This window comes from Dryas octopetala, chromosome 6 (assembly GCF_963921425.1).
Source record: "Dryas octopetala chromosome 6, drDryOcto1.1, whole genome shotgun sequence".
Taxonomy (NCBI): Eukaryota; Viridiplantae; Streptophyta; class Magnoliopsida; order Rosales; family Rosaceae; genus Dryas; species Dryas octopetala.
In genome coordinates, this window is record NC_141371.1 from 4684071 (window position 1) to 4889608 (window position 205538).

Below are 205538 nucleotides of genomic sequence, written 5' to 3' on the forward strand. Positions count from 1 at the left end.
TGGTTCTGCATCTCGCATTCCTCAGTGGCAGCAGGCCATGCTTGAGGAATTCACTGCCTTGCAGAAGCAAGGTACCTGGTCTCTTGTCCCTCTTCCTCCTCACAAGAACCTTGTTGGTTGTAAATGGGTGTATCGTATTAAGAAAAATGCTGATGGTTCTATTTCTAGATATAAGGCCAGGTTAGTTGCTCAAGGGTTCAGTCAAGAAGCTGGTTTGGATTTTGACGAAACCCTCAGTCCAGTAGTCAGACACTCTACTGTTAGATTAGTTCTTGCATTGGCTGCTCAGTTTGGATGGAAATTGAGGCAATTGGATGTCAAAAATGCATTTTTACATGGTCTGCTTACTGAAGAAGTTTATATGAAGCAGCCTCAAGGGTTTGTTGATGCTTCTTATCCTCATTATGTCTGCAAGTTAAATAAGTCTCTCTATGGTTTGAAGCAGGCTCCTAGAGCATGGAATGAGCGGTTTACTTCTTTTCTTCCTAGTCTAGGCTTCAAGGCCTCCTCTGCTGATTCTTCCTTGTTTGTCAGAAGTGATGCACAGTCCAAGTCCATGGTTCTTTTGTTATTGTATGTTGATGATATTATCATCACAGGCACTGATGATTCTGTCATTTCAGCCGTTATTAAGGAGCTTTCTTCTGAGTTTGAAATGAATGATTTGGGAGAACTCAACTATTTTTTGGGTTTGCAAATCACTAGGACTTCTACAGGTATCTTTGTTAATCAACAGAAATACATCACTGATTTGCTTAAGAAGGCAGCTATGGAGGATTGCAAGTCTTGCTCTACTCCATCTATTCCCAATCACAAACTACTCAAGTATGCTGGCACAACTCTTTCTGATCCAACTTTATTCCGAAGCTTGGTTGGTGCTCTGCAATATCTTACATTCACCAGGCCTGATATTGCTTTTAGTGTCAACACAGTCTGTCAATTCATGCATGCTCCTACAGATGTTCATCTTGATGCTGCTTATAGAATTCTCAGATATCTTAAGCATACAATTGACTATGGCATTCATTATCAAAAAGGTACTCTTGATCTTCTTGCCTACAGTGATGCAGATTGGGCTGGTGATCCCAATGACAGACGCTCCACCACTGGCTATGTCATTTTTCTTGGCTCTAATCCCATTTCTTGGTGTTCAAAACGTCAACCTACTGTCTCCAGGTCCTCTACTGAGGCTGAATATAGGGCTCTAGCCTTCACTGCTGCTGAGTTAACTTGGATCAGGCAGCTTCTTTGTGATGTTCATGTCTTCATTTCTACTCCTCCTCTGCTTCACTGTGATAATCTGTCTGCCATTGCGTTGTCTTCTAATCCTGTGTTTCATTCTAGAGCTAAGCACATAGAAATCGATTTCCATTTCATTCGCGAGAGAGTCATTCGAGGGGATATTCACTTGGATTTTGTCTCTTCCTCTCAACAAACTGCAGACATTCTCACTAAAGCATTGTCTTCTCCCCACATCAAGTCTCTGCTTTCCAATCTCATGCTTGTTCCTAAGCATGTGATTGCGGGGGGGTGTTAGCTGTACGCTTGCCTAGTCAGCAGCCACTCTAGTCAGCTTCCAAGCTTGCCCAGTCAGCAGCCAATCTAGTCAGCTTCTAGAAGTTAGTCTGTTACATTAGCTGGCAATATTAGTTACGAATCTGTTAGAAGTCAGTTTAGCTATATAAGCTCTCATACTGTATCATTGTGTGCGTGTGAAAACAATGAGAATTCTCCAGTTTATTTTTTCATTTTCCTGCATATTTTCTTAGCTACCAATCACGATTTTTACTTGCTCAATCAGATAATTATTCCAAAATTTCACTGAGAAATATAAAGTTGACAATTTGACATGTACCACGGCTACAACCAGTCCCAGGAACCCTGTGACTAAAAGAGAAAAATGACTTGCTGTGCTAGCTTAGCTTTACGTTGTTGACTCCAATATTCACGGTCTATAGATCCCAGGGTTTTACACGTGGGAGGAATGAAAAAGTTCTCTTGCAACTTAAAAGCATGTACTTTAATTTAGTTCGAAGCTACCTTAGCTATAACTCTAGATGAATCTGATATATGTGCATGCCAGAAAGGGACTTCTCCTAAGGGATTTTTTCATGGAAAAGCTTGAGAACCATAAACCAGACGTCCAGACCCAAAGAAAAAAGGACTTGAAGTTTGATTTCATCCCAACCAATGCCCTAGAAACTTCTAGCATGTTTAGCCACAATTGTCCGATTCAATTTTTACTTCGATCATTATTGTTTTTTTATTCTCATAAATATTATCTTATCAAACTATAAATTTGAATTTTTATTATTATTATTATTATTATTTAAAATTAACTCTTAACTAAATATATAGTTTAAATTAACAATTTGGTGAGCTTGCACATTACCCTGATTAATTATTTAATTGAAAAATAAAGCACTAACGCGCCTTATATTTTTTATTTTGTAAAGCTGTAATCTTGGAGGTTGGTTTTTAATCAAAGTATGTACTTTATTTATTCCGTTGTGTAATTTGCATTCTGATTCAACCCGGTATTTTGTTTTTAAACTTAGTCTTACATTAATTGTTTGGTTCTAGATACAAGTTGTCGAGTTTGATAGTTCCATCTAGGGTTGAATGGTCAGTGTGGCGCTGTAACGCATCTAAATCTTCCAGCTCGGGGGTTGGGGAGTCACAGAAAGCAACCTTTCAATACATATATATAAATAAATGATATTAAAGAGGTGTGAAAAGAGATCGAAGTCTTACCTATCTAGACCCTAAGAAATAAACAACTTCGTGTAGTGTTTTTTTTCCTTTCTTTGAAATTTGGAATTAAGAAGCGAGGCAGAGAGTAGCTAGAGAGTGTGGAAATTAACATATATATAAAGGGTGACGTACGTAGCTAGATCTAGGTGGCATCTGAACAACAAGACCAAATCTCAAGGAGGAACAATCCCCGTGATTCCCGAACAAACATGCATACATTACATGATGTATATCTTATCTTTTTGATGAGTTAGCTTAATTAGCAGGGAGCGAGGGTCCGCATCAGCAACAGCTGAACACACACATGCATCAACCCAACCACAACCACAACCACAACCAGCCTCTGATATATCCTGATCATATATCAATTACCAGTTACCCATTAAATGATTCGTATATATACATATATATATATATATATATATATAGATTCTCTCTGTGAAGCTGAAGCAATCATCCCAACTTTTACAGCGCGCACATTCAATTAAACTTGCAAACCAAGCCTAGCTGCCACCAATTAAACCCAAACAAAATTTACCTGGCTCGGTTATTTTGCTAATAATCATTTTAATTTGGAACTTTTATTAATTAGTTAAATCGATTTGAATGATATTTTGACCAATCTATTTTGTTTATTCCTATAATGTGATAAAATAATAAAGTAAAAAAAAAAAAAGCTCTTTGTTGATCGACAGAAACTGTCAAAGCCTCTAAGTTTCAGAAGTTTCCAATATTTATCTATATATGCATGGTGTTAACTAATTTAATTTTCCTTTTGCACTAATAGCGTATCAAAATGAAACTCCTTACTGACGAAAGACTATTTGAAATTAAGTTCATTAAATTCAACTTTAACTAAGATATATATGTCATTACCGGCCAAAAATAAACTATGATATATATGTCATTAAAAGATGAATTTCTGAGACGTCTTTGCTTAATTCGTACGTCTAGTATATATATACCAGTTTTTCATATTACATGCAACCTTCTTTCTTTCTTTTTAATTTTCAGTAAGACATATATTGCATCAGTTTGATTGGTAAGCATGCATATTAAGTTATCCCCAGTGGGAATTTGATTAATACATAACAAAAATGACGAGCTGGGCTAGCTGGGGTAGAAAATTATAGGATTAAATATAAAAATATATGGTATATGAATTTTACATTGATTCTCATTTTGGTCCGTTAACTAAAAAAGTATTAATTCGGTCCACAAATTTTTTAAGTTGTACCAAAGCAGTTCAAACGTTAACTTCCATTCGAAAATTGATGGAATTGGTAACATGAAAATATGATGAACGGGCTAAAATGTCCCTGAAAATGTAGTCACTTGTTGTGCACATAACCAGTTTCCGTTAAATTTTTTGATGGAAGTTAACATTTGTACTGTTTTGGTACAATTTAAAAAGTTCGTGAACTTAGTTGACACTTATAGTTAATTATCAAATTGAGATTCACTGTAAAGTTCATGAACTATTTTTATATTTAATCCAAAATTATATATATTCTCTACACAATAAATATATTTGTTATAATTTCTTGCATTGCATTGCATCAAATATTCTCAACAATTAATAGTAAAAGAATATTGTTATTTTTTCTATAGCATGTGACATCCATGTATGGATGCATTCCTTACTCAACTCATGTATGCATATATGCATATATACATTAAAACGCATACCATATATATTTGAATAAACTATCATTTACCTAGCTACATCCCTAGAGAGAGAGAGAGAGAGAGAGAGAGAGAGAGAGAGAGAGAGAGAGAGAGAGAGAGAGAGAGAGAGAGAGAGAGAGAGAGAGAAAGAGTTCTGTCTCTAGCTATATATGTTCTGTTGTCATATATGATCTAGGGTTTCGCATCTCTTTGTATTGTAATAGAGCTGAAGTGATCTTCATCAGCTATTGTCTTCTGTAGCTGATGGGTTTCGATGTCTCTTTTGTAGTAAATAATACCTGTCTCTCTGTCTGAGCATATATCATATATGGGTACTCAAGAAGAGAGAACAGGGACAGTATTAGCAGCTGGCAGACCATAAAGGTGGTCATCATCATCTTCCTCCGATCGAGCTCTAATCCCTAATTATCTCCTCCACTCTTAATTCATCCACAAAAGTACTCCATACCCTTATTTTCTGTCTCCACCGACTTAATTAAAGTCAGAAGCAAGAAAAGATCGATGGAGGGGGGCCACGGCGAGTCTGAGTACTCCAAGACAAGCCCCTCTGACGACCAAAATGAGGATGGAAGCGAGTACGATGATGAAAGCAAGCCGAAAAACAATGAAGGAGGAGGAAGCTCAAGCAACAGCACAGTTGAAGAGACTTCTAGTGATCAAAAGAAGGCGTCGGTACGACCTTACGTTAGATCCAAGATGCCAAGGCTCCGATGGACACCGGATCTTCATATTCGTTTTGTTAACGCTGTCGAGAGGCTTGGGGGACAAGATAGTGAGCTCTTCAATTCCTTCTCAATCGATTAATTAGTACCCTTCAATCTTATTTAATTAGGAATTACATGATGAATCTAGCTTGTTAAGCATATACTAGCTAGCTTTTGGTTAATTAATTATTTTAATTTGGTGCAGGAGCTACACCAAAGTTGGTTCTTCAACTGATGAACATCAAGGGATTAAGTATTGCACATGTCAAGAGCCATTTACAGGTTAATAACTGATCCTATAATTTAACAAAACTTTGTTAATTTCTCATTTTTTCATTGGTAATTACCATGAAATTAACAATTAGCTTAATTGTTATTCTTCTATGTTTAATTCATCAGATGTATAGAAGCAAGAAGATCGATGACTCAGGTCAAGGTATACACAAAATTTCCATCTTGATCTTTCTGAATTGTGAACATCAACATAAACTTCGGGTTTTTAATTTATTAATTGGGTGAATTCAATATTGTACGTTAATATGAATATATATTTTTTCATACAATAAATGAAATGAGCTTTATTTTGACAGTACTAGCGGACCAAGGCCATCTTGTTGAATCATGTGGAGAGAAAAATATATATAACCTCAGCCAACTTCCCATGCTTCAAGGATATAACAGAAGCCACACTCCCAGCTTCAGGTAATTAACAAACAATTCACATGACTACTGATTCTGATCATCGATCGATTACTTAAAATTAATTAATTAATTTTCCTTTAGTTTATATATTTTTCCAATAATGAATTAAATTTTGATAAAAGATTCTTTTTTATTTTCCCAAGATATGGGTATGGCGATATTGCCAATTCTTGGAGGAATGCTTATGAAAACTCAAGGCATCCCAGAACTAGTACTGGAATATTTCAAGGCAACTGGAGCAGTACTAGTGCTTACAATTTTTTAACAAGTACTCCTTCATTGGGTGAACAATCATCTTGGAACAATATTAGTACTACTACTACTACTACTACGCGTACAATGAAAAACGGATGCCAATTATATAATGTTCGTGAGTCCTTGCAAGCTCAAACCCGGTTGAGTCTGATTGACCATCTTAACCCCACAACTCATCATGTGGCGCAACCGAAATTGGCAAAGGAATTCGCAAGTAATTTCAACAACAATGGCGGCGCCGCCCCTACAGCTTCCACTACACCACCTAATAATCTACAAGATCAGTTGATGAAAACGTTGAAAAGGAAGGCCTCTTCGGATTGTGATCTTGATTTGGATCTGTCTCTCAGGCTAACATCGAAGAATAACGACAAGAGCCAGATGAGAATTAGTCTGAGGGAGGATGATCATGAAGTAGTTGATCGTAGTCTGTCTCTGACTTTGTACACACCGACAGCCTCAAAGCTCAGCAGGTTGAAGGAATAATGATCGAGCTTGTAATAAAGGTTAGTAGAGGTAGCTGGGCAAGTACTCTGGATCTGACTATATGAATGAGACAACATGCATTCTAAGTGAGATATTGAGGTACTTGCTCAACAACAATAATAATATTAATTAGCATGCACTTTATTGTGATCCATCGATATTGTCTCAACTCGATCTTAGTAGCCAGTTCTTTGTTCTTATTTCTTTCTTGTTTCTTCTAGATGTAGCATGAGCTATATATGGAACAAGAATTGTTATAATTTGGCAAAATTATATTAGATCGATGCAGACCATTTTATAATGTCCCATGATCGATGTGTTTGTTTTTTTGTTGCTTCGACATAGCTAGCTATATATGATGCAAATGAAATTGTGCGGACACTACCGAATTATATGTGGACATTTCCATATATATAGAGTGCTTTGCCAAATACAATTTAATTAGTGTTTTTTCTTTGTAAAAATTAAGGTGCTAGAGTGCGGCCAACTCAAATTTTTTCAATTTTTTCCTCATACTCTCACATCAAGTAGTCTCAACGGGGATCAATAAAATATGTTTGGAAAAAAGGAAAGTTGAGTTTTTCTTGTATATATAAATATTATGGACAACCAAACTTTAAAAAAAAAAAATCACACATCTTCTCTATAAATGTTATATTATCTGAATAGCTAAAGTTATTGTTTACTGATGAATGTACAATAAATATATATATGTGTTTTCTAAAATGACATACAACTAAGTACGTACCATATGTATACAAAGTGCTTTGGCAATTACAATTTATCTCTAACGGTGACATACGACTATTAATTATATACAGATCAGCTTTTTTCTATATATATAAATACTATAGACAACCGGGAACTTAAAAAAAAATTCAAATTTTTAAAAGAATTCAATTTGTTCGGCCGGATAAGAGAAATTCTCTATATATGTTATGTTATCTATATATTTAAAATTGTTATTTCTAGATGAATGTACGATTCTTAGATACATGCATGTAATATGAGAAACAACCACTGCATATATACAGAGTACTTCGACAAATACAGTTCATCTTTTACGCTAACATTTCCATGTGAAATTTAGCATATACTGTAGGCTCCAACTCATTTTTTCTCAATTTTTTTCTTTTAACTCTAGAGTAGGTCTCAAATGGGTCCATATAATATCACAGGTACGCACTCTATATGAGAGAGTATATATGAAAATTAAGAAAAAGAAAAAAGTTCAGCTCTTCCCTATATATACGACGAAGGGTACCAGACCAAGGCTTGAACTAAGATGTAATTACATGCATATATAATAATTAAATTAATTAGTTTATTTCAATGGTAGATGGTGGACATGGACTTGAGAGACAGTGACAAAAGTCTTCTTTTTGACTTGATTTTTTATTTGTAATAGGAAGAAGAGACTTCAAAGTTTCAAACACAAGTGTCGACTGACCAAGTCAATGCGCCAAAACATATTCCCTATTTCTGAGGGGTCTATCAAGCAATTAAACAATCGATTATAAATTTATAAACAAGTAGATGCCCCAAAAAAACACATATATTTTGCATATAAATTTGCAAACGAAACACTTGGATCATTAATAATTAATTTTCATAACAACCAAGGCTGAGAGAGTACGCAGCCCTGTTACTGTGAATTACACAACTCGATCAAATAAAATCAAGGGTAGTCATTATTCATAAAAAAAGGTACTACACTACTACTGTGGATCTTTGACGACCAACCCCTTATATTTTAAAAATGATTTTCAATTCATTTTTGGATATTGTTGCTCAGGTCCGCTGCTACTGCCACTGCCTGAAGCTTGCAGCTGCTGCATTGTGTAGATCATCTTGAGCCAGTCCCTTCCGGCCATCAGTTGATGGGACTCGGCTGCAATTACACAATTAGTTAATGACTATTTTACCCCGCAAAAATGGTCTAGGAGAGTGATTGTATGTGGTATATATGGTGATTATATATATACACATACCCTCTTGAAAGGTTTGGTATTGCTCCAGAGCTTCCAGTCTCGCCTTTATTTGGATGTTCTCCTTCTCAAGTAACATGCGTTTCAGTTTGTTATATGCCACTTCTGGAGTTAACGCTGCTATCTTTTCCTGTATTAATATATATATATATAATCCACCAAGAAATAATTAATAAAATTTTCATATTAAAATAAAAAAGGGTAAAAATAAACATTTTTGTTGAAAAAATTAATTAGGTAATAATCGGTATATTGGTTGTCTTTCGTAAATTTTGATTGTCATTCAAATCGACTAATTTGGTAAAAAACATACCGATACACATATTTGTTCAAAATTAGGGCCGGCCCTAAAGATATATGAAATTAAGAGTCAATCGTCTCGTATCTTGAAATATTAAAGGTCTCCAAAATTTATAAATCCCTTATATATTATTTTAGATCCAATTAATATACCTGAAGGTTCAAGTACTGTGCACCATTTTTATAGTTTGTCTCATACCCCTAAAATCTCAGAGATGATTTCTCAAAAAACAAAAACAAAAAATCTCAAAGATGGTTCCAATTGCCAAACAACTCAAAAAAAAAAAAAAAACATATTTCATAAAAAAATATGAGGGATTTACTTTTTTGTCCTTGAATTGTTGTTCGAGTTTGTGCATGTGCTCTTGCTTCCTAAGATGAGATCTTCGGGCAGACTCCCTATTCAAAAGCATCCTAATACAAAACAAACTCATCAAATATATTTGTATGGAAATTGAGACCAAATAATTTTTATATAATTAAAACATATATATAGGTAGGTACGTACAACACAAATATCAAACTCACCTCCTCATTTGCTTGGGATCAAGATTGCCATCTGCTTGGTTTACAGTTTTGTTGGCTTGATTCAACGAAGCCTCAACTTGTCCAGTACTGTTGGAGTTTGGACGCTTAGCTGGTTGAGAATCCATGTTAATGAGTGAAAATGAGAATAGCTTCTGTTCAGCTGCACAAATAAAATGCACAAAAACAAAATCTCAGAACCATGGCATTCCAAAATATTATATCAAATAAAAGAGCTAACTAGCTAGATTCCTGCAAAAAAAAAAAAAAAAAGAGAGGAGAGAAGGAATGTATACACTGGTCTTTGGAGAAGTACGTACTGCTCAAGAGTGCATTTTCAAGGGTCCCTAGGTTCTCTTATATAAGAAAATTGTGTTGATTTGATAAGACCAAAGGGGTCTGGTTAGCCCTATGCATATAGGTATACATGGAAAGTGTATGTATGGTAATAGTTGTACGATTCGACTTACCAAATTATACTTTTATAATTATGACAATGGCTACCCGTTGTAATAGGACATCATATGCCCTACATGTGCACAAATTTTTTGAACGGTAAGGGTATTTTGGTCAAATTACATATTTTCCCAAAGCGAAATACTAATATACCAAATGTGCTTACATATTTTCTTAATATAGTTTTGAGTTGGCTTATTTGGCCTAAGGTCTAGGTTATTACCTAATAATTTTGTCTTGAGAGGCAAATAAGTAAAGAAACTATGACCCACATAGAGATAAGGGATGTAAGGCTCTAGATAGGGATGACAATTCGTGTTAATGTACGGGTCGTACCTGTATCGTATTATTTCATTTTTGTATAAAATACTAGCTAACCCTAACAACACATTTAATTAATCGTGTCAAGTGACTCAACCCTAAACCCAACTCATTTATTAATCGTTCATATCGTGTAATTTTTAATTTAGGTCTAAGATACAATCGATCTCGATGCTGTTATTGTTACATAATGTTTTTGTTTAATTTTTGAAATTCATTTCAATATGGGTGGTCGATTGTTAATATGTTATTGCGGTGTATCATGAGTCACAATTTTTTACATGACCCATAACATGCATGACTGCCCAAATACAACATAAAATCAATAGTTACTGTGTGATCTTTGAATAATGCCCTAAAATATGAACGGTTTCGATCATTGAAATTAGTTGCTGGATGGTTAGGTGAGCGTGGAATTCCCCGCTCTATGGTGAGCGAGTAATCATTTATGTATATATATATATATATATATCAGAGAGTATGGAGTAATTGCCGGTTCACAATAAATTTCAAATCTCTGGATAAGAAAAATTCTCTATATATGTTATGTTATCTGTATACCTAAAATTGTTATTTCTAGATGAATGTATAGTTCTCAAATACATGTAATATAACATACAACCACCATATGTATACAGAGTACTTCCGCTATTACAGATTAGCTCTGACGGTAATAGAAATGTAAAAATTAAGATATATATATATATACTAGAGGAAATTACATAAATGGTTCACTTATTATATATTCACTAAGTTTCATTTTGGTTCACAAATTTTTTTAAGTTCCATATTGGTTCATGAATTGTCTGATGTGTTCCATTTTGGTCCAAAATGGACAATTGTGACCCTCAAAGTCAACTCATTGGTACAAAATTGGGGGGCAAAATTGTCCGATTTTGCCCGATTTGGACCAAAATGAAACATTTCAGACAATTAATGGACTAACATGACACTTAAACAAATTTATGGACCAAAATGAGACTTAATTAGCGAATAATAAATGGACAATTTCTGTAATTACCTCTATATACTATAAAGTCCAACTCATTTTTCCTCATTTGCTTTTTCCTTAAGTACTCCATAGAGTAGGTCTCAAATGGGTCCATAATATTACAGGTACCCACTCTGCAACAAATATGCCATCAACACCCAGAACTATATGCAGCATAGCATAGTTAACTAATTAACTTCTATCCACAGCCATAGATAAATATATGCTACCTAGCTAGCCTCTTGATCTGCATGAGTATAAATATGCATGTGTTAATGTGTTATGTATCCTCAAACATGTTTAAGCACGGCAAAGATCATTCCTCCAAACGGGTCTGATTGACCAAGGGGGGGTCTATTTTCAAGGCTTGAACCAAGATGTTACATAATAATTAGATTAATTAATTAGTTGATTTCAATTGGGTAATGGTGGACATGGAGCTCAGAGACAGTGACAAAAGTCTTCTTTTTTACTTCAATTTTTTATTTTTCTTGGCCATGACTTCAATTTTTTCTAATGCGAAGAACAATTGATTGACCAAGTCAATGTGCCAAAACATATTTCCTATTTTTCACATGGAATTTAGTGGTTCTACTTAAGCAATTAAACGATCGCTAACCAAAGATATATCCCATCACCCCCACCCCATAAAAAAAAATAAAAATAAAAAAAACATATTTTCCTGAAAATTTGCAAAATGAAACAGTACATTAACTTTCATAAAATCAATGGTCGTCATTATTCATCAAAAGGGGTAGCACAACTACTACTACCCTGTGGTCCAAAAATAACAAAACGACGTTCATGTGATATTTGACTACCACACAATTAGCAAACATTATTTTGATCATTTCATTTTTTCAAAATTGTTGAGGTGACCAGGTGGTGCACCGCTGCTGCCACTGCTACTTGCTGCGGCGTGAAGCTGCATGACGCTATAGATAAAATTCAGCCGGTCTCTCTCGGCCATCAGTACACGGTGCTCGGCTGCAATTACACAATTATTTAATGACTATATTACCCCTTACATAAAAGGTCTAGGAGAGTGATATATTGTAAGTGGTATTATATATATAAATATATACCCTCTTGGTAGGCCTGGTAATGCTCCAGAGCTTTCAACCTCTCCTGCAGTTCGATTATCTCTTTTTCCAGTAGCATGCATTTCAGGTTGTGATAACACACTTCTGGAGTAAACACTGCTATCTTTTCCTATATATATATGTATACAATCCACCAAGAAACCATAAGATTTTCATATTAAAAAAGACATAATTTTAGAAAAAATTGATTGGGTAAATAATTGGTCGATAATATCAATAAAGTTCCGTTTATTTAACAATATGTTAACCAAAATCGAACCGGTTTCCTTCCTGTAAATTTTGGTTGTTATTCAAATCAACCAATTTGGTAAAAACCAAATTAATTAGACCACATTTCTTGTTTCAAATTAGGGCCGGCCGCCCGGCCCTCACATAAAGAAGGAAATCACACCAGGCCTTAAATTTTATAGATCTCTTATGTATTTATATATATAGGCCTAATATACATGAAAGGTTAAAAATTTTATTTTTATAGTTGGCCTCGATTCCTAAAATCTCAAGGTATGGTTCTAATCACGCCAAACAACTCAAAAAGAATATATATTTCATAAAAATATAATATGAGGGATTTACTTCTTCTTTGATGTCTTTTTTGAGTTTGTGCATGTAATCTTGCTTCCTAATATGAGATCTTTCGGCAGACTCCCTCATTCAGAATCATCCTACAAAACAAACTCATCAAATATATTTGTATGTCTAGATCGAGACCAAATAATTATTTTATAATTAAAACATAAAGTTAGGTATATATATGTACAGCACAAATAGAAAACTCACCTCCTCATTTTCTTGGGATCACGCTCGTCATGTGCTTGGATTACAGTTTCATTGGCTTGATCAGCCTCAACTTGTCCAGTGCTGGAGTTTGGAGTCTTAGCTGGTTGAGATTCCATGTTAATGAGTGAAAATGAGAATATGTTCAGCTGCACAAACAAAATGCAAGAAAATAAGATTATAACCAGGGCATTCCAATATATATTAGATCAAATCAAAGAACTAACTAGCTAGAAGCCTGCATACAAAAAAACCAAAAAAAAAAAAAAAGAGGAGAGAAGGTATGTACGTATACACTGGTCTTTTGGAGAAGTAATGCTCAAGAGTGCGTTTTCAAGAGTTGCCTAGGCTTCTCTTATATAAGAAATTTGAAGGGAATTGTGTTGCTTTGATAAGACCAAATTAAGTGGGTCTGGTTTGCCCTATGCATATAGGAATTAATACATGGAAAGTGTATGCATGTATGCTAAGCTGTAAGATTCGACTTTCCAAATTATACTTTTGTTTTGACAATGGCTACCCTTTCGTAAGGCACCATCAGCCTCACATGTACGTGCACAAACAAATTCTGTATTTATCATTTGAAGGGTAAGGGTATTTTGGTCAAACATTTTTTTCCCAAAGAGAAATACTAATATGCCAAATGTGCTTACATATTTTCTTTATTTAGCATTGGGTTGGCTTATTTGGTCCAAGGTTTAGGTTATTACCTAATAATTTCGAACATAGAGGCAAATAAATAAAGACAATGTGACGCACTTAGAAGTAAGGGTCGTAAGGCTCTAGATAAGGATGACAATTAGTGTTAACGGGTCGTATTTGTGTTATATTATTTCATATTTGTATGAAATACTAGTTAATCATAACTTGACATGTTTAATTAACATCAATTGGTGTTGATTGACTCAACTCTAAACCCAACTCGTTTTTCGTTTATTAATCATTCATGTCGTATTATTTTTAAATTAGGTACGTTCAAGAGTTACGTACAATTGATCTCAATGTTCTTACTGTTATATAATGTTTTTGTTTGATTTGTGAGGTTGAATTCAATATGGTTTATCGATTATTAGTCTAATATCATTTCAGTGTAGGGGTTACAATTTTTTACACGACCCACAAGTATGATTGGCCCCAATATGACACGAAATCAATAAGTTTGAGTTTAATCGACTTAATTGTGTTTCGAGTCAAACCATATAATTAACCTAAAATTCAATCGCAAATAAACATGTCCGAGATGATCGACCCAATTAACAAAAATAATCATGTTGGGTCAATGCGAGATTTGGGATACCAACTCAGTTGGAGATACTAATTCAGTTTGAGATACTAACTCAGTTGGAGGTAACTTTGGATTCACCCTATTGAGATTTGCTACCCACCTACACAGTGGATGGGAGACCTCTCTAATTCGATGGTTTAGGGGTCTGCTAATTGGTACAACTTCACCAAAGTAAACAGATCAAATTACATAAATGTATATATTCATCTGGCTAGACTTCACTCATACAACCAATCATTTTAATGTCTACTTAGTTACAAAACCAAATTCATAGGCTAGACAAACAATTTCACGCTGTCCTCAACTGTATGTAAGGTCCTAGCTAGCAAAAAGATCCACAACCACCCAAGCTCTTGACATTCTTCAGGGAAAACAGAATCCTTATGGCCCGATCAGATTTTTCGACATCTAATTGAAGCCAAGTAAATTATGCAATGCATAAGAACTATATTAATATTAGTAAGGGTGACTCCTATTAATTATAAGAAGTCGATCGAAAGAAAATCGACATCAATGAATGATGATGTTTCATCCATACAGAATATTATGTTGAAATAAAAATTCGTCACACAAGGCTGATTTAAAGTACATCAAACCAAGAAAAGTTAAATCACTTTTACAAGTCTGACATTATTGGTCTTGGGGTTTTGCTTTTGTTAAGACCCAAGAAATTAATTAAAGGAAACAATCAACAACTCACCAAAAAATTCCTAGCTATATATAAGCATTCCTCAAACTGTTAGCACAAATTGGATCTCCATGACTGTTGTGGGTAGCTTGAGCCGGATCTTTAGGATAACCATGAGGAGGAGTACTACTACTACTACTACTTCTCCTTGTGTAGAGAAAGAGTATGAGAATGACAAACAAGGTCGCGAATAACAGGACCAGAACCAGCATCAAGATCTCACCGTAGAGAGCAAATTTCGGGTCACCGACGAGAAGCTGGTCGTTTTGGGAGTACTTGTTGGGGGCCATGGAACGCGAGGACGCAGCAGTACTACTACTCGCTGCCATGAATAAATTAGTAGGTGGAGTTTGTGTGAATTTTCTTGCACAAGCCATTTAATGCTAGTGTGGAATTGGTGGTGGTAGTGTTGTGTAATGTGTACTGTGTACTGTGTACTGTACTGTGATTACTGTTAATTAAGCTAATGTTGTCATGCGCTGGACTAATTTATCCCCGTACATTCAATTGCTGATTGCTACGTCATGTAACGTCCGTTTAAGTGGTTGGTCCAGTACGACTTATTGACGTCATTTATGTATTGTTGGCATGTGGAAAATGAGGCAGCTGGTGTGATTGTGTGAATATATGAATATGCCGACAGAAAGTGAGCATGGACGGCGTGAGGGGCTTCGGCTCTCTTTTCCATTGCCGTGCAGATAAGCATCTTTTCAATCGATGATGCCATGTTTGGCTACCATCTAATCACAGGTCAAGTTCATAACCATGCCAATTATACATACATATGGAAATGTATGCCAATACAATGTTACATTGCTAACTAGCTAGTCTGTCTTAATCATTAATTAAGTTATTTGTAACTAAATTTGTGTATTCCAGATTCACAATCGAGCAAATAAATGTGTTTTATATTTGTAACAAAAAGAGTGATTGTATAATTTATATTTTTGAAATTGTTACTTGGATGAAAGTAATACTTGTTTAAACCTTTAGGGTTAGTTCAAGGTGTGAGAAATGATGGGTAACAAACTTGTTGATGATATCTTAATTATCAATTGAATTATTTTCATCTCTATTATTATATAAGGGTTAATAGTGTTGGAGTGTATGGCGTTATGTGGGACTTCAAATTCTCAACACATAAAGACATAAATGTGTGCATGATATAAATAATGTCGCTTGATCATTGTCGAGGACGAATTTGTTCCGACTTATGTTTGCCTAGACAACAAGAATCTTGCCATCGACGAAGTGACAGGGATAGCCACAGCCACTCGTACAGCTTACAGCTCTTTTTTTTTTTTGGCCAGGTACAGCTTACAGCTTAAATGTACAGGATATTCACTATGTAGCCCAATTGTTTTCCATTCCTGCTGATGACGAAGTCTATTTGATACCACAAAGCCCAAAACTCAGCCCAAACCCAAAAGAGTTGTTTTGTGGAAATCAGCAAAGTGGACAGGCCCAAATTGACTCGGATCCAGTCAGCCCAAGTGCCTGCAACATTTCGTCTTCCACCAATTAAATTCAACTGTACACTTGTATTCTGACACCCCCTTTGTTATTCCAAAGACCTGATCTTGAAGGAATTCAATTGAATTTGAATTGATTTCTACAGACTTTTGTGATCATATGGAATCATGGATGGGACAAGTTGTGACGTCCATGCACCAAATTACAAGATGGTCCTCTAAGCAGTGCCATTCATTCCAACTTTTCCCTATATTCCCAAGTCATTTTAGTGGGATTAAAATTCCATTTTGATGAAGGTTTATTCAGATATTCTCCTAAATTCCATTCCCTCATGGTCCTATTGATTTGCCTCTTTGATCAAATGGAAGCATGGAATTTCAAACCGCTGTCTCTAGAGAAGGAGAATGACATGCCTTCTACATCTTGGAACCTCAGGACTTTGGGTGCCTGAAGCGGACTATTAAAATGAGATTCTAATTTTCTAAATAAAAAAAGCGGTCGCTTTACTAAATTTTCTTCAGGACCGGTCCAGATTTTTAGTAGCAAATCAATCAAGTGAGGCTTTAAAACAAAATCTTTGAATCGAGAAATGGAGAATTGAGTAATACATTTTTTCTTTTTTAATTTGGAGAGTGTGAATTCAAATTCGGGACATCTTCAAACAAATTTGAAAGAGAAATACCACTAAACTAATAACTAGTTGGTGAAAATTGAATGATAATTATTAGGTTTAATATACAAGGGTATATATTCCATAGCATGGATTCTTCTTTACGATTGCTGTCTATATATTAGGCAGAACATGTATATACTTGGCCAAAAATTATAACATGGCTTGTATGGTGCCCCCTCCTTGCCTAAAAGAGGACTGGGGAAGCCAAACGCTTCAGAGGCTTGCCGAGCAGCTTCAGTTTTACAAACCACCCACAGCATTGGATGAATTGGAGGACAATAATGGTCATGATGTAGGCACAAACGCTGATATCATCAGCAACTCTTTAGCAGTCAAAAGTGAAGAGGTTTCTTGTGAAAACTGGAAGGAGAGAAGAGCAGCTGTCCTAATATGCCTCTTTGAAGATCCTCAGGGTGAGCTACGAGTTATTCTTACTAGGAGATCCATGAAGTTGGCTTCACACCCAGGTAATATTGTGAACTGTATTGATATATTTGAAAAAAATTTCTTGTCAGACAATTTAACATGTTACATTATAAGACTGTCAATTTAAACTATTAATTAAATGAACTCTTATTAAAATATATGATATAGATTTATAGTCTAACAATATGATATGTCAGACATGAAAAAACGTTACCCCTAACCTATTCTAACTTTGTACATGTTAAAAGTGTTAAAGGTAGACGATGGGGTAGCATACTCATAAATGGGGTGGGCTGAAGTTTGTTTTGGAAACAGGAGATGTGGCATTTCCAGGAGGAAAAATGGAGGAGGAAGATGCAGATGAATCTGCAACTGCATTGAGGGAAGCCATGGAAGAGATTGGCCTGGATTCAGGTCTGGTTCAAGTTGTTGCAAAACTAGAGTGCTTTATATCCCAGGTATTAAATTTTAGATGCCCATTTTTCTAATTTACAGGTATATGTTGTAAATATTTTAAATTTAAAACTAATCAATTATCCAAAATTGTGGCCTTGTGCAGCATTTACTCACTGTTGTCCCTGTGGTAGGAGTAGTAGCTCGGATAGAAGATTTCAAGCCTGTACTTAATCCTGATGAAGTTGATGCTATTTTTGATGTTCCATTGGCGATGTTTCTCAAGGTTAGTGTTTCCATATCCACTTAAATTTGAGAGTTAATATTCTTTTGTAAAATATATAGCATATTATGATATCAGAGTGTCAATTTATACCAAATATTTAAACAAGATTACATATAATCAATGATTCAGATTAACTGTCTAACACCATAATATGTCAAACAGTATAGCAAAATAAAATTTTCATCATAAGGTCACTATGTATTGACCAGACAGAGCATGTCAATTGTTGTTAACAGTAATCTATTTTTGTGTAGTGCAGGAAGATAATCACAGATTTGAGGAGAGAGAATGGATGGGTTGGAAGTACATTCTCCATCTCTTTGATTTTGAATCAGAGCAAGGAGTATTTCTGATTTGTGGACTAACTGCAAGCATTCTAATTAGAGCTGCCTCTGTCATCTACCAGCAGTCTCCATTCTTCCAAGCAAATCTCCCTGACTTCCAAAGCCTGCAAAAAGCCTTGCATAATGCTAATTCTAATGTACCATGACATATTTCAATTATTGTACTCAAATGGAAAGCCCAATAAAGCCCATCTGACAAAGGCCAGGCCCTTTGGGCCCTCAGCCTTTCATTCCCAAATGCAGGAATATCAATGTATCTGCTTTATAGTCATGTTGTGGTAAATCCAAACATCTTTCTCATAATTTACTTGAAGAAAATCAGACAAAATAAATGTGAGTGAAACAATCACCAGCATCTTATAGATATAGACTTGAATCTTCTACATGCTCCGTACCATGAAAATATGAAATCATGTACCATGGCATAGTCAACTATAGAAAGTTCGTTCACCATATTTTCACGGTGGAACAGGTGGTCAAGCAATCAACCCCTTCATTCCAAATCAACACAATATTCCACTCAGTCAAAGTCCAACCCCATTCCCATTAATTAGAGTCCAAATTATCAATGTAGGAATAGGAAAAAGTGAATTTTCTCAGGAAGTTGCCAATGAATTCAGATTAGGAAGAGCTCATAAGAAGGAAGTGATAAGAGAATTAATTATAAAAGGACCAAAAGTCCATGCATTTGAAGTAGTTCAATTTGTTTATATTCACCATCTACACAAAGCTTGACAAACTCCTCATAGTGGTCCCAAAACTTTGGCCATGGCCTCCTTGCCTATTGCCTACAGCGAAATCACCCCGGCAGTCCCTGACTGGCTAAACAAAGGCGACAACGCCTGGCAGCTCACAGCCGCCACTCTGGTGGGGCTGCAGAGCATGCCGGGCCTTGTCATCCTCTACGCCAGCATCGTGAAGAAGAAATGGGCCGTCAACTCAGCCTTCATGGCCCTCTACGCCTTCGCGGCTGTCCTCATCTGTTGGGTCCTCATTGGCTACCGCATGGCCTTCGGGGACCAACTCCTTCCCTTCTGGGCCAAGGGAGCGCCCTCCCTTGGCCAGAAGTTCCTCATCCACCGAGCCAAAGTGCCCGAAAGCACCCACTATCACGACAATGGCTCGTTGGAGACCCCGATGGTCGAGCCCTTTTACCCCATGGCCACGCTTGTGTACTTCCAGTTCACTTTTGCAGCCATCACGCTTATTTTGCTTGCTGGGTCGGTTCTTGGGCGTATGAACATCAAGGCTTGGATGGCTTTTGTCCCTCTTTGGCTTATCTTCTCCTACACTGTAGGAGCTTTTAGTCTGTGGGGTGGTGGGTTTCTCTATCATTGGGGTGTTATTGACTACTCTGGTGGCTATGTCATCCACCTCTCCTCAGGCATAGCTGGTTTCACTGCTGCTTATTGGGTACCCTTCAAACCAAATTTTTATTTCTTGTTCATCTTAGTTTAATATGCATTGTCAACATCATAATTGTCTAACATGATATCAAAACTCTACTTCTTGAGGTCTTGGATTCAAAACTTTCAACCCCATCCTCACTTATCACTTACATGTAAACATGTAAGATGATGTTGCACCTATACGGCTTCAATTGTAGAAAACTTTATAAAATGAAGGTACAATTTTAACTTTTATTTTGAAAATTTAATAAAATAAATTCACTCGACCAACATAGTTTTCGACTCTAAGCACCTATATAGACTTGACCACCTCTACAATCTTATTAACCAGTTCAACTCTAGTCTCGACCTTCTCAATTCTAATTTTGACTTTTTCAACTTTTTAAGTAACTTAGTATTTGCACAAACCGACAGTGTGAGTCAGACTTGTAACCACCTCACTAAAATCAATAATTTAATTTACAAAATTGTCATAACTTTTGGGTTTGAATAATCATCTAATTTATTTGATTTGTATGTTAATTATGCTATAGGTTGGTCCAAGGTTGAAGAGTGACCGGGAGAGGTTCCCACCAAACAACGTTTTGCTGATGCTTTGTGGTGCTGGGATGCTGTGGATGGGTTGGTCAGGATTCAACGGTGGGGCACCCTATGCTGCAAACATCGATGCTTCAATAGCTGTGTTGAACACAAACATATGTGCAGCCACAAGCCTTCTTGTGTGGACTTCTTTGGACGTTGTATTCTTTGGGAAGCCATCAGTGATTGGAGCAGTTCAGGGAATGATGACAGGGCTAGTGTGCATCACACCAGGAGCAGGCTTGGTGCAGTCGTGGGCGGCTATTGTCATGGGAATGCTTTCTGGTAGCATTCCTTGGGTTTCCATGATGGTCCTTCACAAAAAATCTACCCTATTACAAAAGGTAAAGGTTCAACGTACATGACTTCACAGACTTGTGTGTTTCCATTCAAACTTGCTCGTGATACACATTATACATTTTTAATTGATTTACACTTAGTCTCTATAGTTTGAAAAGTTGCAATCGTATCCCTGTGGTTTAGTTTAATTTGTAATTAAAGACAATAACTCAACTTGGTCTAATTTTTTTTTGCGGAGTGCTGAGGTTACAGCACAAAAGAGGTAGTTTGGTCTGATATTACAACTTGATCCATGTTGTTGCCAAGTCCCTTTCATATGCTGCCAGGTTAACCCTTTGTTACAAAATTAAATGGAGTTGAGTTTTGTCTTTAATTATAAATTAAGCTAAACTATAAAGATATGATTGCAACTTTTAAAGTTATAAGGACTCAAATGGAAACCTTAGAGTCGGCACCACAATCATATCACCCATCTTCTTCCACGATATATATTAATGAAATCCTTTGATAATTAGTTTCTCTTATCCAATGTACTTTCATCAAGTGCTGAATTGACCCTAATGACAGCCACTTTCAAAGGATTAGATTTTCTAGAACCCTTTTGCTTGTTTGACCAAACAAATACAGAAAATATCATAAATTAAATAAAAGGTAACAAAAAAGAGTTACAATACCCTGAAAGCAGAGGCTATATAGAGTTCTCAAACTTATATCTAAATTTTGTGATTATTTACAGGTGGATGACACTCTAGGGGTGTTTCACACACACGCAGTGGCTGGCCTTTTGGGGGGACTCCTCACAGGGCTTTTGGCAGAGCCAGCTCTCTGCAGACTTATACTGCCAGTGGGAAACAGCAGAGGTGCATTCTATGGTGGAAATGGTGGGATGCAATTCTTGAAACAATTGGTCGCGGCCATGTTTGTGATTGCTTGGAACATAGTCTCCACCACCATTATACTTCTGGTTATAAGGCTTTTCATACCTTTGAGAATGCCTGAGGAGCAGCTTATTATTGGAGACGATGCTGTTCATGGAGAAGAGGCTTATGCTCTTTGGGGGGATGGAGAGAAATATGACCCAACAAAGCATGGTTGGAACACGTCCTTGTATGGTGAGGAAACGGCGCCGTCTCCATATATCAATGGGGCAAGAGGGGTAACCATTAATTTGTGAGTCAAGCTAGGTGTATTCTATACCATGCAAACGGGAGGGGACATTTATTTGTATATCATCACATATTCACACAGTTACTATGTACCAATCTATGCTTGTGGACTGCGATGATGATGACACACTGTGTTTTACTATCTGTATTGGTGGAGTAAATGGAATGTGGATTCTCTACTTACTGTATCTTATTTTACTTCACTTATAATCTAACATTATATTAAATTCACAACTTTTCAATTTACAGTACCCGGTTCATATTCAAAATTAGGTAATGCCAAAAAAGTATGGAATCTATTTCTAATAATAGAGAAGCTATTTCATGACAAAATTTACTGCAACTATGGTTGAGTTATCTAATCAAAAAATTAAAAGTCAGCTGAAGTGGGTCCAGAATTTGACTACCTAGGCAAACATCGTCACCAAATATTCTTTTGTCATATTCTCAGCGTACAACTCTGACTAATCCTTATCAACCATCCTGAATTCATAAATTATCACTGATGAGAAAATGGTTATCCTATTCCTATGCGTGTTGACGTGAATCTCACCCAAACCACTCCAAGCAATAATTTACAAACCTTGCCATCATAATATGCTTTCTTCAACAGTGTTGGGGACCTCCAATCCTGTATATCTTTATCCATAACCGACTGTACTCCTGGTATAATATTCGGGGTTGCCACCAGGCCACGATTTAGCGGTGGTTAGTGTACCCCAATAATTCCATAAGTTTAAAGATTCATAAAGGTGTATATGAAAGATATTCATTGCCAATCGCAGAAGATGAGCAGATAATTCGGAGATCATGTAATGGAATAAAAGAGATAAGCAGCTTAACATCCAATGTACCAATTCCATTCGTTCTTAAGCTGATGGTAGTTTCCTTTACAGTCATTAAGTATGTTATACAACAAAACTTCAACAGCAAAAGAAGGCACCAGTACAAAAACAATAGCTATTTTGCATATTAAGTATTCTTTGTTCCACAATGAATTCTGTAGACCCGAATAATGGAACAAATTTTTCACTAATCGAACTTTTCCCAGTCTTGAGTTGCTTCTGTTGAAGATGTCATCGGGGTTGGGGCACTCAGGCATCCCACTCCAGAGTCAAAGGTCTCCCATTTGGTTGTTACTGAGACAGCATTGCTACTGTTGTTTGATGGAATTGGATTTGAGTTCCTGGCCTTTAGAGTGTCTAGTGTATCCACAAAGTTCTGGACACGATGTACCTGTTCAAGAAAGTTATAGTACACCATCCATAACAGATCTCTTATGGTTTATGCAACTTCAAAATTTTGGGAAAGCCTATAAACTAACCATTACAGATTTACATGCCCAGTCTGCTGATCGTAGCAACCCAGTTCTTAAGCACAAAGAGAAGGTGCTGCCAACTCAAGGAATCCTATATTTTCATAAGAGACTCTAACTGTGAACACTTTCTAAAGCAGCTCACTTCTCTGACACTGTGGACAAAGGTAAAATAGGATCACCACACCACCAGCACTTGTAGTGCAGTGGTACCTCTTACCCTTTATAAAGGAGCGTTTTTGGGTTCCACTCCTAATGGAGTAAATAGTTGAATCTCCAAAGGGTGCGGAAGGGGTTTAACAGAAAAGGAAGGCTGAAAAAAGAGAAGAGAAAAGGAAGATCAACAAATATTGGAATTTGGAGGAATGGTAGCTGATCTGGCAAGCAGAGTAAGAAAAATCTAAAAAGCTCTAAACTAGAAACTAAATGGACTTCCAATTACAAATACCTACTGCAACACAGGGATAATGCTACTCTAAGAAGTGGGATCAAACATAAGACATATACGCAGCAATCAATGGAAGACCAAGACAGCTTGAATGTATTACTTGGGCAATCCTGTACTTGTTTTAGACACTGCATAATGACCTATATAGTGGAAGCCCCCAAGTGGATTCTACTAGGTGGGAAGTCCTTGAAGTTGGGCCTAAAAGGACAACAATTATAAACAGATTGCAAAGGCAATCATATGTCCTACCAGTGTAAGACATCACACATTGCACAACCAGCTGACCTTGCAAGGCAAGGACTGACCGTGATAGGCATGCATCACAGCTTTCCTCACAGATCCTGCACACCTCACCAATACAAAAACCCTGGTGATACTCTTTAACTAACAGTAAAGTAGAAGCCTAAATAGAATCATTATATGGAATCTATTCATTTCCCCTTCTCATCTTTGCCTTACATTCCTCCAATCTCTCCCCATACTTGCCAGAACTGCCATCTCACTGTTTGAATCATCAAACTTGATGAGATACATACTACAATAAGAAGAATTTTCACACGCGTGGCATATGGAATCTGCAACACCCTCGTTGATCATGCTGACTTCACCATGTCGTCAATGCGATCAACGGATGCAGGAATCCACAAGATCCCGCAGGTGACAATTTTTATTACCATAATAATTACGAATACTAAACAACGAAAAGCAAATGATGAAAAGTAACACTTGCCAATTTAGCAACCACAAGTCTAAGAAATACAAACCTCAGCCTTCCGTTGCATTTTTGCTTCTCCTTCAGCTTCAATGCTATCCAATTTCAGCAACTGCCTCATAAGCAACTCTGTTGATACGGCAAATTCCTTTTCATCAACCTTGGTCCCACCATCCACAGCCACTTCCAAGGCAGCAACCTACAAAAACTAAATAAGTAATGTGAGTCCCAAAGAAATCTATCATTTCGGTAAGTAAATACAATGGATACATGGGCTCACCCTTTCAGAGAGCTTATCAACCTCGTCTCTGACTCCAGCAACTGCTTGAGAAGCTTTTGACATCTCATTGGTTTTGACTCCAACCTCTCCAGTATTGCTCGGCATCTCATTGGTTTTGACTCCAACCTCTCCAGCATTGCTTGGTATCTCATTGCTTTCCTTCAACACCTCAACCTTCCTCCCTTTACTTTCCAGGTCCTCCAAGAGCAGAACCTTGGAATTATCCTTCACACCTGCAATGTGCAAATGCTCTTCATCCTCTTTCTCTTTCCCCCTAAATAAGAGTATCTGCTCATTTGGCTCCAAACCAGTCCTTTGTGAAAGATGTTTCTTAATATCCCCTGGCATTATTCAACAAATAAAAAAGCAAAAACCCATCAGTTCCAATTTGAGCTAAGCTTGATTACTCACAACTTAGAGTGTAATACTTTAAAGTTGTAATAAACAAAAGCAACAGTGACAACTGACAACAATACTTTAATCAATCATCAACAAAAGCAATCTACACCAGTTGCACATAAAGCATTGAAAATATTACACTAACAAAGAACTTTGTAGCACAAAAACCTAAGAAAATGAAATAGAAATTTTTGAATCAACACCATTTACAAATAAGTAAAAGAATACACGTAGTTCCGAATAGTAACCAGAATCATAGTCAAAACGAGCCCACCAGCCAATCATTCTTTTGGGGCAACCCGACTTCAACAAAACACATAACACACACTAACATACACTTAATAAGGATATCTACGACACCCATAAGCACAAAACCCATACACACACATCAAAATTCACAGTGAAGTTGACTAAAACGAACATACAAAAGCGTACGAAGATTACCGAAAGTGGAGTGAGCAGGGACAAAGACTTCGTGATGGGCCGGGCCATGAGCGACGTCGATCCTGATCATGGGTCCACGAGACGAAACCGAAGCACCACTGGCATCGTCCTCGTCGTCTTCTCGCCTCTGGACCAGCATGCCACCGGGTCGGACCTCCCAGTCGATCTCCTCGTTCTGCACGGGTGCGGGAACTGGCCCTTTGGGATTCGGGTTCTTCTTCATCATCTCGAAATGGAAGGTGTTGGCTGGATTTTGGAATTTGGGGGTTAAAGAAGGTTTCTATTAAATTATTAATAGTAGTAGTGACTGGTACGACGGCGTTTGGCGGTTGAACGGTGGTGTGTAGTATTTACTACTGTGCTGAGCAACTAAAAAAGGGGTTGAGAGAGCGAAGAGAGATTGGGTTTTGAGTCTTTTGACGTAAACACGTTTCGTAAAGAACGGTTGGTGTCGGTTCAATAATACCGACGTCAAAGATTTTGACCCACAATGTCACGGGACAGTAGTAACACGGTAACAGTAAGTCAGTAACAGCAGCCTAGTGAGAGCTGTGATAACACGGGTCGGGCTGGATTGAAGAAAGATCGAAATCTTGGGGCTGGGTTTGCGGATGGATCCGAGTCCCAACGATGTCTTTGGGCTCTCTAAATTTTTAGGGTGGAAACCGACTGAATATGAAAAAGAATGGGAAGGATTCAAGGCCTAGCCTAATTCAGACTTGGCTTTGAGCCCAATAATTTTTCAATTTATAGTTTTTAAGGTTATGAAATTGCAAGTTTAAAAGTATATCTATGATATAAGAATAGTATAAATATGATATATGAAATGAAGAACTATAATATTAAAATGGTACAAACATAATAAATTTTGTTGGCTCATTACATCTTAAGGTTTTGGAACCCTTGTTTAGTAAAACATTGTAGTAGTTTGTCCAAAACATTATGTTACAATTAATTAGAGTATCTTACACGAAAGAATCTGATTTTCAAAATGCTGTATGAATTGGTTATATATATCTACAACATTTTGTAATGAGAACAAGGTAAACAGCCAATTAAATTTATTATAGAACTTGGCTAAGAATTTAACATGAGCAACAAATGAAAATAACATGTTTAATATTTACATTTAACACAATTGTGAAATTAATAATTTATACTTTTTTATCTTAAGTCCCTTAAATAAGCATGCGTGTATATATATCAATTCTAATATATACATATATATATATATATAGATTTTGAAGATTTTTTACATGAATGATCTTTGAAGCATGACCTAAAAAATAAACGGTTTGGATTTTGAAATTACATTGTGCAGTGGGCCCAACATGATGGTTAGTTTTGTATTAACTTACTAACTAGTTAATTTTAGAGTATTCTTGTATATATATATATAAACACTTTATTTATTTACTTTCTCGGGGTTAAATTGTGCAATAATTATACAGATCGTAGTGTTATTTTTACTCAAGAAACAAACAACGAATTACATGTGAAATTACAAGATGTCCACTGATGTCAAAGACTAGTAGAGTACATAAACAACTAATAGTACGTATAGACATCAGAAAATGGCCATCAAGACTGCTTCTCCCAACACATGCCCTTCAATTGCCTCCAACACCTTATCTCTCGTCACCTGCAATAACCCACCCAAAAATTAACAATTAATAAGATAAGATATACATTTTATAAATGTTAATTCCAATTAATTACATGCGCATGCACGTATAAATTAATACATACCTTCCTACCAAGGTGCAGTTCATCATCCAAAGCATAGAGCTTAAACTCGAACCTATGACCATGCGAAGGCAACTTGGGCCCACGCCACCCAGGGACCTTCCAGTCATTGTAACCTTCTTGGGTCCCCTCGTACTCACCACCCAACTCCCCTTCTTTTCCAGAAAAGCCCTCCGGGAGGCCCTTCAGAGTCGCCGGAATGTTGACCAGGACCCAGTGGATCCACGGCACCAGTGGGCCCTCCGGGTCCGGAGCATCCACGTCCTGCACCACAAGGGCCAGGGTCTTGGTCCCCTGCGGCAGGTTGTACCATTCCAACGGTGGAGATATGTTCTTCTTCGCCCCCTGACCTTCTTGGGTGTACTTTCTGGGGAGTCTTCCTTCCTGGTCTATTGTTGGTGAAATCAATCTGAATTCATCGCTCGCCGCCATAGCTATAGCTCTTCTTGTTCAATAGGAGCGTCTGCTTATTCATTGCTGAGGCCCAAGATTATTTATATGGGCCTGGTCCTTTTGGTTGCAGATATGAGCTAGAGATCGACACGTAAGTGGAAGAACAACCTTCGTGTTCGTAATACAAGGTGCAAGGAGTATTGGGTTTTGACACGTGTCATGATACGTGGAACATGCTGGACTCTTTCAATAGGAGTGTAAATGAGCTCAGCCAAGTGAAATGCAAAGATAATATCTATCGAGTTCAAGTTTGGCTCGTATGCTTTTTTTTAAAGCTCAAACTCGACTAATTTTTAAACGAATTTGAATTAAAGAATTAAATTTTAAATTTTAAGAATTTAAAAATATGAAAAAAATTTTGATTGCATTAGAAATTTAGACTAAAATAATTGAAATTTTTAACAATTTTCAACGATTTCGATTCGATAATATTTTGAAACCTACAAAAAAATAAAAAATTTCAAAATTTAATTCCATTGTTTGAACTTATATTTGAATCTACTAAATGACAAATAATAAAGACAGAAATAAAAGATAAACTTAATTAAGCTCACACTTATCTCGTTTTTCTAATAAATTTAATATTTTATTCGAGTTCAACTCGTTTTCTTTACAAATCAAGCTCGAATGAGTCAAAATCGAATCAAACACCAATCGTAGTTTGAGCCAATTTAATGATTTGTAGCCCTATCTTCCTGACCAAGGCCCGTAACAATGAATGCAATTCTTTTGTCATTTTTCAAAAAGAAAAAAAGAAAGTTCCTGATTTTGTACGTGATTGGATTAGACGACCATATGAGTACATAAGTACATTATACAATAGCTTAAAGAAGAAAAAAAAAATGATTAGGGGTGAGTGTGTATACTGACAAAAGCTTATTTTGAGTGGTCTATTATAGTATGGTGCATCAAACGCAGCGTACCATCTTATCATGGTCTCTATAGGGTGTTGGACAATTTTGGGCATGCACTCAAAGAAAAGAAAAAGTTGGGGCATCAGACTGGCACGTGTCGTCTTACAACTACAGAACTACTGTTGAATTTGGAACCAACGTACCACGTGCCGTATTATGCATATGCTGGTGACTTCTTGAAGTGAAGAGGGCAGGGATAGAGTACTACTTATCGACAGTCCCTGTTATGATATGTCTCCATTCTCACGTTCACGGACGGGGCTTTACGTATGCGTTGTAAGGAGTATTCATGTACGTAAAAAATGAAAGTTGAATGTACGTGTTCTCTTTTATTTAAAAAAGTGAACTTTGATATCACAGAGTAATTTAGATTGTAAAATGAAATTAACTAGGCATTTGCTCTCACATAAAGAATGATATCAGCAGAAATAAGTTTTTGAAAAATGAGTAATTGGATTCATTTTTCTCGTGTTCATATATATTGATATGTTTCATGTTTATAAATGTATTTTTTGTAAAAATAAAAGTCTTAAAAAGTACTTTAAATAGGTTATTATCACGTGTTTATATATAAATTTCGATTAGTCAAGAAAAAGAAGATGTTGTGTACTTGGAGTTTAAAATGCAGTGCAATGTCCAAGTATGGGATTCTGCTACTTGCACGCGCAGCCTGCGCTCTTTTCTTAAATCCTCTTCTCTTTTAATCTTTTTCGGATGGGTTGCCAAAAAGGAAGTAAGTAAGCATAAGGCATGATGCATAAGTCAACTTGCCATTAAATGCAGAAAGAGAAGTGGAAGGTGGAGAAGGTTTGATGATGACTGATGAGGAAGGAGAGCTAAGTGCAAAAGGTAGCTACAGCCAGCCTACAGCCTAGTACAGTAGATGTTTGGTAACGTTTCTATTACTCAAAAACTGCAACAACAACAACAGAACAGTAGTAACCCCAGCTGTACCTGCCCTGTATTCACCTTAAAAAGCTAAAAACCATTCATGCCGGCCTTGTAACAGTAACTTCTTCCCCAACACTAAAGTATTAGATCGATCACCTCTTAATTAATATCATGTTTCCGCAGGTTACCTTCTTTGTCGCAGCACTGTGGAGTACTAATCAATCCTGAGTTTTTGGTCTTTTGCAATTTTATAAGTAAAATATTACAATGCAGTTATCATATGTCATGTAGATGATTTTTAATCTCTATCAATTATCGAATGTCAATGAGTTTATTTTTTAATTATTATGATATAAATTTTTCATTATCAAATATATTTGTATAACATGCATAGCTAGGCATACCAATTTGTTAATAATGCATATAATGCAAGCATAATAAGTGAATTTTACACTCTCAAAACAAATATGACGGAATTTATGCATTAATTTTAAAATAAATTAAAGATAGGAGGAGTAGCTCAATACTTTTCAAAACTATTATACAAAGTCTTACATCTTTAATAAGAGATTTTCTCTTAACAAAACACTCATTTGATGAGTGTAACAATAATAGCTCTAGTCATATATTTTCTATGTACTTACAACATATACGAGTGTACTATATACAAATGTTTGGCATATGTTAATTTATGTTATTGGCTCGAGCCACGGGTTTACTGATAAAAGAAGAGTAATTAATAACTCTCATATACCTGAGTTATTGATCGTATTTGAGATAAATGAATCAAATGATGTGAAAAAGAAAGATAAATGAATCTAATATTAATTTTTTTCGATGAAATAAATGAATCTAATAATGTCAGAAGAGAAGGTGTACAAATACTTAAGTTTATGCCTAAAAGAAGAATTTTACGTCAAATAATATATGGTACAGCAGAAGTTTGTGACTGATGTGTACGTGGTTGACACAAAGACAGATAAAGCAGGTAATTTTGAGTTGCACAAGTAAGAATAATTAGGGTTCCACCCAGGCATGTACCCACCCCATTGTCAAATTAAACCGGAGCCTCATGTGATCTGCAGCTTCTGCTAGGGTCGCCCATCCCCACCCACCCCGTTTGCTTTCTCTAATTTTTATTTCATTTGCTTTTTATTTGTTTTTGTCTTTAGGGAAAGTCCCAGTTAATCCTTTGCATTGAATGCAAAAATGAATCTTAAACGGAGCTTGTAATTTGTAAACAAATAAACATCCATCAATATGTATTTCTATGTCCCCATGGAATGGGAGAGGATTATGATAGTATTTTACTATTATTTTTTATTTTTTAAGTTCATTAATACTAGATAAGTATATGTACGTGAAAGATTGTACTTAGTACCGTTCTTTACACTACGACATAAGGGATTAGGCGTCCAAACACTTTGGAATCAAATAAATTAACTACATCAAAATGAACTGTTCTAAAATTTTCATAATGGATTATACAATAACAAAGAGGAGGACCCTTTTTTTTTGGTGAAAAAAAGGACACTTTGATGTTAGAGGAAGTTCTTGTTGATGCCGTTAGGTAACTCTTGTAGGGGTTTTAGATAATAATTTTCAAAAAGGTGTAATGTGGTTTCTCATTTATGTTAAGAGAACGTAGTATATAATTTTGTTACAAGAATATTCGTCTTAGTTAATGAATTGTATTGTTAATAATCATTATAGCTTTATCTTATATTTTTTAGTAATGAATATTTGTTTGCCTCAAAAAAGGCAATTCCATAAGGGGCTTCTACAGTAAATCATACATGAACAATATACAAATACAATCTCCCAAATGATTTCTATGTGCCAAATGCTAAATACGAATATACGATATAGAAAATTTTGAATTAAATGTGCATGGGCATGCAGTGTCCATATACTAAAACAAACCTTTGATCTCAGATTCTATATTATAAATATGGGGAATTGGGTCAAATAATATTCGAATGGAGCTCTTTTGGGGGGGATCTGGCTTGAATCTAGGACTAGTTGAAGCAAGTTTGCAAAAAAATTCGATCTCTCTTGAAAAGAAGAGCTGATGTGATGATAAGATCTTAAGCCCTTTTCTTTTTCTTGCTAAAGAGGGTGTAATTGAGGGGACATGAATAGTAATTCTCTTTCACCAAACAGTGTATAACCTAAGGATAAAAACTATAAAAAGCATAACCGTACAATTTAAAAGCCCGGCAACGATTTGGTCCTCGGTTTTAGACACACCTGCAACTATCAATCTATCATAGATTCATACATCCCCACTTAAATTTCCGAAAAAAATAAAGAGTAAAGGACCCCTACCCCCTCTCTCTTTAGTCTTTCCCTTCATCCCTGACCAGCCTTGAAAAGCCATTTTGGCTCCAAGTCTCCAACCCAACAACAAAACACCCTTCTTTCTTTTTTTCTCTCTCTCACTCTCTCTCTCCCTTGCCGACTGGTTAAGGGGCACTATTGCTTTGTTTTAGGGGGGTCCCTAATGGGTCAGCTCATGCATTTGAGGAAGATCGGACAAATGAGTATCAATGTATTATAAATTTCAGGGTTTGTGAAATGTTGGGAAAAAAGTGGCTCTATCATAATATTGATGTATTTCACATTAAAAAGGTGAAGAGTGATCGATTAGTATATAAGAAATTAGAACACCCATGTTAATGTTGAAGGTTTTAAAAAAATTTTATATACGTTTGGTGCTACGTAATATGACTAAATTTGGGGGAATATCAGTACGAATATGACTAGTCTGGTGGTGTATATGGGTCCGCAAAAGTGTGTAGTAGGACTAAACAACTTACCTATAAATTTTGACTGTTTTACTGTTTTCAGTACTAAGGTACATAGCATCAGATGTAATTCTGTACCATTTATAAGAAATTATTTTGTATATAACACTAATTGATATTTAGTGTAACAAATTTAATGTATTATAATATATATTGATGAACATTATTAATATTATATTCTAAAACATAAACATTTATATTATAACATATATTTTGATACCCGTGATATCATGATTATACAAAATAATATTTCGTGTATACAGAAACAAAATACATAAATTGAAAATAGTTTTCATGAATATTTGTGAGGTGACATTGATTATGATTAAAAGAAAAAGAACATAAAGCATAGGAAACCTTTGCGTAGGCTAAAGAGAGTACTGCAGGGCCTCATGGCTGGGCTAGGGTCGTAGGGTAGACACCCGAATCCTGCGCCAAAGATTGGCTGACTCACATGACGACATCTCCTTCATTCATCATCCAAATGATCAAATCAAATGAACCACATTCCACCATTTTCCTCACCCCTATATAACATGTCCTCCCAAACCCAAAACCGAAAACAAAAACCAAAACCAAAACCACAAGCAATTACCCAGTCCTAGAGTAACCAGTTTTAGCTTTAGCTAGCTAGGCTTGCTCTTGTTGTGTTTGTCAAAATGGACTATTGTCCCGGTACTAATTGCTACTACACTAGCTCATCAGACGGCTCATCTTCAGCGACGAAGATTAACATCAACGGCGGCGGTAAAGAGAAGAAGACGTCCGTGAAGAAAGGCAAAGGAGGAGGAGTGAAGCTGTCGACGGACCCACAGAGCGTGGCGGCTCGGGAGAGGCGGCACCGGATTAGCAACCGGTTCAAGATCCTGCAGAGCTTGGTCCCCGGCGGGACCAAGATGGACACCGTGTCCATGCTCGAGGAGGCCATTCACTACGTCAAGTTCCTCAAGACCCAGATATGGCTTCACCAGACCATGATCAACTTGAATGCCGACGATGACGTTATCATCCCATCACCTTCATCATCCTTGTCACCACCGTCACCATATGTGTGCCTTGATAATAATAATCCAGTGCTTCCTGCTGCAGCTGCAACTGGTTCTGGTTTTGCTACTGTTTCTGCTTCTGCTGATCAATACGCACAGTACTACAACAACAACAACAATTTCAGTACTAATTATAGTGCTGCAGTTCACGTTCAACCATCATCGTCGTCAATGGCAGTTCCATACCCAGATTCTTATAATTGCTTCCAAGGTCAAGAAACCATGCCCATGAATAATATCGAAGCTTATATGAAATATTATAGCTAGCTAGCTTTGTGATCTCTCTCTCTCTCTCTCTCTCTCTACTTATGTATTAATTAGTGAGGTCCTGGGTTAGCTGTGATTTGATGGTGGAGTAGTGGTGTATAATTGATAACAAATTAAATTAATGTTGTAACAATTAAGTTCTCTTTGTTGCTCTAAAAATGGAAAAGATGGATGTTTCCTGTACTGATTACTGAAGCTGTCTTGACTGATTGATGATTAGATTCGCAATTAGAACTTTTGCTGTGTTCATGAAACCTCGAATGATCCTCAAAGCGCTTGTATATCCTCTGGTTTTTAGGCTGATCGAGTAGACATATATTGCCAAATATAAACGTCTCCGTGGGTATATAGACTTTCTTTAGTCTCCTCAACTCTTAAATGGGAGTTTGTTAACTGTGTGTCTTTGTTTGTATCAAAAGGGCCGGCCGCAACCATTTACCAAAAAGTAGCGTGTCACCGATGACACAATTAGATGATACGCTCATACGGTATTATGAATCTGTTAAAATTATTATATAAGTACAATATTGTTTTTATATGGGATAGTAGAATTTAATTTTAAATTTTTTTTAACATTAGAGAGAGAAATATTACTAGACAATAAAATTAAAAATTTTATGTTTAGATATTAATGATAGTATACAAATTATAATTATAAACTTTGTACCTAATTCAGTACGACATGTACGTAATATTACCGTAAATAATTTCTTAGAAATAATATGTATGTTTAAATGAAAATTAGAGTATGAAAGAGATGGATATATAGAATATATAAATTTTTTTGGCCATGAGATGGATATATAGAATATTAACAAAAAAAAAAAAAATTTTAAAACTCTGAATGTATTTTTAATTGAATTTTTCTTTGAGACATCAAACATAAATATCTTGTATTATTAACAATGCTATGATCATTACTTTAGATAGCCTATTACTAATTAAGAAAAAATTTATCAGAATCGATTTTATAATTAACAGTTATATCATGTCTAGTACATAAATTATTCTGAAATCTATTTTGATGACTTAAGTGTAATCTAAAAAATAAATAAAAAAATTTCCTAAACATTCCATGACAATTTTTTATTATTGGTTCAGAGAAGTAAGAGCTGAAAATAGGAACTCTCACAATATAAACCTCTGGAGGAAGGAAGTGATTAGAAATCGGCTTTATCACAATGCTCCCAACGGCCCATTGGGCTACAAGGCTAGGACGCATCATTATTTGTGGACCTTCTGGGCACGAATGAGCCCAGATTTGGCCCATTTACTTGGTTTCAAAGCCCGTAACGTTTCGACATAATTAGAGCACTGGCTGGAATCGCCGGGAATGTAATGCGCATAAACAGTTGAATCCCAATTGTTGGCAACCAATTTCAACCTTGGGATGCTGTGGTGATCGTGTGGAGCACATCACATTTCGCAAAGAAGGGAGAGAGCATTAATGGCATACTTGTGCCCAGGTATGACCCCTACAATTTACAACTTTTAGACACATCTTCTTCTTGTTATGCTATGACAAAATAAAAAATATATCTCCTTTTTTTTCTTTCTTTGCCACAATTTTAGGCCCTTCTATTTGTATAGTAGTTCAAATACTCTCTCCACTTGTTTGATGAAATTCCTGACTGAACATCATCAGCATAATTCTGCTATGCTTGTTTCACGTACAACACCAAAACAGAGAAACTCAGTTCCTTTAGGTAGACAGGGACATTGTCTGTAGACCATGCAAACTACAACATTATATATACAGGCTTTGTTCTTGTCACCACCACTTTGGGTTGGTAATTATGAATGTGTAAACCAATGACGTAAAAACTAAATGTGAAAGAAAGAAAGAACATTAAAAACAAAAACAAAAAATTGTGTGATAGTGTCTATGAAGAAAATGAGTACGAAGAGGAAGAAGAAGATGAAATTGGTGGTGAGAAACGGCATGTACAATTTGGGTCATGGATGGCCCTCTTCCTATTCATATCAAGTTTTGAACAAAACACACAATATGTACCTCGGAATCCTTTGTCTGCTGATTCATTCTCATTCTCGTCGTAGTCTTCTGTGAAATAAGTGCTCTCTTCTTCAGAATCTTCTTCCGCATCATCATCCCATTCGTCACGAGTTTTGTATGTAAATCCCATCATTGGAAGAATTACCAGAAGAATTTTGTCAATGCTGTCGTCCAACCAATTTTTCCCTTCCTCCCACAAGATTAAGAGAATAACAATGACTCCTGCTCCCACTCCAAACCCCACTCCAGTATATATGGACTGCCAATCAAACCCATTTCCCGATGCTTTGTCTGCAGCATCTGCTGTGTTGCTGGCATTAGGGCATTTTAGCTCAAGAGGTGGCCCACATAATCCTCTATTCCCTTCGAAAGAAGCTGCTGAAAATGATTGAAGCTGAGTGCCAGTTGGAATCTTCCCGGCCAGTTGATTGTATGAGACATCCAGGACAGAAAGGAAAGTCAGTTGTGCAAGTTGTGGTGGAATTTCCCCACTCAAGTCGTTTTTCGAGAGGTCCAAGGACTCAAGTTCTCGCAAGTTTCCTAATGATGATGGGATTGCACCTGTGAGAGCATTGTTGGACATGTTGAGGACATAGAGTGATTTGAGCTCTGCCAATTGTTCAGGTATTGGTCCACTGAACTTGTTCCCCGAGATGTCTATAGAGGTGAAGACAGTTAAAATCTTTACCAACTCCATCTCCAAACCTTTGTTCGTAACTGTTATAGCATCCTGATAATATACCTCACTGAATTGTAGGACCTTGAATCGAAGATGATTGAGCTCTGACTGGGCATAATCTTCGTCACCCATCATTGCCCGCCAGGTTGTCAAACATCTTCCGGGTATTTCACCACTAAAATTGTTCTGTGCTATGTCAACAATTTGAAGCATTGACCAGGTGCCATTGGTCTTGGGACATCCAAGGAGTCCATAAAAATTGTTGGATCGCAAAACAAGGACACGCAAGGTGGATATGTTCTTCAACAAGCAAGGAAATGTGTCTTTTATCTGATTCTTTCCGAGGTTTAAAACCTCTAACATTGTGCAATTGGATAGAGATTTTGGAAACTTACCTTCTATCTTGTTTCCATTGAGGTCTAAAGTTTTCAAACTACAATGCCCAGGAAATCTATCAGGAATAGTGCCAACAAGATTGTTTCCCTCTAAATTAAGTACTACAAGAGTCCCGCTCATTGCAGTCAAGCACTGGGGAATCGAACCATTAAGAGAATTATTGGAAAGGTCAAGAACCTGAAGATATGACACATTGCATATTGATCCTGGAATGATCCCGTGCAAGTTATTACTTGAAAGAGAGAAGAACATAGTGTAAATAAGGAAACCACCAATGTCAGTCGGTATGCTAGAGCTGAAATTATTTCTTGAGTAATCCAGATAAGTGGCAGATGGTGGAAAAATTGGGATTTGTCCCTGAAGCTGGTTGGAATGAAGGTCAAGCACAGACAGAGTACGAGTAAGATTGAGGAAAGGACCTTCTAGAGTTACCAGGTAGTTGCAAGAAAGATTTAGTTGAACAAGATTACTGAGCCTCCAAATCCAGTTGGGTATCTCACCATGAATCTCGTTTTGTGAAAGGTCCAAATTGCTTAATTTGGATTGAGTTCTCAAGAAATTAGGGAACATTCTCAACTTGCCTGAAGCTAATTTCAATGTTGTAATTTGAGGAAACGAAGAATGTGAGGAATTGGTATCATTATAACTAATCAACAAGCTATTGTAAGAAAGATCAAGATTTGAAAGATTTCTCAACTGCTGAAGACCATTAAGAGGGAAAGAGCCATTGAGGTTGTTTGAAGAAAGCGAAAGGATCTTAAGCTTTCCGAAATTAAAGATTGACAAGGGAACTGACCCTTCCAACTTGTTGCAGCTCAAATCAAGGGTATCCAGTAAGTACGAAGATACATTAGAAAATTCATGGAATTGACCAGAGAACTGGTTGTTGGAGAGTAGTAGTTTCTTCAGCCAGGGAAGAGAAAATAGAGACAACGGAATACTTCCATTGAGCTGATTGTAACGCAAGTCCAGACTCACCAGATTCGTAAGGTTTTCCCAGTGAGTGAAATAAATCTCACCTGTTAGACCATTGTGAGAGAGATTTATTTCAGTCACATTCTTGGCCATACTGAACAATGGAACTGAACCATTAAATTTGTTCAGTGACATGTCCACATAAACCAATTCTGTAAGGTTTGCCATTGACTTTGGGATTTGTCCAGTGAAATTGCAATACGAAACATCCAATTTGGATAGCATTTTGAGGTCTCCAATAGAGTCTGGCAATAACCCTGATAAATTTGTCCTGCTTAGGACCACGGACCGAAGAGATCCATTCTTTGGAAATTCTGGTAAGGAACCCTGAAGCTGTGGATTACCCGATAGGTCAATAGTCTGTAGGGTAGGTACCTGGAAGATCTTCTTCGGTAAAGTACCATATAACCCAGAATTCATGAGGCGCAAGGAAGTCAAATTTGTGAACTTTGAGAAGAATTCTGGCACTGGAGTAGACAAATTATTGTTCTCTATACGAATAACTGAGAGTGAGTGAAGGCTCAGCAAGGAAATATCAATAGGGCCTGTAAGATTACAAGTGGACAAGCTCAACACCTTCAAGTTTGGCAGTGAAGATGATATCGCCTGGCACCAGTCAGTCCCCTGAGTTGATATGTTTACACCATCAAGATGAAGTTCAACAAGCTCCCAAAGGTTGCCAATGAGCAATGTCAAATTTGGATTCTCAAGTTTCAGTGAAGGAGTTAAGGGAAAGTAAAGGGTGGATAAATCAAGAGTTACCAACCTTATCAAATGCGAAATCTCAATTGGAACCTGCCCCGCAAAGCCAGCATTTGACAAATTCAAATTACTCAAACTGCTTAGCTCGCCGAACTTGGATGGAATCTGAGCATACTTGAAGTTGTTATAAGCCAAATTCAGGTTCTCAATGTACTGCAGACTGAAAAGGGTAGAATTCTCAAGTCCACCGGAAATTGATTCGCTGCTTAAGTCGAGATGGGTAACACAACCCTCTTTGCAGGACACACCTTCCCAAAAACAGTAATCTGAGCCATTATTCCACTTCACAAGTTTTGTAGATGATGCAGCCTCAAATTGGAGGCTGTTCTTCAATTGGAGCAACAAAGATAGCTGATCAGTGGGACATTGGCTAGAGACCACAAATATATGGAGGCTGAGTGAAACATAGAAAATGGGCATTAAGAACAGCCATGAAAACAGAGGAATTCTCATTGAAAGCTCCGGTAAGTGAATCCTATACAACAGAGAACAGAGCAGGCTATGATATTAACAATGGTTTCAGGAAGGACAAAACCCATGAACAGGACCCTTTGGCCCCTGGAGACCCTTGGATTCTAGTGGTGGTATACCAAAATTCAAGCAGAGTAAGCACGGAAGGGAGACCAAAAGTGTAGAATGGGGATGTAGAAGTAGAAGAAGAAGAAGAAGGATGAAGAAACAGAGAGAGAAAATTGGGATGGTCAGAAGTTCAGAACCGTGTGTTTGTATAATGTGGACGCGTTCCTGGGGTCAGGGGCGGCTTTTGTTTATTCTTTCTTTCTATGACTACAGCTTCTGTCTGACAGCAGCTCCTACCAAGTTGCAAACTTGGAATATTCAAATCCATGACTTTTGGCTCATTGACTTTTTGGATTCTAGTGGGGAAATAACAATGAGGCTTTAATTAAAGAAAATGAGGCTTTAATAATGGATCTACATCCTCTCTTTATCTTGGCTATCCTTGACTTTTAATCCAAATAATTTACTAGAGATTGAAAGGTTATATTGGGTTTTTTAGCATTACTACTATACCCTATAGAAAATGAAGAACCCTTAAATTTCTAAGGTACCATTTAGATTAAAAGTAAAGAATAGTTAAGATAAGGAGATAAAGCCAAATTCTTTATTTTATAGGTGTCTGACAGATATTTTTCCTATCCACAAACTTTCAACATATTATTTCTTTTCATAGTAATAATAGATTTCTTGCTATGCCGCTCGATCGAGAAAGGGGGTCGAATGGTCGATCCATCGGCATAACACTATAACTTGTTAAGAAAAAAAAAATACAAAAAAAAAAAAAAACCTAGCATGAAAGTCAATTCCACTAGCCCATGAAAAACCAAAGAATGGTTTGAAGAATCAGCCCTCAATTCTGACCAAGATACGGTGGTTGTCCGGTTGTCCCCCAAGGATTTAACCATTCTAATCGTATTGTGTCAGCTTCTCTGCTTAATATAAATATGCTGCATGTAAGGCGTGGTCGTTGTAAAACAGCCCCTCATCATCGTTTAAATAATTAGCTAGGTTATAAAAATAACTAGGATTCATTTCATGTTTAAAACAGTATTTTAGGGCCTGAATTAATATATATGTAATAAGCTTTCCTGATTCCTTGTTGTTATGTAACAACTAACAAATGTCATCACCATTTTTATATTTAAAATTGGGTTTTTTCGTGTCAAACCATTTTTATTTTGGATGGGTCACTCTCATAGTGAGAAATGCTGATTTCAGTACCAAAAAGAAGGATTAAATATGTAATTATGTATGGTGTGAAAACATTGAGTAGAATGGCATCTTGGAAGTCATGGAAATGGACAGGGAAGCCTTATATCAGAGAAATAGATGGACAACTTAATTAGTTGTCTCTTCTAATCATGAAAATTTTTCAAACTAATTTCAGGGTGATCCTTGGAAAAGAGTAAAGTCATACAATCAAATCCATATAGTTTGACAAAACAGCACGACTAACAGCATCCATATCCCACAAAGCCAAAACACAATCTCAAAAAAGAAACGGGAAAACCCCACAGAAAAATGTGATTGAAAAAAATACTTCAGAAAAAATTAAAATCGCTAATACCTCCCTGAATAATTAAGTTAAGCATAAGCTAAGGTAGAGATGTTGCTATTAATGGCTGGTTTGGTTGAGTTTGAATTCTGAAGCTTAATCAAGGGACTGTGAACCTCAGTTTATTAGTAGCTGACTGGTATACAAGTATGTTTTACGTTTTACAATTAAAACTAGCTAAGACTCATCATTAAAGTAATTAAATGGCTTCAAAAATGGTCCAAGGCAGAGCTTGAAGGTGAAGGCAGATAAGGCAATTTAACTGGGATAACTTAGAGCTGTTATAAGCCACAAAACTTGGTTTCATATTTTGATGCATGTCCTTTTAAGTTTGGCTGAAAATCTAGCTCATGGAATTGGTAAGAGAGAGCCTTCTGTTCGTTATAATATTGCTCTTGTTGCTGATTTGTTTTCTTTTTTCATGGCTTTTGATATAATCTTATCCATCTATTGAAACTTGACAGGAACAAAAGTTGAAAGAAAAATAGCTGGTTGAAAGGGATAATGAGTCACCAGATGACTAATTGTCTAGTCAGCAATCTCATAATCAAAGGTTAGAAAATGGTTACTGACATGGCATCTTTTAAAGATTAGTTAGATGTGGTTAGACTATTTAAGATAAGTCAGTTTACTTAACCCAAGTGTACAGCTTTGGTTATGCAAGGCTTTGGGTATGTGACCTTTAAAGTGTAACCTGAACTGGTTAACTCATAATCCTTTGTTACCTGTGAAGGAAGCTTTGGGAAATGTGAAAACTGAGTACTGGTTGGGATCATGCCGACTAGTTGATTATTTGAGAGATTAAGGTATGAAAGGAAAGTAAGTTTCGCAAGTTGTGGCGGCATTTGGCCGCTCAGGTTGTTCTTTGCCAGGTCTAAGGACTCAAGTTGTCGCAAATTACCAAGTGATGGTGGAATTTCACTTGTGAGGTGAAGATAGTTAGAATCTTGACTAGCTCTATCTCTTGACCTTTGCTGGTAACCGTAACTGTATCTTGATAATAAGCTTGATCGTCTTTTAAGAACGGCAACTGAAGCTGATTGAGCTCTCGTAGAGCATCATCTGTGTTGCTCTTCATTGCCCTCCAGGTCATCAAGCATCTTCCTGGTATTTCTCCATTGAAATTGTTGTTAGCTAGGTCAACAATTTGAAGCATTGACCAAGTTCCTCATAAAATTTGTTGGATCGTAAAACAAGAACGCGTAAGGTGGATATGTTGTTCAACAAGAGCGGAAATGTATCCATCATCTGATTGTTTCCAAGGTTTAAAACCTCTAACATTGTGCACATAGCTAGAGATTTTGGTAACAGACCTTCTATTTGATTTCCATTGAGATCCAGATTTTTTAAACTACAATCTCCAGGAAATTCAGCAGGAATAGTGCCAGTAAGGTTGTTTCTCCTTAAATTTTAATATACAAGACTCCAGATAATTAAAATAAGCTTATGAGCAATCTTGGAATACTCAAAGTAAACTTCTCTGTTTTTGAAGTTTATGCATGAAAACTTCACCAATCATATACCATAGATCGAACCAGCCTTGCACGTCCAATAAAGCCAGGGTTAGCCCAAGCACAATGGAGTCAGGGTGCATCACTCTTCATAATCATTTCAATGTCTCCACCTTCGATTCTTGTAAACATGTACATGTCTCCCTTGATTACTACTTCTTTTATCCAGACGAGGAAATATCTTAAAAACCACATCCTCCACAGCTTCGTAGTACCATGTCCTCCATCTTTTGCAAAACACAAGTGGCCCAATGACGATTCCAAAGCCAACAATAACTCCAATTTCAGCACTTACAACATCCCCATTAATCTCATGCCAAAAATTTGAATGACTTGCTTTTGATGTTGGTGGTGACAACCCTTGAATGTCATCTCCCGTCAAAGGAGGCCCCCATAATCCCTTGTTACCTATGAAGGAAGATTTTGGAAATGTCGAAAACTGAGTGCTGGTTGGGATCCTGCCAACCAATTGATTATTGGAGAGATTCAAGAATGAAATGAAAGTAAGTTTTGCAAACTGTGGTGGAATTTCCCCGTTCAAGTTGTTCTTTGAGAGGTCTAAGGACTCAAGCTGTTGCAAGTTGCCCATTGATGATGGGATTTCTCCTGTGAAAGCATTATTGGACAAGTTGAGGATACGTAGTGATTTGAATTCTCCGATTTCCCCAGGTATCCGCCCCTCGAATTTGTTGCTTGAGAAGTCAATCGAGGTGAAGACAGTCAGAATCTTTTCCAGCTCCATCTCTAAACCTTTGCTGGTGACTGTTATTGCATCCTGATAATAAATCTCCTCTGAGTAATCCTCAAATTGAATGTGATTGAGCTTCGATGAGGCATCATCTTCGTTAGATATCATTGCCTGCCAGGTTTTCAAAGATGTTCCTGGTATTTCACCATTGAAATTGTTGTGAGCGAGATCTATGATTTGAAGTATTGGCCAGGTGCCATTGGTCTCCAGACATCCAATGCGTCCATAAAATTTGTTGGATCGCAAGACAAGGACACGCAAGGTGGATGTGTTCTTCAACGAGCATGGGAAGGTGTCTGTTATCTGATTGTTTCCAAGATTTAAAACCTCTAACTTTGTGCACTTGGCTAGAGATTCTGGAACCTGACCTTTTATTTGATTTCCACTGAGGTCTAGAGTTTCCAAACTGCAATCTTTATGAAATTTATAAGAATTGTTGTTAGTAAGGTTGTTTCTCCTTAAATTAAGTACTGCAAGAGTCCTCATTGTAGTCAAGCACTGGGGAATCACTCCACTCAGTGAATTATTGGACAGATTAAGAACCTGAAAGAGATGGTGAATTGCAGATTGATTCTGGAAGGGTCCCATGGAGGTTGTTGCTTGAAAGAGAGAAGAAATTGGGGTACATTAAGAAATCACCAATGTCTGTTGGTATGCTTGAGTTGAAATTATTCCTTGAATAATCAATATAATAAATATCAGGTGATGAGAAAATTGGGAATTGCCCCTGAAGCTGGTTGGAATGAAGGTCAAGTGAATATAGAGAAGAGGGAGTGAGATTGAGTAAAGGACCTTCTAGAGTTACAAGAGAGTTGCATGAAAGATTTAGTACTTCAAGATCATTGAGCCTCCAAATCCAGTTGGGTATCTCGCCATGAATTTGGTTTTCTGCAAGGTCCAAGTAGGTTAATCTTGATTGATGTCTCAAGAAATCAGGAAACGTTGTCAACTTGTTTGAAGTTAATATCAATGCATCCATTTGAGGAAAGGAAGAATATGAGGAATTGGTGCCACTGTAAGTAAACAGCAATCTATTGTATGAAAGATCAAGAGCATAAAGATTTCTGAGCTGCTGAAGACCATTCAGAGGAAATGAGCCACTAAAGTTGTTTGAAGAAAGTGAAAGAAACTGAAGCCCGTGTAGATTAAAAATAGACATGGGTATTGGCCCTTCCAAATTGTTCAAACTCAAAAAAACGATGTTTAATACGTACGAAGAGACGTTAGGAAATTCTTGGAATTGGCCAGAGAATGTATTGTTGGAAAGTACTAGTGATTGCAGCAATGGAAGAGAAAACAGAGACGAGGGAATGCCTCCAACGAATAGATTGGAACTCAAGTAGAGACTCACCAAATTAGTAAGGTTTTCCCAATGAATAGAATTGATCGATCCATTAAACTTGTTCTCGGCCATGTCTAAAGAAACCAATTGTGTCAGGTTGGCCATGGACTTTGGGATTGATCCATAGAAATTGCACCCTGAAAGACTTATTTCTGATAGCATTTCGAGGTTGCCAATAGAGTCCGGCAATAACCCTGAGAAGTTTGTGAAGCTCAAAAGCAGAAGCCGAAGAGATCCATTCTTGGGAAATTCTGGTAAGGAACCCTGAAGCCGGATATTATACTGTAGGTCAATAGTCTTTAATGTAGGTAACTGGAAGATCTCTTTGGGAAATATTCCATACAACCCGCATGATCTGAGACTTAAGGAAGTCAATTTTGAAAAGTTAGCAAGAAATCCAGGAACTGGAGCAGAGATATGATTATCATCCAATCTAATAACGGACAGAGACTGAAGCTTAGCAAGGGACTCATAAATAGGGCCTGAAACATAAGTTTGAGCCAAGCTCAAAACCCTCATGTTTGGAAGTGAAGATGATATGGCTTGACACCAGTCAGCCCCCTGTGCTGATATATTTACGCCATCAAGATGCAACTCTGTGAGCTGTGTGAGGTTCTGAACCAGCATGCTTAAATTCGGTTTCTCAAGTTGTAAGTTGTAATTTCTAGAAAGATCAAGGATAACCAACCTTGTCAAGCGTGAAATCTCAATGGGAATTTGCCCGGAAAAGCACTATCGGATAAATTTAGATACCTCAAATTCGTAAGCTTTCCGACTGAAGATGGAATTTGAGAGCGACAGTATCCGTTATCTGCATATTTGAGGCTCTGAAGATGACTTAGATCAAACAGAGTGCTCAAATTGTCAATTCCATGCAAAATAGGTTCACCGCTGATGTCAAGACCAACAACGTGGCCACTGGTGGTGCAAGTTACTCCAATCCAAGAACAGCAGTCAGTACTTGAATTCCATGATGCAAGCTTGGAGGAAGCAGGAGAATTCAACACAAGGCTTTGCTTCAAGTGGAGCAATGATGATTGCTCATCTTCATTGCACAGGTTGTGAACTGGTATGGCATTAACACAGAGGTGGTCTATCTTAACAGTCATCAAGAATAGGAAGAAATGGAGCAAAGTTTTCATTGTGGATAAACTCTAAGGGACGCTGAGGGAAACTGAGGGGTTCTGCAGTTTTGCTGTTTATGGACTTGGTGGTGGCTTTATTCTGGTGGAAAAAGGCCTGCATGACATTTGACGTTGGCTTGATATTAAAATATATCCCCATCTATCTCAAACCAGATACATCAAAGATCAAACAAACAGAGCAAACAGAGCATTACAAAACAAAACGAAAAACCACCGAGGCATTCAGCAAGAAATCCCAAACGCTACCGCACAAAAGAAGCATGATTAAATAAACCTGTTTTATTCAATGTTGCTTTCAAACTTTCATTTCCTTGTTGACCTCTTCTTGATTTTGACTGATTAGGTTACTTAAAAGCAAGTTGGGAAGAGAAGAGAGAGTGAAAGTTCGCCTGCAGAAAATGCCATGAAAACAGCCAAATTCGCAATAAAAGCTCCGATTAGTCAGGAAAGTGTATTCAAGTGCATGTAGGCTAGCTAGGACAAACCGACTTTCAAATATTTGAATTTATATGCAACTGTATTGTATCTTTTACTATTACAAATTTACAAGTAGGGGGTATCATTGAAGAAATCAACTGAATTTAAAATGGTCGAAAGCAAGAGCTTCTTGGTGATTTAATTATAGATCTTTGGAACAATTTCCCACTGCATTACATTATGAAAGAGTCAACTCTCACTTCCCCACGATTTTTAAGAGTTCAAGTGATGAGGAGAACAAATAAAAGAGTCCGAATTATCTTCATGATGATCGTTTCCAATGTAAAAACTAAAAACATAAAATTGGGTATTTTGTTTGTGGACAACCTCTCAAGTCACAATGCATGAATATATTCCAGAGTGACTAGGTCAAATTTTTCTTTCCACGTGTCACATGCACATTTTATATATCCTGGCATCTCAAGAAGAAGTGTTTAATGGAATCGGTGTGGAACAATTTTCGTGTCAACGACAATTTTAAGTTTATGCCAAGCACCAGGCACCGGCAATAGAATCTTTCTTTTGGATAAACGTTAAAATCATTCCCCGTCTATCTCAACCCGAATAAACAGAAGTAGTAATACATAAAAAACGTAACCAAGCAAACAGAGCAAACAGTTTAAAATCAAGGCCAAAACAGAGTAACCGTTCATCATATCAAACAAACAGAATGATAGAAACAAAAAGAGAAACCTCAAAAGCAAAGAGCTCAAATCAGAGTGAAACAAGTTAGACCAAACAAAAGATGCACGATTAAGTCAACCTGTTTGATTCATGTTGCTTTCCTTTTAACGTTGGCTTCAAGTTTCAATATGTACGGTTCAACTTCAACCCATCCATTGAAACTTCACAACAAACAAAAATGAATGAAACAAAGATAGTTTTATGGTTTGAGCTCACACAACATAATATCTGACCACAGAAAAAAAAAACAACACAACATAATATATATATTCCACATTGACTACGACATAATATACATTTCTTATTTCTTGGATATATTGAAATAAAGTACGCCATGGTGATCCCCAAGCATGAAGGAAACCAGCTGCATAAGCACTTCTCTTCATAATCACTTCAACGTCTCCACCTTTGATTTATGTGAACATGTCTTCTGTGATTACCAATTCTTTGTTCCAGTTGAGGGAATATCTTGAGATTCTGAGAAGCATGTTTATACATAGCTCTGTAATACCATATCCTCCATCTCCTGCAAAACACAAGTGACGCAATGGCAATTCCAAAGCCAAATATATATCCAATTTCAACACTTAGAACATACCAATCTTGACGGTGGTGGTGACGACCCTGGTCTTTTATCTGCCGTCAAAGGAGGCCCCCATAATCCTTTGTTACCTTCGAAGGAAGTTTTGGGAAAGTTGAAAATTGAGTACAGGTTGGGATCCTGCCGAACAATTGATTATTTGAGAGATTCAAGAATGAAAGGAAATTGAGTTTTACAAACTCTCGGGGAATTTTCCCTCCCAGCTTGTTGTTTGAGAGGTCTAAGGACTCAAGTTGATGCAAATTACCAAATGAAGATGGTATTTCACCAGTAAGAGTATTACTGGACAAGTTGAGAGCATAGAGAGACATACTAAAGAAGACAAAATTTTGAGTATACTAAGATTGCAACGTGGAACGGATATTATGGCCAGATTCTACGGTACTGGATAGACCACACGAGGTCGCCACACGCCTGTACACGTGTTCTAATCCTAACCCTCCACATATTTTCTGATCCGACGGTTGAGAATAAAGCCCATGCCAGCTGGTCTCCACCACTTCCCTATATACCCCCTCAACCCACTCTCAGCCTCTCACATTGCCTCACCCACCTTTCTCCAATTCCTTCTCTGCAATTTCCAGTCCAAATTCTTGTAGAAAATCTCTGTTTTTAGAAAACCCATTTCAGCTAATCTGATTCTAAGCCATAAAACCAATGTCCCCTGAGGCCGGTTTCAGCTTTTTCTTGTTCAAACAAGCAAGCGGACCTCTTGTTATGCTCAAAAGTTGGATCTTCCACTTCTACCCTGAAGCATGCTTTGGCTCTGAGTCTTAATCCGCAGAGAAAACCCAACAAGTTTGTGGTTACTGCGTCGAACACTGTGCCGCTGACTGGTGTGGTGTTTCAGCCGTTTGAAGAGGTCAAGAAGGATGCTCTTGTTGTTCCTGTGTCCCCTCAGCTTTCACTTGCTCGCCAGAGTTATGCAGATGAGTGCGAAGCTGCAATAAATGAGCAGATCAAGTGTGTATCTCTATGTTCTTATTTGAATCTACTTTCAATTGGATTATTAATGATTTTTGTTCTGATTAATTACATGGTTTTGTTTGTGTGACAGTGTGGAATACAATGTGTCATATGTGTACCATGCCATGTTTGCATATTTTGACAGGGACAACATTGCTCTCAAGGGTCTTGCCAAGTAAACCACACAAATCCCGAAAATCTCGTTACATAGTGTATGTAATGGTTTTAAGAATTAATGTATGGTTATGTCTCAATCAGGTTTTACAAGGAATCAAGTGAGGAAGAAAGAGAACATGCTGAAAAGCTGATAAAATATCAGGTAATTAAACTCAATTGCCTGCCCAGTCTGTTTATTTTTCTCATCAACAAGAATTAATGGAAGATACATGTTTTATGTGTTTTCTATTGTCTTGTATTGGAATACTATCTGATATTATTACCATTATGCTCAGAACACACGTGGTGGAAGAGTAAAATTACACTCTATAATAAGCCCCCCTTCAGAGTTTGAGCATGCAGAGAAGGAAGATGCACTGTATGGTAAGATTGTTAATTTGTTTTTAGTAAAACTACACCTGCAAGTGGAGATTTATGCACTAATTTCTTTATTATAGTCAAGCTTTTTGGTAATTACTGCTGAATTCAGGGTTTTTCTTTTTCCTTTTACTGATTCAATTTATGTTCTACTTTGTGGAAGTGACAAGCTGTGATACTGTCTTGAACAGTATTTTAAATTGTGCTCTCTAATAACCTCGCTGTCATTAATTGCTTGGTGCAGCTATGGAATTAGCATTGTCTTTGGAGAAGCTGACAAATGAAAAACTCCTGAGCTTGCATAGGGTAATACATCTCCATGATATGAGATTTCTTTTTTTTCAGTTCATTAATATAGCTCGTGGTGTCTCAGTCTGATTTGCATTTGACCCTTTCTTTTTCCATTTAAAATTCTCTTTATCATGATATACACTTGTTCTGTTGTTGATCACAAACATGTGGCAGAGCATAACAATGAAGCACAATTGACAGATTCTATCGAGTGCGAGTTTCTGACTGAGCAGGTGAAGTGAAACACATTTTCTATTCTACACAAGACATAAAAGTGCCAGAGAAAACACTTTCTGGAATAACACTGGCAACAGACTAATCATTTATTCATGTATTTATTGTGTACAGGTTTAAGCCATTAAGAAGATAGCTGAATATGTAACTCAACTGAGGATGGTTGGAAAAGGCCATGGTCTGAAACAGATTTCGTAGTTTAGCCCTTCAACATCATATTTTCCTTGAAATTAACTCAATTTTGTCCCTCCCCTCTTACTTTATGGACTCTAAATGAGTTGTTCTGCGGCTTGCAGGAGTGTGGCACTTTGATCAAAAGCTCCTTCATGAGGGTGATGCTGCACTTTGAAAAACTAGAGCTTGCTGTTAGCTTTTTAATGTTTTGATGTCCTTTCTCTGCAGAAATATGTATAATTATTTAGGAAAAGCTGATGACAGTTGGAAACTCATATAGGATATCCTATTGTCTTTGTAGAACACATTGCTAGCAGCCTTCAACAGAGTAAACTTACTGTTGGTCAAGTCTTTCATTCAAGGATATCCAGAAGTGAAGATGTGATTTTTAGTTCAGAATTCATGAATCCTATGACTGTTATATACATATAAATGAAGTTATATAATTAAGTGGGACATGTCAGATTCCTCGCGTAATTGATTGGTGATATTGGTGTCCAAAGCTTTTGGACTCTTGGCCTACGTTATGCACCAAATTCCTAATACAAACAAGGCGTGACCACGCAAACAGAGCAAAGAGTTCAAAATCAAGGCCAAACAGAGTAAACGTTCATGATATCAAACAAACAGAACAATACAAATAAACATAGAAACCACAAATACAAAGAACTAAAATGAAGGCCAAAACAAGCTAGGCCAAACAGAAGTGACAGCAGAAGCACAATTTTTTATTTTTAATTCTTGGAATATTGAAATAAAGAACCGCCAGGGTGAGCCCCAAGCATGAAGGAGAGCAACTTCATAAGCATTTCTCTTCATAATCACCACCTTTGATTTATGTGAACATGTCTTCTGTGATTACCAATTCTTTCTTCCAGCTGAGGGAATATCTTGAGAAGCATGTTATACATAGCTCTGTAATACCATATCCTCCATCTCCTGCAAAACACAAGTGACGCAATGGCAATTCCAAACCCAAATATGACTCCAATTTCAACACTTAGAACATCCCAATCAATCTCACCATGTCCAGAATCTGGATGGCTTCCATTTGACGGTGGTGACGACCCTGGTCTTTCATCTGCCGTCAAAGGAGGGCCCCATAATCCTTTGTTACCTTCGAAGGAAGTTTTGTTAAATGTTGAAAACTGAGTACTGGTTGGGATCCTGCCGACCAATTGATTATTTGAGAGATTCAAGAATGAAAGGAAATTGAGTTTTGCAAACTCTCGGGGAATTTTCCCTCCCAGCTTGTTGTTTGAGAGGTCTAAGGACTCAAGTTCATGCAAATTACCAAATGAAGATGGTATTTCACCAGTAAGAGTATTACTGGACAAGTTGAGAGCATAAAGTGCTGTGAGTTCTCCCATTTCCTTTGGTATTGATCCGTTGAATTTGTTCCACGAGAAGTCCATTGACGTGAAGACGGTTAGAATCTTTACTAGCTCCATCTCTCTACCTTTGTTGGTAACTATTATTGCATCCTGATAACTATTATTGAATCCTACAAAGGCAAGATGTTCGAGCTCTGATGGGGCATCATCTTTGTTAGCCATCATTGCCCGCCAGGATGTCAAAGCTCTTCCAGGTATTTCACCACTGAAGTTGTTGTAGGCTATGTCTATGATTTGCAGTATTGGCCAGGTGCCATTGGTCTCGGGACATCCAATGCCTCCATAAAATTTATTGGACCGCAAAGAAAGGACACGCAAGGAGGATATATTCTTCAACAAGCATGGAAAGGTGTCTGTTATCTGATTGTTTCCAAGATTTAAAACCTCTAAATTTGTGCAGTTGGCTAGAGATTCTGGAAATTGACCTTGTAACTGATTTTCACCAAGGTCTAGAGTTTGTAAACCACAATCCTCAGGAAAGTTATCAGAAATAGTCCCAGCAAGGCTGTTTCTCCTTAAATCAAGTACTGCAAGCCACGGCATTGCAGGCATGCACGAGGGAATCGTGCCAGTCAGAGAATTATTGGACAGATCAAGTACCACAAGAGAGTCTAGAGTGCACACTGATGTTGGAATGATCCCATGGAGGTTAGTGCTCCGAAGGGAGATGAAAGTAAGGGAGGGTCCAAAGTCAGCCAAATTCATACTAGAGTTGAAATTATTGCTTGAGTAGTCCAAATAATAGGCACCTCGTGGGAAACTAGGGATTTGTCCCTGAAGCTGGTTAGAATGAAGGTCAAGCATTTCTAGAGAAGAAGTAGAAATATTCAATAAAGGATCTTCTAGACTTACCAAGGAGTTACAAGAAAGATTTAGCCTTTTAAGAGAATTGAGCCTCCAAATCCAATTTGGTATCTTGCCATCAATCAGGTTTTCTGAAAGGTCCAATGTGTCTAATTTGGATAGATTTCTCAAGAAATCAGGGAATGTTCTCAAGTTTCCAGAAGCCAATAGCAATGTTTTAACCTCAGGAAAGAAGGAAAATGAAGAAGAATTGATGCCATTGTAATTAATCCACAAGTTATTGAACGAAAGATCAAGAGTGGAAAGATTTCTTTGCTGCCGAAGACCATTAAGGGGAAGTGAGACACTGAAATTGTTTGAAGAAAGTAAAAGTACGGAAAGGCTTTGGAAATTCGAGATTGAGATGGGTACTGGGCCTTCCAAATTGTTGCTACTCAAATCAATATATTCCAACATGGACGAAGAGACATTAGAAAATTCCGGGAGTTGACCGGAGAATTGATTGCTGGAAAGAAGAAGGGATTTCAGCGACGGAAGAGAAAATAGAGACAGCGGAATACTCCCATTGAGTAAATTGCAACTTGAAACGTCTATTGTAGACAACATTTTGAGGTTGCCAATAGAGTCCGGCAATAACCCTGAAAACTTTGTCCACTGTAGATTCAAAGATCGAAGAGATCCATTCTTCGGAAATTCTGGTAAGGAACCCTCTAGTAGATCGTTGAATGAAAGGTCAATAGTTTGTAGAGTAGGTATCTGGAAGATCTCTTTGGGAACTGATCCGTACAACCCGCATGAACTGAGACTCAAGGAAGTCAAGTTTGAGAAATTGGCAAAGAATCCTGGAAACGGAGCAGAGATATTGGTATAATCCAATCGAATCTCAGATAGTGAGTGAAGCTTAGCAAGGGACTGATGGATGGGGCCTGAAAGACCACAAAAGGACAAGCTCAACACCCTCAGGTTTGGCAGTGAAGATGATATGGATTGGCACCAGTGAGTCCCCTGTGCTGAAATATCTACATCATCAAGATATAACTCTTCAAGCCTTGTGAGATTCTGAATAAGCATGCTTAACTTCGGGTTCTCAAGATTTAAGCCTAAATTTCTAGAAAGATCAAGGATAACCAACCTTGTCAAGCGTGAAATCTCAATAGGAATTTGCCCGGAAAATTCTGCATAGGATAAATTTAGATACCTCAAATTCATAAGCTTTCCCATGGCAGATGGAATTTGAGAGCTATCGAAGGCGTTGCCGGACAAATCGAGGCTTTGAAGATGTTGAAGATCGAAGAGACGGCTCGAATTGTCAATGTTACCGGAGATAGATTCGTCACTAAGGTCAAGGCCGACAACTTGCCCATTAGTGCAAGTAACACCAAGCCAAGAACAACAGTCGGTACTTGAATTCCAGGATATAAGCTTGAAGGAATAAGAAGTACGGAATTTAAGGCTTTGTTTCAAGTGGAGCAATGATGTTTGCTGGTTTTCAAGACACTGGCTGTGAACTGCAGTGATGAAGAATAGGAACAAGTAAAAAAGCAAAGTTTTCATTTTGGATAATCTTGTGGAGATGCTGAGGGAAAGTGAAGGAGTGCTGATGGGTCTGGTGGCTTTTTAACCTGGTGGGGAAGGCCTCCATGAGATTTGTACTCTTTGCCTTGACTTTGAAGTCTCTCCCAAAGTCCCAATGCAACCAGGAAAATGGAACGAAGCTACAATCTACATTGATGATGGGACTTGGACGTGTAAACTAGGACGAAACGACTTGACAAACAGTGTTTATAAGTAGACCTTTTTCATTGAGTGTTGACTGACTATTGGCGTGCTCTGGGGTTCCAATTAACACAGACAGTGATCATTAATCGAGAATAGGAAGAAATGGATCTTTGACTTTGGATATTAGAGACGCTGAGGGAAAGTGCAGAGTAGTGGATGTGTAAAATACGTCCAAGAGACTTTCGTTGGCATGACTTTGAAGTCTTTTGCCTGTCTGTCTGAAAGCAGGGGACAGAAGAAAAAGGGACTGGCATAAGTAGGCCAGGGCTTGGCATAAGGAGACTGCTTTATTGACTGACCAAGGTGACGAATCCAAAAGAAAGCAACTGGGAAGAGTGGAAGACGGTGTGAAATTTCGCTCCTAGCTAGCTAGCTTCAACTCAGTTTATCAATGCCACTGGTTGAGCTTCTATTTGCACTTAATTAAGTGTTAAAGAAAGTGCTTATAAAAATTTTTAAGGACAAAATACCAAAACCATTCTCATGAATCAAAATTCATAAACAACTACAAAATTGATGATCAATTAGCTGTTAATTTAGTAGTATTTGTCTGCATTCATATCCTCTAAACTACATGAATGTATTCCAATGTGACTAGGGAAAGTTTTTCCACGTGTCACATGCACATTTCTTATTTCCCATCTCAATTCTCGAATCGGTGCGGAACAATTTTCGGGTCGAGTACAATTTAAGCACCAGGCACCCGGCAATAGAAGCTCCTTCCTTTGGAAGAAGAAACTGTTGGTGTTGAACATTTGAAAGTGACAGTCTCAAGCGAAAGGAGCTCCTGGAACAGTAGATTACAAAATATGGACATGGACATTGATGAAACATCCAAAGGTACGCCCTTTTCCAAAAACTCTGCGTTTTATGGTTTTGGGTCGTCCCCTTTCATGATCAGAGAACCTGTATACGCTTTTAACATTACCGAAATTTGCAGGCAAAGAAAAGCAAGCAAAACCCATCGTCGTAATATTGGTGGGTGCACCTGGGAGCGGCAAGTCCACCTTCTGTGAGCATGTTATGGGTTCCTCTACACGTCCCTGGGTTCGCGTCTGTCAGGTTTCACTCTCTATCTTATGTTGAGTATAATGTGTTCGATGAAATGCGTCAGTGTGTTCCGAATCACTATTTTGAGGACTTATTCTGATATTCATGAGTACTGTTTATTTGGCTTTTTGTTTCCTATTGGTTAGAGTTGCCTTTCTTGTTATTTTGTAGGACACTATCAAAGGTGGTAAAGCTGGAACGAAAGTCCAGTGTATAGAGGGTGCAATCGGTGCATTGAAGGACGGGAAGAGTGTGTTTATAGATAGGTGCAATCTAGAGAAAGAACAGCGCGATGAGTTTGTGAAGCTTGGTGGAGCCCAGGTTGATGTTCATGCTGTGGTGCTTGATCTTCCTGCCAAGCTTTGTATATCACGGTCTGTGAAGCGAACGGGCCATGAAGGAAACTTGCAAGGCGGAAGAGCTGCTGCAGTTGTGAATAGAATGCTGCAAAAGAAAGAACTGCCTAAACTGAGTGAAGGGTTTTGTAGAATCACCTTTTGCCAGAATGAGAATGATGTTCAATCTGCTGTTGGTGCATATAGTGGACTTGGTCCGTTGGATACACTACCCCATGGCTCTTTTGGGCAGAAGAACCCAGGCGCGACAATTCAACTCGGTATAATGAAGTTCTTAAAGAAAACAGATGTTCCTGGTAATGCTGAATTGATTTCAAAGAGTGTTGGGGGTTCTGATGCTCCTCAAATTACTGAGAAAAGGGATACTTGCTCGAAAGGAACAGGTTCATTATCTGAAAATGCTGGTATGGAGTTAGTGGAAGGTGAAGAGCCAGTCACAGGCTCCATGGGTGGTGATGTTTCTCTTAATGATGCTCCCACTCTGGCATTTCCATCTATTTCAACAGCAGATTTTCAATTTGACCTGGAGAAGGCATCTGACATTATTGTTGAAAAAGTTACGGAGTTTGTGAATAAGCTTGGAAATGCTAGGCTTGTTTTGGTGGACTTGAGTCATAAATCAAAGATTTTGTCTTTGGTAAGGGGTAAAGCTTCACAGAAAAACATGAATTCCAACAAGTTCTTCACATTTGTAGGAGATATCACTCAACTTTATTCAAAAGGAGGTTTACGCTGCAATGTAATAGCCAATGCTGCTAATTGGTAAGCTTTCTTAGGAATTCTGTGTATCTAATATAGATGTAAATGTTTCATCACGGTAATACAGAATATTGAAATAATAAAACTGGGAAATGTTAGCATTTTTTACTCTGTCCAACCAAACATGGTGTATAGAATTATGCTGAATTAGGATTGCTTCTGTTGCCCACTCAGCTGTAATGTAAAGTTGGATATGTCTTTCTTCACCACTATTACCTTTATGAATATAAAATTAATGCCATAAATAAAGTAGATAAAAAACGATTATTCTGGTGCAGGCGACTTAAACCTGGTGGTGGAGGTGTCAATGCTGCAATCTTCAGTGCTGCAGGTCCAGCCTTACAAGTTGCAACCAAAGAAAAAGCCAAATCTCTGCTTCCTGGGAATGCTGTAGTCGTTCCTCTCCCTTCAACTTCTCCCTTGTTTTGTAAGGAAGGAGTAACCCATGTCATACATGTTCTTGGACCCAACATGAACCCACAGAGACCAAATTGTCTCAACAATGACTATAGTAAAGGTTGCAAAATTCTGAGTGAGGCTTACACTTTTCTTTTTGAAGGTTTTGCATCAATTGTGAGGACCCAAGCAAAGTTACCCAAGGGAAGCATTGAAAACTTTGAGTCACAGCTGTCAGAGTCACAAGATCACCCTGAGGGTGCCACTAGAAATCAGTCTGCAAACAGTGATCAAAAGATTAAGAGAGAGGGTCTTGATAATTCTGAGAGGAGCAAAAGGAGTAAAGGATATCAGGATGAAACTGAAGATGGCTCTGGTTCAAATGCTGGAAAAGTGAACCAGATCAACAAGAAGCCAGATGGAAGCAAGACTAAATCCTGGGGGTCATGGGCTCAGGCTCTCTACAACCTTTCCATGAACCCAGAGAATCAAAGGGATTCTTTACTAGAGATATCATGTGATGTTGTTGTAGTAAATGATCTTTTTCCAAAGGTAAGTCACACCTATAATGTTCAAAAAGAATACTTACCCCAAATATATGATCCTTTCTTGAATGAATCTTATCGCGGACGAATCAAAATTTTTTTTTCACTCTCAATCATAAATGAAAATTCTATAAAAATTTACCTCCTCTTCTATGTTTTAGACTTTTAGTTGATTAAAAAATTTTGGAATTTGCAGGCAAAAAGGCATCTTCTGGTGGTGGCGCGATATGATGGTCTCGATTGCCTGGCAGATGTAGGTAAAGAACACCTTCAGTTGTTAAGGGCAATGCATGCTGTTGGTTTGAAGTGGGCTGAGAAGTTCTTGCATGATGATTCATCACTGATCTTTCGCCTTGGATATCACTCGGTATGCATGATACTTTGCTGAGAGCTCATTGTTATATATGTTTTCTCTAACATTGTCTTTTGAAACCGTTTTGCCTTGACCTGGTTGCTAAAGGGTTGGTTGGGTTAGTACAGAGAAAATAATCTCTTATATCAGATTAGGTGTAAATGATAGAAGCAACTCTTTAGTGTTGGGCAGGAATTTCTTTATGGAAATCATGAGTGCCATCGTAGTTGGCACTATTAGAAATGTGTCTTCTCCTCCATCATTGTTCCATCTCTCTTGAGAATAACATTAACCTATGCCTTTAGCCCTTGAACATACTTCTGTAGCAAAGTAGGAAGCAAGAGATATGAAAGAACGAAAAGTTAAGTGAAAATTATTACTGATAGCCCCAATTAGGGAGCTGAAAAGTGAGAATGCCTAATAAGCATTTTGGGTTATCTTCTGTTGCAGGCCCCATCAATGAGACAGCTGCACCTACATGTTATCAGCCAGGACTTTGATTCTACCCATTTGAAGAATAAGAAACATTGGAACTCCTTTACTACTGCCTTCTTTCGAGACTCTGTGGATGTAATAGAGGAAGTCAGTAGCGATGGAAAAGCAAAACTTAAAGACGAAGCTAGCCTGTTGTCTATGGAGTTACGATGTCACCGATGTAGAAGTGCTCACCCCAACATACCCCGATTAAAATCGCACATTAGCAACTGTCGTTCCCCCTTTCCAAACGCCCTACTCCAAAATGGTCGTCTAGTGCTTGCACCAAGCAATGCTAGCATTGATCCGTAGGTGTACAAGCCATAGTATCTCATTGAAATTTTGTTGTATATAAATATAAACAAAAGCTCTTTGATGGCCCAACCGGGTACTGGTAATGAGATCCTTGGTATGGCTTTTCATGATTCTGAATTCTCACAAGTTTGTTTTTTCTGTGGAGGCTGGTTGGTAGTAAAGTGCTTTCTAATCGAGGACTCGCAAATGGAAATTGTTATTTCACTTGATAGATTCGAACCAAGGAACATCTGGCTACAGAGGCCTCACAATGGGACAATGGGCCCATAATAATTGGAAGGCGAAGATTTTTATACTAATTTAAGTATTCACACATTTTTGTTACAGTATAATAATATAATTTGAAGTCGACATAGGATTTAGGATTCTAATATCGAGTCTAGGATATATATTTTTTTTCTTTTTTATTATTCAGATTCCATGAATCGGCAACTTTAAAAATCCATCGCTTAAAACATCTTCAAGGTCTTTGGCCAAAAAAAAAAGGTCTTTAGCCACAAAAAAAAAAAAAAAACATCTTCAAGGTCTACCGGTTTAGTAGATTAGAAAAATGAGATATTTTATAACTCCTCTTTGTCCTTTCTTTATCATGCACAGAATATTCCACAACACCATCGAGATTCGAGACCAATCCATCTGTGCATGACAATGACCGAGCAATTATAGAACGACACATTTAGAGATATTTTGATTGACGGTTCAGGTCAACCAATGCTGGCAGATGATGAGAAAATGACGGCTGCTCATACTAGATAATTAACAATGTTGTGCAACACATGAATTATCATCACAAACGTGTTGTGAATTTCACAATTCATTTGGGGAGTTAATTACACTTACACCCCCTGAGGTTTATCGGCTTTTCACATACACCCCATGGGGTTTCAATAATTACACATACACCCCCTGAGGTTTTAAAACTGTTGCATATAACCCCCTACAAGAAAAATAAATAAATAAATAAAAAAGAAAATATTTGTATTCAGGTTGGACCTTATACCTTGAATAATTTTATTAGGCTATTTAATCCTTTAGCATGCTTTTTTACATAATTTCTCATCATTTTCATCTCACTATAGGGGGTTATATGTAACAGTTTTAAAACCTTAAGGGGTGTATGTGTAATTATTGAAACCCCAAGGGGTGTATGTGAAAAGCCGATAAACCTCAGAGGGTGTAAGTGTAATTAACTCTTCATTTGGGATCACACCAATAAGTTAAAAGGATCTGAAGATACTCTCATGTTCAAAGGGGATATACACAGAAACCGACAAAATACTCGATCTAAAAAAAGAAAACCAACATTTGCAGGAAAAAACATTCGAAACTCAACCACAAGAATAGCTCAGGTTTAAACTCCAATAATGAGGCCATGAGATGAATGAGTTTACTGAGGGTTGGGTGGGCGGCTGTTGGCAGCAGAGACCCTAGACCCCCACTCAAGCAACTCTTTGCTGGTATCGTCCTTGTGAACAATCACCTCAATGAAGCACAAGCAATCCTTCTTGGCCCCAGTTGCAGTCTCAATTGCTTCAATCAGATCCTCTTCACAACGGACCTGCAAGAACAAAATTCATTAACAAGGAGTTTTATATCTAACAAGACCTTTAATCAGTAGAATTAAGGCAGTAAAACAAAACGCGTTTTAACTGACCTTGGTTGTCCAGCACTTGCCCTCCCCATTGTGGATGGCATCAACGAGTCCAGTGTAGTTCCAATTCTTGATCACATTGTATGGTCCATCATGGATCTCCACTTCAATGGTGTATCCACCATTGTTTATCAGGAAAATGATGTTCCTCTGCCCATTTCGCAGCATTGTTGACACATCTTGGGCAGTCACCTATTAGGGGCATACAACAAGAAAAGGCATAAACAAATGAATGTAGGAAAATTACACTGCTTCTGCTTGAATTTTGTGACTACATTGGAGAGGTTTATACTTTTTCACAGACTAATGATTCTTGCTATTGATGAGATGTATGCTTCAAAATCGAGTCAATGTAAACCATATAAATTTATTCAGCTAAATGCTAGAGACAAAGCAACCAAATGTACCTGGAAGCTCCCATCACCAATGAAAGAAATCACTCGCTTCTCTGGCACAGCCTGAGCATACCCTAGAGTTGCTCCAACTGACCAACCAATTGATCCATATTGCATTTGGAACTCATACCTGCAAACCCAATTTCAAAATTCCAATTAAAATCATAAACCTAACATAGAAACAAGCATCAAAAAGACCAATCTGAGAGAATCTCTCCATGGCTTACCCGCAAGCGGGTGGTAATTTCAGTTTCTGGCAGTTAAACCATGAGTCCCCTGTCTCAGCAATCACAGCTGTTTCACCTGACAGCATCTTTTGAACATGTTGGAACAGAACATTAACCCTCAAAGGTTCTTTTGGTGCCGACTTCAAAGGGTGCCCGTCAGGAACAAAGATCCTCTGGTAGTTCTCATGAGCAGTGGTGTTGCGTTTGAGCCTCTTTGCTAGAGCTCTGAAGAAATCCTTCATGAGAACACAACCAAATGCAGGCCCATTTGCTATTGTCACGCGATCGGGTTGCACGATGATTGCCTTCTCTTTCTTGAGCAGGAGTGAGTACCCAACAGAGCTGTAGTCATTGAAAATTGGTCCGGCAAACAAGTATGCATCTGCAGACTCCACAATCTCAGCACAAAAGGCAGTGCTCACAGCACCCCAATATGTCCCAATGAAACGGGGGTGGTGCTCTGGCACCATCCCCTTAGCTGAGGGCATCACAGCCAGGGGGTAACCACAAGCATCAGCCAGTTCAACAAAGGCATCGCCTGCATGTGCAACTCGAAGTTTAGGCCCACCTACCAAAACTGGTTTCACTGCCTTGTTCAAAAATTCTGCAGTGGCCTCCACTGCAGCCTCTAATCCCCATTTGTTGCTCAATCTGTACAACAAAACAAACAAATAAATAAATCTCACACTTAAAAGGCCACAAACTTTAATAAACACTTCAATCAAATGGAATCAGAAGGCCCAAAATTTACCTGGGTGACAATGAAAATGGAACTGGTTCACAGCTGAAAGTAGGATGAGGAACCCCAGCCAAGTTACAGCTAATGCTGATATAAACAGGTTTGCTTTCCTTCAAGGCTGTTGAAATTGCCGTATCGATCAATTCATGTGCATTCTCCAGATTATTAACCACGGCCTAGTAAAACCCACGTACCAAAATTAGCAAACTTCGAAAACAAAAATTACGGTACAAAAACAAACATTAATTTAACAAAACCAGTACTATAACTCTATAAGTTTGTTTTCTAATAGACAATCAAACTCTCTTATGAATCTTTAACAAAACATAAAAAAACCCTCATACCAAAATTACCAAACTTCGAAAAAAAAACACATTAAGAAGGTACAAAAGCACATTAATTTAACAAAATCAGTACTATGAATCTTTAACCAAATCCATTAAAACCCAATAACAATAATTAAAACTAAACTACAACAATAAATAAAAAATCAAATTTATTAAATCTCATACTAACCTGAAAGCAAGTGATGGTCTGAAAGCACCGAAGCTCTTGGCTAAAATCAGGCAAGCCAATAGTGTGGTGAAGAATCCTACTGGTTCCATAGTCATTGGAGTTGGGTCCTCCAACTATACAAATCAGAGGCAAATTCTCACTGCACGCACCAGCAATAGCATTGAGCACACTAAGCCCGCCCACAGTGAAAGTAACGGCACACGCGCCAACGCCGCGCGAGCGCGCGTAGCCATCGGCAGCGTAGCCGGCGTTGAGCTCGTTGCAGCAGCCAATGTTTGTGAGCCCAGGCTCGGCGACGAGGTGGTCGAGGAGGGTCAAGTTAAAGTCACCGGGGACAGTGAAAACGTCGGTGACGCCGATTTGGACGAGTCGGCGAGCGAGGTGGCGACCCAGTGTGGCCTCGGACGAGCTGATCACGGTGGAGGGGACCGAGTTGTTCTGGATGGTGGAAGTGGCGCTGTTTGGTGGGCTTCCCACGTCGTTGCACGCGGGCTTGCACGCGTCGAGTGCTCCAATCTTGGTGTCCATTGACAGCGGACTTTGATCAAACAATCAGAAAAAAACAAATAAAAATCCAAACTTTGAAGTGAGAATTGGAATGGGAATTGGGTTTTGGTGGTGGGTCTCTGTGTTTTTGGTTTCTTGCTGAGAAGTGAGAAATGGGTTTGTATGGAGGTGGGTTTATATAGTGCGTTTATGAACGAAAGGAAGATACCATGGGCGGGTTTAACCGGAGCCTTTTGTGAAGGCAGTGGGTAGCAGTGGATTCTCTTACGGGTGAGTGTCGAGCAAGTACAATAATAATTGCTTATTTTGGTTTAGATAGGAATGAACTTAGAAGAATACTAATTTTCCAATTAATATTGAATACTAATTTTTCAATTAATATTGCTAGATATCTCATATTTTTATATCATAATTTTATATTACCTTATATGGTAACTTACATGACATTCATACATTGGACATTAAAAAATAAAAATAAAAAATTCAAAATGAAAAAGAAAAACTTTGTTCAGTAAAATAATGACATATAAGATGGTATAAAAATATGATATAAAAATATAGTAAATATAAGATTATTATTTTTCAATTAGATATTTTTACCTTGGTAACAAACTATTCAATGTATGTTCTCTATACCACATTCCTAGGAGAAATGGGGTCTACTTATATACCACAACAGTCATCCATGAAATTAGTGGCCCATTGGCAAAAACCCAACGGAAGTTTTCATTTGCAATATTTTTTTTTGTTTGTTGAATTGTGGGTTGAATATGTCATATGGTACAAGTACAAAAACATTGCATGTAACATGCATGTGTGTGTGTTTTTTTTTTCTCCTTGTTATAAGAAAAGAAGCTAGCATGGTTTTGCATGGCTCAGTGGCAAAGTCAAATACACTTTACAATTCCTATTACATTGCTTTATAATTCAAATATTGTGGACTTTCTCACCAAAAAAAAAATATTGTGGACATAATGAAGACAACATGGTCAAAAGATGTAAAAGATGAACTAAGGTCGGTTTACATGATAAATGATCGCCATACTGAAAAAGCCCATCTTAACTTTTATTTTTTTTTATAAAAGTAGGAAAATATTAATGTTTAGTGGCAATAATTATATCTAAGTGGCTGGTTTTGTTAACCATGAACTGCATGGAATGGTTTTGAAATAGTGGTGGACGTAATTAAAAATTCGTGGTCCTAAAGAAAAGCGATTCAAGGCCACGTCAATGCATTATAATTAGCTGTAAGCCTGTAATCTAGTTTTTTAGCTGTTTCAAAAAACCCAAATTAAATCGTAAACTCATCCCCCTCGAAGTGAGCAACACGTTGCATTTTGATTGGTTACCTTGGCGCGCGTGGGCTGTAGTCATTCGTCTGAGTCGTCCAATTACCAAACGGTTATACGACGAGAGTTCTTCGACTAAACGGCGCCGTTGCAGGTTAATACTGTGAGCAAAACCATGAATTAGAGAATCCGCAGTCTGGAATGTGAAAACCACAAGACACGAGTCGCTGGTAATTGCCAATTCCAAGTTTTGGGATGGGTTCGGAATCGTAATTAAGAAAGCGGGAATTAATGGTCGGCAAGTGATGTACATGCACTGATGCACTCTCATGTGGTGCAATCACATGCACACGAATATGAATAATGATGTGGAACGGCACCGTATCAGTCCTTTAGTTTTTTTTTTTTGGCCACTGTATCGGTCCTTTAGTTTTTTTTTTTGGCCACTGTATCGGTCCTTTAGTTAGCCCAGTGCTTTCTAGTCCATTTTTGTCACAGACCACACATTTTAAGTGGACCTTTTTCTTTTCTTTTTTTTTTGGCCATTGAAGTGGACCTTTTTTCGGTTGGTCTGAATATGTAATAGTCAAATGTTCTGGACCACCAATCACGTCCATTTTTTACCACGAGTCTCGCGTTGTGTTTACATTTTTTTTTTCGGTGCTCCGTTGTGTTTACATTATTTGCTGTATGACTTCGATAAAAAAACAAAATTAATTTGTCGTATATGTATACTGTATTCGTGAAATTTTCACATGGGTGATAATATATATATATAAAAAGATGTTCTAAAATTAATTGGTTAATAAATTAATATAAAGTTAATCACCATATTGGGCCCACCGCATAATGTAATCTCAAAATCTGAACCGTCTATTTTTTAGGCCTTACCTTAAAGATCATCTTTGTAAAAAATTTCCAAAATCGGAAGTCATTTAGTCATTTAATTATAACAACTATTTATATACTTTTATCGAAAACATTGATCGTCTATTTATTTAATCTCAATTAGATAATTAAATGATTTTCGATTTAGTTAATTTTTTACAATGATAATTTTTGAAGTATGACCTAAATAATTGACAATTCGGATTATGAGATTAGTTATGTAGTGGTCCTAAAAATATGGTTAGTTTTGTATTAACTTGTTAACCAATTAGTTTTAGAGCACTTATATATATATATATATATAAATTAAGAATCAAATCATCAGTTCTATACTTCTATCTTAGGTATCACATGACTACACGAGTCATGATGCTTTTTTAGGTCAATTCACGAATCATATCTTCTTTAATAATGTGAAAAGCAATATTATACAGTTTATACTAAGGTTTTATTGTAGTTCTTGTGTGCAACTAATTAAGCTATGATTTCTTTTGTTTTTCTCTGTAATTACATCAGTCATATATGGCATACTACAACCCAATAATTATGTCTTTTAAAATTTTTTTCCTTGTATATTTAATGTGATTTTTCACATTGTATGGTCCATCATGCATGGATCTCCACTTCAGTGGTGTACCCACCATTGTTGATCACGAAAATGATGCTCCTTTGTTCGTTTCGCAGCACTGTCGACGCATCTTGGGCAGTCATCTATTAGGCATACCACACATACAATAAGAAAACTGGCATGGAATAATTAATTAAACACATGCAATTAATATTTGAAGTAATTTATTAATTAGTTGATGAAATATTATGGTTGTGCATGCTTGGCTTGAATCAATTAAAATACGTACGTGGTATATAGAGAAACGGGGACAGCAATCACTTGCTTTTGTATTGAAATCTCTATCTCCATGGCTTGTTTACCGGCAACCTGGTGGTAATTTCAGTTTCTGCCTAAGCAATCACAATTCACAGCCGTTTGGCTTGACACATCTTTTGGATGTGTTGGAATAGAACATTCACCCTCAAACACTTGAGAGGGTGTCCCTCAGGAACAAAGATCCTATGGTAATTCTCATAAGCAGTAGTGTTTCGCTTGAGCCTCTTCGTTAAAGCTTCAAGGAAATCCTTCATCACAAGTTCACAACACAACAAAATGCAGGCCCATTTCCTCCATATAAGTAATTAAATCTCACACTTAAAAAGTCAGAAGAGTCCTTGGCCAGAAACAAACTAAGGATATTTATGTATAAACAAAGGATTATGCTTTTGGGACTTTCCCATAAACAACCATTCAACCAAATGTAAGTTGTCTCTCAATGGCGAACGTGAATAAACGACTCAAGGTTTTCTTTGTATGGCTAGAATCTCATATCGGCTACACTGATTACCGATTAGTTTGGTATCCAATTAATAGGTAACACTGTAACAGTGACGGTCACAGGAGAATAAAAAATCTTAAATTTTAGTCATCCATCAGATAATGTGATAGGTAACAGGACATACTATATAGGGTCTTATTAAACATAAATGAAATTCAAACTGTATCCAAAAATAAGAAATTCAACACTACCACATTAAATTTTGAAATTTATTTAGATGGAAGTGACATTACTCTATGAACAAACACTGCGTCACATCAAGAATCTGCACTACCCCAATTTTCTCAGAAGGATTACTTACTAAAATGAACAAACCATTTGATTCGTTGTTTCAACTGTACTCATTGTATATAAAATGTCTAATTTAAAATCTCTTCTCATTTTTCATATAAAATTTAGTCATTAATTTTACACCGAGACACCGAGTAGAAGGAAAATGAATTATACAATCAAAGGTACGAGACTTTTACTATGGGGCCATCACAAGAAAACAACTTCTGTTGGGTTCAAGTGCAATTTTCGAAGATGATTACGGCTGCTCCTCCAAGTTTGTGTGGTGACGAGAGGCCACAACCAGTGCCAAATCCGAGATTCTACTTCTTAATTGTAGGCTTAAGAATTTGTTATCTTTCCTATTGTCAAACAGTGAAGCTATGTACACGAAAGCCAAAAAACGGGGCGGTCCAAAATTTGCCACCATTAGCTCTCACCGGAGGATGGGTTTCTGTAGTGTTTTGGTAAAACGTATGTCCCCATTAAGAACCGAACCGATAAACCTCTCTACTTCTTCTGTAGTCATTTCATCTTTAAATGCTGCAAACGTCCCCTTCCGAGGTTTGTAGGCAACCAAGAGCTTATCTAATGACTTAAATCCTGCTTTGTCAAACGCATTTAAGAATGATGCCTGCTTGGTGGCATCCAACAGAACGTAAAAAATGGTATCCCTGCCATAGGGTGAATTTTGTCGCCTTGACAGTGATTTCTGAGAGACCTGAAAGCAAAAATTATGAAGCAAGGAGAAAATTTAGCATATAGTTTACTCCCTGCATCTGAATCCTTCACCAAAATTCAGCAGGTTGCCTCAAATTGAAGCAGCTAGTGAGACATAGTTCAAAATGGCAAGACATTCAATGGTTTTAAACATATGGACAACATTACCAAACAAAAAAATGCAGTGGACAAAGAAATTTATCATTAAGATGTGAGAAACTAGATGTTTTAGATAGTAATGACTCTAACACGTCACCCAACACAAGAGAAGTATACTCACCATGTTCAAGATTGATTCCAACTTCCTTCTTTCTCTGGAAGATCTGAATGCACCAATGATGCAAACTGGAGTTTTCTCACCACAAAGAGCATCAAAATTAGACTCCGTCAATAGAGGTATCTGATTCTCCCCCGAATCAGTCGGTGCTTTCTTGGCCTGACTTGAAGCTGCCTTCTTGCTCTTTTTCTCAAAACTTGCAAGTAATGCACTAAGATCCTGAATTGCTGATTTCAAATCTTTAACATTAATGCCTGCTTTTAAGACATGCTTCTCTCCATTTGAAAGCCAACCAACTATAGCTGGAAGTGCATCAACTCCTAGCTTCTTCACTGTTGGATCAGAAACATCATGGACCTGCATGATCATTATGAAATGATTTAAAAATAATAATAAAAAAATAACAGATATTTATTATTCAGAAATAAAGATGAATGCAAACAACCTAAGCACCTTTTTCCTGATAAGCAAAAGTATATGTTCACTTTGTCGTGGAAGTACAAGGGTCATCATCACACCCTATCTTTTTCATAATCATATATATCACCTCATTCTTTCTAGCAAATTTTCATGTTGGATGTCAAGAAATTTTTATAGTGAAAGGACTTCCGATTCCTTCAATAAGTCGGTTAAAAAATTCAAAGCCAAGCCAAAGACACCCGATTCTTCTTATATTGAAAAGGTTCAAGGAAAATTGAGTAAATTAATCCAATAAACAATCACAACATACCTGTGCATCATAGAAAATGAAGTGATTGTGATACAATCCGCTGAGGACACGCCAGATAACAGGTGTATCTTTCTTGGTGGAAAGAAGGACCACAGTAGGCAATTTATTGACTGTGACAGAGGAAAACTCAAAATGGTTCAAGTCGACCCGTTTTGAAAACCTTGGCAGATGGTCTTGGCAAAACGTTTTCAAACGTTTTGCAGCCCAATCACCATCATACTCAACCAAAGAACCCTTGTCACTGACTCTGTATGAATAAACAAATACCCTGGGCATTCTGCGTGGATATATGCCAAGGTCCTTACAGAAAGATGGTTCCGTATCACAGTTTATGCTTCCAACCTGACAGAAGAGAAGGAGAGAATGAGATGTGGTGATCAATGGAATATCAGATTGTAAGGAATGCATAAAATATGCACATACATTTAAAGCTCCCTGCAGTGAACGGGCAACTTCCTCTATGATAGATTCAACATGTTGATTCCCCTTCAAAGAGGACGTGTAAGAAAACAAAAGCCACGTCATCCCTCGGTCAAATATTTCTTTTTTATAGGCCAGTGAATTGATGGCCCTAATGCTCTTTGGAGGACTCCTATACCCATGTCGTGGCCCGGTTGAACCACTGAAACCACCAAACTGACCCCCACTTTCAGAATTACCCCCAAAAAATTTTGAGAAAAGGTCGTCCATACCAAAACCATTTGAACTTGGACCACTGGGGCCACCAAAAGAAAAGGAGAATGACTGGGAACCTCCCTGCCCACCCATGCTCTGCCACTCACTTGGTCTGTAGGTAAACTGGTTGTGTCCTGGTCCACCATTTGTGAAGTAAGTATATCCACCATGATCCCCAGGAGAACCAGCTTCAAACCCAGGACTGCCCTTCTCATCTCCATACATATCATAATTTTTCCTCTTTTCCTCATCAGATAAAATTTCATATGCTAATGAGACAAGGAAAAACAAATCAAAATTTAAACGGAAAGAGATAGAAAACAAGGTCTACCCAAAAGCAAATCCAAAAATCATATTTCTTTCATCTAATAATTACACCAATAAATGCATCTACACTCATTTCTTATCCTCGAGATGAAGCTCGGAAACCACAACAATTAGACATGGTAGCCATTCATATAAGATCATTAACAACTACAAAACTAAGTACAAATTTATGAGAATGTCCTCAATGGCTACTAGAACAGGATAAGTATTTAGGAGTTAAATAAGCTCCAACCAAAAAGGCATGAGGCAAGGAAACAAAGACTTAAGAGAAGTAATAAGTTTACCATTATTTATCTCGGAAAACTTTGCTTGAGCTCCCTTGCTTTTATTCTTGTCTGGGTGATATTGAAGAGAAAGCCTGAAGAGCATAATCCAAGTGAGCATGAGTAAGGTAAAAGCATGAAACATATGCTTGTCTGAGTACACATGCACATAAATGTATCTTTGTGTTTTATTCTTTGTGTGTTGTATTACAAATGCACAAGAACACACTCAATGAGACACTTCTAAAGAGACAACTATATATCCCAGAACAGGACCTTACAACCTTCTAGGCAATATGAAGTCAATGAACTATCATAGTTATTCCAAAGAAAACAAAGAAACATTCCCACTACTTTTTAGAGAAAATGAAAACACCCTAACTTAACTATTGGTTACAAGTTTCAACAACTTTAAATTTTGGTAGCATCAAACATGCATTAGTCTCAAGGTAACAAATTAGACAAATGAAACAATGCTCTGCTCACTCTGATAACTAAAATGTTTTAAGACTCATGCATTTGAGACCTTTAAACTACCACCCTATACAAAGTGCCCAACACAGCAAGACCAACAGTAGACTGTCACTGCTCAACATCACCATCACAGGCGCCATCATTGCCAATCCCAATTTATTCAACAAGACCCAAGCTGAACATCCAGACCACAGTGCCAGATTTAGGCTTGAAAAATTAAGTTTGGCACTTGAACCAGCCCCAACTCAACCTTAACAACCCAAACCAAAAACAACACTTTGCACAGACCATGACCACCTTAATTGATATAAACCCACATATCATAAGTTAGTTTAGAGGTCACATTATATGCAATACTTTCAAATCCTAGACAATGACCATCCCCAAAAAAAAAACTGTCTTTGTCTCGGTCCAGCATAAACAATTAAGCACATTATGCACTTTATTTTCACAAATACATCAAGAAAGCATAGCCAAATAATTGTGCTTAGAGTTCTAAAACTATTATAAAGGGATATTGGAACATACTTGTGGAACGCTTTCTGAATTTCACGTTGACTTGCATTTCGCTCGACTCCAAGAACCTGATAAGAATTTAAGATGGATTTTAACAAAGTGGGTAAATAAGTACAAAACCAAAGGTTCACCGGAAAAGCAGAAAAAGGGTTGCTTAAATTCTGTTCCTTTATCCCATTTATCACAAATATTGATTCCACTTTGATAGCAGAAACAGCAGCAAAATACACTAAAGTTTGCACCTTTTCATTACAGTTTTAGCAAATTCTCTTTCCTTTAGAATTTCAAAAACCAGCGCAGCTTTTGCGTTCGAAATATGGAAAAAGAAAAAAAAAATAACAATTTTCAGAAAGCTATAAAATTCCATAACCAAAACCGCTTTGGAATACCTGATCCTAATTGCATTCGATTCATTCACATTGGTCCAGAAGAGGAAACGAAGAATGAGAACACACAGGACCATACCTTGTAAGGGTCTATAGTTTTTGCTTCAATGGTTAGGTGGAAGAGCAAAGCCAACAACAAGATGATCCACAATTGTAAACGGTTATCCATATTCGAATCCAAAATTTAGACTGAATGTTTCGGCTGTGAGCGTCGCAATTTGTTAAGACTTAGAATTTTTTGGGGGGGTTTCTTTTTTTGGGATAGACGAGCGTGCGTTGCAATTGTGAGACACAGACACAGGAAGAAAACATAGAGGGAGAGATTGAAATTTAGGGTTTATAAATGGGTTCGCGGGATCCAAAAGAGTCCAGATACTTCGGGTTTAAGGCCGCAAGGTACACGTGGCAGTATGCCGTGTTCCCACGCACACTGGCCAATGAAATTTTAGAGTTCTTGATTGTGTAAGGAACGCACCGCCTCACGCGCTTTGATTCTCCACGCTCTGTGTTCTACTGTTTTCCTGCTTGAAAACTTATTCTATGGTGTAAATTGTGTAATTAATTCATATGTTCTAATATAAAGCAGATAACCTGCTTGAAAACTTATTCTATGGTGTAAATTGTGTAATTAATTCATATGTTCTAATATAAAGTAGATAACAAGTTTATACTTGTAGACTATAGTACTACGTCAAGAATTTCATACTATGTCGTTACAAACACTAAAATGAATAAAAAAGATTTACAGTTTAGTATAATAAACTCAATTAACTCAGATTGGGATTTAATTGTAAATAAGTGGGGAAGCTTCACCAGCCTTAAGTCGGTACAAAATTTCAGTACCATAAACATGTCATAATCTGCAGAGACTATGATGGTGAGCTAAACGTGCGTCTGTGGTCGACTTTCTCAAGAAACAAACTTGAGGCTTCAACATAATGTTCAAGAGGCTTTTTTGGGTAATCTTAATTGTCATGTTATAATCTTTATAAAAGTTATAATTTGATGTTCATCGACAATTAACATTAAAAGATACAGGGAAGCACATTTAGGGATACAAGGAAGAAGCTCGTATTGGGATTGCAAATTAGAGAAAATCCAGCTAGAATCAACGTCTCAACACTATATTAAATTAATTCATATCCAACCAGGTACAATGCCGAGACAAAAAGGGACCAAAATTGAAAAACGATTGGGTAACAAGAAACAAGGGCTCATCATCCTTGAGATTCAGCACCATTTGTTGTTGCATCCATAGGCTCGGCTTCTGTGGACTCATCAAGTTTATCACCCTTCTTACCTACAAATTTGCAATAAATCAGGAACCCAACTCCCAACAAATACACTACAAGCCCTCCTTAATAATACTTTATTCCGTGAATAATACACCTATTTGCTCAACATTTTCTCTAGCTTACCTTTTTTCTTCTTTCCACCTCCTTTCTTCTTTGTCTTTGTGGCCAAGGACAACCAGGCCTTGATTTCAGGATCATCTACTTGTTTGGTGGGCTGCAGCTCCTGTACAGGATGAGATGTAATCCGGTCTGATCCATTGGGCATTAGCAAAACTGTAAACTTAATATGAGCAACCAAATCGCCTGCAAAAACCACCAATTCATAGACGAAGCTCAGTTCAACTTTTATAAGTAACAGAATCAGGGTTTCAAAAAGGACAGTCAAGAGAGAAAGTTGTTACCAGGCTTCTCATGGAGAACAGGATATGGTTGCAAAAGCTCATGGTTAACGCATTCTAGTAAACCCAGCCGTGCCCTTTTCTCTTCCAAAGCTCTAATTCCACAAAAATACAAATTTTTTAAGAGTAAAAAACAATAGAAGTTGAAGGACTGGTGACAATAACATTACGCAAATAAAAAAAAACTCAACAGACCTAGCAGTGAATGGCATGATGGGGAATTTCTGACTTATTTCACTGAATATAAACCTAGAAGCTTTCATCTTCAGGTGATAGTTCTTGTCCACAGCTCTCTTATAGATAGTTGTCTGCTTCTCATCCAACAGCTTAGGCTGCAAATTGCCATAAAATGTTTGATGGGAAAATCAGATAATGTAGCATAAGGATGGCGTTTGGGCTGATTGGGACTCCTTGATTACCTTGCCTTCACCTGTGCTTGTGACTATATCAATGGAATAAACTTCATTCTCCTCAAATTCTGCCTCATCAACTCTTGTCTCTGGATTGGATACGCTTAATATGACCTTGTTCCCGTCTATCACAAACTGCTTCAGCTGGTGGCTAAGAACACCCTCAACAATTTTGCAGTCATAAGCAGCAGCAACCTTTTGTATCGCCTCCGTTACATCTTTGTTCTGTCAAACCAAAGAAAAGAGAAATTAATGAATTTTAGATAAACGATAGAAAGTACAGAAGAAACCAAAAATTAATTTTGCAGAAAGACATACATGCGTCCAATTTAATACAAATATGGCATGCATAGGCACAAATAAATATCTCAGTCATACATGTTGGCTATTTTGAGTGAAGATTGCACAGACAGTAAATACATCTGTACGATGCACCAAGATGTAGCCAGTGAATCTAGGCAACAAGGAAAGGAGGAAACCAATAAGGTATCGATCACCTCGGCAAAGTTGCCTACAACTATGACTGCTCAGATAAGTTTATCTTCTTGCTTTCATGTTTCAATGTACTCATAAAAGGACAAATCCCTAAATGTTGGCTAATTTGAATGATGATTGCACAGATAAAAAGTACATCTGTACTACGCACCAAATGTAGCCTATTATTCTAGGCAACAAGGAAAGGAGGAAACCAATAAGGTATCGATCACATCGGCAAAGTTGCCAACAACTATGGACTACTCAAAAGTTTCTCTTCATGTTTTAATGTCACAATGTATTCAGAAAAAAACCTTAGATGTCGGCTAATTTGAATGATAATCGCACAGACAACAAATACATCTGTACTAGGCACCAAAACGTAGCCTGTTAGTCTAGGCAACAAGGAAAGGAGGAAACCAATAAGGGATCAATCACCTCGGCAAAGTTGCCTACAACTATGGACAGCTCACATAAGTTTCTCTTCATGCTATCAGGTAACAATGTACTCATAAAAGGACAAACCCCTAGATGTCGGCTAATTTGAATGATAATCGCACAGACAACAAATACATCTGTGCTAGGCACCAAAACGTAGCCTGTTAGTCTAGGCAACAAGGAAAGGAGGAAACCAATAAGGTATCAATCACCTCGGCAAAGTTGCCTACAACTATGGACAGCTCACATAAGTTTCTCTTCATGCTTTCAGGTAACAATGTACTCATAAAAGGACAAACCCCTAGATGTCGGCTAATTTGAATGATAATCGCACAGACAACAAATACATCTGTACTAGGCACCAAAATGTAGCCTGTTAGTCTAGGCAACAAGGAAAGGAGGAAACCAATAAGGTATCAATCACCTCGGCAAAGTTGCCTACAACTATGGACAGCTCACATAAGTTTCTCTTCATGCTTTCAGGTCACCATGTACTCATAAAGGACAAACCCCCTAGATGTCGGCTTATTTCAATGATGATTGCACAGACAACAAGTACATCTGTACTAGGCACCAAATGAAGCCTGCTAGTCTAGGCAACAAGGAAAGGAGGAAACCAATAAAGTATCAATCACCTCGGCAAAGTTGCTCACAGCTAGGTACTGCTCACATAAGTTTCACTTGCTTTCATGTCAAAATGTACACATGAAGGGGCAAACCCCTATATGGCATAATCTCAATTTCCAAAACATTACTCAATCTAAAAATAGTGTGCAAAAGGGTTTTAAAATATCCATTATATACAAGTAAATAAATTAAAAGAAACATGGAAGCCAAGTTCAATGAAAAGAAGTGAACTACACACTTGAACATTGAAAACCCACCAAAACATTATGTTATCCTTCCTATCAGAGTAACTATGACAAAAGCCTCACTTGGATGTTGGTCCATAGCTTTTCATAAAAATTCATCATATAGAAGCATGGAACACACTACATTATTTCCAGAAAAAGGTAAATCAGTGTCCTTTCTTTAAATTTGTCGTAGCAAAGCAACCAATTATGGGAGTAATCAATTAGCTTGTACAACATGCAGGATGTTAAAAAAATTTACCAAAATATAAATTAAAGACTCAAAAGATGAAAAAAAAAAAAACAGAAAAAAAAAACACATTAAAATATACAAAAGTTCCAATTTTTATTGCTTACTTCATTTGCACTGATTAAAATGCACACGGGAAATCCATTATCAGTAATTGGAAGAAGAGAGGTGTAAAGGTCAGAGAAAAAAAAAAAAGGGAAGGAAAATATACACAATGCTCCATCAGTGTAACTATGACTAGAAAAAGCTTCATTGGATTAAATCCATAGCCATCAATAGCTTATCATCATTTAGAGATCATGTCAACCAAAAGACCATACCAACAATAGTCTAAATGAATAACTATGTGAAATCCCCAATAATTCGACAGCTGAAAGTTTCCAATTATACAAAGACATGTTATCAATGAAATAAAATTAAACAACTCTCATCAAGTGCTATATCAACACACACAACTCCAACAAGCATGTATGCATGTATCCAAGGAGATTGCACTAATTTAGGCACATACAGGACATTAAAAAGAACAAAATAATTATGTCCACCCACAGCAGCCCATATATGGCCAAAAATAATATAGGCAACAGGGAAAAGAGGGAATCAACAAATCAATGATCACCTCGGCAAAGTTGCCCAACCTTCAAGTTCAAGAGGATGACATGTTATTATCAATGTTCATTTATTTATTCAGCTTGAGTAGGGACAGTGAAAACTGCAGAGAGACAAACATCAAAAACAAGACGACTCGACAATCTCCCCATTACACAAGGCTGGCACAATTGCAAGGTCTGGAGGGGGAGTCAAATGTACTCAACCATACCCCACTTGGAAAGAGGCTGTTTCCCAAGTCAAACCAGTAACCCCCAGGCTGAAATGGAGCAACCTTACCATTGTGCCAAGACTAGCCATCAATCGAATGATATAAATTCCCCTTCAGTGTAACTATGACAAAAAAAGCCTCATTTGGATGTAGGTCCATAGCTTATACTAACAGCTCATCATCAGGGGGTGTAATAGGAATACAAACATGTCTTTAAAGTTGAGAGAAAAAAAAGCATCTGTAATTTCAAAATATACCACAAAAATAGAAGGCAACAAAGTGAAAAAGGTTTGAATCCTGCCAAGAATTTCAGGAGGCCCTCTAGGAGCAGAAAAAAAAAATACATTAAAACCATCCATGTGAACTAACTTAAATGCTACAAAAGAACACCCATTTCACATCAACAATGTTGCAACTTGCAACCAACAAAATTATGCAAACATTCAGCATCCCTACACAACATATAAAATTTTATAATCACATACAAAAAGTTTACCTTTTTTCCTGGCCTTACAAGCCTTAAGGCAACTTCAGCAGCAGTATTGGCAGCTGCAATAACATCAGCTGCCCTTCCTGTAACTGGCCCTCCTTGAAGAACATGTGTATGTGCAACTATGGCAATGAACCCATCTATATGACAACCCATATCACTGCAGGAAAACAAAAATCCATCACTATTTTCTATTTAAGACTGAATGCTCAGTTCCCATATGAGTTATCTAATGTACAAGCTGTCATTCAATAATATCACAATTTATAAAAAGAAGGTCATGAGACAAAGCTTACATCTTGACAATATCCCCTTCTTCCAACACTGTCTCATCGCTGGCGAGCGGAGAGAAATGGCATACAGTGTTGTTCACAGAAACGCAAGTTGGGAAGGCCACGCCACGTTCAATCTTCTTCTTAACATTTTTGTACATGTTGCCAGTTTGCCTTAATACATTAAAACAACATGACCCATAACTCACCATATCATAATAGAGAGAATAATCGACAGTCATACAGAATTCAACTTTATAAAAGATAGTAGGCAGGATTTTTAAACACATCTTAAATCATTTTCATACTTACTCTCTGATGTAGGAATCAGCTTTCTCACAGACGTCCACAATCTTAACTTTTGGCTTACATTCGGATATTGCTAACTGCAAAGCCTCTGCAAATTTTCCAACATTTAATCAATTTAGTTAGCCATCAATGAACCCATGAGGCACCCACTAGAGCAACCTTATTACATCAAACAAGCTTTGAACCTATTGCACCTTCATCAGTCATATACAATATCTATGTGTGTGCGTGTGTATATATACGAGATAAAGAGCGAGAGTGTTACTGTTAACAATCTCAGCGGCGCTCTTGTATTTAGTGACGACTTCCGGAGAAGTGAGATCCAACTCCTTCTCCTCTCTCTCATCGTCCGACATCGTTTCGAAGCTTTGCAAATCCTCCGAGCTCTAAAACCTTAAATCAAAAAAATAAAAAGCAGAAAAACGAAATTGATTACAGAAATGAAGAAGCCAGAGTCGAGCAAGTGTTGCGAAGGAGCATAAGCAATTTGATAAAAACAATTAGATTAGTTAATCTCAGACCTGAGTGGAAGAAAAATTTGAGAGAGATGGAGCGGAGTGAGGGACCGAGTTCGTTGCTGGGTTAGGGTTTATATTAGCGGAGAAAAGGACGAATAGTACCGAATGAAATGTGGCTTACTGGAGAGCTAGGGTTTCAACGTGCGGCTGCTGCGTATGCTTATATAGGATTTTTGGTTACAGCTTTCTGGTAGGGTTTTAATTTGTTTTGTTTGTTTTTTTAAAGCCTTTTACCCGTTATGTAAGTTTTTATTATTATGGACTTTTTTCTTTATTATTATTTTTTTTTATTTTTTTTTTTGTAACCGAAATATCTTAGACCAATTTTCGTACACTAGACTAATTTCTTAAGTCGGTAAAAGACAAGCCCAAAAAATTATGTTTGTTATTGTTTTTTGAAAAAAATTTACAAACATGACACATATTTTGATGGTTGTTTCATTTCAAGACATTAATTTTGATTTGTGTTAATGAATAATACATATTTCATTTTGTGTCAATTAAGGACCAAATTTTTTTCAGTTTTTATTTCAACTTTGACCCAACATTGCACCCATCAAAACTCCACCAAATTCTGAAAAATTATACTAGGTTTAAAGATATGCATCTCCTCTTTGCAACCATATAAAGATCACCCAAATTGGATCTCTACAACTCCAAATAATCAACCCAAAGTAGGGTATCCGAAACTATTCGATTTTCCAAAATTTTTTCTAGAAATCCGATTGGACAGTTTTGAGTACCCTACTTTTGGACCAATTATCTAGATTTGTAGATATCTGATTTGAGTGATCTTTATATGGTGGTAGAGAGGAGATGCATATCTTTAAACTTAGTATAAGTTTACTAGTTTGTTGAATTTGGTAGAGTTTTGATGGGTGGGTCAAAGTTTAGATAAAACAAGGTCCTTAATTGACACAAAATAAAAGTAAGTATTATTGATTAGCACAAATCAAAATTAATATCCTGAAATAAAACAACTATCAAAATACATGTCCTGTTTGTAAAATTTTTCCTTGTTTTTTGTATTCGATGAGAGAAGGATGAGGTGCAAATGTGCACTGGCATGTAGTACCTTGGTGCACTTAAATATAAATATGTGATGGTTATCTGCTCTATAGTACTTGTACCTTGGTTCGTTCTTTTCATTTCTTTTTATGGGTCTAATTGAAGTGGGCCTTAGGCCCAATTTAGTTTTCCCTCTCAAAATTTAGACAACTGGTAATTTTCTCTTATAAAGAAAAGAGAACTTTTTTTGTTTGTCTATTAGCTCAAAAAAGAGAAGAAATGAGAATTATGAGATGAGATTTGCATTTGTTATGTTATTTTTTCAGGTTGAACTCATTGAGCAATTTAAGGTCATACAATTTTTACAGGTCGAATTTGGTTATTTGAGTTCAATCAGTTGAAGTTTGAACCTGTCCCAGATTAGCTCTGGCTCATAAGGAAACTCTTATCTATGGTATAATCGGACACAATTGGTTGCAGAGGTAAACAGCTAGTGGAAAGGCATCACATGAGCAGTTTTTGTCTTTTTAGCTATCATAAGAGTTGATTTTATGGACCTAGTGGAGTTGTTGAACAGCAATCTAAAGAATGAGCATCTATTAGATGAACATTAGTCATAGTGGTGGTATTTATTGGAAGAACTGTATTCCTTTTCTCTCTTGAAAATAAAGATCTCATTTATAAAGTTGATTAAGACAAACAAAAAATCTAAATCCAAAGGAAAAGCGTAATGACAAATTGTTCCATAAGCCTTAAAAGACAAAGTATCATCTGCCTATCAGTCTAGTGGTATATTTCTCTCTGTAGTGTTCGAAAAGTTTCAATTTCAAATCCAAGGCTTAAGAGAGAGTAAAGCTTTTAAAACTAGGGTGGGCCTGCAACAAAAGTAATAGATAATTCAGGAAGACAACCTCCATGGGCTTTAGGCCCAACCATGAAGAAGATAGGGCCATGTTTAGGGCCTAAAGTGCTTTTGATATAAACATGAAGAAGATTGGGTAGAATTACACAAAATAAAGGAAAATACTTGTGAATACATCCTTATACTTTTGATCAGAGTAAATGTCCTGCCCACTTTTATCTTCTTATGGAATTTAACTCCACAATTGGGCCATTATGCCTCTTTAACTTCAAAAATATTGATAAGTTCTCAAAGAAACCGGTGCTCATATGAGTAGCCAAAGAAACTCGAGGAAGAAATGTTAAGAATTAACCTGATTGAAGAATGTATGCTTTGCTTGCAAGGGAATTGAAAACCAGAACAAGCAAAGCAATGAAATGATGATACCTACAAGGGTGCACTCTGGACATATCGTCTCTCATACAATCCGATTACCTGGTCAGCTACAGCCCACATAATGGCCTGGCCAGGTGGTATCCTCATCAGCCGGGGCAGCAGTCCTTTCCACAAGGCAAGAAGCCCTTCCTCTGCATATATTGTCCTGATAGCATGGATCATCCCTTTGTATTTCACCTCGCCCTCACCTCGGCCCTGAGCCATCAGCCTCGTTTTCACAACATCAAAGGGACCAGTGCACACGGGACCAGCTGTACCGGCAAGGAAGCCTGATATCATAGACTGCCAAGGCAACAGGACTCTCCCATCTCCTTCATGTTTCTTCCACAACAAAACATCAAAAGCATTCTTGGCTGTAAACATGGCAGCCTGGTTCGTCCCATTGCGCATGACAGTCGGGGAAGCCCCTGACCACAGCCCAAGGATGCCTTCCTCCCGGATAATAACACGAGCACAGTGTATAGGACCCTTATACTTTAGAAGCTCAGGACTCAATCCTCTCTGTTGCTGCAGTCTAATTTTCACCACCTGAACCAATAAAATTGCACACCAACTTCTTAGATCTTCCTCATCATTCTCACCAAGCTAATGCTTACAATGAGCATACTTACATGCTAAAACCAATGCTTGAAATGAAGAAAATGGCTTTATATGTGCAATGAGCAATTCAAAAGCCAAGTACATTCCTAAATGTTCTTATCAGTCATCAAAATTTCTCCAAGAGCTTAACCAAATTCTCACTTCATGAACTAAATTAAACGACCATTGCTACAGCATAAGACAATTCCCCAAGTAACAAACTAAGCAATAAGCTGAAAATGGGAACCTGGGATTCTCAAATTTAGGCATATTCTAAAATTACCAACTGAAAACCCACAATACAAATCCAACAAAGTAAATGCTACATTCACAAATTCGTGAGATCCAAACAGACCCTTTAGAATTATTCTAACTGAATCGTCTTCCGAAAACTGAAAAATTCAAATTCAGAGCAAATGCAGAGACTGACCTCAAAGGGCGTAACAATGACGAGAGCTTCGAGAACTCCAGCTCCGAACCCAGAAATGAGCCGGCCATGGTTGCTGAGCTTCCCTGTCTCGGAGTCCTTGAACGCGCCCTGAAGCACGGCATTGGAGCCCATGCGAAGCGCGTACTTGAGAGTCAGGTGGGTCGCGAACGGCGTCAACCCCTTCCAGAGAGCCCGCACGCCTTCCGTGCGCGAAACGGTGGCGCCGCAGTGGATAATTCCCTTGTAGGCCCCGGTCCGGTCCAGCTGCAGCCGGGTCTTGATGACATCGATGGGCTGCAGACACGTGGCCTCCACGATCCCGCCGAGCGAGCCCGACAGGGCCTTCACGTACGGTGGAATCGGCTTTTTAAAAGTCGTGGAGTTGGGGGTTTCGTTCTGGTTTTCGTTCTTCATGGTTTCAGGGGCAACTTAGGAATTAACTGACCTTCGATTTTTGCTCTCTGGAATTTGGAATCTCGGTTTTGTTCAGGAGAGGAAGTGAAAGAGAAAGTATGCTTTCTCTTTACTTCTTCTCCTTTTGACTAGAGTGAAGAGTTAGACCCTTCTTCTACTTCAATAAGCAGCCATCGCTGACGTGTAGGACACAGTACGGCGTGGTTAATGTAATAGTTTTGGGGTAAAATAAGCTGCACTGAGAATCATGGCAGTCGTAAAAAAAATGGTGAAGGAATTCAGGAAACCTGGAGACAACAAACTCGGGATTTGCACTACAGGCGGCCTCGTGTTTTGTCACTGATGGGCCTTGGCCCGCCTGCTTTCGGTTCTTACGTCACCCGAACGGGCTTGTTATGCCCAAGACTGCCTATTAATAATTGGGCTGGTATGTCAAATGGGAGACTCGGTTGAGTCCATTTGAGACCCTCTCTTGTAAACCCCACTAAAGTGAAGTGAATAAAAAATGAAACAGATTAATACACCCATTATTTTGGAAAATTTTATGAAATGATCTTTTTTGTTATATATATATATGTATGAAATGATCCATTTCAATAGCCTCTTTTTTACTTTTTTACAAAAATATTTACAATTTTGACTCTTTAGTTTTTAAATTGAATTATGCCTTTTTTAATAACGGCTTAGATGATGGTCAATTGTTCATGTTAGTCGAAATTATAGTTAAGATAATCATTATCATATCTCGACTGCCAATTCAACCATCACCTTGGTTACCGCTATATATTGAAATTTTTTATGAAATGAGCTATTTTAGCGGCTTGTAAACCTTTTTAACTTTCTAAAAAAAATTTTGAACTATTTGTAAATCACATTACTCCTCCTTCAATAGTGGCCAAGATAATGATCGATTGGTTTATGTCGGTCGAGACAGGGGTTAAGATAGTCAGTATCACATCTCTTGGCAACGGTGCAGTTGCACTGTTGATTCAAGCAAACACCGACTCAAACTCTCAGTGAGTCACCATAAAGCTATGGACTCGTGTCATTCTTACTGCATCTTATCAGACTTATCCATCGTATTCACTGACCAAAGCAGCTGCGTGTCACTACAGCATAGCTCAACATCTCCCCATCAGCCGCGTTTACCCCATTACGTGTCACTCTCTTCTCTCTTTCTTCCTCCATATAAGGATTTCCTTCCAATTCAACTCAGCGTCAACTTTGAGTCAGAAAGAGTGAGTTTAACAGCTAGCGTCTACTTCAAGTCTGCATACAAGTATTAGTGTTTGTGAGAAGTACTAGAAAGGAGTGAGGGTGAGAGAGAGAGTGAGAGAGAGAATGGCATCAAATCAGCATAAAAGAGAAGAACTGGACACCAAGGCAAGGCAGGGAGAGACTGTTGTTCCTGGTGGAACTGGTGGGAAGAGCCTCGAGGCTCAGGAGCACCTTGCTGAAGGTATCAGTAATTTTTATTTTTTTTTTATTTTTCGGGTTTTTTTGCTATGTGCATGCTTATTTGTTGTTTGTTTCGATGTAAGTAGCATTGCCTAATGTATTGTAATGTTGTGTGTGTGTGTGCATGGTGATGAAGGACGAAGCCGTGGAGGGCAGACAAGGAGGGAGCAGCTGGGCACTGAGGGGTACCAGGAGATGGGCCACAAAGGAGGCGAGTCTCGGAAGGAGCAGCTGGGCCATGAAGGCTACCAGGAGATGGGTCGCAAAGGAGGACTCAGCACCATGGACAAGTCCGGCGGAGAGCGTGCTGCTGAGGAAGGCATCGAGATCGACGAGTCCAAGTTCAGGACTAAAAATCAGTGATCAGTCTCTGCAAAGCTCAACTTGTAGTTCCTCTACTTCTAGTCTAAAGTAGAGTTGTAGGAATGGTACTTGTTGCTTTTGTTCTTCTTAGTGTTATTTTTGTTGTGTAAGTTCTTAGTGTTGTTCTTGTTTTCTAACTACGTTGTCTCGGCTTGTTTTTTTAGAGTCTAAAATGGTCGAATCAAGGGGGCTCTATAGGGGCCTACGTTATGTGACCAGTGTCTCTTTTTGTATCTGAAGTTGGGCTAAGTTTGAGTGTTTTTAACTTTGTTTTGGATATCCTTGCAAGTCTTCCACTACTTTGGTATCCACTGCTTTTACTTTTCTATGTTACTTGGAGTATGACTATTTGATGATCAAGTATTTGCAGATTGGTTTAGGTGAATGAAATCACCGATTCATCACACTTAAAGAAGTGAAAGCCAAATGCTAAAAGAAACAACATAATATTTACAACAATAATTTCATCCCAAGACAGAAGTTACACAAAGAAGTAGAAAAATAATTCTCAGTCGGTCAGCAAAACTTTGCTACAATGAAGGCAAGAAGACATACTTGAGCAGTAGATGCATGTTCTGCCTGACTGGCAGAGTACTGCATTTGGTGGTTGTGGGGTTTCCATTCTGTATCTGTTTTTATTCTCATCTCTATCCCAAGTGGCATGCTGTTCAAAATATCAATGGCTGGTTGCTAACGCTGTTACCAGAAGACCAAGCACAAGAAACGGCTGCGCACTGGCCTGAAATGTACAGAGAACAGATTTAGATATCTGATTCTTTGGATGGGATTACAGTGCTTTAGAGATTGGATTTTAAATAAATACATTTTTCCTGAGTATTGGACCATCATATTTCAGATCATCAAATTCACATAGGGATCTCATTAACCTAAAGTCTCGTTAAACAATGTATACAAAAGGAGCAAATAGAAATCTCTTCTTTTAAATTCGCAGATCCAAAAGCAACATAAGATTATATCAAGTAGAGGTTTGAAAGAATACCTGATATTTAACATCATACTTGACAGGGTCTTTAAGAAAGTACTTGAACTGCAGAGCACAAATTTTGGTATAAGCAAGCGCTTATTGTCTCTATTAAAATATATCATATCCCAAACGGTACAAGGAAAAACACTATGTAAACGTAAGAGCATAATATATACGGCTTCCTACCTCTGGTAGTTTAAAGACAAACTAATTTTAAAATAAGTTTTAATATAAAATTGGCATACACTACTATTTCTCTTTTGATCGAGTCAAACAATTTTTTAAGAAGTGATTTACCTGAAAAAAGACTTGGGGAGCTATTAAAGCAAGGAGGGCTAACGCATAATATGGTTTACCAGCCCCTAGCAGATAACCTGCAACCATCAACAAATTGCACAATGAGGCATCTACATAAGTAAAATTAATTATAATTTATATTCCAAACCATCATAGGATAACTTGGTCACTGATAAAATAACATAACCCACAAGTCTGATAATCACAAAAAACCAGCTTCAACAATTCCAATCTCTTTGACCCAAATTGTCTCATTTTACACATAAGTCAAGATAATTTACCAGCAATTGATATCTGAGTTATGTCAATGGCGCCAACGCAAATCCATTTGGCAGTTTCAGCACCAAAAGCTACAGGGAGGGACTGCAAACACAATCACCACAAATAATGTTAAATCATCTACATCTAACATTGTTTACAATATTTTAAAAGAGAATATAAAAGACCTGAAGTCCCATTGCTTTATCTCCTTCGACACTTTTAAAGTCATTTACAATAGCAATTCCCAACTGAAATGTGGCAAAGAACAAATATACAATGTTAGTTGGATCACATTATGTAAACACATGTAAAGATACTTCTTTCAGAAACATACCCCAGCTATGCTGTACAAGAGTGTGAGGACAATTATGTCGGGTGTAAGGGTCCCAAATAATGCCTGACCAGCCCACCTATCAATAAGAGATTGAGCCGAAATTTGTTAACCAACACAGTGGATATGCAAAACAGCCTCTAGCAGTTAACCAAACTACAAGAATACGTTGGTGATGGTTCTTGATTAGTCTAGAAGACCAACATTATAACAGTTAACTTACAGAACCTGAAAGGTGTTCCTTCCTAAAAGGTATCCAATTCCATGGACAAGGAAGATGACCATCCTATTCAATGCATTTCTTGGGAGCATGATACAGACATGATAAAATTTTAATAAATTTCAAGAACAACCTAGGTAATGTCTACAGTTATGTCAATCTTAATTCCAAACGGATCCCTAAATCAAATAGCATGGACAAGTTCTGGACCTTTATATGAATCATGTAAATTTTATAAATTTACAAAAGAATAATGTAGAGGATATCATACCAGGGCAAACTGATATAACTTGCTCCAAGTGCAAAATTCCCAATCCATCCATTTTGTTTCAGCTGCAACAACTCATGAAACTTAGTCAGGGCTTAAGCAAAGTTTTCTGAAACTTCAAAGTATGTAAATGGTTAGACATGTTGGCAGCAGGGGAGAAAACAGAAAACTACCTTTAAAGGTGGAGCAGAGTAAATGTATGATAGCAAGGATCCACCCAAAGCAAGATAGAAAACTATTGGGAAGTCATGTCCTGCCTAAAAAGGACAACAATTCATGATTGACATTGATCTAAAGTATTGTTACAAGGGTAAGCAAGAGCTAGTCCATCATTTAAGTTACTTACCCACACATCTAATATACCAGCCAAGCCAAGGCCTCCTAAAAGGAGCAACCAGATTTGAGTAATAACCTGAGGGATTTTAAAAGCAGAAGAACAGGATTCAAAATTCAATCAACATCCATGCTTATCCATATACATAATACAGTTAGTTACAAGCTTACCTCATTCTCAGATATTGCCCCTGAGGGAATTGGACGATAAGGTTCATTAATTGCATCAATCTCTCGGTCATACCAATCATTTAGTGTCTAGAGAAAAGACAGGGAGTTATTGGAGTATAAAGATCTCATCCGATCAAAAGCAAAACCAAACTTTTCATCTAGAGCAAGTGTACCTGTGTATAGCCAGTGAGAAAAGGGCCAGACATTGACATGCAGAGTATTGATTTGGCAACATCCTCAAAATTCCAATGAAAATTTCCTGCAACATGAAAAAATTGCCTCAAAAGTCAAAAGTAATTCATGGACAGTGGACAAGTGTTATATATATTATTCCAATTCTAAACCCTAAATATAATGAATTCGACTAATATTGGATGGCCTATTAAAGGCATCTGACCACTCCCACACCATAGAGTAGCACGCATGCTCTCACATCAATACTTAATGAAAACTAGCAGTTCTTTATCTGTCTAATGAATCAACGAGTCCAAATACTGACCAAATTTATTAAAAAGGGAAAATATTTGGCCGTGGTGTAATCTTTAAAAAAACAACAACAATAAACTTCTCGTTAGTATAATATTATAGGGTTAACTGACCAAGTAAGAGACAATTTCATGAATACAAATAGATATATTAAGGGAGCATATCTTCATGGAGAACAGGATTACTGCAGGAACTTCCAAAATTTAGTCTAATAAAGCTTTGAAAATGCAAATTGGGGGGAGGTGGGAAATAGGAATAGTAATGTGCATTGTAATTTGTTTTACAGAACTTCAATAGCTCCATAGACAACTTCCAATCATGAAACCAACAATGTAAGTTAATTAGAAAGTTTGAAACTATAGATGTTCAAGAATACCAGAAGCAGCAGCTCCGCAAATTACTCCCCATACCAGTGGAGGCCAAGTTACAGGCTTTGTCAGCTGAAGACGAATCTTCCATTTATTCTGCACAGTTCAAATCACAGATTCAACTGTTGTCCTCACCTTTTGTGTTTCATATGATTCGATCAAATTAATATGCACAAGAGTAAGCATTTCAAAAAAAAAAAAAAAAAACTCTGAAACTCGGATAAAATTACTAAGCATTTACCTGCTTCTTACACACAACAAACAGGTAAAAGATTTTTCCAATCCCAACTCACCATTCAATAAAATTAAGCTTCTAGCATCATCTGAAGAAACCAAAAATACACAGATATAGCGACACAGAGAAAGTATTAACAGTTTTATAATGCGCCAGCATTGATTACTTACAGTTTCTTGAGAGGCTCCTTTGATGCCAAGAAGCTGATTGAAGCTCGAACCAGTGCTAGCCGGAGCTTTATCCGGTACCGGAGATTTGACTGCCAAAAGAACACACAAGCAACCATAAAACCCCAAAACCTCTCACTATAGTCTTAGTACACTCCCATTATATCAAATTCCTGAAAAAAAAAAGTAGAAGCTTAATATGATAATATACCTCCTTCGTTTGTATCGGTCTCCGCAGCCCTAACCGTAAATCTCCGCCCTGAAAAGTTCAAAAAATTGTCTCAATGAAACGAAAAATAGACAATACGAAGCTTAGCTCAGTGAGTAAATCTCACTTAGCATTAGGTTGCTACGAAAGAAAAGCAAGGAAATGTAACTAAAATTTGAAACAATTAGCTCTGGTGCTACATCATAGCATTGAAATATGGCAGTTTGTTTATTGCAAGCATTGTTTACTGGATTATGAATTCTCGGCAACCAAACGGAGCATAAATGAGTCAACTCACTGGAAAACGAAACAGAAATCGGCGCCAAGACGGAGTGAGTTCGAACTCTGTTGGCGTTGGAGTTCGATAATCTTATCGACGAGACTGTATTCAGTACGGACGCCATTGAAGCTGTGAAAGACTTTGGCACCAAGCTGGGAGAGAAATGAGAGTGCAAGTGCGTGGACTGGCCGATAACTCTACCTGTGATTAATGTTTGAAGAAGGGAGAAAAGAGCGTGTTTATGGTGTGGTATGCTGTACGAAATTTAAGCTGTGCTGGCTTACGTGGCGGCATATGATTGGTGGTCTTGACTTTCACTGGTGTTGATACTTTTTTACTTATTTTCTGGCTTTTGTTGGGAGTCTTGGGAGTTGGGACCAGGTTGATTAATAAATCATTGGACAAGTACAGATGGTGCGCTCTGTCGTGTATTAGTGTATTACAATGTGTATGGTTTTTTTTTTTTTTTTTTTTGGCCAGTGTTAAATTGTTAATGTGTTAAGGAAGGATTTTCCTTAAAATAAATAGTGATCATAATTGTTATTTTAGGCAACAAAAAAAACTTGTTAAGTAATAAGAGGGTTTGTAAAAGAAGATATAAAGGGCTCTTCTTTTGGATGAATACAATTCATAATCAACTAACCTGGCTAATGGTTGCTGCATGACATCAAGCTCAACTGCTTAAGGAAGCTTGGATTTTCTGGTTCATGCTTTATATTAAAGCAAAATTTTGTAATTAGCTAAAAAGACTAGTTGGTTTGGGTGACCTACCCGTGGGAGACAGACTTAGAGAGTTAAAGTTACATATTTCAAAGCGTGATAGATACTACTTAGATTGTAAAACACCTATAAAATTTGCAATCTAACAACTTATTATTACTGTGTTTATATATTCACATTTTTCATGCTATAATTCATTTAAATACTTAAATGAAAAATATATATACATATAGGGACAAAATAGGAATTAAAGATGTTACCAACTTCACAATATAATTGTTGCCAACTTATACCCCCAAAAAAAAAAAAAAATCAAAGACAGATTTTGACTCTTTGAGGTTTTGGAGAAACTTCTAAAAGAAGGCTATTTGTTTCTTGGGTTAAATACAAAAATGGCCCACGAATTTTACAGTGAATCTCATTTGGTCTATTAACTATAAAAAGTGTCAATTTGGTCCACAAACTTTCTAAGTTGTATCAAACTAGTACAAATGTTAATTTCTATCTGAAAATTAACGGAATTGGTCACATGAAAATGTGATGAATAGACTAAAATGACTTTGAAAATGTGGTCACTTGCTGTGCACATGACCAGTTTTTAATAAATTTTTTGATAGAAGTTAACGTTTGTACTGCTTTGGTACAACTTGAAAAGTTTGTGGACCAAATTGACACTTTTTATAGTTAGTGGACCAAATTGAAATTCATTGTAAAGTTCATGGACTATTTTTGTATTTAACCCTTGTTTCTTCAACATTTATTTTCTTCATTGTTCGAGCCCGGAGAGACTTGAGGTAGAAGGCCCATGAAGGCTCCTATTCATGGGCCATAAAGAGAAAACAAAAGTTTAGTTGTTGGGCTCACTGGTCAGTGCTCACGCCATTACCCTCATTAGGCCCAAAAGGACCCGTACGGCTATGTTTTATGCAACAGGCCGAAGACTTGGGAGTAATTAAGGAATATCACACAAAAAAGTTGCTCACATCCCACCAACTTTTTGGATTGGAATCATTAGGGAAAAGGACTTTGGATTTTATGGTAGCAACCAACATTGAATCAAGGAAAAGATAAATGGCTATATAATTATTACATTATACAACTATACAAGTAATGTTGGTCTACAGACTAGTCTTGGGGATTATTACCAAGTTTCACCTCGGATCAAATAGTCCTAGTTATATTCTCTTGTTTCATATAATTGCCTCGGACACTCACTTAACTCTCAAAATCTTCCCTACAATGGTCCAATGGAGGCAATATCACGATGAAGGGAAATCATAATGAATCATGCGTAGACATATATCTATTATTCTATGAGATAAACAAGAAGTTGAGGTACCTCTTCCCCCAATTAATTTAATTTAATTAAGAACAAATAGATAAAGGGTTAATAGCATTTACTACACGTGATATTTTGAGTTTGAATTAAATTGGATATGTCATAAAGATTTTCCATTTTTAGTAAGTTCTTTTTTTTTGTCAATAAAACTTTCTTTTTAGCATGTGTGGGATTGAAATCTTCCATAAGTTTAAGGAAAATTTATTGAAATTTAAGGAATATTGTATGACTTAGAGTAGTTTCGCTCTGGAAAGTATAAATAATAGGTTAAGGAATTAAGGTAGGGTTTCTGGACCATAACTTGTTTGCTTTTAGATTTGTGTCTGAAAAATATGCTTAAATACCTCTAAAAGAATCCTAGGAGGTTTGGAATCATTAGAAGGGAAATCTTTTGAATTTGAATTGTTCCACATACAAATGGCGTTTATGTTGAATTGAAATGCGACATGTGTGAAACTGAGTCAAACTTCTTTAATTTATTAAGAGAGTTATTTTGCATGAGGTTGATTGTACTACCCACGAATAACGTTTGTGTTGAATTAAAATGCGATACATGTTGAACTAGGTTAAATTAAGTCAAATTTTCCGTATTAGGATATGCATGAGGTTGATTGCACTACACCGCAACTTAAAGGCATTAGGGCATTGCTCTTCAACATCGTGTTTTTTGATGCTATGCCGATGACATGGTACCCTCGAATTGGTCAAGGGTACTTTTGTCATTAGTGTCTTTAATTGGATATGTGTCAAGTGACTAGCTAACATCATAAAATGCAATTATTTTGCATTCCCAAGAAAAATTATATACTCCTAAGTCCTAACCACATCTTATAGAGCCACTGTAGAATAAACAAATGGTTATCCTAAGTGCTATAGCTAGCTTTTAAAAATCTTATCACATCTCTGTTATTATTATTCAATAGGGTATAGATATTGTCCTTAGAGCATATGAGTCATATGACTCAAAAGAATATATATAATTCTGTCCTTATGTGGAAAGATCTCTCTCTGTGTCTTTGGTTCAATCAAAATATATTCAAAGTCCACTGTTAAGAAGACTGACTGGATTAGTCCAAAAACGTACCTCTCTAAAGGGAAATTAAGCCAGTATTCTAAGGAAGATGCCCGATCCACATTCCACATGCAAAGTGCTTCTGCAAAAAATTCTGTCATGTTCCCTATATATACTTCCTTCTGTCAAAATCTTCATGTTGCTAGATACTGGATTTTGATTCCTCTATATGCTTCAAGGGAATGTGATTCCCAACTTCATGCACCTACCCACCACTGATAGTCTGATACAGGCCGGCCGGTCATTTCAAATAACATGCAGGAATATATTGGGAATTTTCCCAACTAAAAGACTTTTACCACTGCAGATGATAAGTTGCTAGCACTATTTGCCAACAAGCAGCCCATCATTAATTAATTTGTGATTCCTGTGTAAGCATGTTCGGGAATCGGAATTAATTAATGTTGCATGCATGGAATCAAACGAGCATAAGATGCATTAATGCAATAAGATCTCACTGCGCAGATAATTAGTTGCGTTGTATATATACTTGTATGCATGATAGTAAAAAGCAAAACATCATGCAGCAAAAGAAAGCCAAAATTGAAGCAAACAGAGATATCAATTATACTCACCCAATGTAATTAGTTGTATGTTTATATATATAATTATTTATTGCTGCTAATTCTTTGTATTTACCATCTACACTTTTTGTCCGTAGCCACTAGGGAAAAGAGGGGAAATTTAAAACTAGAACCTTCAACATCAGTATGTAAATAAATTTAATGGTGAATAATGACTAAAGAACAACATCAAAAGTCGTTTCTTTAATTATTCTCAATCACCTTTGCACTCAATCACTAAATTATTGTTACATATGATCCATAGATCTACTCATACATGCTTGTCACCTTTTAATGGTACTTTTATATATAGTTAAACACCAAAAGGTTTTGTAAGTTCTTAACTAATTACTTGCAAAATGGAAGACACATCAGTAGTATACGTCAATGTTATAAAGTAACGGATCGACAAGAGTTACAATTCTCCCCATGATCTTAAAACAAGATTAATTATATGATTATAAGAATAATAATATTTTATTCTTAAAAAATATGACATATTATGTTATCAAATTTTAATTATTATTATTTTAGGATATCGACCTATAAGTACATACACCATATGTATATATTAGGGTATCGACCTGTATGTACATATCAAATTTTAATTATGTCAACTAGTTTGAGTCACTCATGCATCCCTTAAAAATTGTAATATGGTATCGACCTATATGTACATATATCATGCATTTAAGAATATATATATCATGCATTTAAAAATATAATATAGTTTTCATCATTAGATAATGAAGAGACAATATACAATGTCCGCACCAGTCCAAATGATCTTTGGAGACGCTTTTGCTACTGATTATTGGTTGTCATTCATATATAGTACCAAGTATTATTTCTACTGGGTATGGACCATACCTGCATAACTGATAGGGTAGGTATATATGTCAATAAGCCAAGTTTTTCGCGACAAGCCTTGATGGCATGCACTTGCTTTGATCTTTTATACAGTCATATTTCTTGGTCAGTGAGTCAGTGACAAGACAACCTTGCTAGCTTTTATATCTATTTGCCCTGCGTTATTTTTACAGAGGCAACCTCAAACCCTTAATTCCACAGTTTCCACTACACCAAAAACAGTACATACCTTTTTTAACCTTCTTGTTAGATATTTTTAACCACTGGCTAACCCAAAAGTCAAAAGTCAAAACGATATGAATGACACACGCTACCCAACAAATGTAGCTATATAAATGGGTAATATTAGGGACCATGATAAAATTGTATCATATTTGTGATACATATAAGGTGAGTTCTTAATCATTTCTTTATCTCTTAAGCGTGTTTAGATAGTCATATCATGTGGTACCACAAATGTGGTATAATGACATAATTCCTCTAGCATTATCTTATATAAATATAGTAGGTGAACTAAAAATTTGTTTTTGTAAGAGTGTGATGAAGAAAAATGATGACATTTAATTAGCTTAGAAATTGGTTTTCTAAGGCATTTAAACATTTTTGCTTCACCTCTTGAAAAATAAAATATATGCCAAAAGAGTTAAGAACAATAACATAAATTTAATACATAAAGTAATTTATAGGTCAATTAATCAATCAATATTTATATCTGTGGATCCACTATCAAATGTTCATTGATAAACGTTTGAACCTCAACTCACAATCCGCAATGTACATGAGTTTCTTCATATACAATAGTTTATATACACAAAATGGTTGTAAAACTCACCGACACTTAATTAGTATTAACTCAATTAATGTTAATTTTTTTTAGTTGTATATTACTGTCTTATACTTGATTAATTAGTACTTTGATTTGCTAATTACATTTAAGGTTGTCATCTAGCTACAAGTTGCTTACAATAAACATCATAGCCATTAGGCCCATTACCAATGGAACCTTAAATAAGTGGTCATAATCTTTAGTGGTTTTGCAAGAAAGTGAAACTCCAAATGAATACATATACAGTAATATATATACAACCACAAATTTGTTTTGCTTTGCTTTTGACGACACTGAGAAATTGACTGGAATAGTGTGAATCGTCTAATACGATCACATCAATGATTTAATATGTCTTCCACTATTGTCTAAATCGTTATTATGTTAAAGACAATTTTTTTTTTCTTTTCTAAGGAGATTAATGACAATTTACAAAAACACTCTTTAAGAGTTAAGACCATCAGCCATTATAAAAGAAGATATTATGACCCAAAAAAAAAGAACTGCTTAAAAAAGAAACTTAAAACCTAAAATGCTTAACTCTACAATCTAATTATACAACGTTTTTTTAGATATAAGCATTAGATGAACACAAAAAAGATCAAAAGAGGAATACCTATTCAAATATAATAACACAAATATTGTTAAATAAACCAAAAAAAAAAAAAAAAGGCAAAAAACATGTTTTTAGCGGGATTCCCATTTCTCACGAAACAGAACCTTGTAAATAATACCAGATTTGGTTGGTAAGATTGTAAATCACTTGCTTAATATGGAAGCACATAGGATTATAATCCTCACGCATAGTTTGGTTGTAATTCCTCCTTTAACATAGCATGTGCCCACAGTGCGCTCGAAAGGCATATCTGATTATCTGCCTTGTGCATGGATAACGAAAATGACTCAACAGTCCACACCCTACACGAACTACTCCTCTTGGCTGTTCCTATCCAAAAGCCCATTGGTTTCAGCCCAGGCCCACCTTCAAATCCACCACGAACAATTTTTTTATTTTTTATTTTTTATTATGAAAGCACCACTCAACCTCAATCAATTAATTAGTCTTTTTTTGGCAAAAAATCAACTAATTAGTCCAACAAAAAAAGAACACATAAAACAAAACAAATAATTAGAGGAAATAATAATAAAAATTTTAACCAGCAAAAGCGGCGATAAAAAGCAGCAAGCACTCACCATTTTGTAATTCAATTTCTACTAGACTATCACCGCCGAGAGATTTTTAAAGAAAAATAAAATATATTAAAAAAAAAACAGAGAGAAATGAGAATATGTCCTCTCCCAGCTTCGCTCTCTCTCTCTCTCTCTCTCTCTCTCCCTCTCTGCTTCCCTATAAATACTGAAGCAAGTCTCGCTTGTCCCGAATAAAACAGAGCACTCTCTCTGTGTTCTCTACTCAGCTAAACTCCATCAGTAGGGTTTTGGTTCTGGTTTCTGCTTCTCTCTCTCTCTCACTGGAACGACCATTTTCTCGAGGTCTGCGGAAAGAGGAAGACAGTGAGAGATGGAGCCGTACGCGATACATTTGGCCATGGCGGCTCTGGTAGGAGCTTCGCTAGTGGCTGTGTCGGCCTACTATATGCACCGCAAAACCCTAACTCAGCTGCTCGAGTTCGCGAAGACGGTGGAGCGGGAGAGGGAGGACAACTCCGATGGCGGCGCCGCTGACTCGCCTCAGCATTTGAAGAAGCGTAGAGGCCACACGCGGCGCAAGGGCGGCGGCTATTACCGGCGGAACTCGGCGTCGTTTCCGGACGTCACGACTATCTCCGGCGGAATTGACGGCGAGGACGGTATTCCGGCTGGGTTGCCGAGGCTGCACACGCTCCCGGAAGGTATGGCTCTGCCTGAGTTCTCTCCAGAGTGATCAATTTAGCTTTGATTTCATGCTTTCGCTTGGATAAGTAGAGTGGTGATACGGTGTCGTTTCAAATTTGCTTCACCTTCCTTAGGATTATCAATGCCTCAAATAGCTCCTTTTAAACTACGGTGTATGTATGAATATTATAGAATACGAGTCTGTATGAATTGAAATAATAATAAATATTGACATATGATGTCTCTATATGTTGAGAAGCAGTAAGTATGACACTTACTTTCATTCTTGAGCCTAACCAAATAATAAAAGAAAATAAAAGAAGAACAAACTCTTTGAAAATGTTTTTGTGACTAATTTGATCCATGAAAAAGAAAACTAACAAAAGGAACAAATAATATACAGTGCTTGAGCTCATCTTTAACTATCTAATACTGATGAGGGAAAGATACTTAAATTATCTGTTGAGCCCAAATTTTTCATAGTATGTGGGTTTTTGGAAGTCATTTTGATTCCTCTATCAGCATTGAGTCACCCCAAGGGCCTTCTGTGACAACAACACTCTCTTTCTCTCTCTCTCTTGGTAGGGGGGGGGGGGGGGGGGGAAATGAATGCCAGTTTGCTTTGCTGGTTAAGTACATAGTTCTTCTGTTTCAGGAAAATCTGGTGAGCTTGCGAGTTCAACTAAGAGAACTGGTAATCTTATCAGACAAACTTCTCCCAAGTCTCCAGTTGCAAGTGCTAGTGCCTTTGAGAGCGTAGAAGGATCAGACGATGAAGATAATCTGACTGACAATTCTAAACTAGGCACCGCATATCATACTAATGGAAATGTGGTGAGTTTATTTGGCACCTGTGCTGCGTGTGTGTGTGTGTCAGAGAGAGAGAGAGAGAGATGTACAAACCTCCATAATCTCTCTTTCTCTACAGTAACATGCTGTTATTGCACATTAGTTTTAGGCACTGTCGTCGCACATTCCAGTGAAAGTTTGTCCCTACATTATTCATAAGGGGAACTGTTTCTGTTATGCTTGAAAAATTCTCATGGTTTTCTGGAATTGTATTTGGTAATCACTTGTGCAGGATTTACCAAACCATGTTAATGCCAATGGAGATCAAATTCCTATACCTACATCAAGTATGATTCGGTCCCATAGTGTATCTGGTGATCTGCATGGCGTCCAGCCTGATCCAATTGCAGCTGATATTCTAAGGAAAGAGCCAGAACAAGAAACTTTTGCAAGACTTAAAATTACTCCTACTGGTATAAAGTCCTTCTCTTCTTTCCTTGATGTACACTTTTTTGGCTGTTTCTTTTACTGTTTAAAAATGTTATTCATATATTTACAAAAATGTGTACATGTGGAAGGATTTTGTATGGACCTGCTATATATTATTGAAATTACTTATTGCTACTAGTTAAAGAGATACTAATACAAGTAGTGAAAGATAAGAAATTCTAGCAAACATGAAATCAAGGAAGGCTTGCCCAACTCTCTGGAGAACATTGACATAAAACTGGATAACATGATCAGGTAATATTACACATAGACATAGCAGTGGTTTTAAGAAGAAATTGATTTTGTTAATTTTTTGATATCAGTTTGAAGAAGCATGTATATTTTGTATTATGCACAAATATCAAGGTCCAAATCTAAATGTTTCTTCACTAACTCCCCTCCCTTGAGAACCATTTTCATGGTTCTTCTTAGTTGGTTTTTAACAAGTTACTGATCTGAAAGCAGATTACCTGCGTTTCAACTAGTTTTAAGAAGTTGATGTTCAATTGTAAATTTGAAACTGGAGAGTGAGAATGAAATCTTCACGGTTCTATGTTTCTATCTATAATTTCTACCAGAGGTACCATCTACCGATGAAGTGGAGGTCTATGTGGTTCTTCAAGAATGCCTCGAAATGCGAAAAAGATATGTATTCAGGGAGGCAGTTGCTCCGTGGGAGAAAGAAGTTATATCTGACCCCAGTACTCCAAAACCTAACCCAGAACCATTTTTTTATGCTTCTGAGGGGAAGTCTGATGTGAGTTTGTACTTGTGATTAAGCTATAATCCAAGAAGGTTATATTTTTATTTTAACTTTCCAATTAACATTCTCCTCCTTTGTTCTGCAGCATTGTTTTGAAATGCAAGATGGGGTCATTCATGTGTACCCAAATAAAGAATGTAAGGCTAAGGCATCTCATTGCTTTGTATCTTTCTTGTTTGTCATGGTTCAGGGAATCCTATGCTTCTGTAGAGATCTTAATGCACATTAACCCCCTCCCCCTTTGCAGCAAAAGAAGAGCTTTTTCCTATTGCTGATGCAACAACCTTTTTCACTGATCTGCATCACATACTTCGAGTTATAGCAGCAGGGAATATCAGAACTTTATGCCATCACCGGTTGAATCTTCTGGAACAAGTAAATAGATTTTTGTTGATTATTATTAGTCATTGAAAGGCATGCCAATGCTCTTATCTAGGTAGTAGTAGTAGTTCTTTGACAAGGTGCTTATTTGTCTTCCATCCAGAAATTCAATCTTCACTTAATGCTTAATGCGGATAGGGAATTTCTTGCTCAGAAAAGTGCTCCACATCGTGACTTTTATAATGTCAGGAAAGTTGATACACATGTTCATCACTCAGCATGCATGAACCAGAAACATTTGTTGAGGTTTATAAAGTCAAAGTTGAGGAAAGAGCCCGATGAGGTAATTTAAAATTTTTTACACTGACATGTTGTCAAGTGATTCTCTTGTCTCGTACCTTTATTGCTAGCAAATGCTCATAATGCCATCAAACTTGATAATTCCAAGGGGGCTATGCAAATAGTCACTTAATGATTGGTTGTAGTGACATTATTATAATATTAGTTATCACACTTGTATGATATTCACTGATGCCTGAGTTCTGTATACTTCTATTCAGGTTGTGATATTTCGAGATGGGACCTATTTGACCTTGAAAGAGGTTTTTGAGAGTTTGGATTTGACTGGGTATTCTCTTCTGTTGCTTTTAATTGAAGAAAAATAGATACACTTTCCCTTCTGTTGTTGTTGGTACTTGTTCATGTGTTTGTAATGTTTAATTTAAGATGCAGGACATAATATCTCTTCACATTTGTTTCAACAGGTATGACCTGAATGTTGACCTTTTAGATGTTCATGCAGACAAGAGCACATTTCATCGTTTTGATAAGTTTAATCTTAAGTACAACCCCTGTGGTCAAAGTAGGCTCAGGGAAATTTTCCTTAAGCAGGATAATCTTATTCAAGGTATACTTTGTGTGTATGCTTAATTGTTATATGGTTTGTGTTGAAGAATTAGATACTTAAGCCATGGCTTTGAGAAGTCATTTCTATCAAGTTTAAAGCAGTTGTCATGATCAATATATGTGGTTTTATATCATCTCTTGTTGAATAGGTCGTTTCCTCGCTGAGCTGACAAAGCAAGTATTTTCTGATCTTTCTGCTAGTAAATATCAGGTGCGCCTTGCTCTTCTGTTTGTAGATAGTTTTTTATACGGGATGTAGTTTCTGGTTGGTCTTTTTAATCATTAATTTTTCTAGTATGCTAGTTAGGATGGATAAATACTCTGAAATCTAATTCATTAATATGTTGGTGCTTTTAGTTGCATGCTTTCTTAATTCCCCAATCTGTTGTATCATTGTAGTTCTAGTCATCTAACCATAGAGATATGTGGATGAGATTTACGTTTCTGAACTATCCTTGCCTTGCCCTGTCTGAATGTTCAATGCCCTTGATTTAGAACTTTTGCCCACTTCCAGCCCCTCTCATTGTTGTGTCTTTTGTTATTTTTCTGCTTGTTTAGATAGATCATCCTTGCCTTTGTTTCTTATCCAAAAAAAAAAAAAAAGGATCAACCTTGCCTGATGCTCCATTTTTTTTTTTTTTTTTATTGCAGATGGCTGAGTACAGAATATCAATATATGGTAGGAAGCAAAGTGAGTGGGACCAAATGGCTAGTTGGATAGTGAACAATGAATTATACAGTGAGAATGTTGTTTGGTTGATTCAGGTAAATGCAATAATCTTTCTATGATTCATCAAAAATGTAATGTCACTTTCAGATAAAAATCTTGAATGTCACTAACATGTCGGTTCTTACCACGAAATTTTTTCTTCTGTCAGCTGCCACGGCTGTACAATATATACAAGGAAATGGGGATAGTGACATCATTTCAGAACATTCTTGACAATATCTTTATTCCACTGTTTGAGGTTACCATAGATCCAGATTCCCACCCACAGTTGCATGTTTTCCTGAAGCAGGTTTGCCTTCTGTCTGCAAAATCTTCAATTTTATTTTGTAGATTAATTTACATGTTTAGTATCGAAAGAAGACTCTCAAAACTTCTTCTTCTAAGATGGTTTAAACATATAAGTCTGTACAATACTTGTATCAAACTATCATCACTAGATTTTACATGAAGTATCCTCCTTGATGAAAAAGAAAATGATGGGAAACCAAGCTCATCATCACTTCCAAAGGGTATAAGATTTTCAAATTTCTGATCTGAAGACTGCTCTCTCTCTCTCTCTCTCTCTCTCTCTCTCTCTCTCTCTCTCTCTCTCTCTCTCTCTCTCTCCCTCCCTCCCTCCCTCCCTCTCTCTACTGTGCGTTTATGAAACATTTGTCTTAGTCCAAAAAAGTATCAGAATAAAATCATGCTATCTCTGGTTTGTGTTTCTCCTGGTTTTAAATTCTTCATGTGTATAGGTTTAAGATGTTCTTGCTTTGATGCTCAACTTAAACATGTTTGGGTTTCCAGGTTGTTGGGTTAGATTTGGTGGATGACGAAAGCAAACCTGAAAGACGCCCCACAAAACACATGCCAACACCAGCACAATGGACCAATGTATTCAATCCTGCATTTTCATACTACGTGTACTACTGTTATGCTAATCTCTACACATTAAACAAGGTACATCTTCCCTCAGAAACAATTCTACACTTTGTGTACCATATCTGTTATCTAAATTCTATACCCCCTATTTGTTCACAAAGAACAAATTTGTGGTTAGGGTAGCATAGCCTCTTTCATATTCTTATTCCTTGTAATTGTTTACCCATTTGCCTGTACACAATTATGAAATTCATATTTATTGTCATATTAATTTTTTCTTATCTTTTTCATTGTTCAGTATCATTTGCATTGGTTACAATACCAGGGCTCAGATTTCATGAAACCTTAAATGTCATTGCTTCCTATACATGCCTTGCTGGCTTATTTGACATATTTTGATGTTTCTTTCCATTGTTTAGTGTTTACTTTTCTTGTCCTGTAGTCCTTGACTATTGAATACTAATGTTCATACCATATTTATTTTCATCAAATTGTGAGCTCTTGGGTTTTTATTTGCAGCTTCGTGAATCAAAGGGAATGACAACAATCAAATTCCGTCCGCACTCTGGGGAGGTATTTATTAAAGATTTATTTTTTACTTGAACACTAATATTACATAATGTGACATCATTTACACAACACTTTTCAGGCTGGTGACATTGACCACCTTGCTGCAACCTTTCTTACTGCGGATAATATTGCACATGGAATCAATTTGAGAAAATCTCCTGTACTTCAATATCTGTATTATTTAGCTCAGGTTAGAAGAACAAAGACTTATTCTTACAACTGTCTCTATCTTTTTGGAATTTCTAATTGACTACAATATCTTGTTTTTCTTATCAGATTGGTCTGGCTATGTCACCCCTTAGCAACAATTCGTTATTTTTAGACTACCATCGGAACCCCTTTCCTACTTTTTTCTTACGGGGTCTCAATGTTTCCCTTTCTACTGATGATCCTCTCCAAATACATTTAACAAAAGAACCTTTGGTGGAAGAATATAGTATTGCTGCTTCTGTGAGCTCTCTCTCTCTCTCTCTCTCTCTCTCTCTCTCTCTCCTCCCTTCCTCCCTCCTCTCTCCCCTCCCCTTCCTCCCTCTTCTTTCTCCTCTCTCTTTCCGATGCTAAAGGAACACATGTAAAGTCCCAAGTATTTTAAAGTTCTCCCTTTACAGGTATGGAAGTTGAGTTCGTGTGATCTATGTGAAATTGCCCGTAATTCAGTCTACCAATCAGGTTTCTCACATGCACTGAAGGTATGCTACATGCCAGAGTTGAATGTGCAACTGATCTCCCTTAATATATGAACCACATTTATATGAAGTGATTTCAACATGCACTTGATTTGTGGTGCAATGACATTATTTTCTAGTAACTTCTTCCTCTGCAATAGCATAGTAGCTGTATTAATCCATCTTTGCTGAACTTGACACATCAAATTTTATTGTTAGTCACACTGGATCGGTAGAGAGTACTACAAGAGAGGACCAGATGGAAATGATATCCACAAAACAAATGTGCCTCATATCCGTGTGGAATTTCGTCAAACGGTGTGGATATTTTCTTTTCCTCTGTGTTTATTTTCTTTTAATGTTGAAAAGGTCAAGCCTTAGAGAATTCTGAACGAACTAAGACATACCATCACATTTTTCCAGATCTGGAGAGACGAGATGCAACAGGTTTATCTTGGCAAGGCCATTATACCCAGAGAAATTGACAGGTGATGTCAGTGGCGTGTGCAATTTTAAACCATTCTTGAAGAGTAATCTAATAGAGGTAGGAGTGGGCAATAATTCTTAGTTGATTAATATCTATATATTTTCCACTTGGAAGTTCTGCACAAGTGGAACGCTTATCTAGCATTTTTCTAATTTTCTGCAGGTGAGGAATTCGCACTTGTGCCTGTACCTGTGTGAAAATATGTTAACCATGGAAGCGGATATCAATTGCTCGGCAGAAGCCATGGGCAAACAGAACGCACAGTGGGTCTTAAGAAAGAGACGGACATGTATATGTTGAAAGTCAAGGTTAAGAACTGCATTGTTTCAGATAGAGTTGGAGTCAAGAATACAAATAGCAGCGAGATGGTCTTCATCAAATAAGAAGTGAATTTCGTATTTTATTTAATTAGGGTTAGTTTAATAATTAACTTCATTGTAGCCCGAATTTTGTATTGGTCGCAATTAGTTTTATGTAATATGTCACAATACGATGCTTATCCATGGCAAGAAGAAAAAACGCTGTCTTGGTACGTTTTAAGTTTTGACTCTACTGTTTTCATAGCAGTGACAGTGAGTTTTATATATTGCAATATTGCATACAATTTTTAGATGATGTGTGCATTGCGGTTCGCTTGTCTCTCTCTAATGGCTCCTTATACTATTAAGATGACAAGTCTCTCTCTCCCTCTCTCTCCCTCTCTCTTTCAAGCAAAGGATTGTAAACCATGTCACCAGAGCAATGTAAACATTAACACAAAATTATTCATGATTATTGAATATTAGAGCCAATCTTCAGTAAACTTTTCCTGAAAATTGTCGGTCCATGAAAGTGTCTTGGATTTAAATTTAATTTCTCAAATATAAGTAGATCATCACATTCTCTGAACTTAAGAGAACAATAATTATCCGGGAGAACAGCTAAACATAACCAGAACTATCAAGAAAAGGAAAGAGGAATGATCACTCTCCTAAAATGGCAAGTTTAAAAAGTAAGCATACAAAAGTTATTCGCTGAGAATAAAAAGAAAACTACGCCTCTATTTTTTGTACTGCTTTATCTCTTTGGTTACACCATCAGCAAGTGAATTAACATCGTTGTTCTTCCCAAAAAACTTAACAAATTCCATATTGGGACTCATCAAGTACCTACACAAAAATTTGATGGTTACTATCACACTAATAGAATTCAACAAGCATCACAGGACTATAGGGATATTTATCAAGAAACATTTAAAAACACTCAGGCTAGAACATGCAAACATAAGTAAGCTCTTTTTTATGAATAAGAAAGAAGGAATCGTTAGGGTAAAAGAAGCACATTTTACAAAAAGTTGGTACATACATGACTATGGAATGATCAACAAGATAATCTGAATCTTCTTCCGTTGTCTTCATATAATATACTCGATATGCACGAGCAACGCTCCGTACCTCATCCGAGTTACCAGTTAATCCAATCAACTTTGGATGAAACTCTGAGACAGTTGAAAAAAGATATGATGAATTACTTGCATCAAGCGGTTTATGGTTAGTACTACTAGATCTAAAATAGTGCACGAAAATCTTGAGAAGCACCTTTGACATATTCACGGACTTGCTCAACAGTATCTCTTTCAGGATCAACAGAGATGAACACAGGGACTATCTCAATGCCTGCATTTTCCTCTGCACATGCAACAGATCATAAACTATCTCAGTCATTGCATATTTGCATGCTTGAGAATACACAAAATAAAAATGAAAGATCATGCTTACTGAAAGTTGATCGTCCGCACTATCAGATGATATTAATACCTATTTCGAGGAAAGAAAAGCAAAGAGATCTTCATAAAAACATAGAACTCACTTATTTTATCAACTGCAGCAGCTAGCTTTTGTAACTCATCTGGGCAGATATCAGGACAGTGAGTGAAACCAAAGTATATAATTGTCCACTTCCCCAAAAAATCTTTTTCAGTTACATGCTTCCCGTCATGGTTGATAAGTTTGAATGGACCCCCAATGGCAGCTTTTCCCGCAGATGGTCCTTGCTTTACTTCATTGGATGCATTATATATGTCTGCAGCAAAATAATGTGAATAAGTGCAAGCCAATTTTAAGTTACAATATGATACTAGAAAGAATAACATAAGAAAGAAAACAATCATCAAGCCTATGAGAGAAGCCTAAAAGCACAATGAGCTAATGCAACAGAGATTGTTGCTGGTTCAGATTCTTACTTCTTAATCTACCCTGAATACAAGTGGACATAAATCTTCAAATGAACAACAAAAAGGCATACGAACTATTCAGGAGGTGATGTGAGCTTTAGCATGTATTATGTGCCTAGAATAGCCATAGAAGTAGTTAAATCACCAATTTCATCAATGCCGAGCTACAAGTAAGCTGAGAAAGATGGTTTGAATGGGTTATAGCAGGTCTTAATTTGCCTAAACTGAGTTTTTAAACTTTTACATCCACAAGCAACATCTAGTCAGTTCAAGCTGAAAGCAGCCGCAACCAAGATTGACAGGAGTTGATTAACAGAGAAGGAGGACACTACTTTAACCACACAGTCAGCACTGACAGTAGATTGTTAACATAACTACGAAACTGTTCTGGGCATGGAAAACCCATTTCGATTCTTTCAACAAAAACTCAATGATGGGCAACATTAAAGACCACCTTTGAAAAAGGTGCAGACTCGTAAACTCATGTCCAACAGGCAAAACCCACATACACCCAACTCACCATAGTAGTCTACCTTCAATATGCTGTCTCTTTTCCTTGTCGTAGTAGAGTACAATTCCAGCTCCAGTAGCTACCAGCAGCAGAAAACTCAACCACGAAACAGGCTGCAAAAGGCACCCTCAAAATCAATGAAAATTCAATTACATGTTTATATTGAAAAACTAAGATAACATGCTACACGGTGTCGTATAGATTACCCCTCCGCGAACAGATTTTCCAGCATTACCGCTTTCGTTTGATTCGCCAGACTTACTCCCTTCATCAGAATTAGCATCTTCTGAATTTTTCGGTTCTGGGTTTCCTTCACTTGCAGCCATAGAGCTTGTCGTCGAAAGCAGACATCTTTGGTAACAGGCCAACGACTGCAGTCCAAGCAGATAAAAAACAGAAAATGAAATGGGTCTAACTGTTTGGGTACTGAGAAACTGTAGGAGAATAAAGAAAGGAAAAATTCGAAGCTTTTGACTTATTTGCTTGTCAGAAGCCAAACGGAGAATTAACAGAAAAAGAGTAGCAAAAATGAGATATAGAGGCGAACCTGTTGAAGGAGTGGAAGATGCGGATGTTGAAGAGCGTCGGCGAGCGGTGGTGGTGGAATCGGCAACCCGGATCGGACCAAACAGCGATTGACGTAGCGAAGATGATTCACGGTCCTGCAAATGATGGACGCCATGGATCGTATTCTCGTAGTGGTGTGGTGGTGTGGTAGCGAAGAGGTTTTAGTTGCTCCAAGGCAGCTAAACCCTTTTCAATAGCATTTTGGGCCTTTGGGGTTTAAACTAGTGACACAATGACTTGACGGGCTCTATTGTTTTTAGGAAAAATTAGACTTTAGTCATTTTAACATTTTTTATTTGAAATTTGTTTTTTATAATTAATAAATTTTTTATTATTTTTAAATAAAACCCTTTTACCATTATTCAAAATAATATGTCATTTACATTAGAATTTTAAAAAAGTAATTTAATTGATACATAAATTCCAGAAAGAACCGAGGTTCCGGATTTGATACGGTATGACTCTATGTATTTCTTCATTCATTCCTATCCAACCAAAAAACCTTTTTTTATTTAATAAGTTGATTTCTTGATCATGATGAATTGTGAGAGCTGACCCAAATAGTGAGAGAGTGAAAAATGAGTTAGAACTTTGAAGTTAAAACCATGGCAAGTCAATGGTTTAATTCGTTAATTTCGTTTGGATGTAACCTAAAAGGTGCTCACAGCCTTCAAGTTTCCAGTGTTTTATATTTCTACAATTTCCTAATTCCTGTAATATTATGAAATGCTGGATTACATCACCCTGGATGGGTGTTTGCTCTGTTCAATCTCGAAGATGTTTCAAAACTGAGGACACTAGGTCAAAGCCTCTGACAATGCATTGGATTAGATGGACAATACAATGTAATCACACTAAAACTGCATAAACCAAGGATTCGCAGGGATACAAATGAATCTAGTGGAGCCAAAATAAACAAATCTTTTCATCAGATGCAACTTATTTCGATACAGAATTTCGGAAACACATTTGGAATGCAACATGCACAACATATATTTAGCTCCAATGTCCAGTTGGGCTTATAAACTACCAAGTAGGTAACTAACATGCTACTGCATTCAAAAGCACATCATAGAAGCACAAAACTTGTTTCCATATATCTTAAGGCTAGTTGAGAAGAAGGAATCCGGATAGCAATATACATTCGCTGCAATAACTCGCCTAACACCACCAGAGCATCACCTGTCTTTGAAAGACTGCAACCAACCAAAAATGAAAAGTACACATTAGACTCGGATCTTAATGTTCTTAAATATTGAAAAAAAAAAGAAACCCACATCTAAGTTTTTAGAGAGATCCTTCATCTGCTCAGCAAGTTGTTCCTTCTTCTTTGCAGCTGCATAAGCAAACCAATGTACAATACCATCAGCACAATATATACTCAAAGGTACGGTACAACGATTGAATAATATTATTGAATACAAGAAACATTACCCAGAGTTGAAATATCATCAATCCTCTTTGATGTCCTTACAGCAAACCTCTGGAATGCACGGCTGAAAAACCACATCAATCTTTGATTTAAGAGGTAATTCCACAGGAAAAATTGCACTGAGACCACTCAAGTAAAAACTATATATAATAAGGGTTGTTAGAAGTGGGAAAACTAACAAATAGAGAGCAACATTAAGAACACTAGCCTAGGACCTGAATATGCACTCATTCAGAGAATGTAGAATATAATTTTGAGACGAGAAAAAAAACCCCCATCTCTTTGGTTTTTTAATTTTTGCAGTCATCTCCGCAATCATTACAAGCCAACACACGGAGTCATCATGGGCATACCCCTAAAAATGGGCGAGGAGGCAGGAATAGATCCATCTTTGAGCTGGATTAATTACACTTCTAAGGAAGAAAAACTTTCCCTTACAAGAGAACATAGGTAAATGCATAACAATTTATCATACTTCCTATACTGCAGTGATATAACATGCCACAACACTACAGTCACTGAAAGTGGAATATTGTAAAGTATTTCACTACAACGGAGCAAACTATATAGGGCGTGAATAATCCTGAAGGCCAGAAAAACGAAGCTATACTTAACAACTTAAGAAGTCATTAATGAAAATGTTTCAGGGTCCAATCAAAACATACCAACATGTATCCCCAGTTTACTGTAACATTCATCACAAGCTTTCCGAACATTTTATAACAATTGGGATTTTATAACATGGTTTGCTAAAAAATTCCCATGGTGACAGTGACAGCATGAAACAAGAAAGTAAAACACCAAGGAAAGAACATTAAAAAATAAACTTCTTTACTCAAATAACACCCAGCAATATGGCGAAATATTCTCAACCCTCCAAAACTTGCAGTGAATTGATTTCTACACTGCAATAAATTGGAGGTTTTGAATTCGTTTCGCTTCTGGGAGCATACCAACCAGGAATTCAACAGTTCCCTGATGGATCACTGAGAAGCTTCAAGCACTATCTCAATAATCATTGGCAGAACAAAAATAAAACAAAAGAAAATAGCACAACCCACTACAAGTCACATAAACGATATCCTAGGAAATTGACAACACAACAATAAAAATTGCTCTTTTGTCAAAAATTTCCTCAAGCGTCCAAAGCCATAGCGCATAAAGTGTAGCGCCACAGCTGAAAAAAAAACAAAACAAAACTGATGCTTTGAGTTTGAGCTAATTTTGCTTCAATGGAACGAGCCAATCGGGAACGGCGTGGTCCCTTTGGCCAGAGAAAGAAGCTTTCAACAAATCAGCTGACCATTTCATATATATATATATATATATATATATATATATATGATCGACAGGAAGACAGGTACCTGTTGGCGAGGCCATCAACCACAATCTCATTGACTACGTACGTGATGACTCTGTGCAAGAAATTCCCACCCGCCATAGTTGAATGTTCAGGGTACCTAATCAAAGAAATAGGAAGAAACCACAATCGTTTAGAGGAAAGAGGCACGAGATTTGAGTAAACCCTAAACCTCAAGTTTGATTTTTGATAAGAAATTGGGAAATTAGAAGAGATTGAGATTTGGGAGTGAGATTTGAAGCCCTATAAAGATTGGAGACTGAAAACCCTAATAGTAGAGGAATTTCGTTTTTACCTGAACTGCGTTGGCGATCAACAGATCTCCGAGTTTCTCGAATCTCCCAGAACAAGCTACGATGATGTGGCTTGTGCAACAATATTCTATTCTGGGTTGGACTGGGTTGCTCATTTATGGGCTAAGGCCCATAGGCCTAATTAATTCATATGATCATATCATGGTTTCGACCGCCTTTTATGCTAGGGGCTTGAGAGATTATTTAGTACGATTTTTAATGTTTGAGTGACATGACATGTGGGTTTATTTTCAGTAAAGTTTACAACCTTTTAAAACAAAAAAAACACCATGGCCAAAAAAAAAAAAAAACAAAAAAAACACATGTAGTGTCGTAGTATTGAGTGATCTTATTATATATGTGGCTAGATTGCTCTATTCAAGACTTTTTCGTTAGTAATCTAGTGACCGGCCATTCAATTATTTTACAAAAATATTTGTGAAGTTTTTTATTTTGTTACAAAAAAAAAAAATATAGAATTTTGCAAATGATGAAAAATAGTAAGGAATAATTAGAGGGACTCAATATTATCTTAATAATTTAGATTGTAACTAATGTGTCAAACTTCACTTGTTCATGTCTAAAAAGAGTCTCTTTGAAGCTCATTTATGTGAAGGGAAAATAACATATTTATTCCACAACATTCATTCATTTATAACAAGTAAGCAACTATCATTCCATGTTAATGTTATGTGTCACATGAGTTGATATCAAAATTCTAGGATTACTTATCATAATGTGTTTTTAATGAATTAATCAAGCAGTCACTATCTGAACTGTAACTGTACTGATGATCTATACAGACTATAGCTATAGCAAGAATTTGAGTCTTATCCTCTCCCAGCGTATATTTTTTCCTTTGAAATAAACTGGGACGAGCTTGTGCTTCCTGGTCCTGCGTGGCTCTGCCCCTTACATGTTTGATGGTATGTTCGACTCAAGTAAAGTGTTCCCTTTTGCCACTTTCGGTGTGATTGACCTATTTGGCTCTGCATGACTTGTGTGATTTTCTTGTACATTCATTTATTCATTTTCCTCGAATAGCTTATTGGGTTTCACTCTTTTATGCCATGAATGTGCATTTCAGGGCAATCTACTTGGCCAACAAGCTTGGTAGTTCAACTGTTCAATGCATACATATCATGAAAATCCCATGTCCAATTGATTAGGAGAGCCACGTGCATTGTCAAGTTAACTGGTAAGTCCTCCATGCTCATTAATATGTTGGATGAATTACATTTCTCTTTATTGCTTGATTATGCTACCAAAACAGAACTGAGGCATATACCAAACTAACAAGTAGTTGCTTCAGCAGCAGCTTTGCTGTACACTTCAATTCAATAGAATGTAATTGACAGAAGAATCTTGAACAAAAAGGAGATACATGGTACTTTAAATTGATCTCTCTTCTTTCTCGCGTTAACATGTGGCTTCTACAAATGTGCCAAAAATATTTGATTCCATGTGTCTGGAACTCCTGGAAGACACCAATGGATACAATCTGAGTTGTGCAGTACGTCGGCTTTTTGCTCATCAGAGAGCACTTTGCCTCCGGTCTCGGTGTAAACTTTTGTGTGAGCGTCAACTCTGTGATTTGACATCTGTGTTATGTTAAGGACTGAAACAGGAACTTTCATTCTCTTCATTACGTCGACCACCACACGCATGATCCTCTTATCAGAACCAGTTCCCCAAAATCCCTTTTTCATGAAAGGCTTTGTTTCATTGAAGCATCTCATCCCAGCTGGGTTATCCCAGTCTGCACTCCTGAAGATAAGAGAATTGAGCTGTTATTATAGTCATTAGTAAGAAAATACTGTCATTGGTAAGAACATATTTGATATGTACTGCAAATTTTGCAAATTTTCGGACCACACTCAAGCTCATTTGGTTTTATTTGAAGGGGTTTCCCTTTTGAAATCGAGAAATAAAGTCAAAAATGACACCCCTTCAAGCCAACCGGATGGACTTTTAACTAGAAAAATCACAGAATCTGTAAATTTACAGAATTTTCCTAAGTTCCACATAAGAGAATTTTCATGGATATGTATAGGTTTTTGGCACTAGAGCTATTCAATGCCTTGAATTTAAATGGGATGTTAGCTAAGAAAATCACAGAATCATAGTTTTCTTTCGGCACCACAATTGTCTGGGCTGTACTATACACTAATAAGTTGTTGTGCTTAAGAGAGAGACCTCATGTGTGTAGGGGACATAGTAGTGAAAAAGACACGAGTCTGGTTGGGATTGACATTCGAGTCGACCCAGTTGGCCCATGTCTTCAATGCTATTCGGTAGGCAACTGGTGCTTCCAACTCTTCATACCCTTCTTCCCCATTTGCAAATGAACCCCAGCTGTGCTCAGTCACACATTGTTACTCAGATTGATCAATCTTAAATGAAAAAGAAAATGCTAATACTCAGTAATCAGTATAGTTAAAATTTGTTAGGTTCAGAGAGAAAAAAAAAAACTTACAATGACTTGATGGTATAACCGCTCATCCACCAAACATAAGTATTGAACACAAGGATATCCACTCCTGTCCAGTATTTGGCATGCTTGGAAATTGAATCCACTTTTAGTATTCTTTTCTTTGGATCTCCTATTATTGGGACATCAGAATTGGACTCAACCAGAAATGGAGCCCAGTAGAACTCAATAGTAGCATTATGCTCCTGAAGATGGAAGAGTATGATTAGCTTGAATTTGTAGACTAGCATTCATCCAATTATATGTAGATAAAGAATGACTATCAGATGATTGAATTTATCAGTTAAAGTAATGATTGAGTTCAATTTCATAAGATTTAATTTGCTATGAAAACAAATGTTAATTACTTGTTAATAGTTAGTTTAATCAAGAAGAAACTAAGAAAAACCTTGGCTGTGAAGACTGAATGAGAGCGCCCCCGTCGCATGGACTGCTGGTCTTTTGGTATGATGGATTCAACCATACAGACTAGAGATTGCCATTGGCCTCTTTGCAAAGAATCCCCAACAAACATCAGCCTCTTTCCCCGAAGCTTTTTAAGGGCAACTTCTGGATTAAATCTAAATATGAATAAAGTCGTCAGAGATAGCTGTTAGATAAACAGAACGCCATGCATTAAGTATAAACAAATATATAGAATGCATATAGTTCTGCATAAAACTTGCTTATATAGAATGTAGATAGACAAATTATCTATATTCTAGTCTGCATAAACTTGCATATGCAAGACATGCACATATCTAGCACGTTAAAATGATAGACAGTGAATTGGGATCATACATTCAGATATGATCTCACATAATCTTCAGATTCACAGTCCGCTAGATGTTGCAAGAGTATTTCCCTGTTATGTAATATATCCCTATATATGTAATATATATAAATATATATGGGATTTGACATGGAGGAAGTTCTCAACCTAGGCAACGTGCAATCCTCTGGCTGCCACTCCCAGTGACGGTAGTCAGAATCCGGCCGTCCATTCTTGACACAAGAAACTTGCCTATCGAGATATGGGCAGCTTCTGTCCGAGTACAAGGGCCTGATAGAACGGTTGAACACCCACTTTCCATGCTCAACACTGCACTCCTCTGGGTCAAACACGAATCTATCATCTACCAAGGAACTTTCTATCTTATCTTCTGTAGCATTTTTATTATCTGTTAGATAGTGACCATACAACATTAGAATCATTGGGGTGAAAAACTGAACAGGAAATTAAAAATCAATAATTAGAGTATATACAATCAACAGACTATTTAAGACTTACGATTTTTTGTGATAGCATTTCTTTTAGGACAGGATTTAAGCTTGAAAAAAGGGTTGGAAGAAAGAATGATACTAATTCTTTCAGTATACAGGAGACTGATGAAGGCAATAGAGCAGACCATGATAATGGGAATAGGTAGCTTTCCTCTAAGAGCTTTCATTGTGCCTGAAGTAGTAGATGGTGCTAAGCTCATGGCTGGTGGAGTAGAGAGGCTAATTGATCGTGGGATAGGATATGGAGGAAGCATATATGGGATTGGTGAAACAGAATGATGAGGACTAATTGAGGTTTTGAAAATATTTTATGAGTTTTTGAGTAGGAGTAAAGCTAAAGCCATGTATTGGTTGGGTTATTACCTTTTTAGATTATTTAATGGAGGTTAAGGTTGGGGTAAGTTGCAAGGCTAACATCCTGGGCTCCTTGTGTCCTCTGCATATTAGTGGAAGCTATATGATGATCCAACAACTGTGCTATTGCTTTCTCATACATAGGTACCCTTCAGAATCTTCATTAGGTGGGAAAAGCTGGTCTTTTGTTATTTTCATAGAAGGGTAATAAAGTAGAGTACTTTCTCTCTCTCTTATGACTTCTTTGTAGGACATCATTGCAAACCATATGTGTTTAACTGGTAGCATTTATCCATCACACACAAACACACATACACACACAGAGTTTGTTTCCATGTTTTTCCTTAGAATTGATACACACTCTCTCACACACACACACACAGACTTGCACAGTTGCACGTAGTAAATACATGGTCCTGATCACACATTATACAAATTTAATGTTCTAATGGAAAACCTGATTGGGGACCACCCCTTTGGAAAATTAATGGTATTTGTTAAAGACCAGTATCGGCTTGTTGAATCAACCAGATGACAGTTGACTTCAATAAACCAGGCTCAAGTTACGTAGCCTGAAATGTATAAAGTGCATCTTTCTCTCTGCTGGTTCTAATCAATAGTACATAACAATATAAGCCTTTTTATTTTATTTTTTGTTAAAAAAAATTCCCTTTCAGGTTGTTAAGGTTTATTCATTGAAATGATGGAGAGCGTGCTGCGGTATAGTGGGCATATAGAGTACTGGTTTTTTGATGTAGCAGCAGTATATCAGTAACCACATATCATATCAGTAACCACATATCGACTAAATCTTGTATGGGCATGCCCCAATGGGGCATCTCTCACATGAGGTGGGACCTACATGATTGTGGTTCTCACCTCATGTGAGAGATGCCCCATTGAAGACTCTCTCACCACATATCCGCTTGTATATATATAATATCATCAGTACTTGTCAATCAAAGCCACTCAATCTTTTGGTCCCAGAGAGTTGGATAGTGGTATTTCTCTGTTTAAGATTTTTTTTTTCCTTTTTGGTTTTTTGTAATTTGAAACTTTGGAATATGTTTTGTGCAGTTGATATAGACATGGCAACCCCCACATGATGTAATTCAGAACCAATGAACATAAATTGAATTGGGTGATTCTGAGACTGATAGGCCAACCTGAAGATCCTGCCTGAAAAAAAAAAAAAAAAAAAAAAAAAAAAAAAAAAGCTGCTGTTTTATTTATTTATTTATAGGACACAAGTCACATAACAAGCTGCTGTTGTAATTTGTAAAAAAGTCTTTCTTGCTTAAAGTAATCAGACACAACTACACAAGTCTTGAATTGGGTGACTCTGAAAACCCAATGTACGGAAAATTTTGACTAATAAAAAAGTCAAAAGTAATTGGACATCAACATCTACTTAACAGTTTTTTTTTTTTGGCCAAGATCTACTTTAACAGTTAAACATGGTGATGACAACTTGTCAAGGTTAAGATCATGTGCGTGGAAAATTGATCCAACCTAACATTAGAATATTAGATCATGTTCATGTGCGACAAGTCAATAGTCCTAACATTTGTATCATTGCGTAGCATTTTAGAATTGGAAGTTAGCTGCAATTTTACTCCAAACCTTCCATATGATTGAGCATTTATCAGATATATAGATAATTTATAGCATCAAGTCTAACATTGCATTCAAGCAGTGGTGGGAAGTGCGAACTCACTGTGAGCTTTACTTAGGTCCTACCTAGAACTCACTGGGAAGGAGTACTATATCCTTCTCTTTAAGCCATTGAAAGAAAACTTGCAGCAATATTCTTGTGACATTTATGTCAATTGATAATTAATTGGAGTACTAGCTTGTACCAAAGTTGTTCTTTAGAAATTAAGGAACATAGAGTTAAAATTGGAGCAGATGGAGATCATCTGCTGGTTTTTGCTTGAGCATTCAATCATTGTGGTATATTATAAATCTAAAGGTATGCGACAAAAAGATAATAAATGCATAACTCTTTTTAACTGCGTGTGATGTAGGGTGGACCATTTATATACATTTCTTATTAATAATAAATAATTACCGTGATGAAAGGAGAATATGGAAATATGTTAAAGGCGAAAAATTATTGTATGTGACTATAAAATAACGTGACATAATGATGTGGTGTTATCAATTCACTCAAATTATAACACGTGAATGATTTTAAGGGTTTTAAAAATTAATTATTATACACGTGTTATAATTTTAATGAATTAGTAACACCATGTCATCATGTCACGTGGTGTTACGGTCACACACAATAATTTCTCGTTAAAGGCAATGATTTCATCCAATGTAACAACTAGAGCATCATCAATGAAGGTAGCAAATATATAGGCTAAAAGTGTCATTTACTAATCCATGTGGCACTTTGACATGAAAATTTGCTATCTTAAAAATTTGTCACTCTAATGGATGAGGTAAATAGTTAGGGCAGATATTATTTTATTAATTTAGTAAAAGCTAATTTATTGGAATTGATGAAATAATGAAGATGTTATATTTTTTTATTGAGTGAATAGTAAGTGGGTCCCGATTTGCTCTAATTTGACATTGGATCAAATATACCAAGATTTTGCCTTGCATCAAATTTGACCATGAGTTTGCTCCATCCATTAGAAGTCCAAAATCTGACATGACACTACAAATAAAGTTTGCCTCATCATTTGACCCATCCATTGGTGATGCTCTAACAAGAGTAATGCTATTTGCACCATCTTAAGTGACCATCTTTCTAATATATGTAGACCTATCCACGTGGGTCCCACTTAGGGAGAAACCAAAAATATGTCCTAATGCACAGATCTATGTCTTTTTGTCTATGGCCCAATTTCTTAGGATCGTATTCATATACCCAAGCCACCAATTAAGGCCCAACGGCCCAATTTCCATTGGGTTGGGGTCGGAAATAGCACCCGACCACCCGTTTTCACAAATCCTCTTTCGCGTTTGGAGCAAACGAACAATAATATCTCTTGGCTTCTAACCAGAAGTCTCGTCCCCGACCTCCACTCTCACTAGTCACTCCTCCATCTCAATGGCCACAATCATCCACCTCTCTCCAATTCACACTTCGCCGCCCTCTCTTGGCTTACTCTCTTCTCACTCTTCCCAAAATACCCCTAACCTCTCACTCTATTTACACTCCAAGCCTCTCGCCTTTCCCTCCATTTCTCTCAGACCCTACACCACAGCCAAGCCTCGCGCTTTGGTCGTCACTTCGGCTGTTAAGAGCCTCTCGGAGACTGAGCTAGTCTCCGTATCATCAGAGGCTGATGAGCTCGCCGGAAAGTTGCCGTCGGAGACCGGTGTCTACGCTGTTTTCGACCAGAACGGTGAGCTTCAGTTCATCGGCTTATCGAGGAACATAGCGGCGAGTGTTCTCGTTCACCGGAAATCGGTGCCGGAGCTATGCCACTCCGTCAAGGTACGAACTTGATTCTAGTCGTACAGATTTTTCGACCTTAGTTTGTTCCTAAATTCGGAAATAGATAAAATAAGTTTCTGTTAATGAAATAAATTGTTATTTGTTGAAGTTAATGCTTGGCTTCTATGAAATTTGGAACAAGTAAAATACCAAATGTCTGTGAGATTGTAGTTTGATTCAATTCTATTAACCCCAATAAAATACCAAAATAAATTGAGGAAAAAAGAGAGGTGCTAGCAGTGCAATTTTTCTAAAATGAAAATAAATGATACACCTTTAGGATTTAAGAGTAATGAGATTAACCCATAATCCACATTGTTACCTACTTTTATGGGTAAGGCATACTCTGGTGAAAGCAATGTCAAGCACTGTACACTTGTACAGTTGTATAAATTTTTTTGTAATATTTCTTAGCTAATAAAATACCAAAATAAATTGAGAAAAAGAGGTGCTAGCAGGGGCAATTGTTTTAAATGAAAATAAATGATAGACCTTTTGGATTTAAGAGTAATGAGCTTAGCTCATAATCCACATACTCTGGTGAAAGCAGTTTCAAATTTTCAATCATTGCATGGTAGTATCAAGAATGTAATATTACTCAGCTAACAGAGCAACACTGATTGTACTGTACTGCAGGTTGGGATAGTTGATGAACCAGATAGAACTGTTCTAACCGAAGCTTGGAAATCATGGATGGAAGAACACATAAAAGCTACTGGGAAGGTCCCTCCGGGCAATGAATCAGGCAACGCCACCTGGGTCCGACAGCCGCCAAGGAGGAAGAAGCCCGATCTCCGGCTGACACCTGGCCGCCACATGCAGCTGACAGTCCCGTTGGAGGAACTCGTTGATCGGTTGGTGAAGGAGAACAAAGTTGTGGCCTTCATCAAGGGTTCGAGAAGTGCACCATTGTGTGGTTTCTCGCAGAGGGTTGTTGGCATTCTTGAAAATCAGGGGGTGGAGTATGAGAGTGTTGATGTGCTTGATGAAGAGTATAATTATGGATTGAGGGAGACTCTGAAGAAGTATAGTAATTGGCCTACTTTCCCACAGATATTTGTGAATGGAGAACTGGTTGGGGGTTGTGATATTCTGACCTCTATGCACGAAAAGGGTGAGCTTGCCAGTTTGTTTAACAAGTAATTCCTCAAGTTTTTGTCTCTTTTCAGATGATGGTTGAGTAGGGATGTGATCATGAAACTGTACAAGGCAATGGAGGTCATGTAAGTGATTAAGTTTAGGCAGCAATGCAGCATATTTAGGCTTGTAATTCTTAAGCTTCATCTGTTTGGACTTTAAATGGTTCAAGTTGTTGAAGCAAATTTGATTTTGAGTGGGAATGAAAAGTTGTCTGCCTCTCCTATAAGGCGATAACCTATTGGTTTGTCACTTTGTCTGCTCTCTTTGCTCTGTTTTGGTTCTTGGCTTTCCTATATCAATCTTACATTTGCTTATTTTCACATAAAACCAAAGTACCAAACCCAGTCAATCAACCCCCCTACTCGAATTTGATTCATTTGTATGCTATACAATCTAAATTTTAGTATGAAAAAGTATAACAATTCGATGCATTCGTATATTACACAAATATTTAATCCATAAATCTAAATTTTAATGTGAAAAGCTAAGAATTTGATGCATTTGTATATTATACAGTTTACACTAACAAATTTAACGATTTACAAATTTAAATTTGAGTGTGAAAAAGCTAATCGTTCCTCACATTATAGAATTGTACCCCAATTAACAGTCCATCTCATACTTCCAACCGAATAGTTTTACATTTTATTAGAAGCAAATTACGAATGTGTGAACAAATTATTAAGTGTATTTAATACACAGTCACATAGTATAATCAATTCAATGTATAAGAATATTATTTGATGATATATTTATATTAATAAATATAGTATTAATAACATTCACTCATATTATCAAAAAAAAAAAATAATTATGGTGAGATTAATTACAACTAGTGGAGTGTATCAGTTATATTAATAATTCATCCAAATGCGTGCACGCAATTCAAGTGTATCTTGCTGATAGGGCACGTGTTCAATTTATCTTTTTGTGCCAGATGTGGCCACGTCATCCACTCTTGTCACCATCCCAACATCTTTGCTCTTGCACAAAGACAAAAATCGGCCTTCACAAACAAAAATTAGAATATAAGCTTAAAAATCACCGGGGGTAATATCGTCACTTTCAAAATGTCAGCTTCTTAGACCTTTGGCTATCCGCTGAAGCCTGAAGCTGAAGAAGATGGTTAGAAGTTTTGACATTTCCAAATTAGACATCATCATTTCATTTACTTCTTCGATAAACCAACGAAGCGAATAGCGATCGTTCTTAGGGTTCTTGGATTCGAATGGAAATGGATGTCAGATCTTCTTCATGCGATAACTTCAAGCTCTACGAGCAGTTGGAGTTGCAGGAGTTTCAGGACAAGTTCGTGATCAAATCCGTCCAAGCTCCCGACCAAGGCTTCTCGATCGCTCGCAGTGACGGGATCATTGAACCGCTTAATGGTATAAACGCTTTCGTTTCGCTTCGTTGTTCAAATTGCTTTGTCACGTGTTTGGTTGTTGATCGAAATCGATTTTCTTCGTTTACTTTATCTCTGTAACTTATTCGATGCTTATATTTGATTACAAAGGTGATTCTTCTTCTGCAACTCCATCCAAAGCCTCTACGATATATGGAGTGGTGGGAACAATCAGATTGATTGCAGGTACTTACTTTCTCTTACTCGCAGTGATGAGCTTCCTGAATTTGCATTGAGTATTGTAAATGGAAAATGTGGTTTTTTTGCTTTATTGTATGAATATGTATGTTCAATTTGTGTTAGAAACTTGTATATTTAATTTTTGCCTGAGCTATTTTCCAGGCAATAGTGTTTCTTAGCTGAATTTTTGTATTTGGTGCAGGCAATTACTTACTTGTAATAACTTCTCGGACCCAAGTTGGGACTTTTCTTGGCTTCCCTGTATACCGAGTAACCTCTATGAAGTTTCTGTCCTGCAATGAGGTTTTGAAGCTTTCAACTGCTCAAGAAGTAAGGTTTCGCTTCTTTTGCTTCATATAAAAAGCTAATGTGAGCTCTGACCCAAAAGAAGCTAATGGGAGTGTCTCTTGGAATTTTTAAATTTTGAGTCTTGCCTGAAAGCTTGTGATGTCTTTGTGCAGAAAAAAGATGAAGCTTACTTCATGGCTCTGTTGAGAACAGTCGAATCAACTCCGGGGTTGTACTTTTCATATGAAACAGATATAACATTAAAGTAAATTCTTACACCTAGCACTCAGCCTCAATTTAAAAGTTTTTGTACCTGTTAGGAAGCTGTTTAAGTGGATTATCATGTCAATTTATTCTTTTTTCTTTTTTTTGGTAAGTATCATGTCAATTTATGCTAATTATATGTATTTAATCATTTCTACCAGCTTCCAAAGGAGATGTAAGTTAATGGAAGGGTGGATGGCCAAACCAATATGGAAGCAGGTTAGTTAGAAACTAGGAATATTTGGTTTATCACGAATTGATTTTTTCATGAAAGTAATCCATGTGAGGATTTGAGCTTTTAATTTTATTTGTGTTTTCAGGCGGACCCCCGATTTGTTTGGAATAGAAATCTTTTGGACGAACTTATCGAGTATAAGGTTAGATTTTCCTTCTGCTATATGGAGGCATAATAAGTTAAAATTTTTGGAGTATTTTCTCTTTTGCCAAAGTCAAAGCCAATTTATTTATTTTTTATATATTTATGAAGGAAGGAAAGCATTTCCAACAATTCTTCAAACTCACAAAATATTAATCCTAATGCGCAAAATTTTTCTTGTGGCAGCTTGATGGGTTCATTATTCCTCTACTACAAGGAAATATCCTGAAGTCACTGGTTCCCTATGTCTATTCTTAACATCTCTCTCTCTCTCTCTCTCTCTCTCTCTCTCTCTCTCTCTCTCTCTCTCTCTCTCTCTCTCTCTCTCTCTCTCTCTCCTCCTCCCTCTCCTCTCTCTCTCTGTGTGGGTGCACACACATGTAAGGGAGATGGAGATTCTGAATTAAGGTTAGTAATATATTCAATTGGGAATTGGTATGGCGTTTTTCTTTAACATAGGTTTAAGCTTCCAGACTACACAGCTTAAGCTAAAAGACTCACCTGCCACACTTACGATAGTCTCAAGGAGGTGCACCCGACGTCTAGGTACAATCTTTCAGAGATGATTGATTATTGTAATCATTGATGTTCTATAGCAAGCAGTTTTGAAAGATCTAAACATGATGTTATAACATGGTCACTTAGGGACAAGAATGTGGAGAAGAGGAGCTAACCTTGATGGAGATGTAGCTAATTTTATTGAAACTGAGCAATTGGTGGAGTTTGGAGGTTTCAGGTCCTCATTATTACAGGTGATTCCCATATAGGGGTTCAGAAAAAAGTTGTTTTAGAGATTATGGTATTTAACAGTTTCATATCTAAAATGTTTAGTTACATTGTGTTCCTTTGCCAAAATAGGGCGTTAGCTTATATCTTTGGGTCATTATACACTTGATGAACGAAAGTTGGCTGAGGATGAAACTTTGGAAAAAAGTATAATCTGTGCTCCGTGTGATGTGAGCAATATCGTACTGGTAGAATTTTTTTTTTCTTTTTTCCATTGTAGGTTTATGAACTGGCCCTCAAATGATTGAAACTAACGTTATAGTTTAACAAGGAAAGATTTATATTGCCAATTTGTATGCACCTAGAGATACTTGTTGATGCACTACTTTCTGAGACATGCACAGGATATTTCATTATCAATTCTTCAGACTGATGCCACACTTGCATTTTTTCCATATCGTACAACATTTGTTGTCATAATCCAATATGAAAAGACCTTTTAAAAAAAAAATTATAATACTTTTTCTTATATTTTTCAGATACGGGGTTCAATTCCACTTCTTTGGGAGCAAATTGTTGACTTGAGCTATAAACCACAACTTAGAGTTATTGATCATGAGCAGACGGTAATTTGTTTCTCAAGATGCAGCTTCCCCCCTTGACTTTTTTTATGACTTCATGTTGTAGCTTCCTTGTCAGAGTTGTGTTTTGAGACTTTCCATCTGCCTACAGTCAAACGTTGTGGAGCGTCATTTTTATGATCTTTCCCAAAGATATGGAGAGACAATAGCAGTAGACCTAACTGATAAAGTAAGGGTTTCTTCTCATCTACTTTTTACTTTAAACCTGTGTTAAACTATTCATGATGCGGAAGAATTTAGCCAGCTGGAGAAAATTGCAAATTGTTTCCTTCAAATTTTGTTTGTATACACACAATCACCACTGTGACTTTGGGATTTGCTAAATAAGAGATGGTTTTTTATATTTCCTCCCAGCTGGTTGTATGTGCCTACCCAGTTTTAATTTTTCTTTTGATTTTAATTGTTATGCATATTCATATATTTCCAGTTTATATACTTTTCCCATTTATTTTTATTTGTAGCAAGGTGCTGAAGGTCAGTTAAGTATGGCATTTGCTGCTGAAATGAAAAATCTGCCAAACGTGAGGTGACAATTTGCACTTTTATGTATGTAATAATGTTGATCCTCAACTGCTTCATCTTGTTCCCACTTCAAGTATAATTCATCTTTCCAGATTCCAGTTTACTTTATAGTGAGTCAGTTCTAGTCTTCACTTTGTCATTATCTTCACTCATGAATACTGATTACATCATTAATTGTCTTTCATATGGGTCATTTTAATATATTGTTTTGTTCACGTCACATGTGGTTTTCTTGCTATAAGTTATCTATTGATTGGCTTTGGGCAACCATTTCAGGAACTGAGATCCTAATTTGTTTCAACTTAATACTTTTTGGGTTTGTTGCAGATACGTTTCGTTTGACTTTCATCATATATGTGGCAACACTAACTTTGAAAACCTAAAGCTTCTATACGAGCAAATCTCAGAGCAATTTGAAAAGCAAGGGTAATGAAAGAAGATAAAATCCTAGGTGTCATATCAGATTGAATTAAGTATGCCAAATTCCAGGTATGCTGGCTATCTGTAATACTGTTTTTAATCATTACTGTTCCAGCTGAGCAGATACTTCCTCATAGATGCGAAAGGAAACATACTGGAGGAGCAGAAAGGGATTGTCAGATCTAACTGCATTGATTGCCTTGATAGAACAAATGTTACCCAGGTGTCTAAGATAATTATCTTGTGTCATTTCGTGTCCTGCCTTATACAGTTATGCTGATATTGTATGATAGCATGTTATGCCATGAGTAAAATGAGTTTTAATATAATTTTTTTACTGCTTCTTCCAAATCTTATTTTGTAGAGTTACTTGGCTCAGAAGTCTCTAGATGCACAGTTGCAGAGGATTGGAGCGCTTGATTCTACTGAGTGCATTTCTATGTTTGCTGAAGATTATCAAAAATTTAGAACATGTATGGAATTATTTGTATTATATATTCTATCTTCCATAATGAGTCGGAAGTTCTGTATAATTTTATTTTAGCCTTATTCTGATGAATGTGAACCCTGTTGCTTTAGTGTGGGCTGAGCAAGGTGATGAGATAAGCCTCGAGTATGCTGGGACTTATGCCCTGAAAGGGGACCTGGTTAGGTATATTCAACCTATAATTTAGATTTTCAAGAATCATTGTCAATATGTATATCCTTTTTGTAATATATTCTGGATCCTCATTACCACAGATATGGAAAACAGACATTTGGAGGACTAATTAAAGATGGGTTGAGTGCTCTTTCAAGATATTATTTGAATAATTTTCATGATGGCATTCGGCAGGTAACCTCTCTCTCAAGTTTTGAATATTGCTCATTTGCATGAAAGATAGTGACACTAATTAATCATAGTATTTTAAATTATTCAGGATGCTATGGATCTTATCAGTGGCCGCTATACTGTTAAAAGGAATAGTCCAGCATCCAACATGAATGGACCTGAATCTTTTTCTGTAAGTATTCCTTTACTGAGGAATCCTTCTGAGAAATTTAAGTGGCCAAAGGTATATTAATATTCTGTGTCAACTTTAAGTTCTTTGCAATCAGTTATTCAATTCCTGTCACAGTTGGTATAACAAGAACAATCTTCTAGGTTCATCTTAAAGGAGCCTATCATACTTATGTAAATTTTAATAGCTCACTGACCTCATCTTTTAGGGTGACATTTATCAAAATGGATTCTATTCATGTATCAACCGATGGTTTAACTGTATATATTATAAATAAACTTAGTTAGAAATCTGGCGTATTTTAGCAAATATGAGCTTTATCAAATGGATTCTATTCATGTATCAACTGAGAAGGAAGAGTGAAGTTCAATCTGGCCAAGTTCATGCTTGGCTGGCCTGCCTGCCATTTAATTGTTGTCAGATGGTGTGGTGAATGCAAGTAACCTGTGTAATTCTTAAGATGGTTTACTGAATCTATGGTCAAGTTTTAAATAGATAAACAAATATTGCAGTATCTACCGGTGGCATCAGCTTTACTAATAGGAGGTTTGACGCTGACATCTTTCACACTACAACAAGGTATTACTGTTCTCTTATATTTGTCTGCAATCTTAATACAGTAGAACTTTTTTGTAGGTTCACGGTTTTGCCGATATTCACTAAGACATGAAAAAACTTAAATCCTATTTGCAGCTGGGCGAAATGCCCAACAATTTATGTCTTCTGTACTTTGGGCTGGAGTGACTGCTGGAGTAGCAGCAGTGGTGAAAGCCAATGGAAGGCAATTCTGTTCTAGGCCTCGCTTGTGCCGACTTGTGTAAACATTATTCTGAACTTGTCTAAATTGTAGTTCTGGAAAACTGTGAACAATGTGTTACTATTTTACTATTGTTGTAAGCCTTGTAATTTATGCGATGTAGAGCTATAATAGTTGACTAGTTTTATCTGAATTTGGTGATCTCATAGCGTGAACTTGGGTTGACATGAACTGACCAGACCAGTTTGTTAACGGAGAATGCTAGCAACCTAGGGTGATTTGAGCTATTGATTGGAGTGGGATCTACAATGTAAGATCTATCAATTAACGGTTGACAGTTACTCATGTATGTGTGAGCGCTTTCTAACAAGCTCCTCTGTAGTGAACTACATATGAATATACCAATTGCTTACAAAATTCTATATAGTTATAGTAGGTCCCTTGTAATTTTTATGAGACAATATGAAGCTCCTCGTCGGCTCGTCAGTTGTCACTGCTCTCAAAGTTTTATGCCGTAGGCAATTCCTCTTCGTTAATCGTTAAACCTTAAATCATGAGAGAGAACTATTTTGTTTTTATCAAATTATATTGAGAATTTCAGAGAGAACTTGAAGCCTAAAGCGTATAGGCAAATGTTTTTAACCTCTAAAATTGTAAGTATCTCAACATAACATTTGTTTGAAGGACAAGTCAATACCATTGACATAAGGCGATATATGGTTAACAAGGCAGTTTCATTTAAACTCAAAATTTTGTTTGGTGGTGCTTCTAAACCCACTAAATTACTCAATACATTCCATCACTTAAACTTTTATAAAATTTTCATCTTACCCATTTCTATTTTTTCTAAAACGTATAAAATTATAAGAGTTTCAGAAAGTTCTACACCATGTTAAACTCTTTCACCATGACGCATAGCCATGCTTGTCATGTTACGGCCAAACACTATAGAATGAGGAGAAAGAGGAGGGGATGAGGTTTCAATACAAGAAAGAATGTCATTTTTTTTCTATATCAACTCTTAACTTTAATAACTTGGCCAAAAAAAAACTCTGAACTTTAATAAAGATGATACATAAAATAGTCAAAAATTCATAAATTCTCGATTTAACATGATACAAATAACAATATTCATATTTTTCCAAAACGATATTAAGATCACAAACATATCCCTCTGGTTAGTAAATTACTAAAAAAAAAAATCCAATTGGAGGTGGGGGGCTGGGTTGGGGAATTGTAATATCAATATCCGTTATGAATAATATCTACACATAATCTGTTTCACCTAACATAAGAAATATGACTACATTTAATATGATGATAAAATTAATAATTTATTGATGTAAATTCAACTCTTAAATAATTTTAAGGTGTTGAAGGAGTTGGTTCGAATGTGTAACTATAAATCCAAGTACCTGAATTCGAGTCTTCAGTTCGACCCTTGAAATTATAATCTCTTATGAATTCCCTAATAGTAAAAGCTAGCCCTTAACCAAAAGTATTCAACTCTTGAATGACTTATCTTTGAGACTTGTTGACAGTTGTTGCTTGTGTTATAAGTTAGGTAAGCCGGACTATATTTTTATACTTTATAATATTTTTAAGAGATAATTAGGCTTAAGCTTTTTAAAAAAACAGTTTTTAGATAGAGACCGGGAGTGTTTTAAAATTTATAAGAAAATCTTTTTAATTCATAATAAAGTTCTTTTAATTTATAAAAAAATCATTTTAATTTATAATAAAGTTCTTCCTCGATTTAAAGGGTATTTCCCCTATTTGAAGGGTATTTCTTCTTTTAGGATGTAGAGTAGGCTTTGTAGAGGCTGCATGTTAGATTTTAACTCTGAGATTTTGGGCGGTTAAAACCTAACAGAAAGCTGTCAAAGAAAAAAATAAAATGACTTAATTAAAAACCCTAAATCACTATCGGTCTTAGTATAAAAAAGACTCATAAAATGTACTGTACTCTAAATCTTCTTATTTTTAATTTAAAGTTGAAAAAAAAAAAACTATTCTATTCTTTCAGTCAGCCGTGCGGCCCGTGCCCTACCCTTACTCCTCCTCTTCTGTTCTCATCTCTAACTGCCTTTCTCTGAGTCCTCTCCAGCTCTCATCAGCGATCTGCAGCTCTCCTCCCTCTCGTCAGTCCTCTCATACTTCGGTAATGAATGAATTTTTGCTTCCTGTTCTCTTTATCAAGTTGTTGTGTATGTAGAAACTGCTTCTTAATTTTCAAGTTCCTAACTAATATTCAAAATTTGGCCGAATGCGCATTTGATTACCATGTTACATCTCATTTTCTTCAGTTTTCCGTTTGGGCTTTTGTGTTCTGTTCAAATTATGAATCGTTTTCAATAATGTGCAGCATCGTTTGCACTCCCCATCTTTCAGAGAAACATATCTGAAACCCAAAATTTGCTTTTTATGAAAAATTGAAATTGGGTATTAGACAACCCTCACAAGCATCACGAAGTTGAAAGAGAAATTAAACAAAAAATAACTGGGCTTTTTGGGTTTGTGAACCCAAAAAGAAACCTTTAACTAAAAAGAAAAACAAACATGTTCTTCCTTTGGAATTATGGGGCAATGAATTGCTTCTCCTAGATGATAAATAAAACATTTTCGAGGTGAAGTTACGTTCTTTGTTTGTTGTGACCCTTTGATGAACTGATTTATAGACCACTTTTATTAATTTTTTTTTTTCTCTGGAAGTATATGTTGCACAGTTGTAAAAGAATTTGGAAATCTTCATAGTCATTCATTCACCATGATTTTCCAGTACAGGTTGCATGACTTGTGAATACGCTTATTCTGGCATGCAACCACTATGTCATGAATGGTAGTAGATGGTTCTTTTTTCCTTCGTACACTTACACTGTTAGTCATTGAAAATTATGCAGATTTGCAAATTGGGTTAGTTTTCACATTTTGAAATTAGTATTAGCATTTTCAGTTTGGAATTTTGTTGATGACCATAACTGAAACACATACATTTTATTGATCTTTGTGTGTTAATATGATTAAGAAATATTTTGAGTTTGGTAATCTGCACTTGGCCCCAGTTTTCATGGATTCTGTAACCCATTTATGGAAAAGTTTCACTAGTCATTTTCAATTCCTATCTTGTTGATTTATAAGCTGCAAATCTGGTACTTGTTCTTTTTTCTTTGGAAAAGCACTGATACCTAGTATGGATACAGAGAACACCTATTGCAGGACTAGCATAGTGTTGTAGGAAAATGGCGAAGCATCATCCTGACCTGATTATGTGCCGGAAGCAACCTGGAATAGCCATTGGAAGGTTGTGTGAAAAGTGTGATGGTAAGTGTGTAATCTGTGACTCTTATGTGCGTCCTTGCACGCTTGTTCGGGTCTGCGATGAGTGCAACTATGGATCCTTCCAGGGACGGTGTGTCATCTGTGGAGGGGTTGGAATTTCTGATGCTTATTACTGCAAAGAGTGTACTCAGCAGGAGAAAGACAGAGATGGGTGTCCGAAAATTGTGAATCTGGGAAGTGCAAAAACAGATCTATTCTATGAACGGAAAAAGTACGGTTTCAAGAAAAGATAAGACTGTTAGCAGGTGAAGTTCGCTTAGCTTCCAGAAATCATTTTGTTGTGTTCGAACATTGACACTAGCATATATTGCTATAAGATGATTGCTTAGGAAACATGCTTCCTACTGCTTGTATTTGTCTGTACGCATATTTGACTGCTCCAGAGGTTGGGTATTTTGGTTGCATATTCATGTTGGATATGCTTCCATGGTCAATCTCTGGAAAGTCTAGTTAAGAAATTTAAAATGTCGAATCAGTAAATCTTACTCTTGATCTTTGTCAGCAGTTAATGGTATCGATCCATGGATGTTTTAACTCTTCAGTGTACTTGAAGTTTAAATCTTTGAAGAATTTAATATTATTCCATATGTGATTTCAAATTCTATAGATGAACTTGGTATTTTCCAATTTTCCAAAAGTTGTGAAATGGGTGGTATGAAGGAAACTGTTATTCACACTCCCACAATTTATTCTCTTGCAGTCCAAAATCAATATTTCATCATTTTGAAGCACTCACATAAAGGCTGCATGAAGATTATGGAGGAGTGAGAATAGTATTGCCCAGTTGGGGATTTCATTCACAAACTTATGGAGAAGTGAGAGTAGTATTGTCGAGTGGGGGGATTCAATGCCAAGAATTGCATGCTGATTGGTGGCTGTATTATAAATTACAGGATGTTAACTTTGTCCAGATGCACTTTAGTGGTTTTGGAAATCAATCCTCAAATGGGGAAAGGCCACGGCCTAGGGGACGGTATATATCATTCTGCACACGCTACTAGTGAAATTTCATTCGGATCCTTATTATACTGCCTCCACATCAGAATCAAAATTATGCTAGCACCCATCATTCAATGCAATTCAAAACTTATAAGTCTAAAAATAGACAGCTCTATTAGTTGATCCAGCCATTGAGATTTCTATCAAGCTTTATGGACGGTGAAAAATCCCCATTTACTGTGAGTTTATAACTTTATACTTCTTCATTTGGGTAATTGGATATTGTTACATATCTATTATTCATTGATAGTAATTATTTTTTTTTTGTTACATTGAAGAGAATCGAAGCTGTACCTAGCTTAATCTTAATCTTTATTTAACCCACCTCACCACTTAGGTTAACCCAAAGGGCTTCGATAGTAATTATTGATTTCATAGGGAATTATGGTAAAAACTTATTTGCATGGGGTGTTTTTCGCAAATCGTACTTTTGTAAGAAAATGCATTCAAATATATATGGTACAAATAGTTTTATCCTTACTTGATCAACTTCAGTTAAGAACGATAAAGTGTTTTGAATGGACAGTCAGAATAAAGTTCAATTAAGTAAGAGTCTGACAAAGTCTTTAATTCACATAAAGTTAAGTATAAGTCTTACAAAGTCTTAAATTCACATAAGGTAAGGGTGGGACTTGAAGAACTTTTGTGAGAAAAAAAAAATTAGCAGATAAGTACAAACACATTATCTCCAATTGGTAGTACTACTAGCAGTTAAATGTTGATAAAGTTTTGAATTTATATACAGTAAGTTTCAATTAAGTGCTGACAAAGTCTTGAATTTACATAAAGTTAAATATGAGTTTGACAAAATCTTGAATTCACATAAGGTAGAGTGGGACTTGAAGAACTTTTGTGTGAGGGAAAAACTTAGCAGATAAGTACAAACACATTATCTCCAATTGGTAATACTACTAGCAGTTAAATATTGATAAAGTTTTGAATTTATATACAGTAAGTTCAGTTAAGTGCTGACAAAGTCTTGAATTCACATAAAGTTAAATATGAGTTTGACAAAGTCTTGAATTTACATAAAATAGGGTGGGACTTAAAAAAACTTTTGTAAGAATGAAAAACTTAGCAGATAAGTACAAACACAGTTAAGTGCTGACAAAAGTTTTGAATTCACATAATGTAGAGTGAGATCTGAAGAGCTTTTATGAGAGGTTTAAACTTAGCCGATAAGTACAAACACGTTATCTAACATTGGCAATACCATTAGTCCATTACCAGCACAGCAGCAACAAAAGATCATCATCTTCATCAATAGGTAGAAACAGACCAAACAAACCAAAACTCTCACAAGTAGAAGTCAAAAGGGGATTTGCCCATGTGGCCTCAACTTCACAAATTAGTCTCTGCTTGTTCGTATGACTAATCATCTCGGCATAACGACAAGTCACACAAGGCCCAACACCATGCTGTTTGGGCCTAGACCCAAAAGACTAAGCCCTTCCTGGGCTCCTAGCCCATGATCCACTAGGCTCCGGCCTCATGGGCCCCGGCCCCCTGGGCCCCGGCCTCTTAGGCTCCGGCCTCCCAAGCTCAAGCCTCCCGGGCCCCCGGCCCGTGTCAACTCACTCGGATCCTCGAGACCGGTGCCACGTGGCGCTCCTACAGTGCAAGTCACCACAAAGGACACGTGTCGTCACCGGATTGGTTGACACTCTTCCAAAGGTACTATAAAAGAGGTACCTTCTTGTCACAAAAGACAACTGAAATCATTATTATACTATTCACTCACTCTGCTCTCAGATCTCTCTGAACACTGACTTGAGCGTCGGAGGACCTTTGGCCGGCACCACACCGGTGCCCTTCCCGCTCACTTTTGTGTACCTGTGCAGGGTGCTCTGGATATCATTCTCTCTCATTCCTCACCAGTCGGACCCCAGCTATCCGTTCCTGCCCCACTTCGACGTGTCATCCGCTCAGTGGTGGGTCAACGAGCCTACGTGGTTCGACTCGACGTTGACTGCTCTACCATTTTTGAGCATCAACAGTTTGGCGCCGTCTGTGGGAAAGTTACAACTTTTCCCCATTGAATTCTCTACCCTCAGTTGAGGTGCAAAAACCTTCCGAGCTTCCGAGCTCCCTAGCTTCCTAGCTCCCTAGCTTCCGAGCTACCGACCCTCACAATGTCTGACGGAGGTCCTATCCTCGACCAAGTTGACAACACCCCGCTGGTTGACAAGCGAGGTAAGAAGACTGCCGAATCTGATCAGGAAGAGTACATCCAGCGTTTGGAGGCTCAGCTCCAACGAACCCAGGAACAGCTCGACCTCCAAAAAGGTGCAACACAGCTTTATGAGCGACTCCTCCGTGACAGGGAAGGACATACCACTCCCCGGAGTGGTGAGAGGAGGAACCCCCATGACAGGGACGAACACACCGCTCTCCGGAGTGGTGAGATGAGGGATCCCCCCCGAAGGGACCAAAATGTTCCCCGCCAATTGGATGTAGGGCAAGGTAGCCATCCGCCCCCAGGTTTCCAAAAGAGACTTGTCCACCCGGTCAGCCGGGCTCGATCTGGCGAGCATCCTACCCGCTCTGAGGAGTTCCACATTTACCGGGACTGTCGTCATCTGCTCGACGACAACCGCTCTCGGCGAGAAGAGCAGCGGACGAACCGGGGCGAATCCAACCCGCGTCCCCGAGACTTGGAGGAGGAGCAGGGGCGATCCAACCCGCGCCCCCGAGACTTGGAGGAAGAGCAGGCCCCCCGTCCCAAGCGACGACGGGGAGAAGAGCAGGTCCTCTCGGCTGGGCGCCGCGCAGAAAGTAACACTTATATAAGTGAACAAGTCGCTGACTCCGGTAACAGCGGCTCTCTTCCACCAGACCAGCTCCAGCAACTTCTCATGGACATCAGTGAGCGCCTGAAAAGAGTGGAAGGAGGAAGTCGGGGTGGGCACCCATCTTTAGAAACAAGGGAGCTGCCTGGACCTTTCACAGCTCGCATCCTATCCGCTCCTCCGGTTGGCGACGTCCGACCTCCCAAAATCACTCCATACACAGGGAAGGAAGACCCATATGACCACCTCATGAGTTTCAGATCCGCTCTGGAATCTAAAGGTGCTGATGACATTACGAAGTGTCGAATCTTCCCTTCCACCCTCTCTGGCAGTGCAAGGGACTGGTTCTACCAACTTCCTCCGGGCTCGGTTGATTGCTTCAACGAGCTCCGAGAGCTCTTCCTAGGCCAGTATATCATCCAGACCGATAGAATCTACACCACGGATGACCTGACTCGAGTCCGACAGGGCAGCAGGGAATCCCTCCGGGAATACATCACTCGATTTCAGCTGGAACGATCTCGGTGTCGCGATTGTGATGAGAAGGTAGCCTTCGCTGCTTTCAAGGGTGGTCTCCTAGAGGGGGACTTCCTGTTTGAAATCAACCGCCGCAATCCGCGCACCTACAAGGAACTCATGCACGAGGCCATTGCCTATGCCACGGCCGAATTCAAAACATATGGGAAGAAGCCGCCTACCATGGATCGCCCAAGTACCGACCAGACCATCATAGTGCCACCCCAGCCCAAGCCCTACTCGGGTAACCAGCATGGGGGGTCCGGGAAAGAGTTCAATAAGTTCACCAAGAAACAATTTGGTGATGGTAGAGGTGGAGGACAACGAAGGGAGGAAACCTATCAGACATCCTATGCCTCCAGGTTCAAAGTCTATACAATTCTCACTGTTACTTATACAGAGTTGTATCCCCAGATCAAGGACATACTTCCTAAGCTCCCACCCCGCCCACCACAAACACGATACCGGGCTCACAAGAATTTCTTTTGCCTTTACCATGACGACCATGGGCATGACACCGAAGCATGCAGAGCTTTTAAGGAGGCAATAGAAACTTTGGTACAGGAAGGAAAGTTGGATGGTTTTATAGACAAGGAGGCCACCGAGAAGGCCAAGACCGAAGGACAACGACGGGGGCGGGTCAATACCATCTGTGGGGGCCCGACCCTCGCTGGCAACTCCAACAGAGCTAGGAAGGAATACGCCCGAAGTGCTCAACCATGCTCCGGCGTTATGGCTGTAGACTTCCACCGTAGCAAAAAGACTCCTAAGCTCGGGTGGTCGCCCATTTCCTTTGCTGAGGAAGAGGAACGTGCTTTGATCTTCCCACACGATGACCCCTTGGTCATCGAAGCCACCATAGCTAATTTTGATGTGGCTCGGATCCTTATCGACTGTGGTAGCTCCGTCAACATCCTCTTCGCCCCAGCCTTCACCGCTCTTGGAATCGACCAGGAGAGGCTTGACCGGTCGATCGCTCCTTTGCTCAGCTTTTCGGGCGACATGGTCACCCCTCTTGGTGGGATCTACCTTCCCCTCACCCTCGGGAGGTATCCTTCGTCCGCTACCACAACTACTCAGTTTTTGGTGGTCGACTGCCCCACAGCTTATAACGTCATCCTGGGACGACCGGCCCTTAACCAATTGAGGGTTATGATCTCCACTCACTTACTTTTGATCAAGTTTCCGACCCCATGTGGAACGGGGGTAGTCAAAGGCAATCAAGTGTCAGCCAGGTCCTGCTATATAACTTCAGTCAAGAAGAAGAAAGAGGTCAAGCCCTCTATGGCTGTTTGTGTCTCCAACACCTGCCCTACCCCAGACGCCCTACAAAACCATTGAGGTCGTCCGTCCAGGCACATACAGGCTCCGCGCCACAACCGGCAAGGAACTCGGCCGCCCTTGGCGCGCCGAGCACCTCCGCTACTTTTACAAGTAGACACATGTTGTACCCCCCGGGGACTTTTTTCAAATTTCATCTATGTTATCGCTTTCATAAATGAGAGTCCTACCACGGACATATTTTTCTTCATTTTTATTCAAAGTGTTAATTGGCTGTATGGACCCCCGGGCCATCAGACATCCGACCCTACCCATATCCGCCCCATGCATTCAAGGGAAGCCAAGTACCATGCATTCAGGGCGCGGCTATGGCAACTGCATTCAAGGGAAACTAAGTACCATGCATTCACGGAAGTCCTACCACGGACACTTTTTTCTTCATTTTTATTCAAAGTCTTAATTGGCTGTATGGACCCCCGGGCCATCAGACATCCGACCCTGCCCATATCCGCCCATGCATTCAAGGGAAGCTAAGTACCATGCATTCAGGGCGCGGCTATGGCACATGCATTCAAGGGAACTTAAGTACCATGCATTCAAGGGAAAATCAATCTCATGCATTCAAGGGAAACTAAGTACCATGCATTCAGAGAAAAATCAATATCATGCATTCAAGGGAAACTAAGTACCATGCATTCGAGAAAATCCCACAATACCATGTATTAAAGGGAAGGGCATCCTACCTCATAAACGGGTTGGACACCCTCCAAATCATCCAAATATCATAAAGTACAAAGGGAATAATCGAAAGAGTTTGTAATTTGGCACGGGCTACATCCGACCCGACCATATAATCCAAACAAAAATAGGGCGATGGTCCGCCCACCCCTGCCCCCGGGCCTTGTTTGCTTCAAACATTTATTTGGGATCCTCTCCCATGTCATGCTCCCCACCTGTGGATGCTCCATCCTCGGGCTCTCCCCCCTAGGTACCTCCCTCTGGGACGTTGACATGCCCATCATTACTGTCAGCCCCTAGCAGACCACCTGCTTGGCTTGGCTCAGCTTCTCTTCGCACTACTCCAACTCTTGCCTAGCCTGGTCTGCCTCCCTCCTGGCCTGCAGTAGCTCGGCCTGCAATGCATTGCTTAGGCTTCCTGCCCCGGCTCGAGCCCAGGCTTCCGCCCTGCTCACCACCCAGGCTTCCGCGCCGCACACCCACTCAGGCTTCCTCGCCGCGCACCCACCCAGGTTTCCGCGCCCCTGACGCCAGCTCTCTCCGAGCTTCCGCCCAGTGCACCACCAGCCCCGGCCCGAGCCCAGGCTTCCGCCCCGCACACCTGCCCGTAAAAAAAAAAAAAAAACAACAAAAATCAAGATGGGAAGTACTCGGAATACCATGACAACACCATGGACATATCAAGGTCGCTACTGGTTTCCCACCCCTCATATGTGCTCTTCCACCCCCAAATTTACAACATTCACCCTATCACTTTTCACATGCTCAGCCACCAACCATTTATCAAAGCCAATCTTCAAAAAATCAATTCAAGGGGAAGAGCCATGACAACCCATGCCTTACCAGTCTTCCGCGGCTTCAACAGCTCGGACGGGTTCCGACCCACTAATCTTGTTTCCTACGTACCTGGCAAAAAACACAACAATACCCAATAAATTACAAAGTCCAAAGTGTCGGCGTGTGGCCTACCCAGTGCTCGGCAAGGTTCATACCCACCTGCCCCTCCACCTGCCTCTACTCACATTATCCACAAATTCACAAACAGACTTCCAAGGTCCGCCTCAGGCTGGACAACCACAGTTGCTCACATTTCTCAATTTTCCAAGGAAAACAATTTTCACAACACAGAGCTTGACAGGATTCCAAACATTTTTTACCTTTAGTGCTTCGAACAGCTCAAAACCGAGCTGTGGTTTTTGCGCCGCTACTGAGCAGCCACACCCGAGCCGAGCTGAGCAGTCCACGCAACCCTCCTGCCCGAGCAGCCCGTGCACAACACCTCCGACCACAGCTCCTGATCCGACCCGAGCCCAGCCCCTTCTGCCCGAGCAGACCTGCACACCAGCTCTGCACACATCACAGCTCCGTGCAGCACCACCCCGATCCGAGCACTCACGCCGATCCGAGCCCCCTCACAGCCTCGGCCCGAGCTGAGCAGCAGCACACCCCCCCAGCGGCGCGACTTCCGAGCTCGGCAGGTCCGGCCCGAGCCCACACCACCCCCCCCGAGCCGCGCACCCTCTCAGCTCCTCCGCCCGAGCCCCGAGTCCGGCCCGCGCCCCTTTTCTTCCAAGTCGGTCCTCTTCTGACCCACGCGCAGCACGACCCGTCGCTCTTCCGACCCGCGCGCTTCCTCTCCGACCCGAGCTCGGCAGATCCGGCCACACACCCTCCCGACCCGCCGACCCGAGCAGCGCTCCAGCCCACCCGAGCCGAGCCCAGCACTCACCCGAGCAGAGCCTCTGACCCGCGCGCTCCCTCCCTCCGCCCCGAGCACAGATCCGGCCCGGCCTCTTCCTTCCGACCCGGCCTCTTCCCTCCGACCCGAGTTGCTCTTCCCCCGACCCGAGCCCCCTTTGGCTTCCCTGTTTTTCTTTTTCAAACACAGCCAAGCAAATACATACTCTCTCCAAGACAGCCAAAAAAAAAAGACAAAAAAAAAAGAAGAGGGGGGGCAGCCCTATATTCGGTTATCAAAAACCAAAAGGGAGGGGCAGCTCTATCTTGAGTTATTTTTCAAAAAAAAAAAAAAAAAAAGGGGGGAGAGTTGTAGTTGTGGGTGTGCAATCTTTATATTTGGGCTCTACCATTTCATGCTAGATTCTCATTTACAAAGGGCGACATCCCACCATTAAAATCGGATGAGATTCACTGGGATTACACGAAGCGTCTACTGCTCGGAGTACAGGGTGATCAGACACCAAAAAAAAAAAAAAAAAAAAAAAAGGGATCTTTCATATGTAACCCCCCAAGCTTTCCTACAGTACAGCTTTTCTTGCTCAGGAACTTGGGGGACTTCTAAACAGTAGCTTAAGCAGGAACAAGTGTGAACAAGTGTGTGGTTACTTGTCGTTCTGCTCGGACTCTTTTGTGTACAAAGTTCCCAACCAAGAAGCATCTTTTGCTCGGAAACTTGGGGGACTTCTGTTCGTATGACTAATCATCTCGGCATAACGACAAGTCACACAAGGCCCAACACCATGCTGTTTGGGCCTAGACCCAAAAGACTAAGCCCTTCCTGGGCTCCTAGCCCATGATCCACTAGGCTCCGGCCTCATGGGCCCCGGCCTCTTAGGCTCCGGCCTCCCAAGCTCAAGCCTCCCGGGCCCCCGGCCCGTGTCAACTCACTCGGATCCTCGAGACCGGTGCCACGTGGCGCTCCTACAGTGCAAGTCACCACAAAGGACACGTGTCGTCACCGGATTGGTTGACACTCTTCCAAAGGTACTATAAAAGAGGTACCTTCTTGTCACAAAAGACAACTGAAATCATTATTATACTATTCACTCACTCTGCTCTCAGATCTCTCTGAACACTGACTTGAGCGTCGGAGGACCTTTGGCCGGCACCACACCGGTGCCCTTCCCGCTCACTTTTGTGTACCTGTGCAGGGTGCTCTGGATATCATTCTCTCTCATTCCTCACCAGTCGGACCCCAGCTATCCGTTCCTGCCCCACTTCGACGTGTCATCCGCTCAGTGGTGGGTCAACGAGCCTACGTGGTTCGACTCGACGTTGACTGCTCTACCATTTTTGAGCATCAACACTGCTATAACTTGGAACTACCCCTCTTAGTTTATTTTGTCCCATCATCACACACTATGACACTAGCATTCAACTTCTCTCTCTTAGTCTCTCTGTTCTTAGCCATTATTAACCAACCCAGCGGGGTATTGTATTGTATGCTCGTATTCTACATTGGAAGACATCCCTCTTCTGAGGGTTTAACCCCCCAACGAGGCAACGATAACTTGGCTTCACACAATGCCTCCACTTTGCAGCCTTGAAACGTGTTGCCCCGTCAGCCAAACCCACATTGCCTTTGTGAGTCTGTGACCCATTTGATCATTTCATTTTCTACTTAAAACAAAAAAAAAAACTCCAACCCCAATTCATTTCACATCAAATAAAGTGTCTGAGAAAATATGTAGATTGTAATATATAGAATCAAAGAATCACAATATGAATTCCTCTGGAGCCGCTTGTTCTTCAGAAGCAAATACTGAAATTTGAAAATACAATCTCTCTTCCTCTTCTAGACACACTAGACGACAAAAAGCACCGAGTCCCACTTTCACTTGTCTCACGGAGTCCTAAAAGCTCTCTTATTATAATGGAGTCCAACTGGACACGTGTCTCACTCTGTTTCTCTGTCTCTCTGTCCTATCCTCTTCCCCAACCCCACAACAAAAACAAACATAATAAACCATGCATCACATTCGCAGCATGAACCTTGCTCTCGAAGCATCCTCATTGGACCTCATACATGAATTACACAATTACTTGCCCACAAAGGCAAAACACACCCCAAACCCCAAGTTCCCCCATTTTCCTAACCACCTTTCAAAAAAGTCCCTATTAAAACCCAGCATTCCCTTGTCTCTGTTTTCACCTCTGATTTTTTGATTTGTTTCTTCTATGACTGGCGCCAATACTGCTGGTGCTGGCTCGTCATTTGAGGCATTCTTCGAGGCCTGGCTGGTCCGCCAAGAACACTACCTGGATGAGCTTCTCTCCGCCCAGCAGCGCTCCGACGAAGCCCGAGAAGACTACCTCAAGGACCTCATCTCCCGCGTCCTCCTCCACTACCAGCAATACTACGACGAGAAATCTCGAATTGCCCAGCGCGATGTTTTCCAGGTCTTCTCTCCCACGTGGTTCACCTCGCTCGAGCGGAACCTGCTCTGGATTGCCGGGTACAAACCGGGCCTCGCATTCCGCCTCGTCACCGACTCAGTGCCCGACTTGTCCGACGAGCAGCAGACCCGGATGACCCGGATCATGGAGGAGACCAAGGCGGAGGAGCGCGTGCTCAACGACAAGCTCGCCAAGATTCACGAGAGCGTGGCGGCGCCGCCGTTGGTGGAGGTTGCTCGGCAGCGCGGTCGGTTCGTGAACGGCGAGATCAGCATTGAGGAGGAGGATTCCGGGATCCAAAAGTTGAAGTCGGCATTGGAGTCCGTGCTGGCGAGGGCCAACTTTCTAAGGACGACCTTGGCGGAGAAATTGGTGGAGATGCTCAGTGCGGCTCAGGCGGTGAGGTTCTTCGTTGCGGTGGCGCAGTTTCAGCTCAAGATGAGGACTTGGGGTTTGGAGAGAGACGCTCAGAAGCAACAGGAATCGAGTGGGCGCCAAGGCGGCGGCAGCGGCGGCGGTAGTCCAATTGGTAGTAAATGGTAACTTTTTGTCTTATTCATTCTATGACTTTTTGAGAGGAACACGTATGGGCTTAGTATCATTATCATTATGGTCATTTTGACATGTCAAAATGAGTTTCTAGAATGTTCATTTATAGTTCCAACAATTGGGATTTTGTACACCCGTTTATTAACTCGCGGTGTTTATATGCAATTTCTGGTATTTCCTTTTGACTTTTGCTATCTGCACACCTTTTTTTTTTCACACCCTTTTAAAAAAAAAAAAAAAAATTCAAGGAAAAAAACCTTATACTCCATCCATTTTTCTTTTTGCACACCCTTCTTAAACAGAAAAAAAAAAAAACACACACACACCCAAAAATCACACACCCCATCCCCATCTCCCCCCCTACACACCCCCTCACCCACACACCTCATCCCCACCTTTCCTCTTTTCGGCACACACCCCACTCCCATGAGTAACCACCCGTCGACCACCCCAGCCCCGGCCTGCCCCACTCTCTCTCCTTCCTTCTTACCCCGTCGACCACCACACCCTCATCCCCTCATCTTTCTCTCTCCCCGAAACCCAACCCCAGCCCCGGCCAGCCCCTCTCTCTCCTTCCCTCTCCCTCATCCGGCCACCACCAGTCACCCCACTGGTCGAAAAATACTCCCCAGATGCCGGCCATCACTCCCCAGAACACCCCTTACCGACCAGCCACCCACACCCACACCCACAAAAAAATTGCAGCGGGTTCGGCGGACCAATGCCGAACCCGGTGGTTTCGTTCGGTAGGTACCCACCGAACAATCCTATTCCATTCGGCGAGTACTTGTCAAATGAAATCACTGGGATCGGCACTGGTCCGCCGAACCCGTTGCAATTTTTATTTTTTTTAAATTTTTGGCTATCTGCTTGGGTGGTGGTGCATGCGGGGAGGAGGGGGGGAGGGATTGGGAGGTGGGGGGTGGGCTTCAACGGTGGGGTGTGTGCTAAAAAGATGGGGATGGATGAGGTGTGTAGGGGGAGAGATGGGGATGAGGTGTGTACAGGAGGGGAGATGGGGATGGGGTGTATGGATGAGGGAAGGGCCAAATGGTCTTTTTATTTGAATTTTTTTTTTTTTTTAAATGGGTGTGCAAAAAAAAATTTAAGAGTATGTAAATAGCAGCCCTCTTTCTAAAATTCTTTTTTAGGGTGTCTAACGGCACACTCTTGCAGACATTAGAAAGTTGAATTTACAATCAAATATGTAAAGCGCTTATGACGTTTTTAGCTAATTTTTAGTCTTGTTAGCTTATCAAGCCCAACCAAACCAACGACTTTCAGACTATTGGTGCACTCAAACTGTCAAAGGATCACACTTTTCCATTCGCCTAAACAGAGAATTCACTTCTGTTTGAAGATAGCATGACCATGGCCTTGTGTGCTGACTGTACAACCTTGTGTCAGAGATCCAAGTGGTACAGCCTTGACCGGACCAAATTTCAGCAGACTAGGAAAAAAAAAAAAATACAATCTTCTCTTTCTTTTTTTTTGTCATTTGGTGAAAATGGGGATACCAAAATTGATCGCAATGCCATAATACCCTGGCAGAACCAAAATACAGGGAGTGCCACACAACACCACAACAGAATCTTCTAGGACCATTTATTTGTCTTTCGGAACTATTCCGATACAATGTTCGAAAATAAGACCTCTTTATTTATAGTTATCAACTATTCAGCACCTGTATAACTTCATTCCATCCTGATACAGTATCATTATCGTTTCTTATTTAGACCCATTTTGACATCAGCCAACCTTGTTACCAGTCAAACAAAGTTGTCCGAGTTGAGGTTTAGAAAAGTTACACAGCTACAGGCGGCTTCGTTGCCTCGATGGAGCTGGCTTGAAGCTGGCCAACCCAGTGATTTCCCTACCTGTGACCAAGCTGTTGATGTCATAGGTACCTTCGTATGTATAGATGGGCTCCAAATCACAGAAAGCCTGCAAGGTGACCCAAAAATGAAAAAACATTCAAAAGGTGAAAGAAAATGACCAAAATGTACAGTCAAACTCTAATCCTAGTAACTGATTGAACTCCAATCCTTCTCTAGATTCTAAATATACAATTTTAAATCAAGAGATGAGAATGAAAACCTTTGCAACTAGAAAATCAGCCAAAATTCCATTGCCGCCAAGTAATTCCCTCCCTAGAGCAACCGTTTCCCTTGCCTTCACAGTGATCCATGACTGGAGATTACAAAAAAATTAGTATGGATTGGATAAGCCACAACAAGATAACTGAATGCATCAGAGGATGTCATTTCGTCTTACCTTCCCCAAGCTAGCTTGACCTGCAGTCATTACACCCTTCTCATACAACTTGCAGAGGCGCCAACCTATGAGTACCATAGCTTGAACATTACCCAACATACGGACAAGTTTCTCTTGGTTGATTTGGAAAGCTGCAAGGGGAGCTCCAAATTGTTTCCTCTCCTTCAGATACCTTTACAATTCCTTAGAACTCAGGCTAGGGACTATTGAAAGCTTGAAAATATGCTTAATAGAAGATATGTGTATGTGTATGTGTGTGTGTGTGTGTGTGTGAGAGAGAGAGAGAGAGAGAGAGAGAGAGAGAGAGAGATAGCTATTTTTATACCTGTGACACATATCATAGACTCCCATACATATACCAATAGGTTGCCAGGCAACTATGACACGCGAAACAGCTAGAACCTGTTTTTAGTAGTTTAAATAGGCAACATAAGAGAGAGCCTTAAACAGTTTATTTTATTAGAGATTGAATGCAATCTACCGTCTACAAGGATACATACATGCATAATATATATATATATACATATGGAGAGAGAGAGAGAGAGAGCATCATTTAATGACACTTGTTGCAGCATACCTTGCTAGTATCCTGAAAAGAATTAACACCAGGTAACCTATCCTCATCAGGGACAAAGACTTTCTTTAAGAGAATATCTCCATTTTGAACCATGCGCAAACCAATCTTATTTTCTATTTTTGTAGCTGACAGTCCAGGGACATTCTTCTTTACTATATATCTGAAGCAGAAAAACGAAAAGCATTCAACATGAGAACGCTGGTATGGAAAACTAGCAAGCTAATTTTTGTTTGAATCTGAGCATCTAAATACCAATTCAATGTGGAGTTAAGGGAAATATAATGAGAGAGAAAGTATTCAGCAGTTCTGCATCACTTGTAGCTAAACCAACAAGTTTTGAACACATAGCAAGATAATTTTTTACTCAAGTATGTTTGACATACCCATTAATCTGATTTGTCGTTGTATTCCTAGCAAAAACAACCAATACATCAGCAAAGGTACTGTTCCCAATCCAGCGCTTTTGGCCCTCAAGTATCCAACCACCTTCCACCTGATAATCCCAATGACACCAGAATATGTGATATAGTGTGAGATCAGAACCATGATACCCGAAAGCCAAAAAAACATGATACTGCCATTTAATAGAAATAAGAAGTGGATGGGAAGGTGGAAGCCCTTGACCTTTGTTGCTGTTGTTTTCAAGGCACTTGCATCACTTCCATAGTCGGGTTCAGTCAAAGCCTTTAACATGCAGATTAGCAGATTTGAGTATATTTGCATTAGCATTAAAAGATATCAAATACGTATTCAAAAATCAATGCTATGCCCATAACAGAGCAACTTACCCAGCAGCCTACAGTGTTCAATTCAGCCAAAGAAGGTAAATATTTATGCTTTTGAGCCTCCGATCCACATAATGCTATTCTTGACAGTCCAGAAAAGTCATACTAAGTCATGACTAGTCCATAGAAAACTCTAACAATTAATATGTCACCAAAAGTACAGAGTTTTTTTTGCCCCCTAGGTCCCATTTTTTCATCCAACTAACAAACCTGACTTATTTCAAAAGTATTAAAACTGACCGACTTTTCATATTCCTTGGCCAAAAACAAACCTAAAAAGAATATTCAAAACTCTTCTTCCTTTCTTTTGAAAGACAACATCAAAACAACTTCACACTCTCACTTCCTTCTTCCTTTTCACATCAATCTCAGGACTTCCTTCTCAATGTTACTAAGAGAGAGAAACTCATTCTTGCATTTTTCTGAGGAAGTAACCATTCTCGTAGTCAACAAGAGAGATAGAAATCCATTCTTACTGTTTCAAAAAATGTGTCATTCACTGTTCACCGTGAAAGAGAGGTAAACATCGCACTCTTTTTTTTTTTAGTGTGCTGGAATGGTGAAATTTTGATTGTAGATGAAGTTTGTGCCAAAAAATATAAAAAATGAGAAGTTTTGTAATGGTTCGGAAGTTGAAGACAAAACCCCAACTGGAATGCAACTAGAAGGGTATCTAGTACTCAAATTCTTTTAGCATTCTAGACAACTTCTGAAATTAATAAAAAAAAAGAACCGGTTTTGTCTTCCACTTCAGAATCTACCACATAAAATGATATTATTCGACCACAAACTTTATCAAATTTCAACACAATCAAATGGGAGTGATGCTTAGCTTTCTTTTCATGGAAACACTAAGAATAGGCGTCTCACTCTCTATCTGCAACAATGAGAAAGATGAGGCAAGGAAGAGTTTTGATTTTTTGGAATTTTTGTATTGGGTATTTTGGTACAAGAAAATGAAAGTTTGTACGTTTTGAAGGTTAAAAAAATTATTTCTAGTTGGTATCAAGGGTCGGTTATTTAAAAAACAAAAACCAAAAAGTACAAGATTAGCCAAACTCTAACCAATAGTTAGCATCGCTAGTGATGAATGAACTAGGATGAAAGTAGAACAGCTTGCATCAACTCTAGCAAGTTCTGCAGTAGCAAAAGCACTTCCCGTAATAGAAAGACCGGGGCACCCATAACCCTGATAGCAAGAAGACCCAAAACAAGTTTAACAACCCATCCACCAAATTCTTCAACTCAAAATTTAAAATTAACAGATTAAGATATGTAGTATGTACCTTGATTGTGCCACCAGAAATGCGTAAGGCGCCAAGCTTTGGAATAACATGAAATGGGAACTCTGCCTTCTCCCAATACTGAAAAAACAAAACTCCCAGATCTACCTCATTGTTTATAAATTTAATCTAATGATCATATCCTACTGATTGTTTTAGCATTAATATAATAAATACACAAAGTAACATCTCTCTCTCTCTCTCTCTCTCTCTCTCTCTCTCTCTCTCTCTCTCTCTCCTCAAAAAAGGTTGGAGTTTAACAAAAAGGGATACCTCTGCCATAATTGGAGCTACTTCTTTCTCTGCACACTCTCTCACTCTCATCCTGACAGCTTGCTCCTCAGGCGTCAATAGATCATCAAACCGATAATAGTCTGAAGCTGAAATTTTTTAAGGCCAAGAGATCAAAATATGTAAGTTTGAATTTGAAATTACCCAGTTTACTCTAAATTACAATGGAACTTGCAACCAAATAAATAATTTCCCCACATGAATATAAGAAAAAATTTATATGCATTTGTATATGTATGTATAGTGATGACTGATATTCTTACTGCAGGGAGGAAAGATAGATGCTGGTGTTGCTTGGGGAAAAGCAACGGAGACATCCAATGCCGGCGAACTGAAATAAGAAGTCCTGTCATTCTTCTTAACATCGTCTGCGGGACACCAGCAAAATAATAGCTACCGTTAACCCATTGGACATCACAACCGAAGAGTAGCTTATATAAATCGCAGAAAAACCAAATCAACAACGAAATAGGTAAAAACTAAGAGGAGCTTCAAGTTCAAAGAAAAAGCTTCATTACTACAGCGAACTTTTTTTTGGGCAAATGAGAATTCATTAAAAGGCCCAGCGAAGGGCAGAGGACAAACAAAGAGGGTGGGTCCCAGAGGAGGCCCAGACAGAAAAGATAAAAAGGAAAGGCATATCAATCAAAACAGACAAGCCCCCTAAGAGAAACTGAAGATTTCTAGATCTGGAAAGGCTAAGAAACTGAATATTTCTAGAATTCATTACTAAAGCGAACTTAAGGATCAAATCCAACAATTAAGAAAACAAAACCCCTCTTATTCTCTCTGCGAGCTTCAACTACAAGAAGAAATCTCAATTTATAGATAATAATCAGAATTCAAATATAATTGCCATAAAGTAGTGAGCTTTCACAGTTTAGGAGCTTTGGCATGGTTTATATATATATGATTGCAAGTGTTCCAATTTCATTCAACACAGAATTGTTTGAACTTGCATATTCTTACATCTTCTAGATCAACTAATTCTTTAATTCTATCGTATTTAATCGTTAAAAGCCATAAAAAAATTAAATTAGCTGATAATTGAGCTGAATCGTAGTTACCAACGTACCTTGATTTGAAGGTACTGTCATGGTGCACCTTAGAAAAATGGGCTTCAGTGTTTTCCTTTCTTTCTTTCTTTTGTAATTTGGTATATGGTATGGGGTAGTTCAGCTAGTCAGAGTCGGCCGGCACGGGAATCTATGTTTTATATGGTATGGGTAGTTCAGCTAGTCAGAGTCGGCCGGCACGGGAATCTATGTTTTATATATTATCCTTCTAATAATTATTAACAAAATCCGAAACGGACCAATTCAGATCACTCAAAACCAATAAGTTGACCATCTCAACAATTTTTTACCCATTTTGCCTCTGTATTAAAAAAAAAAACTCATTTCTCTAATTTTGGCCGGCTACCCCTCCCCGCCGTCGGCGCAACCCCACCTCCTCCCCACCGCCGGCGCGACCCCACCCCTCCCCCTTCGCCGGTCGACCCCACCCCTCCCCATCGCTGGCGCGACCCACCCACCTGATCTCTCTTCTCTCTCTGTCTTCTTTCCTCTCTCTTTGCCTCTTTCCCTCACCGGACCACCATGGATGGCCGGCGCCACCCCCGATCTGGAGGTCTATGGGGTCGCGCCGGCCACCCATGGTGGTCCGGTAAGGGAGGCAGGCAGAGAGAGGGGAGAGAGAAGGAAGAAGGCAGAGAGAGAGAAGAGAGATCGGGGGTGGGTGGGTCGCATCGGCGATGGGGAGAGGCAAGGTCAACTGGCGATGAGAGGGGTGGGGTCGCGCCGGCGGCTGGGAGGGGTGGGGTTGCGCCGGCCACCCATGGTGGTTCGATGAGGGAGGGAGGCATAGAGGGGAGAGAGAGGGAAGAAGGCAGAGAGAGAAGGGAGATCGGGGTGGGTGGGTCGCACCGGCAATGAGGAGGGGTAGGGTCGACCGGCGAAGGAGAGGGGTGGGGTCGCGCTGGCGGTGAGGAGGGGGTGGGGTTGTGCCGACGGCGGGGAGGGGTGACCGGCCAAAATTGGAGAAATGAATTTTTTTTAATGCAGGGGCAAAATGGACAAAAAATCGTGGGGGTGGTCAACTTAGTGGTTTTGGGTGATCTGAATACCCCCCCCCTCAATCCGAAATCGCACATAAAAGGAATGGAAATGGCAAATCATTTAAGACCCGAATGAATTTGAATTTGGCCCAAAAGCCCAAAATCTATGAATTTCAAATACCTTGTCAAACTAGGTATTTGAAATACTTTCGCAACTCTCCGGCCAAATTTTTCGGCGACCTTCCAGCCAATATATATAAAAATTAAAAATTCTTAAATTGAAATCTTCAATTAAATTCTTATTTTTAAATTTTGTATCAAAATAATAGAATTTCAAATATAGGTATTTCAATTACATGGATTTCAAATACATAGATTTGAAATCCAAATCCAAATTCAAGAATCCAAACGGGCCTATACATTCCTACACATTTGGTAAGTATAAAGAAGAAAAATCAATTCCTAGTCCAAGAAAATCTGATGCCTTTATTGGGGGGAAAATAAAACGTTTGCTCCAGCTTGAGTTTTATTTTTTCCCTCTTGGAAAAACATTTATTGCTTATTTTTTGGACAAAACTAACTATGCTATTATTTTAAAATATTATCTCTATTATCATTTCTTAAATAAATAATAAATGAGGGTTAATTAGAAAACTGATATTTTTCATTTCCAATTTCTGCACAACCCAAACATGGAAATAAAAATAAAAAAGATAATTTGTGGTTTACTTTCCCAAGATGATCAAACACAGGAAAGAAAATTTCACATTCCCTTTTCCCGAACAACGTAAAAGAATTGATTATGAACCAAACGGCCCTAAGTGCTAACAGGTAGGCGACATGTGTAGTTTGCCTAGTTTCTTTTTGGGCCCGTTAGGTCCATTGGGTCGATAAGATATTAACCACTTATTGTTGATTTCCCAATGAAATTTTCGCTGCAGGCCCATTTCTAGTGCATTGGTGGTACCCCGAAGAAGTGCATAATGCTTCATCCAAAACCATAATAATTTTTTACCAAAAATAAATGGTAGTGATTTCGGTACTCCACAAATCTCCACTTACATTATTGGCATTCTTATTTTGATGCTTATATTTTTTATGTTATTTATCAATTGTTTTTTCATAATAGCCCTTAATGCCTTTTATTTTCTTAAATGCATTTATGTTAATTTAAGGACAAATTTTATAAATTATTTGATAAACAAATATAAAAGATATAAAAAAATCAATGGCGATGTGCAACTGAAATTATGTGGAGTGCGAAAATCAACTCCAAAAAAAATACCATAATAATTCTAGATGAAATATGTACTAAGGGATACAACAACCAACGCAAATATTGCTGATTGAGTACGTGCTACGCACCGTATCGACAACTTGATGAGTCTAGGTGAAAGTCAAGGGTAATTTTGTCCACAACGTACAACACAAACCAGTAGGTTTGACCCACCCGCAGGGGATATTAGCCCCCATACACAACGTTTAAGAGGCTATTGCATTGACATTTGACTCGAACAACCAAACATTTACAGCTCTGTGAGTGCCATCGATATGATCACTGAAACAAAGATAGAAGGTCGTCTTCTCCGATAGAGCAGAAAAAAAACTTCGAGCACTCCCAAATCTTTCAGATTATTCATTCGCTATGTTCGCTAAGCGACTTTTGCAGAAGGCCGTAAACCATTCTCAGGTATCGGATTCCAAGCAATCGATCGCCATGGCCACCAGTTTTTGCTATTTTTCAAATTCTTTTATTTCTAGCTTCATTCAACAAATCGTCATTTTCTATATAGCGGAGGTTACCTAGGGTTTCAATTTTTACTACAAATTCTGAACTTTCCTTTCTATTTTGTGTGCTTGGATTGAACTCCTATGCTTTAATTTTCCTTTTCCGTGTAATTTTAAGCTCAAATTATTGAACCAGCATTGTTAATTTTTTTTTTCTTGTTTTTGTAATTTGTTAATTTCAGCATAATTTGCAACAAGGCAGTTTGACGTCAGCAGACTTGGACCTGCGAGTTGCAGTTCACTATGGCATCCCATCTACGGCATCGATTCTTGCTTTCGACCCCATTCAGCGCCTTTTGGCCATTGGGACATTGTGAGTAAAAAATGGACCTTTTTTTTTTCTCTTTCTTGCTTTGGTTTTTTTGGCTGTTTTCGGTGTGAATTGATAGTAGATGGCTTGATACTAAGCATTGCTGTTCCGCATTTCTTAGGATGGCCATTCATTTTTGTGATACCGAATCTTTTGAAGTACGTTCATGTGTCATGTCTTTTCTTCTTCTTTTCATCGACTATGGTTCTAGTGCCATATAATGCTGGCATTTGCCTCCTAGATGATATGGAGGCTTTTCAATGGCAAAATACACTTGTATATATGTTGAAGCATGTTGTGTAGATATGGCAAAGAAGGCCATGCAATTCCCCTGTACCTGTCAGCCAGATAGACTAGTGGGTCTACCTTGTGTACTAAATTTAGTGCAAAGTATTTCTCTGGTGCTCTTTGAAAATTGAATGCCAGATATCTGTCATGACATATGACAATCCTGCATTACCAAAAATCATACACTACACTGTCACATTATTGCTTTAACTTTATTATTATTGTTATTTTTTTGGTAGGGATGGGAGGATTAAAGTAATTGGTGGTGACGGTATTGAAGGACTTCTTATATCCCCGAAGCAACTGCCTTACAAATACATTGAGGTATCTATCTGCACCATGGATTCTAAGTTTTCCTGTGAAATATATATTTTTTTTCTTTCCCTAGTTTAGTTTTAATAATCCAAAGTCAATAATATAGCAGGGTGCCTATGTAAAGAAAATCTCTCAAGGTTTTCTGAAATATTGCTGGCTGCTGGCACTTGTTCCTTCATGCGGAGCAAGTTATTTAACATATCAGGGAAAATATTGTCTCATGGCCTTATTTCCCCCTTTTAATGCTTAGAAAAAGGATTTACGCCAATAACATGATGTTTGAATTTTGAGATGAAATTTTCCAGTTATGGGAGATTTGATTGAATCTGGGTACAATGTTCATTTTGTTATTGAATATCTTATAAATATCTTTGCAAATTAAAAAAACCATGTTTGAATGTTACATTTATGTAATTTAATGGTAAAAACTTTTTCTTTTAATGTTCAAAACCTCGAATATTCTTAACCTCTCTTGTTTATTGTTGAAGCAGCAAATTATCTGACTGTACTTTTTTGCAGTTTCTACAAAACCAGGGTTATTTGGTGGGCATCTTAAATGACAATGATATTCAGGTATTGATTCTTTATCAACTGTTCAGTTTTTGTTTCCCATGTCAAACTCAACTCCTTTTGTGTCAAACATGTGAACTCCAGTAAACTTCTACATCATGCATCTTCCTTAAGTTCCTTTCATTGATTATCAATAGAAAAGTCTTTTGATTAACTATTCAGCATAGGCATTGGTGTTCAATCGTGGATTCATTATGTTTACCAGTATAACTAAAATGTAGCATAGGAACACTTCAATAAGGGTACTTTTTCAAAAGGGGTGAAAACACATAGATGCAAGCAGGTGATAGTTGATGTTAGCAAGGCTATTGACTCGACAATTTTAGTTGACAATCAAGTGCTAAGAATTAAAATTCTAGGAAGTGCTGAAACATGAAAGTATTTTTGTTTGAATAAGTGATCAATAACTTCTCAATTTTGGCAGGTTTGGAATCTCGAGAGCAGGCGCCTGGTTTTTTGTCTAGAGTGGGAGTCGAATATAACTGCTTTCTCTGTGATCAATGGCTCCAACTTAATGTATATTACTGACCAGAAAAGTTGTTACACCTACTTTCAGTCAGTTACTGATTGGCTGGAGACATGAACTACATAACATGTTTCCTTGTATTACAACTTGCAGGTATGTTGGTGATGAGTATGCTCTAATGGCTGTGATGAAGTATGATGCTGAAGAGGGAAAACTTTTGCAGTTGCCATATCATATTTCTGCGGATTCTTTAAGTGGTAATATCTTATTTTCTTCATTTTGGTTGTTTCATAATTGCATAATGTGTTACCATTTCTTTTGCTCATATTATTATATGAATTTCCTAGTTAATATTACTTTTGTCATCCCTGAAGAAGCCAACTGAAAGAAGTAATTGCTTAATTCATAAAAGGAGGCTCTCTTTTTTTTGTTCAAAATAGAAGAACGTTTTCCCCAATACTTGAGATCGTTTGATAAAAATTCTGTCACATGTGAACAACATTTTCTGGAGGTTCCTATAATGTTGTAATGGTGATGCTATTGTATATATTAGTTTCATGCTACTAAACTGTTTTTCTTTTTCTTTCTTTTTTGTTTTTCTAGTCAGATCTATCTAGGATAGTATATTTTATCAAATCTCATGCTATCATATGATTTTTTTTTCTTTCACTGCCTCGGCTTTAAGTGTTTTTTTTGTACCTCGATTATGTCCACTTTGTTCCATCTGTGTTGCTACTAAAGTTGAATCCTTTGGTTTTGTATGGTCATTATTTCTATTCTGTTAAACAACATACTTTTAAGATTTGCTATTACCTCTTGTTAGTATATTTGCAAATAAATTTTTTTCTGAGAAAGAGTTTGATCTGGATTTCATATGTTGTAGGGTACAATTTAAAAGATGGTCCTGATATTAATATCTTAATAGTCTAACCATAAAGGACTAAGCATCTTCATTTTGTGGTGAAATCAACATCTCTAACGCCACTGCTCTTTGCTATTCTACAGAAGCTGCGGAGTTTCCATTGCCTAATGACCAACCTATAGTTGGAGTTCTTCCCCAACCTTGTTCATCTGGAAATAGGCAAGATGCAAGTATTGCTTAAAGTTTCTCACTTTACCTATCTGCTTTGAGTATAAAAAATTATTTTTTTCAATGTTGCCAGTATGATAATCTATGCAGGAAATTGTTGTTAAATTAAGGTAATATATCAGCTGTGTTATATCAGTTAAAAATTAATTAGTAGCTGTGTCTAATCATGGCTAAACCATGGATACTTTTGTTTTTATATTCCTTCCTTTCTTCATATTAGGGTCACCCTATCCATTTTCATCGATAACCATGTATTGGTTGTCATACTAACAGCTAAAGAGACCACTTCTTTTTTCTCTTAGAGTAGCTTATATGTTGAGGCATAAGGTCAAGATATTTCAAACCCACAACTACTCTCACCAATAAAGGCTAGTGTGTCATATTTGCACCTTAAGGAGAACAACAATTCAGCTTTTCCTATGATCAGGGAGGATGTCAAAAAGTACTTGAAAATCGGGGAGGCTTAAAAGAAACTGTTACATTTTTGGATTGATGGTAGTATATATGAAGAGTATATGCCACCATGCTCATTTGTGTTCTTGAGCCTATAATAAAGTCTCTTGCTATCCCATCAATGAATCCAATTGTTATCCCCAATTAGTGTTTTTATTTTTATTTTTGTACTACCCTAATAACATAGGACTTAATGATGAGGTTACATCATATTGCTTGAGACTAAAAGAAAAATGGTGAGAAATTTTACAGTATAGTTCTATTCAGTTTATTGAATGATGAGGGTTTTTTATTGGCAGAGTACTGATTGCATATCAAAATGGCTTGGTTATTCTTTGGGATGTTACTGAGGCTCGAATTGTTTTTGTTGGAGGTGGTAAGGATCTCCAACTAAAGGATGGAGTTATTAAACCTACGAATGAAGTAAATATAGATTCTCCAGAAAATACATCTGAATATCAAGTGGGAGAGAAAGAGATAAGTGCTCTTTGTTGGGCATCTTCTGATGGGTCCATTCTGGCTGTGGGATATATAGATGGAGACATTTTATTCTGGAACACGTCATCTGCTGCTTCCATTAAGGGTCAACAAGCATTGTCATCATCTAATAATGTTGTTAAGTTAAGATTATCATCAGCAGAAAGGAGACTTCCAGTCATTGTCTTACACTGGTCCACATATCATAAATCCCATAATGATTGTGATGGCCAACTATTCATCTATGGTGGTGATGAAATAGGATCAGAAGAAGTTTTGACGGTGCGTTATTCATATATAGTTGTTTGGCATCTCATTTTATGTTTTTAGTTGGAACGAATGTAGTTACTGAAAAGTTTATGGCTTTTTTAGAAAATGTTTAATATATATATCAAAGCAGTGCACTTCTTTGAAATCACTGTAACATGCCTAGAAATAGTAAAAAACTTAAATTACAAAGTAAAATGATATCTTGAGATGACAGAGTTGGTTTTATATGTCGGTTAATGTTCAAATAAGAACCTTTTCACATTTTGTCACATCATGCAGGTTTGATTTCTTTTCTTTTACGTTGAGCTTTGCATGGAATTTTTTTGTCATTCCTTGTTATTCGGTTTTGATTTTGGTATTGATTGGTTGCTTTTCAGTTTTATGATTGTAGGGTGGATGCCTTTGGCATCTGCAGTGTTGGTAATAATTTTGCGTGTGTTATAGGTCGCTGTCAGTCCACTTCAACTTTTTAGTGAAGTGCTTCTCTGTCCATTTTAGAATTTGCTGGTATCGAAGAAAGGAGCTGATAGGACTCTCTCTGTTGCAGGTTTTAACTCTTGAATGGTCATCTGGGATGGGGAATTTAAGATGTGTTGGCCGTACGGACCTTACCCTTACTGGATCTTTTGCAGACATGATATTATTACCAAATTCTGGGACAACTGGGGGTATTCACAAAGCTGATGTTTTTGTATTGACAAACCCTGGGCAACTGCATTTTTATGATGATGCTAGCCTCTCTGCCTTAATATCCCAGCAAGAAAAGAAACCATCTGTCTCTGCTTTGGAGTTTCCGGTGGTGGTACCTACAACTAACCCAACCTTGACTGTTGCCAAACTTATTAGGATACCTACTGGGGAGAACTCATCAAAGGCTCTATCTGAGGTATTGCAGTTTTTCATGCATGAATGTGGACCATATATCTTTTTTTTTCTTTTTTTTTTTTCTGTTTCTATATCCCATGAATGCTCCATTGGAGGTATTTCAATTTTTTTTTTTTTTTTGTTCATGTGTAGCTCATAAATCTTCTTTTTTCTGTTTGTACATCACATTATTTTATTTATTTCTCTTAGATATCCTCAGTTGTGAACCTTGGCTCGGTACCAACCCCATTAGCTGGTACAAAATGGCCCTTGACCGGGGGTGTTCCCAGTGAGTTGTCTATTTCTAAGAATAATGGTGTTGAGAGAGTGTATCTAGCAGGATATTCGGATGGTTCTGTTCGGATATGGAATGCCACATATCCACTCTTATCTTTTATCTGTCTTTTAGAAGGCGAGGTTAGAGTTCATCACTTAAGTCTTATAAATTTTTGTCTTTATTAGAAAGGAGACATGTGCTTGATACCAATTATATCGTATTACTGGCAGGTGCAAGGCATAAAAGTGGCTGGTTCAAGTGCTCCAGTATCAAGATTGGATTTCTGCATCTTCACTTTAAATGTGGCTGTTGGCAATGAATGTGGTCTGGTCAGATATCTTTCTTTATTTGATACTATATTTTGCTTCTAATTTTTACCATACTGATTGTCTTTCTACTAATGTGTTTAGGTTCATATTTATAATCTCAAAGGCTGTTCAGATGGGATAAAATTTCTCTTTGTCACAGAAACCAAATGTGAAGGTTGGTAGTATCTCCTTGACTTTCTAAAAATGTTTTTTTTTTTTTTTTTCATAGCACAATCCATCTGATGCAAAAACTTGTTCTACTTCTCTGACCTGATCATAGTATTAAATTTACCTTGAAGTAGTTTTTCTTGAATTTTTACTTTATCAAGTTAACATTGTTACAACTTGTTTAATAGTTCACAGTTCGCCTCAAGGAAAAGGACCTCAATGCAGAGCTGTTTTTAGTCTTGTTAATTCCCCAGTTCAAGCACTACAGTTTCTGAAGCATGGAGGTAAACTTGCTGTGGGATTTGAATGTGGTCATGTAAGTATCATCTTTCTACTTGTTAATTATATCTTTTATTAATTGTTGGCAGCAGTTTGAATATTGGCCCATAATTTAAGCTGTTAACAGTCAGAATAATTTCTGAATTTAATGCTTCCATTTCAGGTTACGGTGCTAGACACAATTTCTTTATCTGTATTGTTCTTTTTAAAAGATGTATCTTTCTCTACCTCTCCAGTCATTTCAATGACTTGGAAAGAAATTAAGAATTCTCAAGGCCTCTTGAAGAGCCCAAAGCTCTCAGAAACAAAAGCTCCAGTTTGCCCTGCAGAGGAAGTAATGTTCATCTTAACCAAGGATGCAAATATACATGTAATTTGTGGAAATACCGGTAAAAAGATCATCCCTCAGTCATGGCACTTGAAAAAGGAGTCAATTGCAATTTCAATGTATGTTATAGGCAAGTATATATTTCATCTTGGAAAGAATAAAATACATGTTTGTTTTCTTTTCACTTAATAATTAGAGAATTCTGAGAATTTTTTATACTTCAGATGGCAGAATTTCTGCCTCTAAGGTATCTGATGAAAAGCAGCCGGAAGAGGCCTCCAAGGATACTTCAACCAAGAATCAGCCTCCGCCAGGCAATTCTCCAACTGTTATAAATCCACTTGAGACTGGACACAACTCTTCTTCAGAAAATGAATACTCTGAAGAAAGATTGTTGAATTCACTCATTTTGCTTTGTTGTGTGGATTCACTGCGCCTGCACTCAACAAAATCTGTGATTCAGGTGTCTCTTGCCTTCTTTATTTTCATTTACTACTTTACTGTACTTCTGTAAGCATGCTAAGGCTGTGTGATCTTGTTAGGGAAACAATAAACCCGTTAAAAAAGTGAAGCATGCAAGACCTTGCATTTGGACTGCAACGTTTATGAAAGTTGAAAAGGTTTGGGGACTGATTTTGCTGTTTCAGACTGGAGAAATTGAAATTAGGTAAAGTTTCTCTTTCATTTCTTGCCCCAATAATCAACAAAATGATACAGATTATGGATCATTAAATACCTTAAAAATGCATCATCAGGTTCCATTGTTTTTATTGGGAATTAATCTCACCCCTCTTGTTATGATAGCATATCCAGCTAGCATTACTGCTTCTCTATTGATGATATTGTTAATATCTTTGCATTACTGATCGTCTAATGAGATTTTGTTCATACCTGTCCATGGGCAGATCTTTTCCTGATTTAGAGTTGGTGAAAGAAAGCTCCTTAATGTCAATTCTAAGGTGGAATTGCAAGGCAAACATGGATAAGACAATGAGTTCTGACAATGCACATATTACGCTGGTATTGTAGTCTTTTTGAAAATTTTAAAAATGTTGGATTTGCACTAATCTCTTGCAATTAATCTGTTAATTCATTATGTAAGATTGATGCTGAGGATTTTTATAGGCAAATGGGTATGAAACAGCATTCATCTCTCTGTTAGCTTTTGAGAATGATTTCAGGTATTTTTTATATTCATTAGCTGCTAGTGCTGTGACGGAAATATAAAGTCAAGCACTAAGATTTGATCACGAATTGTAATTAAAAAAAATCTAAGAAATTTTGTTTCTGTTTCTAGGATTCCAGAGTCTTTGCCTTGTCTCCATGATGAAGTTCTTGCAGCTGCTGCAGATGCTGCATTTAGTGTCTCTTTGAATCAGAAGAAGAAACAGGTTTAGAAAAAACAAAATTTAGTTCAATTAGGTTATTATTTGGTGAAGAATGGATTATTTTGCATTAATAACATATCTTTTTGCTATAGGGTACTGTGCCTGGGATATTAGGTGGTATTGTCAAAGGCTTTAAAGGGGGGAAAGTGATCCAGAGTGGAGATTCTCCTGCAACTCCTAAATCAACTTTCGATCATTTAGAGGGCATGTTTTGGAAGTCCCAACAGTCAGTTTCATCCCCAGCTGTAGATCATCAAGATGATGTGGAGATTAATATAGGTTTGTGCTATCCTATTTCTACTTTTTCCTCCATATTTCTCCCAGTTGATGCTTCACTCAATTCTTGCTTTTGGTATAGATGACATTGAAATAGATGAACCTGTACCCATAACATCTACTTCATCATCCCATGATGTCAATAATGTAAAGAGAGGTAATTTTTATCATATTTGACCTATGTTTTTTTTTATATGTTAGTAAATACAATAATAATCTCATTAATATTTTTGTACTGCAGAAGGGGAATCAGAAAGGGAAAAATTATTTCAAGGTGGGACTGGTGATACAAAGCCTAGACCTAGAACTGTTGAAGAAATTAGAGCTAAATATAGAAAGGCTGAGGTAATGTTAGATGTTGATAATAGTTTAGATAGATAAATCACTCTATAAATCGTCTTGTCTGATGTGGTAAGAACTCATTTCAGGATGCTTCTTCAGTGGCTTCTCAAGCAAGAAATAAGCTCTTAGAGAGGCAGGAAAAACTTGAGGTAGGATATCTACTAGGTTATTTAACGGAACAATTTTATTTTTTTTAATTATCCACCCCAAATCATTAGGAAACTAGGTGAACTGATTGAAAAGAGTAACTAACTAACTGCTTGCATTTTGTTGAATTTTTCTTTCTAGTGATAGAATGCCATATTATCATGGTCAAAGTCAAATATAATAAACATATTTTGCATTTTAATGTCAGTCTGTCCTGGATTTCAAACCTTCAACTAGCAAATGTTTAAATGACTCTTAAACTAACTAGCTTCTGTTTTTTCTTTCTTCCTTATCAAAATTTCACTTGTATCAGAGAATCAGCAGGCGCACTGAAGAGCTGCAGAATGGGGCTGAAGACTTTGCATCGATGGCGAATGAGCTTGTCAAGACACTGGAAGGTCGAAAATGGTGGCAAATTTAGAAAGTTTGGCTTTATTTGCATTAGATCCAAATTTTCATGACCCGGAGTTATTGGCCCTGTTTGGGGGAGAGGAGGGGGAGGATTCTTCCGAAGTACCCAAAATACGAGGTCATTCAATTAAGAACACCATCCGCAGCTTGTGATCCAGCAGACATTCAAAAGGTCGTGCTTTTACAGTGTATAGAAGTGGAGTTGTCATGTCGTTGTTATCTTTGATGCAAAGTAACCTACCTATGTTGCAAAGTAATTCATGTTGATAGGCTTCGGAACATTGCAAGCCGCGTTGTTTGTTCTGTGCATGAATGTACCAAAATTTGAAAAACATAAATGAAATGAATACCAGAATTGTCAAGTCCACTTAGTTTTTTAGTAGGTTCTCTGCGTGTGTATGCACTTGATTGCCGCCAAGCTAGTGTATGTACTTGGTCAATAAAAAATCAATTCTAAGAGAAGCGTAAGTGCCCCTACCACATTTCCCACTCCCTCACCCAGGGTAGAATCATCATTCCCCCCGCCCCTATGTAATGTACAGGCCTTTGGCCTCCTCTCTCACCAAAAACAAAAAAAAATCAATTCCAAAGGTAAGAAAGTGGTATATGTATTATTGAGGAGTGCTCTAGAACTAACCAGTTAGTAAGATAATATAACGCTAATTATCGTTTTGATCCCACTGCACAATATAATTTCATGATCTGAACCGTTTATTTTTTAGGCTCTCATTCAAAGATCATCCTTAGAAAAAAGTAACAAAATCGGAAAACGTTTAGTCAACTATTAATAAGCTAAATGTGCTCATGTAAATGGACGAACACAAGTTTTTCAATAAAACATGAAATGATTGTAATAATAATCGAATGGCTAAATGATTTCTGATTTGGTTGATTTTTTGCAAGGTTAATCTTTGAATGGAAACCTAAAATATGAATGGTTTGAATTATGAGATTACATTGTGTAGTGGGCCCAAAATGGTGTTTAGTATTATATTATCTTACTAACTAGTTAGTTCTATAGCATTTTTAATATATTATTTATTTATTTTTCTCACAAACTACCGATTATGTACTGTTCACATGATGGGGGTGTTCATGAGAGGAAGGCATAGATATCAGATATGTATGCCTCACTGAACTTTTTCCCTACTCACGATTCGGATTTGAATGCGCAAATGATTAGGATTGGGAAGTTCATATCTTTATCAACAGTCAACAGTCAACAGTCTTCAGCATCAACTTCTTTTCCAGTTTGATAATTTTTGCAACTCCAATCTAGGTGACAAGTAAAGCATATAAGAAACAAGGCAATCTTGCTAGCAAAAAAAGACATACCATGCCCGTATTATTATCTGTCAGCATTTGATGGGCACCTGTGGTGGTTAAAAAAAAAATTTACCTCCTGCTAGGCACTAAGACCAGACCCCTCCTCCAAGACCATCAACAATTCTTGAATTTCCTAGCTTCTTCCCAACAAGATCCCTCAACTCAATTTCACTGGGAAACCTCTCCTCCTTCAGCTTCGAGAAGACCTGCAATCCATTGAGATACACAATGACAAGCAGCATAATATAACTTCCATGTTGCGGGTGTATACAGTTTATAAGTCTCTCTCATTTTTTTGACCTAGCACGTGATTAGAGAAAGATAGACACAATGAATGTATACACCTGTGATAGGAAAGGTTTTTTTTTTTTTCTGCATTAGAGATATAAATGAAGAAAAATTGGACATCAACTCAATCAAGCCAGCATTAGCTATGAATTGCCAAGAGGATACCAATTCACCATTACAATATACTTCAAAAGCTCCTGTACTTTGAAGGAAGGATTGGATGAAGTTTCCCAAAAGCCAAGTACTTGCAATGCTTCCAAATCTATTTGCTTGCAATTAAGGAGTGGTACTAGTAGGTGGTGTCATAATCCCCAGCCTTGGAAAAATATGTTCACCTGCCATTATTGTCCCAATGACTCCTACTTGAACAACTGGCACCAATCTGCTCACTAGGCGTTTTGGAAGAGAAGTAGGGTGGTTTGCCAGTTCTACTTTGATCCCAGGAAATGATGTTGCCAGTATGTTTTTCGTTGTGATTGCATTTCCTCTTCTACAGACATATATATAATATACATGTCAATCTTAGAAAATAGAAGGATTTTGGATAGTACTTAGCTAAAATGAAAATCATTATGGATTAAACGAACAGAATAGCTTTGAATGGCATTTTTAGATTAATAATCAACGAGATCAGAAAAATGCCATCTTTATCAATCAAGCAATTGGGAAAGAAAGAAAAGAAACCTGTAAGAATTATGTGCAAAAATCAATGTTGATTGTGCTTCCAAGGCCAATTTCTCCAATGCCATTGGATTTCTGCAGTTGAACAAGTGAATGAGTTTTTCAGCTATGATGTGTATATATTTCCACAATGTACATATGTACATAAACATTGGAAATGCAGGGTGGGGTTTGAAAGAGAGACCTGCTGGGTGGGGAATTTAAGGGGTTCTCGGAGAAACTGTAGTTGTTGGGGCAGGGGATAATCATGTGGTTGAGGATCATCATCCTCCAGATGTTGATGATACAGCTTTGGGAGGTTTAGGTGTGAAAAGGTTTATAATGTCTGTGCAGAGCAAATAGATTGGTAACCCAATCAGAACTAACTGAGCTCGATCCATTGGAGAGAGAGAGAGAGAGAGAGAGAGAGAGAGAGAGAGAGAGAGAGAGAGATGATCAATAATATTGAGGCAGGCTATGACGATTTTATGATTTACAAGAACGCTCAAAAAGCATGCTGATCAGTAGGATCTTCTTCTACCCGCAGTTGTAGTACATGGGGGGTATGATTGTGACTTCTCCATATGCCACTCATCAAATCCTCAAAGCCCATACCCAATTAATAGGCAACAAGGGGTTTGGCCCAATGAAAAAGCATGAGCAAACAGTAAGCTTCATGTGCATTTGTTTATCCTCTACTAGTTGGTAAAGTATTATCTAAATGGCAGATCCTAAGCGCTTACTCTTCATGTGCATGAGCAACTAGAGCTTTGTTTGCAGGAGATCTTAGAGTTTGAAATCTCAAATTCTTAATTTCTCATTTTTTTTTGTTGGTTTGCCGGATTCAAGTTAGATGTGCATCTACATGTTATTTCTCTTTCAATTTGTCTGTCTCTTCACATGTAGGATGAGATAGTATGTAAAAGAGTGTTAATTTCGTATACATTATTAGTTCATATCCTAACAAATTGAGTTTGTATGGATAGAGATTGTCTACCAAACATATAAGTTGTCATAAGTTTAATTTATTTCTTTCATTTTCCTATAGAGGAGAAGATCTAATGGACCTTTTATGTCATGACACCTTGCAAATTTGCATCTAAAATGGGTCACTTTATTTTTGTGCTCTTTTTTTGACCAATAATTTTATAGCTTTTTTATTCTACCAAAATTATATAACTGACTAACTGAAGTGTCATTGTATGAGTCCCAAAAGTACTTGAACCGACGGTAAGTGAAATAATTAAATAGTAAAATGTGAAGCATGAAACTCTCACGGCCTCATGGGCTGCCGGCTTTCCACTGCAGTGCCCTAGTAACCTACTAACCTAGTTTAATGAAAATTGGGTCACGTGTGGCAATCTAATGATATGACTAATGATTACAATGACTTGGTACCCTACTCCACCCATAAAATTGCCATAACTGGTCAAACCACCAGTAGTTTTAGTAGGAAAGGGATATTCAGTTATTCGGTTATTCCATACCACACCAACAAAAAATGGGAAACAGGGTCCAATTTAAGCGGAGGCCCTGACCAGGTGTGAGACCATGGCCTTATTTCAGAGTTTTGGTCATATTATATATATAAATATATAATATATTTAGCCTTTTTGTGAAGAAGAAGACCACTAAGCCCTTCAAACCCCTCCTTCCTCGTCACTATGATCACAGACTCCATCAGAATCCATGTTCAACGTTCAACGTTCAATGTTCAGACTCTTCTGATCGAGAGAGAACAAAGTATAAAATAATAACTTTTAATAACAAAGAGAGAAATACGTGTGGGCGTTGTTGGAAGTTGGAACACAAGCAAAGGACAGTGTTATCTCATATTCTCATATTCCCCATTCAATATTGTTTCAATTTTTAAATTCTAGGTATTTTGCTTCAACTCTCTTTTTTTTTTTTTTTTTTTCTTTTGATTCGGCTTCACATATTCTCTCTCTCTCTCTCTCTCTCTCTCTCTCTCTCTCTCTCTCTCTCTCTCTCTCTCTCTCAGAGCCTGAGGGAGACCCAGAACTGAAACCCTGGTGTCTGTGCTCCGTCTGGGTCTCCAATGGCGAGTTGGGTCCTCACAGAATGTGGCTTAAAGCCTCTCCCGCAGATATTTCCCAGACCCAGAACCGGAATTGCCGCAAGCCACCCTGCAAAAGTTCGATTTTTGCATTCAAACAAGAGCATCACAGATCTGAGATTGCCTGCAGCCAAAACTTCAAGTGGGTGCTTTAGAGGGCGAAGCTGGGGTCTGAAGGTGAGTGCTCCATTGAGAGTTGCTTCTATTGAAGATGAGGAAGAGAGAATCAATGGCGTTGGAGATGAAGAAAGGCTCGGATTCGATCCAGGTGCACCACCACCGTTCAAATTGGCCGACATTAAAGCAGCCATTCCAAAGCATTGTTGGGTTAAGGACCCGTGGAGGTCCATGAGCTATGTGGTCAGGGATGTGTTGGTGGTTTTCGGGTTGGCTGCAGCTGCGGTTTATATAAACAAGTGGTTCGTTTGGCCTCTCTACTGGGCTGCTCAGGGAACAATGTTTTGGGCTCTCTTTGTTCTTGGCCATGATTGGTAAGCACTAATCAGTCCCTTCTTATATTTGTTTTGTGTATGTGTGTGTGCAATGATGTGAATTGTTTGTCTGGTTTTTGATTATGCAGTGGCCATGGGAGCTTTTCAAACAATCCCAAGCTAAACAGTGTGGTGGGGCATATCTTGCATTCTTCAATTCTTGTACCCTATCATGGATGGTATGTTCCATTCAAAAAGAAAACAAAATTCTTTATGTGATTGATAGATATAGTATGATGCATTTTCACTACCAATATTGGTTTACATTAGCATAACATGCACTATATTGGTGATTGAACTTTATAGGAGAATTAGCCACAGGACTCATCATCAAAACCATGGCCATGTTGAGAATGATGAATCATGGCACCCGGTTAGTCTTTTGTCCTCTGTTTCATGGAGTCTCTGTTCTTCTTATTCTTGGGGGCATCCTGGGTTTCTCTATACGTTTTAAGATGACAAATTTCCATGCTTTTGCAGTTGCCTGAGAAAATTTACAAGAACTTGGATAGCAAGACACGAACTTTGCGGTTCACTGTGCCTTTTCCCATGCTTGCATACCCTTTCTACCTTGTAAGTTTTTAGTTATTTGATTGATTATTTGGCCATAGAACTTATGGAATTAGTAGCTGATTGTTATTGGTTTTCTATAGTGGAACCGAAGTCCAGGAAAGACTGGTACTCATTTTCACCCCAACAGCGACTTGTTTGTCCCCACCGAGAGGAAAGATGTTATCACATCCACTGTATGTTGGACAGCAATGGCTGCTTTGGTTGTGGGGCTATCCTTTGTAATGGGTCCTATTCAATTGCTTAAGCTCTATGGCATTCCCTACTGGGTAAATTCTACACCTTTAATCTTCCTATTTAGGACAGGTTTTCCTACACCAATCACAGAATAATCCGATTTTGACTTTGCTTTAATGTTAGACTTTTGTCATGTGGCTGGATTTGGTGACTTACTTGCATCACCATGGTCATGAAGAAAAATTACCATGGTACCGTGGAAAGGTACGAGTCTATTTTATTCACGATAGGACAAAAGAGAAGTCCATAGATGTCTTATCTTGTCTGGTAATCTTGGATAGGAGTGGAGTTATCTGAGAGGAGGGCTTACAACGCTTGATCGTGACTATGGCTTGATCAATAACATCCACCATGACATTGGAACCCATGTGGTTCATCATCTTTTTCCTCAAATCCCCCACTACCACTTAGTTGAAGCAGTAAGTACCAACTTCATTTTAGCAGAATTAATGCTTCTAACACCTGCAGTGCTGGTTTTGATGCTTTGTTCGTGAACTTGTAGACTGAGGCAGCTAAGCCAGTATTTGGGAAATATTATAGAGAGCCAAAGAAATCAGGGCCTCTACCAATTCACCTAATTGGAAGCTTTATAAGAAGCTTGAAACAAGACCACTATGTCAGTGATGCTGGGGATGTTGTGTACTACCAAACTGACCCTGAGTTCAGTGGCTTTCCTAAATCAAAGTAAAGCTTCAAAATTCTTAGTTGAGTGGATCGCAAGAAAGGGTTTCAAGCTCTCTGGATGGGGACGGCTTGCTTCTGTATTGCACAGAGAGCGTGCCACTGGTTTGGGAGCCTGGGAAATTAATGCCTGAAAACAATGATTGCAGCTGTTGTCATTAAAAGTTTAAAAAGAGTTTGTAGGGCATTCTTTTCTCAGCGTTATTATTGTCATGGTGAAGAAGACGAAGACGAACACGACTTGTAATTTATTCTTTATGGAGAGGAAATAATCTCCCTTAAGTAAATCTATTGTGCACTGTATAACCCCATTTTAAATTAATGAAAATTGAGGGAAAAGAATTTCAGAAAGTGATTCGCTTTTATTTGGAATTAGTGAGCGCAGTGAGCATCAAGGAGTCGCTTTTGTCCGTTTCATCTCACTTTAAGAATGAAAAAAGAAAAAGAGAATTATGCTATACAATTTGGTCATGTTTACAGTTTACTTACAAAGAATTGGAGTAAAATAAAAATGAGTCAAATCTTATGTTTATTTACGTAGGAGAATCAAAAAGTAAGTGGAGTCACCCGAAATTCTGGAATCACACCCCTCTTTTATTCATTAATTCCACTCCTTGGAAAGGGACTTGGTATTGATTCCATTTCATCTAGAGTCATAGCTCTTACTAAAATTACTTTCAAACTTTTTTAATAACTCCAAAATACCTATTAAGAAAATAAAATTGTTTTAACAACCCACAAACTTTTTGGCAATTAAACTAGTTTTTATTTCAATTGATGATAATTAGTAAGCACAAGAGTGTAAATCAATTTTATTTTTATTTTGATTCCAATCAGTTAGTAAACAATTTGAGAATGACTCACCATCACTTCAATTCCTTCTCTCCCTCGTACCTTTCCACTCTAATTCATTTTCTCTGTCATTATATGTTAGTAAATGTCACCTTTAATTAACTTTCTAGATTCCCATCAACGTGTTTTTGCAACGCAATTTCATTCATGGTTTTGCTTTCATCTATTTAAGAGGAGAGATGACTAGCTTTCCTTTGAGCAAAGAGAAATTATTTAACATGGTTTGGAATGTGTTTGATGATATTTTTGTCCTCGGGAAGAAGGATCCTCCTAGATTCAATCATCACTTGGGAAACAAAGTCGTGATGTCTAATACTAATTGAGTCCTACTATATACACACCTTCTTTCTTCACACTATACACCCTTTCCTATTAATTTAAAAAATTACAAATTTACTTTAATTCTAAATTACCATAAAGGATAAATATTATTTAAACAAAAAACAAAAAATGAAAACAAAACAAACCACCATTGCCTGCTGCCACCCCAAACTCCAATCCCAGGCCCCACCTCTGCCTCCTGCTACCCCGCCACCGCTCTTGTCGCCGGCGGTTGGCGCACATCTCTCTCTCTCTCTTTCTCTCTCTCTTTTTCTTCCTCTTCCATTTCTCTCTTTCTCTTTCGCACCTCCTTTGCCGGATGGGAAGGCAGTTGCCGGCCCCCAGATCGGAGGTCAGAAACCTCCGATCTAGAGGCCGGCAAGGTAGCCAGCCTCCCTTCCTGTCCGGCAAGGAGGGTGCGAAAGAGAGAAGAGGAGAAAGAGTGGAAGAGAAGGAGAAAAAGAAAGAGAGGGGAAGAGAAAAGAGAGCAAGAGAGGGAGGAAGAGCTCCGAAAAGACTGGTGGCTATGTGCAGGGGTTGGAGTAGAGATTTGGGTTGGCTGTCAGTGTGTGTTTTTTTTTTTTTTTTTGTTTGTAGGTGTGGGTATTTTGGAATTTATGGGGTGTTTATAGAAAAATTGTAAAATTAAAAATGTTATATGGGGTGTAAGAGGAAAGGGTTTGTAGTGAGAAAAAAATGGGTGTGTATATAGCAACACTACTAATTAATACAATAAATTTTGGGTTAAATACAAAAAATGTCCACGAACTTTACAGTGAATCTCAATTTGGTCCACTAACTATAAAAAGTGTCAATTTGGTCCACGAACTTTTCAAGTTGTATTAAACCAGTACAAATGTTAATTTTCATTAAAAAATTAACGGAATTGGTCATATAAGAATGTGATGAACAGACTAAAATGTCTTTGAAAATGTGGTCACTTACTGTGCACATGACCAGTTTTCATTAAATTTTTCAATGAAAATTAATATTTGTACTGCTTTGGTACAACTTAAAAAGTTCGTGGACCAAATTGACACTTTTTATAGTTAGTGGACCAAATTGAGATTCACTGTAAAGTTCGTGTACCATTTTTGTATTTAACCCATAAATTTTTGTGACACGTGGCAATGCCAATGTGGCATCATTTCTATTTTCAACCCAACTTCAAGCCCATGGACTAGGACTACAGGCCCGACTGAAATAGGACCCACTAAGCCCGATAACTTCCTAGATCCGAAAGAGTCAGCAAAGTCGGTGGTGAATTAGAGCCACGGTGGTTGGCTCAGAATTCAGAAAATCAGACTGTGGACTCTCAAAAGGTCAACAACTTCGGCAGTCCTTTGGGGCATAAAAACAAACACCAAAATGGCAGATCGAGGACCCAAATCAAACTCTCCACGCGTTTCTAATGGCACGTAATATAAGCATGAAAATAAATAATCAATTGCATGGCAGACAACACGTTGACAGCCCAATTTTTGTGTTAAAAACTTCTTTACCGTACAGTCCTTACGCGACCCAAGTGCGCGTACGTCCACCATTTTTCTTGTTTCTAATGTGAACTCAACGACCGACGTGTTGGACCTATTGACCCTATGACTATGAGTCTTCCCTCATAAGCCAACACCATTCTAATCACAAAACCCTTCACAATTCTCTCTCACTCTTATACACAAGTCCATCTCTGCCTCCATAGCTAGGTCTCTCTGTGTTTAATTCTTTGGTGTGTGTTTTACAGAAACTACAACCATGAGGGATAGTAGTTGTAATTCAGAGAATCAGAACTCTGGGTGTTTCTCTGGCATTTTACGCAGGCTTTTGTGTACTGGGAGTGTTCCTACCCACCCATCAGATCAAATTTTAGAATCCAATAACACAACCAAACCCTCTCACCCCCAAAAAATTCCAAAGCCTGAGGCCAAAATCCATGCTTCTTCAGCTTCATTCTCAGCCTCAGCCTCGCCTGGCATAGTGGCAAGGCTAATGGGGTTAGACTCACTGCCAGACACCAACTGGGTTTCAAAAGGAAGAGCCCCAGATTTGGTTACTCGAAGCAGGTCAGTGAGTTTTGCAGATTACTTGTTGGGTTTTGATTCAACTCAAGCTCAAGCTAATGATCATCAGCACCGCCGGGTTCGAACCTCTGTTTCTTTCCGTGAAGACCCGGCGGTGCTGAATCAGATTCAGCAGCCAAGCCATGACTTTCTGGTTGTGTACTTGGACAATGTGGATGGTAAATCCAAGGAACTGGGGTCGAAGGTGAGGAAATCTGAGGTGGGTTATGGAGAACTGAAGCAGTTGAAGAAGGAGCAGAGAATTAAGAACAAGGAAAGCAAAAGAGAAACTGATGAGGTTATGAAGAACAAGAAGGAGAACGTAGTGAAGAAACAGAACAAGAAGATGGTCTCTTCCAAGTTGAAGGATGAGCCCAGAAGCGTGTGTGGTGCACAGTCTTCAAAGGCACCACATAATAAGAGTAGTGTTGGTTACAAGAATGGTGGTGGTGCAAATTTGAAGGAAGATCATAGCGATCATGATCATCATCCAGTGAAGAAAACAAAGCAGCAGCCGAAGAAGAAACTGGTGGTGGAACCAACAATGAAGAAGAAAAATCATCAACATGCAGCCAAGAAAACAGAGCTAGCTGATCATTTTCATGGGTCAGAGAATACAAGCCCTGTTTCTGTTCTTGACATTGATGACATTTTGGTCCAACATGAATGTTGGTTGTCAGGTTTGTTCCCTTCACTAATTTAATTTGATGGGTTAGTTTAAATAATTAAGTAATTTTCTTTAGCACATTCTATGACCAATTCTAACTTAATGTTCTTTGATTTCTGTTTCTGATAGAATATTCAAGCCCCATGGATTTGAACTCCAAGATGAGATCTTTACCAAAAGTTGCTTACAATGACGACCCAGAAATGAGAGCAGCCAAGAGAAAAGACTATGAGCCCATTAATAATGGAAACACCAGAGACTGCGCAGAGGAGCTAGCAGCGAAAATCCAAAGGCTGACAGAGGAAGATGTGAAAGAGTCGAATTGGGTAGCCAATAATGTGGTTGAGTTTGAAGGTTTTGAAGAAATCTGCGTGAAATTTGAGGGGCTGATCCTTGATGCGCTATTGCACCAGACCATTGATGAACTTGTGCATCTTTCTTATGAAGATCATCTGTGCATGTGCACTTTCAAAGCTTGAAGAAGCCCTTTCAAATGTTGTATATAACCTTCAAGGTTTCGATCTCTGTAACTTTTAAAACTGATCAGGTAATCGAATATATACATGAAAATGTAATCTTTATCAGTTTAATCTAATTTTGATGATTCCACGGCTCTTCATTCTTGTAGATTAGATTTGATTTTGTGAAAGAGAAAAATTACTTTTCATTTTCTTTAGTGGGAAAATTGATCATCCAATTCAATCAAAGTCAATTGGCAATTATTTCAACCTTAAGTTCAATTGAATTAGAATAGAAAACCTATATACCTATCACCATGGGATAATATTTTTAATTTCGTTAGAATGTAACGTTTGCAAACCCATAACACCCAACAAGAAGTTGGCAGGGAAATCTCATTACCACAATATGTGGTCTAGTTAATTATAGAAATTCTTTCTTTAGTACAATATTTTGGAAGCAACATTAACAATTTTCAATTTTCCCATTTATTTTTAATCTTGCAACCTTTTGAAGGTAATGTGAAATTCACTGAAACTTCAAGTATGCAAAGTGTAGTTATGTTTGTACTTGGTAAATGACAATCCTAGAGAAAGAAACCTTTGCCAACTTGCATGTGAATGTGAGCTGAGAAAGTGAACCTCTCCTACTTTGGGTGTTTTCTGAAGTGGAAAGGACTACCGGAAATTGAACCCAGCTGGGAGCCACCAAAAGCAAAAGCACTCAATCCCGAGACACACAAACAACACAAAGTTCCATGCATGATGACACGACCACAACTCACACACCGCAGTGTTCGACCAAATGTCCACATCATGCACACCAAGTGCTCGATGGTAATTACAATCCCACAATCCATGACCAAGAAGACACATATAATACTGCACACTTTTAACCTTATAAATAAGCCTTTGAAAAATTATTTTTGACTATTAGCCTATTAGGGTGTAAATTTGTGTACGTACCGTTACAATCTGTTTTACGAAAGAACTCATACTTGTGTATCGAATGATAGTACGTATTGAAATATACGCTTTACAATTGATATGCATATATAATAAAGTAGTGGTACATGTATATATATACTAATATACTAACACCAAATACAGAACCATGAAGGTGTGCATGGCATTGCAGGCTCTACAAAAAGTTCCACCTTTGGTTTTATGTTTGCTCCTCCAATAAGTTGGGTTGTCCCACTACACACCCTTCAGGCTGAGGCTGATCATCTTCCACCAGACCATAAACCCACGAAAAATCTGGCTGGTTAAAACCCCATTGTGAGCTGTGAGTTGTAATTGAAGAAGAAGAATAACAAGGTGTTCTTCCATGTAGTCCATTTACATTATTATGAAGGTTGGTGGCAGAAAGATTTTCATTTTCCCCACCAAGTCTATCAAATTTCCCATATTGGTCATGATCATCACCAGCATTGGTACCACAAAACGACTGCGTATCAGAGGAACTTGGCACATACCCAATTGAAGCAGACCTCTGTTGTTGCTGCTGCAGCAGCTGATAATTGCTAGTGAGCAAACCAGCTTGCTTTTTCCACAAGGTTTGCATCATAGAATGAGTTGGGTAAATTTTAACTGGGTTTTTAGCACCAACATTGTTGACCAGAGCAGCACTAGAAGAATTTGATGGTTTTAGAGGTCTGAGAGAAGGCACAAATGGAGCAACAGTAGGTGCCCTTTTCTCTTCTTCTTTGTGAGCATAAGAGCAATCCTTTCTCTTACATGAGGTCATGTACCAGCAGTATCTGGTCCTAAACAGCATAGGGTGAAACCTCTCCTCCAACACTCCATGGGCATGACCACAGGCAATCCCTTGTGGGCAGAACCCATTCTTGAACTCCAAGCAAGGGACACAGCTGTACTTGTGTCTCAGCAAGTCTCTTCTTCCCAATTCTCCATCGTGAAGAAAAGGGCATGGCTTTTTGGGGAAGTAGCAGACGCTCCTTTCGCAAGTTTTGACCTTGTATACATACATCAGGAACTGGGGTGTTCTATTTAGCCAACCATGTAGGTGGGAAAAGCAGAGGTCTGCATAATCGTCTGATACTGGTACTGCTGCTTCCTCTTTAAAGTTTTGCATTTGTTTTTGCTGTTGGAGTTAGATCTTCAATGCTTTTGGTTTTGCTTTTAGTTATGCCAAGAATTCGTCTTTGGTAGAATGGAATCTCTCAAATATGTACCCGTCAAAATCCGGGAATCGAAAAGTGATTTTATGTCATACAGAATTTCCTTTATAGCAAGCCAACACATAAATCAGACTCAATTAGATGAAGGCAGTGATGCAATGCCCATAGAGGCAAAAGTGCATACTTTTTTGTATCTTACAAAGCCTAAAACAAACCAATTCTAAGCATAGCCAACCAATCAATCTTGGGTTGTGAAAGTAGAGATTTAAAGCTACATAATTCAAGAATTTTCCTTAATATGCATCCAATCAATCTCTCCAATGGTACCAACTCTTTTTTGGTGGCCGGGTAATGTTGTAGAGTTTTGAAGAATGCAAATGGTACTTTAGGTAATTACATTTCCCATAAAATGAAAAGCTTCTAATCTATTTATAGGTCTTTAGTGTCTCCTCAAAATTCATAAAATCCGTAATTAAAATACTCAAATATGGTGCAAAACCTTTCAATTTCAATAGTTACATCTAATCTTTTAATTTCTAATATTTTTCCCACCTATATCTTACCTTTAAATCTATCCCATTGGATATATAGACCCCTTTTCTTTTCTCTGTCTGGGTTCAAATGCACGAATCATGATCTTACTGTCTCATTGCATTAAGCAAGGAAGAGAGGCTATTGGCCCAAAAGCCTTTGCTGTCACTTCTTGTCTCTAATTCTTGTTATAAAATCATATCCATTTTTATTTAATTACTCTTCAAAATTATACTTTTGTTTATATATATCCCTTTGGATGAGGGCTCAATAACTGTTATATTTAAGTGTTATCATTTCACAAACTGAAAGTTAGCTAGAATTGCATCCCTTCAAGTTCTGATGGGATAAATTATAAATACAATTTTGGAGATTACATATAACTATTGCCAAGAGTTGAAATATTACATTATAAACAACTGTCATGCAAAACAGGGCATTATTTGAGCTAAAAAAACACTTATCCAGAAGGTCGCCATATTCTTCGCAAATATTATATTTCTTAATCAGAATTAAGTTTCTCTCCCTTGATAAAAGTTCCTCTTCATGAATATAAAACGATCTTTCAAATTGACATACATATTTAGTTTAATCCAACCAAAACAACCAAAGGCAAGAATGCCAAGAGATATTATATATATTTGTACAGCACCAACACATTATCTTGTACAACCTCTCCTAACCTAATCTTTCCTCAACCTAACCCGCATAGCCTTTTAATTAACTAAGAAATGGTCTCACCTATATTAGATCAAAATAATCAATAAAGTGATTAGTTAAAATGGTTCAAATAGTAACACACATTTATATTTGGTTTCTTTTCGATCATATCATCTGATCAATCGATACTGATTAGAAGATCAAGGATACGAAACTCTAAATCAAATTAATATACTTAATTTTCTTTCCACACATATAGTAAAAGTTTGATTGTCACCCTTTTTTAATAAAAATATTCAAACAAAATTATATCACTACCGGAATTCAAAACACCAGTCACCAGACAACCGATCTATATATCTCACAAAGTGTGCATCAAATAAGAATATATATATATATATATATATGAGACTTTGAGAGTTTCACGTGGTCCTTTAATTAAGAAGTTCATAAAGTCCAAATATTTGACGAATTCTGCTAATGCATGGTTGACATAAATCACAAAACCAAAATAAAGTAGTGGCACGTTCTATGATTATTTATAGTATACTGAGCCCATCAAGCTACTCCGTTCCCATTCTCCTGACACCCAATGCTAGGACTAGTCTGTAGATTTTATTGCACTTTGAAAGTCCAATGGGTGATAGAATATTTAACATTGTTTTTTCAATTATTATAGTTCTTATAAAAGAATAATGGCAACAATGTTATTAGGGTCTAAATAGAGAGATTATAGTAATCAGGGTCACGTAGAGTTTGTTCAACTGAATTTCCTTTGTAGTTAGTCCAGAAATAAGCTGGTCAAACTTGGGAAGTTGCACTCAAAATTTCAAACATTCCTTCGCATTGAAACTGGCAGAGACCACATGGGTTGGAAAGTTGACGCAATGCTTCCCTTTTTCTTCTACGTATAATGAGGACTTTTGATCAAATTTGCAACTTATGGAGACTTGAACATTTTTTTAATAGAAAAAAGGATATTCAGATTTAAGATCTTTAATTATTCCATGTACTATTATAAATTTATTATAAATTGAGTTACAGTTCAGATTAAGTGTGAATAAAAGATATTAAGTATAAATTCTATCATTTACACAAATGAATTGGCTCAAATTTATTCATAATATTGAGTTAGATTGACTCGTATCTCAAATTAAAATCGGGCCACGATCATTTTTACAGTCTTAAGATTTGTTGTGCTTGTGAAATTTCAAATTTAAGACATTTGAATTTATGTTTTTGCCTTATACTCACATTTTATTATTCAATACATATATAAATTAATTAGTTCCCACTAGTTTAATGTTATTATAAATTTATAAGATGAGCACTTCCGAGCAAAAACCAATGGTTGCTTGCAAATATTGTACAAGACAATTGGCTGATCATGAGATGAGTGGTCAAACAAGATGCACATCTCCATCAAATTGATCGCAAGAAATGGTTCCAAGTCCTATTTACAAACAACATCTTGGGTCTTTATCCAATTGATAGTTAGCAACCAAATTAAGGTTCTGTTTGGGGGCTCACATCTTTTGGACCACCAAATATTTATTTGGCACAAAACGCTATGCTATATGCGCGCGTCGGTGAGAAATGCACGAGTGAGTAGTACTAGTGGCTTAATTATATATACGCCATTCATTGCCAAATGACAGAGAGGCAAAAACAACACGGTAACGTACTTGCAAGTTGCAAAATAGCTGGACACCTCAATTTCAATATGAGACTTGTACACTAAGACTAGCATTAGATGTCCCAAGTACCCCATCACATATATTAGCTGTCAAATTTGCTATCTCATGAATTTTTTTGTAAACAAACAAAAAATAAAAAAGGCAGACACTTCCCAAGCTGTAATGAAAATAGTCCTCTCCGTTGAATTTGGAAGACAAGACAAAGTCACAAACTGAGGCATTTTCCAGCAGTCCCCAAAAAAAAAAACTGAAGCATTTTCATGCCATATATGTAATAGAGGTGGACTCTCCTATAAAAATATTTTCAGCAGCTCATGTGTCGATCCCCATCAAAACACATATTTGTTTCATTTTTCTGGTTATAATCACACATATTTTCTTTATTTTTTTTATTTATCATGATATATATCTTTAGCTTCAAAGGGGTGTAAGTGTGGAAATGCTAGAATGTAGATAAGGAACTAATGCATGCGAGTTTGCAACAAGGTAATGGTGTTGGAAAAGTCTGATCTTGGCCCCAAATTATTTAGCTCCACTTAAATATGGTGGATTCATATTAGGAGCATTTGGACTAGGGTTTGGTTCTCTAAGTGCTCAACTCTTAGGCGATGTGGCACTACAAAAAATGTAAGCAAAACTCATCCTCATTGGTTGCTATAAAAGGGGTGACAATTAAGCAATAAGGACTAAATTGCCTCGATTTTAACAAAAATGGATAGCAATTGGACAATAGAGACTAAAGTTCTCAATTACCACCCCTTTTATAGCAATCAATCATTGGTGAGTTTTGCACACATTTTTTGTAGTGTGGTTGTTACAATAAGCTGGATTGGATTATGTTTTCACTCCACGTACTAGACTTGACTTAGGATTATCCTATGTTTGATTCATACTGCTGCACAATTATTGAATTCTTAAAATTTTAAAATTTAAGTTGTTAATGAATGAATCAACAATAATGTATATCAAACTAATTATTATTTTTTCTCACGTACAATCTCATTCCACGCATGAAGAGCCTTATAAATACACAAAGTTTAGGTACATGCATTCCCACCTGGCCTACATACAGATCGATTGATTAACAATTAATAAGTGATTCATATCGGACGGGAAAAGAGTTTTGAACTTGGATCCTCATAAAGCTAGAGTTTTGATATCATATTAGAGAATTATTGAACTTTAAAATTTTAAACGGCTAGAAAAAAAGTAAACAAGTAATAATGAATATTAGGCTAATTAACACATACTACAATACAAGAAATTTCATTTATAACAATCCCGGAGGTAAGAATTTAATTAACAAGATTCACGGAAGAAATAATAGAAATCAAAACCTCATCAACAAACAATTGTAGAAAGAAACAAACAACAAATGGCTCAACAAAAAAGATTTAGTTATAATAAATAAATGGTATGTCCTGGCAGGGTAGATATATACTAAAGATTATAAATACAAAATTTAAAGAATATACTTATTCTCTATCGTTATTATACACGTGGTGATATGTTAAATTTTCAGCAATTAATCTGAATCACACGTTCAAACAAAAATTCACTTAATTATAATATCGGCAATTAATTTAATAAATAAAGCTCTCTAGTAACTCATATATACTAGCTCATGGGTGACAACTGGGGATGAATAACACAAAATTCTCTCGATCTCTCTCTCTCTTCCTTATCTCTCTGAATCTCTCTCTTTCTCTCAAGTTAATTTCAAATGCAGAAAAAGTCATGCATATATATATATATATATGTTCCGACATGAGAAATATCTAGATATATGGCGTTTGTCTTAGCTAGGCCTCACCGGGCGCATATATATATATATATGTGCATGTATGCATGTCACCACTTGATCCGAACCATGTCTATACACCTATATAATATATATCAACTTTTTAGTAATGCAAATCTTGATGCGCTACATGATGACATGAATGAAATTTGCACTTCGCGGGATTCCTCCTAAAGCCTGCTCAATCAGTGTTCACAGCTACTCTACTTGTATCTTCATATGCATGTACATATAGTAAGGCTCACATAGCAATATATGTACAAAACAGCAGCCTAGCTACTAGCTAACTAGCTAGTTAAACACTTGAGATCATAGTTTTGTTTTGATAGATTATACATCTAAGTGAAAGTTACAACACTTAGGTGAAGTTGATAGCCATTATTTTGTATAACAAGAATATGGAGCTACCATTAATCTTAAGTCAGAGATCAAATATCTGTGTGTCTGTGTGTGTGCGTGTTTACTTAGTCTTCTTTCAATGATAGCAGAACTGCATATATGATCACAAAAATCGTAATTATTACGTACGAGAATGAAATATATATAAATGAATGGATATGATGAAGCCCTTTTCCTTTTCACTAAGCTAGCAATAAATTAATTAATCAAAGCCTCAGTGGGCAAAAAAGATGAAGGAGATCGATCGACCATCATAATGTATATGTATAAAATCCGATATTGGAGCTACATTTCCAAAATGAGAGAATTGGACAAACCTCTCAAAGCAGCACATGATCGATTAATTGCTACATATTATCCTCTCTTCTAAGCTTGTTTAGCAGAGCAGTGATGAGAGCGTCCCTCTTCTCAGCCCTAGCCTCCTCTCTCATCCTCCTTTGGTCCTCCCTCTCTCTCCACCTCCTCTCCATCATCAACCTCTCGTTCTCCAACGCCTCCATCGTCTGCCGCCACTCCATCTCCTTCATCCTCCTCTCGTCCTCCCTCGCCCGATACTCCTCCCGCCACTGCATCTCCATCTGCATCTGCTGCTTCATGAACTCCTCCAGCACCTCCCTCACATTATTGCCACTACTCCCACTCCCACTGCTTCCGATATTGCTCTTCGTCCTCATTAGCTTCTTCTTCTTCTTCTTCCTGCTCGCGCTGCTCCCCTTCTCCCCCTCGCTGTCCTCGTTGTCCTCCTCCTCAGAAGAAGAAAGTGAAGCCGCCGCCGCTTTCTTCTTTGACCCGCTTGCCCCGCTCTCGGTTTCAGCCCACAACATTCTTTGCATCCGAGCGGTAAAAATCGCGTGCAGCTCATTGTAAAACGGGAATTGCTGCCTCATAGCTTCCGGCTCCATAGTCTCACATCCCTAAAAATCACCGTTAAGAAAGTGAGAAATATATATCATTTCGCGCAGTTATGTACTTTAATAAATTTTCTGTAAGCCTAAATAATGTTTTTCTTTATATATTAAATGAGCGAAACTAGTTAAAAGTTAACGTATATCGGTATATATCAATCACTTCACACACAATTATTTATTACAACGAGCTTTTGGAGAATGCAAATAGTATTTCTCTTTATATATCAAACACATTAGACGCGCTAAAGTTTTGAAGATTTGGAAAGAAATAAAAATAAGAAAAATCAAATTACCCCTTATTTTAATTTGATGGAATTAAGATTAATGATAATTAGGTTTTACCTTGTATCGGGTAACGAGGTTTTTCCACTTGCACTTGCACTGTTCGGCGCTGCGATGGTGACCCTTTTCCTTCATCTTGGTAGCAATCACTTCCCAGAGAAGCTTGTTGCGCTTGGTCTCCATGAAGTTCCGATCCAGCTCGGCCCTGATCATCAGCAGCTCCTTCGTCTCTTGAATACTCCATTGAGGAAACCTATCACTCGCATCCACGTTGATAGTTGGAGATATATGCTGCTGCTGAAGTTGTTGATGCTGCTGAAGCTGTTGATGTTGGAGCTGATGTGGCAGATGATGTTGTTGTTGTTGTTGATGATGTTGCTGATGATGTTGATGATGATGGTGTCCCTCCATAACCAAACGCGCACTCTTAAAAGAAAGGTGTTTCGTGAAGATTAATCTTTGGCTTCCAAAAGATGGAGATTCGATAGATCATTCGAAGAAAGAGAGACAACGATAAAGCTGGATTATATGATGGTTAGGTGTGAATACCTGGTGTGAATCCTTGGGGAACAGAAACAAATTAAAGAAAAGAAAGAGAATTTGAGATTTTCTTTTAGCTTATGTGTCAATAACAAAGCGTTTTATTTTAATTTAATTTATTTTAATTATTCGTTCAGATTTGTATCACAAAAAAAAAAAAAAAAGCTCTCTCTTTCTCTTTCTTTTCTTTGTTTCATTGTTTTCTTCAGTCTCTTCTCTCTCTCTCTCTGAGTCTCTCTCTCTCTCTGAGTCTCTATCTGTCTACGCGGAAACTCCTTCGGCTCTCTCTCTCTCTCTCCTCTCTTTTCTTTTTGTGTACATGCATACCCATTTGTTCCCATTGCGTTTACGTGTCGTCACGCTTACGAGGAAAAGTCTAATAGGTGCTTGCTAGTTGCTACCGGTTCTTTTTAAAAAAATCTTACGCTGCAAGCTTTTTTGGCTTTCAAAGTTTTTAATTTAATTTAATTAGTAATTAATTCGTTCAAAATTTTGTGTTGCTTATTAATCCTTTTGTCAACTTTCGGGTCCTTGCTTTTTGAAGCGTGTGAAGGTGACAAACAACAAAGGCTTCCTGACTCTTTCGTGGGTCGCCAGGCGGTACGGCTTTGATTTGCAACCCTTTTTTCTTTTTCCTTTCTTTTTTTTCATGAATTTTGAAATCCAAAACTTTATTATATTTCTAGATAATTCAACAGTATATTATACATCTAATTAATAGTCAATCTAATCAATCGGATGACAATTTTTTATGTTACCAAATTATCTATTTATCTTGAAAAAGAATATCCGATTATATTTTATTAGTACAAATAATTATGACAAAATTTAGATATCATGCTATAAAAAAATATCTACTATATATTTTATTATCAATCCAATTTATGATTATTTGGAGGGTGCACATTATTCTCACTTTCCATAGATATTCCTGCACTGTGTTTACCGTTTACCATATTGCATAAATTTTGTATTGTAATCATTTTCAAACAAAAAATTATAATATAGGATTGTTAAAATTGGAATTACCATTTGTCCTCAAGGCAATTATGTGGGCCGTTATTTTTTGGGTTAAATACAAAAATGGTCTACAAACTTTACAATGAGTCTCAATTTAATCCACTAATTATAAAAAGTGTCAATTTGGTCCACAAACTTTCCAAGTTGTACCAAAGCAGTACAAACCCTAACTTTTATCAGAAAATTAACAAAATTGATCGCATGAAAATGTGATGAACGGACGAAAATGTCTCTGAGAATGTGGTCACTTGCTATGCACATGACCAGTTTTCGTTAAATTTATCGATGGAAGTTAACGTTTATACTGCTTTGATACAACTTACAAAGTTCGTGGACCAAATTGACACTTTTTATAGATAATGGACCAAATTGAGATTTATTGTAAAATTCGTGGACCATTTTTGTATTTAACACTTATTTTTTTAATCACCTACGCGTTATTCTGCCATGTTCCATGTGTGGACGCCTACCATTTCTTTCCACGTGGCATGCATGCAGATATGGTAAACAACAAAGGCATTGGACCCACCAGTATTTGGTTCACACTGGTGGTGGTGTGACCCATTCAAGTCCTTACGTAGGTAAGATTACCAAAATGGGTATGGACAGAGGGAAATGACTTGTGGACGGTAGATTGTGGGATTCCAAATTTGAATTGGCGGGTAAAACCGTAAAAGTGGTAAAACGTTTTGTCCTCCATTGACTGTCTTCTCTTTTCTATGGTGAGACCAGGGTGAAAATGGACTGCCGTGATTCACCTCCCCATCATCTTTAGTTTATGAATTGGGTTTCTACCTCTAGTGTTTAAAAAATATTTAAACACGGCAAGATCAAAATTGGAAACCCTATTCTCTATATGACTAAAAGTAAAAAAAATTATTATTTGTCAAAGATAAACTTAACCATAAAATTATTCTATAATATTTGTCCATCGTATCTCTTACATAAAAAAATTAGTGTGAAATGGACATATCACAGGTGTTTCTCAAGAAAATAAAGTAAGGTCCAGACATTTATATGAATTCAACGTTCACGTTTGTGAAAGACTATATAATAAACCCGTCCTATATGAGTGTTTCTGTTTACAAAAGTGAGAATCACACGAGATTTATATGTATAAATAAGTCTTATTATGTAATAAATATATAATCTCATCTCAAATTATGTGGTCAGCTTCAAAATCCCAATTAACCTTATAAAGGGGATATCATTTTATTGCAAAGGCTAGTAATTGGTGGTCTTTTTTGAAATCATATCCTCCTACATTAATTATTTTCCTTATTTCTATCAAACTTCGGATACGCTCAAATCTAGTTTGATGCTCTTGAAATATGTTGCCATTATATAAGAAAATGCATGTTATTGCCATAAATGGATGAAATACTTCACCTACCACATATTGGTAGGGGAAAATTAAAGGAAAATAACGACGAAAATGACAATATTTGTACTTTAGTTTAATTATTTTGCTGAAAGTCAATATTTGTAGTTGAAAATTGAAATGACTTTGACTAATGAAAACCGGAATATGCAAGATATTACTCCTCAAATTCAAAGGGTTATTACAACAATTCCAAGATCGACTTTACTGAAAATTGACATTAATTGATGAACAAGTCAATGGTGTACAAAAACCCATGGTGGCTTCATATAATCTGAAATGAACATATCATTTGCCGGCAACTCAACATTGGTGATTGGTGTATATCTGAATTAGAAATTTAGAATTAGGCCTGACCTTTGATATTGACAATTTGGTTTTCAATAAATTGAAATAATTAAAGCCAAAATTGAAAGATAATTATCTTGACCCGTTTTGTTAACTCCCAGATGTTTCTCTTGGTGTTTACATTAGAATATGTTATGTTGCATAATTGTTAATAAAAGGACATATATTGTCGTTTATATAGAAAGACTCACAGCGTAAACGCTAATATAAGGAGAACCTCATGCATTGAGTGGCCCTCTACTAATTTGTCTACATTAACTTCCTAAGCCAAGGTGTGGAGGAACGGATCCACAAGGGTCAAATTGAACCGGCCGTGAACTCAAATTTTTTACCTAGATGGCTAGATGTCAGATGTACGTTTGACCCATAAATGTTGGTTTGATCTTTAAAGTTGGAGGCAATGTGTTTATAGAAATGCGTAGAGAGACGACTAATTTTGCAAAGAGAATAGAAGGAGCACGTCCCATATCTAGCTTAAGGTTATTTATTTTCTTTCACTAGCTAACTGACTTCTTCAGCAAGATATTTTTCATCTTGCCACCATGAGGAAGCATTCCTCTCGATCCACCACTAGTTGTGTGATTTTTTTTCCTTAAAGAAACACCTTAAGAGGGTCCCAATTAAGTTTAAGACCAAGAAGCAAATGTAGCACGAATATCTTATGACAAATTGGCAACGAGATCTTTTGTCATATATATATCATGAAACCTTAGGTGTACTGCATTATTAATTAATTGTCTTGGGAGCAAAGTAAGCCCGTACTTGGCGATGTTGCATCGTTAAAAGAAGACACAATAGATGACGATGCAGCCTGCGTATAATAGAAGAGTTTACATGTCCATGATGTGGTACTAGTACTACTACTTTCTTTTTGATTGCGATATTTACTTTGATAATCAATTATACACCTTGAGTTGAGTCCTTGACTTTTGGTTCCTCAAAGGCTGGTAGTGCCATTATTTTCGGAATTACGTGACCAACCTCATAATCGATCTAAAAAGTCCACCACCCTTTAAAGTCAATCCAAACTAGCTAGCTAGCTGTAAAGACTCCGCAAATTTGCACGCACACCATCGTTGTACTTGTTGTATATCTAACTCCAAAGGACGATGGATACTCAATTCCAGAATGCATGCGTTGGGCTTTCACATATCAGATTTCAGATCGATCATCGACATATACACTGAGTCTCTATTTGGAAAATTTCAATATAAACTCCTCAAAGGAAAGTTATTAATTAACTATGGTAAACTTCATTATTAACTAAAGCATAATGCCATGTTGTTGCGCACTTTCACAATAATATGGTGGTCAGTGGTGGATTCATGAATTAGCTTGCACACTTTCATAATTTGCTTTGCTTGCCCATGACTAATTAGTTTCTTTGAGGCATTTTAGCGAGCAATATGCCCCCATCCTTATGAAAACTATCAAATGAATAATAAGTTATTGGGATAGTTTAATAAGTAAAAAGAATGTTGGGTAAAGTTAAAAAGAATGTCGGGTTAAGTCAATTGCCTTCCCTCATATGAGTCGGTCACTAAAAATAACTAGAGTAAGGCTATATAACATTGTCCTGTCATAATCTTAGTACTTTTTTTTTCCCTTATCAATTTTGCTTTTACGTATAATTAATAGGACTATACAATATGGGTATTGTGTTAAAAAATTTTATATACAATGGATGTATATGATGTTCTTTATTTTATTTTATAATAATTGATCACACGAATCGCGGAGAAATTTTTAATAATAGATCCCTTCACAGTTTGTTAGTAAATCCCATATCTTAGTCATTGGACATTTCGGCTGCATTTTTACTTTATGTCATTCCATGCTGTCCTTTATAGAAGTAATGTGTCATAATTGCTCCTCACTTGGTAACTTCTGTTGGTCGTTGTCTTTGATTGTATTCTGTCATTGGCTTAATTTGGAGCTTGTCTTTAAAGTTTGGATTAAAACTCGAGTTGAATTTGAGTTGAGAAATGACAAACAAGCTAAATTGGGGTTTTGGTATCGAATTCAATTGTTACGGACTAAACTTTTAATCCAAACTTAATTGGATTGGTCATTTTTCAACTCAAATTCAACTCGAATTACCAACTAAGTTTGTATCTTTCTCCATAAATCAAGTATTAACTAAAAAAAAAAACCTCAACCCAAATATAATCTGATCACTATGTCTCCCCAAGTTCCCATTAATTTATGAGAAAGTATGGATTGTGTCTCGAATAATTAACCAGAAATTAATAAAAATTAAAATTGGAAAAGTAACCTTATGTTGTACAACAGATTGGGCCCAGCAATTGATATAAACCCACATTCAAACCAGATCATTCATTTACGGCCCACAAATCAAGTTATTCTGAAGATGCAAGCAAAATGGAAGCAAAATAAAAAGGTTGAAACTTGAAAGCCGGTTGTTAGTGTGTCAAATGAGACCCACTCACTCACTCAGTAATTGAGATTAATAAACAAACACAAAGAAAGACAGATAACAACACAGGTCCCTCCTTTAATCTCTATTGTTCGCAAATCAAACAGACAACATGCAGCATCTTCTCCTTCTTAATTCTCGCACTCTTTTTTGCTTTTTGTGTTTGGCTTTTTCTCATGTTGCTCCAACCATTCAACCTAAATCTCACTTCAGCACTTATACTTAGTTATTATAATTATTACCCAACATACTTCAAGTCTCTTTACATTTAAGCCCCTGCTATAACAACAAATTTAGTAAACTTTAATGAACTGGCAAAATGTTTTTAACCTTTTTACTAAATTCTCTTGTACGAACCAGCTAACTTTTAAAGGCATTTTAAGAAATCAATTTGGAAAAATACGTTAAATTAAATCTTCCCTAGAAAACTTCAAAAACAAGTAGACACTCATAGTAAATAGAGCTAGCTAAAGAGTAAAACCTCTTTGACGCTCAAATAAGGAAATATAATTTTGATAGAAGTTTTGTAGGTAATGACTGTGTAATTGTCATGTAGAGCTTTAATCTATTTATGGATATTTTATATTGAAGAGTGACTACGGTGCAGACATAGATATCTTATATCGAAGAGTAGCTACAATATAGATGTTCGCATCTCATGTGAATAGATTTAATGACTTTAACAAATTATACATTATAATATAAGAAATGGGTAAATTCATTAATCCAATAATGAAAAGCACATATATATGTACAAAACAGATGTCTGCCTGTAGCAAGTTCCCTTATATCTAGGGATGGCAAAATTTTCCGCCTTCGAAAATCCTCGTGGGGACCCATTCCGATTAAGCAGGTATGATAATACCATTCCCATCCTCGCTCCGCCCCGTATATCCGTTTAATAAAAATATTATATTATATAATTATATTTTAATTTTTGTTGCATATCTTTAAAATTTAATAATGTTTTTTTTAGAATTTAGTATTATTATAATATAATATGATAAATTTTAATAAATTTTATCAATTATATTATATATTTATATTAATTTAGTATGTTATTAATAAAAAAAATTATTTTTTAAAAAATAATAGAGGCTTCGAATACCTCCGATGGGGACCTGATTACCCGACGAGGCGAGTATGGTATTGACAAACCCGCCCCGAACCCGCACCGTTGCCATCCTTAACTTATATCAAGCTGAGATACTATTACCTCAATACTACATCTATGTGTGCTCAAACTAAAGGCAATTCAACCAATTTATGGTGAAAACATCTTTATATTTACTTACTAAAATGTTTCGGTCACTTGTTAGAGTTTATGGTTTTTTATTAGAGTAAAAAGACTGTGCAAAAAGATCAATATTAATCGTTTCCTCTTTATTACAATCTCTTGATTCGTTTTCATTTTGGCACATAGCCTTAAGGCCCTTAACACACCTCCTTGTGAGCTTAATATATATCCTTTATTATTTTCCTTACTTGTAGTATGCTTAATTTATGTCCTCTTTTCCAATTATGTGCATAATCTTTCTATATGCATCTATACTTGTTTTTCCTCTATATAACTAACATTGTCATTACTTGCCTATTGCAATGCCATTGGGCATGCTCTTACAGCTCCTAAGTTTTTTACATCAACAAAGAAGTTTTAAATAATACATAAATTCATACATTCATGAGGAATTCTTACTTGTAAGGAGGAAATATATCGCATATCAGACAAATATTACTATATATATATGTTGTATGCAAAAATCATTTCCATATTATCTTAAGAAACACAAAAGGTCTCTATGACACATTTGCTAGGTTTTTGTGTGGCTTGACACAAGTTATGGGTGTCAATAGACTTAATTTTATATCAAACAAGCGGCACAATAATTTAAAATATATAAGTTGAGGATTTATTACAAATAATATTGAGACATTTTAAGATAAAACCTCACACTTGAATATGTTTATTTAGTCTAATCACACTTTTATGATGATGTACTTATATGGTTAAGTTGAAAACAATATCAATACATAAACTATATTAGTAATTAGCCTATATTAGTAGCCCATCAAGTAATATTAGAACTATAATTTTTATACCGTTAAATTTATTTGTATGTTATGGCCTATGGGATGCCGGACCACAAACAAACTCCCTGAACAAATTTGAAACTTGAGGCAGAAATTCAAATTGCCAGATCAATTAAGGCAGAATATTGAATGGCTACAAAGTGAGGGGCCGCACAATAAAGTTGGATTATTTAATTAACCCCTATCATTCTGTCTGTTTTGTAGCCCCTGCCTTCTGGCCTCTAGCCTCTGAGCTCTGGTTAATATACAAAACTTTAATTAATTGCAATTGCAGACCCAAAACCAAGGCCACAGAACCAAAAAAAACAAAAACAAACCAGGAAGGCCAACAATAACATATAAACCCTCCCAACCCCAACCCCAACGGCCAAGCCAACCCATCCTCTCTGTTTTCCCCAACTCTCACCGTCCCGTTCCGACCGTTCAAACCCTCATCGCTCGATTAGCCGACAGAACTCACAGAACCAAAGAAGAACATAAAATATTCTCTAAATGTTTAAAACTTTTTCACATCAAAAGAAAATAAATAAATAAGCCTCCAAAAACACCACCACCTCACTCTCTCTGTCACTATTTTTTCACAGACCCCCATTTCCCTCTCTCTCTCTCGGTCACTTGGATTTCCACAGTTCGGAGAGTACTCGTTCTACTCTCTCTCTATTGAGGCTGGGCTTCGGCATTATCATGTGAAACCCTAGCCCCTAGGGCTAATTAGGGTTTTTGCGAGATCCGTACAGTACTACCGAGAGCGCGCGCGCAAGCTTTCGCAATGGGAAATTGTTGCAGATCTCCGGCCGCCGTCGCTAGAGAGGACGTGAAATCGAGCTTTTCCGGCCACGATCACGGCCGGCGAGACTCCAGCGCCGGGAAGAAGGCGCCGACAACGGTCTTGAACGGCGTGCCCAAGGAGAACATCGAGGAGAAGTACCTGGTGGATCGCGAGCTCGGCCGCGGCGAGTTCGGCGTCACGTACCTCTGCATCGACCGCCATTCGCGGGAGCTCTTGGCCTGCAAGAGCATTTCGAAGCGGAAGCTGAGGACGGCGGTGGACGTCGAAGACGTGCGGCGCGAGGTGGCGATAATGAAGCACTTGCCGAAGAACTCGAGCATCGTGAGCTTGAAGGAGGCGTGCGAGGACGACAATGCCGTGCATTTGGTGATGGAGTTGTGCGAGGGCGGCGAGCTCTTCGATCGGATTGTGGCCAGGGGTCATTATACGGAGCGAGCCGCCGCGGCGGTCACCAGGACCATTGTTGAGGTCGTGCAGCTCTGCCACAAGCATGGAGTGATTCATAGGGACTTGAAGCCGGAGAACTTTTTGTTCGCCAACAAGAAGGAGAATTCGCCTCTCAAGGCCATTGATTTCGGGTTGTCTATATTCTTCAAGCCAGGTATGAATGTGAATTTAGGGTTTCTAATTTTGCGCTGCTAAACTTCAAATTGATGCAATCACTGATATATATAGTAACTTCGAAAGTTATGGATGTGACTACTGTGGAGACTTAGTTGGCTTACTATATGTGGGTTAAGTAATTGCATGGATTATTTATCTTCAGTGAATTCTATACTTTGCTAATTTTATTGTGATTCTTAAAGCTTGGACTGAGGGTTGACCATAATTGACTGTAGTTAGCCTGTAGAGCACTTGCATTTTTATTGTTTATTCTAGTGTTCAATTCCTCGTGTATTTTCTGCGCCAGAATCAGGCTACACTAATGTACCATGCACAAATGGATGCTGATGTGGCTACTAGTGAAAAAAGGTCATATTTCAAAATTATCATTGTTAAGTTGCAATCTAAGGTTTGGATGTGTAGCAAAAGCATTCATTTCAGCCTGCTACAATTTGAAGTTATAAACTGAGTTTAGTTTCATTTGTTATTTTGGATATGCGAGTTTAAAGGAGTGATGTGGGGCAAAAATGTATTGGCTGGGTTTGGTGTAATACACCAGGGATTTAAGGGAATGGCACAGAGCTAAACAAGAATATGAAGGTGAAAGAGATGAAGGGCAACTGCCACATTCATGATTAAGATAATGAGATTCTAATTATACACTTTTAATCTTGTTATTTAAGTGTCATATACTCATATCAGAGAAGTTGCACTATTGTTGCAATCAGTTCTTCCTCTTATGTTTTACCTTCTTTTTGGACTTTTTTCATTCTTTCCAAAATGTATTTCTGTCTTAGGTGCTCCAATCTTGTAGACTCCCTGTGTATGTGGGCAAATAGTGTTAAAGATCTTAGTTACTAGAGGCTGGAAGTTAAAGTTAACATTGTTCCTTTGTTCAATTAATGAAGTAGCTTGAAAAAGAGTTTTAAAGTAGCCACCAATGGAATAATGTAACAGCCAAACAGATCACCAAATTGAGAAAATACAGAATGTGAGTAATTTTGAGATATTTTAAGAGATGGATACTGAAGGACCAGAACATCTATTGTGGTTGAAGAAATAGATTTTTCCCCTTTTTCTTTGTTAAGAAACAGAGACTTGATGAAGTGGAAAGTCTATGCATTAACAAATAATGTCCAGCCGTGAACAAGAGGTCCACAAGAAATAGGTTTTTACTTATACCTTTTTTTGGTAAGGAAGGAAATTCTGAATTATTATTAATAATATAGCATTGCAGGCATGAATTTTCGACTAATTTTTTCTAATTATGCTAATTTGGGCATCCTCTTCATGTTGTTTGTATGTTATCAGATTATTAACTTTTCCAAATTCTAGGTGAGAGGTTCTCAGAAATTGTTGGAAGTCCATATTACATGGCTCCTGAGGTGCTCAAGCGGAATTATGGGCCAGAAATAGATATATGGAGTGCAGGAGTTATACTCTATATTTTGTTGTGTGGGGTTCCTCCTTTTTGGGCTGGTAATTATATCTCCTACTCTCTCTCTCTCTCTCTCTCTCTCCAATCTCTCCCCTTCCCTCTTTCCCTTTGTTTGGCCTGGGGGTTGTGCTTCTGTGTGCATGCTCATCTTAAGGTTTTGTGTGCTTTATGTGGGTAACTCTAGTGCAGAGTTTACTACTCTTTCTCTTTTATCTCTATGCTCTGTAAAAGGGTCTTCCGGTTTACCTTGTGTACTTCTATGCAGAGTCTGAACAAGGGGTTGCACAGGCAATTCTTCGTGGGTTGATAGATTTCAAACGTGATCCATGGCCCAATATTTCGGAGAGTGCCAAGAGTTTAGTTAGGCAAATGTTGGAGCCGGACCCAAAGCTACGATTGACTGCGAAGCAAGTGCTTGGTATTTTTCATCTCTGCACAATATACTGCATGGAAAATGATTTTATGTAGAGATTATGCTGTTGATAAGGTTAATATTTCATATATATGATTTGAAATATCAAGTATTGTGTGCCATATCTTGGTACACGTGAAAGAAATTTTAACATATTAATAAAATATGATACACACATAAGCACATAATGCCTTGGTGTGGATAGCTACACCTTTGATCTTAGAGGGACTGCATGTGTATGGAAAATATGCTAGTGGTTCTCCAAATAGAGGACTGCTTCTTTTTCACCTAGATTACCCACTCCAAAACTGTAGGAACTATGTACAGTTTGTCCAGTACAAGCAGAAACTTTAAGTATATCTTGCTTGCTTTATGTTATACCTGATGTGCGTGTTTTCCCTTTTTCCAGAGCATCCTTGGCTCCAAAATGCTAAGAAAGCTCCAAACGTTCCCCTTGGAGATGTTGTCAAGTCAAGGCTTAAGCAATTTTCAATGATGAACAGATTCAAAAGAAAGGCCCTCAGGGTTGGTTGATTGCTCGTACAAACTTTCTTATGTGTTTATTTTGTTTTAGTATGTTTCAATGCAAGGAATAATTTAAGTGGAACTTCAAACAGGTTATTGCTGATTTCTTTTCCGTTGATGAAGTTGAAGACATTAAAGAGTTGTTTAAGAAGATGGACACTGATAATGATGGCGTTGTTTCAATTGAAGAGTTAAAATCTGGACTTCGAAATGGATCCCAGCTTGCCGAGTCTGAAGTTCAAATGCTTGTTGAAGCAGTGAGTATCGCTGCATATTTTGCCTTCTTCAACAGTAGCTCTAGCATGACATCAACCATTACATAATCTATCAAACATCAAACAATTGAAGTATATTGATATTGATCTTTCTATAGTTCCTCACTTTGTTGGGTAGTTTTTTATTTGACAAAGCCTAATCCTCTTATCTATTCTGTTAAAGAGAATAATCTCATATTAGCTAGATATGGTCCTTATAAAAGTATCGAATAGGCGTCTCCACCTAATGGCTTAAGTGTTCGATACTTATTTTATATGACATCGAAGTTCTCTTATCAGAAAACTAAAAACATGACATAAGCTCGGTCCCTGCCCCATCTCAGGCTTTCTTCTTCTTTTTTTCAAGCCTAACAATTATGGGTTCTTCAAGTTTTAAGGACCTGCTTCACTCAAGTCCATTCATTGACTTCGAGCCTCACACTTAGACCCGGAGGTCTAGCTTTATCCACCCAATTCCCCTGTTTCTAGCCTTTCATCTTCCATTTGTCTTTGAGATTTGACAACTAGCTTTCTAGCCTGTCCACTTTAATTCGAAGTGGATGTGACAGGGTGTTAAAGAGAGTGGAACTGTTAAAGAGAGTGGAACTGTTAAAGAGAGTAGTTCCACATTGGTTAGATACAGTATTTGATATAAGTATCTAATGAGCCTCCCCACCTAATGACTTATGTTTTTGGGTTAGATTTGTGTTTTATATTTTACACATTCAACCTATACACTTATATTATACTGTAAGGATGGTCCTAGGAAACAATATGTCCTTCTAGTTCCTTGGGGAGACTGGGACTTCATTGACCAGTTTTCTATTACATACATCTTAAATGATTAATTAGATGCATTTGTAGGGAAATGACTAAGGCATCCATCGCTCCTGTGAATTATAAAATTAATTCTTCGTGGAAGTTGGTTCTAGTCGCGTTCTTAGGTTGTTTAATTGTAAGTAGCACAAACACTTTTAGAAATGCATTGGTCTTCATGTGGACATGACCATCTTAAACATCTTTGAGACATGGCCTATATGTGCTTAGAATTCAAAACACAGCTTTTGACTTTGTACACAATATTAATGTTTTGAAGGAAAAGGTGTATGTAGTTGTATGAAAAAAGGAACAATGGGTGAAGATAAAGCATATATGTGTTTTTAATGTATGTGTACTTCCTGTTTTCATCTCTTGTTTGTTTGATTAGTTCAGCCATTTGTCATTTAATCTCCATGACCCTTGTTCGTTCATGCAACACGGTTGCTTCTGTGAAGTTCTGAAAGAGAAATATAAATTTCCACTGGTAAATCAGTCTCTTCCAGTTTTGATTAGGTGAGTTTGTTGGTGACAGGTTGATACTAATGGGAAGGGAACACTGGACTACGGAGAATTTATTGCCGTTTCCCTCCACCTACAGAGAATGGCCAATGATGAGCATCTTCACAAGGCATTTTCCTACTTTGACAAAAATAGCAACGGCTACATTGAGCCTGATGAGCTCCGCGATGCATTGATGGAAGATGGGGCAGATGATTGTACAGATGTAGCAAATGACATCTTTCAAGAAGTGGACACAGACAAGGTGAGGACCCAAGTAGCCTGTGAGACCCTCTACTATGATATAGCGGATGAAAAACTGATGTTATTGTTTTATGGATGCAGGACGGGCTTATCAGCTATGAAGAATTCGTCGCCATGATGAAAACTGGGACAGATTGGAGAAAGGCTTCTCGGCATTACTCAAGAGGGAGATTCAACAGTCTAAGCATAAAGCTGATGAAGGATGGTTCCCTAAATTTGGGGAATGAGTGAAACGTAGACAAGCTTGCTCGTGGGAGTCATTGATACAAAAGAAGTATTGGATCTTTTTCCACACAATCAGCTACTTGCTATCTTTTGTGGTTATTATTGGGGTCCCTTTTGATTAGATGGGGGGCTTCCTTTTGCTTGGGTGCCATACAAGGATCATGGAGGGGCTGAGTACGTTTATTTTGTCCCTGCGAGCATGCATTTAATCAATCGTGTAAAACATGGTACCTCGTAGGCTATGGCACAGCATGTATGATTCTTTCCTATCTTGTCCACTCCAACCCTTCTGTAGCTGTAGTTTGCTTGATCATATTGGATTGAACTACGTCGTTCTGTGATATACGCTTTTGAAAGAAATATGAAGGTCTTGTAGTGTGCGTCTTCTGGACTAACCAATGTGTTCTTTCATCATGGGCTTAAGCCTTTTCCCCAAGGTTTTTGTAACTACGCTATAATTGGTATTTTGTAGAAACTGATAGGCCTCAAATTGAGCACGGGCCTGAGGGCTTGGCTTGGCTTGGACCTTATAATCATTGCCATTAATCTACCAATCTTCACCTACCTTGCTGAAAACATCTAATAACTGAACCATACATATCATCCCCACAAATGTCACAGAATTTCTGGAAAAACAAGCAAAACCAGTTGAGAAGCCATGAGATCCTTAAGCTCTAAAAGCCCCGGATAGTTTGGCCTCCATCTTATCCATTTTTTAATCCAGCCTCTCAATGACTTCTTGATCCTGCTCTGGGAACAGATTGGGTAAATTATTAAATATTATAATTCTTTCATCATTAGTTTGAATTGTGATCTTACATTGTTGGGTTTTTGTTTTTTTCAATTTATTTAACAGATGAATATTCAAGTATTCAACTTGTTCCAAATTCCAGAATATTCATATTATTTGTTTATCCCCACCGGTGCTCAAGTGTATTAGAAAACAACATGACTATAGTCTATAGTAGTCACTGAACCAATTGTTGTGTCGGATAACTCCCCAAGGCATATATATATCCATGCATGCTGATTTGCTGGTGGTATTATAATATAGTAGTATTAATGTCGGTTACTATTCTCACTGAGCACTGGCCCATCTTTTATGCACTAGTATATATGCTTCAGAACTCAGAAAGATGAGGACAAGGCAACCTCTCCGAAAGTTCTTATGTGTCAATTTCTGCATGAAATTTCTTTCTTTATCGTCTTGTTAGGCGCAGCCAGAGCTACAGAGCCTACAACAGTCTACAGTCAGTCTCTATCATGGAAGCTAGCACAAGATAGAGATGCCAAATAGGCCATCTGATTCTTCATCACACTTACCACATACTATTTTCTCCCCATCTCTTTAATAACTTTATTTGCACCATTATCTTGCAGAGATAATGCCAAATTTATGGTTGACAGATGTTGCTTCTTGCTTCTTGCTGCTGCTGGTATTTATCAACCTTGATTTGAATTAAATCATCATTATTCTCAACAGTTCAATTTGGATAGATTTTCAAAACTCCACAATGATCCTTATTCTTTATGTTTATGCAGGCTGTCTGTCACTAGCTATTTACAATGGCAACCAATTTCTAGGCTTGACAATTGACATGCACTTTAGAGCATATATCCAGGTGAGTTCAGGCACCATTGGTTTTAAAGTTCTAGATCCCCTGCTGTGTGAGTGTGAGTGTGAGTGTGAGTGTGAGACTAAGGAACTAAAACCCACCTTAGACTTTTCTATATGGATATAGTGTAATTAAAGTTTCTATTTATATTTCATATCTAAAGAACTGTTTATCCTATTCTCATCAATTAACAAAAGGATCTATCTAAACCCATAATTGTTGCAATAGAACCTAACAACTATAATAAATCAGTTTTAACTATTCAGGCTCCAATTCTTAAAGAGACAGAGATGGAAGATGGTTGTTAGGTGCTGCTTCATAGGTTTATCTATTTTAATGAAATATTTGACAATTGCTTAACAAAATTAAAGAACTGAAAATCCACTTAAGTTGATAATAGCATTTATCAAAAGCCAAAAGGAGCCTGCTGGACTGAGAAGTAATTTTGAACTCAATTCTTTTCTATCAAAATACATATATGTTAGTAGTATGCTACTGATGTTAAGAGACTTTATCGGTAAAACAAGCATCATGAAGAACAATTACCACGTTTTAAAAAAATTTTAATTCATGTTTTTGAATATCTTAGTACTGCTTTATTTTGAGTTCACACCAACTTTTGTGTCAGTAGACAAACTCAATCAAACTCCGAAATCTTGTTAATTGATAAGAATAGTCCCTGAGGGGACACCTCAGTGATAAACCCCCAAACTTCCACAGACACTAAATATAGTTGGAGTCTTGATTGTCCATCCCTTACCTTATTAAAAAAAAAAACATGATGATAAGAAAAGCATCTTCTAAGTTGTCATATGCTTTCATCATTGTGTTACCGCAAGTTTAGAAAGATCAATAAAACATTGCTACTTTAGTTGGTCCAAATTGCACTGAGAAAAACCAAGCAAAATGAATTTCTCATTTCCCATGCTTGCTTGCAATTAATGCATCAAATATTATATATGGTCAAACTTAAAAGCACTAGTAAATCGGGAGAAAAAGAAAATGACTTTTCCAAAGAGTACGAAATGATGTAGTGCTAATTGAGTGCAGCACTACTGTGATGTTACCTGTAACAACTAGTGCACATGCACCCCACACTGGCTTTTTTATAAAGTGCTTGTAAGGCTTTCTCTTAATTCTTGTCATCATATGAAAGAGGCATACTAGCTTTCTACCCACCAAAATGTCTATAAGGTTTTCCAAATTAAAATGAGCTTATAATGCATGTTTATTAAATATTGCACATATATTGTTTCCTGAACAACATCATGTCCAATTTTGCATGGAATATGATATATAATCAATAAGACAGGAAAAGGCACAAGCAGTTCCATGAGTTCGTATTGATCTCTAGCATATATGATCAGCATATCCCATCTTTTGGAGCTTTGATGATGTTCGACCTTTTGTTGATGCATGTTCTGTTCTATTTAGAATGACAGTTCTTTGTGGTTTGATCTCACAACATGACATGTGCAATAGCATGCACCTACCCGTTTTGGATTTGGTTCAATTGTAACATACTAATAGATGTTCAACAACTGATGTATTTATTTGAGTAATATATTAATGATGTGGGATTGTGAGAAGTGATCGAGAAGTAATAAGCATGGACATATATTCAAGTACTTTTAGTGATAGTTGTCGATTCTCAATAAAATTGCTTTGATTCGATTCACATTCTGTGATCAAGTACGGCCTAAAAAAGATTTCAATCATTGAGTTTAATAATTCCCATGTTGGACCAGTCAGAACATTGGTGAAATCTATATGTGATGGAACTTTTTGTTTCAAACAGGTTGCATATATGGACTGCCAAAGAACTAGGTATCCCTGTTCCTCTATCACATTGCTGTAGTATGAACAGTATTTAGTACTCTTATCAAACAGTCTGGTAATATATATATAAGATGTTGATGTGGATTTTGGACTTAGACCACATATTTAAGTAAGAATCAATGTAATTAATAATTAAGATTTACAATCTAACAAGATAAACATCTTATATATGTCGCCAAACTATTTAGTAAGAAATTAATATTTCTTCTTGGCTATATGTAACACTCGTATTCACCTGTACTTTTACATCACAGAGGTGCGTGATATTATGAAACAACAAGGGTCCGTGGTTTTATGTTGAGCATTTAACACTGGGACCAAAAGACGAAATGCATGAACCACGAGTATGGCTAATGTCATGGGGTGTGGGACTTCACGTGAGAGATTGCACCCCACCATGTGGTTGGAGGTGTATCACGTGTTTTTCAGCACTTATGGCTACAACAATACAAATTGATCGATTATACATCGCAATATTCATACCCTTTTTAATAAAGGAGATCGATTCACCCTCGATCAGCGTCCAAAAATAACAATCAAAATCACCAAAAATGGTCCAGACATTGCGTATATATTTGCCACTGCACTAATTAATAACCATGTATTATAAAGATGCTTTTTGATAAATACAAGGAAAGTATTAATTCTTAATGAACCCCAAAAAGGCAATGTTTATTTTGCGTGCAAGAGTTTATAATTATAAGATCAGTTTAATTTTTTTTAGGTTAGTTTCATGTTTTTCATGTTTGAATAATGGGTAAGATCAGTTTAATTTGGGTGCTAATTAATAATAAAAAACAAGTTGCATGGCTAGCTGTTGTGTATTGGTTAAGTTTAGCTAGCTAGCTAGCAACTGCTATTCGCCCACATGCAAGTCTTAGAAAGTTCTATACGTATATAAAGGCCGGGTTTCCTTTCTAGAGCGGATGTACCAATTTTTATTTTTTTGGATATCTGATGCTGAGCGCCTGGTATTAGTTTTTTTTATCACAGTCGAGTGCTATATGAAAAAAAAAAAAAAAATTGTGGACGTCCTTTTTAGCGAAGAACTGTATATATTATATATATATATGCCTCTTTTATTGAGGGATCTCTCAAACAATTTTATTTAAAGAATCTCTTATAAGACCCGCTCCATATATATATATATATATATAGTTTTATAAATTTAAACAACATTCATGAATCTTGTATAAATTTCTGTGGGTAGTTTTTAAAAGTAATGAGCATGGGAAGAATTATACCTAAGCAAAGTCATTCTCAATAAACATGACTAAGCACTATGCATGATGTTCTGAAACCAGATGGATAAGCTGTTTGAAATTAAAAGCATATGAGTATATGACGAGAATTGTACGCATCATATATAAATATATATATATATACATGATATTCAAGGGTAGCTAGGACTTTAGATGGAAAGTGATCGATTGATTCTGATATATATGTAGATTAGTAAGCCTAGCTAGCTAGCAGTTTTGCATTATGATAATGAATTGCATCACGTGGCCAAATTAAGAAACATCGCTTCATATATTATTGGATTTGATCAATGACTTCCTCTTATTATAAATCGTATTGAAAGCAACTTACCAATACCACAAGGCAATAAGACTATAGTTGAGCTAATATTATATCCAGTGTAATGTTCACACAGTTCTTGAGCTGTTAATTATGTTGTCATTACACGTACTGTAAATTTGAATCTTACATTAAATTAAACTACTCAATTAATTATTTAAATTGCCAATCGACCATCAATCTTAACTTGTAAGACGATTTGGTATGTAAAAGAATATTTCTTATTGTACTATGTATGTGGGCTAGCTTAAATCCTATTCTATTTTATTTTCACAATTACTATTATTCAAGTTTGGAGGCACAACTCAAACACATGAACTATAGCTTCTATTATAATTTGATTATAAAAAAATATGCCTAAATTTTTTTCTTTTTTTGAGATATATGGGACATGGCAGATCGACACAGACACAGACACAGACATTAAGCTCTCTCTCTCTCTCTCTGTGTCATAGTCGACAACTCGACACAGACACTATGCATATACCAATATTGTTATGAAGCCCACCTCCATTCATAGTGGCTAATTTTCTGAGCCACGTATTCTTGCACTAACTTTCTACAATAACTTATCAAAACTGGCTGTGGCTTATTGAAATTGGTAACTCGATCAGAGGAAAATTAGGGTTTTCTTTTTCTATATTTTTCTTCTTATTTTAAGGCTCAAAGCTACCTACTTTTATGCCATCCCAACCTCCCCAGTAGATTATAATGTTTAAGTGGCTAGAGACCATGCATTTTCCAACAATGGCGGTATCTATATATCATAAAACTAGCTGTAATGATACCAAAATAAAACATTTATAATTTCATATAAAGTAACATGTGCCCTTTTAAACTAGACTAAAAGAAAATTTAGGTAGTTTGACACTTTCATTTATATATTTTAATTTTTTAAGGTAGGAGACTAATTAAGAATCAAATTAATTATTAGCTTAGTAATATATATATACTCACAATCTTAGAGAGATCTCAAATTTAAGAATTTGTAGCACTTTTTAAGAGTGAATTATGAAGTTTCATAAATCTTATATTACAATATTAAGATTAAAACAGATAAAAATAAGACAAATAAAAAATTCCAAATCTCAAATTTAAATTTCACTTCTTAAAATTAAAAAGAATAAAAGACTAAAAACACAACTATTAAAAATATAATATTTTTCACATCACTCAAAGAAATAAAAGCCGAAGTCGGCAGAACTAAAAATGGAAACAATTAAAAACTTTCTTTCTTTTTCTTTTTGGAAAAAAAAAAAGGAAAACTGAAAAGTTGAAATCTCGCTTCTGGAAGGCCGGCCAGGGTATGGGCTATGGGGGGCTGATGTCATCTCCATACTGACTAATAAGTCACGTGCCTTTTATGTTCTTTGGGCTAATACTATTTCCCACGTGAGGGAAAGCCCAGCAGTGTTGTCGGCCGAACATTATCTTTGGCCTTTGGACTTTGGGACTTTTGTATTATTATCGTAACACAGTAAAACAGCTTAGCAATTTGCCACGTGACTTATTAGTCTTTGGACTTTGGACTTAAATATATATTTGATTGACATTGATACACAGTAACACAGCTTAGCAATTTGCAATTGGCAATACTTAGCAAATAATTAAAAATTAGCATTCATACTCTCACAACATCCCCCACCTTCCAATCTCAGATGCTGCTGTTGCAGCTGAAATTGCCTACTTACACCCAACTTTTTGTGTCAAACTTAATTTAAATACAAGGACATGCATCCAGAACAGGTTGGACTAATATACAGATAATATGTTAATTTTTTATTTATTGTAAATAAATAAGATTATAAAAGATATATTGTCCCGTTACAATTGATGGCTATAATATTAATCATTTAAATCTTTTGGTCGTGAAAAGTTAAACACAATTAATATATCATATACGCGTATATATATAGCTAGTACATATCTCCCACTCAATTAATCACTTTGTTTATTCACAATTTAGATGCGTTTCCAAACTATTATATATTTTGATGAATATATATATATACATTAATTCTCTAATTCGATTTAAAAAGAAAATTAAGAGAAAAAAGAGAGAGAGCTAGGAAAGGAATATTATTGTTTTCGTACAGTAGAGAAAATAAAGAAGTTTTGAACTTTTGATGGCGTTGAATGGATAAAGAATGAATACGTAAATGAGTTGTAGGCCGGCTTGTAGCTTACCATGCAAGTGGAAGACAATGACAATCCATGTGAGCTAGCAAGCTAGCAAAAAGAAGCAAGACGTACAAGATATAATAGCTAGGGTTATGTACATTGTATACATACAATTCTACAGCTTGTAGAGTAGTAGGCAATAAATAAAGTATACCAAACAATTGTCATAGTTTGTAGCTTGTAGATTTTGATATGAGTGGCGCCTTAATTATTATTGTTCTATTTAAGAGTAAGAAGATAAGAATTAAGATTGAATTAGGTTTGGGATCGAGTTAATACTTAATAAACTGCTAAATGGACCAACAGAGAAATCAAGAGAAAATGGAATTTTAATGATATGTGTATGCTAAATTGGTCAAAAAATTAATAGCTATGTATTTTGTGCAAGGAATTCCAAATTTATATCTCAAATTTGAATTCCAAATAATGTCATGTATAAATCAATGAAATACTGACACATATGTCAGTATTTCATTCAAAAATTAATAGCTATATATGTATTTTGTGCTAGGAATTTCAAATTTATATCTCAAATTTGAATTCCAAATAATATGTTATGTATAAATCAATGAAATACTGACATATGTGATTTGAGATCATGTGTAGTGACATGTCATTTGATAACAACATTGACATGATGTAGTGACACATCATTTGAGATCTAAATTTGGGATATAAATTTGAAATCTCTAACATTATTGATATGATGATAATTAAGTTAAGAGAGTCAAATCCATATACATTTGATCTTAGTTAAGATTAACCGGAAAAAAGTAGAGGATAATGTTTTTTAACTCAACATGTTTACTATTGATTTATCCAATTGATTCAACTTTAAATTGTAACTTTTTTTTTTTTCTCCATTAATGGACAAGATTAAATGTTAGAAATTCAAATCATATACATATATAACTTAAGAAAAAAAATCCCTTACATCGGGCAAGTAGTGCTATTATTCCTCTGATATATACATATATTGGTGTTTCTATGGCTGTCACATATTCAATTATGTCGATACTAGATCCCGAGGGCCAATGACATGATATTCCCCTCCTTTTTTGGCCTAAAAGTTTATTTCTCTTTCAAATTAATTGCATGATATTTATATATGTGATATGGACCGCATATCAACTTTCCAATAGAAAAAAAAGAAAAGAATAATGTTTCTTGCTTAATATTTTACTATGTAGATGGTGTGTGTATGTATCTCATATCCATAAATCATATTTCATTATAATTAAAATGAGATATACTTCATTTGAAGGGTACGATATATAATATATATGTGTGACTTTTTTTTTTACTATTTTGGAGAGAATTGAATTATATATGGACCTAGTTTAATTCTAATCATTACTCACCCACCCTCATTAGTTGAGCTAACTGCCAAGGGTTTATATATATGTGTGACTTTAACAACACAAATTAAGAATAGTAAAACTTCTATAATATATTGTCCAAAAAAAACCCCTAGAATCTGTTCTTTCATTGGGTATAAACTTTTACCGTTTTAAAATAAATTTCAAGCGTTTTATGCTTATGAAAGTTCGATCTAAAAGGTCTCACACTCTCACCTCATATTCATTTTTTATTATTGAATCCCCCATGCAGATAATAAAAATAACCACAAAAAGAATAGTAAAAATTGGAAAAGGACTGGTGAGCGCATAAAGTGACGTATATATGTACCGTAAAATATCTACCTGATGTGGTGGTATATATATATACAGGCTCCTTCTGTTGAGGTATACCTCAACTTATTTATGTTGAGGTATACCCTGTTGGGGCCCACACGAGTCGTTTTGTGTCGATCCGAACCGTTCAATTTTTACATCTCCATAGATAGATCATCCTTGCAAAAAATTAGCCAAATCGGAAATCATTTGCCTATCTAACTTTGATCAAATAAATGGACGAACCAAATATTTTCGATAAAACCGTCTATTTGTTTTATCAAAGTTAGATAGGCAAATGATTTCCGATTTGGCTAATTTTTTGCAAGGATGATCTATCAATGAAGATAATCCTTGCGAACGGTTCGGATCGACACAAAACGATTCATGTAGGCCCCAACAAGGTTATACCTCAACATAAATAAGTTGAGGTATACCTCAACAGAAGGAGCCTGTATATATATATATATATATATGCAAAGACAACGACAGGTAGATAATATAAAAGCTGTAATACTGCTTCTTCGGCGCGCTTCCAAGCCACAAGTATTAGTTAGTGCATATATATATATAGAGAGGTAGGTTTTGTGAGGTATACCTCAATTTATTTTGAAGTATATTTATATTGAGGCTCACACGAGTTATTTTTGTATCAATTTGAATCGTTCATTTTTTACATCTTTATTGATACATCGTCTTTATAAAAAATTAATTAAATTAAAAATTATTTAACTATCTAATTTTAATCAAATAAATGGATGAATCAAATATTTTTGATGAAATCATTTATTTGTTTGATCAAAATTAGATAAATAAATAATTTTTTATTTAACTAAATTTTTGTAAAAATAAGCTATAAATGAAGATAAAAAATAAACAGTTTGAATGTATACAAACAAGGGGCCCCGACATACTCAACAGAAGCTATATATTTCTTATAGTTATTTTATATTATTCTGTTTTAAATATGGTAATGAGAAAAGCAAGTTGCTCACGGCGCCGAAACTAATTCCTTCCAGTCTTTATATAAACCTCCCTACTCGATCCTCTCTTCCTCGCATTGCAGATATAGAAACATATGTGCACCTGATCACACGTACTCCACATACTCTCTCTTTTCAAAGAATAAATCAAAACGACGACGTCGATGACGATGAGTTGCTTGCAGAGTTGGCCGGAGCCAGTGGTTCGAGTCCAGTCCTTAGCCGAAAGCGGGATACGAGCAATCCCGGAGGTCTACATCAAGCCCCCGTCCAAACGACCCTCATCTCCTCCCAACGACGTCGTTAATGATATTGATATCCCAGTCATTGACCTCCAGGACCTGCTCATCAGCGGCGGCGACAAGCGTGAGACGACGCTGCGTTTAATCACCAGCGCTTGCAGGGACTGGGGGTTCTTCCAGGTGGTCAACCACGGGGTCAGCCACGAGCTGATGAGGCGGGCCAGGGACACGTGGCGCGAGTTCTTTGGTCAGCCGCTGGAGGTGAAGCAGGAATACGCCAACAAGCCGAGTACGTACGAAGGGTACGGGAGCCGTTTGGGAGTGGAGAAAGGGGCGATTCTGGATTGGAGTGATTATTACTTCCTTCATTATATGCCTCCCGAGCTTCGCAACCCAAACAAGTGGCCTACTCTCCCAACTTCATGCAGGTATACTTATGACTTACTCTTATTTTATTTATTTCTTTTTTTCATTAACAAAACGTGCTTTCATCACTTTCTTTTGGGTATATATAATATCCTTTTCTATATCTAAATCATTCATCATCATTAGTTATTATAAAAAAGAGTACGTGTTGTATATACGTTTTGTATGAAAATATCCTTAATCGACATACTTAATTGATCGTGTCAGACTCATTTCAATTAATAACTTACAAATTATGCTTGCATAAACTATATATAGCTTTCCTTGCATATATTCCTTAATTATGGTCTAATTTTGGTTAACTTGTCTTTTTCTTTATTTTTTTTGTTATTTTTATTTAATTTGGTGGAGGACAAGAATAATAAAAATTTGAGAGTGCTAATATATATAAAACATATGTTTCTTTGGGGTATTTTTCAAATTTTTCATGTACTTAATATCTCTCCATTTTGAAATTTGATATTGAATACAATAAACCATGTACAAACAGAAATATTAGATCTGTTGGTATTTTTCTACTATAAAATTTGCATACATAGCATTAAGTGCCTAAAATCGTGAGGCAAATTTCCAAAAAGCAGATCTAGTACCTTGGCCTTTTCTTCCCTATAATTAATTATGAAGTTAATCAATGTCCAAAATGAGGATATTTAGAGCCATAAACATATGGTTCACACAACATGCATGCAAAATGCACTTTTTTCTTTAAACGAATTAATCATATATTATTGGGTACAAATAAATCAATAGAAATACATGGTCCCCTCAAAGCTAGTTTCATACAAAATAAATGGCCTTCAAAATTATTGACTTTTGCTGCAAATTATTTAAGGAATTATGAGATGTATATTCTGATTTGAGTTAATTTAATATTGAATAGGAAATTGATTGAAGAATACAGCGAGGAAACTATTAAACTATGTGGAAGACTGATGAAGGTGTTGTCAGTAAACATTGGGCTGGAGGAAGACTACCTTCTGAATGCTTTTGGAGGAGATGAGAATATTGGGGCATGCTTAAGAGTCAATTTCTACCCAAAGTGCCCTCAACCAGACCTCACCCTTGGTCTCTCTGAACACTCAGACCCTGGTGGCATGACCCTTCTCTTGCCTGATGAAAATGTATCTGGACTCCAAGTTTGTAGAGATGGTAGCTGGGTCACTGTTAAGCCTGTCCCAAACGCCTTCATTGTCAATATAGGAGATCAAATGCAGGTGCCCATACAAAAATGTTCTCTTAATTACCATATTTTAAAACTGAACGTGCACAATTTATAGTTTGGAAAGATAAGATTATCCATGCTATATGTACCATATTTACTAGGTACACTGTTGATAATACCTCTAATAGAAATGAGGTTCCGATCCCCTAATGTGATCCGTAAATATGATTTAAATTAATACTAGTATCATGATGGATTATTAATGAGTAGTTGATGATTGATGTTTGTGCAGGTGTTGAGCAATGCAATTTACAAGAGCGTAGAGCACAGGGTGATTGTGAATTCAGAGAAAGATCGAGTGTCCCTGGCCTTGTTTTATAACCCAAAGAGTGATCTACTGATTGAACCTGCCAAGGCCCTTGTCACAAAGGACCGTCCTTCACTTTACTCACCCATGACTTTTGATGAGTACCGCCTTTACATTAGGACTAAGGGGCCCTGTGGCAAGGCACAAGTTGAATCCTTACAATCCCTTGATGAATAATATTAATTAATTTCCATGTAATATGCCTTTTATTAATAAAACATACATATATGAATATATGATGGTTGTATGTTGTTGCACACTTGCTCTTGCACCCCAATAATATTTTAATTTGCTAAATATTTGATAATGACTCGCATCCACTAAAGCTATAAATCCCTACTAATTTGCGCAATACTTCATCAAATACCTACTACTTTTGAAGAATTACTTAGAATTTATTGCATGGGACAAGTCAAAGAACATATTAAAAGCATGCATATATGATGTAACTTGTTTTTTCTTTTTCCATGTGCCTATGAAAATTGAGGAAACAAAATGAATCATGGGGTTGATCATTGAACATGTGTCTACTTCTTTCCGGTAGTAGTTATTTCCACTATTAGTTGCAAAGATAAAGATACTATTCCTCTCCAAAAGACCAGCCTAAAAAATTTAGTTTTTGGTTAAACCCGGGAAAGGATTCTTAGCCAAATACAAGGAGAATAAAAATGTGCAAGGGAAACAAATAGATACCTAACATCCTCTCTCTTAGCCTAATTGACTTACCAAACACCCAAGTGGACCACAAGCACCATATTCTAAATCACTAGTGTACTAGTACGTAGTGGTCCAATTGTTAATGTTGCAGAGTTACCTTTGGAAAAAAAAAATATATGAGGACCAAAAGTAAGCATAAGTTTCATGTTGTTTCAAAGCACTTGGACTTTCAAAATCATCAATTTTTGTTGCATATATAGGTTGTTGAAACTCCATATATCTCCATTTTGCAACAAAAGAAGCATCAATTCAATGAAGAGGTCGGCATGCGTAGCTTGGTGTCAAAGCAATGGTGCCTTATGAATAAGATACAAGGCATTCTCAAAGAAATCCAAACTCAAGAGGAAGAGTTGAAGCATAAGCACGCACGTTTCTAATGTGGTAATAATACTTCCTGTAAAGTATGGTTTTAAAACTTTTTGACTTGTTTGGTTTTAAAATGACTTGTTCACCTTATTTCCTACTTTTGGGGGGCACTATCTACTTTGTCATATTGGCAGGTGTAGGCAACAAACTTTTACACAATGCCAAACACGCTCTCGTGCCCATTAATAATCAAGCATTAGGTTTAGGAATTGAGATGTTGTTAACTTTACTATACTATAAAGTATAATATGCCTTTCACTATCATCTCCTCTATCACTTAATTGACTAGTCAACCTACACATCTCAACCATCTTTGGGTGGAGCTGCGACTCCCTCTCTAGATTCCAGAAGTGGGTGTTTTTTGTTTTTAAGAAAAAAAAAAATTGTATTCCATTCTTATCCTTAATGAGTGGAGCCCAACTTGAATGCACCAAGGGGTTGGGCCGCGTAACTTCAATCCAAATCTAAACAGTTGAAAGCTAGCCCAGTTATTTTGGGCCATAAGACCCCAGCCTCAAACTTACCCATTTGCCCTATGAGTAAACTAGCCAGCCCAACCTCTTTTCTGTTCGGTGCCCGACTTGACCCATCAAACATTCATCCGTTGAGTTTTATTTTTATATTTTTTGTTATATTTAGAAGGGGTCAAATCCTTGACCAATTTGAACTAACACGAAGGAGTTAATGTACTATTTATTTATACATGTCCCATTGCAAGCATTATTTATTTCACAATAAATTAAATAGTGACATATGTAATGACACATTATTTGAGATTTAACTTTGAGATATAAATTTAAGATTCCTAAAATTATTGTAGAAGTTTTATTCATTTATATGGTAGTGGAACTATATAATTTTCTGAATTTTATTGAGGCTATTACACTAGAACATTAATACATGTATTCCACCTATCTATTAGTCCATACACATTCATATTTATTGAAAAAGGGCAAAAGTAATAAAAGACCAACAGATTTTCTCTTTTCATATATAAATGCAATACCTATAATGTGATTATGCTTCAGAAACAACCCCAGCACTATATGATCACCAAGACCCCAAATGAAATCTTTATTTATACAAATGTTTTCATTCATTGGCACTAGGAAAGTGTTGCCAAGAAGTATATGCTCGCGATTTTATTAAGACACATCATCAATTACTATCTATACTAGAAATATTTTGATTGCTTCCAAAGACTTTCAACTAGAGCGCGGAAAAGTATGGAAGCAACAAAATATTCCATTTTGTATGGCACTCATCAAAAAATTTATAACTATCACTTTGTACCACATTTTTTTTATATAGTTATACATCTTTAATAGAGATCAGACTCATATGTAACAATGAGTCTCATTTCTATTAGATATGTCTTCAAATGTGGGATAAAAAATATGACACAAATAGTTTTATATATGCAATCCAAAATCTATAGAAAACTGGGCACTAAGGGCGATGAGCAGGTTGCAAAGTTCCAAGGAAAGTTGATGATATGATCTTGATTTGCATCCTCAGAGAGAAGAATGTTGTTGCTGTTGTGGGCATAAAACTCCGAATTGAATGATACAAGTTTGCGTAGTGACGGTGTTAGAGGCATCAGCTGAATATGATCATGATCATGATGATCATGATCATTATGTTCCACTCGGAGCCTCTTCAAAGCTTGGAATTGTTCTGCAGCAGATGATTGTATTTCGCTCTTGTCGGCCTCAGAGTCGCCAGAAGATCCAAACTCCTTTGCGTTTGATTCGGAGTCGTCGCAGAGAGAAGGCAGTGATGTGTGAGACAAGGGTTTGCTGCTGGGTTTTGTATGGATTACATTAACAGCACGCTTGTTATTATTGTGGCCTTGTGCTGCTGATGATGACATTCTCTCAAGAAACCTTCCCTGGGCTTCAATTTTGTGTTTCAACCGCTTTTGCACCTTAAATTAAAATTAACAAAATAACACCCCCACCCACAAAAAAGAAAAAGAGAGAATATTAGTAACCCATATAATTAATTAACTTTTTTATATTTAAATGGAGGTAGAGATATTTGGATATAGATACCTCAATTTGATCACTCAATCTCTTTTGTACTTCTATCTGCATAACTTGGAAGGCTTCATTGAGCTGAGCAGCACTAGAAGGTGTTTCCAAAACACAGCAGGTTTGAAATTAATTAATAGTTATATAATTAGCCAGTAATTAATTGATATATATATGTATGTATAAACAGCAAAATTAATACATGTAATTCAAACAAGTGAGAGGGGACACAATTATGAATTACTCACGATGTAGTGCTGAAATTAGGCAGTATTTCTGAAATGTTTTTCCTCTGAAGCTTGCCTAATTCTTTGGAAAATTAAGGAAACAAGACCATACAAGATACGTAAGCAAGAAATATAGAGGCTAGGGTATAGAAGCCATTAATTACATGAATACCCAACTTTGTAATTAAGGGAAAACAGTATTAATTAAACTTACTACTGGTTGTCTCTGGTAAAAATTTTAAGATCCTGTACTTCTGAAAAAAAAAAAAAAAAAAAAAATCAGCTACTTTAATTTCCCTGAAAGTTATTCAAAATCTGCCACAAGATGCAATTAATCTGCTGATACCCTTAATGTCCTTACATCAGTTAATGAAAAGAAATTCGGTATGTTTTGGGATCAGCAGATAGAGGCACAATATAACAACATTAATAATAAGAGAAAGAGAGATAGAGAACCTGCAAATGGCTTTTGATATGGTAGATGGTCAGTCCAGGGACCCCCATAGCCCTCAAGATACCCTTTGGTGTTGCCCCTATCAATTAATCAAACAGATTAATTATAAACACATATAAACAGTACTACCCATAATATATATAAATAAGATGGGGAACACCGCACCAGCTAGCAGCTACAGAAAAAACAGAACCCATGCATGCATGCAGATCATGATCAATTGAATATCATATCAATAAGAACTGGGACGTCATATATATATTTGTTCTGTAATCTATATTATATGGTTGATGCACGACAAGTGAATTAAATTGCAGCAACTTTAGAATTTAGACTAACAGAAGAAGAAACTTACTGTCAGGGCCACCAAGCTTAGTCACTGCCTCTACGAATCTGTCGTGCAGCTCTTGAGTCCAACGCAGTCGTTCCTTCAATGCAGACCCATCTGATCGACTCGAACCCATTTCTCAAAATCAACCGCGAGGATTCACTGCAAATTGAGCAACAACAACACCATGATATACGTTTGGAGGGAGCAATATAATTACCACAAATAGATAGTTGATGACAAAACAAATCTTAGGTGACGATGTGCACTATGGTGGAATGATACGTTTGGATGCGTTACGTTGTCTGTAAATGTCGGACTAAAACTAAGAGTAGGCAGAGTCAGAGTCAGAGTCCAAATCGTTTCAAACTTTGTTTTCAAGTGTTCCCTTTGGAATGTTTTATGTCCGAAGCCTTTCGAAGTCAAACATTTCGACCTTAATTCCTTGTTTGTACTGTTATGTCCGAAATTAAACCTTTCCTAGTCAAAACTCACCAGGAAAACAGAGGGCCAACTTGGTAGAAATTGTATCTGCCCGGCTGTCATATTTGTAATTACCTACACAAAATCAATAACACGGATCAGTTTTGTACACATTAAGATAAGGTTGTGTCAATGATATATATATATATATACATATATATATATGAATATTTATTCATAAATTCATAAAATCAGGAACAAGAAGTCAACCCCAACTGATAAATGAGATAGGAAAGGGCCAGGGTTAAATGGGCTGCTTTTCCCACTTGGAGCACCCAAATTCTATAGCATCTATTTTTCTGAACGTCCCGATCTAAACCCAATATAACTTTGAGTGTGTTTTTGGATCAAGTTGGCCTTGTTGGGTTCCAACTTACAACATAGCTTGTACCCTACACCAATATTACCAAAGATGCATGTGAAAAGGCATTTGCCAAGCCTGGCTTAGACTTCTCTTACATTCCTAAGCTTGATAGTTGAAATCAATTCAGTATTGAAGTTCGCCACATTATTTCTCAAGCAAGCAAGCTACTCTGATTTGAAATTTTCTACTTAATGATTTTGTAATTCTTACAATACAATACAGTACAAAACATGACAATAACACTAACAAGAAGCAAATATTCTTCATACATTTTGTCATAAATTAATAACTGAAAGATAATTTAAAGCCGAAGCAATGTTTGATGGAGAGGAAGGCATACTTCAACCCCTTTGAAAAAGCATCTATTATGAACAACACATCACAACAAATTCATTACATAAAATGGTGACATTTCTATACTACTTTGTCAGCCACTGAGACGAAGCTATCTGTCTTTCTCCCACAGGTTTGAGCGGCCGCTACTGCCTGCCCCTTTTCAAGCTGCAAGACGGGCACTTGTATTGCTTGATGTTCTCAGCCTTGGCAGGTGTTATCTTCACACCATTTTCCGTGGAACCATCTCTCACAGATGTCACAGCCTATCCAAAATTCATCTGCATTGTAATTTCCGCCACAGCTCCCACAGAGAGTTTCACTATGTTCGTCATCCTCCTCATAACTCTCATCTGGCAGCTTCAGACTAGGATTGGGATTAGGATTGCTTTTCACTAGTACATCACCGGATCTCTACAGAAAAAGAGGAACCAGTTAGTGCCTACAGAAACAAGCATGTATTCCATACTAAGCAGCAGTGAGTCCAGGACAGACTAAGAAAGAGAAATTACTTCTTACAGAAAGCCAATATTGAACATTAGAAAAGCTCGACCATTAGAAAAGCTCGACCATCACATATAATGCCCTATTGAAAAACAATGATAAGAAATGACATCGTTGATTACACCAACAGCAGTAGCTTGTTTCAATAAATTTCTCCAGACAGGATTTTTCGAAAAAACTCGATGAAAGTTTCTGAACCAAGTGAGAACCTTACAGGGGAAAAGAAATGGCAAGATGAAAAACAAAAAGAAATAGCAATTGATCCATCTGACCTTTGTGCTGCCTCGAGATTTGCTTCCACTATCCACACTGGGCTTGTCTTTAATGGGTTTCCTTTCCGTCACAACTTCAAAGACAGTAGGCATATCATTGATCAAGCTAAAAAGGCGTTTCCTGTCATTATACAGAACAACTCCAGATGAATAAAACCATTGAAACCTCAAGCAAAGACGCCTGAGAACAT

The 205538-nt window shown here is 37.3% G+C and overlaps 32 protein-coding genes, 2 long non-coding RNA genes and 4 pseudogenes across 39 annotated transcripts in view; 17 read left to right on the forward strand and 21 right to left on the reverse strand.

Moving 5' to 3' along the window:
- The first annotated feature begins 4547 nt into the window (after positions 1-4547).
- On the forward strand, positions 4548-6887 carry LOC147281401 (myb-like HTH transcriptional regulator family protein). Its single transcript, XM_086248290.1, has 5 exons — positions 4548-5215; positions 5353-5429; positions 5547-5583; positions 5738-5849; positions 5993-6887. Exons 1-5 carry the CDS (start codon positions 4945-4947, stop codon positions 6588-6590), a joined length of 1095 nt encoding a protein of 364 aa, XP_086104416.1. The 5' UTR covers positions 4548-4944; the 3' UTR covers positions 6591-6887.
- A 1469-nt stretch (positions 6888-8356) lies between these two features.
- Positions 8357-9531, reverse strand: LOC147281402 (basic leucine zipper 19-like). Its single transcript, XM_086246555.1, has 5 exons — positions 9407-9531; positions 9202-9292; positions 9032-9079; positions 8582-8708; positions 8357-8481 (listed from the first exon to the last, which is right to left on the reverse strand). The coding sequence occupies exons 1-5, from the start codon at positions 9529-9531 to the stop codon at positions 8357-8359; spliced, it is 516 nt and encodes a 171-aa protein (XP_086102681.1).
- Positions 9532-12736: 3205 nt separating this feature from the next.
- LOC147281403 (uncharacterized) lies at positions 12737-15379 on the reverse strand. Its single transcript, XR_015123098.1, has 3 exons — positions 15034-15379; positions 13052-13197; positions 12737-12936 (listed from the first exon to the last, which is right to left on the reverse strand). It is a non-coding gene; the product is annotated as an uncharacterized LOC147281403 (long non-coding RNA).
- Positions 15380-17308: 1929 nt separating this feature from the next.
- Positions 17309-18923, forward strand: LOC147281404 (nudix hydrolase 11-like). 2 transcript variants are annotated; one of them, XM_086246874.1, is made up of 4 exons: positions 17309-17634; positions 17909-18051; positions 18153-18272; positions 18527-18765. In XM_086246874.1, exons 1-4 carry the CDS (start codon positions 17325-17327, stop codon positions 18623-18625), a joined length of 672 nt encoding a protein of 223 aa, XP_086103000.1. In that variant the 5' UTR covers positions 17309-17324; the 3' UTR covers positions 18626-18765. The 2 variants fall into 2 exon arrangements, with proteins under 2 accessions (XP_086103000.1, XP_086102999.1); XM_086246873.1 differs by having other exon boundaries at positions 17310-17634; positions 18532-18923.
- A 110-nt stretch (positions 18924-19033) lies between these two features.
- On the forward strand, positions 19034-22314 carry LOC147281405 (ammonium transporter 2-like). The gene is made up of 3 exons (XM_086246872.1): positions 19034-20029; positions 20559-20948; positions 21641-22314. The coding sequence occupies exons 1-3, from the start codon at positions 19385-19387 to the stop codon at positions 22076-22078; spliced, it is 1473 nt and encodes a 490-aa protein (XP_086102998.1). The 5' UTR covers positions 19034-19384; the 3' UTR covers positions 22079-22314.
- A 586-nt stretch (positions 22315-22900) lies between these two features.
- On the reverse strand, positions 22901-26072 carry BAG4 (BCL-2-associated athanogene 4). Its single transcript, XM_086247159.1, has 4 exons — positions 25669-26072; positions 24826-25166; positions 24598-24744; positions 22901-23306 (listed from the first exon to the last, which is right to left on the reverse strand). Exons 1-4 carry the CDS (start codon positions 25892-25894, stop codon positions 23103-23105), a joined length of 918 nt encoding a protein of 305 aa, XP_086103285.1. The 5' UTR covers positions 25895-26072; the 3' UTR covers positions 22901-23102.
- A 1022-nt stretch (positions 26073-27094) lies between these two features.
- LOC147281407 (PEBP (phosphatidylethanolamine-binding protein) family protein) lies at positions 27095-27846 on the reverse strand. Its single transcript, XM_086249185.1, has 2 exons — positions 27418-27846; positions 27095-27310 (listed from the first exon to the last, which is right to left on the reverse strand). Exons 1-2 carry the CDS (start codon positions 27844-27846, stop codon positions 27236-27238), a joined length of 504 nt encoding a protein of 167 aa, XP_086105311.1. The 3' UTR covers positions 27095-27235.
- A 7578-nt stretch (positions 27847-35424) lies between these two features.
- On the reverse strand, positions 35425-39343 carry LOC147281408 (receptor-like protein 7). Its single transcript, XM_086249395.1, has one exon. It carries the CDS (start codon positions 39069-39071, stop codon positions 35676-35678), a length of 3396 nt encoding a protein of 1131 aa, XP_086105521.1. The 5' UTR covers positions 39072-39343; the 3' UTR covers positions 35425-35675.
- Positions 39344-41566: 2223 nt separating this feature from the next.
- On the reverse strand, positions 41567-45435 carry LOC147281409 (receptor-like protein 6; annotated as a pseudogene).
- A 1436-nt stretch (positions 45436-46871) lies between these two features.
- On the reverse strand, positions 46872-53197 carry LOC147281410 (receptor-like protein 7). Its single transcript, XM_086249396.1, has 2 exons — positions 50228-53197; positions 46872-47005 (listed from the first exon to the last, which is right to left on the reverse strand). The coding sequence occupies exons 1-2, from the start codon at positions 53149-53151 to the stop codon at positions 46993-46995; spliced, it is 2937 nt and encodes a 978-aa protein (XP_086105522.1). The 5' UTR covers positions 53152-53197; the 3' UTR covers positions 46872-46992.
- Positions 47017-47511, reverse strand: LOC147281411 (uncharacterized; annotated as a pseudogene).
- LOC147281412 (ferritin-2, chloroplastic-like) lies at positions 48029-49876 on the forward strand. 2 transcript variants are annotated; one of them, XM_086249402.1, is made up of 8 exons: positions 48029-48163; positions 48258-48341; positions 48425-48485; positions 48619-48706; positions 48945-49006; positions 49166-49224; positions 49340-49403; positions 49522-49876. In XM_086249402.1, exons 2-6 carry the CDS (start codon positions 48292-48294, stop codon positions 49187-49189), a joined length of 285 nt encoding a protein of 94 aa, XP_086105528.1. In that variant the 5' UTR covers positions 48029-48163; positions 48258-48291; the 3' UTR covers positions 49190-49224; positions 49340-49403; positions 49522-49876. The 2 variants fall into 2 exon arrangements, with proteins under 2 accessions (XP_086105528.1, XP_086105526.1); XM_086249400.1 differs by lacking the exon at positions 49522-49876 and having other exon boundaries at positions 48945-49224; positions 49340-49513.
- Positions 53198-53845: 648 nt separating the features above from the next.
- Positions 53846-57755, forward strand: APTX (APRATAXIN-like protein). 2 transcript variants are annotated; one of them, XM_086249398.1, is made up of 7 exons: positions 53846-54216; positions 54317-54438; positions 54598-55544; positions 55820-55968; positions 56101-56489; positions 56679-56849; positions 57285-57755. In XM_086249398.1, exons 1-7 carry the CDS (start codon positions 54186-54188, stop codon positions 57618-57620), a joined length of 2145 nt encoding a protein of 714 aa, XP_086105524.1. In that variant the 5' UTR covers positions 53846-54185; the 3' UTR covers positions 57621-57755. The 2 variants fall into 2 exon arrangements, with proteins under 2 accessions (XP_086105524.1, XP_086105523.1); XM_086249397.1 differs by having other exon boundaries at positions 53847-54216; positions 55820-56489.
- Positions 57756-58840: 1085 nt separating this feature from the next.
- Positions 58841-61906, reverse strand: LOC147281414 (Thiamine pyrophosphate dependent pyruvate decarboxylase family protein). Its single transcript, XM_086249399.1, has 6 exons — positions 61152-61906; positions 60648-60811; positions 59897-60547; positions 59682-59799; positions 59278-59466; positions 58841-59181 (listed from the first exon to the last, which is right to left on the reverse strand). Exons 1-6 carry the CDS (start codon positions 61677-61679, stop codon positions 59011-59013), a joined length of 1821 nt encoding a protein of 606 aa, XP_086105525.1. The 5' UTR covers positions 61680-61906; the 3' UTR covers positions 58841-59010.
- Positions 61907-65647: 3741 nt separating this feature from the next.
- On the reverse strand, positions 65648-70142 carry ATERDJ3A (DNAJ heat shock N-terminal domain-containing protein). Its single transcript, XM_086247969.1, has 7 exons — positions 69941-70142; positions 69488-69543; positions 68507-68580; positions 67644-68164; positions 67221-67562; positions 66494-66847; positions 65648-66214 (listed from the first exon to the last, which is right to left on the reverse strand). The coding sequence occupies exons 1-7, from the start codon at positions 70028-70030 to the stop codon at positions 65930-65932; spliced, it is 1722 nt and encodes a 573-aa protein (XP_086104095.1). The 5' UTR covers positions 70031-70142; the 3' UTR covers positions 65648-65929.
- Positions 70143-70964: 822 nt separating this feature from the next.
- Positions 70965-76546, reverse strand: LOC147281416 (metallopeptidase M24 family protein). The gene is made up of 10 exons (XM_086246701.1): positions 76390-76546; positions 76134-76261; positions 75872-75956; positions 75584-75733; positions 75294-75447; positions 71974-72189; positions 71750-71886; positions 71558-71649; positions 71280-71459; positions 70965-71161 (listed from the first exon to the last, which is right to left on the reverse strand). Exons 2-10 carry the CDS (start codon positions 76222-76224, stop codon positions 71079-71081), a joined length of 1188 nt encoding a protein of 395 aa, XP_086102827.1. The 5' UTR covers positions 76225-76261; positions 76390-76546; the 3' UTR covers positions 70965-71078.
- A 1783-nt stretch (positions 76547-78329) lies between these two features.
- On the reverse strand, positions 78330-80260 carry MSFC1 (Mitochondrial substrate carrier family protein). Its single transcript, XM_086248053.1, has 2 exons — positions 79701-80260; positions 78330-79219 (listed from the first exon to the last, which is right to left on the reverse strand). Exons 1-2 carry the CDS (start codon positions 80112-80114, stop codon positions 78683-78685), a joined length of 951 nt encoding a protein of 316 aa, XP_086104179.1. The 5' UTR covers positions 80115-80260; the 3' UTR covers positions 78330-78682.
- A 907-nt stretch (positions 80261-81167) lies between these two features.
- Positions 81168-82290, forward strand: EM1 (Stress induced protein). Its single transcript, XM_086246179.1, has 2 exons — positions 81168-81573; positions 81709-82290. Exons 1-2 carry the CDS (start codon positions 81456-81458, stop codon positions 81933-81935), a joined length of 345 nt encoding a protein of 114 aa, XP_086102305.1. The 5' UTR covers positions 81168-81455; the 3' UTR covers positions 81936-82290.
- Positions 82291-82348: 58 nt separating this feature from the next.
- Positions 82349-86755, reverse strand: G4 (UbiA prenyltransferase family protein). The gene is made up of 15 exons (XM_086246178.1): positions 86564-86755; positions 86269-86316; positions 86061-86149; positions 85664-85751; positions 84975-85060; positions 84802-84888; positions 84644-84709; positions 84471-84554; positions 84301-84362; positions 83813-83888; positions 83664-83726; positions 83499-83580; positions 83218-83294; positions 82936-82983; positions 82349-82674 (listed from the first exon to the last, which is right to left on the reverse strand). The coding sequence occupies exons 1-15, from the start codon at positions 86667-86669 to the stop codon at positions 82612-82614; spliced, it is 1125 nt and encodes a 374-aa protein (XP_086102304.1). The 5' UTR covers positions 86670-86755; the 3' UTR covers positions 82349-82611.
- Positions 86756-93207: 6452 nt separating this feature from the next.
- FAC1 (AMP deaminase, putative / myoadenylate deaminase) lies at positions 93208-100967 on the forward strand. The gene is made up of 20 exons (XM_086248082.1): positions 93208-93788; positions 94427-94605; positions 94853-95033; positions 95628-95806; positions 95898-95949; positions 96060-96187; positions 96297-96476; positions 96694-96761; positions 96898-97040; positions 97189-97250; positions 97691-97804; positions 97918-98058; positions 98559-98711; positions 99153-99206; positions 99283-99393; positions 99480-99653; positions 99812-99892; positions 100088-100186; positions 100292-100412; positions 100518-100967. Exons 1-19 carry the CDS (start codon positions 93458-93460, stop codon positions 100358-100360), a joined length of 2499 nt encoding a protein of 832 aa, XP_086104208.1. The 5' UTR covers positions 93208-93457; the 3' UTR covers positions 100361-100412; positions 100518-100967.
- Positions 100968-101180: 213 nt separating this feature from the next.
- HCC1 (electron transport SCO1/SenC family protein) lies at positions 101181-103839 on the reverse strand. Its single transcript, XM_086248736.1, has 7 exons — positions 103626-103839; positions 103285-103449; positions 103101-103191; positions 102204-102416; positions 101933-102022; positions 101700-101832; positions 101181-101503 (listed from the first exon to the last, which is right to left on the reverse strand). Exons 1-7 carry the CDS (start codon positions 103758-103760, stop codon positions 101395-101397), a joined length of 936 nt encoding a protein of 311 aa, XP_086104862.1. The 5' UTR covers positions 103761-103839; the 3' UTR covers positions 101181-101394.
- A 692-nt stretch (positions 103840-104531) lies between these two features.
- On the reverse strand, positions 104532-106862 carry LOC147281422 (UvrABC system C protein). Its single transcript, XM_086248614.1, has 5 exons — positions 106733-106862; positions 106442-106537; positions 105080-105141; positions 104923-104981; positions 104532-104841 (listed from the first exon to the last, which is right to left on the reverse strand). Exons 2-5 carry the CDS (start codon positions 106516-106518, stop codon positions 104824-104826), a joined length of 216 nt encoding a protein of 71 aa, XP_086104740.1. The 5' UTR covers positions 106519-106537; positions 106733-106862; the 3' UTR covers positions 104532-104823.
- Positions 106863-107539: 677 nt separating this feature from the next.
- On the forward strand, positions 107540-111622 carry LOC147281423 (uncharacterized). Its single transcript, XR_015122780.1, has 3 exons — positions 107540-107656; positions 107818-107928; positions 111516-111622. It is a non-coding gene; the product is annotated as an uncharacterized LOC147281423 (long non-coding RNA).
- Positions 107988-110684, reverse strand: TBL3 (trichome birefringence-like protein (DUF828)). The gene is made up of 6 exons (XM_086248888.1): positions 110492-110684; positions 110141-110381; positions 109610-109781; positions 109207-109406; positions 108927-109085; positions 107988-108497 (listed from the first exon to the last, which is right to left on the reverse strand). The coding sequence occupies exons 1-6, from the start codon at positions 110682-110684 to the stop codon at positions 108164-108166; spliced, it is 1299 nt and encodes a 432-aa protein (XP_086105014.1). The 3' UTR covers positions 107988-108163.
- Positions 111623-113821: 2199 nt separating the features above from the next.
- CXIP2 (CAX-interacting protein 2) lies at positions 113822-115671 on the forward strand. The gene is made up of 2 exons (XM_086248087.1): positions 113822-114295; positions 114932-115671. Exons 1-2 carry the CDS (start codon positions 113906-113908, stop codon positions 115436-115438), a joined length of 897 nt encoding a protein of 298 aa, XP_086104213.1. The 5' UTR covers positions 113822-113905; the 3' UTR covers positions 115439-115671.
- Positions 115672-116520: 849 nt separating this feature from the next.
- SAC8 (SAC domain-containing protein 8) lies at positions 116521-122221 on the forward strand. 2 transcript variants are annotated; one of them, XM_086246952.1, is made up of 20 exons: positions 116521-116823; positions 116952-117026; positions 117223-117350; positions 117482-117573; positions 117734-117791; positions 117893-117949; positions 118135-118166; positions 118412-118494; positions 118594-118700; positions 119214-119300; positions 119407-119484; positions 119777-119841; positions 120165-120263; positions 120381-120480; positions 120622-120730; positions 120837-120909; positions 120999-121092; positions 121178-121312; positions 121771-121837; positions 121952-122221. In XM_086246952.1, exons 1-20 carry the CDS (start codon positions 116664-116666, stop codon positions 122077-122079), a joined length of 1827 nt encoding a protein of 608 aa, XP_086103078.1. In that variant the 5' UTR covers positions 116521-116663; the 3' UTR covers positions 122080-122221. The 2 variants fall into 2 exon arrangements, with proteins under 2 accessions (XP_086103078.1, XP_086103079.1); XM_086246953.1 differs by having other exon boundaries at positions 116522-116823; positions 121178-121261.
- A 1811-nt stretch (positions 122222-124032) lies between these two features.
- On the forward strand, positions 124033-125976 carry LOC147281427 (PHD finger-like domain-containing protein 5A). The gene is made up of 2 exons (XM_086248119.1): positions 124033-124176; positions 125216-125976. The coding sequence occupies exon 2, from the start codon at positions 125255-125257 to the stop codon at positions 125585-125587; it is 333 nt and encodes a 110-aa protein (XP_086104245.1). The 5' UTR covers positions 124033-124176; positions 125216-125254; the 3' UTR covers positions 125588-125976.
- A 9472-nt stretch (positions 125977-135448) lies between these two features.
- On the forward strand, positions 135449-136418 carry LOC147281428 (protein ZW2-like). Its single transcript, XM_086249038.1, has one exon. The coding sequence runs from the start codon at positions 135596-135598 to the stop codon at positions 136355-136357; it is 762 nt and encodes a 253-aa protein (XP_086105164.1). The 5' UTR covers positions 135449-135595; the 3' UTR covers positions 136358-136418.
- Positions 136419-137875: 1457 nt separating this feature from the next.
- Positions 137876-142803, reverse strand: ACX4 (acyl-CoA oxidase 4). The gene is made up of 13 exons (XM_086246817.1): positions 142649-142803; positions 141837-141941; positions 141556-141662; positions 141286-141363; positions 141065-141188; positions 140003-140076; positions 139839-139898; positions 139598-139707; positions 139215-139374; positions 138963-139039; positions 138638-138809; positions 138461-138553; positions 137876-138307 (listed from the first exon to the last, which is right to left on the reverse strand). The coding sequence occupies exons 1-13, from the start codon at positions 142668-142670 to the stop codon at positions 138176-138178; spliced, it is 1314 nt and encodes a 437-aa protein (XP_086102943.1). The 5' UTR covers positions 142671-142803; the 3' UTR covers positions 137876-138175.
- A 2341-nt stretch (positions 142804-145144) lies between these two features.
- LOC147281430 (uncharacterized) lies at positions 145145-154811 on the forward strand. Its single transcript, XM_086248434.1, has 24 exons — positions 145145-145319; positions 145600-145730; positions 146255-146339; positions 146850-146903; positions 147325-147416; positions 147520-147623; positions 148372-148447; positions 149209-149668; positions 150204-150542; positions 150731-150937; positions 151028-151126; positions 151208-151280; positions 151462-151589; positions 151716-152010; positions 152105-152343; positions 152423-152547; positions 152786-152900; positions 153006-153061; positions 153178-153271; positions 153361-153547; positions 153627-153701; positions 153786-153889; positions 153973-154035; positions 154347-154811. Exons 1-24 carry the CDS (start codon positions 145275-145277, stop codon positions 154452-154454), a joined length of 3354 nt encoding a protein of 1117 aa, XP_086104560.1. The 5' UTR covers positions 145145-145274; the 3' UTR covers positions 154455-154811.
- A 1045-nt stretch (positions 154812-155856) lies between these two features.
- Positions 155857-157119, reverse strand: LOC147281431 (selT-like protein; annotated as a pseudogene).
- Positions 157120-158220: 1101 nt separating this feature from the next.
- Positions 158221-161146, forward strand: LOC147281432 (omega-3 fatty acid desaturase, chloroplastic-like). The gene is made up of 9 exons (XM_086248420.1): positions 158221-158598; positions 158721-159286; positions 159376-159465; positions 159593-159659; positions 159767-159859; positions 159940-160125; positions 160217-160297; positions 160375-160512; positions 160596-161146. The coding sequence occupies exons 2-9, from the start codon at positions 158778-158780 to the stop codon at positions 160779-160781; spliced, it is 1350 nt and encodes a 449-aa protein (XP_086104546.1). The 5' UTR covers positions 158221-158598; positions 158721-158777; the 3' UTR covers positions 160782-161146.
- Positions 161147-163581: 2435 nt separating this feature from the next.
- ACI1 (ALC-interacting protein 1) lies at positions 163582-165286 on the forward strand. Its single transcript, XM_086248052.1, has 2 exons — positions 163582-164684; positions 164801-165286. The coding sequence occupies exons 1-2, from the start codon at positions 163700-163702 to the stop codon at positions 165148-165150; spliced, it is 1335 nt and encodes a 444-aa protein (XP_086104178.1). The 5' UTR covers positions 163582-163699; the 3' UTR covers positions 165151-165286.
- Positions 165287-172599: 7313 nt separating this feature from the next.
- On the reverse strand, positions 172600-174116 carry LOC147281434 (trihelix transcription factor GT-3b-like). The gene is made up of 2 exons (XM_086249092.1): positions 173612-174116; positions 172600-173275 (listed from the first exon to the last, which is right to left on the reverse strand). The coding sequence occupies exons 1-2, from the start codon at positions 173960-173962 to the stop codon at positions 172709-172711; spliced, it is 918 nt and encodes a 305-aa protein (XP_086105218.1). The 5' UTR covers positions 173963-174116; the 3' UTR covers positions 172600-172708.
- A 7585-nt stretch (positions 174117-181701) lies between these two features.
- On the forward strand, positions 181702-187591 carry CPK13 (calcium-dependent protein kinase 13). Its single transcript, XM_086249090.1, has 7 exons — positions 181702-182759; positions 184097-184240; positions 184465-184617; positions 185021-185136; positions 185229-185393; positions 186742-186972; positions 187053-187591. Exons 1-7 carry the CDS (start codon positions 182138-182140, stop codon positions 187200-187202), a joined length of 1581 nt encoding a protein of 526 aa, XP_086105216.1. The 5' UTR covers positions 181702-182137; the 3' UTR covers positions 187203-187591.
- A 9478-nt stretch (positions 187592-197069) lies between these two features.
- Positions 197070-199522, forward strand: LOC147281436 (jasmonate-induced oxygenase 2-like). The gene is made up of 3 exons (XM_086247433.1): positions 197070-197739; positions 198618-198951; positions 199192-199522. The coding sequence occupies exons 1-3, from the start codon at positions 197234-197236 to the stop codon at positions 199441-199443; spliced, it is 1092 nt and encodes a 363-aa protein (XP_086103559.1). The 5' UTR covers positions 197070-197233; the 3' UTR covers positions 199444-199522.
- Positions 199523-201781: 2259 nt separating this feature from the next.
- On the reverse strand, positions 201782-203527 carry LOC147281437 (myb family transcription factor IPN2-like). Its single transcript, XM_086246560.1, has 6 exons — positions 203419-203527; positions 203066-203142; positions 202824-202863; positions 202631-202691; positions 202404-202476; positions 201782-202276 (listed from the first exon to the last, which is right to left on the reverse strand). Exons 1-6 carry the CDS (start codon positions 203525-203527, stop codon positions 201782-201784), a joined length of 855 nt encoding a protein of 284 aa, XP_086102686.1.
- Positions 203528-204460: 933 nt separating this feature from the next.
- Positions 204461-205538, reverse strand: part of LOC147281438 (PHD finger protein ALFIN-LIKE 1-like) — a 2773-nt pseudogene continuing 1695 nt past the window's right edge. Inside the window, exons 4-5 of the transcript XR_015122808.1 lie at positions 205348-205468; positions 204461-204985 (exon numbers count right to left, since the gene is read on the reverse strand). The product of XR_015122808.1 is annotated as a PHD finger protein ALFIN-LIKE 1-like (transcript). The remainder of the gene's footprint in view (positions 204986-205347; positions 205469-205538) is intronic.

Bases quoted from the DNA above. Each gene is read 5' to 3' on its own strand.
- LOC147281401 (XM_086248290.1), top strand. From the start codon at position 4,945: ATGGAGGGGGGCCACGGCGAGTCTGAGTACTCCAAGACAAGCCCCTCT. The intron at 5,430-5,546 runs GTTAATAACTGA...TTAATTCATCAG, and splicing joins ATGTCAAGAGCCATTTACAG to ATGTATAGAAGCAAGAAGAT. The intron at 5,850-5,992 runs GTAATTAACAAA...TATTTTCCCAAG, and splicing joins AGCCACACTCCCAGCTTCAG to ATATGGGTATGGCGATATTG.
- LOC147281402 (XM_086246555.1), bottom strand. From the start codon at position 9,531: ATGGATTCTCAACCAGCTAAGCGTCCAAACTCCAACAGTACTGGACAA. The intron at 9,293-9,406 runs GTGAGTTTGATA...GTTTTGTATTAG, and splicing joins GATCCCAAGCAAATGAGGAG to GATGCTTTTGAATAGGGAGT. The intron at 8,709-9,031 runs GTATATTAATTG...ATATTAATACAG, and splicing joins CACAGTACTTGAACCTTCAG to GAAAAGATAGCAGCGTTAAC.
- LOC147281404 (XM_086246873.1), top strand. From the start codon at position 17,325: ATGGCTTGTATGGTGCCCCCTCCTTGCCTAAAAGAGGACTGGGGAAGC. The intron at 18,052-18,152 runs GTATTAAATTTT...GGCCTTGTGCAG, and splicing joins TAGAGTGCTTTATATCCCAG to CATTTACTCACTGTTGTCCC. The intron at 18,273-18,531 runs GTTAGTGTTTCC...TGTGTAGTGCAG, and splicing joins CATTGGCGATGTTTCTCAAG to GAAGATAATCACAGATTTGA.
- LOC147281405 (XM_086246872.1), top strand. From the start codon at position 19,385: ATGGCCTCCTTGCCTATTGCCTACAGCGAAATCACCCCGGCAGTCCCT. The intron at 20,030-20,558 runs GTACCCTTCAAA...ATTATGCTATAG, and splicing joins GTTTCACTGCTGCTTATTGG to GTTGGTCCAAGGTTGAAGAG. The intron at 20,949-21,640 runs GTAAAGGTTCAA...GATTATTTACAG, and splicing joins AATCTACCCTATTACAAAAG to GTGGATGACACTCTAGGGGT.
- BAG4 (XM_086247159.1), bottom strand. From the start codon at position 25,894: ATGATGAAGAAGAACCCGAATCCCAAAGGGCCAGTTCCCGCACCCGTG. The intron at 24,745-24,825 runs GTGAGCCCATGT...TAGTTTTTGTAG, and splicing joins TTGATAAGCTCTCTGAAAGG to GTTGCTGCCTTGGAAGTGGC. The intron at 23,307-24,597 runs GTTTGTATTTCT...TTTCTTGAACAG, and splicing joins AAATGCAACGGAAGGCTGAG to GTACATCGTGTCCAGAACTT.
- LOC147281407 (XM_086249185.1), bottom strand. From the start codon at position 27,846: ATGGCGGCGAGCGATGAATTCAGATTGATTTCACCAACAATAGACCAG. The intron at 27,311-27,417 runs GTATGTATTAAT...GGGTTATTGCAG, and splicing joins AACTGCACCTTGGTAGGAAG to GTGACGAGAGATAAGGTGTT.
- LOC147281408 (XM_086249395.1), bottom strand. From the start codon at position 39,071: ATGAGAATTCCTCTGTTTTCATGGCTGTTCTTAATGCCCATTTTCTAT.
- LOC147281412 (XM_086249400.1), top strand. From the start codon at position 48,292: ATGTTTGCATATTTTGACAGGGACAACATTGCTCTCAAGGGTCTTGCC. The intron at 48,342-48,424 runs GTAAACCACACA...TGTCTCAATCAG, and splicing joins GCTCTCAAGGGTCTTGCCAA to GTTTTACAAGGAATCAAGTG. The intron at 48,707-48,944 runs GTAAGATTGTTA...TGCTTGGTGCAG, and splicing joins GAAGGAAGATGCACTGTATG to CTATGGAATTAGCATTGTCT.
- LOC147281410 (XM_086249396.1), bottom strand. From the start codon at position 53,151: ATGAAAACTTTGCTTTTTTACTTGTTCCTATTCTTCATCACTGCAGTT.
- APTX (XM_086249397.1), top strand. From the start codon at position 54,186: ATGGACATGGACATTGATGAAACATCCAAAG. The intron at 55,545-55,819 runs GTAAGCTTTCTT...ATTCTGGTGCAG, and splicing joins ATAGCCAATGCTGCTAATTG to GCGACTTAAACCTGGTGGTG. The intron at 56,850-57,284 runs GTATGCATGATA...CTTCTGTTGCAG, and splicing joins TTCGCCTTGGATATCACTCG to GCCCCATCAATGAGACAGCT.
- LOC147281414 (XM_086249399.1), bottom strand. From the start codon at position 61,679: ATGGACACCAAGATTGGAGCACTCGACGCGTGCAAGCCCGCGTGCAAC. The intron at 60,812-61,151 runs GTTAGTATGAGA...GGGTTTTACTAG, and splicing joins AGACCATCACTTGCTTTCAG to GCCGTGGTTAATAATCTGGA. The intron at 59,182-59,277 runs GTCAGTTAAAAC...TTGTTCTTGCAG, and splicing joins GCAAGTGCTGGACAACCAAG to GTCCGTTGTGAAGAGGATCT.
- ATERDJ3A (XM_086247969.1), bottom strand. From the start codon at position 70,030: ATGGATAACCGTTTACAATTGTGGATCATCTTGTTGTTGGCTTTGCTC. The intron at 69,544-69,940 runs GTATGGTCCTGT...AATTCTTATCAG, and splicing joins AAACTATAGACCCTTACAAG to GTTCTTGGAGTCGAGCGAAA. The intron at 66,848-67,220 runs GTATGTTGTGAT...ATGATCATGCAG, and splicing joins TCATTTTCTATGATGCACAG to GTCCATGATGTTTCTGATCC.
- LOC147281416 (XM_086246701.1), bottom strand. From the start codon at position 76,224: ATGTCGGACGATGAGAGAGAGGAGAAGGAGTTGGATCTCACTTCTCCG. The intron at 75,957-76,133 runs GTAACACTCTCG...GAAAATTTGCAG, and splicing joins CGCCGCTGAGATTGTTAACA to AGGCTTTGCAGTTAGCAATA. The intron at 75,734-75,871 runs GTAAGTATGAAA...TAATGTATTAAG, and splicing joins GCTGATTCCTACATCAGAGA to GCAAACTGGCAACATGTACA.
- MSFC1 (XM_086248053.1), bottom strand. From the start codon at position 80,114: ATGAAGAACGAAAACCAGAACGAAACCCCCAACTCCACGACTTTTAAA. The intron at 79,220-79,700 runs GTCAGTCTCTGC...TTATTGGTTCAG, and splicing joins TCATTGTTACGCCCTTTGAG to GTGGTGAAAATTAGACTGCA.
- EM1 (XM_086246179.1), top strand. From the start codon at position 81,456: ATGGCATCAAATCAGCATAAAAGAGAAGAACTGGACACCAAGGCAAGG. The intron at 81,574-81,708 runs GTATCAGTAATT...ATGGTGATGAAG, and splicing joins TCAGGAGCACCTTGCTGAAG to GACGAAGCCGTGGAGGGCAG.
- G4 (XM_086246178.1), bottom strand. From the start codon at position 86,669: ATGGCGTCCGTACTGAATACAGTCTCGTCGATAAGATTATCGAACTCC. The intron at 83,889-84,300 runs GTATGATATCCT...TCTTATTGATAG, and splicing joins AGTTATATCAGTTTGCCCTG to GTGGGCTGGTCAGGCATTAT. The intron at 82,675-82,935 runs GTATTCTTTCAA...TGTACATTTCAG, and splicing joins AGTATGATGTTAAATATCAG to GCCAGTGCGCAGCCGTTTCT.
- FAC1 (XM_086248082.1), top strand. From the start codon at position 93,458: ATGGAGCCGTACGCGATACATTTGGCCATGGCGGCTCTGGTAGGAGCT. The intron at 97,041-97,188 runs GTATACTTTGTG...CTTGTTGAATAG, and splicing joins GCAGGATAATCTTATTCAAG to GTCGTTTCCTCGCTGAGCTG. The intron at 98,712-99,152 runs GTACATCTTCCC...TTTTATTTGCAG, and splicing joins ATCTCTACACATTAAACAAG to CTTCGTGAATCAAAGGGAAT.
- HCC1 (XM_086248736.1), bottom strand. From the start codon at position 103,760: ATGGCGTCCATCATTTGCAGGACCGTGAATCATCTTCGCTACGTCAAT. The intron at 102,417-103,100 runs GTAGACTACTAT...ATTTTGCTGCAG, and splicing joins AAAGAGACAGCATATTGAAG to ACATATATAATGCATCCAAT. The intron at 102,023-102,203 runs GTGAGTTCTATG...TTGCATGTGCAG, and splicing joins TGCTGCAGTTGATAAAATAA to AGGAAAATGCAGGCATTGAG.
- LOC147281422 (XM_086248614.1), bottom strand. From the start codon at position 106,518: ATGGCGGGTGGGAATTTCTTGCACAGAGTCATCACGTACGTAGTCAAT. The intron at 105,142-106,441 runs GTACCTGTCTTC...GTGGTTTTTCAG, and splicing joins GTTGATGGCCTCGCCAACAG to CCGTGCATTCCAGAGGTTTG. The intron at 104,982-105,079 runs GTAATGTTTCTT...TTGCTTATGCAG, and splicing joins TGATGATATTTCAACTCTGG to CTGCAAAGAAGAAGGAACAA.
- TBL3 (XM_086248888.1), bottom strand. From the start codon at position 110,684: ATGAGCTTAGCACCATCTACTACTTCAGGCACAATGAAAGCTCTTAGA. The intron at 109,782-110,140 runs GTTGAGAACTTC...ATTCATATTTAG, and splicing joins GAGGATTGCACGTTGCCTAG to ATTTAATCCAGAAGTTGCCC. The intron at 109,086-109,206 runs GTAAGTTTTTTT...GACTGAGCACAG, and splicing joins GGTTATACCATCAAGTCATT to CTGGGGTTCATTTGCAAATG.
- CXIP2 (XM_086248087.1), top strand. From the start codon at position 113,906: ATGGCCACAATCATCCACCTCTCTCCAATTCACACTTCGCCGCCCTCT. The intron at 114,296-114,931 runs GTACGAACTTGA...ACTGTACTGCAG, and splicing joins AGCTATGCCACTCCGTCAAG to GTTGGGATAGTTGATGAACC.
- SAC8 (XM_086246952.1), top strand. From the start codon at position 116,664: ATGGAAATGGATGTCAGATCTTCTTCATGCGATAACTTCAAGCTCTAC. The intron at 118,701-119,213 runs GTGATTCCCATA...TATATTTTTCAG, and splicing joins TCAGGTCCTCATTATTACAG to ATACGGGGTTCAATTCCACT. The intron at 121,838-121,951 runs GTATTACTGTTC...TCCTATTTGCAG, and splicing joins ATCTTTCACACTACAACAAG to CTGGGCGAAATGCCCAACAA.
- LOC147281427 (XM_086248119.1), top strand. From the start codon at position 125,255: ATGGCGAAGCATCATCCTGACCTGATTATGTGCCGGAAGCAACCTGGA.
- LOC147281428 (XM_086249038.1), top strand. From the start codon at position 135,596: ATGACTGGCGCCAATACTGCTGGTGCTGGCTCGTCATTTGAGGCATTC.
- ACX4 (XM_086246817.1), bottom strand. From the start codon at position 142,670: ATGACAGTACCTTCAAATCAAG. The intron at 141,942-142,648 runs GTACGTTGGTAA...GGTGTCCCGCAG, and splicing joins GACAGTACCTTCAAATCAAG to ACGATGTTAAGAAGAATGAC. The intron at 139,040-139,214 runs GTATGCTGCAAC...TACTAAAAACAG, and splicing joins CTTTTCAGGATACTAGCAAG to GTTCTAGCTGTTTCGCGTGT.
- LOC147281430 (XM_086248434.1), top strand. From the start codon at position 145,275: ATGTTCGCTAAGCGACTTTTGCAGAAGGCCGTAAACCATTCTCAG. The intron at 147,417-147,519 runs GTATATTACTGA...TACAACTTGCAG, and splicing joins ATCAATGGCTCCAACTTAAT to GTATGTTGGTGATGAGTATG. The intron at 152,548-152,785 runs GTAAAGTTTCTC...GTCCATGGGCAG, and splicing joins ACTGGAGAAATTGAAATTAG to ATCTTTTCCTGATTTAGAGT.
- LOC147281432 (XM_086248420.1), top strand. From the start codon at position 158,778: ATGGCGAGTTGGGTCCTCACAGAATGTGGCTTAAAGCCTCTCCCGCAG. The intron at 159,660-159,766 runs GTTAGTCTTTTG...ATGCTTTTGCAG, and splicing joins ATGATGAATCATGGCACCCG to TTGCCTGAGAAAATTTACAA. The intron at 160,298-160,374 runs GTACGAGTCTAT...AATCTTGGATAG, and splicing joins TACCATGGTACCGTGGAAAG to GAGTGGAGTTATCTGAGAGG.
- ACI1 (XM_086248052.1), top strand. From the start codon at position 163,700: ATGAGGGATAGTAGTTGTAATTCAGAGAATCAGAACTCTGGGTGTTTC. The intron at 164,685-164,800 runs GTTTGTTCCCTT...TGTTTCTGATAG, and splicing joins ACATGAATGTTGGTTGTCAG to AATATTCAAGCCCCATGGAT.
- LOC147281434 (XM_086249092.1), bottom strand. From the start codon at position 173,962: ATGGAGGGACACCATCATCATCAACATCATCAGCAACATCATCAACAA. The intron at 173,276-173,611 runs GTAAAACCTAAT...GGTGATTTTTAG, and splicing joins ACCTCGTTACCCGATACAAG to GGATGTGAGACTATGGAGCC.
- CPK13 (XM_086249090.1), top strand. From the start codon at position 182,138: ATGGGAAATTGTTGCAGATCTCCGGCCGCCGTCGCTAGAGAGGACGTG. The intron at 182,760-184,096 runs GTATGAATGTGA...TCCAAATTCTAG, and splicing joins GTCTATATTCTTCAAGCCAG to GTGAGAGGTTCTCAGAAATT. The intron at 184,618-185,020 runs GTATTTTTCATC...CCCTTTTTCCAG, and splicing joins GACTGCGAAGCAAGTGCTTG to AGCATCCTTGGCTCCAAAAT.
- LOC147281436 (XM_086247433.1), top strand. From the start codon at position 197,234: ATGACGATGAGTTGCTTGCAGAGTTGGCCGGAGCCAGTGGTTCGAGTC. The intron at 197,740-198,617 runs GTATACTTATGA...AATATTGAATAG, and splicing joins ACTCTCCCAACTTCATGCAG to GAAATTGATTGAAGAATACA. The intron at 198,952-199,191 runs GTGCCCATACAA...ATGTTTGTGCAG, and splicing joins ATATAGGAGATCAAATGCAG to GTGTTGAGCAATGCAATTTA.
- LOC147281437 (XM_086246560.1), bottom strand. From the start codon at position 203,527: ATGGGTTCGAGTCGATCAGATGGGTCTGCATTGAAGGAACGACTGCGT. The intron at 202,864-203,065 runs GTTCTCTATCTC...TTTTTTTTTCAG, and splicing joins ATATCAAAAGCCATTTGCAG to AAGTACAGGATCTTAAAATT. The intron at 202,277-202,403 runs GTATCTATATCC...TTTTAATTTAAG, and splicing joins GATTGAGTGATCAAATTGAG to GTGCAAAAGCGGTTGAAACA.